The sequence below is a fragment of the Drosophila willistoni genome, assembly GCF_018902025.1.
Source record: "Drosophila willistoni isolate 14030-0811.24 chromosome XR unlocalized genomic scaffold, UCI_dwil_1.1 Seg143, whole genome shotgun sequence".
NCBI classification, from domain to species: domain Eukaryota; kingdom Metazoa; phylum Arthropoda; class Insecta; order Diptera; family Drosophilidae; genus Drosophila; species Drosophila willistoni.
In genome coordinates, this window is record NW_025814056.1 from 6,469,908 (window position 1) to 6,734,283 (window position 264,376).

At 35.7% G+C, this 264,376-nt stretch overlaps 7 protein-coding genes and 1 long non-coding RNA gene across 10 annotated transcripts; 2 read left to right on the forward strand and 6 right to left on the reverse strand.

The window, feature by feature from the left end:
- Nucleotides 1-26,372: 26,372 nt before the first annotated feature.
- Nucleotides 26,373-142,925, forward strand: LOC6645254 (frizzled). Its single transcript, XM_023177396.2, has 5 exons — nucleotides 26,373-27,625; nucleotides 67,478-67,597; nucleotides 84,088-84,282; nucleotides 84,429-84,654; nucleotides 141,765-142,925. The coding sequence occupies exons 1-5, from the start codon at nucleotides 26,909-26,911 to the stop codon at nucleotides 142,295-142,297; spliced, it is 1,791 nt and encodes a 596-aa protein (XP_023033164.1). The 5' UTR covers nucleotides 26,373-26,908; the 3' UTR covers nucleotides 142,298-142,925.
- LOC26528790 (histidine-rich glycoprotein) lies at nucleotides 95,762-96,264 on the reverse strand. The gene has a single exon (XM_015177821.3). The coding sequence runs from the start codon at nucleotides 96,204-96,206 to the stop codon at nucleotides 95,898-95,900; it is 309 nt and encodes a 102-aa protein (XP_015033307.1). The 5' UTR covers nucleotides 96,207-96,264; the 3' UTR covers nucleotides 95,762-95,897.
- Nucleotides 142,926-200,394: 57,469 nt separating the features above from the next.
- LOC6645255 lies at nucleotides 200,395-201,853 on the reverse strand. Its single transcript, XM_002068143.3, has 2 exons — nucleotides 201,736-201,853; nucleotides 200,395-201,668 (listed from the first exon to the last, which is right to left on the reverse strand). The coding sequence occupies exons 1-2, from the start codon at nucleotides 201,836-201,838 to the stop codon at nucleotides 200,524-200,526; spliced, it is 1,248 nt and encodes a 415-aa protein (XP_002068179.2). The 5' UTR covers nucleotides 201,839-201,853; the 3' UTR covers nucleotides 200,395-200,523.
- Nucleotides 201,854-202,661: 808 nt separating this feature from the next.
- Nucleotides 202,662-211,988, reverse strand: LOC6645256 (mucin-5AC; the record flags this gene model as incomplete). Its single annotated transcript, XM_002068144.4, has 2 exons — nucleotides 202,662-205,870; nucleotides 211,838-211,988. Coding segments are annotated over 2 exons (3,204 nt in total), but the record flags the coding sequence as incomplete, so codon positions are not given.
- A 779-nt stretch (nucleotides 211,989-212,767) lies between these two features.
- LOC6645257 (rRNA biogenesis protein rrp36) lies at nucleotides 212,768-214,998 on the forward strand. 2 transcript variants are annotated; one of them, XM_047011940.1, is made up of 4 exons: nucleotides 212,768-213,031; nucleotides 213,549-213,809; nucleotides 213,892-214,454; nucleotides 214,533-214,998. In XM_047011940.1, the coding sequence occupies exons 2-4, from the start codon at nucleotides 213,563-213,565 to the stop codon at nucleotides 214,908-214,910; spliced, it is 1,188 nt and encodes a 395-aa protein (XP_046867896.1). In that variant the 5' UTR covers nucleotides 212,768-213,031; nucleotides 213,549-213,562; the 3' UTR covers nucleotides 214,911-214,998. The 2 variants fall into 2 exon arrangements, with proteins under 2 accessions (XP_046867896.1, XP_002068181.2); XM_002068145.3 differs by lacking the exon at nucleotides 212,768-213,031 and adding an exon at nucleotides 213,047-213,256.
- A 2,383-nt stretch (nucleotides 214,999-217,381) lies between these two features.
- LOC6645366 (pro-interleukin-16-like) lies at nucleotides 217,382-221,032 on the reverse strand. The gene is made up of 6 exons (XM_023177494.2): nucleotides 219,502-221,032; nucleotides 218,630-219,426; nucleotides 218,432-218,560; nucleotides 217,910-218,348; nucleotides 217,691-217,837; nucleotides 217,382-217,622 (listed from the first exon to the last, which is right to left on the reverse strand). The coding sequence occupies exons 1-6, from the start codon at nucleotides 220,967-220,969 to the stop codon at nucleotides 217,474-217,476; spliced, it is 3,129 nt and encodes a 1,042-aa protein (XP_023033262.2). The 5' UTR covers nucleotides 220,970-221,032; the 3' UTR covers nucleotides 217,382-217,473.
- Nucleotides 221,033-226,515: 5,483 nt separating this feature from the next.
- On the reverse strand, nucleotides 226,516-227,386 carry LOC6645367 (trypsin alpha-3). Its single transcript, XM_002068147.2, has one exon. The coding sequence runs from the start codon at nucleotides 227,384-227,386 to the stop codon at nucleotides 226,598-226,600; it is 789 nt and encodes a 262-aa protein (XP_002068183.1). The 3' UTR covers nucleotides 226,516-226,597.
- An 11,307-nt stretch (nucleotides 227,387-238,693) lies between these two features.
- LOC111519009 lies at nucleotides 238,694-239,303 on the reverse strand. 2 transcript variants are annotated; one of them, XR_006954669.1, is made up of 2 exons: nucleotides 239,071-239,303; nucleotides 238,694-238,799 (listed from the first exon to the last, which is right to left on the reverse strand). It is a non-coding gene; the product is annotated as an uncharacterized LOC111519009 (long non-coding RNA). The 2 variants fall into 2 exon arrangements; XR_006954668.1 differs by having other exon boundaries at nucleotides 238,694-238,802.
- Between the last annotated feature and the right edge of the window lie 25,073 nt (nucleotides 239,304-264,376).

A 264,376-nucleotide genomic window follows, 5' to 3' on the forward strand; every position in this document is an offset into this window, starting at 1 on the left:
TTAATACCCATCCGCATTCCTCCTAGCTGCTCTCGCTCCTTGCAGCATCAACACCCGGAACCCATCACAATTTCATGCTCAAGTGAACAGGAGCACCCTGTTTAACATATGAGGTCAATCCTCCCTGTGTGTGCGGCCAACATATGCGAGCGTGTATCTGTGTGTGTATGTGGAATTAGGTTTTTGACTCTTTTTGACTAAATCTTCAATCTCTTAAAGGCAATGTATCCAGGGTCTTTTCTAGTTTTCCTCCTCTCCTTCTCCTTTATGACTGTGTGTGTTTGTGTGTGTGTGTGTGTGTGCGTCTTTTTTTGCGCTTTTGCTGTTTTTGTTTTAACACTTGACTGGGCTTAAATGCGCTTGAAGCTTTCGTTGTCGCTTGTATTACACTCACTTAAGGCCAATTATGGTTAATGTCTCAATTAAGCGGCAGTTATGAAAATTATTGACTTGCTCGCGGATTTCCATGGTTTTATATTTTTCTTTTACGAGTCGAAGTCCAAGACGAAGTCGAAGTCGTTGCCTGGCTAGCCTTGCTTGCAAGAGCCAGCTAATGGGACAACAAGTGGAAAATGTTTAGATCAAGGCAAAGCCTTAGGTGCAAGTAGGTTGAGGTTCAATGCACTCAAATGAAGCGAAAGCGAAATGCCATTAAAGTCATCTTAAATAAAAAACTATAATAAACAAAACAAAATAAATATATTTATATATCTTTACGTATAATTCTTGTTAGCTTGGAATGAAATTTTTGCAACAGAACATAACTAAAAAATTCATAGATTTTACACCAAATTAATTTCGTCGATCTCTATTTTTCGCCTCTAACCTTTCTTATTGTTAAAGTTTAAAGTATTTTACTTTAATTGCTATTTAGCAATCAATGCGGATACATAAAATTGGCTAACAATAAGACTATGAGTGGAAAAAAAATTAAAATTTATGAGAAATTTTTCCACCGAAATTGAATCTAGTTAGAACCAAACTTAGAACTGTGGGAAATTGATAATCAAAGGGATAGGTAAATAATATTGAATTCTTAGTAAAACAGATTATTAAATTTGTCTCACTTTTATCCGTCCATTCAAATCTTTAATACTTTGCTTCATGATAAGGAGAAGGACATGGTGAAGAGAAGAAAAAAGGCGCTGCTTATGTCAAGTATTTTGTTTCGTTTTTCTTACCTTTCTTGCTTCTACTACCATATAAAAGAATGTGCAGAATATTTTGTCCCTGGACAGCTGCTCTTCTAAAAGGCGTTGTATTATACCAGTGTCTATACTTATGTACATTTACATACATACGTAACTTAAGCTGCATAATGAAATATTTGCAAACGTTTTGCAATGCAAATTGCATGACAACACTGCCAAGCGTCAGGTGACTACCCTAAAGCCAATTATCTAATTAAAGTAAGAGAATGTGGGGGGAAAAAAGAAAAGCAAAAGAAACATAACAGATCTGTTGGCAGCTGAAGCTTACAAGCTTTAAGCTAAATGCAAATAATCCACAAAGAAAAAGTTAAAAATCTGCGACAGAAACAGAAAAAAAAAAACGTAACATAAAATAGAGGAACCCATTTATATAAAAAAGGAAAAATTGTGAAAAAAAAAACAACCAAAGGACCAACTTTTACACATCCCTTGCCCTTGGCCCAGCCCAGCTTCTCTTTACATTTTTCGTCGCGTCGCTGCTATCTGAAAATGCCACTAAGCAGCTTTAAGTGTCTGTCAATGTCATATTTTCCGTGAGGCTTACAGCAATTTGTTGGTGCTTGGTTAGTTGTACTAGCGATAAGCTTAAAACAAATGCAGGGGCACAAAATTAAGCACAAGACGTAGGAAAAGAAGCGAAGAAAGAAGAGGTGAAAGGTCCTTGTCTAAGATAAGGAAGAGCATCATATACCCTAACCACACCGAATTTTTTTGGAAATGCGAACCAAGAAGTGCATTTGATAAAGAAACTAATAAGAAGGGCCAAGCCATCGCTCAACCCATCATCATCTAGGTTTTTATAACTAAATTTAATACTTTTCTCTCCCCAAATATAAAATTTTAGATTTAAAGACATTATTTTAGCAAGAGTCGACAGCTTTTGCTCAAAATCATTTTAGCTTAAAGTCGTAGCCAAACTGCCCAAAAAATTATGTTATCGGGTTGAAATTATTTTTCCAAACTTTCAATTTTTCAATGCCATTTCAAAATATCCGCTTTAATATGTATAACTTTTTGAAATCGGTTATCTCAAATATTCTCAAATAGTTCTTACTTTGTAAGTCCATAATTGTGTCAATTTTTGACCGATTTTCAAAATGCAATTAATAGTGTTATTCTTGTGACATGAGAAGAAATTGTTTTAGAAGCTTTTAGCAGTAATTACCAAAAGGAAGATAATCAGAAATATTTTTCTTCCCTGAATTGAACTGAACTTCCACAATTCATAAATACTTCTTAGGCAATATTAATACTCTACAATTAAAGGGTATATTAAAGATATTAAAGATAAACTTGCCCCATCCTTGTCTTTAGTTAGATGGCCGCTCAGTCGGTCGGTTGGCCGGCCGTGTCGTTTCATAATTAAGTAATCCTCTCCCAACTATGCAGCGTGCACCTTAAGCCACCACCAACTGGGCCAACTGGTTTTCTTTTTTTGCGCTATAACGGCGCATCGAGACAGCCTGACTACCAAAATCCAACAAGGAGAAAAAAACACAAGAGAGATAAAGACAGACAGAGAGAGACACGAAAAAATTTCATGGCAGCTTCAGTGTCAAACTTTAGGGGGGCCACAAGAACCGGATCAGAATTATAACCCAGCAGTAGCTAAAGACAACTGCACTGAACTCTACTTCACTCTGCTCCACTTCACCACTCCATGAACTGAACTAAACTTAACTGCACTGCAGAGTGCTCTGCAGGCAGGCAGGCAGGCAGGCAGGCATTCCCCAATTTCCCAAAATCCCCCAGACTACTACTGAGCATATCTTATTACCCCTGCAGTGAGCTGAGAGATTTTACCTTCCAGTTAAACAGCCTTTCGCTTTGACTTTGACACATGTTATGAAATTTGAATAGATCACTTGAAGCCAACCGGCAAGAACCTGTAAATTGTACAAGTTTCGTGTGTAAAACACCAAAGAGAACAGATGTACAATGAGTTGGCACGAATTTTGGCCCCATCCTCTTGGCATTTTCTATTTCAATCAAGTTGTATGTATGTAAGTATGTGTGTGTGTATGTGTCTGTGGTTCTTCAGTAGCTTTTTGATTAAATGAACAATTTAATTTCGGCGAATATCTCTCTATCTCATTATTTTGTTTCATTCCTTAACATCAATTCTCTAGCTAGTTTTTTATATTTCTCTTCCTTTTGTCTACACCAAAAACAATTGCACAAAATTATAACGCAAAACATTTTCAATTTAGCAAAATACGCAGAAAATGACATTCCATGCATTTCACTTCTTCCACCACGCACACTTAAACCCTGCAAAAAAAAAAAAAAAACAACAACAAAAAACAAAAACGAAATAAAAGCTTTCACATTTCTATCTTCATTTCTCGAGCATCTCCATTGTCCATTTTTTTGTGTCTGTTGCCCTTACTGAAATTTTGGGTATATTCATTTTAAGCCTGCATTTTCGAAAAAAAACAATGAGAACAATATTTCTTCTATTCTCCGTTCTATTGCAAACGGTATCCAAGCAAATTCCATTGATATCAGTCTATATACCTACTGCAGAAAGGCTATTTGATGATATTGTACGTTTTGCTATATTTCGGATTTTGTTTAGTTGGGTTCAAGTGCATCACGAGGATTGACAAAACCGAAACTTGATAATCTTTAAGATTAATTTCCAACATAAAAAAACATTTACTGGGTGGAAGAAGAATTGTTTTTAGAAAGACTAATTAGTCATCTATCATAAAAAAAAAACAAATTTGAGCGTAATGTTAGCATTTTTGGCAAAACGAGCCGACGCCATATATGGCTCTTTATGCAGTATAAACTTTACATATTTATACTATAAAGTATCCAAATTATCCCGTTAGACAGTAAATCTCCAGCCAAATGCAGAGAAAGTGTTTTGAATTAGCAGTGAAATATTGAAATTTCAAGATTTTCCTCTGTGATTGGTTATGAAGACAAAACACTTGTGTCAAAACGATTCTTTATTGCGTTTTTATAAATTTTAGTGTAATACACACAAGCATTCAGTGCTGCGTGGAGCGATATACATATAGCAACATATTTGGGTTGCTCCTATAAATGCGGCACGGACTGTAATAATCACAGTGGTTATCTGTTATTTTCTGCTTTATTAATACTGTTTAACAATACTAACTCGACTCCAGTATAAATTCTGTTTGCTAGAATCCAAAGTATCTACTTTTGTATCCTTTGCATAAGCGACTCGTATGCGTAAGAGGGTACAGAAACTACGGTGATTATTATGAGGTTATGGTTATAGTGTTTTATTTTTCTTGTTGTTGTTGTTGTTGTTGATTCTTTCACCATTTTGTTGCGCACACTTGTTTTGAGCTATGTACCATCCATCCGTTGCAATTCCCCCTTTGGGTCGGTACCCTGAACATTTCAGCATTTTTATTCAACTTGGCCTTAAAACAATTTTATGACACCAAAAGTACAAAACAAATAAATTCCCGCTGGTCGCCACCGCCATTGCTTCGTTTCTATTTGGCTCTTCTCTAATGCGCACTGCATTCATCATGCGACCCATTGCCAGCGATCCGGTAAAACCAACCAGTGCAAAAAAAAAAGAAAATGAAAATAAAACTGAAAAACATAACCGAATAAGAAAGAAGGAATATAAGCGAAAAAAAAGATGCAAAAAATAAACACATTTAAAGCGAAAATGGAGAAGTATATGATAAATAACTAAATGGAATACAAGAGAGGGAAATAGAATAAATAAATGAGAGACTACAACAATGCGCGCCATTGGGGAACTCACTCAAAAAGAGAATCACTTCGCACTATCAGGTATCACGGTCATATCCTATTAAAGTCTACAAAGGAGTTAAAGTTCAAAATGAAAATCAAAGTTTAAAAAAAGAGAAAAATATATAGCATATAACATGAGATTTTAAGAAAATCAGATTAAATAAAATATATTTATTGGTTTTTTACCGTTTTATCATAAAATTGATGAATTACTAAAATTGTATTGCATAGTTTCCGATCGTATAAATTATATCAGTTGCATATTCTTGATGAGTTTGAAAAACCGAGTCGATTTTGTTATGTCTGTCTGTCTGTTGTCGCTCCTTATTATAAAGCTACTGGAATGAAACTTTTTATTGACTTATTGAGATCCAGTTTTACTATTCGACGGATCAAACCACTATATAGCTCCATAGCAGCCCTCTGGTAAACAGACTACGACATATCTCACAATCAGTGGAACTATAGCAAAGCCTTTTTCAAGAAGGCTTAGTGAGAAATGCAAAATGGAATATACATAGTTGTAAACTAATAACGTAAATATTTTTCACAAGTCTCATAATAAGCCATCGGCTTACACGATGACTATGTACATCATTACACTAGTCTTGGATTCTAGCCCGATTTCTCGTTGCTCAGTTATCTTGATGGCTGTGACACTTATACATCGCATCTACAGAGGACTGCCAAACGAAACTTACTGAAGCAAATTTATTGAAGGAAAAGATGATTTTGAAATGGTTAACACTAAAACTTAATATTTTGTGATAAATAAATATCAGGTTATCCCATTTTTTATATCTAAAAATATTTTTAAATGGATGTGTTCATAGTTAGACATTTCACTTACAATATATGATCATGGTTTTAGGTTGTAGATCTCTGAAATAATTTTCTTCGATTTTAGGAAAAATTAATTAGTTCTGAGACAATGTAGTTCAATTTCTATATATAAACAAATAATAGCTTTCTATATATTATCAATAGGCTAAGCTTAAAACATTCAAAAATAAACTAATGGATGAACTAATTTAATCACTAGGACAAGGGATCAGTCAGCCTAGGCATATGGATACCCGTATCTGTTACTCTATCTATGGCCAATCAGTTAAAAATTCATGCAACAATTCACAAGTGTAGCAATGTGCAGCCAGCCAATAATGGACTCATGGATACCATATATGATATGATATAGGATACCCTGCATCCTTTTAGTTATCCCATTCCCATCATAAATAGTTTTTGGTGGTACTTCATGCCGCTGCTGCCGCCGCGTTGTGGCGCAAATAAGTGTATGTACGATTGGCTTGATTTATATAGTATACCGTTATATACATGTATGTATATGTATATGTATATGTTTTTGTGGCACTGCAACTTGGTGCACCTCTTTACCGGCATCCCTTCTTCTTCTTCTTCTTCTTTTCCCCATCTCACTTTCACACTCTGTGGCATATTGGATTGGGGAATGGGAGATTCTCACATAGCATACAGATTTTGGTTTCTGTTTGCGGCTGTATTTTCATTTTCATTTTCTTTTCTCATCCTTGGTACATGGAGAAACCAAAAAAAAAAAAAATAAAGAAAGGAAAAACAACTTTTATTATTACAACGCTCTGCGAAAATGCGTTCAGCGATTTTGAACGTTTTCCTTTTTATACCATACACCCATAGGGTGAAATGGTATATTAAAGTCGCCAAAATGTATGTAACAGGCAGAAGGAAGCATCTCCGACCCCACAAAGTATATATATTCTTGATCAGGATCAACAACCGAGTCGATCTAGCCATGTCCGTCTGTCCGTCCGTCCGTCCGTCCGTCCGTCCGTCCGTCCGTCCGTCCGTCCGTCTGTCCGTATGAACACCTAGATCTCGGAGACTATAAGAGCTAGAGCCACCAAATTTTTTATGTAGACTCGTGTAGTATGTAGAGTGATCAAGTTTATTTCAAATTTTTTCCACGCCCCTTTCCGCCCCCGCAATTTAAAAAAAACGTTTATCTCAAAAACTATTTCAGCTAGAGACACCATATTTGGTATGTATATTCGCTTAGTAAATGCACACATTTTGTATGTATAAAAATTTTGCCACACCCTTTTCCGCCCCCGTAATTTGAAAAACTTGATTATCTCACGTATTTTTTTACCTTATGCAATCAAATTTGGCACACTAAAATTTAATACTAATATCTAGCAAAATACCAAATTTGATCAAAATCGGACAAAAAACAGTCGAGTTATGCATATAAACGTTTTTCCATAAGGCCGGAGTTGGCCGTTGGCTGGTGGGGGCGCTGGAGTGCTCGTATGATTGAGTGAGCGAGATGCTAAGATATGCTTGTAAAAAGCATGTGAAAATGCATTTGTTTAATAAAGTTGAAATATTTGCTTCACTGGTGTATGGTATATCTAAGTCAGCGAGACGACTTACTTACTTCATTTTCCTTCACTTTTCGGCTTCTTTTTGTGTTGTTATTTTTTTTTTTTACTTTTTTGGTTTTAATAAAACAAGCAGCAATAAAATTCCAGCTGTGTTTACGTGATTGGAAAACGATTTTCCAGTGCATAAGGGGTGAGGGAAAATGAGGGAAATGAAAACAGAGTTTTTAAGTTCAGAATGGTGTGAAAAACGCATTGCATACAAATTTTTGCCCGCTTTTATTGCCAGAGAGATTAAAATCATATTTCTTTTTTTTTTCCGCCTTCTGTTCGTCCGCTGGTCAAGGAGTAATTGTCAACAGCTTTTACCCACCGCCCACCAAACCGACCAACCCGTTACCCGCAGTCACGCCTCCTTTACCCCTCGTTGCCGCAACCAATGCATTCGTAATGACCTTGTAACTTTTATATGAGCACGTTGAGGTGGCCAGTCAATAAATTTTCATTACCTTAATTCATGTTTTATGCACACACACACACACACATGCAGCTCGAGAATTGAGAAAACGCTGGCAGCTTGCCCCATCAGCCAACGAGTTTTCACATTCTCATATATTTTTTTTTATTTTGGTTCCTTTTTGTTTTCTTCTTTAATATTTTTTATGAATTTCCTTAGAGCAAATCCCTAAATTTATGGAGCCTGTGGTCAATTTCTGTAGCATATGGTCTGGCATCCGTTTTGGGGTTTTGGCCTTCGTCTGGCTCATAAATTGGCCACACTTAAAGGAAAAGAGTGTCGGAGGGCAAAAGCACCACCAAAGAAAAAAGAAGTAGAGAAAGGGTTACACGGGCTAGAATTGGCTCTAAAAAGAAGTTAGCAGTGCCCAGCATAAGGCAAAGAAATAAAATTTTTAAATGTCCAACTAAACAAATAAAAAAGAAAAAGCAATAATAATAACAATAATAAATGGCTATTAATAGGCAAACGCTTTAAGTGTCAAATTTTTAACTGAATTGGTTCAGTTTATGGTAAGCAAAGAATATTGGTTTTGCTTAATAAATATTTCTGCATTTATCTTCTATTTACATTCAATGACGAGAACGATCACACTCTATGGCAGAAAGAGTAGATTTCTATCGCTGAAAAACGTTTTCAAGCCCAAATACCAAACCAAATACATAGAGATTGGTTATCTAGTCAGAAGCTAGTCCAAGCTAAGTCGTCTAATAACTAAGTCTTATTAATAATATCCTTTATAATACTTAACATTAACACTAACAGATTAAGAAACAAAAATGTGATTCAATAAAAGTTAAATAACTACTCTTCAAGTAATATTATTATAGTACTTTCGAAAGCAAAATAAAATTTTATATGTTAAATAAATCGAACAAAATTTAATTTTTGTTCCAATTTATCTTTTACTACTTACAACAGATTTTCAATTACTTGTTCTTTTTTTATCATCATGGGTTTACATAGTATTTAATTATCACAAATTATTTTTATACACTTTAGGTAGAAGTAACATAAATATATCAAATATATTAGGTTGTATCCTAGACGAAATCTTTTTTTTGCTTTTGAAATATTTTTTTTTTTTTTTTTTTTTTTTTTTTTTTTTTTTTTATTCTTTTTTTTTTTTTTTTTACTTATTTTGATAGTAAAATTTGAAAAGTATGTATGATTCCAATTTTTTTTTTTTTTTTTTTTTTTTTTTTTTTTTTTTTTTTTTTTTTTTTTATTTTAAGATCCGATTTAAAATTATATGAGAGCAAAAACGAGTATCATAATCACTACAAATAACAAAAAAAAAATGCGGTTACTCAATGGATTCTGTTGCAATTCGTCATTTAGAGATTTCGAAAATAAACAATTAGCTAAAGAAATTTAAAATATACATTTAAGTCTATTATTCTATTTTGAATTAAAATTATTAACTATCAGGCGGTTTAATTTGTTTCTAAAACAATTCACAGTATCTCTAACTCCGAATCGAATGGGAAATTAAACCGACTCACATTTAAAATCGAGAAAAAAAAATGTATACATGGTATTTGTATGGCTTACATAACTCCAAAAGCAATCATTAATCGTGCTCTTATTGTTAAAGCCTTACTCATTTTTCTTGGAAGTAAAAACACTTTGGAGATTGTTGGAGTTTTGTCTACCATTTGGCCAGCCCCTTAGAAATATATAAATAGTTACTATTTTCTTACATTAGTCGAGTAGATGAAGAGCTACTAAAGCCTTTACAGCTTATGATTTTTGCATTATAGAAAAGTTTCTTGACAAAATAAAATTTATGACTTGCACGAGGACTAGGAACCAGGATCGGGACCACCGCCATTTCAACAAGTGGCCCAGTGAGCCAAGTTGGCTGAAACGAAAACATGAATATATACATCTACATACATACATATATAAGTATGTATATAAGTATATATAAATATTTCACAGTATGTCATTTATCATATTTAATGCCTCTGAGTGATTATGTAAAAAGCTACTACTGCTGCTTCTGCTGCTACCTGGCTGGCCGGATGTCTTCTTTAGTACTAATATTTTAGCATCGCTTTCAAGCATTCGGTAGTGACTATAACTCAGACTATAAGAATGGAGACCAGAGTGGAATGAAAATGAATAATTTATCTAGTTTTTGGCATATTGGCCGCAAAAAAATTTATAACTCTGGCAAAATACAAGCAAAAAAAAAAAAGAGGAAAAACAGCAAAGAAATAGATAGAGTGAGAGCGAGAGAGAGAGAGAGCCAAGGGAAATAAATCTATACTGGAAAATATTGTCAGATGCCGCAAAATATCTTTTCTACTATGTTTCGGTTCTTTCAACAGTGGCAGACAGCATCAACAACAACATGTTGTACTACTATCAGCTTATTGAATTATCTGATTTGTGCATGAATTGCCAGTCTAATGTGAAAATAGAATGCAAATGCAGCTAAAAGATGCAATGGCACACAAAAAACCTTACTTTTTCTTCTTAGGGAGGGAGGGAGAGAGAGAGTGAGAGAGAGAGAGAGAGAGAGAGACGGAAATCAATCGATAAATGAAATGTAATCCCCGTAGCAGGTAGAAAAGGACTCTGCAACTGCATCATCTCCATGTGTTTTGTATAAATTTTAATGCAATGCATTGCCATGCCATGAAGGGTAAAAGCTTGCCTTCTCAACGCGTTGCCGTAAAACTTTTTCGTCATTCTGTACCGTCTGTGCTTCCCCCTTGCCCTTCCCTTCCTAGCAAACCGATTGGGTAGAGCAAAAATATTTCCAACATGCCAAAAAAGTTTTGCTTACATGAGGAATGAACCAAAAAAAAAAAAAAAAAAAAAATAGTAAAAGGAGAAAAAAGTGAAACCGGCAACAAAATCGCCCTAACCAAAATGTAGGGAGGGCTCACAGAGTGAGAGTGAGTGAGTGAGAGAGAGGGGGAGAGAGGAGACTACAAGTTGAGGGCTAAAAATGTTTAGGAGCAGGCAAAATGCGGCACGTGACAACTGCAACTGTGGAAAGTTTCTTCCTTCCTCGTGTCGCGTATACGACGTGTGGCCCACTGGGAACTGGGGTAAGAAGTAGAACGTAGCACCACACAACGCCTTCCCTTCCTCGCCCACTCCACTCCTTTTCCATACACAACCTTGTTGTCTATTGAGCAATATGTTTTATTTTTATCGCAAATTGGTTGACTTGCTGGCCGTGAGGGAAACAACAACGTGAGGTATGACTTTCCTTTCGTTTCGTTTGGGGTCGCTCTTTTGCTCCTTTTTTCGTTTTATGTGCATTTTAGCAAGAGTTTGCTGTAAGCTTCTTTGCCTTGTACCCTTCGCCCTTTCCTAGCTCCATCTTTTTGCCGACCGGCAGGCAGCCTGAAAGCAATATTCATGAACTGACAAATAGAAAGTAGTTGGAGAAGCCTACAAAAAAAAAAAAAAATAAAGCGTCAAACGTTCGTCTCTTGATGTGATGGCTTTTTATTTGGCCTGAGGCCCATTGACACGCAAAGAATTTGAGACGATAAATAAAACTAGAGCTGTGAGCGATTAAGGTTTGAATTTAGGTAAGAAGGATGCTTACAAGATGGCAGATAGTTGCTGATACGATAGAACCTGATCGACGACAGCAGCAACACAAGGCAATTTAAATAACAACCAAAAAAAATATCTACAAATATCGAGAGTATTAAAGTGCAGCGAAATTTCAATAAATTAATTTATGTTTCATTGTTGTGAATTTATAAAGTCGAGTAGATCTATGTAGATATAGTAGGTGTATGTTCTAGGTTTATCGTTGTATTTCACAATTATTTTATTCCTATTTAAAATTTAGGCCTTGGCTAAGACTTTCAAAGTCTTTAGTTTGATTTAAGTAGACATTTGTGATTGTCAAAGTTATTATTGTATAATTATGTATAAGTCACATCTTGTCTAAGGACATAATAGAACACTTATATTTAAGGCTTAAAATGGCATCTAAATTGGCCATGATGCGTTGACTATTTAAGCAGTGTCAGGGCATAGAAACTTCGTTGTGCCTCTCCGTTTATTTCTTTTATGTTTGTTCATTTTGTATGTGTTTTATTTTGGGCAGACGTCGAAAATCATATCGAGGAGCAATCTTGAAATCATTATTTTCCAGTGAACATTCCTTAACATCTAATCTTACAGCAACATGCTCAATATCCCCAATTCAAACTGTCATTTCCCTATTTTGCCACTCTCTCTCGTCGCCCAACCCCGCCCTCTCCGCCATATCAGTCTGCACCGTTTGGCTTATTATCCCTGACAGACACGCTCACGTAGCATTTCATGGGCCTTAAAGCGACGCATCCTTAGCCTATTTTTGTTGTGGTCCTTATGGAGACGAAATGCTCTATACGAGAGAGAGAGAGAGAGAGAGAGGCAAGTATGTGTGTGATTGTTGTATTCGATCTGTTTATATATAAATTTTTTTCCAATTTTCCTGATGGCATTTTTCCTAGGTCCTTCGAGTGAGAGTAAGCGAGAGGGAGAGAGTGTGGAGAGTGATGACGAGAGGCATTGGCAGTGGCAGAGGAGAAACAACTTTGGCTGGCTGATAAAAATTGAACGAAAAAGACAGCGGCAAAAATTGATGGCACATTAAATTGGGAAATGGAGTCTCCGACTTCGAGTCTGACTCTCTCTGGCTCTCCGCCTACTTCAGGAGTCTATCAATGCATATGGAATGGCTCAATATGTAGGCGATAGGCTTTTTATTGTCCTTGCAATAAACCTGGCAGCAGGCAGAGGACACGAGCCACAAGGAACAGAGGCTTACGGAAGTGTCAAGTAGTAGTAGGAAAAACCCAATTTTCTGGCTCATAAATATTTGTTTAAACTTTGATTCACTTTTTTCTTCCCCTCCTGTCCGCAATAACCCTCTTAGCAGAGTTCTCTATAGATATATATGTTGGTATGAAAGGATATCAAAAAGTGATTTCATATCTGTATAAAATTTGTTTACTCTTTTTTTTTCCTTGTGTGTGTGAGTCAACATAAACACATATGAATGTGTTTTTTATTTTTTTTTTCGCATTTTTCTCCATTGCATTGCAAAATTTCTTCGGTTTCATTTTATGTGTAAGGTTTTTTCTGCATTTTCCCAGTCATTTTTTTATGTGTTTTGTTGGTATTTCGTTTTGGTCTTGGTTTTTTTTTTACATTTATTTTTTGTTATTGTATTTGTTTGTTGTTTTTTGTTATTGATTTATAATGTTTGCGAAATATATATTTTGCTGGGGCAAAAATATTTTGCATATTTCTCTCTCCCTTGACTCCTTGCCAGAAATAAAAAAAAAACTTGCAATTGAATTCGTTTGATTGATAGGTAAAGCATTAACATATGTATTTGGTTATTTTATTTCATCGTTTTATCGTTTTGTTTTTCATTAAATATAACCAGTAATTGAATGCCCTTCTTCTTTCTTATTCATATCCTAGACAAGTGGGGTATATTTACGCATATAAAATGTATCAAATCTTGGTTATGAGCAGATTAGAGGAAAATATTATAAAGGAGCTGTGGTAATCTGGTAACTCTGGTATTGTGATTTGCCAATCTTTTTTTTGCTTTATGTACTTCTAATTCTCAACTAGTTTAAACTTTAATGACTTGATATAGCCATTCAAATTATATTTAGCAAAGTTTTAAGATGTTATATGTTGATAATTCTTCAAAATCGCTTTTCAGGCAACCCAAACAGGACCTCGTGTTGGCCTCGACACAAGGATTGAAATATATGCTTTCAAAATTTTGATATTTCGATATGTGCAATATTTTTATATTCACTTTAAAATATTATACATGTGGGCCTAATTAAAGGTGTGGGATAAGACTTTGAAAAAGCCAGAAACATGTTATGATATTTATATATATTTCGTTTTAAAATTCAAGTATCAAAAAATGAATTTCCAGGATTGAGTAAAGAACAGACTTGAATATTTATTTGTCATCTTCACTTTATTTTTAAAAGAAAACACAAGGCTATAGGCTGGTAGAGTATACAGATGTCGTTGTTTGAGTTTCAAATGAAACCCTACGGGGTTTTTATATTCAATTGCATTCATATTTGTTGTTATTATTATTGTTGTTGTTGTTGTTGTTTGTTGCCACATTTGATGTTTTTTGACGGGTTATTTATGTGTAATTAAATATAATTTATTTTCAATCACTTTGTATATGGCTTATTAATATTTTGATAACTGAATTCGCCACAGCGATTCATGATGCTGATGATGAGTCGTTAAGTTGCCATTCAATTATCGTAATAAATAATGGCTAGACAAATTAAGAAGCTGCTGTCAAAAAATCGACAAATGCCGAATGAAACGAAGAGTTTTTAACGCCCAAAAGCATTTACAGTGCTTCTAAATCTGTTTCTTTTGAGAAATTTGCCAAATTTGAAACAACTCGAAAAGTTGATCCCGTCTCCCCGAGTAAATTAAGTTTTCAAAAATTAAATACACTTGTTTTATTTTGGTATATTTTATACGATTTCCATAAACTTTCTATGGAAGATTTGAAGCAAAAACTTTTGAGCTTAGTTACACGTACATGAAAACTTTACATTGGGAAGTCACTCGGGTGCACTTGGTTGGACTTGGCTTGGGCTTGGGCTTGGGTCTGGGAGACTTGAGTTTATTTTTGCAACTGGAACTGAAAGGGAAAACGCACATCTTTTCAATTAGCTTTATGGGAGCCATTTACTCTTTGCCTTAATGCCCATTTGGCTTGATTGGTGAAATTGGTATTGCAATTTTCGTTGCACTGGTAACTAATCTGTTGGCCAGACCGAGTACCCCTCTCCGCCTTCACAGTACTCTCTTCGCTTTCTTGTTTTTTTTTAAGCCATATAAATTGTAGACATAAGCAAAAACCATTCAAATGCAAAAATACAAAAAAAAGGGGGGGGAAAATGCTTTTCAAGTATCGTTTTCCCTTTCTGTCTCTCGTTTAGCTCTCTATCTCTATCTTACAACGTGGCCAATTAATGCTCACTTTTAGACAAATTTCCTTGCAGTTTTCAGCACTCTTACCCTATCGAGCATTAGGGGTGGGGGCAGGGGGCTAAGGGGTATGCCTTGCATCCCTTTCATCCATTTTGGCTCTAACTAATTTAGTTGAACGAAAATTGCATTGTTTGTATTTGGTGTTTTCAAGTGGAGGAAAACGGCAAGGAGCTGGGACCAGGAGGAGGAGGATCATCCAAAAAAGTTGCAATACATTTCCCTGCCGGCTTAACATTTCTTTAGAATTTGTTTTTCCTTCCGTCCCGTATCCTCGCTTCGCTTTTCCGCACCCATTCCCGACCGGTTACGAATAAACAAGAAGAAAATGTTGCAAATCCCCAAACAAGCCAAAATCATTAGCAACAAAATTGCAGAGAGACAATACCCCTCGTCCCATTTTGTATATCCCAGCTCCGCCCCTCGCCTCCCCACTCTTGTTGGGACACTTCTTTGCTCCCTTGACTCGTCCATGCAGACTTAACATTTTAATTTAATTTGCGCACATTTTTTTCTTCGTTTGTTGTGTTGTTGTGTGTTGTTGTTGTTTTGTTTGCTGTTGTCTTTGTTGACAATTTTTTTTCGTTGATGGCCAAAACCTCAGAGATTGTGTAACTGGTGCATATCTATCTCTCTCTCTTTCGCTGGGTTACGTATTTTGCATATTCCTTTGTTTTTTTTTTCGGCTCGTTTTTTCTTGTTTTTCGTTTTTTACTCTGGTCTGAAGTTTTTTTTTTTGTGTGTTTGTTGGCTTGTTTTTTGGCTTGCATGTCTCGTCCTGTGGCAAATCCTTTTTGCCTGTTGTCACAATCAGAGGCACAAGTAGAACCCAAAAAGCAAAAAAAAAACAAAAAAAAAAAGAACAGATTCCGAAACCCAACAACAACGAACACAACAAAAATTGCTCTCTGTGAGCTCGCTTTTAATGCGCATTTGACATGCAAATTTATTTAATTTTCTGCTCCAAATGATATAGACCAACCCGAGAAAATCAACAACATATACATACCTACATATGTATATGTATATATATACACTGCAAACGCATAAGAAATCGAGAGAAAATATTTTGCTATAATCGAATTATAGTAACTGCATATTCATTTAACTAAAGTTCATATATATATGTACAGTCTCTTGGTTTAAACGTTTATTTTAGTTTATTTTTTTGCAAAAAGAAGTTGATTTCTGTATATGCACTTATAAAATTTTCGACTTCCCATCTATCGAATATTAAATCCTGACTTAATAGAAACAAAATGGAGTTTGCATTTTCTAAAAACCTCAAAAAAAAATAGACCGGATTTCAACTGTAATTGTTTTTTTGATCTTGATTTATGAAAATGGAATGTCTTTATGAATATATTGTGCTCTATAACGATCTAAGATGCTTTCATATATATGTCGCACGATTCTGTCTAAAATTAATCCATCCAGCACTTCACTTCTATCAAACGGGTTTGTCATTTTACCAAGTAAATGGTAGAGTGGACATTGTTAAACAGATTTTGTACACAATGCTTATAGAAACCATGAAAACTTTAAACAATAAACTACTTTCAAAGGGTAAAAAATATACTAAAAATGTTTGATTGTATCATGAAATACATTCAAATGTACAATTCTTAAAAAATAATATATGTAAATTAAATCGAAACAAATAAATAATAAAAGAGGACAATTTAGTTTAAAATCTTTTCTGGTTACAGTTGGTAAAAAGAAGCTGATCTCAATATAAACAAATCAATTATGGTTCCCTTCTATCTCAAATAAAATTTTAGCAAATTATTTTAAGGGAATTTTAATCATTAAAGTTTTTTCATTTTCCTTAAGTTATATGTATTATAGTATTTGAAAAATCCAACAGCAAGCTAGAAAGAAATTAAAGAGTGTCTAGCAAAAGATTGAGCAGAAAATAGTTGAGTAAAGCTGGCAAGGATTTTTTTTTGTGGTTGAAAATGAAAGGATTTTTTTCACTGTAGTTTCGTCACTTCCCTGTTGCGCTTTTAATTACGTAACAGCAACAAGAACAAAGTCAGAGATAGAAAGAGAGAGAGAGAGAGAGAGAGAGACAGTGAAGGCAAATGAATGACGACGCATTCCTATGCGCTTTAAGGTATACACCCTAGAATTATGCTAGATATTACCCATTCCTTATCGCTTTCAATCTCTCCACCACTTTACAGGATATATATGTGTGTATGTGTGTGTGTGTGCGTGTGTGTGTATGTAGTAGCTTAGGTGGAGAAAAGGAGAGCCATGAAAACTTTAAGCAAAAATCAATACTTTTTTACGACTTTCCGCCTGGTGCCGGCCGAGCATCAAAAGGTGGCCAAGTGAGTTCGAGTTTTCTCCCTCTTGCTGGTTATGTTTTGGTATTTACCTCACACATGCACACACACTCACACACACACACACATACACTCAAATGCATAGAAGAACGAGAACTTCCCACCGGATGCGGAAATGTGTGTTCGTCGGCGGTTTTTGTGCACCACCAAAAACACACACAAGAACAAAAACACCACACACACACACACACACACACACAGAAAAGAAGAGAGTTGGAGATAGAAGAGAAAGGGGGACAAGGGTAAAAAACACAAAAAAGTTGCCAGACGCCAATGCCAGACGAGCAAATTTTTGAGCCGCCCCTCAAACTCAAACTTACTTATTCACTCACTCACTCACGTTAAAGGCATCGGCATCGGCATCTCATTTACAGGGGCAACCCCATATTTAGCTTGTTATGATTATGCTCTTACTTAGAGTTCGGGCACTGGGTCCTTGGAGAATTATGAAAGGTTTCGCCCTCAAACGGGTGAACAAATATAAATTGCACATCAAGGTCTCATGTAAGAATTTATCATACAAATTGCTTGACTTGGCACATATACACAGGGTGTGTCACACACACAATCATGCAGATGGACTATATTTACATATTCGTATTATCCTTTCGTCTCCAAAAAAAGAAAGTCATCAAATGCCGAGAAATCGTTTTAAGAAGAAGCATTTTAATGGGTTATTTAAATGATGAATACAAACTTTTTTGTCTAGTAGAACAAATATTTTGAGAAAACGGTTTTTCGATTTAATTGGTATAGTAAGTAAAGGTTTAAAGTAAAACAGAGGACTTTTCAAGTAATTAGAAAATCACAGATATGGAACGGTCTTACCTAAACCAAAAGCGTGTCTGAAACGGGAACCAGAACAAAATCTGTTAAAAATTAATGAAACTTTTTACATATCAAAACGCATGTTTAGTACATTTTTGCTCTCTATAGATCGATAAAACTCCATGTCGGACAAAACAGATATTCCCTTGAAGAGGATCTTCCAAAGAGATCGAAATATACAAGGAGAAACCAGAAAGAAATGAAACTTTGTGTTTTCATTCATCGTTTTCGAGCTGGTCAATCAAAAATGTCGTAAACAACTGATTTAGACTTAAAGTCCAAGCCAAAAAAAACCACTAATTAATAAGGTTTATTAATATCTTATTTATAATTGATATGAATATGAAGAATCAGCCCAATAGATCCCTCTAAATCCTTTAGGATTGAATTCCTATTAAACGACTTTGTTTTGCACTGAATACTTTTAGGTAAGTTGAGCCTGTAAGAGTATTTTGCATTCTAATATTGAACAAACGTGTCGTTGTCGTTCCCCCTTTTTGTTTGTTTACATTTTTTTTTTCCTATGCTTTGCTATTTCCGTTTTGGGCCCAAGCCTTTAACCTTATTATGGGAGGCACATTGTGTTCCTGCTCCTGCTTCTGCTCCTGTTGCGGCTTCTGAGCTGATTCCTTCTCAGTTTGTGCTCAGTCGGTGCTGTGGCGCTTACCTCGTGGAGTAAACCGTTTGATGTTCTCATTGCCGAGCACGTGGAATGAAGCAGATGCCAATGCTCCTGCTGCGGCTGCTACTGATGCTTAGGGTACTGAAAGTTGTAATACTACTACAACCCGTTGTCGACCTTTTGTTTGACTTTTTCTACACATTTGCCAAGAGGGGGGAGAACGTGGAGGGGGCTCCCTCAAAGAACAAAAAAAAAAAGGTGGCGGCGTTAATTTTACAGTCTGCACACGTTTTGACCCTTGCCGAAAGTTTTCGACCGTTTTTGTGCGCTCTATTTTAGGTGGCTGTTTGTTAGTTTGTTTTGGTCTGCACATTTTTTCCAGACGATATGTTGCCGCCATATTTAATTTGTTGCAAGTTTAAGTTGAGACAGGCGATGGTGGCGGCGGCGGCGGCGGCGGCTGTACTTCCGCATCCGTTTTCCCTTCCTATTTTTAGTTTTTTCGCCTCCTTTTTTTTTGTTTTGTTGGTCCTCTTATCAGTCTCTGGTGTGGTTATTCCCAACCGAAAATCTGGGCTATAAATTAGTTGACCAAATTTTCAACAGAGAACCATAAAAAAAGAGTAACAAACACACACACACACAGGAGAAAGGAAGAGAAAAAGTAGATTTCAGTTTACGAGTTTACGAGGCGGCCAGAGAAATGCGAATTAGAGAGGCAAATGAGTTTAATCTAATTGAAGTGAGATTCAAGAGCAGAAGCATAAGGGTTAAAAGTTGAGTAATGTTCTACAGATTGAAGTTGAGTTTGTTGGATGGTTGCTTTGCTGGGTTAAAAAGGGGCCGACGAATAGGCCGTCTGTTAATTGGGTGAGGGTCAGCTGTGATTAGTTTACGACCCTCTTGGGTAGAACTTGCACACAGACACACACACACACACACACACACACAAACTAACTGATAAAAGGAGCATAAGGATGGAAGAAATAGGCAGAAAACTATGTAAAATGCAAATCAATAGAAAACAAAATCATGCGAGAATTCCACTTGACTAGAATAATTAGAAGGGGGCAATAACGAATCAGAATCAGAGATTCAATTCACCTAGAGCGTAAAATTAATTGCCATCTAAAAATCGGTTATTTCTCGTCTCCTCCACCAACTTTCCCTCCTTAACCCTGACTTCATTAGACCATTCATTTCGAGCGGCCTGCACTTTGGCATTTTCGTGTCGAGTTGCGGAAATTTGCAATTCGCTTTGGTCAGCGATGGATCTCTGTGGCGCCCTCTGGGCTACCTACCACTACCTCCAACATCCTCACCCCCAGCAGCAGCACCAGCACCACCATCGCTACCGCCACTATCGTCACCACATACGCTGCATATGCGTGATAAATGGGCTTAACGTAGGCGTGGCATTCCAGACTCAATGCCCAAAAACGGAAATGTCTGTGCGTTTTGGGTGGATGGATTCCCACCTACGCGAATCGACCAAAGTTTTTCGACCCGAGGGCGTTATTTATGCGATTTGGCTTACGACTTTTGCCGCTCTTCATTGCGGATAGACAAGAGATGGGAGCAGGCTGGAGGATGGAGTACTTGTTGTTTTGCCCCCAACGGCTAAAGATTTGATCAACTTTTCACTCTATCCCCACCTTCTTTTTCCCTCTCTTCATCCGTGTGTGTGTTTGAGTGAAGATTTTTCCGCTTGTTGCTGGCCCATTTTCAACTTTGAACTGCATTTGATTTACATGCAAGGCGAGAATGTAGTTGTCCAGTTGAATGCAAGGCAAGGATTGGGCAGAGCTGGCTGAGGAAGTCAGTCGGAGGAGTTGTCGACATGTTGGTTAATTGGGCGTTACAGGGTTTTTGTATTGCACATACATATGGTGGCTAACCATCGTTTCCCTTATTCCTTCAGCTGCTTGTAACTTTTCGACTTAATTGAATGCATTGTTGAGCGAGTTATGGCCAAATCATGATGTGGGCAGTAGGAAATGGCCATTTCGTTAGAAAATTTTGCTGCGTGAGAAAGTTCTATCAAACTCTGTTCAAAATGTCAAAGGTTAAGCGAATTTCTGGTCGTAACATTCAAGAGCCTAAAAAGGTCTTGGCAGTGTTTCTTTGTTCCATATTTGTGCAGTCCTGCAATGAGTAATCAATTTAAATGTCTTTCGCCAATAACAAATCCTATGGAATATTATAGATTCTATACAAGCCTTTATATAATTTGCCATATCATATATTAACATTTACCGATAAGAAATCATGTAATTTAAGACCAAAAACCGGACATGTTTGGAATGTAGAAAATTGCGAATTTCTTTTTCCGGATATATGAATGAATTTGAGTTACTGCATCTCCTCCAATTAGTTGGATTCAATCCCTTTAAATGGTATTTGTTTGTTGCCCATTTCTAGAAATAATCCCTTCTGCCCCCAACCAACGTCCTTGCCAACAACTTGTCCCACTTCAGAAAGGGTTGCTGCTTATTGTGTGTGGGGTGGGGGCCAAGGCAAAAGCTTATTTGTAGCACAAATCAATCCGCATAGCTTCAGACATGTTTCGCATGTTTTCTTTTTCCGCAGAAGTCAAAAACACACACACACATACACACACACAACAACAAGAAAATGGCAGCCAAATTACGTTGCCACAAGTAAGGCGGAAGTAAGAAGGTGGGCCAAGAAACATAGCAAAAGGATTCGCATGTGTTTGTGTGTGTGTGTGTGCGTGTGTGTAAAGTCTTAATGCAAAAAGGACTGTTTGGACTACTGTAAGCCAACCCAAACTGGAAAAAGGGCTTCCAACAGCAGCAGTAGTTACTTACATACATAGAAAACACAGCTAGCATAAGTATTTACAAAGAAATCGGAGTCACATTTTAACCCTTAAGAGGTCGAAGCTGCTGCTTCTTCTTCTTCTTCTTCTTCTACATGGTGTTCTTTTTGCTTTTACTTTGCAACCTCAAAAACCAAAAATGGAAATGTCAACTTTTCAACCGACGACTCCCTCAGGTTCTTAGTCAGGTTTTGGTCTAATTAGATGTAAAAGCTTTTCACTAATGCCAAGTTTTTAGTTTCCACCCACCAATATTAGGGTGACCACCCACTTTAGCCCTACAACCCCCATCCAACACCCAAGTAAATGAAGACGTCTTAATGTAAACTTTTGCTGGCACGTTTTTACAGCTCATTTGTTGCTATTTAAGCACAATCACAATACACAGTTCCCATTTTTGGAGACTCCCTTTCGGTCAGTATGCAGTAACCCTCAACATCCTGTTGATATTTGAAACCGTTTCAGTTAGGCTTTTTTCTGCGTTTTCATCCGTTTCGATCAGACATTTCTCATAAATAATGCATTTATTTACTTAAGCCCATCAAACCAGCCAACGGCCAGAAGCTCAATTAAATTTTTGTTTTTTTGAAAAATTGCCAACAATATGGGCGTGTTTTTTTTTTTGTGTTTTGGTAGCGGGGATGGATAGTGGGTGGGTGGGTTGATTTGAGATGTGAGCGTGGTACAGAGCAATCAATCAAAGCCAGAACAGTAGCAGAAACAACAAGTAACAGGACTCGTTACGGGTCCAGTAGTTCATGTCGTCTCCAATGCCCTTCAAACTGGAACTCGAACTCTGCAATGACATGACAGATACCAAGTAGACACGAAAAACAAAAGAAAAAACATATAGAAACAGTGGTGAAAAAACACCATTAACTGGCAAAAGATACATCTCAATGAGAATTACTCAATCATTTATTTAGGACACTTTCAATATCCTCATCTAACTAACAAATGACATTTGACATGCATTTTTATCATGTTCTTGTAGCTAATTTCAATAGCACAAATCATTTCAATATTTATTAGAGTATAGTTTACTCTAGTTAAATCAGAAAAGTCAAAGTTTGTAAGTGTAGAAAATGTAAATAATATAGAAATATTTTGTACAAAAAGATTAAATTGTTTATTTTTCAATTTATAAAAAGTGGTAAAAAACTTTAAAAGACTGCAATTTGAAAAGTAATCAATTAGGAAGATCAAATATCAAACAGAGAACTCTTACTCTGCACTAAAAGAAAAATGGAGAAAGACCAAGGGCCTAGGTCTAGAGTCTAGACAATTGGCCAATAACTCTCAAGGCAGAGAATGTGTCTATTGAGGGACTCAAAAAATCATTCTTCGCTGAACTAACGTAGAAAATTTAATAAAGGCGCCTTCCACAATTTCCTTAACGTCCTTTAACCTTGAATCCTTTATACACGAAAATTTAAAATAACTTCATATCTGCTTAATTAAAAAGTAGTCTCAATCTAAGGGCGGTTTGCTAATAAAATTCAAATATGTATGTTGTCTTCCTTTTTGTGAATTAAGTTAAGTAGACCGAATTTTGAAATGGTAACTGCTTTGATTAGAAATTATTAGTCTGCGCTAATTGGTTAATCAAAATTATATATATACCCAAATATGTACGTATGTAAATGTGTTTCAAATAATCTCTTAATGCTTAAAAGAGAACAAATTAATTCGAAGCTTGTTGAAATTCACAGACAGATGGACATAAATTTGTTTAGTTTAAATGAAATTGAATGCAATCAATTGAAATTTGAAGTATCGACATGAATTGAAGAACTTCAAATCACACAGCATATGCCATAGAGAACCAATGTCGATTATCCATCATTATTATTATGATTACTATTGCCACTATATCATGACAAGATGCTATTAGTTGTGCCTGAAATTGAATTGTGTTCTCCTCCGTTGTCTTTGAGTTTTGGAATAGTTCTAGTTTTCCACCGTCATTATCTATTATTATTGTAAATTTAATTCAATTTTACTTTCGCTTATCTAACAAGGTTCATCTCCCACATCGCTCTTTTTTCTCATTTTGTTTTTTTTTTAAAGCAATTTTCATTTTAATTACATTAAATTACATATTCCAAAAAGAGAGAACACAACAAAAAACACTTTCTAACAATGCCAAAGACTGGGAGAATAAGCGGGACAGTAGATAGAGGCAGAAACGGAGAGAAAGACAGAACGTCAAAGTTCGTTCACTTGTAAGCATAAAAACAAGAACAACATCGGCTAAAAGAGGCAACGGAAACCGTCGTCGACGACGACGACGACAACATTGAGCAACAACAATGAACAGAAGAAGTCTTTTTTCTGATACCCTGTACTCAGCATTATGTCAAATGGGTACATTCGGCTATTTGTGCGTTTCTTGGACAGACTAAAAGTCCTGCATAAATGTAAGGAAAGACTGTACAAAGAAAAGGATCACACGATATCGATTAAAGTGTTATCGTTTAATAGAGACAACTCTGAATTCTCTTTGATTTATAGAAAATAAATGATTAGAGATCTAAATATTAAAGGAATTCCCTGATCACGGATCTAATTAAAGGAGTTCATTGATCTATTAATAAAAGACAAATTATCTTTGATCCTGACATGATCCTGACGACGGATCGTAGGAACCCCAATAAATACCATAGTTCATGATCAGCACCAAGATCCTGAGCGAGAGACATGAGAAAGAGAGTTTATCAAAGATTCAAAATTCTTTATAAAAGGTAAACTTTATGTCGATGCACTTAAAGAACGTAAAGTTTTATATATATTTTTTAGTTTTTTCTTTCAAGCGGCGTAACTTTGGCGCTTTTTATTAAACAAGCTGACGATGGAGACCAAGAGAGAGAGACCGGGAGAGCGAAATGCGAAAGAGAGGTGTGTGGTGACGGGGGGAGAGAGAGCAGACTAAGCAGCATAAGGTGAAGGAGCATAAGAAGGAACACTAAACCGGTAACACTTGTTTCACTACAAGCCAACCAACGAGCGGGCGACTTGTCCGGTGCGAGAGAGTTGTGTGTGGAAAATATGTTAAACTTGCAGAGAGCCAGCATGCAAGTTTCGATCGAAAGGGTCTTTCTCCATAATATCATCATTATAATCAGCATAATGAACATCATCATCATCATCATTATCGTCTTCTTCTGTTGCTTCTTCTTGCCATTTTACCACAGGTGACAAAGACCAAAGAGTCGCTTCTAATGTCATCATTATTGTCAATATAACAAGTTTATTGACTGCTGGGCTAACTCAGCTAACAGCCCTGGGGCCATCTTTAATTCCATCCCTATCCAACCCTCTCTCCTATCCATTGAGCGGGGGTCATTAGACAGATGCCTTGGATATGCGAAGTTTGTTTATGTCTTCGCTTCTTCTTTTTTTACTAAGCTTTCAGATTAAACGCAAGTTAATGACTTAATTAAGTTCAAGTGCTTGCAAAAAAAAAAAAAGAAAACTAAAGACAAGAAAGAAAAACTGTTGAATGAATGAACGAATGACTCAATGAATGGCCATCTAGACAGAGATGGATAGTGATGAAAATTGTCGCATTTAGGCCTGCTGCTGCAGCAAATTGTTGGAAATTAACTCGTGCAAATATGCCAAAACAGACAAACAACAAACAAACTAAACAACTCTCTAGTGGCTAGAAGGCGAAAGGTAAGGGGGATGCAAAAAATAATGGTCTTCGGGTTACACAATACAACACACACACACACACAGAGATAACGGGGCCAATGTGTATAGCAGGGAAATTAGTCAAGGAAAGTTGGAAAAACACAACGTTATAATAAAAACTATAGCGGCATCTTATAGACCAGATACATAGATGATAAAAGTTGAATGACATTGAAAAATAAGATGAATAAAATATACAGTTTAAAGTTTAAACCATTACGGTTAACAACAACAACAACAACAATAAAAAGAACATAAACATTGGAAAATCGAGCATAAAAAACCTAAGACCTAATGGTTGTTAGTCAATTGTTTTAATACCTTTTGCAAGCAAGTTTCATTTTCCAAGTCAAAAATTATAAAAAATTCAAATAGTGCTATGACCTAACTACAAATTTTTCAAATTGATCGGTCAAAATAAACGATGAAGGGTAACAACAAGCATATTTTGTTACTCCCTGTCTTTGTTATATTTGTTTTTTTTTTTAATTTTGTAAATGTAAATTGAAATATCTAAGGCATTTATCTTGTAGTTATGTGCAACATTCACCCATGTTGCATACACATGGATTCTCATATCTTAATTGACTTCCTAAAACTAACATATTTAAATTCAAATTAATTCTATAAGCCTCCAACACACTTAACCATTTGTTGATATTTCCATTTCGTGGCCACCTAATCAACAGGAGGAGATGCTTGCTGCCGCCGCCAAAAACCCGACAAAAAGCCGCTTCGCAGCATCCAAAACAAATGGTTTAACAGTCCCGCTTACAGCCCGACAGAGAGACAAAGAGAGACTTGTAGTTTGTCAGCAATACATAGACATAGAGAGTGCGAGAGAGAGAGTCGTGTCGTCGGGTCTTCTCCCCCGCGCTGAGAATGCATATCAGTAGACGAATTCAAGGTCGTCGTTAGTCCCCCAACATGGCCGAGCATGGCTGACAACCGACCACAACGAACGACCCGAGACCTCAAGACCAAAGAGCAACGAGCGAACGAACCACCATTATGGGGCATGAGGGGGTGGTTGCTTAGTCGCGCTCTCTCTCTCGTCTCGGCACATATTCAGCAACATAAGAGCATGGTAAACTGTTAGGCAGTCTGTTGACCGTAGCTCGTTTTTCGAAAACGGTTTCCAGTTTGTCAGCGTATGCCCTGCCATGCGGTTGTGCTTGTACGGTTGAAGTTTCCACGCTCTGCGAATGCATAGTGTTCATTTTTTTTGCGCGCAATTTTTTTGACGTAAAACTTCTGTGCATGTGAAGAGGAGCCGTTGATTGGAACACAACAACGGTTATTTGTTGGCGTCCCTCGCCGGCAAAAACAAGTGAAATTAATAGAAATAAATTTCAAAAAAAAAGGCGAAATTAATGTGTTTCACAAGTTTCATTAAATGCTAAAAAGCAAAAAAATAAATAAATTAATATATATGAAAATACGTAAATAAAAAGTGTCAAAGTGTTTTACTAGGTGCTTCATTATAAATATTAAGCTAACTTCAATTCACCAAATCAAACATGTGTTTTATCAACTAAACAAAAAAAAAGACCCAATTAATCAAACACCAAAATCCAAACAAAACAAAGCCTCATAAGCAAAGAAGGAGAGAAAAAATAGAAGCCAGTGTGAAGTTAATATAAAAGAAAACAAAAGCAAAACAGCTTAAAAAATCACACAAATTTAAATAATGCCCAATTTGAAAATGTGGCTACAAATTTTCTTCATCTTGCCATCACTCATCCAGGGTGTTCAGCGCTATGATCAGAGCCCATTGGATGCCAGTCCGTATTATCGGAGCGGCGGCTCTTTGATGGCTTCCTCTGCCTCAGAAATAAGCGGCACATCAGCGACATCCCTCGAAGGTGGCTTCCCCCATCATAATCGCTGTGAACCCATCACCATATCCATATGCAAAAATATTCCCTATAATATGACCATAATGCCAAATCTCATTGGTCATACCAAGCAGGAAGAGGCCGGCTTGGAAGTCCATCAGTTTGCTCCACTTGTGAAAATTGGCTGCTCCGACGATCTACAGTTATTCCTGTGCTCCCTCTATGTCCCCGTGTGTACAATATTGGAGCGACCCATACCGCCATGTCGATCGCTATGCGAATCAGCGCGCGTTTGTGAGAATCTAATGAAAACCTACAATTTCAATTGGCCCGAGAATTTGGAATGCTCGAAATTCCCAGAACATGGTGGCGAAGATTTGTGTGTGGCAGAGAATACAACATCGTCGTCATCAACGCCAGCGGCACCGACGCGAAGTGCACCAAGAGTTACCACTAGAAAACATCAAACAGGCGTGTCAGAGAGTCCACATCGGAATATTGGATTTGTATGCCCCGTGCAATTGAAAACGCCGCTGGGCATGGGCTATGAACTGAAAGTTGGCGGAAAGGTAAGTGCCAGAGCTATAGAAAACATCCATTTCCAAGTTAGATTGATCTTGAGTAACAAAACGATTAAACTCATATTGGTATCATAATGCGTTCAATTCCTTGTTTTTGCAACCAGGTGTAATCATAAAACTGAAGTTGTCTCCCTCTCGTTTTTATTTTCCATTGAATGTGTGAGTGTGTGTGTGTGTGGTTAATCTTGAGCAAACAAATTGAGTACAATCATTACTCAAAGACTGTTGGATACTATATATACTCGTCGTATCTTATCATTACTTCACACTTCTCACACCGTTACCATCCCTGCCTTATACTACCTCTCCATTATCATTAGCAAACAAAGTTTATCTGGTCCATAAAGCCGTCGGTCTACTCCATGCCCCATGCCCCCCGGTGCCCGATACCTCATGGCTCCATGACCCCCAGCCCCTTGATGATATTCGTATAGCGTATATCCTCAAAGGCAAAGTGAATAAAACAAGCTGCTAAATTTCGCACGGTTTCTGTGGAAAAAGGCATTTGAGCACGATTCGGTACGAACGAAAAAGAATGAATTGAAATGAAATGAAATAAAAGAACGAAAGAAAGACGAAACCAAATCAAGCTAAAAGTAGCTAAACATGCAGCCCGTTGAAAAGGAAGTGTGAATTATCCTGCCTCAAAGTATTTAATGCGCTTTACACATGGCAACATCGTGTATGTATGTGTGTATGTATGTATGTATATATACCTACTTTAATCTATATACAATACAATTGAAGAGCAAGAGGATATGTGAGGTTCATGTAATGTTAAAAATAGATCCCAAAGTACAGAGATGAGAAATTGAAGCAAACATTACTCGTAAAAAAAAAACCATAACAAAAAACAAAACAAATTCCAATCACAACAGATTGGAATGATGATGACGATGACGATGCCGGGATGGGGATGCGATAGGATGGAATGGGATGAAATTATGGTTATGATGATGGAAAAGTCTTGTCTGTCGGTTAAATTAATTACACAATGGTGAAAATGCGCTGAAATTTCGAGTAAATGTGTACGGGGCATGGGTCAAGTTATTAAACGGTATTTTCAGTTTTCCTCAGTTTCGATTATACCAATAGTTAGATACCATATAACCAGGCATTATAAATTACTTTCAAAACTGGTTTGCCCATTCCCCCAGGCCCAATGGCAAGTGAAGCCAAAGAAAAAGATCATTTTCTTCTTCTACCTGGGCCACTCTTTAACCTTTTGTGGAGGTGCAGCAGCAGGTAGAGCCTATGCGGGTTGCCTAACAGGGTGACTTGTTGAGACCAAAGAACCACAGAGAGACAACGAAAGATAGTAAGAGGGAGAGAGAGAGAGAGAAGGAGAGAGCGGCAAAAAAAAGGACCTCCTGCAGTGTCTATAGTGAGATGAGATGGTGGTTGAAATTATTTTATGTACGCAACAGGATATGCAGTTTCATACTCCTCTTTGAGAGTAAGTCTTTGCAGCAAATTGGGTTCAGTGTTCAGAAATGAAGACATAAAAATATAAAACACAACAAAAAACCACCAAACTAATTTTTCACTATATGATAGAGAAAAGAAAGGAATTTATATATATTGCAAAAATAAAACAAATTTTCAGATAAATTCCTCATTAGATTAAAACTCCAATCAACCAACAAACAAATGGTACAAATGATGAAACAAAAATTTATTTTACAAGAATTTTCTTACCTTTTTTTTTTAAAAAAAAAAGAAGAATCAAGTGTATTGCTCAATTACCACAAAATGTATTTTAAAATGAAATCAACATATTCTTTTACCAGAATTAACCGCATTACATCTGCAAAGAGAAAACAGAACATAAAAATATTTTAAAATAAATGAATTAAAAACTAACATTGTAAGACAAGAATTTATTAGAAATTCTATAGCCAGGCAATAAATTGAGATAGGTTTTTAATTCTCATATTTAATTGTTTGAGTTCATTTTCGGGAAAAACAAACAATGAGCAGGTTGTCTGTATATCGCTATTTCAGAAACTACCAAGTTTTCTCATCAGCAGACTTTGCTAACCATTCAAGAATTGTAAGACCATACCACTACTTCAACACTAAAACCAGTTGTGAATTGTAACTCGATGAAGCAAAATCATCTTTAATAATAATCAAAATTTTTGTTACCAAAATTTCAAACGAAACCCGAGCTCGAGCTGATGTAAAACCAAGTCGCACAACATCCAAAAGTAACAAAAATGAATTAAATCAGTTTTAAGGTAACACAATGAGCTGCTACAAATGTTTCGAATGCATTCGAATATCAAATCTGTTTGTGGTATTTATTAACACTTTATTAACTTACAATAAGTTGTAGTTGGTATTGTTAGTGGATCAGTGGAGATCTCAAACTATATTGCTGTTGCTTTGTGTTTTAAACCTGTGACTGTGATGATCATTTTTTACAACTGTTAAAGTAATGAACAGTACTGAAAGGTAACTAGGGATATATGTATGTATGTAGCCGAGTAACTAATTTTTGTTTTATATATCTCATTCTTATTATCTTTTTTTGGATTTGTGGCTATTAATTTGTTTTCCTTTTTCTCATTTGGACTTCTCCCTTTCAAAAAAATTAAAACTTATTTTAATAGCCCGTAATTTTACGTTTCACTTGGCCATTAATAAAATAAATCCTTGTTTACTTCAAAATGTCTCAAATAAAATAAACATACAAATTCGATTTATCGAATTGATTCAAGTACTTTTTAGTATATTTTGAAGCATTCTTTCGTTACGTATATTACGATGAGATTTGACAAGTACAAACACTCACACTTATTCATTTTATTGTAAATTCATCAAATGGATTAATTTGAATTTGATTTTCCAAAGGGAGAAAAACTAATGGTAATAAGTAGTAGTAGTTTTCGATTTCCATTATAGCGATATGACAAAAGATCTAAGGTAAGGGCTGGGTATTATATTCAACCTGTCTCTAAAAAAAGAAGAGGAATTGTGCCACATAAACAATTTGTCCATTATTTTTGTATATACATATCTTGCTATCTGATAACAGATACTATAGGATATATTTCATAGTGTAAATCTTCTGTAAGTCCAAAGACTGTAAAAAGTTTTATTCATTTTCGTTTTTGTTTTTTATTCCGTTGTCAACCCTCAAACTTTGGATTTTCTATTAACTCGACAAATGTGCAATGAATCGATTAAGTTTTATCCTTCCGATGGGAATATCAACAACAACCAAAACAACAACAAAATCAACCAAAAAAAATTAGGGCCAATGCCCGATTGATGGCTACATGTGTAGACAAGCGGGCCAACAGACACACCCAACCCCCGATCCCTATCCCTGTCTCCGTTGCTGTCCCCGTGGCTGTCGCCATTCCACCCGCCTTTTCTAGCAAACCAAAAATAAATTAATCAAAGAGCGCGAAAGGACAACAGGGCAAATCCTTCCACCGGCTGGGCAGCAGCATAGGCGAAAAGATAGAGTAGCGGGAGGAGGTGAAGGAGTCAAGTTCACTTTGTATAGAAATTCGTAAAACCATTAAAAGCCTCATTTAGAACGCTTTTGACGCATTTAGGAGCCAGTGACTGAGTTTCATTGAGTTGGGATTGGTTTGGTCGCCATTGAGTTGAGTAGGGGACGGCTCTTTGGATTATTTATAGGCCTTCGTCTAGTTTTGGCTGGGTAATGGGGCGGGAATGGCGAAATTTTTGTGGGCAGACATTTTAATTGCCGGCAGCCTGAAATGACTGGTCCATCCGCAAAAACCCCCAAAACGATTTTCTGTAATTGATTGTCCTCTGAATTTCTGCTAGATTTACATTCAAAGCTTTGCCGAATGAATGAAAAAAAAAGGGTTTTTGTCTCTCTAAGTATTTAATTCAATTTCTCTCAAAGGATTGTGGTTAATTGATATGTGATTTAAGGCACTTTTCTTTCATTCACATAGCCAAATTATTTTCAACATGTATATTTTAAACATTTTATTTGAACACCAAAAGAATTGAGATATTCTCGTGTCTCCTTCATAGTTTTTAAGATGGAAACAAATCAACATTTGTATAACTTAAATTCAAAAATGTTATCCATACTTGATTGCCGATTATAAATAGATAGATTAGGAAAATTGGTTGAAAATTAACTGAGCCAGAAGCTTGTAAAATGAAGAAAATTTTGAATACAGTATCTAATATTTTTTCAAGGAAATAAAAATTGATTGCCATACTTTTTGTAAAGATTCCACCTTGAAAAAATGTTGAAAATTGTTAAAAAAATGAATATCTAACAAAATAAATTGTAGGTGAAAAACTGAGGCTTACTTGGGGGTCCATTTGTTTCTTGTTTTTGTGTCTATGATTATGTGTATTACACATCTCTTAGCTAACAACAAGCAATTGTTGTGAATTTTCACATATTTTTCTTATTTGAGCCCGCACATTTATCATTGGCTTAAGCCGGGGGAAGGCAAGCTTAAGAAGTAGTTGGTTGCCCATCCCGTATCATTGACAGCTCATCAGTGAAAGTAACTCACATGGGAGTTTGTCTATGGGATAATCTCTGTGTGTAATTTATTTATCTGGCATAGCTACAACGGAGAGGAGATGATGTCCTTAACATAGTTGCAGTTGTATTTTCCTTTTTTTTTTGTTTCTGTCCATGTAACCTATTAAAACTATAATCCACTTTATATTTTACGCCTGAATTGTGCTCAATTTATAACCAATAAATGTTAAGCCGCTGATGATGATGATGATGATGATTATTTATTTATTTATTGAATGGTGCGTTTTCAACTCAATTAATTTGCTAAGGGACAAAAGAGAGAACAGGCGAGAAAGATAGCGGGAAAACAATAACAAATAAACTTCCGGCTACTTAAGCACAGACACTGTGTGTGTATGTGCTTTTGTGAGAATGTGTGTGTGTGTGTGTGTCCTTATATCCTTGCATCCTTGTAAATCCATAAAAATTACACAAAGTATAAGAGAAAAACAATTTTTCTATTCGCTTTTCAACTTAACATTGTAAGTGAATGAGTGACTGGAATGGTCAGATACATAGATGGATAGACAGATAGATAGAATGGACACATAGAGAGTGTGAAGAGAGAAAACGAAAGCAACGGAACCTTGCCATGTCCTTGTACTTGTCCTTTTTGTCCACATGTACATACTTACATGTATGTATGTATGTGAGTGAATCACAAACAATGGCAAAACAAAATTTTTTAGTTGACATTTTGTTTGTCTTATATAAATTTAAATGCTCCGAAAAAAAATGGCTGAGCTGGAATGGTAACTTTAACTTTTGTTTTCTATTTAAATTACGTTTATTGCTGCTGCTGCTGCCCACACAAGAAAAACATTCGTCAGATACTTATTGATAGATTGGCCAAACTGTCAGTCAGTCAAATGGCTTTCTGTCATTTCACAACTTCTCGCCCAAAATCAAAAAAAACAACAAACTTTATGTCCGTCTGTCCGTTTGTCTGTCTCACCATCCATCTGAGCGTAGGCTTATATATGTTTTCATGCTCCATCAACTCTGAAAATGCTAATGCCTCTTAAATATTTAATTACAAGCTGCTCCAAACACCGTTGTAGTTCACCTAATCAAAACGAGCAACAAAAAAAAACCTAAAAACCACACCCAAACAAAAAAACTAAAAACTACATAAAAATAAAATGAATTGCCAACTAAATGCAGCGAATATTTCAAAGTTTAAGTAATTGATGTTGAGTGTCATTCATTTAATTCATTTTCCCCTAACTCGCCCAGCGCCCTCTTCTTCTACATGGTTTCTAATTTGAACAACTAAATTTGTAGTTGTAAAATTACAAAAGGGTCAAAAAGGATATTGAAATGCAATGTCAGGTCAGGACAAAACCAGATAACATTGTTACAGTTCAATACAAAATAATACAATTAATTGACTTATTTGTAAAACAAGCAAGTTTCTCGTTTTTGTCTAGAACAAAATAGTTTACATCTTTTTGTTGTTAATTAACTTGTTTTCCAAGTGACATTACACGATAAAAAGAGGGAAATTTCTAAATGATTAGATTTTTCGTTGTTATTTTTCACTTCAATCAATTTGCATCTAAAGGTAATTCATTCATGTCGAACAGGGATTCATAATTGTAACTACATATTCGTAGAACAAGAGAGATATCCCTTTCAATTAATGAAATCTCCTCTTGGCCAAAGTGTGTATATTATGATATTGGGTATACATTCGTATTGTATTCATGTACGTTTATAGCACTACCAATACCAGAAAATGCCTGTCAGCCAGTCAGCCAGACAACAAATTTTCCATTTTCTATGCCAAGTAGAGCAGTTGGTTTCCATTTTGTTTGCTCCATTCAAATTCCTATTATGAAGTGGCTGACACAATTAAAAGCAACAAATAGCAACAACAACCATAACAACAGGCAGCAACAAATGTCAACTACCACACACACACACACACACACACACACACTTACACACAGACAAGAGTCAGTGAAATCCTTTTCAGTTACCATTGTTGGTTTCTGCCTTGTTTTTGTCAGTCAAAAGCTCTGCGCCATTTTTGTGACCAGCAACAACAAAAAACCATCTCACAGATACTTCAGTTACACTCAAATATACTCAGATACATTATGCAGGCTCGCCTGTGCTCCTTAGTCTCTTTTTTTTTGCCATATGTATGTCAGTGACTCGACTCTCCGCAGCTCCGCCTGATGAATTTATAATGCCTATTGTCTGCCCTCAGACAATAGACAAACAAAAGTAAGAATAAAGCTCACAACAACGACAAAAAAAACAAAAAAAAACTCAACCAAACAAAAAATCAAGATGGCTGACTGACATATTAAGTGGATGCCAAGAGTCATAAACTTCAATATTTAAAGTGAACACAAAATGTACTTATTTTGTTATCAGAGGCGGTGAGGGAGGGAGAGGGGAGGAGAGGGCCTCCTTTTTCTTCGTTTCGTTTTCTTTTCGTTGTCTGGTTTGGGTCAGTTAACACCTTTAATTAAAAAATGAAGTTGAAGTTGGACCACAACTCCTTCCACACTCAATCCCATTGACTTCTGCTGGCCGCCAAAAACTCGTTTCAGATGTCGCCCCAATTGCCAAATCATAAATTTTATGCTCAATCTGTGTGTGTGGGTTGAACTGGTTTCTACTCAAAAAAAGAAACCGAAGAAGCAAATACAACTTCGTCAAGATCGCTAAAAAAGAGAAGATTCCTTGTTCTCTCTTCTACAATAGCTTGACTGCACAGACATAAAATTTATGTGTATATTTGACCTGAAAGGAAGGAAAATAAAAATTATTTGTTCATGCTCTCCAACAATTTGACTCCTGGTCGTATATCCCCCCCACCAGGTCCCTTCGCCACAGCTCTCGACTGGCACAAAACATGTCATTCACAATCTACCTACATATAGGCTATAGTTATAGGCTAACCAACCTACATGAACTTAACACAATTTGGTCACGATTTAGGCAACGCACACGCCAAATATTCATCAACATGCAAAGAGCTTCTCCCCCGCCGACCGACCGACCAACCGACCGGGAAATTCATCCAATTTGCCTGATAAGAAGCGTTTAGCTAAAAACATGCGCCAAATTACACCAAATTTCTCACTGTAATGTGACCCCTCCCCATGCAAAACAATGTAAGAGGAGTGAGTGGTGGGGGGGGGGGACAGAACTGCAGAAGGAGTATGCGGGGAACTGAACTAGTTTTTATGGATCCTCCCTTCGCATAAATCAAAAAAGGAAAAAAAAGGAACAACAACAAAACAAAACAAAAACAAATAGAATACAAGCAAAAGAAAATGCCATGTGAACTGGAATCGAAGAGAAGCGTCACGCACATCTCGATACGGAGCAAGAGAAAAACAATTTCCACTTGTCAAAAAGGAAAATTTCATTTGACAGGTTTAATGCCACACCAAGAGGGATGGAGGGACGAGACGCATAAGGGGGGAAACTATCCACAAAATTTGACTTTCGCAGGCAAGAACAAAAACGACAAACAAACATAAATCCAAACACAAATCGCAAATCAGAAATCATGTTATCGCCGTGATTTGTCATTCGTATTTGTGCGACAGACAGAGACGGAGCTAAATAGATAGATATGTAGATAGATAGATGAGACGCCGCCGCCTCCTCCATTGTAATTAACGCGACAATCAAATTTCAGCCTCCATGTACATCTATTCCTCTACCCACCATACGGCCTTCTATACCCCCAAAGTCACAAAACAATGTCCAGTCTCATCATTGCCCCCGCAATGACATGCAACAGCAGCAGCAGCGACGGCGGCTGCGATGCCGATCCATCATGAATCTGATGGCTCTTGACTTTGGACTTATCAGTCAAAATAGATTTAGCTTTGGGGAATGATGACTTTATTCGACAAATGAAACAAAAATCATATAAATGAAACATTATAGTCTTCAATCAAGACATAAAAGAGACTTGAAAAGATATAGATAGAAAAGATATATATTCTATTGGGTAGATTTTCAAGTTCTCTTCAGTCAATTGAAGTTTCCATGAAATGTTTTTCCTACTTTTTAATATAATTCATAATTTTCAAATATGCAAAAATGTAGATTGGAATTTTAAACATTGACATAATGGGAAATAGATATAATAGGTACATATGTATATATGTACATATATATGTATATATATGTTTTATGTTATCTATATCTATATAGATACATGCCCTTTTCGAGTGCATTATTTAAAAAGTTTTAATTCTAAATTGGTTTCGTTTTTATAGTTAGAAAATGCATCAAATTCTAATGATACAAGATGGAAAAATAGTCGCATATACATAGCTTAGAGTATATTCATTTCGGTTTCAACTAGTTGAGTTATATTTAAGTGATACTGAGTCATCTTATATAAAACATACATACATATGAACATATATTTGTATATATTTCTTGATCTTTTCTTAAGCCTTTAAGCATTTCAAAATTTTTTTCATATTTTTTTTTTTTTTTTTGGATTGCTCTACATACTCGGACTTATGCACGCTCCATAAGTTGTCATGATTTACAGTTATGACAATTTTAAGTTGGTTCATTAGTCCGCACAGCCTACAGATAGATATAGAGAAAACATAAACATACAGACAGAGTGAGTGTGTGTGTGTGTGAGTGCCTATGTTATGATTGAAGATGATTACAAATGTCTTGTTATGGCAGGCAGGCAGGCAGCAGTTGCCTCTTTGCCTGTGTCCCAACCATTTATTTATTTGTAGTCGCATCTCGTGCGTGGTTTTCCAAGCTTCATCTGAGAGTCAAAGACTTGGGAGTCAGAGTTGGAGTCAGAGTCAGCTGGAGCTGGAGCTAGAGAGTTGTCTCTCTGTCTTTCTAATTAATAGCCTCCACTGTCAGCGTTTTGGAGCAAAACATCCGACAGTTGTTTGGTTTTTTTTTTTTTTTTATTTTGAGTTGCGTTTAACTAGCTGCTGCATTATAAGTCATAGTTAAAGCCAAATTAGAGCTAACTAATGATTGTTTAGGCATTCTTCATGCTATGTTATGAAAGCTGGCAAATGGAATGATGGCATGTTGTGCTTTAGTGGATGAATTGAAATGAAGAGGGGGCAGTAGCATCTCTGGGTAGAGGTGGTATTTTAGCTATTTGCGGCCAGGTTAATTGAATGATTTTAAGTTGAGTTCAGTTCAGTTTAGTTTTTGTGCGAAACACAAGCCAGAGAAAGAGAGAGAGAGAGAGAGAGAGAGTTATGAACCTTTGCTTTTTGCAAAAAATTTCCATATTCACTTTTGAGTGAATTCAATTATTTTTCTCTCAACTTAACCATGTGTGTGTGTGTGTGTGTCAGGGAATTGCAATCAATTAGTCAACCACAAAAACTAGTCTAGAGTAGGCCTGCCTCTTTGTTTCTATCCTCTCAAACTACCCAACGCCTAAAACCTTGCTTCACCTCCCTTTCCCCATCTCTCTTTGTCTCAATTTCTCTCTCTCTCTATCTCTCTCTCTGGTGCACATAAACAAGAACTTAAAAACCATTTTTCATGCAATTAAAAAGCAGAGCCCGGCAACACTTTAATTGAATAACAAGATGTATGTATGTATGTGAGGAGGAGCAGGAGAAAAAAAAATTGTCGTAAAAATCTCAGAGGCCCAGTCGAAAAAAAAGCAAAGACACATACACACACACATTCACGTGGGGGAAAAGCTGGAAAATGTCGATGCAAGAGACGGTCGGTGTCTGACACGTGTCTCAAAGTAAAGTTTTTAATTTAATTAAAATTTCTGCACTGCACTGCAGATCATCTTCAGCACGCATGTTGGACAAGGCAAACACAATCAGAAAAAGAGATAGCGAGACCCAGAGAGACAGAGAGAGAGAGAGAGAGAGAGGGGGCGTGAATGAAGTGGCCGCCGTCCATCAGATTGTTGAGATGAAGATGAAGTTGAAATTGCGGCAAGGTGCAAGTGGAAGTGGAAGATGACTGCAAGAGATTGCGGTATTTCACACACACACACATAAACCAAAAAAAAGGAAACAAAGAAACCCGCATGTAATTTTTCTTATTCCAATTCGAAAATGTTTATACATATAAAAAAAAAATAGATCCTATGGAATTGGTCAACGAGTTGATTTTCAAATAGTTTTCTATTCTTATTGGAAATGGAATTCCATTCCCAATCACCTTGATTTATCACCTCTCCATGGTTATTTGCGAGCGTTTTGATTGAGTGTCACTCTAGAAAAAAAAGAGCATATACAATTCGTTAATAAAGAAAGATTGTATTGCTTCCTTTTCATGCGATTCGTGCACTTCCTTTGCACGCAGGTGAGAAAACAATCAGAGCAAATGTTGTTGTCGTTGTATCTTCTTTACTTTTCTCTCTTTTTATACATATTTCTTTATATTTTTCTGTTGTTGTGTTTGTATTTTGCCTACATCCGTTTTTAGTTTGCGGTTAGCTCGCAAAAAACCCATCCTTAGCCCACATACAGGTGTCCAGAGGTGTGAGGTGTGAGGTGTGTGTAGTGGTTGGTTGTTGTAGCATGTTGCATGCTGCATGTGCAACATACAATATACATGTGTGCATGTTGGGCCAGCTGTCAATGCAGCCAAGTGAAAATTGCAGGCCATGTCCAGTGGGTAACCTTATAAAGAAACTTGCTGCTAACTTTTATACCCGCCTTTGGCCACTGTGCAGCATTTTATTATAATGTGATGCCATTAATAGTCGACTCATTTTAGTCATACGATTTACAATTAAACTTTTGCGATTAAATTGCTGCGATATGCGTTGAATCCTTTTTGTTTTTTTTCCATCTTACTTATTTATAGTTTATAGAGTGAAAGCAGCAACAGCGATTGATGATGTTGATGATCGCTATCTATCCTATCTATCGATCTATCTAACTATCTATCTCGATAAATAAATGCAATTTGTTGGTTCGGTTTTTCTCTCTTTTAACCCATTCGGTGCGTAATTTATGGCCATGTCGGGAGAGTCTCTATGACTTTATCTTGAAAAAGGAAATTGGCAAAGTTTTTGGATTGCTTTGGCCAACACAATTGCTGTGTCATGAAAAACTGACTCTCAAATCAATTTGCCATAGCTAATATGGATTAAATGCCATTATTTGTATATGAAATTGCAACTTTAAAACAGTTATTAAATGGCCATAATATTGCCATACGTTGCCGATTTCCATTTACAATGCAATAAAATGTGCAATTTACCCCTGTTGGACAGAAAATAATAACAACATGCATTTTAAAAGTCTAATGGCAATGGCAATTGACCGAATTTTCATATCAATCAATCATTATGCCGTACCATTATGGCTACAAAAGTGGAGTGATAACTTTTACTAAATACTAGATATTACGTTAGTCAATTGGCAGGCAACAAATATTAATTCCATAGCGATTCTTTTAATATTGTATTGTCATTTTCGATAAAGGACATATCAATCGATCAAAATAAATAGAAAGATAAACAACTAGAATAGATAAATTACACTTTTCTAGACTTAGAAAATCAAAATCTGGAGTAACAATTTCTAGCTTATAATGCAATAATTAGTAAGAGCAGAACGAAACTCTATTAGGACTACAGCAAAGGGAAGTAAAATTCTCTTAGGACTACAGCAAAGGGAAGCAAAATTCAATAACTATAAATAAAACTAAACAATTAAAAGTATAAATAACTTGTGTAGTGTGAAATTTTAAACTTCCGAATCCTCAAGCAATAATTACTATTCAAAGCTAAAAAGTATTTCCTTTTGTGGATACATATAATTGAAAAAAAAAATCTCTATACAATTAAATACAGTTGAAATTTACCTATTCTTGACGGCATTTCCGTTACTTGGTAAACAATTTTCTACTCCTTTGATTATTTGAAACTTCATTGCCTCTTCTAGTAGTTTTTGGCCTGACCAGAAACCCCATCATTTATAACTGTCAACAGTTTTGTGGCCAAAAAAAAAAAACAACAAGCTACAAAACGAAACAGAAAAAAAAACCATGCCAAAGAAACACTACAACTTATATTTAAGCCATCAGCAGCATCAGCAGCAACATCGAAGGCTTCAGGCCTCTGAGCAATTGCCACTCCACTTCCAACTTCCCAGCTAGACAAACAAATTATGGTTACTGTCAATAGACGAGGCGCATTTCTATGCCAGACGCAGACATGGCCAACAACAAAATTGCCAAGCAGCAGCAGCAGCAGCAGTAGTAGTAGTAGAAAGATAGGAAAATAAAGACAGACCGACAGACAGCCAGATAGACCGAGAGAAAGAGTGAGAGACAGAAAGAGAGACGCACCCACAGTTGGATGGATGGACGTTTGACTGATGTACCCAAGTGGATACCGAGAAAAAGCACAAAGAGTACACAAAAAATCAACGCCAACTGCAACTAAATAGTTTTTCTTTTCTATTTTCCTCTTTGGCAAACTGTGAAAATGGCCGTCAGACTGAAAGCAACAGGCAGCGCAATGCATCGCCTTCTCATCGAGCGGGTGTGCTTAAGCCCAGCTAATCATTTAAATTTTCAGCAACAAGAGTCAGCAACATGTTGCCAGGCCATAGCAACATTTTTTTGGAGTATTTGGAGTTGGAGTAAATTTGAATAATTACAAAAGATTAATATTAGTTTTGTCTACGATTAGATGGTGATGAATTCTAGTATTTCAAATAAAGACTCAAAAATGGAAAGAATACTTTCCCCCCCTGACAGCAACTATTTCAAAACAAGTGCAAACTTTGTTTCCAAGTAAAACTTCTCTATGATCAAGTGATAGAAAGGGGTAGGGTATTAACTAACCGTAACCATTTCATTCTTTGGCCTTAATGGGAGAGAAGAGTTTTAAGTAAATTTTTGTATGCGGACAAAACTATTTATTTATTTTGTAGTTAAATTGTCTAAGCGCTGACAACAATTTTTCGGTTTGTCCATACATATATATATTTTACTCTCGACTTTTTATTTAGATATATGCATGAGTGTATGTGTGTGTGTGTCTATGATTTTTTTTTTGTTGTTGTTGGTTTGCCTAAGGACTTTTTATGAAATATGCAGGCTAAAGCCAATGCTGCTGCTGTTGCTGCTGGACGATTTTGCAGTTTGCCAGTTTCTTTCTATTCGTTTTTTCTACATCAGAAACTATAGTTCTTTTTTTTTTGTTTTTTTCCTGGTTGTTTGTATCCTGAAGCGGTTTTCGTGTGTTTGCTAAATTATTATTGCATTTTTGTTTGGGTAACCACCATCGACAGAGTGCAAGGGGAGGGGGCACTTTGAAATAAATTTTAAAAAATGGTTTTAAGTGAGTGTAAAAATATATTAGAAAAAAAATTAAATATTTAAATAAAATTCGTATAGAGCGAGGGAGATAACAAAAAATTGGCTATTAAAAGTCCATAAATACGAGTATAAAATAATTGAACAAACAAATTGAAATGGTTAAATCACAGGGTAGTTTAATTCAAGTGCAAATCGAAATGAATAACCGAATTGGCATATCGGTTATCATACATATATTGTTATATGTATGTATAAGTAGATACGTGAAATAATCATTATGATCAGCTTTTGGTTTTTAGTACATTATCTTGCGAATTATGTTGTTATGTTGCAGGGAGAACCTAATGACTTTTAATCAGGCTGCTTGAATTTGCTTTTCTGATTTCATTTTGATGACTTTTAATCAGCTTAAAAATTAGTAGCCATAAAAAAAACGGAGTGTAAAAGGGAGAGAGAGAGAGCAAGAGAAAAAAAAAAAAACACAAAAATGTATCTCGAGATTATAATGCTTAATGATGTACAACATAAAAATGAATCCTTTTTCTTTTGTTTACGATATACCAAAGCATTTTGATAATTTGCTTTAAATAATAAACCAGCAGTGGCTGTGTGGCAATGTTGGCAGTGGCAACATAATTGGCTGAAGAGTGACTCCTAAGCCACAGGATAAGGCGAAGGCGATGGCAAAGGCAGAGGCAAAGGCAAAGGCAGTGGCCATAAAAAGCTTGAGTTGAGCGTGCCATAAAAAACACTTAACAGGAAGAAACCAGTAGGAATGACAAAAAAGAGAAGACAAACACCAAAGTATGAGAGGAAGAGAAAGAGGCAAGATAGAGAGAGAGAGAGAGATGAGGAAGAATGTGGAGCGGTGATGGAGGAGAAGAGTCCCTAATGGGTTGCTTAAGACACGTTGCCACTTTTGCCTAAAGGACAGCACCACCATCACATTTACCACCAGGAAGTAAACTAAAACTACTTACATACAATTTAAATGAATTTTGTCACCAAAACAATCTGAGTCCCTCTCTCTCTCTCTCTCCATACCACATTATTGACATCTCCTTCACTCTCCCCCTGTATTATATATATATATATATATGTATGTATAAGTACATATACTCTACCCATTCTCAACATAATTAAAAACGTGCTAAGCGTTTTAACGATGCCCTGAACACAGCTGAAACCTTGATGATGGGATGGCGTTGGCATCCTCCACTCATTGTCCATACCCATCCCTATATTCCCTTTCCAGCTGTCCACTCTGTCGCTGTAGTCCGAATGGACTCAACGATGATATACCAGTTTATTTAGTATTTTTTCTTTTCTTTGCCCTCATACCCAAGTTAAGTGCTAACACATACTATACAGTTTCTATATAGTATACATATTTATACGTACCTATGTATGTACATACATACAACGAATGAGATATAAAACAGAATTCAAAGAAAAAGAAGTGTTCGATTCTCTTAGTTTGTATTTATTTATTTTTGCATTCTTTTCAAAAACTGAATTTCCAGTTTCAAGTGCTCTTGCTACTGTTACGACAGAGAGAAAGAGAGAGAAAGAATAATAGATGTCGATGGGAAGAGGGGGTCGGTGGATAACTAAGGGAAGTGCTCTAATGAGATGGGGACCTGGCTAGCTAGCTGGCTTGCTGACTGCCTGGCTGGATGCCCGTCTGATTTTTCTTTCTTTCTTTACGTTTTTTAATTACGAAAATTGGATTTTTATGTACCACGGCAAACGGAGACACTTGACATGCATGTGAAGAGCGATGAGTGGGGCCATCCCCTTTTCTTCACCTCACCTCACCCCACCCGATCCCACTCCCCAGTGCCATTCATTCATTTGCTTTAGAGTGAGAGTGTAAAAGATGGAACCCATAGACTGAATCGGACTATGGCCTGTTTTTACATTTGATTTTTTCTCTTCCCCCCCAATCTCTCTCTCTCTCTCTTTCTGACTATGTCTCTCCTTGACCGGGGCTTAATTGAGTTGGCGGTTTTCTGCTAATGAAATTAGGTTAAAGTGGCTTGTAAATAGGTAACAAAAACATCTGGCCAGGAAATTGACTTCTTTTCCACCACGTCCTTCCACTTCTTTTGCTTATTCTCGAATTGCTTACTTTCCAATTGCATTGCAGAAATTATAAGAGTGTGGAATACAGAAGGGAGCGGAGGATTGGATTGCATTTTGCAACTCTGGCATTAAGTGTGTGGGCCACTTCTGACTTCTGGCTGACTGGCTAGCTAGCTTGTAGCTAGGTAGGTAGGTAGGTTGGTTGGTCGGTCGGTCGGTCGGTCGTTCGTTCGGTCTGTTGGTTGGTTGGGTGAAAGCTCCAAGGAAAAATACAAAAAAAAAAATAGGAATTGTGGGTGGGTGGGTCAAGCTGCTCTAAATGTGGGGCGGACTGCATAATGAGCTGTGTAAATGGCAGGCCAAGTGTAGTCTAAGTGTGGGGTTTCCAGCTCAAGGGGAAAACATCATGCCAAGAGGTAAGTGGAGGGGTGTATAACAAGCTGATGATGAGGTGCAGCTACCGAGCGACGAGAAACACAGAAACAAAAAAAAAACACCGAAACCAAAAATTATAATTTATGAATACTAATTTTGGCTTCCACACGAATTACATGGGGAACAACTCTTCAAGTGGTTCATAATTCCAGCTCCATAGCCAAAAACCGTTTTCTTACAAAAGAAAACTTTAATTTTGAGTGAAGTTCGAAAGAAAATTTTTTTTTCTTTGAATCGATTCGATGAGTTTTTGTTCTGGAATTGAAAATATTTGACTTAAACTTTTAATTCTTATGGCTACGATTTATTATTAATATTTCTTTTTGTTTTAATTTCAGGTATGTTGACAAGAATATTACCATAGGAAGCAGGTTAAGTACTCTATTCATGACCTGACCCAAGGAGCAAGGTCCATCATTATTTCTGCAGCACTCTAAGCTACTTTTACCCAACAAAACAAGCTGATTGTCAGACTTAACTCAACTGAACTCAACTCAACTCATTCAAACCTAACTCTAAAATTCATCACCCTACGCCCAGTTCCCAATCCTTAGAGTGCCACACTCTATTCGTAGCACCCAGACAAACTGTCAAAAACTTTTGCCTAAAGCCAATTGCCAAAAAGTTTTCTAAACCACCAGGGACACATAGAAAAGGGTCAGGTCACATTCAAACACCGTGAGTGAGAGAGGGGGAGTGGTGAAAGGGAGTAACCATAAATACGCAAATAATTCGCTGCGTCGAATGTCGCACTCTTTTCTTAATAAAATGAAAAGCCAGCTAAAGAAAAGAATGAAAAAATACAACCAAGAAGAAAAGTAAAAGAGATGGGGGAAGGGTGGAAAAACAAACTTTACCTGGGCCAAGAGTTGAGTTTCGAGTGGCATTAACTTTAGGAAAAGTTTAGTATTATCTGCAACGAGTCAGACGCATGAAATTTTTGCAATTACCAAAGAAGCGAAGACAACAAAAAAAAAAAAAAACAACACACACACACACGCATTAAACGACTTTACTATACCCTACTAAATCTACCAATATACTACTCAACTAATCAATAAAAGCTTATCAGCTAAGCTAACTTATATATATATATATAAAGTAGAATATTTTAGCTTCTGAGATTAGGATAATGGAAAGTTTAATTTTATTTTCTATATTGACCAAGTCTTATTTATATCTGTCGATTAAGACATAAAATATATGCTCAATGGTTTAGGGTATTAAGATTTAGCAAAAAGTTGGTTGGTTTTGGTTTGTTTGTTTATTTGCAGGTGCCTCTGCCTATTCCTGGGCCTGTGTCTATGCCAGAGCTTTGTATTTCTCTTATATTTTTGGCCATTTTAGTTGATGGCTTAATTTGCTTTTCATGCAAGGCTTGCACAAACAACCGAACTCAATGCCTTTACTTTTCCTTTTTCACATAGAAATTTTCTTTTAGTTTTTGTTTGTTTGTTGTTGTTTGTCTCTCGTTTTCTGGTTTGAGCCATTGACTTTTATTTGAGAACTAGTAGAGAGAAGCAGAGGACCCTCTATCCATCCATCCATTCATTCATATACATATGTATGTATGTATGTATATACCTCTACCTACCAACCAAACTCATCTAAAAACTGTCGCATACTCTGTTTAGTTCCGTTCCGTACGGTTCGAAGTTCCGTTGTTTGTTCTCTTCGCTTCACTGTTTGGTTCGGTTTTTGGCTCTGTTCTGTTTTATTTTGTTTGTTTGCCAGTGTTCACGCTCAACTGAAGCGACGTTGTTTTTAGCTATTGCCTATAAATTTCTCTCTGTGGTCGTCATCATCGGTGGGGGACAACTACTAGAGAGATAGATAGATGGAGTGAGGGTGTTCCGAGTGTGGGGGGAAGTAGCAACCAAACAGCGACAGAAATAAAGAAACAACGCAAGGGGATGAGCGGGAAAATTGAAGGGGGTTCCGTATTTGGTGCCTTTTTTGGTCAATCGGTATTTTTTGGTGTCATTTTTGGTGCCATCCAACCAACCGTTCATCTATTTTCTATTTTTTGCATTTGCCATGCAAATGCGTCTTTGTGTGTGTGTAGAAAGAGGTGTACGCCTAGCAAACGCAATTTTTGCATAGCTCTGTGAACTATGAACCACCCCACCCAGTCCCCAACCATTCGTTCCTCTTATCACAATGCACCACATTGACAAATGTGCTTAAAGTTCATAGTTTGGCCAGAAAATACTTGGCAAATAGCTTTAATGTTTGGTGTTGTAGTGTAGATTCACTTAGTGTTATCTCCATTTGTTGTTTTTTCTCGTTTTTAATTTACTATTTGTCAACTAGCTCCGACAAAATATGAATACCCCGCCTCCCTTACAGCTGTGACTCTTATTAATTGTTTGAGCTTATCAAAATCTGTCAACTATTTGACATATACAAAAAATGTGCCAACAGTTGAGAGCAACAGTAATATATAATCAGATTTTTAACACGCCGAATTTAAATATACCCTTAAAAGTCCCACTCTTGAGCTATCATCTTTGAATATGGAATAGAATTAAGTGTAGAATGGAATATACAATAGAAAGTATAACAAATCAAAGAATAGAATATACAATAGAAATGTTGAAGTTTACTTCAAGAAATATTTAAATTATATTTTATAATTAGTTGTCGGTTAATTCAGAACCTCAAAATCTTTCTCATTGAATATTAAAAGATTGGTTTCATATCTAAGGCCCTATGGTCTATAACATTTAATGGACATTGCGCATCAGAATATATTTATGTATGTATATATAATATTATATATATTATATATATATTATATATTATAACTGATACAGCGTATTACAACTATCACTTGTTTGTTATATTCCATTAAATGCATTCGCTTTTTTTCTTACTGCATGGCTTTGTAACTATCTGACTCGCTCCCACATATTGATAAGGCTTCAATTTTTGCAGCATTTATTTTTCATTTATTATAAACATTTCGCCTTTTGCTGTGGCCTTCCTCTTCTCCGTCGCGTCCTCTCATTTGCCATTCCGCACAATCGCCCATTGATTTCGTGCATTCCTACTCAGCCAGTGCGCTGACCATCGTCGTTAGTTCGTTTCTTTTGTGTCAGCTGATAAATGATTTCAATATTTATAAAAGCGCCTGGGAGGCCAGAGAGTTTCGACTGTATGTCTATAGGTTGGTTGCGGCGGGGTAGAGGGTGGGGAGGATTGGTGTCGGTGTGGGGAAAGGAAGAATGGAACAAAAACTGCGGGGCATCAAATTGCGTCAAAAGCCTGTCAGTCTCATTAATTTTCAGCCGGCAAATCAGAAAAAGAGATAGCGACAGAAACAGAGACATAAATCGAGTGAGAGAAAGAGAGAGAGATAAGGAAAAAATATACAACATTTTTTAATACGCATTCAAATGCCTCTTTGTATTGGGTCCTCTACATTCCCAACTTCTCCCCATCTCACTCTCTCTCCCCCTCTCTTCTTGTGTCTCCCTCCGTTTATAGCCCTCTTTGGCCCTTGTGATATTCAATTGGTGGAAAACTATCCGTTAATAAAGGCACGCGGGAGCGAATGGACGGCACAGGAAGTTCTGTCCTGATCCAGGAAGTGGCTTGTCGGCGCAGTCAAGAGGGGCGGAGGATAAAGAGCGGTCTGGTTGGGGGTTTGAAGGTGATTCAGCATTCGGCATTGAATTAATGGGTACACTTTACTTTCAATACGTATTTATCAGTCAGTCATCAGAGATAAAGCGAAAAAGCACCGTTGCATGCATTAGAGAAATTGATGAACGAAAAACATCTTTAAGAGAAAAATGATGAGATAGCATCTCTGGCCATTTGGCCATTTCAAAGTCCGTCTCAGTCAATGAGAAGAAAAATTACTTGCCTACTTCATTTACTTTATTAATTCGACTAACTCACATAAATAATTAAAAACCATTTGAAATCGAATTTGCTTAAATTTCTTTAACTCATCTTTAATGTCAAGAGCTATCATTAAATTTTGTATGGAAATAAGAATTCCTAAGACCTCACACGTCAATATTATTCTTGCTGGACTCCTCTGGTCAGGGGTTCTGCTCAGCAATCAGTTATTCTCCGGCCAAAGTAAGAATATTGACCAACTAAAGAATATTCTAACCCGCATGGAAAATTACCATCAAAACTCGCTGCACTAAATTACAGAAAATAAAGGCGCTCAACAGCAGAGCCACAGACTAAATCTATTGGTTACCATGACCGCCACTGACCACCATCTCTGGACCTCATCTCATCTGGACGAACGAGCCCTCGACTCTGTTGAAATAAATACGAAATCATTTGTATATTTCTCCGGCAAGTTCTCTATGCCGAGTTTGTGTTTTTGGTAAAATGCTAAAACATTTATCGCTGTCCACGTTGAGGGAATGCGAATGCGAATGCGAATACCAGAATTCGCGTATACGAATGCGGATGCGGAGGAAGCCGCCATGGTAAATGGTATGGCAGGAGATCAGCCCGATGAGCCGCCGTTGAGCAGCTAAAAAAAACAAAAAACACTCCCTATGGCCAGGTTCAGGTCCAGAGCGTCATTTTGTTTAGACTGCAAACTGTGAGATAAATTGTTGCTGTATCTTGTATCTGCGTTGCATCTCTCCTCTCCTGACTCCAAACGAAAAATGGGGAAATGAAAATGCACCCAGAGCCAGTGCCAGTGCCTGAGTTGGAGCCTTCTGCCTCCGCTAAACTTCATCGTTTAAAGTGTTAAAATAAAAGCAAAACAAAAATGGAAAAAAGCAAAAAATAAAAAACAAAAAAAAAAAAAAAAAAGATGGCAAATCCATGTTCCACGTCCAGAAAAATTATGGCAGCTGCTGACTGTGAAAAATTGTTGCAAATAGTTTTCAGTAAATGTTTTTTTCATGCACCGTCGATATGCCAACTCTTCTATGCCCCCATGCCCCTAACCCCCTGCTCAACCAACGACCGCCGCAATGGAGTACTTTCGAGTGGATTCGAATAGAGTAGAGCAGACTAGTGAAGTGGGAGGGGAGGCTGGCTTTTAGTTAATGCGCTTGCAAGTTAACATCAAGTGGTTTAGGGATGGGAATGGAATGGGATTCGAAAGATTGCGCCTTTTCGAGAGCATCGATGAACAAGTGTTTCACATGTGTTGCAATCACTGTTCAAGAGATGCCGCTGATACGGTCTTCTCATCATATACGAGTACATAACATTTTCCCATGGGTAAATCAAGAAGCAGCAAAAATATAATTTGCAAAAATGCTACGTGATAAAATCGTAAAACAAATCACAAAATTCATGCAACAAAAAAGAGTTAAAATCAAATGTTATAGAAAATCCAAACAGACATAAAAAGTATCTGTATAAGACGAGGTGAGGTGTCAGAAGGTGTGAGTAGGCAGGAACATAACATTTATATATTACATTTATTGGTACATTATTTTTATTGCCATAAGTTTCTATATTCTTGCAATAGCTCAAAGATGTGGTTAATGGACAATTAACTTTTATATTTACATTTGTAGGAATCGAACTACAGAATATTTATTCACACATTATTTCTTTAAACAACGTTATTTTATTTTAAACCACAGTGGGTTAAACTAAATAAAATAAAAATTGTTGAAAATTGTAATATTTCTTACGACTTTTCAGTATTTTTATTATAATTTTGATTGAAATTGATAGTCGGAGTAACTTAGACGGATGCATGATAAAATAACAAAAGGAATCTGTTGCAAAGTCAGCCGATGAGAAAACTTACTTTCAAACTTTCTGAAAAGCTTTCTTTACATTAATGACGACATCTGATCTCTCAAACTACTTACACAACTCAATCTAGAGACCGTTTTTGACGCACTAAAATAGCTACTTATTATACCCTTGCAAAAAGGGTATATTAATTTTGGTCAGAAGTGTGCAACGCATAGAAGGAAGCATTTCCGACCATATAAAGTATATATATTCTTGATCAGCATGACGAGACGAGTTCATATAGCCATGTCCGTCCGTCCGTCCGTCCGTCCGTCCGTCCGTCCGTCTGTCCGTCCGTCTGGATCAACGCAAACTCCTCCTAGACCGTTAGAGCTACAGAGTTGAAATTTTGCATGTTGGATTCAGCCGGATCGGATCACTATATCATATAGCTCCCATACAAATGACAAAGTCACGAACAGTGACTTTTCTTAATAACTTCGTTATTTTTCTAGCTATTGTCGTGAAATTTAATATTAGAGAGTTTATTACGCTTGTTAACGACTGTGTCAAGTTTGATCAAGATCGGGTGACTATATCATATAGCTCCCATAGGAACGATCGGTTGAAAACAGTGACTTTTGTCAATAACTTCGTTAGTTTTGAAGCAATTGTCATAAAAATTTATATTTCTCAGTTTAGCATAACTATTAATGACTGTGCCAAATTTGATTAAGATCGGGCGACTATATCATATAGCTTCCACAGGAACAATCGGTGGTGAACAGTGACTTTGATCAATGTCTTCGTTATTTCCTAAGCCGTTATTTCGCAAATATTAGACCTTTTACACAAAAAACTTGCAAGGGTATACAAACTTTGACGCGGTCAAAGTTAGCCCCGGCCCTCTGGTTTTTTCATTTAAATGGAGTCAAGAATATATGAATTTTAGATAAACTTAGCTAATGTAATGTAAAGCTATGTAAGATTTAGCGATTAAATAGAGGGGTGCTAATTATATGAATGTTAAGTAGTCTCAATGTTCAATTGAAAATCTCTCTATCGGCACAAACAATTTTCACAATTTTAGCCACTTGTATGTATGTAAGTCGGCTTACTGCTCTCTGCTCATTGAGTTTTCTGAAAAAGTGTACACGAAAACGGTAATTTCCATTTCATGGAGTGTCGCCCATATCGCTTAACAAGCAACGGTCCATTTGAAGTGCCAATACCCACCCCATTTGCCGCCTTGGCATCCCCTCCCCCCACTTAGTAAGTCGATGCTTTGCCAATGCTAAAACCAATAACACACACACACACACAGAGGGAGAGAGAAAATATTACAACAATTTGCATAAAGCCTGTTACTGTTACGATTTCGAGACATTGGCGTTTGTGGCATGCAACATTCTAGATACAGATACGCCACAAGAAGCTGGCAGCCGCAGCAGGCAACAACGCCAGCGCATCTAACGGCAAAAAGTTGAGAGAGAAAAATAAGGAGAAGATTCATCGCCTAAAGTTCTCGATAGAGCGAGAGAGTTAGAGATGTGGCAATGGTTATAGCCACATGATGATGCCACAACAGTTAGGTAGACGAAAAGCCGGTTACACGCTTTATACAAAAAAAAAAAGAAAAATAATAATTACAACAACAACAGCAACAACAACAACAACTCCGACAGGTGTTGGCGGAAGGTGGCAAGAAAAAGTGAACAAAAAGCGCATTCGCCCATCTTTTGCTTCGCGGCAAAATTGAAATTATATATCATTTGAATAATAACGCATCAAATTACAATTGGAAATGAACAAAAATTGAAAAGCGGAGAAGAAATGCCCATATAATCGATATTGACAGGCTAAACAAAATGAAGGAAGTTAGACGACTAAAGCTAAGATGGAATTAAAGTCTTGCCTTACCTTACACTGGCTTGATTGGGTTAACATTATGAAGCAGAAAAGTGATAGGGTCGCCTCCTTCTCTACTCCCACTTCACCTCAACCATCATTCATCTTAAAGACCATGAAGAGATTTATGCATTTCCTTGACATTTGGCTTGAGTAAAAGTTTTTTTTTTTTTTTTGCTGACCCTTGACAAATCTTTTGATCTAATCTTTATGCTTCTTAGCATCCATTTCATATAACAACAACAAGAACAACAAACGACTGACTGTCTCTTGGGGTGGGGGTTGGAGTTGGTTGGTTGATGTGGTGGCTAAGACAAATCCTAGTTAATGTCAACTAAATGCTTACAACTTAAAACCAACTTAAATTCAACTTAAAGCCTTATCCCCTGCATATATAGCATCCACAGAGGGGACTGCCGACTTCCGTCTATGAACTTAGAGAGTCGGAGTCAGAGGCAACAAATATATATTTATCGACTCTTCTTGGCAGGCACATCACGTCCACGTACCAAAAGAGCAGGCTGAGAGAGAGATAGAGAGAACATGAGAGACAGAGAGACAGAGACGGTGGCAGTCGAAGTGGACGTGACGTTGACACTCGCATGTCCATTGACCAGATGACGCCAGGCGACTAACTAACCCACATAGAAAAGCTCCCCCCATCGATCAGATGGTCACATTAAACTAATGTAAATTAAACAATTTGTTAGCCAAAAGAAAACTGTAAATTTTCAGCTGATGAAATGTTGTAGCAAGATGATTCCTTTTGCGGCAGGTGCAAGACGATTTCTATAATTTCCATTTGTCTAGAACCTGTAGCTGACAGTGACAGCCCAAGCCAAGTGAAGCCAAGCCAAAGCAAGCAAGGCAAAGCAAACGCAGCAAATTTCGGTTTGACATTTTGGCAGCTTTTCTTTTCTATAATTGCTTGGCTGGGGCGAGCTGGAGGGAATGGTGGTAGGCAGTAGGGTTGTGGAAGAGGGGGAAAATTTCTTCTTGGGAACCTGGGAGGCTTTACAACTTTCTGCATAATTTGACATATTAATTTTTAGTTTAGCCTGTCAAGTAACGAGACAAATGACAACAATTAATGCAACGCCCAAGGCTGAGTCTAGTTGGCATTGGAAAGAACGAGGAGATTCCTAGCGGGGGGTTGGGTAGGCATTGACTGTGAAAGAAAATTTCATTTAAAAACATTTTTGTTTTTTGTTGTTATTTCTGTTGGTTATTTGGCCCCTCATAAAGAGGATTGCTTAAGTTCTAAATTGCTTGACGCTGTCTCTCTCAGTTGGTGGCACTTTTCTTTTCAGTGTTTCCTTTTTCAATCTACACAAATATTATTTTTCCATAATCGCCATCTCTCTTACTCTTCTTCAATCTCTATTTATCTATGTAGTTCTCTCTCACTTTTTCTCCGTCTCAGAGTGTCTCTTTTGTTTTCAACTTTCTCGTTCGGCAGGCATCAGGCGCATAATTTAATAAATTTATGAAATTTAATACAGAGGAACGTGTTTGTTGCCCACAAATTTGTGGTGGGTCGATGGAAATTTATATGCCAATTGTGTGCCTGTGTATGTCCCCATGTGTGCGTGTGTGTGTGTGCAGTTTGAGTTTGAGCCGAGTTTCCAGTAAAGTTGTCGTGTCTGGTCATGATGTTCTACCGAACAGCAAAAAAAAAAAAAAAAAAAAAAAAAAAAAAACATCGTCGAGGGGCAGGAGGAGGAGATAAAAAAGTTTTCTTTCCGATAATGATACTCGAGTTCAGGCGGTCGTTCCTAAAAATGATTAAAAGAAGTTTTATGGCAAAATTGATCGAATCTATAATTTAATATACTTTGGCTTAAGCTTGGATTTTAATGAAGATAAATACATAAATGATCGAAATACTGGATTTTTTACGATAAGTAATATAGCAATCAATAGATTTCCGTGACACCCCCGAAATACAGTCGGGCCACGATTATACGAGATCCGGTTAACCAGCAACTCCTATTAACCGTAATGACCAAAGATCAGTCTATTGTTTTTTGGGTAAATATTTACTTACGTTACTCGGGCCCAAAACGCGCTTAAGCTACATATATTTGGTATCAAACGAAAGAGAAAAATTCCACGAGCACGCCTGAGGCGATTTATTATGCAGTTTTTGTGAAATTAGCAAAATAAAAATTATGTTTTAAGCGGGATTATAGCTAAAAGTAGCTATTTCCGGCTAAAAAACGCTGACAACTAAAAAATAGCGTTTGCCAATACTGAAATCTTGCTTTAGGCGAGTTTTTTACTTTTCAACACTGAAATCTCGAGTAGCTTAAGTATATATTTATCTTTTTTAGTGTTGCATTCAGAAAATATCGATAAAAAAAGTTTATCGAAATGAACCTCTAAATGAGCAAAGTGAACTATTGTGGTTCATAATTATGAGCTAGAACATAGAACTAGTTCAGCCAAAACCCTATAAATAGCTGTCACTTTGCCAAGAAGCCTCATTCGGTTTTACTCGTTCTGCCGCAAACATATTTTTCCTTCTAATTTTTTTTTTCATTTTTAAACGCTTTAAGCAGTCACGGCCCATAACATTAGGGCCTACTAAAGTCGGCATTTAAAATTTGTTTCCTTTAAATTTTAAATCCGAACTTGGCTATTCAAGTAATGTTCTTTCGAAGTCATTTTCCTTATTAATTTAAACAAGCGAGTAAAGAGAATATCCTGGCCAAGTAGCTAGTGAGCTATATGAGTGTTTCCTTATTACTATCTAAAATTATCTCTTCTCTTCATTACTAAAGGTAATCTCCTGGCCAAAAGTTGATTTATTTGACGTGATTGTTTCCTTAATATTACCTTCGGATCATGTTATATATAAAGCTTTAAAACTACTGTAGTCGGCGTAAACAAATAATAAAAAAATTTCAACCGATTTCAACCCAATTGCCAGACCGGTCCGCTCTTACTTTGACCGGAGTAAAACCAATGCAAGACCTCGTTATCCTTAGGCTCTAAAAGCATAATACCGCAAAATTAATGCCTTAATATGTTTCTATATTTTTTTTTTTTTTAAAACTGCCATTTTTGGAATACTAATGCCTGTAGATTTTTCTAGAAGCAAACCAAGTTTGGCATCTTCAATGTTTTTATGTATATAAAAAATAAAACTGTATTTGGAAGCTATGCACAGATTTTTATCGAAAGTTATTTGTAACTAAGAATAAGCAAATACGACAAGCGCTTAGCCGGAGTGAATTTTTTTTTTTTCAATTTTTGCTTGCCTCATATCGAACGGTAAGAGCCGTTTATTTTTTCCCGATGTAAGTGTCATTTTGGAGTTTGGATGAATGAAATTTCCTAAATATTTTCCTTTGGCGTTTTGTTTGAATCGCTTGCCATGGTGCAAAACTGCGTTTCTCCATGGTTCGATGATTATAATCCGAATTTTTTATTCCTTTTTTTTCCTTCTAATTTTTTTTTTTTATTTTTAAACACCTAAAGCGGTCACGGCCCATAACATTAGGGCCTACTAAATAAGGCTTTTAAATTAGTTTCCTTTTAATTTAAAATCCGAACTTGACTATTCAAGTAATGTTCTTTCGAAGTCATTTTCCTTATTAATTGAAAGAAGCGACTAAAGAGAATCTCCTCGGCAAGTAGCTAGTGAGCTATATGAGTGTTTCCTTATTACTATCTAAAATTATCTCTTCTCTTCATTACTAAAGGTAATCTCCTGGCCAAGAGTTGAACACTTTTGTCGTGATTGTTTCCTTAATATTACCTTCGCATCATGTTATATATAAAGCTTTAAAACTACTGTAGTCGGCGTAAACAAATAATAAAAAAATTTCAACCGATTTCAACCCAATTGCCAGACCGGTCCGCTCTTACTTTGACCGGAGTAAAACCAATGCAAGACCTCGTTATCCTTAGGCTCTAAAAGCATAATACCGCAAAATTAATGCCTTAATATGTTTCTATATTTTTTTTTTTTTAAAACTGCCATTTTTGGAATACTAATGCCTGTAGATTTTTCTAGAAGCAAACCAAGTTTGGCATCTTCAATGTTTTTATGTATATAAAAAATAAAACTGTATTTGGAAGCTATGCACAGATTTTTATCGAAAGTTATTTGTAACTAAGAATAAGCAAATACGACAAGCGCTTAGCCGGAGTGAATTTTTTTTTTTTTCAATTTTTGCTTGCCTCATATCGAACGGTAAGAGCCGTTTATTTTTTCCCGATGTAAGTGTCATTTTGGAGTTTGGATGAATGAAATTTCCAAAATATTTTCCTTTGGCGTTTTGTTTGAATCGCTTGCCATGGTGCAAAACTGCGTTTCTCCATGGTTCGATGATTATAATCCGAATTTTTTATTCCTTTTTTTCCTTCTAATTTTTTTTTTTTATTTTTAAACACCTAAAGCGGTCACGGCCCATAACATTAGGGCCTACTAAATAAGGCTTTTAAATTAGTTTCCTTTTAATTTAAAATCCGAACTTGACTATTCAAGTAATGTTCTTTCGAAGTCATTTTCCTTATTAATTGAAAGAAGCGACTAAAGAGAATCTCCTCGGCAAGTAGCTAGTGAGCTATATGAGTGTTTCCTTATTACTATCTAAAATTATCTCTTCTCTTCATTACTAAAGGTAATCTCCTGGCCAAGAGTTGAACACTTTTGTCGTGATTGTTTCCTTAATATTACCTTCGCATCATGTTATATATAAAGCTTTAAAACTACTGTAGTCGGCGTAAACAAATAATAACAAAATTTCAACCGATTTCAACCCAATTGCCAGACCGGTCCGCTCTTACTTTGACCGGAGTAAAACCAATGCAAGACCTCGTTATCCTTAGGCTCTAAAAGCATAATACCGCAAAATTAATGCCTTAATATGTTTCTATATTTTTTTTTTTTTTAAAACTGCCATTTTTGGAATACTAATGCCTGTAGATTTTTCTAGAAGCAAACCAAGTTTGGCATCTTCAATGTTTTTATGTATATAAAAAATAAAACTGTATTTGGAAGCTATGCACAGATTTTTATCGAAAGTTATTTGTAACTAAGAATAAGCAAATACGACAAGCGCTTAGCCGGAGTGAATTTTTTTTTTTTTCAATTTTTGCTTGCCTCATATCGAACGGTAAGAGCCGTTTATTTTTTCCCGATGTAAGTGTCATTTTGGAGTTTGGATGAATGAAATTTCCAAAATATTTTCCTTTGGCGTTTTGTTTGAATCGCTTGCCATGGTGCAAAACTGCGTTTCTCCATGGTTCGATGATTATAATCCGAATTTTTTATTCCTTTTTTTTCCTTCTAATTTTTTTTTTTTATTTTTAAACACCTAAAGCGGTCACGGCCCATAACATTAGGGCCTACTAAATAAGGCTTTTAAATTAGTTTCCTTTTAATTTAAAATCCGAACTTGACTATTCAAGTAATGTTCTTTCGAAGTCATTTTCCTTATTAATTGAAAGAAGCGACTAAAGAGAATCTCCTCGGCAAGTAGCTAGTGAGCTATATGAGTGTTTCCTTATTACTATCTAAAATTATCTCTTCTCTTCATTACTAAAGGTAATCTCCTGGCCAAGAGTTGAACACTTTTGTCGTGATTGTTTCCTTAATATTACCTTCGCATCATGTTATATATAAAGCTTTAAAACTACTGTAGTCGGCGTAAACAAATAATAAAAAAATTTCAACCGATTTCAACCCAATTGCCAGACCGGTCCGCTCTTACTTTGACCGGAGTAAAACCAATGCAAGACCTCGTTATCCTTAGGCTCTAAAAGCATAATACCGCAAAATTAATGCCTTAATATGTTTCTATATTTTTTTTTTTTTTAAAACTGCCATTTTTGGAATACTAATGCCTGTAGATTTTTCTAGAAGCAAACCAAGTTTGGCATCTTCAATGTTTTTATGTATATAAAAAATAAAACTGTATTTGGAAGCTATGCACAGATTTTTATCGAAAGTTATTTGTAACTAAGAATAAGCAAATACGACAAGCGCTTAGCCGGAGTGAATTTTTTTTTTTTTCAATTTTTGCTTGCCTCATATCGAACGGTAAGAGCCGTTTATTTTTTCCCGATGTAAGTGTCATTTTGGAGTTTGGATGAATGAAATTTCCAAAATATTTTCCTTTGGCGTTTGTTTGAATCGCTTGCCATGGTGCAAAACTGCGTTTCTCCATGGTTCGATGATTATAATCCGAATTTTTTATTCCTTTTTTTTCCTTCTAATTTTTTTTTTTTATTTTTAAACACCTAAAGCGGTCACGGCCCATAACATTAGGGCCTACTAAATAAGGCTTTTAAATTAGTTTCCTTTTAATTTAAAATCCGAACTTGACTATTCAAGTAATGTTCTTTCGAAGTCATTTTCCTTATTAATTGAAAGAAGCGACTAAAGAGAATCTCCTCGGCAAGTAGCTAGTGAGCTATATGAGTGTTTCCTTATTACTATCTAAAATTATCTCTTCTCTTCATTACTAAAGGTAATCTCCTGGCCAAGAGTTGAACACTTTTGTCGTGATTGTTTCCTTAATATTACCTTCGCATCATGTTATATATAAAGCTTTAAAACTACTGTAGTCGGCGTAAACAAATAATAAAAAAATTTCAACCGATCTCAACCCAATTGCCAGACCGGTCCGCTCTTACTTTGACCGGAGTAAAACCAATGCAAGACCTCGTTATCCTTAGGCTCTAAAAGCATAATACCGCAAAATTAATGCCTTAATATGTTTCTATATTTTTTTTTTTTTAAAACTGCCATTTTTGGAATACTAATGCCTGTAGATTTTTCTAGAAGCAAACCAAGTTTGGCATCTTCAATGTTTTTATGTATATAAAAAATAAAACTGTATTTGGAAGCTATGCACAGATTTTTATCGAAAGTTATTTGTAACTAAGAATAAGCAAATACGACAAGCGCTTAGCCGGAGTGAATTTTTTTTTTTTTCAATTTTTGCTTGCCTCATATCGAACGGTAAGAGCCGTTTATTTTTTCCCGATGTAAGTGTCATTTTGGAGTTTGGATGAATGAAATTTCCAAAATATTTTCCTTTGGCGTTTTGTTTGAATCGCTTGCCATGGTGCAAAACTGCGTTTCTCCATGGTTCGATGATTATAATCCGAATTTTTTATTCCTTTTTTTTCCTTCTAATTTTTTTTTTTATTTTTAAACACCTAAAGCGGTCACGGCCCATAACATTAGGGCCTACTAAATAAGGCTTTTAAATTAGTTTCCTTTTAATTTAAAATCCGAACTTGACTATTCAAGTAATGTTCTTTCGAAGTCATTTTCCTTATTAATTGAAAGAAGCGACTAAAGAGAATCTCCTCGGCAAGTAGCTAGTGAGCTATATGAGTGTTTCCTTATTACTATCTAAAATTATCTCTTCTCTTCATTACTAAAGGTAATCTCCTGGCCAAGAGTTGAACACTTTTGTCGTGATTGTTTCCTTAATATTACCTTCGCATCATGTTATATATAAAGCTTTAAAACTACTGTAGTCGGCGTAAACAAATAATAAAAAAATTTCAACCGATCTCAACCCAATTGCCAGACCGGTCCGCTCTTACTTTGACCGGAGTAAAACCAATGCAAGACCTCGTTATCCTTAGGCTCTAAAAGCATAATACCGCAAAATTAATGCCTTAATATGTTTCTATATTTTTTTTTTTTTAAAACTGCCATTTTTGGAATACTAATGCCTGTAGATTTTTCTAGAAGCAAACCAAGTTTGGCATCTTCAATGTTTTTATGTATATAAAAAATAAAACTGTATTTGGAAGCTATGCACAGATTTTTATCGAAAGTTATTTGTAACTAAGAATAAGCAAATACGACAAGCGCTTAGCCGGAGTGAATTTTTTTTTTTTTCAATTTTTGCTTGCCTCATATCGAACGGTAAGAGCCGTTTATTTTTTCCCGATGTAAGTGTCATTTTGGAGTTTGGATGAATGAAATTTCCAAAATATTTTCCTTTGGCGTTTTGTTTGAATCGCTTGCCATGGTGCAAAACTGCGTTTCTCCATGGTTCGATGATTATAATCCGAATTTTTTATTCCTTTTTTTTCCTTCTAATTTTTTTTTTTTATTTTTAAACACCTAAAGCGGTCACGGCCCATAACATTAGGGCCTACTAAATAAGGCTTTTAAATTAGTTTCCTTTTAATTTAAAATCCGAACTTGACTATTCAAGTAATGTTCTTTCGAAGTCATTTTCCTTAATAATTTAAAGAAGCGACTAAAGAGAATCTCCTGGCTATATGAGTGTTTCCTTATTACTATCTAAAATTATCTCTTCTCTTCATTACTAAAGGTAATCTCCTGGCCAAGAGTTGAACACTTTTGACGTGATTGTTTCCTTAATATTACCTTCGCATCATGTTATATATAAAGCTTTAATACTACTGTAGTCTGCGTAAACAAATAATAATAAATTTCAACCGATTTTAACAAAACTGCTTATTGTAGACCGGTCCGCTCTTACTTTGACCGGAGAAATACCAATGCAAAACTTTGTTATCCTTAGGGTCTAAAAGCATAATACCGCAAAATAACTGCCTTAATATGTTTCTATATTTTTTATACCCTTTCAGAGGGTATTATAAAATTGGTCAGATGTTTGTAACGCACAGAAGGAGACGTTTCCGACCCCATAAAGTATATATATTCTTGATCAGCATGAGAAGCTGAGTCAATATGCGTATGCGTATTACTCAGCCGTCTTAAGAGCTATCGGTCTGAAATTTTGTTTCGAGGTTTTTTATTACCCGGGAAAAATAAAGTATGAAATTCATATGGATCGGACCACTATATCATATAGCTCTAAAAGCACTAGAAGAAACATTTTCATAAAAATCGGAGTAGGCTATGAAATTTACATATGTGATAATATTGGATATAAAACCCCAGATCCCAAAATATGAATGTGATCGGATAAATATAACACACACAGACGCAACGCTACATGAACTGTATGTGTATGCGTGCGTTGCTTTGCTTTGGGAATAAGGGAAGAAGAAGAACAAATTGTAAAATAGAGAGTAAAATTGTTTTGTTTGTATATTGATGAATTGAGTTGCAGAAAACAAATTTTGAACATGTAAAATTATTATTACCAAGGACTGCAAGGGTATATAAACTTCGGCATAGCCGATGTTAGCTTCTTTGATATTTTTTTTTTAAACTGTTATTTTTGGAATACTAATGCCTGTAGATTTTTCCAGAAGCAAACCAAGTTTGGCATCTTCAATGTTTTTATATAAAAAATAAAAGTGGAATTTGGAAGCTATGCACAGATTTTTATTGAAAGGTATTTGTAACTAAGAATAAGCAAATACGACAAGCGCTTAGCCGGAACTACTTAACTCATCATTGTGTTTAAATTTTAAAATTAACTTTTTGTTGATTTTTTTTTTTTTTTTTTTTTTACAATTTTTGTTTGTCGAACATCCAATGGATAATGAAAAATGGTTTCTAAATTATTAAAATTGCTAGTCCAATTTGTGGATATCCAACATATTTTGAATTTGATTATTTTCAGGATATCCATAAACTTATAATTGTCCGTGAAAAAGGCCTTAGTCGTTGGTAGTAAGCTACATTTTTCTGATGAATGACCTTTAGCCTTGTTATTTGACATTTCAGCCTCCCAATGAATTAACAGTTGTTGTATCTTCAATTGGAATGGCACGACAGATTCCTAAAGCCCAATTCGGGCCTTGTTTATCTGACCAAGCGATTGTGTTTTATTTTTATACAAGCGTATTTTCCTGGCCGAGTATTCTAAAGTAATTGCACCCTTTATCATTCGTCTAATCACAGTTTGATTCATCAAATCAGGTGATTACTAATTGGTCAAAGAACAAGAAAATGTGTGAATATAGAAAAGCTTCAAGGCCTAACTGACCTTTCTTGTTATCAACATACCAAAAATTTCTTTTCCATTTAATTGTAGACTCGAGCATTCTTTTGCCTCTAATTTGACCTTTTGTTGTCGATAGACACATTTTGCATCAAAACCCATTCATTCAATTTATGTATATAAACATTTGAATATTCACTTATGCATACAGGAGAAAAGGTGCTTACAACCCCCAACTAATTCATATTCACAACTCTTTTTTTTTCCTTGGGCTGCCTGCCCCTAATTTCAATAGCTAATTACGTGTTCAACCTAATTACGACCGACATAAAGAAAAAATATATATATAAATGAGATGATGCCTGGGAAGAGCAGCCACCTGTGGTCCTCCTCATATGCATACTATTCATTTTGTGAGTGGAATGGAGAGTAACAAAACAAAAAAAAAAAAAAACAAAGTTTCACCACGCGCTCTGGCTTAACACCTTTTTTCAGAATTTTTTCATATGACCCGACAACATTCACATAACCCCAGGGCAAGGGCAGGGCAGGAACACAGGGCGGGAAGAAGGAACCAAGGGAGGGCAACCAAGCGAACCAAAACGTCCTTCAATTTGCTGTGGTGCTGTGTCACCTATGGCGAAAAAAAAAGAGAAATACTTAAACTTTAAACAGACGCTCATTATAAATAACCATTAAAATTACATGAGGAAAGGAAGTGACTCTACCCTTAACCGGTTTGTATCTTCTCCTTCCTTCGTATTTTTCTTCTTGTTGTTCGCTTTTGCTTTGCGGGCATCATTTGCATGTGGTGTAGGACCTCAACAATTTGGCCATGAAAGGGTTAAACGCAAAAACCAAAATGAGGGGCGTTAACCCAAAGAGAAACTCGCGCCAAAGTTGGATGCCAAATCCTTCTGCCCTCCGTCCTGCTGTTGCTACTGCTATATCTCTGCTTTTTATGGCTCAAACATATGGACGGGTCGACATTTTATAGCCTCGGGTTCAGATCGACCGCAACAACAACAAAGCAAAAACAACCGAAAAGCAACAACTACAACAAAGAACGGACAAAAAAAAAAAAGAGAAGAGAATCCTTTCCATGCCTTCTGCTATCAAAATCGAAATCCTAAAAAACACAAAAACCTTTTTTTTGGCTTTTAATAAAGTGTCGACATGTGTAATTTGTGCGGCTTTTTGACTTTTTTTCGGTTTGGTTTGGTTTCGTTTCAGTTTGGTTCAATTTTGCGTGGCTCCGAGAGGTCGATAATATTAATAAATTATGAGTGGGGAATTTTTCTCGTTCTTTTTTTTTCTGTGTTCCTTGCTGTGTTATTTCTGTGTTCTTTGTGGGTCAACAAAATGTCTTGAACTTACCATCCTGTTCGGCCATTTCCTTTTCAAAATTGCCTTATTTCAATTTTTCGAGCAAAAAAAAAAATAACAGAGGAGACGACATTTCCTATGCCTGAATGCATGTGTAGTCTGTCTGTTCCTGCCAAGTGCCAAGTGGCAAGGACAGCAGTAACAACAACAACAACAAAAACAACAGATGACAGGCCTGTCCTGGTCCTGGAGAATCAACCCTTAGGACAATCATATTGGTCTTTGTCCTTACAGTTTTTCTGGCTGCTGCTTTTGCCTCTTCTTGTACTCAGTTCAGTTCAGTTCTGTTCTGTTCGTGCTGTCTGTTGCTCTGTCTATTTTGACTTTAACAACGTCAGCAACACCCCCAAATATATATCTATATCTATATAGAGAAAAAGAGAGAAACCTATACATAGACAGCGCCATCATTAACGCTGTCGACGAGGGTTGTCTGACTGCCATTGGCACTAGTAGGTTGTGTTAAAAGGGGAAGAGGGCCAGGAGAGTTGAAGTTGAAGTCCAAGCATATTTTGCCTGCAGCTAAACCCGGCTAAAGTCGGCTGAATATAAAGTTTGCCTTTAGCCTTAAGGCTTACAGAGAGAGAGGGACAGCCAAGGCTCCATGAAAATACAGAGTCTCTAATCGAATACTTAATGTTAGATTATTAAAGTCAATCTCTGTAAACGGATAGGTAAAAATACATTTGCTTTGAAATATGATCGTTTCCACTACTGCAGTTGTAATTTAAAATAAGCAAATGAAACAGTAGTAAGTAAAAATCCGAATGTTTTTACAAAGAAGCTTGTCGACTATTTGAAGCTAGTTTAATTTAATATTGAATTGTATATCATAATTTAATTGGTGGACAACTAGCTAAGACTTTGACATAAAACGGTTCCAAAAATTTTAACCGTCTTCAATTTTGACAAGTCAGCTGTTTAATTCGATTGTAGCTAAAGCAATTTCAGAGTTTATCGATAACTTTGATTCAATTTCAGCAAGGTGGCAGATTTGATTTGCTTTACATTTCAATTCTTTTGTAATTAAAACCAAAGTAAAAAGTTTTTTTTAACAATTTGATGTATGTGATGTGTGTTGGTTTATTTCGATTTCAAAGCAGCCTTTTTTTAAGTGTTGGATAATGCACTGTAGTAACATTTAAAAACCACCAACAGAGGTTTTTATTAACTCTGCAATTTTCTCATTTGAATTAAGATCAAATTTGGGAATCGTTTCAGAAGTCCCACTATATGCATATGTTTATTTATATTTCATAATGGTTGTTTATGGTTCTTTTAAAGCGAATATTTACTGTGGCTGCATTCGCTCATCATTTGCTAAAGATTGCCACGGCCTTCAGTGTCTCATCGCCGCTAACTTTGCTCATAATAATTTGCAGCTTGGCCCATCATCAACACGCCCCAAAAAACAAGAAGAGGAAAAAAGAAAGGAATCGAAGAGAAGAGAGGGGTTTTAGGAGGAGCAAAACAAAAACCTTTTGCATGGTCATAAAATTTATCTATAATAAATTAAAAACTCCTTAAAGTACCAGGCATGCTCTCCCATACCTCTCTCTTCACCACCGCCACCCCCTTTTGGCTTCATCATTTGTAATTCTTTTTTTTTCGTTGCTTCTTGCTTTATACATATATATATATATTTTATTTGTAGCCAGCAGCCAAAAAATACTTTTTGTTGGAGGTGGGGAAGGAGTTAAAGTTGAAGATGAAACTGAGGCTGGACATGAAGTTGAAGCTGAGCGAAGGCATTGAAGGTGGAGGGCAGTTTAGTTAGTCGCTTGCCGCTTGTCGACTCGCCTGGGCATGAAAACTTATGTCGGCGTCGGCCTTTGGGCGCAATTATTTATACATGCCTCATAAAAATCGAAAACAATGGAGAGCCCACAGACCAGACCAGACCGAGCCAAGTCGGGCCAAAACAGAACAGAACGAACAGTACAGACCAGACCAGACCAAAAAAAGGGACGGGACAGACTGCCGACTTCCGACTCTGTCTCAGGGCTAACAATGCAGTCGCCTCTTTACTCTTTTGTTGTGGTCAATGTGCAAGTTGGGTCTTTTGTTGTAACTGTTGCCGCCTATTTTCAGTAGTAGGAGTAGGAGTAGAAACCAATGCCAATGCTGGTGCCTGGTGCCTGGTGAAGAAGTTAGAGCACCAAAAGAATGAGCTAGAAGATTACACAAAATTACCTATAGTGAAGAGAATATACCAAGAGAGAAGAGATGTAGGCAGTCTGTTTGATTTTGCTTGCTTTAATCAAGATGGATGGCTGGATGGATAGAAGATACCACTAGAGATGGAGCAGGAGGAACAGGAAGCGCGATCGTGAATTTTTTCCTCTACAGATGATAGATAAAATGGAAACAAAACGAAAAGAGCAAGACAAATATGATAAATATGAAAACTGATTAGAAAGAGAGATACTATAAGTTCTCCGTTCTCTTTGTTTTTCTTGTTATGTTTGTTATTTTTTTTTGTTTGTTTATTATGATTGTTTATTTTATGGAATGTAAATCTTCAAATACCTTCAAAGGTCTGCAAGCCAATCAAATCCCGTTTGCTAAAAGTTGAGTTCATTAAAATTTAAATTTCCAAGCTTAGTCGACAGAACTCGAAGGATAATTTGGAGATAAATGTGGCTAACTTGCAGGCAATTTTCGAGACGTCGAAAGCGCCATTTCTTGCCAAAGTTTCGATTTTTTCTTTTTTCGTTATATACCCTATATATGCATTCGGGTAAAAAGGGGCATATTTACATAGTGACAAAAGTAAATAAATTGATTTCTATGCATTTTTATGGCATTTTTTGTTTAAGTAGTAAGAAATCGTAGTTATATGCTTTGATATTATAAACAGTGATGTAAAATCATTGGTAGATCACTCAATAGAATCGTGTAGCTCTCTTATTTGAGGTTAAGTAAGTCTTATATTTGAACCACGGTAACTTTAGGAATGGTGTACTCTCTTTTTTTTGATCCAGGGTATAAGGATGTCGTTGCCACATTTGAATATAGTGTTTTTTTTTCTTTTTGCTTCTACTTTTGTTTATGTTATTGTTGGATTCCATTCTTGGTGCGTAAAAATGGCCCAGAGTGGTGTGGTAAAAAGAGAGGCAGTGCTTCGTCTGCGTCTCTGTTGCCTGCTTATCATTAACATCATTATATGGAATTTTGTGTGTGTTTTTTCTCTGTTGCTTTTTGGCGTACGCTGCTTCAGTTTATATATATTTTTTTGGTTTATAAAGGGGGGGCTCTTTTGGGGCGGAGGGGCGTCGAAAACGCAATTTGCGCCGCTAACCTAACGATGATTGCCAAAAGCGGGGCGGATGAGTAAGGATGCGGGATGTTTTGGGTTTTTAAATTTTTAATGGGAATTTGAAATAAAGCCCTGAACACTAACTGTGAGACAGACTGATAGACAGACAGAGACAGAGAGAGAGAGAGATGCGTTTGTGTGTGTGTGAGCTTGCTGGGGTTGCTCTTTGACAGACGAATTTCCATTTCATCGCCCTGCCTCGACGACGACAACGATGACTCCTCTTCAGCTCGTGGCTGGTTTTGCTTCTGTTTTCGATGCCAGTTGCCAGACTCCATTCCTCACTAGCTCACTAGCAAAAGCAGACTGCAAATGGTATGGGTTTAAAGTCAGACTCTGGACAAGAAATTCCTTTTTCTTTTTACCACTCAGACCAACCGCCTCACCCCTCCCCATTTGTGTGTGTGTGAGTGTGTACATTTGGTTCTATCTAAAATTCAAATCTCTTGCGGTTTACAATGCGCCAGTCGTCAGTCCAGGATTGGGCGAAAATTCTGAGCCTTTTGAGTCTATGCATTGTTGCCACATTTCACACAAAATGCAATTTTCTAACCCCCGAGAGAAGTTCAAGGTTGTGTCTATGTGTGTGTGTGTGTGTGTGTGTGTGTGTGCGTGGGTGGTGTGTGAGGGGACGCGGTGGTGGTTTGTACTTTGACCAAATGTCATTAAATTGCAGTTATTGTGTTTAGACTTTGTCCGAGAGTTGTCAAACTGCTGGGCAAAAGGGGATTAAAATCTTCAATTGCGCAAATCTTGTCTGTCACTCTCTGCAATTTTTCAATAGTTTCTTAAATTAGGCTAATATTAAATTACCAATTTCCTAAAATAGAGCCAACAAATAGGGGAGAGTTGATTGATTAGGCCAACATATGGACACACACGCTTTAACGTTTAATCGATATATCGATTCATGATTTTTCAACATTATTTGTAATGTTGACTTTATAATAATATTACATTTATTTTCCCTTTTCCAATGTTTTTGTTTTCTTTAGGATGATTTTCAAAATTTAATGCTATAATACGTTATCTTAATCAATATTAATTGTTATTAATCAATAAAAATATGGATATTTCCAAAAAATTTTAGGTCTTTCCATTTGAGCTTTGAATTTAGAATCACATATCCAAGGCGATTAGTTAAAGCCATCGTCTAAACCTATTTAAGTACATTAAATACATTAAAGAGAATAATTACTTATTCCTATTTTAATTCAAGCGGCATTAATTACCCTTTAGCAATTTAATTAATTTGTATACATTCTCACTTTCTACATTTCTCTCTCTCACTTTGAATCTGTATTTCCCACTTTCTAAATGTCTCACTTTTAATCTACTCTTTCCAGGATCTACATGACTGCGGGGCTCCTTGTCATGCCATGTTCTTTCCCGAAAGAGAACGGACCGTTCTTCGCTATTGGGTTGGCTCTTGGGCGGCTGTCTGTGTGGCCAGTTGCCTCTTTACGGTAAGTACAAAAAGTATAAACAAAAAGAAAAAAAAAGAACACAAAAAATACAGAGACAAGAGGAAGAGAAATCGGAAAAAATGTTTTGCCACTGTCAGGCACTCAATTTTCAATTTGATGGCGATAAATCATAAAAAGACAAGACACAGGAGCTGGCCTGGCCTGGGCTGAGTGCTGCCATATTTTTATTTTCCCTTTTTGTTTTGTTTTAATTTTTTTTTGTTTTTTGTATTCCTTTTTTTTGGCTTATAAATATGGCTTCAGGGCCGCAAAGAACAAACGAGGGATATATGTATGTATGTGTATACATATATGTATAGCGGCAAGTCTATTATTGGAGGAGCGAACTGGAAGCGGGGATTTTAGTAGGTGGGCGGCAGCGGTTGGCACTTTAGCACGCATTGACATATTACCTGTCAGCGCATATTTTTCAATAAACTTGACTAAACATATGCATATATCCATCCATCCCCTTTCCCCATCCCTTATATCAGCAACGTTAACTCCCTTGTTCATCCTGCGGCGTTTGTTATCCTTTGCTTGGAATGTGTGTTGGTAGATGGAAGCAAACAGAGGAATATGAAGAGGACGATGAAGGAAGGCACAGACTTGTGCAAAAACAAAGTAAAGTGCAAATATTATTAGAATGCCCTTTGATATCGGGGAATTTCTTGCAAAACGAGAGAAATACAATTTAGAAGCAACAGTTCAAGGAATTCGATTAGCCATCAAATAATGATGATATATCAAATATTTTCCGCATATATTAATATTCATTTATTTAATTGGAATTTTATAAATATCATTTTGCGAATAGAGAATTACAAAGTTTTCAACAAGCCTATAAACCTTTTTGACACTTTTCTTTTTTCTTGTTCGCAATCTTGTGAAAGTCATGATAAAATGCTTCAATAATGCTTTGACACGAGATTTACTCAATTTGAAGTCATTTTGTAATGTCAAATGAGCTGTGACGAAAATTCCAAGTGCCTTTCAATTCTTCAATTCCAGTGACAAAATTTGAAAAGTTTCATCAATTACGTTAAAGTATCCTATATACATATATTTCATTACTTGCATTTGTCTAAATACTTGTCGTCTCGTATCACAGTACAAAGACAAACATAAAGAGGGCAAAATCTGCATAGAACAAATGAAAATGGAAAAATGTGAAAGGCAGGAAGCAGAAACAGCAGTATCCACAGCCATCCAACTGATGAATGCGTGAAAAATGCAAAAATGAAAATGAACACTCAAAAACATAATCGTAATCATAAAAAGAAATGCACAAGAAAAAAAAAAAAACTGGAGGCTAAATGAAAAATCTGTGTGTAAAGTATCCGTTGGTGTGTAACACAAAAATTACAAAAGCAACAACAAAAAAAAGAAAATGATAATTTGCATACACTGATATATAAGGATTTGGAATCCCGTCCTCCCCATTTCGCATACTTCTCGTACTCCATCCAACCAGCTTTCTATGCTACTTGCCACATTCAAAATGGACGACAAATTACATGCAATGTTGTAAAATAAAAACAAAAAGAATGGAACACAAAAAAAAAAAAAAAAATGATAAAACATGTCGCACTGCGAGTGACAATGTTACCAGAAGAGGTTCCCCTACCACATGTTTGGATTTGGGTTACATGATGGATGTGTGGCACAACTTTATGACGTGTGTGTAGGGATGTGCGTGTGTGTGTGCGTGGACTGGTGGGGATCCGGGAAACAGGAAACTGGCAAAAATATTTGATAGATGATCATCGTCTGCACATATCCTAACATAGAAATACGAATACGAATTTCCATACACTATGTCTTTTTTGTTTTTTCTTTTCTTCGTTTTTCTTCATTATAAAATTTCAATGAAAGGCAAGTCGAAGTGGATAAGGGGTTACGGTGGTATGGGGAAATCGGGAGTGGGGTTTTTCATTCAAGCAAATTGATTTTTTATTCAAATTTTTTCGCAAAAAAAAAAAAGGTAACAAATTTTTTGATGGCCTGAAATGAGAGGAAAGGCGGAGAAACGAATGAATCAAGTAAAAAAATTGATTTGCATATGTCGGAAAATTATAAGAAATGGAGGGGCCATGCAATGTTGGGTTATCCCCGACAATGTGTGAAAACCGGAAAAGTTCGATTAATGAAGATGCAGAGAAATGAGTATTATGAATACCATATTCAGTCAATAAAGAATGATGAATTATATAGAGAGATGGCAGGAAAAGGTAAATTGCCTTTTTGCGAAATATTATTTAAAGAGTTGAATTAAATCTAATTTTTTGTTGTTTTTTTTTTGCTTTGATCAATGTCAGTTTCATTAGAATAAAGTTCAGACAGCTTGACACACAAATGCATTTAACAATATTCTATATATCCATGGTTAGGTCTCTATTCATGTCCTCTTATTGTGCATTGTAATATTTTGCCTCCTTTTTTTTTTCTTTCCCTTACCATAACATATACATATAAAGTTATACATATATGTATATGCATAATGTTTTGTGGAATGTGGGTTATGTTTGTTGTTTTTAATAAACTCTATGCATACGACAAACAGATGGAAAAAATATGTCAATGAAAAGCATAGATATAGATGATATATGTAGATAGATAGACAGTCATTCATACAATACACAAGCGTATTAGAACATTGTGTGAAATTTTAAACAGTCAGTCATAGATTTATTCGGTCAGCTTGAAATAAATCACTCAATTGATTAAAATATATTCAAAAAATTTTTTTTTTAAGTTAAGCAGAGAATGACCCAGGCCAGCTTCAGTTTGACACTAGTATTTATAGAATAAAATGCATAAAATATATGTACATCTACATTTACTAAGGCTTTCTGTAATTGTGTATGCAAAGTTATTAACATCACTGTAGATGCATTGATGAATATACATACATATATAGAGGGCACATAAAGAGTATTGCATATTGTTTGCCTTTGTACTTGGTATTTCTATAGCAATCTTTTTTTATTATTGACATTCTCGGAATTTGCCGTTTTAAATAAATAAAGTCGAAACTAATTGATTGAGTGATGGGAGCGAGGCGGGCGGGCGGGTAAAGTATCGTGGCTAAAAATGGAATAAAACTGAACTAAACTCAACCCAACTCAAATATTCTATCTATTTTTACCCTCAACTATTCTTTGGGGCATTAAAATTATGGTCAAACTTTAATGTTTAATTTCAATTTCAACGCCGCTGTGGCTCATAAATTTTTAGGTATTTTTCTTGTTAGTTTTTTTTTTTTTTTTGGAAAAACTGGTCATTAAATTTAGACCAAAAACTTAAATTTACACTCCTCCCTCCAATTTTCTGTCGGTTTTTTTTTATTATATATATTTTTTTCTTTTTTGTGGAGTGTTGAAAACTAAAAGCCACACAAAGCTTTGTGAAGCTTTGCCGGCGTTTGTCAAATTTGAATTTCGCATAAATTAGATGGAAAACATTTGCATAAAAACCAACAACAAAGGCAACATAGAAAAGGTTTTTTTTCGCTTGGTTTTGGTCAGACAGAGAGAGATGGAGAGGAGAGAGACGGGGTGGGTGGATTCATCTATTTAGAATAACTAACTATTAACATAAACTTTTAGTCAGGTTGCGAATAAAATATAAATGATTGTGGCATAAATTGCGGTAAATGTTTGTGGCAAGATTTCATTTTTGACATTTTATGTGGTTGTCATTTGAGTTTGCATATTTAATATCAATTAATAGTTTTATATAAAATTGGTAACGCACACACAAAAAGCATAGTATAGCAGCTTGTGATACCATTGGCTCTCATTGGTAAGCCAACTATGGCAAACTCTGTGACAGGTGGAATAGTTTCCCCATCCACCTCCGCGCTGTTTCCCCCTGCTCTCTCTCACTTAAGCTTATTAGTAGTATATTAACACCACCATGACGCCATCTAGCGGCCATACTGATATCAGTTTTATGCTGTATAATTTCCTCGTTTGTTACAACTTATTGGCTTCTTTTCACAAAAGAAATCTTATTTGTTTGATGACTTTTTCAAAATGGTTTTTTTCGTATTATTTATCTCTTAAACATCTATACATATCTGTGAGGATGAAATGTTGCATATTTACCCACATCCTGATGCTAGTTCTTTTGTATCCTGCGCCAGTCTCTCTGAGTTTCTCTTTCAGGTTTTGTAATTAAGAAAAGTCATCAAAGTCAACAACGTGCTGAGTGACTGACTGAATGAGCAAATGAGTGAGTGAGTGAGTGTGTTGTCAACAAATATTGCAGAAAGGCGCACACCTACCTAGGTTGGGTACCCATCGCTATACACACACACACACACACACACACACACACACACACACACCACCCAACTACCCCGCGAGCCCATTTTCCAATGTCATTTCCTCTTTTCGCTTTCATTGAAAAACAAATGTCATGTCACAAATAGAGATGGAGACTGAGACTGAGACAGAGACAGAGACAGAGACTTTGTCTCATCTCATCTAATGCGTTTAATGAAAAAGGTGTTGATTGTTGACAGTTGTTGTTTGGAATTCTCTAGTTCTTCACACACACACACATACACAAACATACCACCACTCCTTCCACTTCTCATTCCATCATTCTCTCCATCTATATGGCAATAACTTTTACCTGTCAACAGGCAGAGCGAAAAGTTGAGGCATTTTTTGTACTGTTTAGTTTAGTTTTAGTTTGACTTTTGCGCGAAATTGAAATAAATGTGTTGGTTTATATTTTAGTTGATACAGAGAACTGAGCTCAACTCAACTCTCTAGGGATAACTGTGAAGATATAAGTTTGACGTTTCATTTTCGAGAAAAGTTCACCAAGAACAAGTCAGAATTAAGTGAAAGGAGCGCCGCAGCGAAAAAATAGAGCAGAGAATAGATAGAATAGAGAAGAAAGTATCTTCTGAATTGAAATTGAATTTTCCATTTTAACTAAAGCGTGGTTTGAAAATAAAATAAAAATTTTGGAAACCAATATTTATTAGTAATATTTTAACTTAAATATGGGATACATTATATTTATTTAAAGTCAAAAACCAGCTGACAAGTAATTTAAGGAAAGAACATTAAAAGACCATTAAAAACTATTCGTTTTTAAAAAATATGCAAGTCTATTCAACATATACATATTAGAAACTTTTTCTCATGTTATTGATTTCGTAATTCAAAACAGATTAAACACCAAACAAGTTTGAACGAAATTTGGCTAAAAGATTGTTTCATATGTTCATTATTGTGAATTTCAAACATGCAGGTTACAAATTTTAATTGTGGGTTATCCGATGTGCAAAGATCCATTTAAGCTTAATTCTAATAAAAGTTAACTTTTTTGCAAAATTTTCTTTGTAAAAACATGCGTTCCAGCAACCTTAGTTAACTCTTACAGCAAAAAAGCTTTCTGCTCTCTGACGTGACGGTCGTGTTTTTGCATAGCTCCTGAGTTTTTATTAATATTTATTGTTTTTTCTCAATTTTTAATTGTGCTTAATTTGTTTACACTTCCGCTGGTGTTGTTCGCTTGACTCCCTTGTGTTTTATTTCCATAATTCGCCAAATTAATCAGTTTAAACAGTTTTTTCTTTTTCGTGATTAGTGTTTGGTGCAATTACATATTTTTTTTTTCTCTTTCGTCATTGCTTCTGCAGTTGCTCCCCTCATCGCCCCCATCATACCATCAGTGCTAGTGGCTTTGTTGTTCTCTCTGCTTTGTGCTTGTGCTTAGCTTCTCTCCCGCGTAATCACTTTTGTAAGGCCGCCTCTCAAAGCTCGGCTTATAACTGTTCTTGCACTCTCTGTTGTGCTGTGCACTCTAGCTGTCTCTTTGTTTTATTTGTAATTGTTGATTATTTATCAATAATTATCTTTGTGCTGTGAATTTAATTTTTCTATATATTCTTATATATATATAATTTTTTTGCCTTTCTTTCGGCTTTTCAATGGCTTGTTGTCTACCTAATTGCAAACATTCTGATCGTTTTGATGATCAGTATAGAGCAATATCTTGTTGGCTCTGCGATAATCTTATTCACTTAAAATGTGCTGGCCTCAATGGCCGCGACTACGACAAATTTTCTGGTTTGTCTGTGTCTAGGCCTCGCGAAATCTCCTCTTTTAAAATTACAGTACCAAATGAGTACTTCTCAGCTATGGTTGACCCTAATTTTTGGCCAGAGGGCCTAGTTGTACACGAGTTTGCGCCCAATAAGCGCTCTCGTCCGTTGCCTGTCCACCTTCCTACTTTATCTTCTGCTTCAAAAAACTAATAACATCTAGTCTTTGCATTCATTATCAAAATGTAAGAGGACTTCTTACCAAGCTGTCGAACCTTTTCTGTGATAGCCAAACCTTTTCAGCTGACATATTAGCTTTCTCTGAAACTTGGCTTAACTCCTCTGTTCTAGATAATGAAATTCTTTCTAATAATTTTATTTCTTATAGGCTTGATCGTGTTGGTCGTCGTGGCGGTGGAGTACTCATTGCTGTAAACTCGAATCTGTCTTCAAGTGTGGTGCCGATTGATCTCCCCTTAGGTGTTGAGTTTATTTGCGTCGAAGTTACATGTTCTAACTTTAGCCTATATATCTCTTGTTCTTATATTCCTCCAGCTTCTGATACCATGATCTACGTGCACCATGCTGATGCTTTACGAACTATTTTTGGTCGTCTTAAAGATCGGGATGTTCTTATAGTTTTAGGTGATTTTAACTTGCCTAATATTTCTTGGCTTGTTGATGATAATCTATCTTTCTTAATTCCTTCATCTCAACATGTTTTTCTTGATAGCCTACTTGAATGTCCACTATATCAGTTGAATTCTTTCCTTAACTGTTCTAAAAGAATCCTTGATCTTGTTTTTGTCTCTGATCCCACTGTTAGTGCTGTATCGCAAACACAGCCACTAGTGAAACCTGAAGATCCTTATCATCCTACTATTGAAGTTACTATTTCTTACAATTCCGTTACTAATTTATTTAAAAACATCTCAAATTCTCGTCGTAGATGTTTTCGTAAAACAAATTTCAATCTTCTTAACAGCCTTATTTTCTCTTTTGATTGGTCGTTTCTATTTGAGTGCTGCGATATAGATTGTGCAGTGAAGTTTTTCTATTCTGCTCTTAATTCTCTAATTGATAAATGCGTTCCTTATGTGAATGTCTCTACCGTCTCCAGCTCGCCAGTCTGGTTCACACGTAGGCTCTCTAATCTTCGTAACATTAAATCGAGATATTTTAAAAGATTTAAAAAAACTGGTTCGCGACTTGACTATGCAAATTATTGTATAGCCAAATCTCAATTTTGTCTCTTAAATACTCAATGCTACAACAATTATCTCGTTCGCTGTAAGGCTGAATTTTATAATAACCCCAAAAGATTTTACAACTTTGTCAATTCCAAAAGACGCTCTAATGTCCTACCTTCCACCTTCAGACTTAACGACCAGTCTGCTAATAATGATTTAGATATTGCAGATCTGTTTGCTAAATTTTTTCAGTCGACATATTCTACTACTGTTTCGGATCCCACACCCTATCCCTTTTCAATCCCACATTTAAATTGTATGTTTTTTCCCAGTATTACTGAAGACTGTATTCTCTCTAGCTTGTCATCTATGAAGTCTTCCTTCGTTCCCGGGCCTGATGATATACCTAGTTGCATCCTTAAAATGTGTTCTATTTCCCTATCTAAGCCTTTAGCTCGGTTATTCTTTATATCGAGTGAGACTTGTAGATTTCCTGATATTTGGAAGGAGTCATTTATTATTCCGCTTTTTAAAAAGGGTAGCAAATCGGATGTTTCCAACTACCGTGGCATTGCCAAACTTTCGGCAATACCTAAACTGTTTGAGAAAATTATTACGTCTTCTCTTCAACATCTATCCAGATCCACTATTTCTCCTTGTCAGCATGGTTTCATGAAAGGTCGTTCGTCGCTTACCAACCTTTTAGAATTGACTACCCTTGTACACCATGGCTTCCGTAAAAAGTGTCAAACTGATGTTATTTATACTGACTTCAGTAAGGCTTTTGATACGGTTGATCATTCTTTGCTTCTCGCGAAACTTAACATCATGGGTTTTTCACCAAAATTATTGGGTTGGTTAAAGTCGTATCTTATTGGCAGAACCCAAAAGGTGTCTTTTCGTTCCTCGATATCTAAAACTGTTCGAGTTACGTCAGGTGTACCCCAAGGCAGTCATCTGGGCCCACTATTATTTACATTGTTTATAAATGATTTGCCTTTGGCCTTGGCGCATTCACGCGTGCTCATGTTTGCGGATGACGTCAAGATTTGTTATTCCTATAATGATCCTTCTTTCCAACAGTACTTGCAATCAGATCTCGATGCGTTCTGTGATTGGTGCCACGTTAATAAATTACACCTTAATGCCTCTAAGTGTTCTTTTATGACTTTCAGTCGTTTGTCTCCGCTCCTAGCTCATTACTCTATTAAGTCTGTTCTGTTAGATTGTGTTCCATCATTCAAAGACTTAGGCGTTATGTTTGACCCTAAACTTTCATTTAATGTTCATATTTCTTCAATTGTCAACAGAGCAAGCTGCCTTCTCGGCTTCATTAAACGTTGGGCCAAAGAATTTGATGATCCCTATGTAACAAAGGTTTTATACACTTCGTTAGTTCGCCCTACTCTAGAATATTGCTCGCCAGTGTGGAACCCGCAATATGATGTTCACCAGCGTAGTATTGAATCGGTACAGAAGCAATTCCTAAAGTTTGCGCTACGCGGTCTAAATTGGGACCCGGGTCTTCGCCTACCTTCTTATTCTGATAGACTTCTTCTTATTAATCTTCCTTCACTTTATAACCGTAGGCTTGTTTTTGGCATTCTCTTTCTCCATAAACTAGTCAACGGCGAAGTCATTTCTACCAATTTACTAGATACGCTGTATTTTTGTGTTCCCTCACGTCGGACCAGAAACTTTTTTCCTATTCACCTTAGTAGATGTCTGACTAACTACTCTCTTCACGAACCTCTTCGTGTTCTTTGCCAATCTTTTAACAACCTTTCTCACCTTATCTCTCCTCATCTTTCTGTCACTTCTCTTCGCGCTATACTTTTTAATCATCTACAGCGAAACCAATGAAAATATTCTGGACTTGGATTGGCTGCAACTCATCCCTGGCCACATTGGCTGTGAATCGGGGCATAGCTGGCACCTTGTGCAAATAAAACACCTCCACCGGGCCGGGGATGTTTAGTTGTGTATAAAGCTAAGCTACCTTCTTTATTTAATTACTATCTGTCTTTAGCTTAAGCTTTTTCGTCGACTGCTGTGTTAGTTGACGTAAATAAATAAATAAATAAATAAATAAATAAAAAAAAAAAAGCTGAGAATCCATTTCATCCTTTACAAAGCAATTACAACAAATGTCAACACAATTCTTAACCCACACAATGTATATTTAAGTATGTATGTATGTAGAAATAGAAAATGAACATAGAACATTTTATGTCTTCCCTCCTCTTTTTCCCTCTCTCTCTCTATCTCTCTCTGTGTGTATATTCATCTTCATCCCGCCTTGGTTGATTACGCGCCATTTAAATAAATTCATTACCATTTTGAAACCAAAACCAAACCCAGAACTCACTAAGCAAAGCCATTTAATTTGTTCATTACAAAACTATCAGAGTGAAGTTAGACACTATATATTTGTCTCTGTGTACGTCTGTGTGTGTGTGTGTGTGTTAATGTGTGGGAAGTTGTTCCCATTGCATAATGCGGTTTGGATATTATTATTATTACCCTCTCCTCCACGAATCCAGAAACCTTTTGAATAATTCATGAATACAAAGACAACAAAAAAAAAAAACATACTCTTCCCCTAACAGTTTCAACATTTGTCGAGCTTTTGTCGTGGCTTAAATTATAGTTTCTTTAGTTTCTTTTATGGTTTTGCTTTGCTTACATCTAATTTCCACCTACGCACTGCCTTTTGTCTCGTCTATCTGTCTGCTTGTCTCTCATTTACATGTGAAATTTATTCCTCTTCCACTTTGTAACTCCTTACAACAAAAAGCCAAAAACAAAAAAGCAAAGCGAATAAGACGAAAAATTGAATTGAATTGTTTATTTATGCCAAACAATTCTTTGAAAAAAAAAGAAAAAAAGAAAGGATTGCAGGGAGCTGACGATGACGATGACAAGACACAGAGTGTCTGCTGCTGCTGCTGCTCTATCTTGGATGATATTTTCCCATTTTCCCCAATTTGTTATGCTCCACGCATGCTGCTCATTTCGAGAGGCGTTTCCAAGGGGTTAAGGTGGGTAGTTGTGGGGTGTGACTGTAGAAAATGTAGCTACAAATGAAATGAAATGAAATAAGCAGCAAGGCAACAAAGCAGAAAATGCTTCTCCAAAATAGACGACACCCAGCGACAACGTCCACAGACGACAGCAAACACTAGCAACAGCGACTCTTTGGGTCTCTTTTTAAGTGCCTCGCCCTGAAATTATGCGTATCTCAAGTGAAGCTTCGTTTCATTTCATGGTTTTGCTTCTCTTGTTTGAGTTTTTGCGAAGTGTTGCGATTTCATTTCATTTCATTGCCGGGCGGAGCTCAAACAAACGCACAAAACCATTTGACTAGGGCAACACCTACTGTTGTCATATATAAATCGTGCAAGTTGGCAGATGTTGGCAATGAGGTACATAGATAAATACCTAACATAGGTGAGTAGGAAAAACTTGGCCATTTTACATTAAAGTAAAATATACTCCGAAAAGTCTAAGCAATACAGTTCCCTTGGCTAAGAAACAAATTGATGTTATATTTGTAATTTTATGCAGTAGTTTCTCAAAGAGTACTTCTTCAAATAGGGCATATTGAGGCAAACAATATCTGAGAAAAATATCAAACAATATCTGGTCATAAAAAAAACTTTGATTCAAAAAATTAGATTGTGATTTGCATGATAAAATAAAACAGAATCGCTTGGTCAGATAAATAGGGACAACTAGAACAGTAGTAAATAACATATAAGTGATTTCGACACATTAGGAATTACGACAAAAAGCCATGACTGGAGAACAAATCGTGAAATACATTGATCCAATTTTGGAAAAACTCAGTTTTGCCTTATTGCTAGCAATTCAACCGACTTACGGAAGTAAAATATTTTGCTACTTTCATTAAAAAAGGAGGGAAACTTCTAAAAATCGGAGCTGTGTAACTATTAGTTATTGCAATCAAAAAAAAAACATAACAATTAAGTAAAACTGGAAATGGAAATAGGAATCAGCATTAGACTTCAGCAATCTTTCATGCCATTTCAATTGAAGATACAAGAACTGTCAATTCATTGGCCATCTGAAATGACAAGTAGCAAGGCCCAAGCTCATTCATTAGAAAAATGTGATTTAATAATCGAACAAGCTACAGTTTTAATTTTTAACATAAAAACATTGGAGATGCCAAACTTGGTTTGCTTCTGGAAAAATCCACGGGCATTAGTTTTCCAAAAATGTCAGTTTTAAAAAAACAAAAAATATAAAAACATATTAAGGCATTAATTTTGCGGTATTATGCTTTTAGAGCCTAAGGATAATGAGGTCTTGCATTGGTATCACTCCGGTCAAAGTAAGAGCGGACCGGTCTGGCAATTGGGTTGAAATCGGTTGAAATTTTTTTATTATTTGTCTACGCAGACTACAGTAGTTATAAAGTTTTAGATATAACATGATGCGGAGGTAATAATAAGGAAACAATCACGTCAAATAAATCAACTTTTGGCCAGGAGATTACCTTTAGTAATGAAGAGAAGAGATAATTTTAGGCAATAATAAGGAAACACTCATATAGCTCACTAGCTACTTGGCCAGGAGATTCTGTTTAGTCGCTTCATTAAATTAATAAGGAAAACGACTTCGAAAGAACATTACTTTAATAGCCAAGTTCGGATTTAAAATTTAAAGGAAACAAATTTTAAATGCCGACTTTAGTAGGCCCTAATGTTATGGGCCGTGACCGCTTAAAGTGTTTAAAAATGAAAAAAAAATTAGAAGGAAAAATATGTTTACGGCAGAACGAGTAAAACCGAATGAGGCTTCTTGGCAAAGCGACAGCTATTTATAGCGTTTTCGCTGAACTAGTTCTATGTTCTAGCTCATAATTATGAACCACAATATTTCACTTTGCCCATTTATGAGTAACTGGTTCGACACACCAAGACGGTCAATTCGTTAAACTTAAGGATTTTATGTGCACCCGCAGTAGGGGAATTTAAATTCGCATTCTCATTCTTGCAAAAATAAGTTTTCATAAAGTACCCATCTACATACAACAATCTTCTGTCGATTTATGGATGATCAAAAATCTACATTTCTAGCCTCGCGTCAAGTTTTTTTTTAAAATGATGCCTGGATAAAAAATTCGGATTATAATGATTGAACCATGGAGAAACGCAGTTTTGCAACATGACAAGCGATTCAAACAAAACGCCAAAGGAAAATATTTTGGAAATTTTATTCATACTAACAATAAGTCCAAAAAGACACTTACATCGCGCCAAAATTAACGGCTCTTACCGTTCCATATTGAGTAAACAAAAATTGTAAAAAAAGAAGAAGAAAAAGAAGAACAAATACCTTTCGACAAAAATCTGTGCATAGCTTCCAAATACACTTTTATTTTTTATATAAAAACATTGGAGATGCCAAACTTAGTTTGCTTCTGGACAAATCTACAGGCATTAGTTTTCCAAAAATGTCAGTTTAAAAAAAAACAAAAATATAGAAACATATTAAGGCAGTAATTTTGCGGTATTATGCTTTTAGAGCCTGAGGATAACAAGGTTTTGCATTGGTATTACTCCGGTCAAAGTAAGAGCGGACCGGTCTGGCAATTGGGTTGAAATCGGTTGAAATTTTTTTATTATTTGTCTACGCAGACTACAGTAGTTTTAAAGCTTTATATATAACATGATGCGAAGGTAATATTAAGGAAACAATCACGTCAAAAGTGTTCAACTCTTGGCCAGGAGATTACCTTTAGTAATGAAGAGAAGAGATAATTTTAGATAGTACTAAGGAAACACTCATATAGCTCACTAGCTACTTGGCCAGGAGATTCTCTTTACTCGCTTGTTTAAATTAATAAGGAAAATGACTTCGAAAGAACATTACTTGAATAGCCAAGTTCGGATTTAAAATTTAAAGGAAACAAATTTTAAATGCCGACTTTAGTAGGCCCTAATGTTATGGCCCATGACCGCTTAGTGTTTAAAAATGAAAAAAAAAAACTAGAAGGAAAAATATGTTTACGGCAGAACGAGTAAAACCGAATGAGGCTTCTTGGCAAAGCGACAGCTATTTATAGCGTTTTCGCTGAACTAGTTCTATGTTCTAGCTCATAATTATGAACCACAATATTTCACTTTGCCCATTTATGAGTAACTGGTTCGACACACCAAGACGGTCAATTCGTTAAACTTAAGGATTTTATGTAGGGGAATTTAAATTCGCATTCTCATTCTTGCAAAAATAAGTTTACATAAAGTACCCATCTACATACAACAATCTTCTGTCGATTTATGGATGGTCAAAAATCTACATTTCAAGCCTCGCGTCAAGTTTTTTTTAAAATGATGCCTAGATAAAAAAAATCGGATTATAAAGATCGAACCATGGAGAAACGCAGCTTTGCACCATGGCAAGCGATTCAAACAAAACGCCAAAGGAAAATATTTTGGAAATTTTATTCATACTAACAATAAGTCCAAAAAGACACTTACATCGGTCCAAAATTAACGGCTCTTACCGTTCCATATTAAGTAAACAAAAATTGTAAAAAAAGAAGAAAAAGAAGAACAAATACCTTTCGACAAAAATCTGTGCATAGCTTCCAAATACACTTTTATTTTTTATATAAAAACATTGGAGATGCCAAACTTAGTTTGCTTCTGGACAAATTTACAGGCATTAGTATTCCAAAAATGTCAGTTTAAAAAAAAACAAAAATATAGAAACATATTAAGACAGTAATTTTGCGGTATTATGCTTTTAGAGCCTGAGGATAACAAGGTTTTGCATTGGTATTACTCCGGTCAAAGTAAGAGCGGACCGGTCTGGCAATTGGGTTGAAATCGGTTGAAATTTTTTTATTATTTGTCTACGCAGACTACAGTAGTTATAAAGTTTTAGATATAACATGATGCGGAGGTAATAATAAGGAAACAATCACGTCAAATAAATCAACTTTTGGCCAGGAGATTACCTTTAGTAATGAAGAGAAGAGATAATTTTAGATTGTACTAAGGAAACACTCATATAGCTCACTAGCTACTTGGCCAGGAGATTCTCTTTAGTCGCTTCTTTAAATTAATAAGGAAAATGACTTCGAAAGAACTTTACTTGAATAGCCAAGTTCGGATTTAAAATTTAAAGGAAACAAATTTTTAATGCCGACTTTAGTAGGCCCTAATGTTATGGGCCGTGACCGCTTAAAGTGTTTAAAAATGAAAAAAGAATTAGAAGGAAAAATATGTTTACGGCAGAACGAGTAAAACCGAATGAGGCTTCTTGGCAAAGCGACAGCTATTTATAGCGTTTTCGCTGAACTAGTTCTATGTTCTAGCTCATAATTATGAACCACAATATTTCACTTTGCCCATTTATGAGTAACTGGTTCGACACACCAAGACGGTCAATTCGTTAAACTTAAGGATTTTATGTAGGGGAATTTAAATTCGCATTCTCATTCTTGCAAAAATAAGTTTACATAAAGTACCCATCTACATACAACAATCTTCTGTCGATTTATGGATGGTCAAAAATCTACATTTCAAGCCTCGCGTCAAGTTTTTTTTAAAATGATGCCTAGATAAAAAAAATCGGATTATAAAGATCGAACCATGGAGAAACGCAGCTTTGCACCATGGCAAGCGATTCAAACAAAACGCCAAAGGAAAATATTTTGGAAATTTTATTCATACTAACAATAAGTCCAAAAAGACACTTACATCGGTCCAAAATTAACGGCTCTTACCGTTCCATATTAAGTAAACAAAAATTGTAAAAAAAGAAGAAAAAGAAGAACAAATACCTTTCGACAAAAATCTGTGCATAGCTTCCAAATACACTTTTATTTTTTATATAAAAACATTGGAGATGCCAAACTTAGTTTGCTTCTGGACAAATTTACAGGCATTAGTATTCCAAAAATGTCAGTTTAAAAAAAAACAAAAATATAGAAACATATTAAGACAGTAATTTTGCGGTATTATGCTTTTAGAGCCTGAGGATAACAAGGTTTTGCATTGGTATTACTCCGGTCAAAGTAAGAGCGGACCGGTCTGGCAATTGGGTTGAAATCGGTTGAAATTTTTTTATTATTTGTCTACGCAGACTACAGTAGTTATAAAGTTTTAGATATAACATGATGCGGAGGTAATAATAAGGAAACAATCACGTCAAATAAATCAACTTTTGGCCAGGAGATTACCTTTAGTAATGAAGAGAAGAGATAATTTTAGATTGTACTAAGGAAACACTCATATAGCTCACTAGCTACTTGGCCAGGAGATTCTCTTTAGTCGCTTCTTTAAATTAATAAGGAAAATGACTTCGAAAGAACTTTACTTGAATAGCCAAGTTCGGATTTAAAATTTAAAGGAAACAAATTTTTAATGCCGACTTTAGTAGGCCCTAATGTTATGGGCCGTGACCGCTTAAAGTGTTTAAAAATGAAAAAAAAACTTGAAGGAAAAATATGTTTACGGCAGAACGAGTAAAACCGAATGAGGCTTCTTGGCATAGCGACTGCTATTTATAGGGTTTTGGCTGAACTAGTTCTGCGAACTCTGGTTCATTATTGCGAACTCATGAGTACATGGAACTACTTCCCTGTTATCGTCTAATCTGCATTCAACCCTGTTTAAATTTTTGTCTGGCAACTCTAAAGTTTATTGATACGGCAACTTTCAGTGGGCAAGTACAAATATCGAAAACAGGAATTGCATATGTATGTACATATGTACATATGTACAAACATATGTCTCATTAGTTTATGCCCTTAACGAAAATGGTTTCTAAAGTTATTTTTTGTGTGGTTTAAGGAATTCACCAACTACGTAAGAATCTTTGGTTTTCGTTTGGTGCTACACTGATAAAATGTTAAGAGACTCGACTTTGCCTCATTAGGGTCATTTGCCTCCCCGCTTTGGACACCCGCCCATCTTTTGCACAGTCTTGTCCAGTTTCGCATGAAAGAAATGAGCAAATCGTTAAATAAATAGCACAACAATCACAATCAGCTAATGTGTAGTGCCTAATGACCAGGCAGAAGATCCTTAATAGACGTACCCCTAATGCATTTTTAAGGGACTCGAGCGAGTCCAGTTGTGGCGGATCTTCAAAGACTTGTGTTAATTAAATTTAAATTTATATTTAATATGATTCATACTCATATCTCAACTTTATCTCTTTTTCTCTTCCCATCTGTCTGTCTCTCTTTGCAGGTGCTTACGTTTCTGATTGACTCGTCGCGTTTTCGTTATCCAGAGCGGGCAATTGTCTTTCTCGCCGTTTGCTATCTTGTGGTGGGATGTGCCTATGTGGCTGGATTGGGTGCCGGCGATTCGGTTTCGTGCCGTGAGCCATTTCCGCCGCCCGTTAAATTGGGACGCTTGCAGATGATGTCCACCATAACGCAGGTAAGCCAAACAAATCAACAAAAAAAAAGAAAAAAGGAAGCAGTGCAAAAAGACCAACAAGAAACATTCATATAAAACAAAAAAACATTTTCCCCCTCGGAATATTTTACATTTTTTATTTACACATCCTTCTCTCCGGCTCACAGGGTCATCGTCAGACGACCGCCTGTACCGTATTATTCATGGCATTGTATTTCTGTTGCATGGCCGCATTTGCCTGGTGGTCGTGCTTGGCATTCGCCTGGTTCCTGGCTGCTGGCCTCAAATGGGGCCACGAGGCAATTGAAAATAAATCACATTTATTCCATTTGGTTGCTTGGGCGGTTCCCGCACTCCAAACGATATCCGTGTTGGCCCTGGCTAAAGTTGAAGGTGAGTACTGCTGTCAAAAACGACAAGTTCCTACTACTTATAGACATTCGACCTTGAACTCATCTAAACTTTCCAACTCCACCCATCACCCAACATCAAAACCAAAAAAAAAAAAGAAAAAAAAAACAGATGGAGGAGAATCTCATCATAAATTACCAACACTTAATAGACTCACAAGCCAAGAAAATTTTCAAGTCTCAAACCACAAGCGAGACCTCCCCTTTCCCCTTCATCTTTCGTCTGAAAGCAATTTCATCGTGTAAGACGAAACCGTCATTAGACATCATTTGTGGCATTAACTGTATCTATTTCAACGATGCCCCAGAAAAAAAAAAAAACAAAAAAAATAAAGAATAAAAAACCAAAGTAAACTTAACCCAAATGAAACCCGAAATAAGTGATGGACTAGGAAATGACACAGTGGAACAAGTGAATCTTATGAAAAACTTTTCAAATCTTTCGATTGAGAAAGTTTAGATGAGCTAAAAGGTAGACAAAATAAATCGTTGAATCAGCAAACGCAATAAGAAAAATTAGATAAATTCGATAACAATAGTTAGCTTATATGCAATCAGAATTATTCTTCATACTAGTGCGTTTCATAAATTTTGTAATTTAAGGGAAATAATATGAAATTTTGGATCGATTTAGGCCCACTGTTAAGTACATGTAGCAACAGTGCGTGCCGCCCGTTTCACAGTCATTTTGTGGTTCATTTCAGAAAACAGGCCCAAATTGTGAGTTGAGTTCGCCGCGATTTCTAAGCAATTTAATGACCTACGTGGTCTAAACCAGACACGAAATAAATCTTTTTTTTGAAAATAAACACAACAAAATATAAAAAAAAAAAAACAGCAAAACACGAAAAAATGAAATGTTAAACAAAATGGCAGCTAAAATGGTCACATTAAAGTGCCATAAAAAAGGCAAGACCCCAAGTTCAAGTCGATGTTTCGTTTCTTTAATTTTTGGCAGAAGATGAAGGAAACGTAATTCGCGGAGGGGGAGAACAAGGGAATAAAGGGGCGCATGCTAGAGAAGAGAATTAGGATTTCTCTTTGGCCCATTCTCTGGGCTTCAATTCACATTTTTGGGGGCTTAATTAGATTGCGGCTTAATGACTCAATTGTGTTTGGCATTATGGCGCATTAGAATTGGTAGCAGAGGGAAGCGACGCCTGGTTATCTATCCTACTCCCTCTTTCCCTCCCCCCACTCTGTCACCGTCTTGCGACCCGGCAACCACTTCAATTTCCAATATGACCAGGCCAGTAATTAAATACAGCAGCACATGATTATGCCTTGTTAGTCAAATCGAATGAAAGTCATGGACAATTTAGGCAAAAGAGCCCAAACATTAACCGGGCCTATTGTTGATGGGCTATTTCGTGAATTGTAGTAGTCGATGGCGGACGATTTAAGGATTGAAGAAAGAGGAGATAGCCTCCATACAATTGTGGGAGTGACGTTTTCGATAAAGTGTGGTTAGGTATTGGCTTAACACTCGGATTATTGCAGTCAAGTGGGAAATTGCAAATTAGCAGAGAATGCTAATTGAACATAAATGTATAAGTTCGGCATCGGATGAATTCATGCGGCAGTAATATTTTTGTGTATTTGAATTATCTGAAATCCATAAGGTATTTACATTAATGTTGATAATGAAACACATTAATTGATGTGTGTTTGGTCTAATTAATAAATCTCATGTTTAGTAGAGATAACTATTCGATTTTAATCGATAACATTAGACCATTGAGATGGTTTTCATTTTCAATTGTCATCTATCAGAGCTTTATGTTAGTCGAAAGACTAATGCTTTCAAATTTATTGATTTGTTTATACACAAAAAATATCATAAAAACTGCAATTCAAGTTGTAAAAATAAATTATTGTTTAAAAGAAAATTTCCCCATATATACAATTTTTTTTTTTTAAATCGATAAAGGATGAGCAAATACGAATTGCTTCCATCTAAACTGTCTGCCATCCTCGATCTCCGACCGCCTTCTCTATCTAGCAGACACTTCTTCGCTAATGCATGCAAAATGCCAAAGCCATAAAAAACATATTTTCCCAACACTCCTCACATTATAATAAAAATGAAAAAAGAAAAAAAAAAATGAGAGAAAAAAAAAACATTAAAAGGCAGAGCCAAACGATTTATGAAAAAATCTTTGCCTGAAACCAAACCGAACCAAAAGAAGAAGCAACCAGCAGAGCAGCAGTAGGGAAAATAAGAAAAACCAAAATGATGACTTAATGCACTCCACAGACAGAAAGACAGACGAATGGACGGACAGAGCAGGCGGCACTCCTTGAGTGGTACCCCCAATGTGAACGAAAAGCGAACGGTAAATGGAAAGGAACAGGCATTGGAAAGCAAAGGAACCAGGCTCAAGCCCAAGACCTCCAACTCTATACAGAAACCATTCAACGACAATTAATGTTAAATTTAAAAATACATTATTTTAATGTGTCGTCAGTTGGGTGTGAGAGAAAAGAGAGACAGAGGGAAAGAGATGGAGAGAGAGAGAGTGTGACAAACAATGAGAGAGAGCAAGCGAGAGAATAATAGAGTGAGAAGAGAAAAGCTGTTGCTTGAGTAAACATAGACCGGAGACCGAAGCATCGAACCTAAAGCGACCAGAGCGAAGAGCCTTCTCACCAAGGCTCCACAAGCTACGCCGTCAGCTACGTGCATTGAATTTGTAATTTGCGCACGTTTTGCTGCAAAACATTGAATAATGCTCACCAGATAGGAGGTATATAGCAGCAGCAGCAGCAGTAGTATTTCCCTTCACTCCCCTTTAGTCAACTCCAATCTTCCTCCTGGGCGTACAACAAACACTTTTTCTTCTTCAGTCTTGTCTCTTGTGTCAAGTAAATAAACGAACAGCCGAAAACGGGAAGCTACCAATTTGTATTGACTGCGTTAAACGTTGGCAGCTCATTTGATGGATTTCCCTTTTTGCCTATGAATCATCAACCATCCGCCCCATCAGCCCCATTATCCACCTGGCGGTGGCTAGCATAAATGTGTCTCGAAGAGATTTTTTTTCTTTTGTCGTTTTGTTGTTGTTGCTGTTGTTGTAGTGTCTGTGCATTTAATTTATCTTAAATGCCTTCGACACACAAACAAACACACACACACACACACACATACACACAGAAAACCATTGACATGCGTTTCGCATACAAATGAAACAAAGAGACGAAACAAAGCTCTCTAGCAAATAAATAGTTCTGTGACTTCTTCTTCTGATTAAGCCAGAGAGCAAATAAGCTTATGAAAAACTTGACTCGAGAATCTTAATCAAATCAACTAGAAAATGAAATCGTTTGCAATTTCAACAAGTTGAACAATAATTTTGCCGTTTCGATTCACAACTTGAAATATACATATGTTTGTATTTATATTAAAAAGTATAAATCAAGGCAAAATATTTCATAGCATATTAAAAACATTAACCTACATAATGTTTCTATGGGCAAAACTGATCCTAAAAGGTCAATATTATTGCTATTGTTATTATAATGCACAAGAGGGAAACAAGTCTTTTGGCTGGATTATTGAACAAAATTCATGTAGTTCTCATATAGTTTTAAGTGCAATATATTTAGTTAATGTATTTAGTAAATGCTTTAAGAGCTAGAGCTATTAAATTTAGTCTGCAAACTCCATACTGATATTTCGAATTTGACATTCATAAGAGACTTTTACTAAAAAGAAAAGTAGAAAACAATTTTTTAGAAGGAGATGTTAATTTAGATGTGAATTTTCTTTTAACACAATCTGAAGAAGGAATCTACAAAAATATGACAAATTAAAAAGCGAAAAGAAAACTATTCGATTAGTTAGACTAAGTTTGTTTTTTGACTTATTAACTATTTAAAGGTATATTTCATAGTTCATGCTTGTTACTTTTTTTCTGTTAGAAAAAGGTTTTGATTTGTTTTTTAAAATCTATGTAACATTAATTTTTTTCATAATAATATTATTAAATTAGATTTTCCAAAAAAAAAAATAAAAAAAAGCACGATATAGTGTATTAAACGTCTCGGTGTTGGTGTCCTAAAATGGTTTTCTTAATTCTTTTTATACCCTTGCAAAAAGGGTATATTAATTTTGGTCAAAAGTGTGCAACGCATAGAAGGAAGCATCTCCGACCATATAAAGTATATATATTCTTGATCAGCACGACGAGACGAGTTCAAATCGCCATGTCCGTCCGTCCGTCCGTCCGTCCGTCTGGATCAACGCAAACTCCTCCTAGACCGAAAGAGCTACAGAGCTGAAATTTTGCATGTAGGCTTGTATATACTGCAGGCGTTGTATATCTCGGATTCAGCCGGATCGGATCACTATATCATATAGCTCCCATACAAATGGCAAAGTCACGAACAGTGACTTTTCTTAATAACTTCGTTATTTTCTGATCTATTATCATGAAATTTAATATAGTTAAGTTAATTACATATATAAACGACTATGCCAAATTTGATCAAGATCGGGTTACTATATCATATAGCTCCCATAGGAACGATCTTTCGAAAACAGCGACTTTTGTCAATAACTTCGTTACTTTTGACGCGATTGCTTTTAAAATAAACATTTGTTAGTTTAATATATCTGTTAATGACTGTGCCGAATTTGATAAAGATCGGGTAGCTATATCATATAGCTCCCATAGGAACGATCGGTGGAAAACAGTGACTTTGATTAATATCTTCATTATTTCCTATGATAAGATTGTAGGCCGTTCTTTCGGACACATTAGCCCTTTTAGATTAAACGTTTTTCCACTTTGATGTGGCTATAGGTAAGGAAAAACTTACCAAAAAAGTTGCAAGGGTATACAAACTTTGACGCGGTCGAAGTTAGCCCCGGCCCTCTGGTTTTTGTAAAAAATTAGCTACAGTTTGTCTAGGCATTTATTATCATATTTTGTTGTTGTTGTTGTTGTTGTTGCTTGCAACAATTATTTCATTTTTAAAACTGGCACAAAAATATGCAAATTAAGTCGAGAAAAGAAGAAGAATATAACCAAAGAGATGAAAGGAGAAGAAGCCAGAAAGCGTCGAGAATGTTAAAAGAAAAGAAAATTAACAATTTGTTGCGCTTTTGCGCAAAATTATATGCCACGGAGTTGAGTTCGAGTTGTTGTAAGTCGACCAAGTGCCGCATTTTTCTACCATTTGTCAAGTTATTAAGAAGCTCAGTAGAGCTAAGAAGAGAGGAGCGGGTAAACGAGAATGCTAAAGAAAAAGAAACCAACCAACCAACTGGCTATGAAATTAACATAATTTATCCAAGTCCAAGTTGCATTAGTTGGCATTGGAAATTGAGCACACAGAAGAGAGTAGGGTACAAAGAAAAGAGACAGAGGCTAAGTCAGAGAAAGAGGAAAGAAAAGAGTGGGACTTATCGGGAATGGCATAAAAAAGTGGACTTGGCTATGAATGATTTATATTATATATGCACATAGAATACGAAGGCGAATGCAGAACAAAAGAGAACGAGAGAGGTAAAGTTTTCCCAGATAGTTTTTGCAGATAAAATGCATTAAATGTGTTTTGAGTCAGCTAAAAAATAAGAAAATATGTATATACACACATTTATATGTACACGTATATATTATGCAAGTGCAGAATTTAAGTAAATTTGCTTTGGCAATAATCTGTATAAGCATCTTAAAATACTCCAACTGCTAACCATAAAGGTTACCCTGACAGCAATCATCTCACAACTTGAATGAAAATGAAAAGAGAATGAAATGAAATGGCAAAAGCTAAAGCCAAAGCCAAATCCAAGCCAATTCATACCCCTGGCATGCAAGTCACATACGAGACGACGACCGACAGCAAAATGGACTAAAGTTTGCTCTGGCCGGGAATTCATAAACGTAAACCAATGAAATTTTCTTTAATTGAAAACTTAAGCCGAATACCAAAATACACTTAAATTGTAGAGGAAGAAAACTATAAAGCTTCTTTTCGAAAATTTCGAAGAAGAAAGAAGAATTTGTGTAGGAAATTAATGTTATTCATACGACGTGTTGTAATATTTTTAACCCAATAAAATTCTATATATCTTTAATATCTATGGATATCGACATAATAACATTATTTAGAAGTCTTATATAGTAGTTTTATCTTAGATCACGCATACGCCATGTTGTATTACACTCCAGATATTAGAATAATGGCTAAAAATGTCTTAATTTTGTAGTAAGATTGATCAAATTTATATAGTAAAAAGTTAAGAGTTGCCATCACTTTGCTTAAGTTGAGTGACTCGAAAATCACACTTGTAGTGAAATTCAAACAAAAGGCAATGTGTAATGAAGAAACGACAATCGTAGTTGTTGGCCAGGGCAACTTGCAGGACAACAACAACGATAACAACAACAACAAGAACAACCACAACAATTTTGTGCGTTGAATGCGGCATGCGGCAAAAGTTATGCGCGCACTTTGACGCGTAAAACCGGTAGCTAAAATGGCTGCCAATGACAAGGATGATGATGATAATAATGATGATGATGATGATGATAATGATGATTATTGCAATGACGACGACAACGATGATGACAAAAAAAAGAAAAGAAAAGAAAAGAAGGAGAAATGAAATGAAGAGAGACAAGCAAAAAGCGTGGAAGCGTGTGTGAGCCATGTGGTAGAGCATTTGCAGTCGCAGCAACTGATATGCTGTCTGAGATACCGCGAATGTTGTCGCTACATTGACTACATGAGAGACCAGCAACAACAACAACAACGACAGAAACAACAACATGTTGCTACTGCTATTACTGATGCCACATTTGCCACTGTCTCAACTACAGCTTCAGCTTTGGCATCAATTTCAGCTTTAGTTTCAGTTTCAGTTAGCTTGTTGGTATGGCTACTATGCAATTGCCACAACAGGAGGTAGAAACAATACTAACAAGAACAGTCCATTTGAGCTCTGTTTTCTAAACATATGTACATACATATATCCTTGTTAAATTGTTTTTATTGTTTATCACTTAAGACATTTAAATAATTAATTCTGAACAACTTTCTAATTAGCTGATATCGATTGTTCACCATTTGTTTCTAATAATTAAACAAATAGAGTTTCAATCCTTGTATAGACATCTAATGGGAAAGGGTTTTACTCATTACACATCTCATTCAATTTCAATATTTTAGAGTACTCCGATTTCGACTTGTTATTACTTTTTTGCTGTCACTTGTGCGGCTTTTTTATTACATTTTTTTTTCATTTGTTTGACTTCTGTGTTGTTTTTTTCGTTGTTGTTGACGCTAAATTCATTGTGAACGTGATCCATTCGGCTAATGTCATTTTTCAAAGAATGTAATATAATAATTTTGCCTTATTATCGCCATCGATGCTGGGCTATGGACTTTTGGGGAATTAGTTTTGCATAGCAATTTAAATAATTACAGTGAGAGAACAAACTTGCCAAATGCTAACGGCTCTGATCATTATAAACCCATATAGATATCGTATGTAACCTTCCATCTATAGCTATCTATTTATACACATATCTTAAATGTTGGCCGCTTTGATGGTGGTCTCTTTCTCTCTCTCTCTCTCTCTTCGACTAATTTGTAGCAATTAAATTCATTAATTCAAATTAATATGATTTGCGTTCCGCTTCTTTTTTTTGGCGCCCCAAGGCTTAAAAAAAAGAATACCGAAAATACAAAAGAAAACTGTAAAACAGTCTAAAGAAAAAAAAAAAAATTCACCAAAAAGATGGTTAGGGCCAATGACCAGAAGGTAACAATGTTGGGGCGGTCTCATGGCTAAGTGTGAAAACAGAATTGTTAATGATGCGGGTTAACACCCCAAAAAATTGTCCAGACAAAGACTAATGAATATATATATAGTATATATATATATAGAAGGTACAATCAAAGAAAGATCCTAATTGAAGTTGGCAAACAGAGAGCAGGCGAAAAGGAAAAATTATAATTATACAAGATATTTCAAAGTCAGGATTTTATTTATTCCCTTTTTGGCTTAAATCAAACAATTGTGTATAAGAGATAAATTGAGGGTATTATTTGTACAATGACAAGTTGAAGCATTATTTAGTGAAATTTATTTAATACCCATGATTAATATTATTCATAGCCTCGCAGAATTCATTTTTCATCATTTTGCGTCAACTACCTGGTAACTTATACTTTGTTAATTCAATTTGCATGACATTTACAAAATTTACATAAAGAATTACATAGTAACTATGCATGGCGTTGATTGGCTGAATGCTGCTACTCCATGTTGCATCTGTCAGGCCATTAAAATGTTAAACAAAAAATGTAATCCTAATGAAAAGGATGCGCGGGGAATTTGTTGTCATAAAAATTCATTAAATTTTACGATAGACATAAAATGGTTTTGTATTATTGCTTAATTATCGACGAACAGAGCCTCTTGATTGTCTTTTAGGCAAAACTTATTAGTTGTGTTGAGCCACTCTAATGCATACACTCATCATTCATCATCAAAACCAAAAAAGAAACAAAGGAAAAAGAAAAAATCACCCAAAACAAATTATTGTAAAACTTATCTAATCAAATGTTTATATTCAATGTTTAAAGTCTTAACCATCAATTTCGCCACATTCTAAGCTGATAAGTAGACCAACCTTTTGACACCCTTCACTTCCCCTTCCCTAATCTCTGTGTGTGTGTGTTTGTGTGTGTCTGGCACAAGACATTTTCGTAGGAATTTTCAATAAGATTGGCATTTAAGAGGCTTAGGCCCCTCCTCATCCCCCACCCCTTTACCACACAAAACTGACCGCAATGACAACAATTCAATTAAATCGCATGAAATTAATAAATCAATGGGTTATACAAAATGTTTGCCAATTACAAGCCATTTAGAAATGTTTGTCACCCAAAAACGCTAATTAGCCAACAGCCACCATATAAAGTTGGCTATATTCCCATTCTGAAAAATATATGTAAGCCCACATACATACATAAATACATACATGTATATGTAAATCCATTTCGCGGCCTGTCATAAAATGCAAAATGTTGCCCCCCAAATAACGAAACGGTGTGGGTTGTCGATACGACACCTGGAAATATTGGTAATTAAAATTTTGGCTGGGCCCCCCTCCCCTCTCCATTCGTTTGGTGGGCAAAGCGGAAGCAGCGGGTTTGAATTTTTTTTTTGGCATAGCTCCGACGCCTGTCTAATAATGTTGTAAAACATGTTGCCATTAAGTGAGGCGGCAGACAAAAAAAAAAAAGGCAAAAAAAAGACCAACAAACACGCCCAAAAAAGCAAGAGGCAAAAACAAACCATAAAACAGGAGATTGAATATTGAATTTGTAGGTAGTCGTTATGAATTGCAGTTGTATATGTATAAACCATTGGGAATATAATATGTGTGCATACATATGTATGTATATATTATGATCATCAGTGAAATGACATTATACTTATCCTAGTTGTTGTTGCTTTTGGTTTCTTTTCTGTCATTAAAATGTGCAATATGTCAGCTAAATTGATATAGAATGCAAATGAAAATTTGATTTTTCTATGGATCCGACTCAAATCATTCCCTGTAATAAGTTGAATTTGAACTAGTTCAATTTGCTTAACAAAAGAAGTAACTATTCGTTATTACTAGAACTTGTTCTTTTTCATCATTTCTATATTCATTTGGTTGGTTAGTTTGGTTTTATATAGTTTGGGGCAATTTGTTGCCCATCCTTATGTCTTTTGAAAAACGAAACGTTTTCTTACTTAGAAGTAAACTAAACAAATTAACTTAACCTTTCTGTCACTAGCAAAAGGAATCATATTTGATTACTTAGTTCAGTTTCAGTTTGTTTCATTTTCGTAGGAAAACTCTTAAAAGTTCTTTCAATTTTCTGTACAGATCATAATTTACAATAGGCTCGCCTTACACCTTTTTTTATAGGGTATCAAATATTATTTTAGATCAGTTCCCGTTGACAACTTGCTCTAATGGAATTGGTAGCAATGTTTTCTCCACCATTTCAACAACAACAACAACTGTCAATTAAATATTAAAATTATTTTCAATCGACAAACTAAAAAAACAGATAGACAGAGAGAGAAAGGGAGAGAGAGAGGGAGAGAGAGAGGGAGACAGCCAGAGACCAAACGAAAAAAATTAATAGCAACAACTTTGATTTGCATATCAACAATTTTTGGACAATTTCATGTGACAGGCGGCAAATTGACAGCTCCAAATAAATTTCGAAAAGCGAAATAAAAAAAAAAGGTAATGAGAAAAAATATCGAGTCTAATCCCCATCACATTGGTTAGGCTAGGCAGCCGGCCATCAGCGTTATTCATGGACGTTGACAATTAATGTCTCAATTCATAAAATTGTCGCTATTTCTCATGGCAAAGTTGCTAGAGCGTTTTTTAATTAAAAAACTTAAATTATGTTTTGCCATATCGTTCGTTGCAAGTCTGTCGACTTTATGTATATTCATTCTATATGTATGTATATACTTACATACATATTTCTTAATTGTTATTTGTATTTAATTATATGAGAGCAAAAGCAAGCGCGAAGTGAACTTTACCTTTTTACCTGCACAAAAGTTGATGTTTGGCTTTTTTCTTAATTAAAATGTTTACTTTACATAGTTGTTGCTGTTGTCGTTTTTGTTATTGTTGTTGGCTGAATCTTGGGGCATGTTGTTGAGTGATTGCAATGACGAACCAAGCTGGGAAGATGGGACCTCTCAACGAGTAAAGTGAGAGAGAGAGAGATAAACAAAAACAATGGCCGGGAAAGCAAACAGCAAAAAAAAAATGCGCACTTGGCAGGGTAAAAAGATACAGATACTTATCAACAGCTAACATCGCAAAGGAAGGCAGATATTATGCAAGTTTCTCATGATTTACTTTGTTAACTTAAATACCCTTCAACGAGGCTATTCAAAGAGAGTGAAAGGGAGAGCAAGATACTCGTGTTTCCTTATACAAATAATGTTGACACTTCAACATTCACATCTGATCAAATTTTAACATTAAATGGAAAGGGCTATCGACTTTCCTTTGACACTTTTTTCCATTGACTTTAACACCTTTTGGTTTTTTGTTTTCACACTTTTTGTTTATTATAATTAAAATTTTTGGTTGAAATAAATAAAATTCGTTGTTTAGGGTTAGAGAGAGAAAAAAAAACACCAAATCACAAATGAATCACACATCATGAGCATTATCCTTGCTAACAGCCATGATGGTGATGTGGAGGACCATGATGATGATGGTGGTGATCATGGTGTCCATGGTGGTGATCATAGTGATGATCGTGGTGCCCATGATGATAGTGGTGATCGACATGGTGCGGTGGTCCGTGGTGGTGGTGATGATGATGATGTGGCGGCGGCGGCGGTGGTGGTCCGTAGTGGTGGTGATGGTGCGGAGGCGGCGGCGGTGGTCCGTGGTGATGATGGTGATGGTGTCCATGGCCTCCCAGGGATACACCGAAATGGATGCCGAATAATCCTCGTTCGTGATCGTGTGGTGGTGGCATGTTGAATATTTTGTATCCTTTTGTTTCTTGTAGAGGTCTTAACTGTTTAGTTAGTGCAATCGAACTGTGATTGAGTGCCAAATGAAATGTCCAATATATATAAGTCCTAATAGTTGAATGCTTGACAAGATAAGATAGGACTATCTTATCTTGAATGGAGGGCGACGAAAGAGAGGTACAGGGCCTAGATAGTAGGTGTGCCACTATGATTCATCCATCAGAATTTGTGAATCACATTGTTGTTCTGGTCATAAAGATTGTGTTATAAAGATTACCCCAAACAGTTAGTCAATCATCAGAGCTAATCGTTGCCCACTTTTTGCCATGGGGTACTTCCCGTTTGCCGTAGAGAAAGAAAGAGCTGCAAAAGAAAGCAAGAAAGAAAAAAAAAACCTATGCCAAAACTAAAAAACATTTCATGAATATGAACCACCCTAAGTTTTCCTTTCAAAACAAAACAAAAAATGAAAATAAGAAAAGAAAAACTAAACTGCAAGATGCCGACGCCGACAATAATTTCCGCCTCGGCGGCGAAAAGTGCGAGAAAAAAGAAAAGGAAACACCGAGAAAGAGAGACAGAGAGAGAGATAGAGAGTGCGAGAAGCATAAAGGAAAAACCAAAACACTTGTGAGAGAAAAAGAAGCATTTTCTATGGAGATTGGGTTGCGGTTACAGGCGTCAGGGAATGCCCCCGTTTAGTGGGTTGGGTTGGATTGCTGTCTCTGCGTCATATGAAAAGATTTTTAGTGACAATAACTTCTTTTGCTTTTGAGCCTTTTTAATGGCGTGAGTGTGTGTGTGTGTGTGTGCGTGTATAAAAAGGATGGAGTGCGGTGTTTCTCTCTCTGCGTTTGTGTCTGACTGTGCGCTCGTGGTAGAGCTCTGATAAACTGCGTTAGAAGTTATAAAGCGATTAGAGTGTGTCCTAGGAGTCCTTTACCAGCAGCAAGCAGTGAGAAAAGTTTCCTCTGCTTCTCCTGTATCAATTTAATGCTTATTTAAAGTGTAAGATATAGGAAATAAGGTAATAGCAGGCAACAGAAACGACAGAGACCGCAGAGTCAGTGCCATCTAGAGTTGCCAGGTAAACCATAAATTTGATTTTATGGCACAAAAGTTTGACAATAATGCGCAGGTTGTTTATTAGCCCCCGAACAGGCACGGAAGAGAAGTGGGCAGAAAAAAAGTGCGCAAAACGTGCCGGATTTTGAAATGATATGGGTTATATAGGTGATAATGGGCGAAAGATAAAGACTGCTAAATAATGTGTATGGCATATGAAATGCGAAATTCAATTAGGATCACAAACTTTCCCTTTGCACAGATTACCTTTGTGATAGACTGTTAAATAACTCATCATTTCGAGAAATTAGAGTTGTCATGGTTTATCAAATAATAGTAATCGATAAAATTTGATCGAAATGTCATACAGAATTTATGCCTGTTGGGATATTTTGTCTTGAGTTACTCCAACTACTTCAATAAACTACTTGAATATTTAGCAATTAAATGAAATGCATTATTTTAACATCTCTGTTTCTCTCTCATTCTTACTCCTGGGGCTCTCTCCGGGGCTTCCGTATGCCATTAGCATAGCCATTAAGTTTAAGAGTGCTTTCAGACTTTTCAAATATTTACTGAACAGGAAATTTTCGGAAAACCTAAATATATAAATTTTAATAACTCAAACATGCTCACATTTTATAATTTTTCCCCCTCCCCCACACACCCACACACACACACGCACACCTCACCATCTTACCATCAATGTTTACACTTTCAATAAAAATCTACTTTAGTTTAATGGTCCGACCATCCCGAACAAGGTGCCCCAAAAAACCCCCAAACCAAAGCAACCTTTAACCCTTTCTGTGTCAACAACTTGAGTGTATTTGGGGACTTGTTCATATGCGCTGAGTCTGATTTTCACCCCCTCTCTCTCTCTCTCTCTCTCTCTGTCTCTCTTTGGACCCTGCTTGTCACATAATAATTTTATATGCTTCGTTCTTCGCTTTTTCAGTTTTTTGGCTGCTGCATTTTTGCATAGTCAGACAGAGGGAAAGGGCTAAGAAAGAGAAATGGTGTGGGAAAGAGAAGTTGCGACAAAAGCAGAAAATGCTGGAAAACGTTGCAAAATTATTATGGTCTGTTGCATTTTTATGGGTTTTGGGTCTGTGTTTGTGAATTCGAGTCGACGGGGTTGTGACTGAAATGGCTGGAATGGGGGCTGGTGGGGTGGTAAATGCATAGAAAATTTCCATTTACTGGATTTGGTTTGTGATTTTCGTTTCTATATGTTTTTTTTTATTTTTTTGCTAGTCTTTTTTTTTTTGTATTTGCTTTGATATGTGTCAGAGATTTCAGAGACTTTAGGTCTTTAGAGAGAACTCCGAGATTTGTATGTTTTTGTTTTTAACAGAGACTCAAATTTTAACATCGATCGAATGACAAGGAGTCCATAAAAAATAATACCAACAGAGTGTTTCTATCTCAATCATCAACAATGTGTATCAAAGAATTTTTAAACTTATTGAGAACTAAATAACAATTAAGATAGATTTCTCCTAAGATCGAAGATGAAGACTACTTTAATGAATTCTATTAAAGCTAAAATCATAACTGACGGCAGCATTCGCCAATTAAGTTTTCAATTTCCGCTTCTTCACTTCAAAGACTCGATAACCCCAGATTCTAAATAAATACGGTTCCCTTTATTCGCCGCCCTCAACCAAAAAATAAAATGAAAAATTGCCTCAAGCCACATTATGCCTATGCATGATACATATGTATATTTCATACAAGTTAGCAAGGATATATGTATGTATGTATTTATGTATGTATATGTATGCATATAGCAACCCTAATTCAAACGCCTCTTCATCAACATTTGTTTTGCCTTTGCATTTTTGTGTTGACATTTCATTATGATGTACTCCCATCTCCCTGTTTTCCCTGCCATCCTGCCGCCCTTACTCATGCGAGGAGAAAAATAATGAAAATCTGGGGGTTGCTGCTGCAATTACTTTTTTTTTTTTTTGCCAGCTTGACATGTAATAAAAATAATAACAACAATAATAATATTAGAAATAATATTTTGATTTTCGCAACAAAAACGACAATTTATGATAATTGTCATGCCAAATGCCAGATATGTGACAGTTTTGTCAATTAATTAAACAATTGCAAAAATAATCACACCAGGGTGTGTGTGTGTGTGTGTGAGATAGTAATCATTTTAACGCACAAATTTAATGTGCTCTTCTGGTTGAAGCTTCTTATATTTAGAAAGTATAGACTTGGTCACTCTAAAGAACTAGTTCGATTGTTTGACTTTTTATCATCAGTCACTGTGACTAGCTTTACTTGAAAACCATTTGTAAGAGTTTAAAACAACTTAAAGGTCATTTTGACCTTTTTAACTTATATTATTTGTCTATTTTATATATGCATACATATTTGTATATTACCATTATATTGACCAACATTCAAATAATAGGCAAAACTTCCTTCAATCGCTGATATTGCAAAATAATAATGTTAGATACAATAAAGAAAAGTTGAAAAATCACTGCTTATTGTTAATTTATTTCCTTTTTTTGGCTTTAGAATTTCTACGGCACTTTCAATACATTTTATACGGATATAGTATTTCCGGGCACACAGATGGACAGACGGACAGACAGACATACAGACACACTTGCCACCCGTCGTCATCGTTGTCCATCGCCCGTCCGCCCGCTATAAAACTGAGGGCATTGACCATAAAAGAGGAAAGCGAGAAAGAAAAAGAAAAATATACAACAACATTAAGAGGAAAAGCCTCGCTTCGGCAGGCAACTTGTATTCTTTTCTTTTTTTTTTTCTTTCAAGCTTGTAATGAACTTTTATTTGCATTGTTGCAAAGGGTTTTAGAAGGCAAGACAGAGAAGAGGAAAAAGGGAGAAAGAGAGAGAACGAGTGTGTTGGCGGTGGCTTATGTGCAAGTGTGTCACATTCATGTTGAACTCAACCATAAGTCGATACACTTGCCGCCCATTTCAATTCATTCATTTATCCCATAAAGCACCAACGACGATGACATCGACATCGACTTAGGTTGCGGTTCCAGGGAGGATTTTGCCCATACGCCCAGTAACCCCCCCGGTCTTCACCCAAATCGATTTATGGGCATTTCCGGGTTGAAATCACTTAAAAGAGATGGAGCCGGCAAGCTAAAGTAACACATGGAAGGGGATAAGGTTAAGGATATCCCCCGCTTGTTAGTTTCTTTGTGCCTTTGGTTTTGGTTTTTGAATTCAATGCATATATGCTTGCCCAACTAACCAGCCCCACCCCACTCCTTGTATTTGCTTTTCATGTGCGAAATTTTTAGCAAAAATTTGTAAGCTTTATAAAATAAATATTTGAAAGCGAGAGGTTGGTTTTCTTTCTTTGTTGCCACCCTCCCCACCATCCGCCCCATCCGTTGAAAAGGGGCGGCGGTTGGAGAGATGACGATGTTAGATTCTTAGGGGTTGACTTTGTTCATGTTTCCTCCTATGACGATGATGATTCGGCTGGGTTTTTCGGTTTTCTCAGACGATGCTTTGATTGAGTTATTGTTATTAAAGTAATTGGAAATTGTTTAGTCCTTCGCTATGGGGAGGATGGGGGCCCACCCCCCACATGGACCAATTGACCATTGCAAAGTCACCCTTGTGTAGATAAAACTAAAGTCTATTTGCTTATACTTCATTTGGATGACTCATTTATTGGAAATTTTTCCGATTTCGATTTCAATTTTCAAATCAATATTATCGAATGTAAATCCTAATTAAATCTGTGCAAATTACTCGTCATCGACGAACATCCCTAACTAAGACACAATCAATCGCAAAAGTCTTGGCTAAACAGTTTTTGTAATCAATTTTCCCAGCAGCCACCATGCCCACTTACTGCTAATTAACCCCCAGAAGCCAAATAGTAATTAACCCATTACCTTGGCTCTTGACACACACACACACACACACACACCCAAAATTGGGGAAAAAATTGAACAAAACGCTAAAAGTTTTTGCCTTTTTTTTTGCACTTTTTCATGGCTGCCAAAAACATGTTAAAGGTGTTGGGCTGAAACAAAAACTTTTCTGCACTTGTGCCAATAAATTTTGTGGCCGCTGTGGGGTTAACAAAGGACTCGCCGTTGCACTCGACAAGGAAACCGTACCAAACCCACAAAAAAAAAAGAAAAAAATTATGACTGCTCTTAATTAAGGAAAAAGTTTTTTTTGTGCTCTAGTCAGGTTTTTTTTCGCACAATTGAAATCAAAGAACAGGAAACATTTCTATTCGGTTTTTTTTTTCATTTTGATTTTCGTTTTCTTTTTTGTTTTTGAATTCGAAGCCGGCAGCGATTTGAGCACTTAACAATGCCACGCCCCCTTGGCAGAAAACAATTTACAAGCGGAAAGATTCTCTTCGTTTTTCGTTTTCTTATCAAATTAGACAAAGGGGAGACATTTTCTGCAAGGATCTCACTTTTTTTTCCTTTTTGAGACTACCCTTTAAGGAATGGGGCATATGTGTTTATATTGAAAACGTGGCTTAAAAGTAAAAGTCATTGGGCGTGGCTAAGATACAGGGTATCTCCAAGCCTGCGAACTTGGCTTAATGTAACCACTGATTTTATTTTGAGATGTTCCTCGAGGGTTTGTGCCGCGGGTTGGTTTCTTTTAGAATGGGCTATGGGCAGGGGGTGGTTCTGGTGTGGTTTGATTTGGTTTGGTGTGGTGTGATTCGGGTCAAAGGTGTTTGGCAACGCCACAGGAAGCATTTGAATTGCTATCGAAGGGATAGAGAGCGGCAAACAGGCAAACCAGGCAATATATATGCCAGCAAAGTTGTCGAAAAGAGATTTTAATGATATCGCCAGCAAGCAGAAAGCAGCAACCGCTGCGCTTTATGGGCTACGAAAAGACAATTTTTGCGTCGTTCAATGTGGGCGTGTTTATTGTCGTCGCTCCCCCCACAAAGAAAAAAAAAATATAATAAAAACGATGGCAGGATATTAGAAATAAACAAAAACAGCAGGAGGGCTGAACTAAACCCACTAAAAGTCAACTGGTATGAGTTAACTGCCACGAGACGTGTTTAAGTTATAAGATTTAACCAATCCAACTATCGTAGATAAGATACTATATATATATAAGTATATCTGAACATTAAAACTAATGTCTTTATTTTTGTTTCTCTCCTACAGGTATGTGTTACATTGAAATCAAAAATCGATTAGCTAATAAGTAAGTAAAGAGAACTCTTCCAATTGCAATACAAAATTAGTTTGGCCAGCCACAACATTAAAGTCGTTGGTAATAATCGTATAATCCCGCAAATAGCAATAAACCTATTACGAGTGGCCACATCAGATCTTGGCCTAATCATAACCTCATTCAACAACTAACCATAACAATCATATAAGCAATTTCAGATGCCTCAGTTTCATTTTAGTATTCGAATCCATACTCTATATAAGTATGAGGTTATATAATGACATTTGGCTGCCCATCCGATGGCGATTACATAAAACAATTTAATAAACCCATGAAAAATCAAAAAATACGATAAGTACACACTGAGAGAGACACACTCACACACACACACACACGCATTAAGGGCAGCTAGGGCAATAAAAATTCCAGAAATTCTCATTAAATAAACATAGAGACAAAGACATACGTATACACATTGACAAAGAAGTCAAAGTAAAGAAACCAAAAACTATCTTAAAAACCCAAAAACCAAGCCGCGTAATGTCGCTTGTTAGTACTAATGATGGCAAAATCTCCGCCCTCTTCTGTCCACCCACCTAAACTCCTCCTCCTCCTGCTGCTCCCTTAACCATCCATCTCGTTCTTCTTTCTTGCCTGCCCTTTTCTGTTTCTCTTCCTTTGTATCTTTTGCTTAGGCCCCCAATCGCTGACATTGAGGGTGGGCAGATGCTTGGCGAAAAACGCAAAAATAAATTTGTTGTACATCTGCGATAGGAACGCGTACCGATGGCGATAGGCGGCAACATAGGCATGACATGGCCTTCCACTGTGAGCAGGCGAGCCACTGCTGGTGCCCATTTCGCATGGTTGTCATAAATTGCGATGGAGCGCCAACAAGTTTGCGTTTTTGGTCATGAAATGGCGGACCTTGTGGGTCGTTCGGTAGTGTTACCAATAGAGATGAGTAGCAAAATGAAAGAAAGAAACAAAAAAAAAAAAACACTTTGAAGACCTATAAAAATCCAAAAAAAATTGCTATCAAATCACATAATTCGAACTTTAAAGTTAAAACCTAAGCTTATGCCCATTTTTAGCTAAGAAATTAAAGCAAATTCAATAGATTATTATAATTTGTTAATATCGATGAACATATTCAATTTCTACATACAAAAATTGTTATATTTGGTGTTGTTAAGTCTTAAGTGCAAGATTAAGAAAGCATTTCACGTATCATCTCTAAGCACACAAGTTGACCCATGGAGATGGACCATGGGTATAGCCACGTAGATGGTGGAATGGGAGGCGCACAACATGCTTCAAATGGGCCACAGTCGCGTCTAAGCTGTAAAAATTAATAGCCAACATAATAAGCGGCATTTTATGACAAGCGTGCACCTTAGCACACACACACACACATACACACGCACGCAAAAAGGCCACGCCTCTATTTAGCTTGGTCTTTGGTTAGTCCCCCAATTTCTCATAGAGCATCAAACGCGCGCACACACACACACACACACACACAAGAAGGCAAAAGTCATTAGGTGAGGGATCAGTTGGTATTTTCGCTGTTGTTTGAAAATTACGCAAATTGAAAGTTACATCGTTACGAAGTTACCCAAAATGGTCATTTAGCTTCCTCCTTGTGGTGTATAAAAATATATACATATATATACATACATACTTTGGTGGACAAGTTATGAGCTTCATATTGGCGCTACAAGATTTCGCTTTATGATAATTACCAAGACTTTATTTATATGATTTTGAATATGTTGTTAGTTGTTGTCTGTCTGAATGTCTGTGGCCTGTGTGAGACTGAGACACAGGAGGGAAATTGAAAAAACTTTGCAAATAGCTATGAGTGGAAAATATATTGGTGATTATGTAAGAGCTTAACGGAATGGATCGTTATTAGCCGGTAGAACGGGCTATCTAATGGTTTCTGCTGTTTTCTCTCTCTCACACTTTTAATTGCCAATATATTGTGGGAAGCAAATGTTAATCGAAGGATGTTAATTGAAAAATTACAAAAAACTATTTATCGAAGGTTTTCACATACATAATATGGTTTCAATGGTTTCATTTGTCTATGGGACAAAGTGGATGATCATTGGGGTTTAATTTTACGATTAACCATTTTGTGGATGCTTAAACTAACTGTTTTTAATGTTACATCATCAAATTCTTTCTAATTACATAGCACTATTACCAAGAATCGAATTCTGTAGATGAATGCAAAGAAAACCCAAAAAAATAAAAGACCTTCAAAGAATTTATTACCAAGGGACAGTAAAAACTTACTAGTAGGTACTAAGTCAATTCCATTCGATATAAACCAAACATCAGTTTGAACCATAAAAATGAACAGAACCAACTTCATATTCATTAACCGGACCACGACAACAACAACAACAACAAACCGAACGATTCACTTGGCTCATAAATTGAACTTTTATGCGCTTTACTCTCTTAAAATAGAAAAAAAACAAAAACGATCTGAGATGGAAGCCCAAAATACAATGTTTCGTTATCCATTTTCGTACAATAATAAAATTGATTAAGTGATTACGTTTTATGGTAATATGACCAAAAATAATAGAAAATCGAACAATGAACTCGAACTGCTCTGGCCCAACAAATTTATGATGATAATTAGTTTTTAACAATATACGACAAATAAAAGAAATGCCTAAAATCAACTTTAATCGAAAAAAGAAAAAGAAAAATTCTACAAAAAATACAAATTTATGTGGACGAATGAATAAAAAGAAGGTTTTAATAATAAATCATCTATCGAATCCGTTGACATTTGTTCAAGATAATATTTTTTCGGTTGTTTATTTATTTTTGTTTTGGGATTTTAAAATGCAAATTAGTTTCCCTCTCTCTCTCTCTCTCTTGGTCTGTCTCTCTTGTGCATTTGGTTATCTTCTTTTGCTGCTTCTCGAATTGCATTTATGGTATTTGCATTTTGTGGCCTGCATTTTTATTACTTGTCAAAATACAAGAAAATTTATGGCAACTTTGGCAATATTTTTAACGCCAATCGCAGAGCAGTTGGTAAAGAGAAATATGAAAAAAAAAAAAATACTTACTCAAAAGCTAATTTAACTACAACACAATTTAGATACCCTTTTAGCAAAACTCATCAACTGGTTATATTATCTTTGACTATAAAACGTTTTCGAATGTGATTCCAAAGTAAATCCATCAATAATCGATAATAAACTTAAATCAAGTTGTTAGTTGAACTAAGCTCTGCTTGTAAGTTTTATTTCGCAAGAGTATACAAAAATTCGCGAAAATCTAAAGCAAAATATTCGCCATAAATCATCTCCGGACTCCAACTAACTTTGCCAAAAAGACAAAAGGAAATATATAAAACGAGCAAAGAGGAAAAAAAAGGGAGGATAAAACGCAAATACGGCGCATAAAAGTCATAAAAATGAAATTAGCCATACAGCAGACGTTTTCTTTTTGAACACAAGAGGCAGCAGAAGGGGCAGAAGGAGTTTCAAAACTGTCTGCAAAAGTCGTGCAGTTTTTTGTTTTTTTTGTTTTTAAATGTTCTAAAAAGGAAATTAAATTTGACTAAATTGGACTGTGTTTATGATGCAACGATAATTAGCAAAACGGTTTGAATTCCCAAAAAGCCGCATTTACTACACCCTCTAAGAAAAGTCCTCAAACAGAAGTGATACCTCACCTTTTGAATTGTATAAACTAACTAAAAAAAAACTTGCATGCAAAAGAGAAAAACCATGAATGGCAAATATTTTTCACTAATTTTCACATGAAAAGTGAAAGCCACCGTCTTTTTGTTTTTACTTTGCTGCAATATCTATCTATTATAGGAAATCATTAAAATTAATTTTATGCTTCAACAGCAGCAAAAAAAAAAAACGATGCTTAGCAAAATAAAACAATTTCAAACGCATTATTCAATGCCCAACAAAACAAAAAAAAAAAAAAAAACAACGCAAATAATTAATGCCTATACACTTTTCCTGGGCCCGTGGGCTCATTTTTTTCACATATTTCTTAGACAGGGCAGCTCCCCCTTCCTTACCATCTGCCACACCGCCTCTGATCGCCCATCACCACACACTTTCTGCTAATAATGTGAAAAATAAGAAAATGAAAGGCATTCTCTTTGCTCGGCACAGCCCCCTAATGAATTTCCACGTGCGGCGAAAAATTAGTTAATAAATCACATGTGGAAAATTGATGAGTTGCCATTTTGAGGTTGTGCAAGAGGCACAAAAAAGAAAAACCTAACTGTGGGCCAAGCGAAACTCCAAACATTTGATTTTTCACCTTTTCCTCTTTCTTTTTTTTTTTATTTTTGCAAGTTAAGAGTTGTGTTTTTTGTTGTTGTTGTTATGCCCTACACGTATATGAAATTATGATATAGAGGAAGAGGAACTGAACTCACTGGGGAAATACCTTTAATTAGGCCCAATTGCCAGAGCAATGGCTCTTGCAATGAATGCGAAATTAGTTAGAAATTTATATTCACACACACACACACCTTCACACAGTCACACATAAGTAAATTTGTATGTAAATGTACCTACATATATGTATAGATTTCAACAATTGAACAAAATTAGGCGAAAAGTTGTCAAGCCGGAAATAAGGGATAACAACAACAAAAAAAACGTTTGAAAATTTTCAAGTCCAACCTCAGTGAACTCATTTTGGTCTATGCTATTCAGTTAACAATATCTTCTCTCTTTGTCTCACTCATTGTCATGTTAACCGAAATTGCTCCAACAGCTCCAACAACAACAAATACAACACTTTGCATTAACAACAAGTACAAACAAAAAAAAAAAAAAAAAACAGAACAAGACCAAACACACTCACACACAGAAATGGTTAAACAACAAGAAGCATAGAGAAAAAAACCAAGAAAAATATAAAAAGCAGGCAAGCAGAGAAAAAAAAACAAAGTATATGCGATAAAAAGAAGAAAAAAAGCCAAACAAGTAGAACTTGTCTTTAGGCCCAAAGGCACAGAGGTGGTGGTAGTGCTGGATGGGGGGGAAAAGCACATTGAAGCGAAAAGAGGGACATCAGCTAAGAAGTTTCATCAACTGAAATTGATCTTGAATCTTCAATGCCTATGAGTTATATATTCTTTTAATATATATTAAATTCACGATATTAGAAGATATTGAGTGGTCTTTAGCCAAGACATAAGGAAATGAAAACCAAATGGTGAAAAACTATACATTACGAACTCAAAATCTTTACATAGCTATAGAAACTTCCCATCAGGTTTTCTATTCAAAACATTTTTGAATGAAATTCATTTTAGAATAACCGAAACAAAGGCAAAACCAGATATTGAAATTGATAATGAAACTAATTTCGATAAATCAGTTTAAAAACAAGAAATCGTATATATAATACATGGTGACTATTTTTTTCTTTGTTGTATTAGTGTAAAGATTTCGCATGGAAAAGAAAGTAAAAATCATTTTTTCTTAATGTCAAAATAAATGAATTTTTTGAAAATTCAGCTCTTCTATATCTTTTTATTATTACAAACAGCCTCTTGCCTCATTTTGCTGTGGTTCAATCGAAGAAGGGATTGTTCATCAACTCAGCCTCTGATTTGCTTTCAGTCTCGGTCATTTATAAGTAAACGTTTTTCCCAACTCTGGTGACTTTTCTTGCCATTTTGAGTTTCGTTTCGTTTCGGTTTTGGCTTGGCTTGGCTTGGTTTGACTTGGTTTTGGGTTTCGGTTTTTGCGGTCTAAAGTCAAGATCACAAACGTGATTTTCTGTGGCTTTTTGGTCTGGGGGGTGGGGAGGATTTTCATTTTAGGTTTTTGCCCATTTTGGCATAAGAAGGAAGATCGTGATCTTTAAACTAAGCAACTACAAACATCAACAAACTGTGTTGTTTGCCAATTTTTTTTTTGGTCGTTCGTTTTGTTTATTTCTTTTTTTCCCGTTTCTTCTTCTTCTCTCTCTCTTGATCAGTCATCAGGTTTTTTGTGTGTGGGTGTCTATTTTTGTCTCTCTTTCTCTCTCGTTCTCGCTTTTGCTCTTTCTCTACGATCCGATCATTGATCGTCGATTGTCGATTGTTTGTTTATGCGGCGCCGCCCTGTTTTAAAGATTTGTGTATGTGTGTGTTTATGCCGGTGGTGGTGATGTGGTATAAAGGGGGGAAGGGGGCGAGTAGACTAGACCCCAAAGTCAACTCTGATTGATGTGGCGCAACATTAATCAAGCCATTGAAGCGGCCGGCCATTTCGTTTGATCTTATTGATCAGTCGAAACTCTTTTTACAAGCATCGATCCATGTACCCACTATATAGATAAATCCATACATACATATCTCTCTCGCTTCATTTAACCATTGGTCTTTAAAAATTTAATCAAGCCATCTATCGATCCGATACGTTTTGAACTATTCGACCAGCTGTTCGTTTCGTTTCGTTTCGTTTCGCTTAGTTTTTGTTTTGTTTTTAAGTGTGTGTAAATCTTTGACGATCGTTTAAGATTTCGGTTGTTATATTATGGTCTCTTGTTTGGTTTGGTGTTTTAGTTGATTTTTTTTCCCTGTGTTTGTAGTGTTTTTGGTTTAGTTAATGGCCAATTTGTTTTCAATTAATTGGCTTGTTGTTTTAATGTTTCTCTCTTTTTCGCTCTATCTCTCCCATTTCGTTTTGGCTGGAAGGCGCTTCCGTTTAGTTGATCACTGATCAGTGATCACTTGCACTTTTCACATAAATTTCATTCAACGAGGCGAGGGCACATAAAAATAAAAGATCAAAGAGCCAACTGACAGAGAACACAGACAGTCTCTAACTCAAGCAGTTCATCAGAACAGAAAGAAGATGTTTCTATGTGTATATATGTTTAACTGCATTAAACGATCTAATTGTAGGATTTTTCAATGATTTCATCCAACTAAAGGGGAGACACATGCATGTTAGCTCAATTTGATTGATATTCATTCATAGAGGCTTCATCATTGAGTGTCCACTGTGGCACATGACACATCATATCCATGCAAAATAGTTTTAATGGTCTGTCTTTTTTGTTTGAAATGAGAGCAAAATATGTACATACATATATGTATATGTATATTCTTTGCAAGTATGCGAGAATCTTTATGAACTGTCTGAATTTTGAGTTTTACCCTTTTGATATGCCGCCGCCAACTCGACGTATTTTGGACTCGATGAATTTTCTTAGAAGCAATGAGGAAATGACTGCATAGAGGTATACAAAAAAGAAAAAAAAATGATTTCAAATGATCGCCGCCGCCACAGAACGCAGTCAGGCCAAAAATGAAGATGAATGGCAGATGTTCCCATTCATATATATTTTAAAAGCTTTGAAGTTTCAAGTAAATACGATTGTTCATTAGCTGCTCAGGGCCATGCGTGGTTGTAGTTGCTTCCAGAAAATCTAAATTATGCCTTTCGTTTTGGTTTTTCTTCTCAAAAATTAAATGTCTTTTGAACTTTGTCTTAATAAATGGGTTTTCAAGAAATTATATATATGGAAAAAGGTGCCAACAAACAAATTTCATTTCATACGAACTAACAATAAAAGTGCATAGGGAAAACCAATATTACATGGGCTTATTGAACAATAAGCAAATGTTACTTGCATTTTTAATTTGAATTGAAAATGCTTGCTTTTGCTAAGATAAAACTAAATAAGAATAATGGTTACTTATAATTAATATGAATTATGCAAATATTTTTTTTCCATCTAATTTCCTTATACGATTATATACACCTATAAATTATGCATGCATACATATACATATATATATATTCGTGCACTTTATTTTATGTATTTGCATTTACCTAGTTTTGTTCATTCAGAATTCACTTTATAATCCCAACTTAACCCTCTGACCTGCTAACAGTCACAACTTTGTGTCCCACCTAAAAAGCTTAGCACTTCCCATAGACCATATCGTATTACCATAGCATAACGTTCCTACACCGCAAAAGAAAAAAACACACGCACACACATACACACGAAAATAAGAAGAAGCCCTACATACAAATACATATTAATGTGTGTATAAATATGGGTGTGCGAGTTTGTTTGTGTGTGTGTGTATAGACCTGGCCAAGTTTTCAGCATCTTAGACAATTTTTGCCGCATCTTCTCTAGAGACTTTGTCTAAGTAACTCACTTTTAAGGTGTTTGCTTACATGTATTCTTTTTTGTTGTTGTTGTGTTTTTTTTTTGCTTTTTCTTTCATCTCATTCCCCCGCCAGCTCTAAGTGCCTTTATCTGCCTTGCCTGTGGCATGGAAAGTGTGAAAATACAAAAAAAAAAGTAAGAAAAGGCCGCGCTTAGAGGAAACAAAAAACACATTTTGCACTCTTTTTTTTTTTTTTTTTTTACATGACACGACACAATTTGCAAGGCACTTCGACATGTTTGTCTGTGGCTTCTCCTCTTCGGCTTCTCATAGCTTGGCTGGCTGCTTCTACTTCTTCTTCTTCGTTCTTTGAGTTTTTGGTACCAGTTCTTACCTGGGCTCAGGTAGACAACGCCTTTTGCTGGGCCACTTTGTTTACGCGTGTGAGAAAATTTTTGCGCTTTTAGTTGCCGAAACTTTTGGCAGCACATAAAACGAAAGATGGTCCAGAGCAAGACCATAAGACAGAGAGAGATAGAACGACCGTAAGAGAGGAAGCTGCATTTAAAATTGTTGTTTATTTATTTACTTTTTCGTCTTTTTTGTTGTTGTTATTTTTATTTTTTTGTTTTTTCGGTGTTCGTAAGACGAGGAAAGTTTGTTTAAGAGTTTTAATTGGCAAATATTTTGCGTAGAAAGTGATTTTAAAGAAAGTGAATTGCATTCGGTTGGTTAAATTAAATTAAACATGAATATATGGCCAACACTTGTCATCTGCATTCCACTTCACTCTTGGGGGCCTTTTAGTAATCTAATCCTAATTCATTTCACCAATACAAAACTTAATTAAAAATATTTACTTTCAGTATTTACTATATAAACACTGCTAGGCAATCGACTAGAAACACATGATAGTAAACATATATAACTAGAAAAAACCAAACTTATTATCAAATCGATTAATATTATGATCTTTAAGTTCCATAAACATAAAGTCCTATGCCAAATTCACTACAGAGAACCGAATCAAAAGAAGACGACTTTGGTAAATATTTTTTCTTGACTCATCATTCAAATTTTTGTCTTTTTGTATGAAAAGCAAATTATAAAGCATGAGAACAATTTTTGATGAGTTTGCAGAAATACTCAAAGCGAAGATGTACAATGATCGCAAAGAATCATTAATGATCCAATGATATTGGTCAAGTAGCAATCTAAAAATCGAAAGAAATTGCTTTAATTGGAAGTTATATGACAAAAAACTTGCATTTAAAGTTGTCTATTGACAATCTTTGCTCTGAGTTCAGTGAAACTGAATTTGTGTGTTTCATTTGTTTTTTGGTTTTCGTTTTTCGTTTTTGGTTTTTTTTTTATATTGTCATTTGGAATTGCATAATTTGGTGCAACATTGTGGAAAATATTCATTTAATTTGTTCATACGCTAGTCGCGGCAATGTTGTAGTCAATATTAATTTAACATATTTGTTTAATTTATTTCAAAAGCCAAATGCAAGCAAATAAATCAAACAAATAATAAACATGCAAATGCAGACGATACAAATATTGTACACTTTATTAAAAATTTGCATAATAAACAAATCAATAGTTTTCAGTTTCATTTTTGTGTGTCTGTGTGTGTGTGTTTTTTTTTTTTTTGTTTTTGTTGAATTGGACTTTTGTTCGTTTCTGTCCAGGGCCAAGGACAATTCTTGTTGATTTTTTCTCATTTGTGTTTTTGTTTTTCTTTTTTTCTTTTTGTAGTTCTATTAATTGCCAATCAATCATTTTTAATGAAACGACAACAGGCGGTCAGGCAGGCAGGCAGGCAGGCAGGCAGGCAAGCAGGCAACAGAGACTGAAGAATCAGGCGACATTATCGACTTGATGCGATCTTGACAAAGAATGGAAAATGGAAAATAAGTAGAAAATGGCAAAACGTGCATTGAGAGGGGGAACAAAAAATAAAGAAATAAATAAAAGAGGGAAAATAATTTTAAACCGAGGGCCAACATCTATGACTCTATACCCTTTCCATGTTCTTAAAGCTCAGTGTAACTTGTAAAATTGTTTTCTACGGATCACTCATTGACATAAATCTAGAATGATTTAATCCAAGTGTTGAACAATTTGATATTTTATTAATTGTTAGGTGAGCCAAGAGTGTAAACAAAATCCACATACCTCTTCTTCTATATTGATAGAGAAACAAGTCGTGAAGTTGGCCAAGCGATTGACAAGCGGTTTGCCTGGCATTTTACCTTTGGCAACTTTGTGAGTGGCAGAGTTAGTTGCCCCGGAGATGCCTGAAGTTGAAGTTGGCTTCTGGCTAGATGGAGACTAGGATGGGGCTGGCTAGTTGCTGCAGTTGCCTGTCAGAGCGAGAGAAAGAGATGGCGAGAGCTTTTAACCAAGTTACTTCGATTTAGAAGGCAGGAACAGGGGCAGTGTCGGCAGTTGGCGGTGGGGAAAATCGTGTCTTGACGTACCAAGTGCCAGCAGAACCTGAAGCTGAAACGGCTTCTGACCAATGTGTTGCGGGTGTAACTGCTGTTGGCATCGCCATTAGAGTTGCAATGAAGTACTATGATTTTTTCTATTGTTCAGATTTTTAGTTACAATGAAGAAAACTGAAAAGAAGCAATTCAACTGAAAGTCCCCATATAAATAGTTTTGTGTTTAGAGGTTTCAGTTGGGGTATTATTTTGAAGAGACAAGTGAGTCAAGTCACAAAAAATAAGAGAAAAATCCTCCTTCTTCATTACGTTGCACATTGCTTAGACATGTTTCAAACAAATTTATTTGCGCCTGCAATTTACGAGCCATTTGCAACAGCAGCAGCAACATCAACAGCAGCAACAACATTGGCAAGAGCAACTAACGGGCAGCATAATTAAAATGTTACAACTGCAACAGCAGCAGGCAAATGAGGAAGCTGCCAAGGCTAGTAGAATTACTAGCAAAAGAAGAACAACAACAACGACAACGACAACAACTTTCAAGACAAGTTGCGCATGCGCTAGACACGAAATTAATTTTCCACCTTTTTTTTTGTTATCTTCTTTTCTACTTTTTTCGTGCAACTTGTTTTGCCATCTCCCCTACCTCATTGCCTACCCTACCCTACTCAGTCCAGTGGCTCTTGCCCCCTTCCTTCCTTTGCAACAGACAGCGAAAATTATGCTAATAACAGAAGCCTGGCCTAAAGCCTCCTCGCAGTAAATTCAACTTAATTTGCCAGCTCGCTTAAATACCCTGTAGCCAAATTAAATGAAGCGGGTATATTGGCAATGTCATCAAAAAACAATTCCCGTTGCTGTAATATATTTGCCCTATTGATTTGAGATTCCTAATGATGATCGGAGATATAATAATGTCCAATTCTCCTAAGTAAAATGTGCCCGACGTCTAAGTCTAAGTCGTCATAATGTTTCTAGGATACGTGATATTCGACTATTGTAAGAGAAATTTAGGGAAGACTTTTTCCACCTATTCACTCATTCACTCACGATGTTCTCTTGACAAAGGTAACCCCTGACTACAAATGAATTTTTTTGTGCAATTTCAAGTTGTGTCGAGTCGATGTATCTCTTCTTTTTTTTTTTTTTTCTTTGCAAGTGTATGTGTGACTTTACTTTGACGAAAAGGAAATTTTGTGTGTTGTGCAACAAAAGTTACTAAGCAATATACCTATATATACATAGGTATACATATATGAGGAGACCAAAGACCTACACCTCACTTGACTACGACTAGTCGCAGAGCTCCCTTCACTTACCCCCACCGAACACCCTTCACCCCACTCTGTCCCTAGTCACCCGCTAGTCGTCAACTCATGTGTGAAATGAAATGCACGAACAAACGAGGAAGCAACAGCAGGAATGATTACTACACTGTGACTAAAGACGGCAACGGGGGGGCGAGAAGTAAAATGAAAGGGGGTGCCACGCACGCGCGTGTGTGGGAAATTTGTTGATTAAACTTGTGCAGAACTTTTTAATTGCCTCGAATCGTAGTTATGCATAGAGAAGCCAAACGTTGTAAGGGGAGAAGGAGAGAATAGTAGTGGGGAGGGGGACACCTATGTCTGGTCTTGTTGACTTTTGGACTTTTTACCCATTTTTCTTTGCCAAAAGGTGCATATGCAAATAGTGAATTGTGCGAAATGAAAAACTGTGTCTTTTCTCTATCTTTCCAGCAGATAGATTAACAGAGAATCTGAGATTACTTTCTGTTTGCACATTGAAATTTTTGCTGATCAGCAATCCTCAACGAAAACCAATACAATAGAAATATATATAAAATTTTCCTGAGATATAGTAATTCTTCTCTTTGTGCAAAGCCAATAACTAATCTTTTAGCTTATTCTTGCCTATTCTTGCCTAAAATGTAGCCTACTTATGGGATCAAATTTTTGGAACGAAATACATATTATCATTCACAAAAGCTGGTTAGATTAATGAATAGCAAAATGCATCTGAAATTAAACAGAAACGTCTGTGGGCATATGGATATTGCGTCACTTTTAGTATAGCGAATGTCGAGTTTTTTTTTTTTATTTTAACATTATCTCGGCCTAGTCACAAATGTAAACATCTTAATAATAATAATGGCAAAAAGATTGCTTATTCTCGCTTTTGCCTCCTTCTGCCGGTTTTTGCCTTTCATTCACTCTTCATAATTTAAGCCGATTTGAAAAGCCCAAAGAAGGGAATGAAAAAAAAATGGATGAATAAAAAAAAAAAAAACGGAAAACCGGCGCCAGTTAAGTCGAGCGAGTGTAGGAGCGTAGGAAGAGCCTCTAACTGACTCCCTGTCGCCGTTGCCGTTGCCATTGCCATTGCCGTTGCCGTCATCGTCACAACAATAGACATCAAAGATAAAGCGTTTGCTTTTTAAAGCTGGACCAACTTATCGGCTTATTACAATTGACTGAGCTTATTTTCTCACAACTGTGGGAAAAACTGTTGGGGAAATCTGTTTGAAAGTTTGATAAGCAACAATTTGATTATGGCCATTTCCTTGAGCTCGACCGCCAACACTAACTTGATTCTTATAGTTAAACCCTCCTGGTCATATCATTGGCACTTGGTTGATTTCACAGCCGTTTTTGGTTAGAACCTTTTTCACACAATTATTGGGCATTGGCAAGCGGCAAAGTTAACATAAATATTAAACGCGCTTTGCTCCAAGTGCAAAAGCAACTAACAGACAATGCGCTTTTGGCCACTTCGTTTGTACAATTTGATAAATGGCAAGGCATTGATTTTGTCGATGTGTATATTCGAGGAATATATGCGAAATAATGTCCAATTAAATTCTGTAAAAGAAAAAAAGAACACTTACACAAGACACAGGAGGAGACAACTGGAAAGCCTTTGCCATAAATTTATACAATTTTCTCCTCCTTTGTTTTCATCTTTCTTTCTTTCATATGGTATCGTATCGTATAGTATCGTTTCGGTTCTTCTCTTTTCTTTTACTTTTTATTTTTTTATTTTTTTTTTTGGGATTGTATAAAAAAGGTTTTGCTTTATGGCTTCTACTGGTTGTTATTGTTGTTGTTGTCCGAAGCCTTCTTTGCCTTGCATATAATTCGAATCCAAGTGCGGTTGCTACTGCTGCTGGAAGGTTGAAAGCATAAATCTTGACTAAAGGCGCCATAGATCATCACATGGCTACAACTAAATCGTATCGCATGTGCAGAGCCCAAAGATTTTACTACTATAAGTGAAGGAGGCGTCTGGCCATCATCCTGCATATTTCTTCTGCTCCTAAAGTAAGCTAAAACGTCGCTTCTGTGCGCTGAAGCGAATTATTAAAAATTAAACTTTATTTGAATAGCCCAAATGGAGAGACTAGCAGACGGTGTATCCCCGGTCAGGGTAAACGAATATAGAGAGGGAGAGCGAGAGAGAAATAGAGAAATAGAGAGAAGGACAAAAGTAGGATAATTGGAAAATGACCAAAATCGTAATCATAGAAAAACAAAAAGAAATTACTCAAAAGTTTTATTCAAACTTTTATTTTATCTCCACAATGGACATGAAATCGCAATTTAAAACTACCTAAAAAACATTTGCATTATTAACTTAATCTAAAAGAAGCACTTTCAGTGGGGATTAACGTTGCAATACTTAAGCATAATTTATTGGATATAATCTTGTCAGAATATTCTGATCAAACGTTTTGCAAATATTAAAATTTGATAAGTATTCTGGAATTTATATACTTAAGTTTGCTCAAACAACTACAAATTTTACTTAATTTTGTTTGTTTAATAGAATTAAAATTCTTCTTAAAAGAAACAAGATTCGTTCCGCCATAAACATCCGCATGAGCTCCCTCAATGAAAAAAGAACTTAATAAAAACAAGAAATATATAAGTTTACTTTAAAGACTGGACTTTGGTATACCCTGTATTGTCAAATGAAGGCAGGATTACAAAAGTGCATGTAAATAATTTTATACCTTAGCATAAGGAAAGAAAGGGCAAAATAGAATTTGTAGTAAAGAACGAAAGAGAAATAGAAATTGACTATAAAAAAACTACTACAACATTTTCTTATTTCCACTTAACTGAGAACAAATTGTTTTCTACTGGGTATTACCACCGATACGGAATAGTAAAACAACGCAAATGCAACCAACCAAATTTGTTTGACATTTACAACTGGCCAAAAGTGGCAAGTGGCAACAACTGGCAACTGGCGACATTTACTGCCCAATGTACTCACAGAGTTCAGGGTTTAACTTTAGCTACCTGGGAACAACAACTGCTGTGTATATATGTGTGTGTGTGTGTGTGTGTGTTTGTTTGTGCCATTTTAAGTGTTTATAGGTATTTATTTTTATTGTTTCTTATGCTCAACGATTTTTTTTTTTAAGTGGCTGAGAGGAGTTCTGTATGCAAAAATGTCTGATGATGTTGCCTTTGGCTTGATACCCTATGCAGGTTAAAGGGTATACAAGGCGTTGTCATCAATTAACACATATGTATGTTTGTAGAGGGTACATCGCACTCGTCGTCTTGCATGCGACATTTCACATATTGTTGTACTTCTTTTTTTTTGGGGAGGGTTTTCGGCATGGGTTTCTTTTAGTATAACAAGCTGGCGGCATAGTTTAAGTCTTCTTGTATTTACCTTGAGAGATTTATAGGTTCTTTGTTCGTTCGCCAACTTGGATTCCCATACCAAAGACTTAAAGCTCTGCTCCACCCCCTCGCAAACCTTAACCGCACAATTTTCCCTTTCAATAACATTTACTACTATGCATTGTCTCTGCCTGGCTGGTTGAGTTGAGCTGAGCTGAGCTGAGCTGGTTGGCTGGCGACCAGCGAATATTTCAATTAATTCTTGGAACAACGACACAAAAACACACAATAAACACGAACGAAAAACTGAGGAGGGAGCGAAGAGGGGAGTGTGGTGAAAAAAATTAAAATAAAATAAACCAAAGGTAAAAAAAAAAAAAGAAAAAGAAATATGCTTACCACGAATTTATCATTTAATGGGCTTTACGTATTGTTAAGTCATGTATCCTACCCGGCCCGTCTCACAGTTTTTCCCTTTCATTAAGCATTTTCAATTCGCCCTTTGTTGTTCGCCCAGAGTTCGGATATGCAGGTTTTTTTTTTTTTAATTTTTTCATTTTTTTCCATTTTTTTCCATTTTTTTTTTTTTTTTGCACCCAGCAACAGAGGCAAAAGAAAAGAACAGAGAGAAAATTTTAATTTATGTTTCAACTTTTGTGAAAGGTGACAAAAATTATTTAATTATGTGTGAGTGGGAAAAGTTTCTTGATCCCCATTTCTCGCTCTCTCTCTCTCTCTGTCGTTTATTCCACAAAGAATTCCCATTTAAGTCTTTGCAACAAAATGAGGCATATACATATCTCTTTATTAAATGTCTTTTCGCTAATCTCGAAATAAGAAACAAGGGTACACACTAAGAATTTAGCCATAGAAAAGTAATAAAAAAAGAGAGAAGGAAAATCCAAATGAAAGAAACAAAAAGACAAAGAGAGAGGGAAATGAGAGATAAGTAAGAAAAAATGTATCCCATGTCAACAGTAATTAGGGTCAGAGTTTAATACACACAACTAATTCCTAGGGGCAAAGCTCCAAAAAAAAAAAACTCTTTTTTTTTCGCCTTCTTTGAGAATGAACGAAATTTGTCAGAGGACATTGCATCATGTTGAGTAATTAAAACATATTTATTAGCATATTTTTAAAAGCCAAGAAACCTTATGGTCATATATTTAATACTCTTACCAAACTTGTCCGGCTCTGTTACAAATATTTTGATATTTAACAACTAATTTTTATTTCTTTTTGTTTCAGGTATGTCAAAAGGATGTCACTTTAACAATTTCTGGTTGATTGACCGCAGGTCTAGTATTTATTTATGGTCATATTGCCAGTTAATTTGCCACAATTAACTATCATAACAATATGGATTCATAAAGATACAAATATATATGTATATACTTATATTAATATGTGTAACTGTATGAGCATAATTACCATTTCGATTGGCCTCTCCATTCCCCATTCAATATGCACTTGAAATCGCTCTCTCTCTTTCCCTCTTGACATGGAACCACAAATCGAGGCAATTAAGTCTACTTCACATCTTGGCTTTGGGATTTATGAAAATTATATATATACATACATACATACATATCAAAGTATAATGCAGCAAGTAAATGAAGTAGTTAACCAGTTGCAAATTGGGCTCTAGCCATAATTATTCAATGAAATCGAATGCATATTTTATGGTTTTTAACCCCAGGGAATTAACAATAGCTTGACTGATAAAACATGACTTTGAACTCAACGAAGATTGGTTATACGATATTAGCCAATTAGGATTCTAGTCAGCCAATAAGAACTACATTTAAAGATAGAGCAAACAATAAAGGGCAAAGGTAACAAATGGAATGAGGAAATTAGTTAAGTAATTAACTACTCGAGTACACGAGTTCATATTGCACATTTCATTTGTAATTTGTCAAGTTAAATAAGTGAATGAAAGTTGAGAATTGAGCATGATTTAATATGATAATTTAACCAAGGAATTGATTTATAAAATATTCACTTACTTACTCACTCGCTCACTCACTCACGCCATGTATATAGTAGTATGTACCTTATGTGTATGATCTTTTAAGAAATGCTTCAATATTTGATTATAGTTATTTAGGCCCGTTTGTGGACTGCTCAGACAGTTTTCTCTGTTTCATCATCTTTTCTTGCTCTTGCTCTCTTGCCAAGAAGATTCGTAAACAAGACAAATGGTAAATGGTAAATGAAACCGGTTCAACTTGTGCTAAACCAGTGCAGTGTAAATATTTTCTCTTGCCACACATTCTATACTATGTATGTATGTACATATAGAGCTTATATGAATGTTTATATATATATATATGCTTTGTCTGGCCAACTCTATGGAGCTCTATGCTAGGGACTCAATTCTCAATCTCAGTTCCCAATCCGCTGTCTCATCTTCTGTTAACATGTGAAGTACGGCGCTTGAAAATGAAGGAATAAAAATCAAAACCTCTGTCCACGCACAATCCATTCTATCTGTCTCATTCTCTGCCTTCAATTTCTGCCCAGCCATAGAGCTCTCTGTCCTGGCCCACTCTGCCCAGTCTCAGTCCCAGTCCCAGGCCCAATCCCAGTCGTAGTCACAGTCTCTGTAAATTCTAACACACTTGAGACTGGTTTCTCAAAAAGCCACTCGAGCTGCCTGTCAAGTGTCTCTGTGTGGCTTGGCTTGTGGTTCGGGGGCCGTCAATAGTAGTAGACATCGCCATGACTTGTGTAAAATATATGTATATCTGCCCAAAAACTGAAGGAAAAAAAAAATATCAAAAAAATACTTCAAGAAGTCATAATTATTGCCAGTCAACTTGTTTTTTTTTCACCCCCCCTCACCATTCTCTGCAGTATATGGAGTCTGTGTGTGTGTGTGTGTGTGTGTAGTTGGTAAGTCTGAGTGGTCGACCATAAATTTAAATAAAAAAGATAAATACAACTACAACAAAAGCACACACACACACACACACAAAAACTGGGCTCTGTGAGTTGCATTTTGCTTTGGTTTTTAGTTTTGGTTTGCTCTATAGAGATCTTGAGATGTGGAAATGATCTGCCTTCCATTAGTCATATTGGATAGGTCTGACCAACAAAACAAAAAAGAAATATGTATAAAAAATACAAATCCAAAAGAAAAATGTTTGTTGGTGGGAGATCACTTACCCGAATCGAATGATTGGAACTTGTTTAACTCGCAGTTCACTTGTCTGGCTGATGCAGTAATCTAAAGGGGGGAAAAAAACCAAAGAAGTTAAGATTGTTTAACAGTTTAAACTACAAAAGTTGGAAAGATATTCGTTAAGAATCTAGAATTATTTTAATTGGCTTAACTTGGTTCTTGTTTAGACTTAGACAATGCATTAAAAATAGATTTTGCTTAACACTTTGCTCAGTTCTTTCTTTAATAAAGCATTTACTTTGAACTAATATAAGTATAACCCTTAAAACAAAGTTTCTTATTGAACATATTTTTGAAGTAATTATCTCGGATAACAGTTAAGGACATCTTGTACGTAAAACAGTTAATTATATAATCGATACAGTTAATCAACAAATAGATCATCAGTCAATTCCCATCATTCAGTCAGAGAAGAGGTTTGATTTTTTTTTTTACACCAAGACCACTTTGCAATCATTTCACAAATCAAACCTACATAGAGATAGACCGAACTCCACTTGAATTGACAGCGTCAAAGTGTCGCTCAGATGAGAAGCAATAACAACAACAACAACAACAACAACAACAACCGAAACGCAGACATAAAAGATGAAGAAAATAACAAAATTCCATAGCACCAGCAAAACCGAGCAGACTGATAGACAACTTGCAGATACAGATAGAAAGATACAAGCATCAAAACGGGGAGGTAGAGACAAATGAGCCAAAAAGCCAAAGCCAAGGCTTGGCCAATTTTTCACACCAGCAAAAAAAAAAGCAGAATAAAAAAAAAAATCATGAAAATTGCATTTTATATATTATTTTTACAGCTTGCTGCGTTGCGTTTAAACAAGATACAAGCAAACACAACATGAGAAATAGCACTAAAAAAAAAAAATAAATACAAACAAAAAATAAATACAAAAAATGTAGGTACGAGTATATGTGTGTTATCTATGCATTTGTATCTAAACGTTGCATTTAACGGTACACAGAGACACGAAGCAAGGCACGCACCAAGAGGCAAGTTGACTCTACGGCTCTGCAGTGTCCGTCCGCTTGTCCTTGTGTCTCCCGGGTTATGCAAGTTGGTGTTGCCAAAAACATATCGAAGTCAACACTTTGCCAAAATCAGCAATAAGCGTCATGGAGAACGGGCCAAATGGTGTAAAGGGGTGTGGTGGAGGGGGACAAATAAAAATAAATGTCGAATGTTTCCGGCAATGAAATATTTTTTCTTCCTTTTCCTTTTTTTTTTTTTTGCCTCCTTTTTTACAAGTCGTTGAAGAAGGATTTTTGCATCTGCATTCTTATCCCGCGAGCGGGCAAAGTGAACTTGCCGTTTTTTTTCTCTCTCTCCCTTTTATTTTCCATCTGGTCATTAAAAATGATTTATATATGTCAGAGTTGAATTTTATATACTATATACACCTACATACACACATCTACACCATATGTTTGTATGTGTGTGTTTAGTTCATTTTTTATATGCTCCTTTATTAATGTTAATTTATGTATATGCTTAAGCTGATATCCAGCCGGCCAAGGCAAAGTTGATTTACAGCTGCTTTTGGTAATTGAAATTGCATTGCATTGGATCTTTTGAAGGGGGGGGAAACTGGACCTCACTTGGCCACAGGTTTGGCCAAGATTGTCTTGTTGACTTGGGCTGGGTTTGGCTCTACTCACTAGAGAGTGAGGTGGGTAGACATCGCTTAATTGGTCTCCACCTCATACATATTGTATATACATATATATATATATATATATATGTAGATTGCCACATTTAGTAATATGAAACGCACTTTCAAAAAATTATGATTTATATGAATTGGCCTAGGTAATGGACAGCACAGCTTTTTCTGTATTCTGAGCCTGTAATAAATGGGTTAAATATTGTTTGCTTTTGCTCTAGATAATTTATGTGTGGCAATTGATTGCAGTTCATTGAAGTATTGTATCTATTAAAAAATTTAAACAAATACCAATTAGCTATGTGTTCCATTAGTCTTCTTTAGTCGGGGTCATTGAGTCTTTTTCATTGAGTTTTAGTTTGAACGTCATCGACATTTTGCTCACATTTACTGATGTCAGCTATTTTGGGGCTCCTACTATGTCAAATCGTTTACTTAATCTACGTATTAACTCGACTTCTTTTACAAATTCCAAATGCCTAATGTATCTGTGTGTAGATACAAAATATTTAGGTCTCAAATTGGTCTCTGAATGTCTCCTCTCTTGTTTTTGGCAGGCTTTTATCTCAGTTGAAAGTTTTTCACAAAGCTTCATTAATTTTGCAAGCACATTAACAGTTTCATTATTCGTTCCTGTCCAAGAAGTTACAAGAATACAAAAGTTCTTCACCTCAAACAGGTCTCGTCGCCTGCCTCTTACCAAAAACTAATCATTTTTAATAACCAATAATTTATTTTTAATCAAATTTTAATGAAAACTTTGTGCCGACCCGCATGAAAAATTAAGCAACGGCAAAAAGTTGACTTTGACTTTGTAGGCCTCTTGTCATGCATAAAAATTAGAGTAGCCAGTAGAGTAGTCGTAGCCAGGCGTTGGGGAATTGAAGGATGGTGGATGGCGGATTGCGGATGGCGGTGGATGGAGCATGAAGGAGGGGCGTGGCAGAGATTGAGTTGAAGATTTATTATGCCAAGATTGAAAGGAGATAGCCTATCGACTGAAGGTCGTGCAGAAATCAAACAACCCACCCGAAGATGGCGACGCGCAATGCCTCAATCTCTTGGCCCCTTTGCCTTAATTAATTTCTTTTTCTTTTTTTTTTTTTTGCGTCTCCTCCGTCTCGGTTTGTTCTTTTTGTCTCCATCTCTGTCAGTTTTGCTGTATGTAGTAGACCGGCTTTTCTGCTTCTGCTTCTTTATATTCCCTTTTTGTTTTTCTTGTTGTAGCAGCTAGTCATTTGCCCCTTGCGTCGCATCCAAAAAGGGTTACAGCTCATTATTTTTACTAGTTCTAGTGCGCTGGCCCAGCCATTGGCCGACACTTGCAGTTGGGCTGGGGGCCCCAGCGCAATTGCTTTGATTGCCCACAACACGCCGCCAAGTAGAACTGGACAGAGCAAAAATAGAAATAACAAAACACTGCGCTATTGGGACAGCAAAGGCAAAGGCTCAGGCAATGGCAATGGCAATGGCAATGACAACGGCAGCAGCAGCAGCAGCAGCAGTAGGAGAAGAAGCAGCAGCGTATAGTGTAAAACTGTGGGCGCAGTCCACTTGGGAACGTGGCCTCAATGGGCAGTGGTGTAGAGTCACTTGTAGATGTGGAGAAAAGGATACAAGATGTATTGCTGAAATTCTTTTTCATAGGGAAATTTTGATTTGATTTTATGCAACTGTTATAGATCTTTTTCAAGATCCACATGATCAGAGAACAGACAATTTCTCGTTTTTTCTTCTTGTTACCTATTGATTTTTACGCCTAGACTACGCCTCTGGATAATTCCCAACCATTCCAACTGCCACTTTTATCCATGTTTGGTCATTTCTTTGTTTCTACTGTCGGGGGCATTTGCCGTTTAGTTGCTTGTTCCAGCCTTTGCCTTCGCCTTGGCATCTGAAAAATGTCGCCTGGTTAACTTGCTTTAAGTTTACTTTGCTTTGGCTTTGATTGTCTGCACGGACTTAGACTTGTTGGACTTGGACAGCCGCCCACTGAAGATGATAATGATGATGATGAGCATGAGGATGAGGTTGAAGATGATGATGATGATGACAATGACAATTATTGCCATTGCAAAGGCAAGACAGATGCAGGAGCCAAGTCACCCCACCTCCATTTGCTACTCATCACTTGGCATTCTCCTTCTTTCATTGTTATCAAGTAACTGCTGCCTCTGCCTCTCACTCTCCATCTCAATGTTCGTGGAAGTGTCGTCTGGCTAGTGCAATTCTTTATTTTTTTTCTTTCTTCTCGTTCCTTTTTATGAGTTTTCATTGGAGTTGGAAATACAACCGCAGAGAGCAACCGCCACTTATAACTATTATTTTGAGGCAAACGTGCAACGATGCGGCGTTCCATTTCATTTTCGCTAGAGAATGCCATGGCGAAACGTGACAAGCAATTAATTAAAAAATTAAACTTCGACAAAAACCACCATGACGAATCCAGATCCATATGGCAAATCTAGCTCCATACATACATACATATTCTCATCTAACCCAAAAAGCCACCAAAAATGTCCATCATTTCATATCATTTCTCGTGGAAACATAATTTGCCAATGAGGCACATGGGAAAATGGCCAAAAACAGAATGCTGATGGTTATTAGGAGGCTATTAGGACATAACCATATAAGTATGAGCCAAACAAAGTATCGATCATAAAATATATATCTATCTCTACTACCCAAAATGACAGACAACATTTCAAGTGGACATTGTGTGTCATTGTCTAACTCTCCTCATAGTCATAGTCGTTGCCGTCGTCGTCGTCGTCATCGTCATCGTCGTTGTAGTTGTTGCTGTTGTCTGTAACTAATTTTGTGGAAAGATAAAACCAACTGAACACTGAGAGGGAGAGTGCTGGCAGGGATGGGAGAAGGGATTGCAGGAAGGAGCAGGGAGCAGGGCAAGCGCACTTAATATTTCTTCTGTATATTTATGTACTTCAGTGGAAAACGTCAGTGGAGTTATGAGCAGCTCATTACAAGCAGCTAAGCGGTAAAAGCATATGCAAAAAAATGAAAGCAACTAATAGAAAAAAACAGTCGACTTTGTTATACCCTATGGAAATTTTGCAAATTAAAAACTGATTTTACATTCATTGTCTATCAATCTGCAATGGAATTTATTAGTATTTTTTTAAAGCAAACCTGATATACCTCGTTGTAATGACTAATAGGTATTTCGATTTCAAAAGGCCATTGGTTAGAGAGGGTAAAAGGGAAATGTGAGGAAAAATGCTAGACAAAAGCGAAATTCCAATGAGACAACGAGACATGCTCCCTGGTCACGGGTGTAGCAAACAGCCATAATGGATGCAGACAACAACAACAACAGCAGCAGCAACAACGATTCCAGGCAGTACAACAACGTTGACAACATGGCTCAAATGTCAGGCATTGGTCAACGGCTGTTCGGCTCACCTCCCATGCTTTTGGTCTCGCTGCTGCTCCCCCGCTTCCGCTCTTCCATGTCTTTGTATCTATTGTTGCTGCCGTTTTGCCATTTCTCTTTTTCGTTTCTTTTTTTTTTCGTTTTCTATGCTACTTCAGCTTTACCATATGTGTCCATGTCTGACTCTGACTCTGACGCTGAAGCTGACTCTGATGTGGATGTTAGTCGAGGAGGAGGATTTTGTATGTTACATGTGTGCTTGCTCTTCGTTGTTGTTGTTGTCGTCGTCATCGTCAGCGACCAGCTGGTTCTAAACTTAGTACCTCGTTTCCCGCTTCCACCTTCTCCGTTATGTTACAGTCATTTCGGGGGAGTTCCATAGGCGCACACGCACACACATTGATGATGATGATGGACAAGACGGGACAAGAGGAGGACTGTTGGTTGGGACAGGGTAGATTGGTAGGTATGTTAGGCAGGTAAGGGTCATAAGTTCTACCATAGAAGGGCATTAAGACATGCGTTGCATGAGAGGGAATTTGCATGATTGGGTTGTACAACAATAGTAGTGAGACATGTGATATATGGTCATGGGTATGGAAATGTAGAGACTCATGCACGGTCTATGGCTCCCGCTCTGGCTCTGGATCGGAGTCTGAGTCCAAGTCTAAGATGGCGAAATTTAAGCTGAAAGCTGTGGGAATCTATTACAGATGACTGTCTACAGCCGTTGATGGTAACATTTCCTATAACAGTTTACCCAATGATACGGTTCGATCTAAATCATGAATTAATATGTCTCTTCATTTGATTGTGGAAACATTTTGCTTTAAATTTATTAAATTTTCTCTAATTCACTGAAGAAAGACTTTATTGTGTATTCTCTCATCTGCCATCTTTTAGAGTAAGCCCGGCGCACCTTAAACCGTTTATCACAATGCCACCATATGGTCCATGGCATTTTTTTTGCCGACTACTCCTACTCGGGGATTTACCTTACCAGCCCTCTTCTATCTACCGAGTAACTGTATTTATGTGTTTAAAGCCCAGATCCCCTCCTAAGTCAGGTTATGCATGCTAGTTGGCTTTATGTCTTGACATTTTTATGCCTAATGCATATGAGCAAGGGGGGGGACTCTGAGGACTGTTTATTAGTAGTTGACTTACCATTCTATCGTCTTCTCCTTCTCCTCTCTTTATCATCGCATTGCCCCACACACACACACACACACGGTTTTTTTTTTGCTATTGCGGTTGCTATTTTTTCTTTTGGATTTTTATTATTTTCTTTTCCGTATTTTTCTTTTTCTGCCGCTTGTCATAATTTTTGTTTATTTTCCTTTGCCACCCACCCACAAAATGCTACGACTCTGACATCGTCGCCGTTGTCGTTTGTTTGTTTGCTCAGAAAACAAGAGGCAAGAAAATTTTCTGCAATTTCGATTTAGAGACTGTCCAAAAATATACCCTGTACTTCATTCAGTAATAGGCGAAAACGAATGATTTCGATAAGGAATCTCCCAGAACTAAAATAATGAGGTACCATCTATGAATAGATTCATAATTTTAAACTGCATCCCATTGAGCATACCCTTTATTTATCCATATGATTATAAGGGGTATAGAAAGCTTATATGGGATATTTTCTAACTACGCACAGATGTTTCATTTTAGCTTCTTTTTCCGCAGCTTTTCCCAATCTCCCTCTTTTATTGGCCTGGCCTTTTGTATTATTTGCTTATCTTTTCTATATTTTCTTTTCTTTTTCTTCATCTTTGGATTCTTTTTATTTATATATTTTTTTTGAAAGAGATAGAGCAAGAGATAGAGAGAGACAGAGAACTAACAATAGAGAGTGGAGTGAAAAGTAAACTTTTTAAACTGTTTACATTGTCAACAGTTTTTGGTCCCGTTAAAGTTAATTTTATCCTCAATCGAAACCCGCATAACGCTTGAGCAAAAACCCCCACACACATACACCAAAGCACACACACACACAAATTGATTAAACTGTCAAGTGACTTTATAACTGACAGACAGACATCGTTGACATTTTGATTATTAATCATTCTGAGAAAGAGCGAGCGAGCCAAACTGAGTTGAGCCATAGATATATATCTTTCAATAGTCATCAATGCGGGTCCCCTTAAAAGACAAATTGCCTAAAAGTGTTGTGCAAAGTGTCTCGCTATCTCTCTCCCTCTCTATCTCAATCCCTATCTCTTTCTCTGAAGTTACTATCGAACATTTAGTGGCATCTATTGCATAACTACTACTATTCATAATTAAATGCTTTCCCTTTATCAAAGTTTTTCAAAAACTTTTACGCAAATGAGCCAAATAACGAAAGAGGAAAGTTCTCTTCCATCTCTTTCTCTGTCGCATCTCGAGTGTCAAAAACTATTGAGTCATGAGGAAGGAAGGGAATGGGTGGATGGGTGTAAAGGGTGTAACAGTGTAGTGAACACCTGTTGGTTGGCCGGGTCAAAAGGATGGTCGGGTAACTCGAATGGTTAGATCGTTGAAGTTAGTTACTCACTTACTTTTATGGCAGTTGTGCGCTTTGAACTTTTGTCCTGGCACAATTGTGTTAAGTGCGTTTTGATAGCCTATGAATGAGGTGAAATAAAAATGAGTTCACAGTTCAGATTGTATAGATAAGTATGTACAAGAGACGATATGACTTTTAGATAGACCAATCAAATTGCCAAAGTTCAAGAGTTAATAACATGCTACTAAAAATTTTGTTTAACATTTTGAATGTGCAATTATTTAAAATAAACCGAAAAGTGAGTGAAACTATTTTAACAATAAAAATGAAAAATCGATTGATTTCTTTTCATAATTTAATTGTTTTGAGTTTTGCTCTCGTGTAAATATCCGTTTAGAATTCTCAACTGGTTTTGGCTTGTTGTGGTTATGAATTTATCACCATTTTATTTTTTAGGCAACAACTAGATTTTTATTTTTTCTTGGTATACGTAATTTATTTATATTTCCATTCCTTTATATGAAGTTTGAATGAAAAGTTAAAAAAAAAACAAATATCTTAAATGGATAGTATTTGCTACACAAAATATATATATTTTCACCATTCATTGCGACATTGTTGTGCTCATTAAGAAACTTTTCCAAATGATAACAAGCTTTGTTTTTGCACAATTTTCTATTCACTTTCAATTATATAGGAGAGGAAGATGGCCCTTTGCCCCCCCGGTGTACTTATTACAAGTTTTTACAACATCCACTTGTGTAGGTTGGTTGGAACTATGTACCATACCAGTTTTTGAGCTTCATATTCTTCTGTCTTTTCGGGTTTTGTCTTCCTTGGCTCTGGCATCTTCGTATTCATCGTCTTTGTGCGAAAGATGTGCATACAAATTATTAAGAAACATTCTAACAAACTGCAGAGAGAAGTGCAGACAAAGTTGGCAACAAAAGGCAGGCAACCCGCTTAATTATACACACCATTAATAACTAAAACCAATTTGTATGCGCGCAACAAGCAAGCAAGCATAGTTGGAGCTAAAGCAGTAACCGTAGGAGCAGTAAGGACTTTTCTTCTCTCCTGGGAGGACAATGCAAGTACACACACACGCACACACACACGTAGACATGTGGAACAAACACACACACACACACATACGGGCAATCACCCATAAATCAACGCACAAAAGGCACAAAAAGTGTCGAGAAGGACAAAAACAAAACGCAATTTGTGCTGGAGCCATAGCAAAAAAGCATGTAAAGTAAAGGAACTGCGGCAGAGCACCGAGAGTAGGAGTAAGAATGGGTGGAGTCGAACTGCAATAACTGCCAAACAACAACAACAACAATGGTAACAGAGAGAAAAAGAAAACTGTTGCAAATAAGCAATATTGATGACTTTTACACTCCCTCTCCCCTGCAGTCCAAGCAACAAGAACAAGACAACAAAACAAGGCAAACAAAAGCCAACTAACGAGTAAAAAGTGCATACAAAAAGGTAAACGATGTATGCCATATAGAGATGACGATGTTTACCAAGTATTGCCGCCCCAAACCAGGTCCACCTCCATTCGACGCCGACGCCGACTCCTTTTCGCTCTCTTAAGAAACCGCTAACTGACAAAAGTTAAAAAAAAAAAAATTCCAGGTTTGGTTTTGTTCTTGTTATTATCGGTCTATCTATCTACGTTTACTTGTTTGTTGCTCTACTTATTTATGTACATACTGTACATACCTACATACATATATACATACAAAGGTTGAAGGAGCAGGACGTTGAATATAACCAAAAATGGTCAAAAGTAGTTGCCACAAGCTTCTTTTCCTTTTCCTCTTCATTCTCCTCTTCTTTATGTGTAGATTTTTGTGCGCTTTCACGCTTTTGTAAGCTTCTCATGGTTACTCACTTACTCTTTCCCACTGCCTGTCTCCCTCTGTGCTACTATTTCTGTCCTTGTCTATGTGCAACATGTAATTAACATGTGAGTAAGAGGAGTAAGCTAATTGTTGCAGTTTGAAGTAGCAAAAGTGCACTAGCGGAATGCTTTTGCTTTTAATTGCATGCCATAATTATGAGCCCGTGGTTAGATGTGCATCAAAACTATGAATGGAGCGTCACAAAGAACACTATCAATTTACGTTTATGCAGATATGTACCTGAGATACTGATTCTATTAGATGAGTACCCTAACGTAACATTCTCAAACCCCTAAATGGTTTCATTTGCATTAGCATTTTATAAATTTAGTCAATCTGCACTAATTGTTAGATTATGAGCACTTGCTATTTTCTACTGCTTTTTGCTCTTGGTATACTTATTATTTCAGACTTTATATAAATATGAGATATGAGAAAGGGATCCATATCTAATCTTTATTCTACCTTTTTTTAATTAAAAGACAAAACAAAACAGTAGAATTTTAAGCTAATCCCATGAATTTGGCATTCAATTTTGTCGTTCAGTAACTCCACAACTTCTTTTAGAATTATAATTACATATATCTTAGAAATCAGGGAAAAAAGGACACAAGTTTTTGATATGTCTACGTTTCCCAACTCTATTTTTGAATCAAGAGTTGACGTCATTTTAGTTAACCAATTCAAACCCATTCTAGTTAGATTTTCGAATATCATTCATTTGAGAATCCTTCCCAACGCCTAAGCGTATGCAACAAAAACCAAACAATTCCACCGCCAGCCAACTAACATCACATCATCAGAAAAAGAGGCAAGAAAATTTCTTTAGAGCGCACTCTGAGCGCTTTTGGCAATCCACAACAGTCAACACCAGGGGCGTGAATACCCACGAGTACAAGCGCGCCCCTTTTACCTCCGCCCGCCATAAGAGCCAAGCCATCGGTTTGCCACCACAACTCCCTAAGCTGTGAGAGAGGCAACTTTTCTTTGAGTTTTCCCATCGCCCAACCTTCCGCGCGCGCGTGTGTGTCTTACCCCCCTAGAGAGAGCTTTTGCTTACATTTGCCACCACCAACATCAAGTCCTGCACCAAGTTGCTTAGAACAAAAGGCTCACAAAAAAAGCCAAAGAAAAATAAAAAGTATTATATAATATGTATTAGCAACACAAACAAGTTGTAGGAGGAACGCATATGGAAAATAAATTAGAAAAGTTGCGGTTGTTGTTTTTTTTCTTTCTTTCTTTTCTTTCTTTCTCTCTCTCTCACTCTCTTTTTTTCAGTAGTAGTATTCAGACTGCCAGACTGACTGGCAGGCAGGCAGAAAACTTTCCTATATACAAAGAAATTTATTAATATTTTATCCCAAGAGTCAAAGAACATTCAATTAAAACTTGGCTATGACTAACAACATTTTATCATACTCTCTCCTTGACGAAGAAATGTTATTAAGCAAATTCTAATATAAACTTATAACCATTAACTAGTTTTTCAATTATCAGGCGATTGGCGTTCCCATCCATATTTATCCGACTTTATCATCGATCTCTCATATTTCTGAATTTGTTTCTTATCCAATCAATCAGTAGGGTATAACTGATTCGTTGGCTTCTTAAATATCTGTTTTCTCCTTTTTCTTACCCATTTAGTTAGTGATGTAGAATAAATAACAAAAACAACAACAATTTGTTGTCCTGAATTTGTAATGAGAGCGAAGACCATCAGAGAAGGTGGTGAGGTGGAGAGAAAAAAAGGTTGCCGGTTTCAATTGCAAAAACGGCGAAACAACAAATTTTTGTTAAGCCGTCAAGTCAAAGTGTTTGGCCAGGCTATTTGTTTGCCTGATTGATAGACAAACACACAGAGCAAAAGAGTGTTGGGTAGAAATTTTCTTGTTTTTGTTTCTTTGGTTTTTTTTTTTTGTATTTTTGGTGGTCGGAATTGTTGCCTGTTTCTGGCACTTTTTTAATTGAAAGGGTTAGTCGAGAGAAGTTGGTTTCTTTTTTTTTTTTTTTTTGTATTTGGTATAGGTGAGGGTCGAGGTCGAGTATGAAGTTTTGTTGACTTTAACCTGATTTGTATGTACTAGATGAAATGTTCCCTTTGGGTCGGTCGTCAAGCCTTTTGGGTTCAATCAGACCACAAAGTAAATAATTTTCTCTAATGAAGTGTATAAGAGTAATGGTTGGAAAAAGGATTTCACTTGGTCAATATTTAATAAGAAATTGTTGAAATTAAGGGATTTACTTACTTAAATGCAATTTAAATCAATTGAACGATTACATTAACGACTCTTAACAATTTGTCTCTTTAGACCTCCCTCATTATTACCCCCTCTATGCTCTACCCGCTCGCCATCAAGCCAACCAGGTGAATCATTAGCATCTCTTCAAAATTCTTAACATTTAACACTCATCTCCACTTTATAGCTAGCCAGAGTTAAGAACAGAGGGGACGTAAATGAAAGAGAACCCAAAACAATTTAATTAAATGATATTTCCCTCTAATGGACATTTTTTCCGCTAGACATGAACGGGTTAAGTATACGACGTGTACAACTGCGGCAGTCAGGCCTTTTATGGCCTCAATCTAAACCGCAGTGCTACGAGGGAGCAGCATAGCAAGAAAAAAAGATTTATTTTTACGATTTGGCGAGGAAAATCTTGAAATATTAAAGTGCCACACAGAACGAACAATCTTTCGGGGGAGGGGAAAAAAAAACATTATCCTTATTTTCATTCGGTTAAACAATTTGAAATTCACTCAATTAAAAAGTCAAATAAACGTTTTACAAAAGATTTCAAAATCATTTTCAGAACGTAAATATTTAATTGAAAACTGATCGTAATTGGTAGTAACTAGATCGTAATTAGGTTTTTTTATTTTAATTATTTTAGTAATTCTAAGTAAATAATTAGTTAGACTAATTACTACCCAATTCTAAGTAAATAGTTGCGGTTTTTTTTTTAAGCAAACATGTAACAGTTGTGTCACATCATACTTAGGAGATTATGAGAATAAGCTTAAGAATTTTTTTTTTTCGTTTTTGTTTCCGCTTTGGTGGTACCTCTGCTGTAATCCCTAGATTCCCATTTGACCTATTCACCCGAAAAAAAGAAGAAAATTTACGCCCACTACGCCCCTATAGTACACCATTCTATTATTCAGTTCTTTGGCATTGCATTTTTCCCACACGCACTTAAAAGTAAAAAATAAAGAGAACCATTTGATGTGATCCCTTGGGTCTCATTCATTCAGTCGTCCTGCATGCCAGGACAGGGCAAAGCAGGCCAAAAAGCCTGCTTAGACATGCATAAATTACGCGCGACAGGACACTGTAATCCTTGAGCACATCCCGACAGCGCTTTTCAGCGGCATCCTTCTCGTCGTCGTCGTTGTCCTCGTACCTGTGTCACCCCTTATCCTCCTCCTAGTTGAGTGAATGGATACCATCTCTCCGACCGACCTCGACAAGCCATCAGCAAGAGAGTTAACCGCAGTCGGGCAGGCAGTCAACATGTCGCAGGCTTCACATTAAGTGTGGCGCCCCCCGTTCTCTTCATCACTCCATTTTGTTATTTTTTTGCTCTTGTCCCCTCGCTCATCTCCTTTTCTCTTTCCTCCCTGTTGTCCAATTCTCGTAATGTTCTGTAGGTGGCAAAGTAATTAGTGAGAAGAAGCAACGAAGAACGCACTCGACTGACTGACTCTGTCTCTCTCTCTTAGTTCCCTCATTCCCTTCCTTTCTTCAATTGTTGTTAGTAGTTGTTGTTGTTGTTGAGGGGTTAAGCACAGCTTTTCATTCGCTTAGTCCCCACCCTCCCCCCCTCTAGGCACCTGCCTCGTGACGGAAATGAGTTTTGTGTATTTCACTTTTCATTTTCCGCGCTCACCTTTTCTCGGTGGCAATAAAAAAGGATTAAAATTTATGAAATTGCACAAAAGCTTTGCTTTTTCCTTTTTTGTTTTTTTTGTTGTTTGTTGCCTTTGGTAAGGTTTTTGAGTGTGGAAATGGAATAGGAATTCTCTAAAAAAAACGTGCTTGCGGTTACCACGATGGGTTAAGGTTGAATGTTATAAATAATGGAATTTTTAACAAGCGAGACATAAATCTTGAAATATTGTATAGAAAAAAAAAGAATTACATTGAAATGGGTACCTAAATATATGAAAGAAACCAAAATCCTAAGACTTTGAAATGAGACAAAGCACAAAAAGAAGGTAAAAGAAACAGATTCTTTTTGAATATTCAGAGTATGATTTTAAAGTACTCATGATTTTACCGCAATAGCTTAAATTTTGAAGGTCAGGAAGAGGAAAATCGCTAAAACTGATGAGTATTTTATTCATAGTACATATTCCATTTAAAAGTTAGAAATCTACAAATATAGATAAATGTGGTTGGTAACTTAAGCTGGGAAAAATAAACACGGAATCGTCTTATCTATTTGTAAATCCAAACACTTTGAACTTTTTGACAGCACTGTACCTGTGGTAATTCGACTGACAACGACGATGTTGATAACGAGAAGTGAAGAAGACTTCAATTCAAAGATGAGCATAGGTATATGAGGGTAGGTGGGAGTGGTGTAGAGTGCCACCATATTGTTAGTAGTCTCACACACACACACACACAGACATACACATATATGAGAACTGACGTTCTTTCAACAATTCCATATGTTGCCATAAACAAAACTCGAGTAAACTAAGCCTCTCACACGTCTCTCTCGCTCTCTCTCCACATATGTATATCCAACTGTAGCCCCATCTATGCATGTGTTTTTGCCTTTGCTTCCCCCTTGCCATGCCTCTGCCACCTACTTGTTGTAGTTGTTGAACTTTGGCAGCCATTTTACAAGTGTGTTTTAGTGTTAGTGTTTATGTGTCCTTGTTTCCTACAATGCAAATTGAAATTGTTTGCCTTGTCTGTGAATTCTCTACAACTGAACTGAACTGAACTCAACTCAACTTAACTGTTGAGAGTGGAACCTTTTGCTGCCGCCGCCAGCTGTTGTTGTTGTTATTATTGTTGTTGTTGATGCTATTGTTGTTGTTGTTGTAGTTGTCGACACATAATATAAATTCTCTACGAAATTTTAGGCATGTCTCTCTGCCATGTTTAATTTTCAAATATTTGCACCAAATAATCGTGAAACAGCAACAAAAACACTTAACTTAAATACACACAACATCATCAGGGACCCGCCGCCGCCCCCTTCACTCCCACTCACGCAATTCCCCTAGCCCTTATCCCCCCCTCGCTCACTCTCTCTATCCCCCCTTAAATGCCTTTTACCTCTTGTCATCAGCACACTCACACACTTTTTCCATCCTTCCTTCCTTCCTTTGCCCCTTTCATTGTCCAAACGTCCTGCTCCTCTTTTACTAAATAAAATGTGCCACAAAATGACATTTAATTGTTTCACAACACACAGAGAGAGAGAGAGCGAGAGAAAAAATGTATGGCAACAATAATGAAAGCTTAAAGGGGAACAAACGGATAGGCCGATACGGGTGGGTTTTTTGAACCATGGAGGGAACGGGAACGGCAATGTGGGTGGGCACGAAGGCATCTAATGACACTTGCCTGCATTTTGTGCATTTCCCATTTTGCTGCTGCTATTTCTGCTTCTCTTGTTGCACATTTCCATATTTAATTGCACATCTTGATAAGCCTCCCTTCCCCCTCGACGCAATTCTTTGCTCCTCTCCTAACCCCTTCTCTCTAACTGACGTACCCTTTTGGTATCCCGCTTGGTCCTACTTCATGATTTTTTTTTGCTTTTTGCTGTTGACATTTTCAATGCGAAATTATGCGACACGGCAACTCTGGCTGGCAGCGTTTTTTCTGTTTTGGTTTTTTCTCTCTCTCACTCTTTCGTTCTTTTTTCCTGTTTGCTCTTCGTTATTCATTAGCCTCTGTTGCTGTTGACCTCAATTTTTATTGCCTGCCACGTTTTTATACCCCGTTTCTGTTTGTCTTTTTTTATACGTCGCGTGTCGCTGCCTCTTTGCAGCCCAACCATCTCCCCCCCTCCTCACCGTCCTTTGCCAACCGCCTGTCACTTGCAACAGGTTGTTGAACCTTAGAATTAGGCAAAAAAAAGACAAAAAGAATAAATATAGCAATGTCGAAATGGAATAAGTAAATTGACTTAATGAAATGTGTAGCAACGCTTACGTGATCTGAGGATTAAATGATATAATTGCTCATTCCCTCTTATTGTGATTTATCTTGGACTATGTCTTGAACGTTCAAAACAGATTCAACAATTATAAAGATAATAATTTCAATTAAATTTCCATTGCACAATGTTTTAAACGAAAATTTGTCTAAACTTATATAGGACATAAATGTATAAATTGATTGATCAGTCGGTTTGAGAATTATATTAGCATTAAAACTGATTGAAATGCAGCTTTAAGTAGCACAACAAACTATTTATTTGTAGGATAAAGCGATTGAATGAATCTTAAATGTCTTTTAGATTTTCAGATTCGTGGCAGAAATTATTCTGGCCAACGGTTTGATACACTCGTCGTCTACTTCGCATTAGTAAAGCTCTTAGGACATATGATTAGGTTGTGAAAACGATATGAAAATCACTTAAAGCAAGTTTATTTTGTTAAAGTTCAATCTGGTTATCACTAAGAAATACACAAAACTTATATATGTAGGAGAGCAGCAGCCTTTTATTCTATTGAATTGCCGCAAGATAAACGTAAATTCTTTCAAGTCTTTACAGTTGCATTGAAATATAACTTTATACCATAAAAGTCATGTCATGCTGACAATGCTTAGGAGTAGTAGTTGTTGTTGTAGGAGCCTGTTTAAGCGTAGATGAAGCAAATTAAGCGACTGGACTATTTATAAGAGGAGCCTAGAAAATTCCAGATAAACGAAATACAACAATAAATTACAACAAGGCGAACACAGCGAGGGGCAGCCAGTTACATTCATAGACAGACTATTGCAAATAGAAGAGGAGGCAGATAAAGTTGCCCCATCCCATCCCTCTCCCTGTCTCTCTCTTTCTCTCTGTTTCTTTATCTCCTTAGCTATTTGTATGGAGGTTTTGGTGAATCGCGACCCACGTATAAAGCGATTTCCGCTAACTGAATATAAATCAGAGTTAAAGAAATGAAATGAAATGCCACCTGCCGCCGCCCTGCTTCATGTTGCTTCATTTATTGTTGCTGTTGTTGTTGTTTTTTTTGCTTTCTATAGCATCGATGATATTGATCTTAATTTATATCAGAATCGGAAAGAGAAAAATTAAAAAATGAAACCAAGACAGAACCAGTTCTATCACATGTGAGTCCTTTCTGACTAAACCAGTTCTTTATTTAGTTTCTCTGCCATTTTGGAAAACTGCAATGTATTTTTTCTGTGTCTTTTTTTTTCATCAGCCTTCTTTGACTCTTTTGGTTTCTGCTTCTTTTTTTTTTTTTTGTGGCAGAGTTGACAATTCTGTGGCTGCAGTTGAGTAGGAAGAGCCACTATATACTATATGTATAGCTGCAACTCTTCTCTACTCCACAATGCATGTCAATTGTTTTGTATGGCAGCAGGAATTCTTCTCGGCTGCTGCTGTTGCTGCTGGTTGCTGCATGCTGCATGTTGAATGTTGAAGCTGTTGGCAATGTTGCGAGATGGTAAATGACAGTGATAGGAAAGAGAAGAGAGGTAAAACGAGTTATTCGGGGAGAGATGCGTTGACTTTTTCAGCTGTCTGTCAGTCCTTTTCATACCAAACTAAAAAAGGGTTCCCGCATGTTGTTGTTGTTGTTGTTGCAGTTGCAGTTGTAGTTGTTGTTTCCTTTTGGCCTGGCCCAGCCCGGCCCGGCCCGGATGATGAAGTGCAGACAAGCAAAATTCCATTTTTAGTCCGGCTATTGCATTTGATTATAAACCAACCAACACACAAAAAAAAAAAAACAACCACACACACACATACAGACACAAACTTGAGTAGAGAAGAAAGGGTAAGGGTATGGTTGGAGTGAAATAATGAAGAATCTTCTTCTGCAAATGAAACAAGTTTGATCTTTTTTTTGTTTCTTCTTTTTTGTCCACTTTGAAAAGGTGTTAATCTGCTGGACAAATACCAGAATTCCAATGAGAAATTACACCTAAAACTTAAAATCAAAGATACATGACACCGACATTGTAATACACTTTTACTGTTTGCTTAAGTTTCTTTCCATGGTAGGGGCAATTATTATCTTGACCTTACCCTGTTGGAAGTAATCTAATTTTTTCTCTTTTCATAAACAGTATCAAGAGTAAAAAGTGAAAAATAGAATAACAAATTCTATATAAGCATATATATTTCGATATGTAAGATATCGCTAAGTGGTCGGCTTTTTCGTCCTCTAGGCCTTTAACATTGGCCAAAAAGAATGGACATCTGTTTGAGAAAGTGTATGCCAAGAGAAAGAATAAAAAAACAAAGGCAGAGCTTTGTCGTAGTTTAAATATGTTGGTGGTGGCATCTATTCTCTACTTGTTGTGGTTGCTGCTGGTGCAGGTGTCAATTTTTCTAACTTGTTGTCTCTTTGTTGTTGGTACTAAGTGAAAATGCAAACTAAATACAAACTTGTCCAAAGTGCAAAGTTTTGCCTTTTGATCTTTTTCTTTTTGTTTTTTTTTTTTTTTTTTGGGAATGTATTTTCTCTCAATTCTAAGCCAATTTAAAGTGCATAATAGAATTATACACTGGTAAAATCAACCTTTACCTGCAAAAAAAAAACTTCTTGCACAAATTAATTTAATTTACTGTCACACAAAATCTAATGACAGAATGTTTATCTATCGCTCTATAAAGTTGTGACATTATTCAAGTGAAAGAGAGAGGAGAAATGGGGGGGGGGGGGAGAACAAAAATCATTCAAAAGAATGAAAAAGTTAAAAAAAAAAATGCATTATACTGCGTAAGCCGAAATGTGACTTTAAAATATATGTATAAAACAATTGCTTGCAGTCGTTTTTCATCTTTTTTTTTTGTTTTATTAGTTTTCCATGACATAAGCAGCTGCTGCTGGACAATTGTTTCATAATTATTCCATTATAGCACAAAGAACAAAGCGAAAGAGAAACATAAATGGAAAATTGCTTAATTTATGTGTCATTTATCTAAATGGAGCAGCACAACACAGCAAAAGTCAAGCCAATGATTGTGTCTCTGTTGGATTTTTTATATGAACATGTACATATATATACACAAGATAAGTAACTGACAGCTTGTGGAAAGGGGTTATGAGGTGGTGGTGGTGGGACTGAAAAGGAGGTGTAATTAAAAAGAAAAAAACCAAAAGTGAGAGAGAGAGAGAAAAAAAAAAACATCATCGTGTGGCGACAACGACAATAATAATCGCGGTCTACTCAAAAAGCGGGAGAAAACAACAGACACAAGAGACAACATGCGATTAAAATTTAAAATGACAGTTGACAGTTTCATCAGCATATTACACATACGTACATACATAAGGAGAAACAGAGAGAGAGAGAGAATAGAGACACACACAGTGGAAAAGGGGGAGTGGCGAGTTGATGCCCCCCCAAAGAAACGGGCACAGGAACAGCAGGTGAAATGTCATATGGGCTTTGACTTTAGCATAAAGTGAAACTGATGTCTGATGGGAACAACGAAGAGTTGCAGCTGCTGAAACTTTGTCAAGCGGATTAACGAGAATGAAAAAGAAGGGGATACGATAGGGTCTGTAGGAGATGGAAACATATGTATGTATGTGCATATATGTTCTGCATAGCAATAAAAATAAAGCAGAGAGCAAGCAGTAGATAAAAGATTATAAAAACATTTATATTTCAAACAAATTAACAAAGAAAAATCTTGGAATGGAAAAAAGAGAAACCACACAAAATAGCGCAGATTTCGGAAAGTATAAAAGAAACAATTCTGTCGCTGACTTGGCTAAATCAAAAACCCTTCAAACAGTTAACAAAGCTATTTCACATGAGTTTTAAACATTGCTTAGACTTAAAATGAAATAATAAACATTGCAGTTTAGTTGGTTATTTTAAGAAAAACACATTCTCTTACAATTTATGTTTCATTTTGCACCTCTGTCTACCATTTTGTTCTGCTTTCATGTTGAATTATTAAACATCCTGACTCAGACTCGGACTAAAAAGATAACAAAAATGTGTCTTAAATATATATAAATTGTGACTACAAACAAATGTTATTAAAATTAAAAATGAGATTTATTTTAGGCAATGTAGAAAGGTGTTTTCATTGTGAAAATTAAACTGATGAATTTGCATTGAAGATTTTTTACTTTCCCTATTATAAAAGAAAAACAATAACAAAGTTCATTTGGGTTATTGGTAAGGGTTGGTTGTTATTTAATCAGTATTGGTATGTTTACCGTTAAAGTTTAGACATTCATTGTAATGTTTAGCAGTGGAAGGCAAATATAATAAATGTTTATAACAATTACATTTCTTTTTACTATTTCTATATTGACATAATGATTGTTGGGCCTAGATAAATAAGTACATACCTCGTCCTCGTCTCTCGCACCAGCCCTATTTGGGACTCTCCCTCTCTGTCGCTCTGTCGGTCTGTCTAGCAAGTAGTTCAAAGTCAATTTGCCGCCTGGCTTGTTTAAACAATTTACAAGCTCAAGTTGCTTACACCCCCGTTAGTTGACTCCCCTCTGGTGCCTGCTGTTGCTGTTGATATGCTCTATCAAGTCTCATTAGCGCTATTTATAAACATGTTACAATTCATCGACATTCAGCCAAGTCATTCCCCATCCCCATCACCATTTCCATTCCCGATCCCCATCCAGCTGATGTGTCCCCACAAATCCATCATTCATTCGGTGTGCCATATTTCCGCTCATAAATTATCGATTAGCCTCTGGTTGCCTCTTCTCTTTTTTTATTTTTATTGGGTTGATTTCTTCACTAAACTTATATAAGTTTTCTGATACTCTTTGAGTTATTTAATAATTCTACTACATATATTTGTATTCTGCGGAATTTTTATATATCCTTAGTTTCATTAGTTTTTATAAAAAAGAAATTTTGTTTGAGATCAACTTAAGTTGCTTAAACCTCTTGTTCTTATAATATATAAATTGAAAGATTTTATTTGTAAAGGGTATACAACTTTCGTCATCCAAGTGTACTTTGGATAAGGCGAGCGCGGGGTCCTGTGTTTATTTTTCTGTTTTTCTTCCGTTTGGGAGACATGTTAATTTAGTTTTCACTTGAACTTGTCGCGGATTTCCCGAGCTGTTGGCGCTCATATTTCGTATGCTTGATTAAGCTTGTAAAATACCTTCAATTAATTTTAACTCGTTTTTATATTTCAATTTAGTTACAGTTGAGTTAATATCTAGATTGCGGTTTAATTTCACTTTCTTTCTCTCTTTTTCTCTGTTTCTAGGTGACATTCTGTCTGGCGTTTGCTTTGTGGGACAATTGGATACTCATTCGTTGGGTGCATTTCTGATACTGCCCCTCTGCATATATCTTTCGATCGGCGCACTATTTCTGCTGGCTGGTTTCATATCACTTTTCCGCATTCGCACCGTAATGAAGACGGATGGCAAACGCACGGACAAACTGGAACGTCTCATGCTACGGATTGGCTTCTTCTCCGGCCTGTTTATATTGCCCGCGGTGGGCTTATTGGGTTGCCTCTTCTATGAGTATTATAATTTCGATGAATGGATGATTCAATGGCATCGGGATATATGCAAACCATTTTCCATACCATGCCCCGCTGCCAGGGCACCTGGATCGACCGAAGCACGGCCAATATTTCAGATATTCATGGTGAAATATCTATGCTCCATGCTTGTGGGTGTCACCTCCAGTGTTTGGCTATATTCAAGCAAAACCATGGTCAGTTGGCGTAATTTTGTGGAGCGTTTACAGGGCAAGGAGCCAAGGACAAGGGCCCAAGCGTATGTCTAGTATGAGACATGGACAAAGGGGGTGGGTAAAGATGCTGCAAATGGCGATAACGATATCGATGGCGATCTGGAGGCTGCTCATGCTCGTGGTGATGGTGCAGGGAAGCAAACAGTGGCCATGCCTCCAGATGATGATGCGGCCAATGAGAGTTACTTAGTGTTTAGCACGTAGAGTCTTCAGTCTACCCCTTTCCCCTCTTAATACCCAACTAAGCAAATACAGTCGTAGTTGTAGGTCTCTCATTAATGTGTAAAGGAAATTAGAAAATGGTTCTGCAAATTAAAAATCAGTTTTCAATACGATTTAACTGAAAATTCATCCCTTGCGGAATCAGTTTCGAGCAGTCCTTCAAACAAAACACGAAAAAAAAACAAAAACATTATAATATAACAAAGCTTTGTATAAAGTTCATCTGTCTCTCGAATCAAAAATTGACTCTAAGCTACTTATTGTTTAAAAAACTTTATGTTACACACACAAACAAAAAAAAAAACACACACACATACATACTTAAAAATTTAGAGCCCTCATTGGGCTTTGTTGTTGAACCAAAACTATTGATATAAGTTTACAATTATTTTATTAATCTATAAGTCTCAAGTATTTTTAGTATGCTAAAAAAACAAAATCGAAAAACATGAAGAAAAAACAAAACGATAAGGCAAAACACGCTTTCATTTTCATTTTTTTAAGTCGTGAAATTGAATTGAAGTTTTCAATATGCATTTAAGTAGATTTTGATAGATTTTCATTTTGTGAAAGCTTTAAATGTGCCCCCCAAAACATAAATATACATACATATATACATATATGAGCTAAATGTGTAGAAAGAAATCCTGCGAGAGTTAGTACTAAAACCAAAACAGTTGGAGCATCGGGCCCATAGAGTATAAGTGAAATTGTAGAAAGAATGAAATATATATCCATAGCATATAATACAATCCAAAATTTCTCAATATATATCATATAAACATATACATATACATACAGACACATTTATGTTCATTACTCCCAACTCCAACTTATGGTCTCCTGATTCTCACAACAAAAAAAAAAAGCAACTAAATAAACCCAATTAAATAGTTTATACGAGATGTGGTAATGAAATAACAAGATTTGTGACCTACGACCTTTCATGTCCAACTGCCTCAATGTTTTCTATTTCTGTTTCATAATTTATTTACACAATTTTAATATGTCCCCATTTTTGTCAATAAATTGTAAGTTACTTTTAGCCTTTATCCCCCTAACAAGTATACGTGACATTTCGCAACATATCGTTGCTCTATGGAGAAGGTTTATTAGAAGGTTTCGCCCATAATTAAAGCATTTGTCTTGTTGTAAGTTAGACACATCTCGTATACGTAATATATAAGTAAATATATTAAAATTAAACTTGCTTAATGAATGTCAAGGCGATAAATGTATTATGTAGCAATAAACGAAAGTAAAATGACTAAAAACGAACAAAAAAAAGAAAGAAAGCAAAAAAAACACAAAGTCCTCCATGTGCTAAAGTTAAAATGCATAAACAACTATTATTAGTTTTATTATTATTATTATTGCAACTGTACATTTGTTAAATGATCATTTCTATTGAATAATTTTTTTTTTTTTTTTAATGACGTTATAGTCATAATTTTGCAATTAATTTTTGTTTTAATTTAATTTTTTTTTTTTGTTGCTAAACTACTGCCATTTAAAAAGTACATACATACATATATGTACTTATAGACAGGAAAAAGGCCAATACACTGACTAACTAACTAAACGAAGCGATTAATTAATTCTCTGTTAATTAGAACAACAAACAAACAGCAACATTTTGTGTATAGAATTTAAGTGCAAATATTTACCTATTGAATAAAACAAAAAAAATGTATGAACAAATTATGAGATACTCGGTGTAAAATAGCGAAAAAAAAAAAACAAAAAACAACTTAAAACCTATAAGTGTATACAACCAATCAAAAATGCAAAAATGAAAAAAAAAACAAACAAAAAAAATGAAATTAATAAAAACACAAAGAACTTTTTTTTTTATTGTTAAAGACTGAAATTTGTAGTTGCGTTTTAAATTGGTTTTTGGGACGGTTTCCAAGAGTTTCGAAAAACTCATCAATCCAAAATAGGAATTGTCTACTTTAAGGAGCATATAGCCCACTGTGTCGCCTAAGAGACATTATAAAATAGATTACTCTGAGGAGCGAAGAATTTTTCATCCTTGCATAAACAAAACAAAAGTTAGCAATTTTCAATGTTTAAATGGTAATTTGAATTTTTATAGCCTACCTTCATTAAAAACTACACTTTAAAATCACTCTGTGGAGTTCAGCTCCCCTCCTTTCCGCAGATCTCATTCTGTAGCATTCTCCTCCCGTTCTCACTCTATCCAACTAATGATATTTTGCACACAATAAGCACTTGTCCAGTTTGTTTTTCACACCCCTATCCAAAAAAGTCGAAAAATAAAATAGGAAAAAATAATAAAAAAAAAAAAGACTGAAAAACTTTTCCCATTAGTAGAGCAACATAGAACACAGGACTTATAGCCGCACATTCACACACATATATACACACACACACACACACACACAGTCAGTTGGTGGGGGGAAAAAAAAACTATATGACCACAAAAACAGCTTCAAATTCAATCATAACTTGCCAACAGCCGTAAGCCCTTCTGCTGATGTTCCTCCGCCCTTTTACAAATCTCCTCCTTCTGCTCACTACACTTGAGCCAGATGGCCGTAAGCGTTGAAATTTACGAGGGGAAAGCAGCAGCGAAAAACCCACGCCCATATAATTTTGATTACACTTGTTTTCTAAATACTCTGCAGGAAAAACCACAGAAAAACACACACACACACATAAGTGTGCGTATATATGTGTATGTGTGTGTTGGTGTAGGATGTGTATGTATGGAAAAAAGGCCGAAATAAAATCCAGGACGACACTGTACTTAGGAAAGGAGAGGTGAGCTAAATGCTAAGCTTCTTGGCAACAAATTGCAGTTAAAAACGAGAGGGAGTACCCCAAAAATCTCGTTCTCCTACTGCCTAGCACCCTGCACCTACCACCTACCCAGCACACAGGGGGACATGTATTAAAGGATATGAAGGATATGGCAAATGTTTTACAAAACACGTGTGCGATTTAACAACTACAAAAAAGAAAAAGAAGAAAGCAAAGCGAAAAAATACATACATTGGCATGGACATGACCAAGATCCTAGCTTTAACGAGAAGGGATTGAAAGTGTTTTCAAGATCACAAATAAAATCAATTATAATTCTATATTATAGTTTGCATTCGCATGCCATTTGATAGGATTCTCGTAAGATAAGGATATTTCCAACTGGACTACACCCATGGTGTATTTGGGTCGAAAAAAGGAGACTGAAAAAACTTTGCCAACAGAATCCAATGTGGCGGTGAGTTTTGTTGCGTTTTTATGTGACCGCCATAAAAAAGTTATTAATGTATGGGAAAGAGCGCGGAAGTACACACATACATACATACATACATGTACGTGTGTATGGAGGATGGGAGTGAAAAAAGCTATGGCAACGGGGGTCTTTGGGGGGGCCAGGAGTCAGCCACTGCACAAGGCACACGACAACACACGGCACAAAATGGCGCGGGCGTGTGTAAGCGTTAATGTGGCAAAAATGTTTTCAAAATGAACTTTTCCATTTTGCTTCGACAAATTCCTCTATACACTAACTTCAATAATAAGAGTGTAAACACTTAACTAAAACGGGCCGACATAAAATTGTTACTGATTCAGTATTTAGCTCGACTTTTAGACCCAAATCAAATTTGATTTGCCATCCGTCTTGAAATGTCGCTACAATTTTTAGCCAATTGCCCAACTCTCAGTAAATCTTTATTAATTTCTGTTTATTTTATGATTTCTTTGGTTAAATTTATATAGTCTACTTTTGGGAGTAAATTTGCTGACTATCCCTTCTTTATACTCCCAATCTCTGTCTCTCTCTCTCTCTCTATAGGGTATACATAATTCAGTACAGCCGTTGGACTTGTCGCAGATTTTATTTCGCTTTTATTATTTCTATTGCACTTTTTTTCTCTTGCTTGCTTCTTTTTTTCTGTGGCGGCGTGAAAATCATAAAGCAAAACATATGAGTGGTTCTGTGTTGTGGAAGTTACTAAAAAATAAAACCTCAACTACAACAAATAAACTCGCATCCTAAATGCGATAGTTTTGTGCGGTTGCACGTTTTCATCTGAAGGATAGAGATAAAGAGAAATGTGTGTGTGTGTGTGTGGAAAGGAAGGAAAAAGTTAACAAAAACCAAGTAAGCCACAACGCTTCTGACATCTAACTGAATTATTTTGAAATCGACTTATGTACTATGTATGTTTAGTTTTCCCTAGGTCTAGAATCTAGACTCTTTTGCACCACGATTTGCAAATGATGCGGTAATTCTCTTATCGATTACATTTCAACGGGAGAAAATATCTTGAAAGTTTTTCGCCAACAATATCAATCGATGATGCCTCAAATGTTGCTGTCAAAAAGAAATGGCCAAGACAAACCAAGACTAAGAACTTTCAATATCTTTAGTTCATTATTGCTATGTCCCTTTGCTTGTCGCAGTAAGTGAGGAAAGGAAAAAAAAGAAGAACTAGAGCAAGTTTCATTTAATTAATTGCAAAAAGTAGAGTTTGGCATCCATCGGCATGGATGACATTTTAGCTGGACAAACGAAGAATGGGCTAGCATAAATCGAACAACGTTCTAATTGCGATTTTCAATTAGGCAACAATCTGAGAACACAAGCTAAAGTTCGACTTTACGATGTCCCTGTAACTGATAAGGCAAGGGGAATAAAATAAAACTAAAGTCAAATGTCAAATTGATTTTCATAACATACATAAGATCGGGTCAGGGATAATATGTATTTAATTCATTACTAACACTTGAAAAATACTTTGTTTCTTGCCCTTTAAAGAGCTTAGAGGGTATAAGAACTTCTATTTTTTTTTGGGTGTAAGAAAAATCTATAAAAAAAAATAACGAGAGAATTTTCTTGCTATTCAACATTCTCTCTCTCGTTTTCCATTGGTTTGGTTCAATTCATTTTCCGATTGCTAAAAAACAGAAAAACACCCAAAATGCAATTTGCCACAACAAGAGTTGTTTTTCTTTTTCCCAATTTGGGGAATTAACAATTTTGCTCTGCTTTCGCGTCTCTGTAATCTTTTTTTGCTCTTTGCTAAAAAAAAAAAATAAAAATTATGACAATTAAGTAAAGCACGCGCCATGGTCAAAAACCACAGGCATAAATCTGCTTAAGCCTCATCAACATTGGACTCCCTGCTGTCCAATGTTCAACCGAACCGCCGCCCGTCGCCTCCCCCATACCCCTCCACCACCCTTCCCCGGGTCCTGTATAAAAACAAAAGCTCCCTGCTGTTTCAGTTTCAGCTTTTGTGACTTTAGCAATTGTTTTAATTACTCAATACCTTAGATTTTATTAGGCCCACCTGCTGCATTGTCAGTTTTTTTTTCAATAAAACTGGCCAACGATTCTCTTTTTCTCTTTCCGTCTACCCTATTCTCACTCCATACTAATGGGAATCAAAAGTTATGACTAGTTCTTTAGTCAGTTGTAAATTGTGTTGCGTGTGACGGCTCTAACGCTTTATGGACTAACGGAAAACATAAATGATTATAAATTATGAAATGCCATTAACTTGTTTTTGCAAAACAAAAAAAAAACCCACACAAATACACAAAAACAAGTAGCTAAATTATTATTTCATTCATATATGGCTCGAATTTGTGATTGTTTACACATTATTTCATTCATTGCCAACAGTTTTTATTTCATAAATTTATTTATAGGCAAAATATAAACTCAAGTAATTATCGGATTGAAAAAGGTTAAAAGAGAAAAACCGAAATATTGTTTGATTCCGTTTTAAAACTCGCAAGACATATAATCGAATTCGTGTCTACTTTCATAACATGCTCTAAAGAGTAGAATTCTATAAGGAGTTTTTACTCCTTTTATCAACGATTATAGTTTCAAAAGAGTACTTATATATAAAATAGTGTATATCGGAACTGGCAAAAGTTCATAGCGATGTCTTTGTGTGGGCATGTGTGTGTTTATCATATTTAAATCCAATTTTCATCTTCAATGGGCGAAATCAATTCAATTTTATTTGCAAACCCATTGAAATCTTTGCTAACTCTCTTTGCCTCATCATCACATTTTGTTATCTGTCTATATATCTATCTCTCTATTTTATAAATAACTCGCTCAACCGATTTCCATTCGATTATTTGCCATGCCATTAAAATCGATTTTGGATTTACGAACAAAACTTTTCGCCAACTGTCATTAGGCTTTGTTAGTGCTGCTGCTCATTCTGGCTAGAGGTATGTAGGGGATGGTCGGTTGGTTGGTTGGTTGGCGGGTGATAAAAACTTTATCAATTTGTGGGCGTGGCAAGGGTAATAATTTATGCCCAGGGCTAATGGAAGTAAACCTAAAAACATGACTCATCATCATTCGTTTAGAAGGGGCAAGATTTATTTTCGGTTCGATTGTTTGTCTTCATTTTGCAGAGCTGAAACTTTGATTGACATTCATGCCCCATCATTTATTCATTTAACGCCTAAAAGTTTACCCTGTCAGCAGCAGCAGCAGCAGCAAAAGCAGCATGAAGTTCTGCAGAAGGGCTTTGAGATTGGGAGGGATTTAATTGGGTTTTATCCGCAGCCACACAAAAACGCATCAACAAGAAAACAAGAGAAAAATAAAACAAAAAAACAAAAATTAGCAATTGTCAGAAAACTAAGGCCAAATATTGCCTATCCACTTGAAGGTTTCCCTCTGAGCGCAATTTGCCATTGCCACGCTGTTGCTGTTGCTGTTGTTGCCTTTTGCCACGATTTGTATTCTCAATGGTCTGGGCAATTAACTTTCTTTTGTTTGTGGGCCCCTTTTTTTTGGTTTTTGGCTGGTCTGGTAATGAAATTTCATAGAGAGCAGCTGTTGAGATTTCTGTTTTGCGGAGGCAAGATAAAGTCAAATATTGCCAAATTTGAAGAAGAAGTTGTTGTTGTTGGATCACAATTGATGAAACTGTGGTTCATTTCGTTTAATTTGCGACTTCACGGATGATGATGATGATGATGACGATGATCTCATAGAGCCAGTCAGAGGTTAGACCAATTCAATAGATGTTCATTAATGATCTAAGAAGAATTCTCTTCTTCTAGTCAAATCATAAACCTTTTTTTTTCTTTTCTGCTCCATCATAAGTGTATAGAGTTATATGGGGTGGGCAAAGAGTAAGCCAGGGTGATGAGGGGGAGGCCACTGAAAAAGGTCGTGAGCATAAATTTTCAAATTGTTTCGGCATTGATGAAGTACTACATACATTCATTTCCACATCCATATCCAAGGCCCAAGCAATGGGTCCCTCATATGCCAGAGGGCAAAACTGATGGCTGAGCAGGGACCAGGAAACCAATTGTGCTGTTTTCCCCCCCCTCCCTGTCTCTTTCTTTCTCTTTATGTTTTTCTCGCTTCCACTCCCTTTTCCCTATCCTAGCAATGTATTTTTCTCCCTTTCTCTCTCTCTATGTCTCTCAGTGTTTCACTGTCTCTTTCTTTGATGCTGTGCGGGTGATAAGTAACATGAATCACGTTTTATTTTGCCTTTGGACTTTAACGATGCAGTCGGTCGAGGCGAGGATTGGAGACTGACTTCTTCAGTCGTCGTCTTCTTCTTCTTTGGTTTTTTTTTTTTTTTTTTTGTCTAAAAAGGTCAGCCCATTTGTGCAATTTTTATTTACCTTTTTGTCTGAAGCGTTCTTTTGTATTTTGTGGGGCCAACAGGGACGAGACTACAACTTCGTTCGACTTGGTCGGAACGTGAGAATTTAATATTTCTTTTCATTAGCCATGGTCGAGAGCAGCAATAGCTTAGTGTTGAGGCTGCAATTTGTTTGGCTAACTGTCTGAGAACTTGTTGGCGGGGGTAAAAGAAATAACAGTATGACGACACTTACAAATTCCATGGTTCCATTTTGGCAAAAAGCTCTATAAATTATGTCAAAAGGCCAACTCAATATGGCCAAAACGACGACAAAAAAAAAGAACTATGCATGCATGTATACATACACATATGTATGAGATATATTTATTTGTATCCTAAAGGTAAAGTAGAAGTTGTTCAGATAAGAAGGGGGAAAATTAAAAAGTTGTGTATGTAAGTGTAAACTAGTTCATTCTTGGCATCATATTAATTAAGTCTCTGAGCAATATTTATATTTATTCTACTATATTTTAAAATTACTACTTTCTTACACTAATAAAAAAAAATGTCTAAAATCTTATTGAACTGAAAATAACGAAATCTGTAACAAAAACATAAAGCTTTAATTTATTTTAATAACCAAAGTGAATTACATAAAACGTTGACTTGTTTCTTTGTTGGTATTCATTTGATTTGTTAAACCCCCCTCCCCAGGGCTTAAAAAACTATTAGCTTAGCTATTGATAAATTATTGTTATTTTACAGATAAAACAATTAACTTCAATCCACATTATACTTGACAGCATATCAACTATGAAAAGGAAATCTTAAGAGCCCACTGAAGCTTCCCACCACACAGCTTTTGGTTAGTGATATTCTCTCATCTCATGGTATGTGGTTTGAGATATTGCTTTGGGCAAAACAAGAACTAATTCAATTAATATGCCAAAAACTAACTTCATGGTTAGTTTTCAATTTGTAATCCTTAAAACTGCTGCTGCTCCGACTACTCCACCTACTTCTACTCCTCTTATTAAGTTTACCATCTACTTCTTGTCTCTTTTGTTGGTAGATTTTCTCGTTCTATTTTAAAGTTCAATGACTTTGGGCTAATTAAAGCGTAGCCAGATGTATACTTTAGCATAGAGAATTTGCACGCACTCTTCAAGTTTTAAATCAAAACTTAACTTTAAATGCGCGATTTCGTAGCTCCCCCGCCCTCATATTTTCTACCTTTCAGGTAAGGCAGCCAACTGATAATCACTCAATTTGCTTCGAGGCACAAAAACTATGAAGTTCACTTCAGCTTGCATCTCTCTAGCAGCAACTTGTAACAACTTCCCAGCCAAGAAGAACTAATACCAAAGAGAAGCCAATGCCTTCCAGCCATTTAGTAGAGAGATGGAGACGGAGACAGAGAGAGAACGAGAGCAGATGAGGGCGAGGGCAAGTGAAGTAGACGAAAATTGGCATTACCAGGTTAGAGACTAGGAGATGAGAGGAGCAAGGGTAGTGAAATGCCATGCAAAATAAATGTTGTAAGCGTAAACATTGCTTAGCGCTTTGGAACAATGCAGGGCAACACGTTCGCCTCTCAATCCCATCCCCACACTACTCCCCTCCGTCACATCACACAGTTTCTCTCCTCCTGGACACAAGAAGAAAAAATAAATGCATAATGCAAGGAAAAAAAACCTTGAAACTTGGCAAATAAACGTACAAAAAATAGAAAAAAAAGAACGTCGAAAACAACACAAGAGAAAAATTAGTTGCGCCAAAAGCAGTTGCAAAAGAGACATGGTGAATGCTCTGGTTAGAAAAAAAAAACCCAAACCAAGACAGGATGATCATCACGAAGTTGAAGATGATGATGATGCTATGCTATGCTAAATGTCTTCTGGGCACGATTATCATGTTGAAAGTGGGGTATGTAAGGGAAAAGAACACTTATAACCCATGCATGAGTACTACATTAGCGGCCATCAACTCCAAGCTACAAGAAATCTAGAATAAGAGTTAATCATTTTAAAGACTAAAGAGTGGAAACTGAAAACTGAAAACTTTATTTGCTAAAATTTTTGCATAATTCCCCCTGCGATTCAAATCCGTTGAGTGTCAAGCCGCAAGATGGTGGCCACGAATTGTGGCCAAAATTTCGAGAAGGATGACAAAAAGTCACTAGATGTAAAAGGAGGCGGAGGCGGAGGCAGAAGCAAAGGCAGCAGCTTATGGCTCATGGCTCATCGCTTGCTTAAGCTGCCTGCTGATGTTTCATGGTGTCGGTCTGTGCAACACTGTTGCAACATTGTTAGCGTATGTGTGTGTGTGTATTTGTGTCTCCCTCAAAGATTTCCAGCTGGCGACAAGTTATCAAGACGCGAACGTGACTAGCAAATAGTTGAAGCTTAACTTTTTAGTTGAAACTTTTCGAAGAACTGACACAGGGAGCTTGAAATTGAAGAATTGCCTGGCTACTCTACTCTCTCTCTCTCTCTCTCTCCATCTCTCTCCCTAGTATTCCCTTACATATAAACTTTTATGGTGAATGATCGAAAAAGTCAGTCAGCCAGTCACAGTTCAGTTCAGTCGTGGGTTGATGTCACAAAAGACGGCATTAGGATATTGCGGTTTTAGCGGGAAAGTGTTCCCGGTGTTTGGTTTTGGTCTACCATACTCGGATTTGTATGTGTTTCCCTCACTGCGTACACTGTAATATTCTCAGTCACGTATTCGAGAGCATAGCCTAGTTTCTTCATGCCATTTTTCTAGCTAGCTAGCCACACAATTAGCACAACATCATCTATCAGACCTGCTCTGGAAGGCAAAATACAAAATTATTTTGCATAAAATTTTGTGTTCAGAAAATATTCTTGTCACATTGCTAGGCATAGTTTGGTTTTTGCTTTTTTCGTTTTTTTTTTTTTTTTTGTCTTCCCTTCTCCATGTTGCTTAGGGCACGTGCCTAGAAAAAGTTGCTAGGACAACGAAAAGAAACTTTTTCTCTTTTGCCTCATTAGCATGCAGCACCAAAGGGCATTAAATCACATTTTGTATTTGCTGCAGTTGCAAGCTGCAACATGCAACTTGCGATTGGCAACAACAACAACAAGGGAGAAGGAAAAAAAAGAGGTATAGAAACGTAAGGAAAAGAGCAAACATACATACCAAAACAAAACAAAATGGGACGACAAAAAATAATAGTAATAATAAAACAGACTATGAATTCTGATGAATTCGTTAAACTTTTCATATGACACATTCAGGTCAGAAGACTTAAGTGTTCAAATCAACACCGACTACCAGATGGCCTCTATGACAAAAGTTTCAATAACATCATATGGACCTTATAAAGGAAATTATGGCAAGAATCAAGCTTTATAAGAAGGATACCAAGGAATTCACATCATTTTGTAATCTTGTGTTTCGTAATTCACCCAAAAAGATTTTAAGTGCGCTGCCAATAGTTTTTTTCATTCTTCTACCACCTTGTCTTAAAATGTTATCGACACTAAGATAAGTAATCCATTTCATCTATCTATCTATAATTATAAAAATATTAAAAAACCAGAGGGCTTACTTCGACCGCGCCGAAGTTAGTATACCCTTGCAGGTTATTTTTGTTACTCTATCATTACCTTTTATATAAAAATTCTTATGTTCGCGAAAGAACGACCTTAAATCTGAGGCTGCAGCAATGTGTTGCATTTAACATGCTATTTTATCATGAGTTTATTAGAAATCTACATATATGATATAGTTATCCGATTTTGATCAAATTCGTCACACTCATTAAGAGATATGACAAATATTAATTTTTATGACAATTGCGTAAGAAGTAACGAAATTATTGACAAAAGTCACTGTTTCGACTGATCGTTCTTTTAGGAGCTATATTATATAGTAACCCGATCTTGATGAAATTTGGCACAGTCGTTTATCGGTACAATAAGCTCACCAATATTATTGTCATTTATGGCAATATCTCAGCATATAACGAAGTTATTAAGAAAAATCACTGTTCGTGACTTTTTCGTTTGTATAGGAGCTATATGATATAATTATCCTATCCGGCTGAATCCAAGATATACAAACCCTGCAGTATATAAAAGCCCACCTGCAAAATCAGCTTTGTAGCTTTAACGGTCTAGGAGGAGTTCTCGTTGATCCAGACGGGCGGACAGACGGACATGGCTATATGAACTCGTCTCGTTGTGCTGATCAAGAACTTATATACTTTGTATAGGCGGAGAGGCTTCCTTCTATGCATTGCACACTTTTGAGCAAACCTTATATACCCTTTCTGCAAGGGCATCAAACAAACTGTCAATCGATTTACAATTTAGGGCATGAATATATTCAAGAGGTGATCAATTCTCATAACTTTTGCACCTTTGAAACCAATCCATGTTCATTCTGATAGCCTGTCTGTCTCTAGTTTGAAGCAATCACGATATATTGCATGTGGATTTAATGACATCATTAAGAAATCCTTTGAGTCTCTTTGTCAAAGGTTTGGGTAGCAAATATTATATATTGCTTTAAGGATTATTCAATCATATACATATATGTATCTAGTAGCATCGTGTCACATTGCCATCTCTTGTTATATCTAGCTCATTGACTGCTACCTAACGTTTCTTGTTGCCTTTTGCATCAGTATCTCTTCTTGTTCTGCGATGTTTGTTTGTGTTTCGTGTTGGCTTGTTTGTTTGTATTCATTTCGCATTGCACATGCATCTATTTTATCCTCGGTCGAGGACTTGTGCACGTTTCGTGCTCAGGATTTTTGCCCCCAAGGAATAATTCGAGAAGAGGCTGCGAGGTAGAGAGAGAGAAAGGCACAGACACAGAAGGGTTATGCCGGCAATGAAAATGCCTTGCATGGAGAAATTGACAAAAACGGAAAGCAAGAAGGATAGCTATATATATTCATATATATGTGTATATTTATACATATAACGCCCACACGCCATGAAAACATAAATATGACTGGATACTCCTTTTTAGCTCGTTCTGTCGATTCTCCTTGTTTTGTTGAGCTTCCTCGGAGGCCTGAGGCCAAAGTTGTTAAGTTGTTGGCCCCGGCATTGAAAGTGGCCAAGATGGAGATGGAGATCAAGTAGAAACCACTTCTGCTCCTTCTTCTTTTAATTTCTTAAATGCTAGTCTATGTGTTAAAAATGCATTTCATTGATTTAGTTACTTAGAATGCCGTTTCTCTCTGTCGGTATTTTGTTCTGTTTTGTTCTGTTCTGTTCTATTCTGTTGTTTTTTGGTTGTGATTGCAAAATATTTTATGGTTTTAATTTCTACATCTCTGGAATTTTGCTGAATTCATTTTGTGAATGAAATGAAAGTAATGGATATCTCTATAGCAGATATTTCAATTTCTCACTGGCTTGGGTTTGGTTTTTCTATTTTAATGGAAATGTTAAACTAGTTATTTTTTAAATGGAATGCAATAAAATGGCATGGCATGCTCGTTTAACTGTAGCTCATAAATATTTGAAATACATATATATATGTATATATATATATATATATATACATATATATATATACATACCATTTTGTTGTTGTAATTGGTCGCTTTTAGTTGGCAAGATGAAGTTTGTTTTTTGCACTTTAATTGCTGCCACAGGAGAAGAGTAAAAGAGAGAAACTCGAGAGGAAAATTGCCGCTTATCGCAAGAGAGAAAGAAAAAAACTTTAACATGAAACCGAAAAAGTTTAAGTGCCACCGTACCATCACTTTGGATTGCACCACACCGCGCAGCAGCACCACCACCACAAAACAATCAAGCCAACTACTTAAAATTCTTCTTCGAATCCTTAACAATCCCTGAACCACAATTAAGTGCAGCAAAGTGCAGCTCATTTATGTGCGGAAGGCGCATAGAAAAAAGGGCAAAAGCTTGCCACTTGAAGGGATTCCTATTTCATTCAGCTAGCCACTCGACCTTCCCTCCCAAAATTCCCCGCTCACTCGTCGGTTAGTTTGCTAAACTTCCGGGATGAAAACAGTGGAGGCGTGGCATCTGTCTGTCTTCATTTGATATGACACTCTGTCAAAAGGAGATGACAAACATTGTCCACACCCTCTGGGCCAAACGTCATCATCAATGTCAGTGACAGTTAGCCTGCTACTACTGGCAGTGCCACTGCCACTGCCACTGCCACAATCACTCTCACTTCAACCCAACCCCAGCCGATGGATGATGCTGCCACTGCCACAGCGTAATATCAAGAAAACACATCACTCAGCTTCAACTTCAAGTTTTCTTGTAGGTTTTCCTTTCGCATCCTTTTGAGACATCAATTTCCATAAGTTGCCATTGAAACGGGGAAATGTTGTCATATCATATTTGATATGTCTAATAAATATCATAGACTTAAAATACTAAGATCACTTATACCGAACAAAGTCAAGTGATATAATTGGAATTATAGCAAAATATGGAAAAAAAAAAACTCTAAAATATATAGCGAAGTTTTTTTTTTGTTTTATTGCTATTTTCCATCAAATTGGCTTTAAGAACAAATATATATATACATATATAAACATTGTATTTATAGATGTAAAATTATTCTATTTACGAAATGATTATGGCAATTAAAACCATCAGGCAGCAATTTTAATAGCATTTGATTTACATTTTCTGCTCATTTGTCATTAAAAATATTTCTATCTCAGTTTTCAGGCTAATGGCAAAAATCATTTTATTAATAATGGAATATATATGTATATTTATATATACATATATATATTGTGTATATAATAACAAAAGTTGAAAGTCAAGAGCCTTAATAAAAAAAACCAACTAAAACTTTTGCCTCTTGATCAATTTTAAATTATGATATAATAATTTTGTTTTTCTCTTCATTTTTTCTCTGCGCATCTTTTTGCATTTTAGACGAAAAAAAAGGCAACCAATAATTATAATAGAATATTTATTACCCTCCCTTTGGGCATTGGAAATTAAGCCAATTTTAATTAGAAGCCTTCAAACACACTCCCCCACGCACCCACACACACACACAAACACACACACACACACACTTGCAAATAGCAAAAATTATGCATTTAATATGTGTTCGCCATGCAAATTAAAATATGCAAATTAATGTTGCCTACTTTTTGGGGGAGCCATGGACACACACACACACACACATACACTGAAGCACGCATACACAAATCGAAATCAGCGCTGAAAAAGGCTTTCCTATTATAATTAAGTATATTAATGGTTGGGGCCATGCGGGGCAGTTGGCGGTTCTGGAGAGCTTTAAGTCGACTTTGACTAATTACTCATTATAATTGTTTATCATGTTGTTTTTTTTTTTGTTTATTTTGTTTTCTCTTCCTGTTTTGCCTGCCCAATAATTGGTTTTCTTTTTTTGGGTTTTTCTACTTTCCTTCATTTTTTTTTTTTTGCAGGATTTTAACAGATGTTAGTGTTGGCCTTTCGAGACTTCATCAATCAATATGCCGGAACAGTGATGTCGTGGGTGGAGGATTATATAGGAGAAGTGACAGAGTCGGAAGAAAAAAAACTCTTCATTCAACAACTAAAAATTAAACATGCCACAGAAATGGAAAAACTCTATCTATCCCATATCACATCGTTCCCTTCCCCCCCTTCACTTATAGTCTTGCACTCCGTTTTCTTTTCAAACTTGACAGTTTTCAAGTGACGATTTTCCTTCAATCCTTCGCCTTTGAACACACACACACACATACAGATATTTCATTTATCTATATATTTTTACTTCGATGTATTCAAAATATCTTTAGACTAGTCTGCTTCTGCTTCTCTCTCTCCCTGCCCTTCCTTTTACTCACCCGCTCTACCCCTCTTTCTGGTGACACTCAAATGAATGTCGTCCTAAGTAGTCTCGTTCGACGGCAAGTATCTGTGAATTGGAGATGCCAAATTGTAGAAACTGTGACTTTTACGAAAGTCACAATATCAGTTTGTAAAAAGTATTATTTAGACGATATGTTTAAGTTATGGATATAATTGACAATTTGCTCAACTGAATTCCACAACACCAATCACGAAACAGTTATTTAACTCAATCAATGATAGTAGTTATCCCATTCCAAGGATGATGATGTTGATGATGAATCGTTATTGGCGTCACAAACGTGTCACGATTTTCGTTCTCTCGCTCTCTCTCTCTCTCGGAGCATTGACAAAGAGGCGACAGTCAAGCAGGCGGACAGGACAGGCGGCATTCACATTCAGCAATTTCAATTTCACATGACATATAAATAACTTTGAATTTAAAAAAGAGAAATATTCACAACAGCAGCAGCTGTTTGAGTACTAGTGTGTGAAGGAATAGCTAAAGCAGCAGGAGGAGAAGGTGTGCCGTAGTGTTCGCAACGACGTGCAGAAGGGTAAACATATCTGTTTGTAATGTGTATTACTTTTGATTGAAGCAAGTGCTGAGGGATGCCAGCTTTGCGTTCTTTCTCTGATTGCTTATGTAGAGATAGAGGAAGAGGAGAGAGCGGGGTTTAGTTTTTAGTCTCTCTCGAATTTTCTTACTTTCTTCTATTTGTGATTGATTTTTGTTTGCCATTGGTATTTGATGGTTAGTTTTTGTTTGGCTTTTGCTAGCACAATCATTGATTGGCTATTATGGGTTAAAGCTGTTGTGGTTCGCATTCACTTCAGCTGGGGAAAAGTCAAAAACAAAAACATTTAACAGAACTCAACCTATTAACTTTTATATACTTCTGGCTTTAAATGATATTTCTCTTCATTCTCCTTCTTGTTTTTTGTTCGCATTTGAAATGCAATCTCTATTCGAGTGAAACGTTTATCAAAATTGCAACAAGCAAATCTCTTTCACAAATCGGAACGCAAGCCCAGCCCACTATCTTTGCCCCTCTCCTCAATCGCTTGTCATTAAATTATGCATTTGTGCAATCACTTCCTAAAATATGCAAAAGGATAAGAAGGAAGACGGAACAGGAACACGCGAAAAGGGTGAGGCAAAGGATGCTGCCAGACTTTAGCACGTTGCACATGTTTTGCCTTCCTTGCCTTGGTTTGGCTTGGCTTGCCTTTCCTTGCCTTGCCTTTGCTCGCCTTGCCCCAATGCAATGTGGCAAAATGCCGCGCATTGCCCTCAGCCTGGTCTACGCTTGATTTGCTTTCGTCCTTTCGTCTGCCGCTCTCCGTCATTTCTGCACCCATCTTTGTTGGGCATCGTCGACATCGTCCTTTCACCGTTGTCATCGCGCGGATCCACATGCCGGAAGTTGATAAAGTGCTTTGAGGAGCGTGGGCGAAAAGGAATTCCGCGGCGGCATGTTGTCCCGTGTCTTCATTAAAATATTACTCACATGCCACGCCCCAAACCGAAAAGACAGGAAATGCATTAAGACCGTCCCGTTACCTCCCCACAGCAGCTCATTTTACTTCACGCCACGCCACTTCACTCCACTCCACTCCACTCCACTCATTTCATTATGCATTCGGCGCAAATGCAACGGTGAAAAAATAAGAATACAGTTTTTTGGCAAACATTTCAGTCAATCATATATCATTGTTATTTTATATCGACTCTGACAACATGTAGTTATCCCTCAGGGTTGTTTCCTGCGATTCTTGTTACTTACATTTGCAGAGTATTCATATGGAACATACGTTTTTCTCGCTTTCAAAAATGTTTGCTTCATAAATCACCCATACGCAACGTTCCACGGCATTGACAGTTCATTAAGTTTCCATCGCAAACAAAAATTGATCTGCTATTGTTTCTCCTATCCTATCTCTATACGAGTTTCTACTCTTTATTATTATTATTACATTTTTTTCAATTTTTCTCGGTTTTCCTTCTTTTGTTTTTGCTTTTATTAATTTGAGACGATTTTCAATGGATTTGCTAAATTAATGCTGCGTGCACAACGCCTGCTGTAACTTGCAGCCAAAAGATAACGTTAATTATACCGCATAAATCAAGAGCCAGAAGGAGGAGACGAAGAAGCCGCAGGATTTATGTCGGTGTGTGCGTGTGTGTGTGTTGCATTCAGACAAGGCGGTGGCAAGGCAAACAATACAAATGCAACAAAACCATCAAACAGAAAACAAACAATGTGAAATATACTAACAAAATGGCTGAGAAGTGAAGATAAATGTGACAAATCTTCAAGTATAAATATTTGTCAAGAAGATATATGTATATTAAGTTACACAAATACATGGGTATGTATGTTGCTATTAATGTCTAGACATGGCATTGAGGCATTTCAAATTTAATTTTACATATTATTCATCAAAGATCTTAGGAACTAAATTCTTAGTCCTAAATGCTTTTTTAGTCCCAAATTTCAACACATCATTTCATAAGAATACCCAAACGATCTAAATATAAAAATAATAAATATCTAAAAAATAATAAAGATCTACTGAACAATATTAAGACTAAATTTGTCGAAACTTTAATAGAAATATAAACAAAATTGACGATGGGTAACGATCTAACAAATCTAGATAAATAATTAACCAATACCGACAAAGATTAGCAATTATCTATGCATAGTCTTAACTAAGATAATTCAGTCATAGATTTAAGTTTTAAACTTTTCTATATTCAATTATTTTTAATATTTATCTTTGCTAATATTTCTTAACAATTTAAAAGAATTTTTCTGCAATTTCCAAGTACATAAGTTAGTATTTTGGGGTTTTCATTCGATTTTTAAGTCAATAAATTGTTTAGAGGGAAAAAAAAGAATGCCAAAGCCACTTTACTCGATATGTAGTTGTCCAGTCTATTTAGTTTTTTATCTATTGCATTTATTATGCGTCCTTATTGTTGGGCTTAGACAGATTTATCCAGCTTATTGTCCATACACACAAACACAGGCACACATTATACTGTGTGTATAATATTTGCATTGTTGAGACAGTTTGCAATCTAATTGATTTCTCAATGCATTGCATCTTTTCCACTTTTTTTTTTGCTTTCCCCTTTCCTTTCAATAAGCTATTTTCTGCCACAGCAACCAATATTGACCATCACCAACATACATCTACATATATATATGTACATACAAACATATGTATACATATTTATATTTATAGAAATGTTCATGTTCATGCACTCGTATGTGTATGATTTCAACATAATTGCATAATAATTTCAATTGAATAAGGAACTATATCCCACAGAGAGCTTAACTGGGCATTGCATATGGATATGTATGTATACATTCATATGTATATGTATGTGCTACATACAACATTTGTCAAGCAACAATTTTAGCTTTGTTCTCAGATATGAAAATTTCTAAAGCTCAATTATGAATAGAGAGAAATTGACTCGATTTAACACTATGCTGCACAAAATAAGTTGAATTTTTTACGCACTCAAGTGATGGCATAAAAGAATGAGAGAGAGAGAGAAAGAGAGAGACAGATGAAGCCAGGTTATTCCTTGTCTTTATTAGTCTTTACCCGGTGTAAGCAATTATTGCATTTTAACTAATTTCTGTTGTCTAGTGTTAGCTCTAAAAATGGCATGTCATCTAACGATGGCACCAAAGAGTAGTTCGAATTTTGCTAACTGGAATTGCTGCTTGAGTCTATAAATTAAATGTCACAACAACACATTGAAGAACACAATGGCAAATTGTTGTAGTTGTTATTCATGTTGTTGTTGTTGCTGCTATTTCTATTGCCATTGTTGTCTACAAACTAAGCAAAATGTTACATAATGCTGTTAACCAGTGCGTATGAGTGATATTTAATTATTATGACCTAACATCCATACATAACTATTTCAGTCTAACCGCAAATGTTGCACTTGTCACGCCCACTAAACATATTCATTTATTTATTGCAAATAATCAAATTACATTTTATTAGCTTTTTTAAGGAAGGACTCTTTTTGTGTTTAAACAATATGTTTTGAAATTGAATTTCGTATATTGAGCATAAGAATTGCGAAGCAAACTCATAGAGGAGCAGCACCAACATCCGCTCGAAAGGGGGCGCAAATATTTACTTAAGTTACTCGGGCCCAAAACGCTCTTAAACTACATAATTTGTATTTTTATTTATTATATAGTTTTTGTGTAATTGTCAAAGAAAAATTTTGTTTTTAGCGGGATTATAGCTAAAAGTAACTATTTTCGGCTAAAAGAAGCTGTCAAATTTTGAGATAGTGTTGCCAGATGCCAATCTTCGGATACTCAAATACGCGGGCTTTTTAAAAATTTTGTTCGCACTGTTCTTAACAAATGAAAATATTGTTGAGTGCCAGGGCGGTCAAACAACGCGCCAAATAAAATATAACGTTTGCCAATACTGATATCTAGCTTTAGGCGAGTTTTTTACTTTTCAACACTGAAATCTCGAGTAGCTTAAGTAAATATTTACCAAAAAAATGAACAATGAGTGGAAGACAAAAAGAAACAAAATTCGAATACGTTTTGCAACGGTCAAACAATTTATGTCGGATTTGCCGAAATTTTCCATTTCATCGAACGAAAGACTATATGCATTTACTTTTGCTTTAGACTTTGAGTAAAATTTCTCGCTTTCCAATCGTTTTTCTTTCCAAGTGAAATAAAAAGTAAATGCCATTTTTCTCATTAGCACGAAAACGATTGAAATTTTACTCACATTGGAGAATAGGATTTTCACTTTACGTTTGAAAACAAGGCAGAGTACGGAAGCCAAGAGATTTAGGGCTACTTTCATGAATGTGCTAAAGAAGCATCTCGAGAAGTGGTTTCCGAAAAATCTCTGCGAGTAGTATTATGCCCTTAAGAAGGAAATTTGTCCTATATTATCGCAACAGTTTTTTCATTTTCTATAATTGTGTACAAATAAGGAATCGGTTAAGTCGGCTGCATTTTTTTTGCACCCGCAGTAGGGGAATTTAAATTCGCATTCTCATTCTTGGAAAAATAAGTTTACATTTACTACCCTCACCCGATGCAGTTCAATGCATTGTCCAGATATATGACTACTTGAGCCAGGAGAAATAGAGTCGCCATATTATAAACTGCAGGATGTGGTTCTTCCGCATAAAGATGGGGAAGAAAAGTTTTGGTGATCTATGTTTACAGTTGGAACTAAAAGGACGGCAAGCTTAAGGAATGGCGAGAAGTAATCAACCAAATAAAACAAACATCAAAAGGCTGACCAAGGTAAAGAGCCGCCTCTAGAGACCCAAGATTGCAAAACCTATTCATCCTTGGCCTTTAATAATTTCAGAGATAATTCGCGTCCATTCTCAACGATGACTCTGTTTTGATCGACAAAGAGACGATAAGAGCACATTTGGTTCCACTTATCGCTAGTTGCCTGAATGTCGGCATTTTACATTCATTGTCTTCGCTTTCGCCGACACCCATTTACATACAACAATCTTCTGTCGATTTATGGATGATCAAAAATCTACATTTCTAGCCTCGCGTCAAGTTTTTTTTTAACACTAGATTTACCAAGAAATTTGCATACCTATTTATACCAGAGCCAGTCAATTTGACTGGTTAAGAAAAGTTTTATATTAAAATTCGTAATCCTTTAAAAGATTTAATGAGAAATCAAAAAATATAAATAAAATAATAAAAATGCATCAATTGTGTTTTAGTTTTAATCAAAAAAATCATGTTTGTTACATGTTTTACAAATAGAAACTTTTTTCTTGTTGTTGCCCTATTTGCCACCATTAACGTACAGGCCGGGGATTCTGCGTTACTGGACGGTGATTTTCATATGCCTTTCTTCGGCTTGATAACTGATATTCAGCTGTGAGATCTTCAGGGATGTGTAAACAAACTTACAAACAGTGAGGTTTCAAACAAGGGACCTTCCTAAAAGGGCAAAATATAAAATATTTGCATATCAATCATAAACCCAGTCAAAATGACTGGTTACGTTATAAGTGCCAAAAAAAAAAATCACTTTTCCTATGAACACAAAATGAAATTAACTTATCAAATTGTATGTATTTAGTGGTTATTTAAAAAGTCATAACATAATATCGAAAAAAAATAAAAACACTTAGTCAATATTTATGAAATAAAAAGTAAAACCAGTCATTTTGACTGGTGTGGTAGATCTAGTGTTAAATGCTGCCTGGATAAAAAATTCGGATTATAATGATCGATCCATGGAGAAACGCAGTTTTGCACCATGGCAACCAAAACACCAAAGGAAAATATTTTGGAAATTTTATTCATACTAAGTCCAAAAATACACTTACATCGGGAAAAAATAAACGGCTCTTGCCGTTCCATATTAAGTAAACAAAATTGTATAAAAAAAAAGAATTCACTCCGGCTAAGCGCTTGTCGTATTTGCTTATTCTTAGTTACAAATAACTTTCGATAAAAATCTGTGCATAGCTTCCAAATACAGTTTTATTTTTTATATAAAAACATTGGAGTCCAAAAATACACTTAAATCGGGCAAAAATAAACGGCTCTTGCCGTTCCATATTAAGTAAACAAAATTGTATAAAAAAAAGAATTCACTCCGGCTAACTTTCGATAAAAATCTGTGCATAGCTTCCAAATACACTTTTATTTTTTATATAAAAACATTGGAGATGCCAAACTTGGTTTGCTTCTGGACAAATTTACAGGCATTAGTATTCCAAAAATGTCACTTTTAAAAAAACAAAAATTTAGAAACATATTAAGGCAATAATTTTGCGGAATTATGCTTGTAGAGCCTGAGGATAACAAGGTTTTGCATTGGTATTACTCCGGTCAAAGTAAGAGCGGACCGGTCTGGCAATTGGGTTGAAATCGGTTGAAATTTTTTTATTATTTGTCTACGCAGACTACAGTAGTTTTAAAGCTTTATATATAACATGATGCGGAGGCAATAATAAGGAAACAATCACGTCAAATAAGTTCAACTTTTGGCCAGGAGATTACCTTTAGTAATGAAGAGAAGAGATAATTTTAGGTAATAATAAGGAAACACTCATATAGCTCACTAGCTACTTGGCCAGGAGATTCTCTTTACTCGCTTGTTTAAATTAATAAGGAAAATGACTTCGAAAGAACATTACTTGAATAGCCAAGTTCGGATTTAAAATTTAAAGGAAACAAATTTTAAATGCCGACTTTAGTAGGCCCTAATGTTATGGGCCGTGACCGCTTAAAGTGTTTAAAAATGAAAAAAAAATTAGAAGGAAAAATATGTTTACGGCAGAACGAGTAAAACCGAATGAGGCTTCTTGGCAAAGCGACAGCTATTTATAGGGTTTTCGCTGAACTAGTTCTATGTTCTAGCTCATAATTATGAACCACAATATTTCACTTTGCCCATTTATGAGTAACTGGTTCGACACACCAAGACGGTCAATTCGTTAAACTTAAGGATTTTACGTGCACCCGCAGTAGGGGAATTTAAATTCGCATTCTCATTCTTGAAAAAATAAGTTTACATTTAGTACCCATCTACATACAACAATCTTCTGTCGATTTATGGATGGTCAAAAATCTACATTTCAAGCCTCGCGTCAAGTTTTTTTTTAAAATGATGCCTAGATAAAAAAATTCGGATTATAAAGATCGAACCATGGAGAAACGCAGCTTTGCACCATGGCAAGCGATTCAAACAAAACGCCAAAGGAAAATATTTTGAAAATTTTATTCATCCAAACTCCAAAAAGACACTTACATCGGTCCAAAATTAACGGCTCTTACCGTTCCATATTAAGTAAACAAAAATTGTAAAAAAAGAAGAAGAAAAAGAAGAACAAATACCTTTCGACAAAAATCTGTGCTTAGCTTCCAAATACACTTTTATTTTTTATATAAAAACAATGGAGATGCCAAACTTGGTTTGCTTCTGGACAAATCTACAGGCATTAGTTTTAAAACAAAAATATAGAAACATATTAAGGCAGTAATTTTGCGGTATTATGCTTTTAGAGGCTGAGGATAACAAGGTTTTGCATTGGTATTACTCCGGTCAAAGTAAGAGCGGACCGGTCTGGCAATTGGGTTGAAATCGGTTGAAATTTTTTTATTATTTGTCTACGCAGACTACAGTAGTTTTAAAGCTTTATATATAACATGATGCGAAGGTAATAATAAGGAAACAATGTTAAATGTTTTCAACTTTTGGCCAAGGATATTACCTTTAGTAATGAAGAGAAGAGATAATTTTAGATAGTACTAAGGAAACACTCATATAGCTCACTAGCTACTTGGCCAGGAGATTCTCTTTACTCGCTTGTTTAAATTAATAAGGAAAATGACTTCGAAAGAACATTACTTGAATAGCCAAGTTCGGATTTAAAATTTAAAGGAAACACATTTTAAAAGCCATATTTAGTAAGCCCTAATGTTATGGGCCGTGACCGCTTAAAGTGTTTAAAAATTAAAAAAAAAAATTAGAAGGAAATATATGTTTACTCCAGAACGAGTAAAAACGAATGAGGCTTCTTCGCAATGCGACAGCTATTTATAGGGTTTTGTCCGAACTAGTTCTATGTTCTAGCTCATAATTATAAACCACAATAGTTCACTTTGCTCATTTATGAGTCGCTGGTTTGATACACCAAGAGGTTCATTTCGATAAACTTTTTTTTTATCGATATTTTCTGAATGCAACACTAAAAAGTTAAATATATATTTAAGCAACTCGAGATTTCAGTGTTGAAAATCCTAAACCTCGCCTAAAGCTAGATTTCAGTATTGGCAAACGTTATTTTTTATTTGGCGCGTTGTTTGACCGCCCTGGCAGCCAAATATTTTACTCTGAATTATAAAATTAAGGAATTACTCCGAATATTGTATTCTGAACTATATTTGTTCTCTCAAATCAACAAATAATTTAAACTCAACAATATTTTCGATTATATTGGAGAATAGTGCGAACAAAAGTTTCAAAAAGACCGCGTATTTGAGTATCTGAAGTTTGGCATCTGGCAACACTATCTCAAAATTTGACAGCTTCTTTTAGCCGGAAATATCTACTTTTAGCTATAATCCCGCTTTAAACATAATTTTTCTTTTGCCAATTACACAAAAACTACATAATAAATCGCCAAGGCCTGAGGTCGTGCTCGTGGAATTTTTCTCGTTCGTTTGATATCAAATTTATGTAGTTTAAGCGCGTTTTGGGCCCGAGTAACTTAAGTAGATATTTACCTAATTTTTAATATGGAAAGATTAAAATAAAAATTACGTTTGCATTTAAAAAAAACGTTCACTTTTATTAAATTCACTTTCTTAAGCTAAATGCATTTGATTTATGGAAAAGAAAACGGTTTAGGATTTATTTTAGAAGGGTACGAGACAAAATAAGACAAAAATTTTAAGCATGCATTAATAAATGAATAAATTAAAAACATCAAAACAAAATAAAACTCATCTTGAAATGCTTTGAAATAGTTGGGGAGTTAATATACTTAACATGTTCACCATCTTCATCTAAGACAAATGCTTTAACTTTTAGAAACTCCTGAACTCTGTATATTCTAGAAATGAAACCTGATCACACACCTGATTAACTATTATCAAGTATTGAATAAGTTTATGAACTGATGTTTTTTTCTTAGTGCTACTAAAGTATACATATGTATGTATGTAGTTTGATTCGAAGAGAATCACATTGGTCAGACTTTAAATGAAGCCCCAAAGCTATTTAACTTTTCACCTCAATCAAAGCAACTGAGCAAGCAGCAGGGCAACAGGGCCTAATTGTGAATGTCACCCCTGGCCCGCTCTGCATAAATCTGAATCTCAATCTTGATGCAAAATGGAGAGCGATGGGGGGAAATCTAAAATCTGCAGGCAAATTACACGCAAATGCAAATGCAACATGGCCCATGGACTCCAATAGACGATACATGGAGAAACTTCAAACAATATTGATGATGGTTGCAGTGGTGGTTGACTGTGGCGGTTGACTGTGGCGGTTGCTACTGATGTTGGTGATGGTGGTAAGGCAAACCAATTTAATTTGGTAATTAACTGATGGAACGAACACACAACGGCGTAGCAATAAAATGGCACCCTGTTGCCTGCAGCTGCTTGCAAAACAACAATACAAAATGGCAGCAAATTGAAAGTGGAATTGAAGGCAACTCGAAGACAGCAGGCAGCAGCAATGCAGCAATACCAATCAATTGATTTGAGCCAATTAGAGCTTAGGATATTATTGACATAATAAGCGCATCTACTAGTAGAAAGAAACGGGTGGTCAATTCCTACTTTGCTGCGTGGTGAATGGAATGGAAAACTTATTCTATTAGAACTGACGTGGTGGGCTGGAGTGACGCTAAAAAAGTTTAAGCTTTCAATTAATAAACAAGTAGGTACTTAGTAGTTTCTATTGATAGTTAAGCTTGTCTCTTGATGCTAAAGAAAAAGGATATGAACAATACAAAAAGTTGCAAGTGGTTTAATTTTTAATTACCGCTTTTCATTTTGTAGATTTAGATGGAAAGCTTACCATATAATATCAATTTTAAAGTTTTTTAACATGATGATTGAACGCATTATTATGATTATTATTTCCTCTGTGTTCTGTTTTTCAATTGAAGCGTTTTATAAAATCCATTCAATTTAAAGCTAAGCTCTAAGTTGGTAAAAAGGAGAGAGAAACCCCAAACGAGAACGAGAAAAAAAGGGAAAAGGACAAGTCAGCTTTTTAGCCGAGATGCCGGATGCCCAATCCCCACAATCCCAGAGGCGCAGTTTAGTGAGAGAACGTTGGTAATAAATTTTCCCAGCGACTTTTTCGCCAAAAAGCCCGAGTTGAATTTAACGAATGGCGGAGAATGAAGAATCTGCACTTGGGGAGAAGGTGGCTCGACGGACAGCTGAACGGGCGGACGGACAATGTTTCATCTTCTTCTTTGGAAAGCATCTTTCTGGTTCGTCTTGTGCATGCCGCACGGCGCTTTGTTACGCTTGATTTACGCTAACAAGACATGAACGAATGGACACAGGGACAGACAAAACACAGAGACACCAGCAGCAGCAGCACTAGCAGTAGCAGCAACCACATAGATAAAGAGAGAACGACAAGTGTGAGAGACTGAGAGACATAGAGACAGAGAGGATGAGAGACACCCGGAGACATTTTAAATGTGGCGCAAAAGAACGATTACAGGTTTGGTGAACGGAGACGAAGACGATGTTGCTAGAGGAGATGCAACTAGCTCCTCCTAAACCACAAAAACCACAAACAACACAGGGCAGATAGTCGTGGTTGTGGGTGAATGTGAATGTGAGGGTGAGGATGATGATGATAGTAGCGAGGGTGCTAGGTTTGGGGTACAGGGGTGTAAGAAGAATCCTGGCAAGCGAGGTGTAACCATTGCCAATTCAAGCGAAAAGTTGGCGCACTTTTCCATTTCCGTAGGACGTGCCTGGTCTGGTTAGGTTTGTTCGAGCCTGGTCTGGTCTGGTTTGGTCTGCCCTGGCCTGGTCTGGTCTGACTTGGTCTAGTCTAGTTGGTTGGTTGGTTCGTTGGTTAGGATATCAGCAAAAATGTCAGGAAATTACAGGAAAATGAAATAAATGAAGATGGATACGCAATTTGAATAGCGTTGAATTGGTTCAGTGTGGTTGACAGTCAAGACAGAAGTGTGATTGGGAATGGAGGGGGCAGGAGGGGAAAACACAAAGAAAACTTGAGATGAGACTAGCCCAGTTGTTAGTTAGGAGTCCACTAGTTCCAATCAGTCCGAAGTGGATGATGAAAAAGAAAAAGAAGAAGACTAGTCTGGGCACACTTAACGATTAAGAAAAACTTTATTTTATTTTCCCATCAAGTTTTTTAATTGGTTGAAGGACAACGACTGCATTTCGTTGGCAGTTTGCGGTTTGCCTGATGGCAATTTATAGTTTGGTTACTTTTCACAAACGAAGATAATAGAAAAATGAATATTAAACTAACTTTACCACGAATAAGCAAACTTTATTAGCTTAAATTGTATTACAATGTGAATGAAAAAAAATTTAGTTGTGGTAAAACTTACTTAATGTCTATTAGAACAATTTAGTGATAGTACTCAAATAAGGGGAAAACTCGTCAATGTGATTTACTTGGAATTTCCATTTAGATTTTCTATGACAAAAAGTAAAAGGCACCAAACCCGCAAAATACAAAACTCTACTAGAAATTGCATAAAATTTGTACAATTTTAATAAACTATTTTGGCCAAAACCAATTCTGTTGGATACCTCTCTCCGTCTCTCTCTCTCTCTCTCTCTCTCTCTCTCTCTCTCTCTCTGTTTATTCTCATCCCTATTTCTATGCCCAAGCCCAAACAACGGTATCTAATTCAGCAAACCGGGTCCAGACCAATATTTTACAAATAATTAGTGAAACATTTTTAGCTGTAATCAGAGCAAGTGCAGGCGTCTGTTGTAAGTGTGTGTGTGTGTGTGTGTGAGTGGGTCGAACCGCAATATCCTGGCAACGTCAATAAAGCGTCATCCTGCGTGCTGGCATATAATTTTAATACTTTTTAATTGCATTATTCGGCGGGTCCATTGCGGGGACTGCTGCATTCCAAACTTTGAAAGAACTGTGGCGACGTGGAAGTGTAAGTTTGGGGGAAGTGTATTCAGTGGCAGCTTTCGGTCATCATATGGCAGACAGTGTAAATTTAATTAGGTGCTTATTAGCTTGATAACTGTGTCCCAAAGACCTAACTTATTATCATTATTTTTTGGTTTGCTGTAGATTTGTTCGCACATCTGGATAATAATTGCTATACATTGTACATTGTATTTAGTATAGTATAATTGAACATTCTTCACTCATGTGAACTCTTTCATATTGTAATTTAATTATTGCCAATTTACAAAATTGAATTGAATGCGTTTTTCCACAAAACTGATTTTGTCACTTATAATAATTATGAAATAAAGCGAAATTATAATTGTTTAAATGAATCAATTAACAGAGCAGTTTATAGAACATCAAATATTCAAATATATATTTTCAGTCTAATTCATAATCTTTGCCAGATTTTCTCTTTGTGCTTTTCACTCACTACAAAGGGACCAGCAAATTTCAAAGGTAAGTAGAACAGACAAAAGTTAATCTCATTTTGAGTGCCTCATTTAACAGTATTAAGTATAAGTATAAGTATAAGTATTGAGAGTCAAAGGCTTGAAACCTTAAATATTTCCGTTTATATATATTGCCGAGTCTATTGATATCAAAGGTTTAGATGAAGACAACTTAAATTTCCCAACCTTAACGATCTTTTGCCATAAATAGGACATTTTCAGGACCTGCAGTTGTATTATAAGGATTCACTACTCTAGGTTAACCTATTCTGTATGTTACTTAAATTGTGGCTGGTTGGTAAGTGATTTTTTGTTTGTTCTTTTTTGCATTTCCTACTTACTTGCCACTTAAGACTACTACTTAGCTATCTCAATGCTAAAATCTTTTTCTTGAGAATCATGTAAATTGTTTCTCCAACACTTGCCACTGCTCTCTATGCTCCGCATACATACATATATTTTCTTTTATCCCACTCTCACTCTCTGTTTTTTTTTGCATTCAATCCTAATGCAAATTTAAATGCCAATTTGTTAACGCCTGCCTCAGGGAAGGGAGAACTCTTAAAAAAAAAAAAAAAAACACAAAACACTTGTTACCCCCCCCGGAACTAGAGGCGTAACTCGGAAGAAAACAAAAAAAATGAATGCGTCAGAATGAGGGAGGGGGTTGGGGTCGAAAAGGCATTTCCACTCGGAACTCAACTAAAACGCATAAATCTTCGTAAAGTGTCAGTGTCCATATTTTTTGTTCCTTCTGTTGTTTGTTGCCATTGTCAGCATCAGCAGCAACAGCAACAGCAACAGAAGCCTTGTGTCTGTTTTTGTTTTTTCTTTTTCGCAATTGTTGTTTGTGTCCATTGCGTTTCAGGGTAATTTGTACGCATTTCTTTTGTCATATGGACTTTTTTTCGCATTTTTTGTTTGTATATTTTGTTCGTTGGCTTGCCTGTTGTTTGTTTATTATTATTTCATTTGTTTATTTCACTCACATTCACAGTGAAACTGGAAAAAAAAAAACAATAAAAACCAAAGTTGAGTGCAAAAATATCTACACTTTATACGTATATACATATATGGAGAGTGTGACAGGACCGGAATAAAAGGGTGACAACAATTGGAAAACAAATTAGCATCCTCTTTCCTCCGGGTCAGAGATAGGTAGATCAATTTACAGCAGTGTTGAAATCAATCTATAATAGTGAGCTGCAATAATTTAGATCATTTTGCATAAAAAGGCTTAATTTCAGTTAATTCTATGTTAAACATTAATTAAGGTAACTTTTATTTATAAACTTCGTCAGCTTTATAAGAAGAAGAGAAATGGTAATTCGGCTACATTTTATATGTAGTTCAAGTTACACCTCTCATTTGGTCCGTTCCTGTTTTGTTTGTTTGAAGAGGGGCGGGGTGGGGTTAAAAAAAAAACAATTAGAAACAGGCAAATAAATGCAAATGATAGTTTCGTAACAGTCTGCTTTTTGGCCATGACAGTTTTGCAAAGCGATTAGCAGGATTTATATATTTGGCTTGGGTTAAAAGTTGGTTGGCTAAAAGTTCAGGGGGAAAACTTTGCCATTACGTGGCCAGAGGGAAAGAGAGAGAGAGAGAGAGAGAGAGACATGATATCCTTTGCTCCTTCTTTTTCTACTGGCGCTCGAGTCACGTTAAACGATAAATAAACAAGTGTGCGGTCATTCTTTTTGTTTCTTTTTTGCATTTTTTTATTTGTTTCCTTCTTGTTTTTTTTTTTGTTGTTTTCTGTGTTTTCCCAAAATTATTCTCCCTGGAAGAGAAATTTTTGTGTAAATTGCAAGTTAAATACATTTTCGGACAAAGGATTCGAGTATTTACGGCAACTCGCCCCTGTTCCTGCTTTAACTGCTGCATGGATAGTGTTAATGAATTGTGGGCAAGGATCTGGTTGAGTGGTTGAGTGCCATCGCACTTAACTTTTGTCTGGCATGAGCAAACTTTACTTCAACAAGCTGCAACACTAATTAGACGGATTTATCAACATACGCACACCCACACACACCCTCACACCCACACACATACACAGTTTTTGGCAAATTACAAATATAAATACAACTTGAGCCTAAAAAATTGCTTAGCTACAACATTTTTCTTTTCTTTTCGGTTTTTTTTCTGGTTTATATGCTAAAGCAAATAAATGAAGGTTAGACAAAGGAAATGAAGATTTAAAAGGATTTCACATAATGGGATTTAACTGTGGAGGGAGAATGGGCATGAGATAGGATGGCAGAGGATGCTGCAGAGGGATTTGTAAATGACTTTCAATTAGTTGAATGGGAAAAGCAAAACCGACTAGAGCAATTAATTTAACATTCGTTCACAGATTCTATCATTTTACGTTTGTTAAAATTTTTGCTTAATACAGAAATATATTTAGAAAATGAATACATGACTAAGCAAAAGATTAAATGTATTCATCATCCGGCTTAGATTTTTAAAGAATTTTCTCCTATATATACAAAATTTCTAGAAGAAATAAATATCATTCCGTTATTTAACTCATGACTTTTATTTATTTTAAAACCATAACAACAAATAAGAACTTGTAAAACAATTGTAATCGAACTGGACGAAAATAATCTTTTGATTCACATTTCAATCGCGAAATGGTTCGCTCTACAAATTAACCGATCTATTTCTACTCTCACTTTGCAGGATGCATAAGGTTTTGCCGTTTACCTCCCAAAAGAGACGTTTATATCTCATATAGTTTGGTTGATTTTGTGTACATGAAACATTGAAAATTTTAGAACTGGAGAAATGGGACGCAATATGAAACGGCGTAAATCGAAACACGGTTTTCTTTTCATTTGCTTTGATTTTCAATTCATTGGTCTCAAAATAAAAAATTTTTTTAATGAAAACGATAATTATTATTGATAGTTTTTAAAAGTCTTATAACTAATCAATTGAAATAGAATTAAATTCATCATCCATACAACCATCCATGTATCCATAGAGTTAAAGAAGAGCTTTTAGAGTTAAACAATTTCATCCGCCGGAGTTAGTTGTTGTTTTGTATTCTTTAAGTTTGTTGAATTTTATCAGCTTTCTTTTGCAGATAATTCTCTTTGTAGCAATTAACAATCAACAATTTGTTGCAACGGTTGAACTTCTATTTTGGTCTGGATCATTATTAGCAAAATTTAAAACTGGGAAATACGTGGCATTCACAGTTGTAAAGTTTTAAACATGATATAATGGGTAGCTCATAATAAGGGGGAAAAATCATGTAAACTATTTTGGCCACTAGGCCAGGATAATCTCTGGAGTCGCTTGTTAAAATTAATAACGAAAATAACTTGGAAAGAGCACTGCAATAAATAAAGAAAAATTTTAGATACTGACTTTAGTAGGCCCTTATATAATTGGCCGTGACCGCTCAGAAGGACTTGATAATCTAAATATTTCCAAACCGGTTGACAGATATTTTACAAGATCCGGAGGCATATGGAAATCGTTTCATATGTCGAAAAAAAATTCTAAAGTCCCGAGCAGACCGAAAAATGGTTCGAATTGCTTCCAATTTAACTAAGTTCTCAGCTAAAATTAACTGGTGTAAACGCAAGCCGTTTTACTGTTTAGCGTTCAATTAGGAAATCAAAATATCTAAGGCGTATGATGCTTCTTGTACGCCGTACTAGTGCTGTAAAATCAACGATGGAAATGTGGATAGTATCGATGGAGGTTGTGTTGTGAGATTAATCGATTTTGCCGATATCGATACAAACGACAAGACTCATGTTAATCAAAATCAAACCTTATCTTTTATACGTATAATTATAAGATAAATATCAAGACACAAGTAAATCGAAGTCAAACTTTATGTTTTTTTGTTTTTGTATGTTTGTGAAATTTAAGACTTTTTTATTTTTAAGGGGTTACGCCACCCCTGAAAAAAAAAACTTTTTTTTTTTTGCTCTAAAAATCCTCTATAGTTTTAAGCATCTTTTACACTATACATATCTGTCATCATATCGGTATTCGAATTAGTTCCTAAGTTACAGCGTTTAGAAGTGAGCGCGGCCGAGTCGGCCCCGACGCGGTACATTTTTTTCTTTTGCGTTTTTCTCGAAACTACTTTTTTTGAACCGGGGTGTCAAATATCTCCGAAGCTACTGGACCGATTTGGCTTAAATTTTCACCACATATTCTTTACAGTGTTGGGTATCCGCCCACGTAGATTTTTTTGATTTAAGGTCCTGTTTGGAAGTTATGAATTTTTTTAGCCAAAAATGTTCTCCGAAAAAGAGCGTTTTTTGTTCAAACAGCCGCCATTTTGCCAAAAAAAATTTTAAAAAAAAATCCTACGTGGGCGGATAGCCATAGCCTTCCTGAATAAAAAGATTTTTTTTTTTGATTTTTCGGGTGACGTTTAGCCGAGAAATTTGACACCCCACCTGCAAGGATTTACAAATCATGGTGGCACTTGCCGGCCCATATCATCACCATTTTGTTTTAAAATTTTTTTTTTTTTTTCAATAAATATTCTTTAAAGTACCCTCAATCTGTGTATAATTAAAGTTTTTTCCTAAATTGTATACTGGCCGCACAGCAATAATTCATTTTTTCACCTGTTTTTTGGACCTCAGGGGTGGCTTAACCCCTTAAAATAAAATACAGGTAATATTTTTAAGACATAACACATGAAATAAATTTGATTTTATTTTCATTGTTAAAAACTTTTAAGTGTTGCTTTCGGAAAATATCGATATTTTTTATCGAAATGAAATTTTTGTATCGAACCAGCGACTCATAAATGTGGTTCATAATTATGAGCTAGAACATAGAACTAGTTGAGCCAAAACGCTATAAATAGCTGTCGCTTTGCCAAGAAGCCTCATTCGTCTTTACTCGTTCTGCCGTAAACATATGTTTCCTCCTATTTTCTTTTTTTTATTTTTAAGCACTTTAATACTTGAACAAGCTGTCACGGCCTATAAAATTAAGGCCAACTAAAGTCGACATTTAAAATTTGTTTCCTTTAAAAGTTAAATCCGAACTTTACTATTCAAGTAATGTTCTTTCGAAGTCATTTTCCTCAATTATTAAACCAGCGACTTAAGAGATTCTCCCGGCCAAGTAGCTAACATATTTTATATGAGTTTCCTTATTATTACCTAAATTATCTCTTCTCTTCATTACTAAAGGACTTAATTTGACACAACGCAACTTAACTGCAGTGCCATCTGTGATACGACAATTGGCTATTCCCTACTATTCCCAAAATGGCAAAAACCAGAGATTTATCCTGGCCAAGTAGCCAACATCTTTAGCAAGGTTTTTCTTGACAATCCACCATGTCATGTCGTGTCGTGTACGAAACTTGTGCACAAATTTTAAAATTCACTTTTTGTTGGGTTTTGTTTTTTGTTTACATTTTGTGTTTAATTAATATTCAATAGTTCATGAAAAATTATTTCCCAATTATTATTATGGAGTTATTTGCTCTTCGATCGTTCTGACGTTAAAATATTTTTGCTGTTAATGAGGCAGTAGTTTTTACTTTACTTAATTTGATAAATCCTAACTTTACTGCAGTGCCATCTGTGATACGATAATTGGCTATTCCCTACTATTCCCAAAAGGGCAAAAACAGTAGATTTATCCTGGCCAAGTAGCCAACATCTTTAGCAAGGTTTTTCTTGACAATCCACCATGTCATGTCGTGTCGTGTACGAAACTTGTGCACAAATTTTAAAATTCACTTTTTGTTGGTTTTTTGTTTTTTTTTTTACATTTTGTGTTTAATTAAAATTATTTCCCAATTATTATTATGGAGTTATTTGCTCTTCGATCGTTCTGACGTTAAAATATTTTTACTGTTAATGACGCAGTAGTTTTTACTTTACTTAATTTGATAAATCCTAACTATACTGCAGTGCCATCTGTGAGACGATAATTGGCTATTCCCTACTATTCCCAAAAGGGCAAAAACAGTAGATTTATCCTGGCCAAGTAGCCAACATCTTTAGCAAGGTTTTTCTTGACAATCCACCATGTCATGTCATGTCGTGTACGAAACTTGTGCACAAATTTTAAAATTCACTTTTTGTTGGTTTTTGTTTTTTTTTTTACATTTTGTGTTTAATTAAAATTATTTCCCAATTATTATTATGGAGTTATTTGCTCTTCGATCGTTCTGACGTTAAAATATTTTTACTGTTAATGACGCAGTAGTTTTTACTTTACTTAATTTGATAAATCCTAACTATACTGCAGTGCCATCTGTGATACGATAATTGGCTATTCCCTACTATTCCCAAAAGGGCAAAAACAGTAGATTTATCCTGGCCAAGTAGCCAACATCTTTAGCAAGGTTTTTCTTGACAATCCACCATGTCATGTCGTGTCGTGTACGAAACTTGTGCACAAATTTTAAAATTCACTTTTTGTTGGTTTTTTGTTTTTTTTTTACATTTTGTGTTTAATTAAAATTATTTCCCAATTATTATTATGGAGTTATTTGCTCTTCGATCGTTCTGACGTTAAAATATTTTTACTGTTAATGACGCAGTAGTTTTTACTTTACTTAATTTGATAAATCCTAACTATACTGCAGTGCCATCTGTGATACGATAATTGGCTATTCCCTACTATTCCCAAAAGGGCAAAAACAGTAGATTTATCCTGGCCAAGTAGCCAACATCTTTAGCAAGGTTTTTCTTGACAATCCACCATGTCATGTCATGTCGTGTACGAAACTTGTGCACAAATTTTAAAATTCACTTTTTGTTGGTTTTTGTTTTTTTTTTTACATTTTGTGTTTAATTAAAATTATTTCCCAATTATTATTATGGAGTTATTTGCTCTTCGATCGTTCTGACGTTAAAATATTTTTACTGTTAATGACGCAGTAGTTTTTACTTTACTTAATTTGATAAATCCTAACTATACTGCAGTGCCATCTGTGATACGATAATTGGCTATTCCCTACTATTTCCAAAATGGAAAAAACCATAGATTTATCCTGGCCAAGTAGCCAACATCTTTAGCAAGGTTTTTCTTGACAATCCACCATGTCATGTCATGTCGTGTACGAAACTTGTGCACAAATTTTAAAATTCACTTTTTGTTGGTTTTTGTTTTTTTTTTACATTTTGTGTTTAATTAAAATTATTTCCCAATTATTATTATGGAGTTATTTGCTCTTCGATCGTTCTGACGTTAAAATATTTTTACTGTTAATGACGCAGTAGTTTTTACTTTACTTAATTTGATAAATCCTAACTATACTGCAGTGCCATCTGTGATACGATAATTGGCTATTCCCTACTATTCCCAAAATGGAAAAAACCATAGATTTATCCTGGCCAAGTAGCCACCATCTTTAGCAAGGTTTTTCTTGACAATCAACCATGTCATGTCATGTCGTGTACGAAACTTGTGCACAAATTTTAAAATTCACTTTTTGTTGGTTTTGGTTTTTTTTTACATATTGTGTTTAATTAATATCCAATAGTTCATGAAAAATTATTTCCCAATTATTATTATGGAGTTATTTGCTCTTCGATCGTTCTGACGTTATAATATTTTTACTGTTAATGACGCAGTAGTTTTTACTTTTACTTAATTTGATAAATCCTAACTTTACTGCAGTGCCATCTGTGATACGATAATTGGCTACTCCCTACTATTCCCAAAATGAAAAAAAACCATAGATTTATCCTGGCCAAGTAGCCAACATCTTTAGCAAGGTTTTTCTTGACAATCCACCATGTCATGTCATGTCGTGTACGAAACTTGTGCACAAATTTTAAAATTCACTTTTTGTTGGTTTTTGTTTTTTTTTTTTTACATTTTGTGTTTAATTAAAATTATTTCCCAATTATTATTATGGAGTTATTTGCTCTTCGATCGTTCTGACGTTATAATATTTTTACTGTTAATGACGCAGTAGTTTTTACTTTTACTTAATTTGATAAATCCTAACTTTACTGCAGTGCCATCTGTGATACGATAATTGGCTACTCCCTACTATTCCCAAAATGAAAAAAAAAACCATAGATTTATCCTGGCCAAGTAGCCAACATCTTTAGCAAGGTTTTTCTTGACAATCCACCATGTCATGTCATGTCGTGTACGAAACTTGTGCACAAATTTTAAAATTCACTTTTTGTTGGTTTTTGTTTTTTTTTTACATTTTGTGTTTAATAAAAATTATTTCCCAATTATTATTATGGAGTTATTTGCTCTTCGATCGTTCTGACGTTAAAATATTTTTGCTATTAATGAGGCAGTAGTTTTTACTTTTACTTAATTTGACAGAACCCAACTTAACTGCTAATTGGCTATTCCCTAAAAAGCAGAAACAAGAGAATTATCCTGGCCAATTAGACAACATCTTTAGCAAGATTTTTCTTGACTATCCACCATGCCATATTTTAAAATTATTTTAGTGTACGGTACCACCAGTCGAATGCATCCTGACAGCAAGTCTAATCTGATCTACTAATTTTATCAAAATGTCTGTAGATTCGTCCACACACATTATCTTTTGATCCGACTAACTATTCTATCGCCTGTCATGTGTTTTGCCCTAGATAAAAGCTAAAGACTGTCATTAAGTTTAACAGTTTAGCGTTAGTTTTAATCAAATGTGAAAAAAGAAACAAAAACAATAACACGAACACACCAATTGTAATAACAACTGTAATAATGCTTACAACAAGACACTATATTGGCCGCTCTTTTTTCCCCTGCACTTTTGTCATTGTAGCATTATAAAAGCAAAGATACACACGACACACACTCAGGTCGGAAAAGTGGGAGTTAAACGTAAAACAAAAATGAGAAAACAAATGGTAGGACGGCGAAGTTGGGGGCAAAGATAATAATTAGATTTTCAATAATATGGTTTAATCTAATTTATTTGTTTTAAATTAACTTTTATAATCCCCAACTAAGAACTCATTTTGTGAGCCTACACTTCAGAGACTACAAAATATTTTAATAAAATTGTTACATACTCTCAAGTCAATCATTAAGTGTATGTCAAAAGTAATGAAGTATTAAATGAAAGAGACCGGAATTATATTCGCTAATGTTTTCCAAGAAATGATTTGACTTGTGTATAGCAATGTTATATTGGAAGTTTATTGTGACAGCACATATGAATCCTATGCTCTGACAGTCGAATATTGTATACTGAACACTATTTTGCTTAATGAAAACGTCGAATATTCGTCTGCTCTGTTCTATGAAATCAATAAATTCTGTAAACTCAACAGGGTAAATACCTATTTACCATATTTACTTGAGATACTCGAAATTTCAGTGCTGAAAAGTGGAAAAATCGGCTAAAGGTAGATTTAGTGTTGGCAACCGCTATTTTTGATGGATATAGCGTTGCCAATCTGTTTCGTTATTGTCGCGTTGTTTGAACTGTGTTTATTTTGACGTTTACAACTTGACTTCATGAAATCGATGCTCTGACATCCGAATATTTGACTCTAAATTATAATCTTTGTTATAAAATCGAGGAATATTCGGATGCTCTGGCAGCCTTTCCTTTTCGTTTGATACTAAATTTATGTATATATGTACGTTAAGACTGTTTTGGGCGCAAGTATTTTTGATCATGATCGTGAAGTTAATTAATATAGAACACAAAATATAAGCTTTCTTGTTGTGCCACTACAGCAGCTTTTAAACATATGTATGTATACATATTTCAAAAGGCGGTTGGCTAACCGTAAATTTGCAGTGGCAATTCAAACTTCAATGGCAATTTAGAAAGGGAAACCAAAAACAAATATACTCAAATTTCGTAAAATTTATTTAAAATATATTACTATTCGTTTAAGGGGGGTATCTACATACCTTGTTTGCATTTTCTGTTAGATACATGTTTCAAGAATGTACCTGCAAATTTTCAAGTCAAAATATTAAAAATTTCGAAAGTTATAGGCCGCTGAATGGAGCGGTGTCAAATGCGCTGAGCTGCAGCGGCAAAACTTTGATCGCGTTTTTCTCAAAACAACGTTTCTCAACCTCACGGAATATTTGCTGGGCGCACAAATTGAGCAATCGCCTTAAAATTTTTTACACATGGATTAGATTAAGAAAATACTTTCATTTTTGATTTCAGATTATCTAAAAAAGTCACACAAATTCCGTGAGAGGGAGAAATCGGCGCCGACCACCCGCCATTTGTCAGCTTCCCCCTCCCTTTGTATTTCTACAATAAACTTTGACAAGAAACTGTGAATGTTTTCAGCCTCCTATCTTTTATACCTTCCTCAAAAAAAATTCCCGAAAAAAAGCTGCATTTCGGCCCAACAAGGTAGAAACCCCAAGGTAGATATTTTTCACTACTACTTTTATAAGATTTTTATACCATACACCCATAGGGTGAAATGGTATATTAAAGTCGCCAAAATGTATGTAACGGGCAGAAGGAAGCATCTCCGACCCCACAAAGTATATATATTCTTGATCAGGATCAACAACCGAGTCGATCTAGCCATGTCCGTCTGTCCGTCCGTCCGTCCGTCTGTCCGTCTGTCCGTCTGTCCGTATGAACACCTAGATCTCGGAGACTGTAAGAGCTAGAGCCACCAAATTTGGTATGTAGACTCGTGTAGTATGTAGAGTGATCAAGTTTATTTCAAATTTTTGCCACACCCCTTTCCGCCCCCGCAATTTAAAAAAAGCTTTTATCTAAAAAACTATTCCAGCTAGAGACACCATATTTGGTATGTATATTCGCTTAGTAAATGCACACATTTTGTATGTATAAAAATTTCCGCCCTCGTAATTTGAAAAACTTTATTATCTCCCGTATTTTTTTACCTTATGCAATCAAATTTGGCACACTTAAATTTAATATCTAGCAAAATACCAAATTTGATCAAAATCGGACAAAAAACAGTCGACTTATGCATATAAGGCCGGAGTTGGCCGTTGGCTGGTGGGGGCGCTAGGGTGCTCGTATGATTGAGTGAGCGAGATACTAAGATATGCTTGTAAGAAGCATGTGAAAATGCATTTGTTTAATAAAGTTGAAATATTTGCTTTACTGGTGTGTGGTATACCTAAGTCGGCGAGACGACTTACTTACTTCATTCTATATATACCCTGCATAGCAGTCAAGTAAAAAAGAAAGGTAGTTTCAAATTAATTATGTACATTAGCATCCAAAAATAAGCCGTTATACTTAGAATACAAATTTGGAGCTTCGCTGACAAAAAAACGCGCCCTTTTTAATTTTGGTAATGTGTCAATATCGATAGGTGCTCGATAGTGCTCAAAAGTCGATAGCACCAACAGTCCACCTCTAGTTTATGCAGGCGGCACTTATAAATGACATTTATTTATGCCCATTAACTGTAAATAAATACAGGGTATAAAAAGTATAATTTAATTAGCTAACGATGGGTTAAAGTTAAGCGAGAGTAGGACAGTTACAGGGAATGGGGGTAAGGCAGCAGCTACTGCGACTTTTGACATTTTGCCGCATTAGCAGCGATTGCCGCAGTACGTGATGTCGTGATGACCCCCTTAATATTCCCATCTTCATCTCTTTCTCACTCCCTCTATTACCCTGTTTACTTGACGGTTGCATCCACCACCCTCCTACTCTCACCGCTTAGCTGAGCCTTGGTTTTTGACATTTATACCCAGTACACAGCAGGGAATGCCGAGATGTTATACTGGCATCGTCGTGAAAGTTTATAAAAGTAAAAACGGACGCTCTTGTGGTTTAAATGATCTGTCATTGGGCATAACTGGAATGGAATTCACTTTGGATTTTAAAAGATGTCACCAGACAGTTATAAATATATACATACATAAATATACTACTTCAGCCCTGGGCGAGCGACGTTATGCTCTACCCCTGGTGTTATCGATAAGTGAAGAAGTGGTGGGTAACAAAACGTGAACGGGAAAGAGTGCAAACGAATAAGCTCCTACGATTGGTGGTAACGAACGGCCATCACGAACGAAACCAACGGCATCGCTTTGCAAACGTACTTTTATTTTTAAGACTCAATTAATTAATAAACTATATTAAATATCTACCTAAACGTACGAGTCTAGCATTTCTATTATTTCACGTAAGCCGCACTTCCCGCCGAAGCCGTCCTGACAGCTTCTCCATCTACAATCTTCTACTGGGTAATGTGATTTACAACCGATATTCTCAGAAGTGGGTTTAGTAGGTGACAAAGATTTTTTCATAATGGCAACTGGAATGGAATTCACTTTGAATTTTAAAAGATTTCTTCATAATGGCAAGTCTTACGAGGAACATACGGAAGACATCAATATCGTTTCTAGGGTATCGTGCTGTTGACATTTAGTCTTAGGGATATGGTTTCTACAATTTTTTTCCTGAAATTTTTGGTAATAAATATTTTATTAGACCTGATGTGAAAGGTGTGCAAAATTTACACCGCTTGAAAGCAGAGTCGGGTGCTTGTGGGGTGGTGGTGGAATTGGCAGGGTAGTGGGGCGGTCGTCGTAAGTACATGAAAAAAGGGAAGTGAGTGACTCTCCGTTGGCCCGAGTTATTTGCCTGGATTTACATTTTTGGCCATAAAAAAGTGAGTTGTAAAAATTTTGGCTCTTGGCTCATTTTATTATTCGTTCTCTTGCTGGTTTTTAAGATTTTCTTTTGTTCCGTTTGTCTTTTTTTTTTGTGTCTTCGTTTTATTTATGGTTGAATAATTTTTTATGTTTTATTGTTATACCCTTGCAAAGGGTATTATAAAATTGGTCAGATGTTTGTAGCGCAGAGAAGGAGACATTTACGACCCCCTAAAGTATAAATATTCTTGATCAGCATAAAAATCTGAGTCAATAGAGCCATGTCCGTCGGTGCAAAATAACTTCACGCCTCCATTCAAAAGCTTTTGGAATAAAACTTGGTATTTGAGCTACTTATAACCCGGGTAAAATAAAGTGCGAAAATCATTCGGATCGGACCACTATATCATTTAGTGATAGACGCAACGCTACATACATAAACTGTATGCATGTCAATCGCTGCATGAATGTACACATACAAAGGGACGGGGAAAGTTAAAGAAAAATAAATTTCTGGTATAGCAAAATAAAAAGAGACAGCACCAAGTATCACTATACTTGGAAGGTTTTGTCTGTACATTAATGGATTGGATGATGGAGTTACAGAAAAAGATTTTGGAACATGTACAAATACTATGGCCAAGCACTGCAAGGGTATATAAATTTCGGCATAGCGGAAAATACCTCCCTGAGATTTTTTTTTTTATTTTCTTTTATTTGTGTATTGTTAATTTTCATGGTGACATTTTTTATGCCTAATTTTTTATGCAAGTTACTTATATATAAATGTAGTCTATTTGAAAATTACACTATACTAAAATTTTATAAACTTTATAGGCAGCAAGCAGCCACAATAGAAGTTTGTCTCCTCCTCTCTTAACGTTCCAACGCGTTGGTTCACCTTTTGGATTGGAAGCCATCACAGAGAAGGAACAAATAAAGACTTTGAATTTGAATGTTGAGGAGCATCAGCGGCTGGATGTCTGACTGGGTTTATTTCTAATGCCATTAGGCCATAAATCAGATGAAAGCTGTAAATGATATTCATAGATAGAATGCAAAAGCTTGACTTTAGACATAAATCATGTGCATCTTTAAGCCTTCCATTTTGTTAATTCCAAATACTCACTCTATGGCTAATCCCGGATTCCTCTAATAAATACTTTTGCATTTGAAATTTCTTGAGATTTTTCCTTTTTTGTGTAGAAAAATAAACGAACTTTTTAAGAAAATTTGAGGGAATAAAAAAGAAATGAATGTTTGTTTGGCCATATTGTTTTTTTTTTTTTGTGCCATTTTTGTGCGAAACTTTGTCACAGTTTGTTAAGCACAAACGTTCCGGTCCACTCAATTAACAAGCCAACAAACCAAACAAACCAAGGAAAAACAAACAACGATAAACAAAGGCAAAGGACTCTCCTAGGACTAGTTTAGAATTTATGCAATTGGCACACAATATAGGAGCATACAGTGTAGAGGCACTACGGGTCCTATCCATTTCCATGCCATCCTTTTGCACTCTCGTCTCGTATGTGCAGTTTAATCCTTTTACAAAACGCAAAAGGGACGATTGCTGTTCCTTTCAAAACAATGTAGAAATGTGTTGTTGCTTGCTTTCTGGCAATCGTACGCAGGATGAACTTGTTCCTTGGGTTAGGCTTAGAACTCTTTGATACTGTCCACACACATTTTTACCCCCCTCCCATCCACTCACTTTTTGTTTTCCACCTATTCTAAGGATGAATTTTCGAACAATGTCGATGAGTAGTAGTTGGTTGTTTGGTGTTGGTTGAATGAAGCTATCTACTTAGGTTGCTAGTTCCAAGCATATTGAATGAAGCAACAAAAGGCATACAAGTACTTTTTCGGAAGGGGGAAAAAATGGCATATTGGTATTTAATTTTAAGTGGGATACCATTTTTAAAATCGGTTGTTTTCTTTCATATGTATGTGTGTTAAGTGCCACAAAACGGGGTCATATTCTTGGGTGCTTAGCAAAGTCTATTAACATGTCTATTAATACGTTCTTGTGTATGCTAAGAGAAAAAGCTAGCAAAACGAGAAGTTTTCCATCTCATGCGGTAGATCGAAGAAAGTATTTGTTTTTGGTGGCTTGTCGACTGTGAGTCCTCTTGGGTTTTATATTCACCTGCTACGTTGGAACTTTTTGGTATGTATTTCGGGCGTGTAAGTTTTTCACTTTATGATGGCCAGCCACGCCTTGTCCTTGATGATTGTTCTTCTTCCGGCAGCTGTTTAACCAATTTATTTATGACACTTGGTCACACTGGTTCACACATACACACTGTACGCTTTCTTATATGCTCTCTCTTGGTCTTTTTGTTTTTAATTCTACTTGACGAAGTTCGTTTGCAGAAAATTCCTTCTGGCAAAATTGAAAATTCCTCTTTTGTAAATAGTTTACAGCAGCAGACAAAACTGAGTGAGCGGGTGGAATGGATAAAATGGGTGAAATGGATTGAAGCAACTGTGGGTTGTGTAAGTCTGAGTGTCGTTATTGTTGTTATTATTGCCGCAAATGGGTGGGTGTTGTTGTGTTGTTGGAATGAATTGGTTAGTTGGGTTGGGTTGCGAAATATTTGTGCACTTGCAATTTTATTAAGGCGAAAAAGGAATTTATTGTCATTGTCGCCTTGCCATGGTCAATGCACCTGCAAGTGGAAGAGTGCATCGACTGTGTTCTGGAAGACTTCCTCCCATGCTCTCTGCTTATTTTACTCCTTGTGTCAGTATTTTCTACTGTTCTCCTTGGGCATAATTAAAGCCATTTGTTTCATAGTGAATCGGTTGGTTACGGGTCAGGCGATTTATTTGTATTTTACAGCCCAGAGAGCGAGATTCAGTTGGCCATAAATCTCGTCACCAAGAGTAAAAGGGATAACTGTGTGAGTATACGAATCAGATAGAGGGAGAAAGCAAAATCAATTAACCAGAGGTTAAAGTGTTGTTATTATTATTATTATTACTACCATCAGACGGACTGAAAGCGAACTCAATTTAATTTGCATTTTGTACATTGTCTCACTCAAAGTATGCATATACCTTCTCTCGAATCCACAATTTATTCACAAATTAAAAGCCAATTCAAATATTACCTAAAAAATGTCGTTGGACAGCAATCGGTTTCAACGCCGGTTCCAAAGATAGCCTCTTGGCGAGAAAAGGATGATATCCCTCCTAGGCATGTGCTCACAACAATTTGTTATTAAAAATGCAAGCCGTGCTTGCGCCATTCAGGACATTATTCATGTAAAATTATGGGTAGTCAATGCATTAAAAAACAACAAAAACTCCAAATGTTAAATGGAAATTTATGCTTGCAAGTACATATATAAATATATATATATTTATACATACATACATGTATATGTAAAAAAATAAATGCAAAAAAAAAATGGAATCAAAAAGAGCAAAGTCAAACAAAAATGATAGGGACCTGAAAGGGCATTCTGTAAATGTTTCAAATCTGAAAACACGACAGTGAGGAAAATGGTCAAAAACTCATTTACGGATTCTTTTAGATCGAATTATATAATTTTGGTAAAGAAAATATAAAATATAAATTATTTAACTGTTTGTGGTGTTGCCTGATTAATGGCAATTACAATTTAAATCCGAAATGAAAAAACTCCAAAATGATTCAGATATTTTTCGGAATAAAATAGCGTTAATTTTGACTGTTGGATGGAAGTTGTATATAATAAAAAGCTGTTAAATCACATCACAAATAGCACAAATAATAACTATAAAGCTCTTTTATCTTTGCTATTACTTGTCAGTATAGGTATCAAACTGTATCTATAAAAATATTTTCTATATGTAGTTTTAAGTCCAATTTTTGTTACAAAAAAGAAAGGTCGGTGACGGCAGCTTTTAGAAAAAAATTGAACTTTTTTTTTTTGCAATTTTGCGTTTTTGTATTTGGGAACTGAGAGGTGAGAGGATTGAATATACAAACCGCTTCTCAACTCTGACTCACATTAATTTGATTTAAGCATCGTTGCTTTTTTGACATTTTTATTGTTATTGTTTGTTGGGCTATCAGACAGACCTTTGCCCTTGCATTGTTTTTAAACATTTTTCCCAACACATTTTTCGTTTGTTTGTTTGTTGCTGTTGCTGCTGCCATCCAGTGTGTCTCCCCAATAGCAGCGAACTTTGAGTTTGCCTTTTTTTGGTTTTTATGCTTTTTGGTTATTTATTTGTTTTTGGGGCAGCCGCCCAACTCCCGCCGATTCGGTTCGGCCATTGTTAAATGGCATTTTCATGCTTAACTGGCGTCAAATATGGCGGGCAAACTCGTCTATCCATCCCGCCTACCTCCACCCCTAACGCCTACCTTCACAAACAAACTCTCGCCCCTACACGCTTCAACCACGTAACAGCAGCAAAATAAAGCCTGTTTAAATAAAGTTTTTGACACGTGCCAAAGGCAAGAGTATGGGATAGGCGGAGACAGGTGCATCGTCATGTTGAAAGTGTGACAGAGATAAGCGACAGGAATATACATATATATTGCATATTAAAATTAATTTTACCGAAAATTGATTTATTTTTTATTTCCGTTTCATTTATTATGACGGTTTTCTTTTTTTTTACATATTATAAACGACTGACCACATTTTCTTATTCTTTGGTCAATTGCTAATGGAATTTAGAATTAGAAAAACATTATTTTGGTCGTATTACCATCACCAAACCATTTATATATGACATGATGGGTAGGTAATAATAAGGAAACAATCAGGTAAAATATGTTGACTACTTGGTCAGAAGATTACCTATAGTAATAAAGAAAAGATAGAATTTCAGGTAATAATAGGGAAACAAACACGTAAAATATGTTGGCTGAAAAATGACTTCGAAAGAGCATTACTTGAATAGTAAAGTTCGGATTTAATATTTAAAGGAAACAAATTTTAAATGTCGACTTTAGTAGGGCCTAATGTTATGGGCCGTGACCGCTTAAAGTGTTTAAAAATGAAAAAATTAGAAGGAAAAATATGTTTACGGCAGAACGAGTAAAACCTAATGAGGCTTCTTGGCAAAGCGACAGCTATTTATAGCGTTTTGGCTGAACTAGTTCTATGTTCTAGCTCATAATTATGAACCACAATAGTTTACTTTGCTCAGTAGCTGGTTCGACACACCAAGACGGTCATTTCGATAAACTTAAGAATTTTATGTGCACCCGCAGTAGGGGAATTTAAATTCGCATTCTCATTCTTGGAAAAATAAGTTTACATTTACTACCCTCACCCGATGCAGTTCAATGGATTGTCCAGATATATGACTACTTGAGCCAGCAGAAATAGAGTCGCCATCTTATAAACTGCAGGCTAGGATGTGGTTTTTCCGCATAAAGATGGGGAAGAAAAGTTTTGGTGATCTATGTTCACAGTTGGAACTAAAAGGACGGCAAGCTTAAGGAATGGCGAGAAGTAATCAACCAAATAAAACAAACATCAAAGACCAAGGTAAAGAGCCGCCTTGAGAGGCCCAAGATTGCAAAACCTATTCATCCTTGGCCTTTAATAATTTCAGAGATAATTCGCGCCCTGGCGTCGAAGCGGTAACGCCCTATCCATTCTCGACGATGACTCTGTTTTGATCGACAAAGAGACGATAAGAGCACATTTGGTTCCACTTATCGCTAGTTGCCTGAATGTCGGCCTTTTACATTCATTGTCTTCGCTTTCGCCGACACCCATTTACATACAACAATCTTCTGTCGATTTATGGATGATCAAAAATCTACATTTCTAGCCTCGCGTCAAGTTTTTTTTTAACACTAGATTTACCAAGAAATTTGCATACCTATTTATACCAGAGCCAGTCAATTTGACTGGTTAAGAAAAGTCCTATTATTTTATATTAAAATTCGTAATCCTTTAAAAGATTTAATGAGAAATCAAAAAATATAAATAAAATAATAAAAATGCATCAATTGTGTTTTAGTTTTAATCAAAAAAATCATGTTTGTTACATGTTTTACAAATAGAAACTTTTTTCTTGTTGTTGCCCTATTTGCCACCATTAACGTACAGGCCGGGGATTCTGCGTTACTGGACGGTGATTTTCATATGCCTTTCTTCGGCTTGATAACTGATATTCAGCTGTGAGATCTTCAGGGATGTGTAAACAAACTTACAAACAGTGAGGTTTCAAACAAGGGACCTTCCTAAAAGGGCAAAATATAAAATATTTGCATATCAATCATAAACCCAGTCAAAATGACTGGTTACGTTATAAGTGCCAAAAACAAAAAAAAATCACTTTTCCTATGAACACAAAATGAAATTAACTTATCAAATTGTATGTATTTAGTGGTTATTTAAAAAGTCATAACATAATATCGAAAAAAAATAAAAACACTTAGTCAATATTTATGAAATAAAAAGTAAAACCAGTCATTTTGACTGGTGTGGTAGATCTAGTGTTAAATGCTGCCTGGATAAAAAATTCGGATTATAATGATCGATCCATGGAGAAACGCAGTTTTGCACCATGGCAACCAAAACACCAAAGGAAAATATTTTGGAAATTTTATTCATACTAAGTCCAAAAATACACTTACATCGGGAAAAAATAAACGGCTCTTGCCGTTCCATATTAAGTAAACAAAATTGTATAAAAAAAAAGAATTCACTCCGGCTAAGCGCTTGTCGTATTTGCTTATTCTTAGTTCCAAATAACTTTCGATAAAAATCTGTGCATAGCTTCCAAATACAGTTTTATTTTTTATATAAAAACATTGGAGTCCAAAAATACACTTAAATCGGGCAAAAATAAACGGCTCTTGCCGTTCCATATTAAGTAAACAAAATTGTATAAAAAAAAAGAATTCACTCCGGCTAACTTTCGATAAAAATCTGTGCATAGCTTCCAAATACACTTTTATTTTTTATATAAAAACATTGGAGATGCCAAACTTGGTTTGCTTCTGGACAAATTTACAGGCATTAGTATTCCAAAAATGTCACTTTTAAAAAAACAAAAAATTTAGAAACATATTAAGGCAATAATTTTGCGGAATTATGCTTGTAGAGCCTGAGGATAACAAGGTTTTGCATTGGTATTACTCCGGTCAAAGTAAGAGCGGACCGGTCTGGCAATTGGGTTGAAATCGGTTGAAATTTTTTTATTATTTGTCTACGCAGACTACAGTAGTTTTAAAGCTTTATATATAACATGATGCGGAGGCAATAATAAGGAAACAATCACGTCAAATAAGTTCAACTTTTGGCCAGGAGATTACCTTTAGTAATGAAGAGAAGAGATAATTTTAGGTAATAATAAGGAAACACTCATATAGCTCACTAGCTACTTGGCCAGGAGATTCTCTTTACTCGCTTGTTTAAATTAATAAGGAAAATGACTTCGAAAGAACATTACTTGAATAGCCAAGTTCGGATTTAAAATTTAAAGGAAACAAATTTTAAATGCCGACTTTAGTAGGCCCTAATGTTATGGGCCGTGACCGCTTAAAGTGTTTAAAAATGAAAAAAAAATTAGAAGGAAAAATATGTTTACGGCAGAACGAGTAAAACCGAATGAGGCTTCTTGGCAAAGCGACAGCTATTTATAGGGTTTTCGCTGAACTAGTTCTATGTTCTAGCTCATAATTATGAACCACAATATTTCACTTTGCCCATTTATGAGTAACTGGTTCGACACACCAAGACGGTCAATTCGTTAAACTTAAGGATTTTACGTGCACCCGCAGTAGGGGAATTTAAATTCGCATTCTCATTCTTGAAAAAATAAGTTTACATTTAGTACCCATCTACATACAACAATCTTCTGTCGATTTATGGATGATCAAAAATCTACATTCCTAGCCTCGCGTCAAGTTTTTTTTTTCAAAATGATGCCTAGATAAAAAATTCGGATCCATGGAGAAACGTAGCTTTGCACCATGGCAAGCGATTCAACCAAAACACCAAAGGAAAATATTTTGGAAATTTTATTCATACTACGTCCAAAAAGACACTTACATCGGGCCAAAATAAACGGCTCTTGCCGTTCGATATTAAGTAAACAAAAATTGTACAAAAAAAAAGAATTCACTCCGGCTAAGCGCTTGTCGTATTTGCTTATTCTTAGTTACAAATAACTTTCGATCAAAATCTGTGCATAGCTTCGAAATACACTTTTATTTTTTATATAAAAACATTGGAGATGCCAAACTTGGTTTGCTTCTGGAAAAATCTACAGGCATTAGCATTCCAAAAATGTCAGCTTTTAAAAAATAAAAAAGATACAAGCATATAAAGGCAGTAATTTTGCGAAATTATGCTTGTAGAGTCTGAAGATGACGAGGTTTCATTGGTCGAAGGCCAGTTATATATAGTCCTCAATCCAGATACAAATATTGGTGACAGGTTGCATTCGACAAGTAGTATCGGACACTACAATAGTTGTAAAAGCATTCAATATGACTTGGTGGGTTGTCAAAACAAATCTTGCTAAAAATGTTGGCAACTTGGCCAGGATAAATCTCTTGTTTTTGCCTTTTTGGGAATAGTAGGGAATAGCCAATTATCGTATCACAGATGGCACTGCAGTTGAGTTAGGTTTTGTCAAATTAAGTGAAAGTAAAAACTACTGCGTCATTAACGGTAAAAATATTTTAACGTCAGAACGAGCGAAGAGCAAATAACTCCATAATAATAAGTGGGAAATAATTTTTCATGAACTATTGGATATAAATTAAACACAAAATGTAAACAAAAACCAACAAAAAGTGAATTTTAAAATTTGTGCACAAGTTTCGTACACGACACGACATGACATGGTGGATTGTCAAGAAAAACCTTGCTAAAGATGTTGGCTACTTGGCCAGGATAAATCTACTGTTTTTGCCCTTTTGGGAATAGTAGGGAATAGCCAATTATCGTATCACAGATGGCACTGCAGTAAAGTTAGGAATTATCAAATTAAGTAAAAGTAAAAACTACTGCCTCATTAACAGCAAAAATATTTTAACGTCAGAACGATCGAAGAGCAAATAACTCCATAATAATAATTGGGAAATAATTTTAATTAAACACAAAATGTAAAAAAAAAAACAAAAACCAACAAAAAGTGAATTTTAAAATTTGTGCACAAGTTTCGTACACGACATGACATGACATGGTGGATTGTCAAGAAAAACCTTGCTAAAGATGTTGGCTACTTGGCCAGGATAAATCTACTGTTTTTGCCCTTTTGGGAATAGTAGGGAATAGCCAATTATCGTATCACAGATGGCACTGCAGTTAAGTTGCGTTTGGTCAAATTAAGTCCTTTAGTAATGAAGAGAAGAGATAATTTTAGAATGAGGCTTCTTGGCAAAGCGACAGCTATTTATAGCGTTTTGGCTGAGAACTAGTTCTATGTTCTAGCTCATAATTATGAACCACAATAGTTCACTTTGCTCATTTATGAGTCGCTGGTTCGATATACCTAGAGGTGGTCCAGTTTTCTCTGATGTTTTTCCAACACTTAATGAATACTAGTCTAAACTGGGTTAAACGATTAAGCACTACTTTAGAAATGCTAAAATAAATCGGTTATTTGTTAGAAGGAACCATTTCTGCGAGTAATTCAGCATGTAAAAAGGGTTTTTTATATTATATACATTTACCATTTGTATTCTTATGAATTTCAAATGGTTGCTCCGCCTGGTACATGGTAAATCGATGATGGCACAACTCTACTTAATTTTGATGAACTTGAGTTTTACAGACTTTCAGATTTTAACAATAGAAATAGACGGAAAATTGAGCATATTTATTGTAGCGGATAGCGACAGCTACATTAGCTGGTTATCGGCTGGCACGCTGTGTATTTCCGCTGACACCAGCTACCACAATTTGTTTGCTTTCCTCATTATTTTTTATTTAAATTGAGCGTGCGTTCGACAAGAGAGAGAATAAAATAAAAGTCAAGGAAAGGGAAAAGAAATATAGATTTGTGTACTCCTTTGAAGCATCATGCATACCTACTTGAGATATACACGAGTAGATTTGAAATGCAAAGCGAAGTTCGGGATGGGAACTCGGTCTCACACTTACTCGTATTTGCCAATCGAGTGAACCAAGCATCTCGTACGAACGAATGAGTGCAAACGAGCAGCACATATGGAAAAATCCGGTAAAGCAAACGGGAGCATAGCAAGCAGCATGTACCGTTCAAATTTTCTGCTAACTCTCGGTATACAGAATGACAAAGCAAATACCTGACCACATAATAACATTTTTCTCGCGCCAGACTCAATGTATACGATATAAAACATCTGAATTAAACGAAGTACCGTATTCATTTGTTTCGTTTGTCATTGTCATTTCGTTTCGTTTTGTTTGCTTTGTCTTACAATTAGTTTGTTCGGCTTGATGCGCTCAAGAACTGCGAAACGGAATACTTCAGGACTTTGCATCTCGTTTTATTCGTTCCGAAGCAATTTTACCGAACCAAATTGAAGAAAATTTGTAAGTATTTAAAAGACTGGCGCAAATGAGTGTACTCGTACTGGTCTTTTTGTGGTTGAAAGTAGCACACTTTACCTAGGATCATTGGCCGCTTAAAAGCGACATGGGCAGATGTAAAAGAAAAAAGTCAACGTACACCTCGGATTTTGGCATATTTTGGCTATTTGCAATAAATATTAAAAATGTAAGTATGTCATAATTTAGGGGACAGAAACTTAACTCTATGCGAGAACAAAATTTTAAACAATTAAAGTTATTGGCAATAAACTGAAAAAGGGGCGTAAATAAAGTCTACATACTCCGAAATCCCTCCTTTAAATAACTTAAAAAAACAATATATTCTGGGTTTCAAGACTCTTTCGACAAATTGCTTCTTTGTAAGTCTTTCTTATTGCTCAGAATTTTATAAACGCGAATTCATCTCGGAAAAAATCGGAAACTTAAAAAAATTAATGTCCGTTTCAGAGTATCCTTACAAAAGTCATTCGAAAAACAAGACTAGTAGGCAAAAGAGGGCGTAAAATGTCCCTTAAGAAATAGAGGACTACGTAGGATTCCGAAAAGACCCATTACATTACTCCAGAAGGTGCCAATAGTGTTGAAAAGTATTAAGGTGCATGTATGTATGTACATAAATTCACTTCCAAATTACAACTTAGCCATTAAGGAAATAGAATATAAGTATATGTACATACACATACATATGTATGTGCAATGTTTTGCAACCAAAATAAAAAAAGGTGATTAATCTTACAAAAATAATAATATAAATTAGCAGGTTCACAAAATAACAATCAACACAAGCAAAAGTATCTCAAAAACGGGCAGATTTACTAAAAATTAAACAAAAAATTATAAACACAAAATTGTTTTATCTCTATAAACCTATTCCTAGCTTAATTTAAAAAAAAGGCCTACTCGGTATGCATTTAGGTGAGGACTCTGTTATTGCTCTTTATATTAACGCAACGTGAAAGCTCAAGTTATGCTTTAATCAGTTTCTACACAGCGTTCTAAAGTCGAATCAACTAGCCGCTTAATAAAAATTGTTCACTGTTCGACGTTTTGTATACTCTACCAAAGCCAATAACATGTCAAAAAGTTGGGCTATTTTAAAATTTGAAAAACAAATTTCAACACTGACAAGTTAAAGTTGTTAAGTTGCGGAAATCCAAAAAGGGGAAAAATATTTAAATATATTTGGCATTTCTTGGAATTCTTTTTTAATTAAACAATCCGTTTAGCAATACAGGTAACCTGATTGTAATATTTTTCTCAATTTTCAACACTGACATATCTTTTCGTTTAGACACGAAAAAGAACCAACAAAATGCTGTGGATCTTATGCCCCTACTTTTACATCAGAATTGATAAAGAAATTAAAGGGTATCTACCTAATGGGGATTTACCTTTTCCACAGTTTATCTTTAGCCTTTTTCTCTTTCTTTTTGTTTCTGGCTTGTTCAATGTTCGTTGTTTGGTTGTGTGTTGTCATCGCGTGTTTGTTAAACATTCTCAAAGTGTTTCGTTGTTGTTTGTTGTCGGGTTTCGCTGCTGTTGATGCACTTTGAGCTTATCTTATTGGAAGAAACGACGACGATGACTAGACGAAGGAGTAGGACGACGACTAGGAAGTCATTAGCAAAAGGTTGGTTAACCAAATGACCTTTTTGTATCCAAAGTTCATGTATGTATGTGTGCAAGTGAAGACTCGAAACAAGTATCTTTCAAGAGTTTTAATTAAAGATGACTTTAGCGGAAGAACAAACGTATATACATACATAAGTTTCTATGAAATATCAGTTCAACATTGGTTTTATTTATACCAACTTTTGCTGCTGCTCGTTCACACTTTCAAAAAAAAAAAAAAAAAACTTCACACAAACTTCTTTATGGCCCTCTATTTTAAAACTTTTGGCTCAATTTCGATTATATATTGACCTTATATACATTTCAGTTCCTAACCCATTTTGAAAGCAAAAGTTTTCAAAAAGTTCAAAGGCACAAATTGAAATCAAAAAGGCAAAAATGCAAAACTCCAAGTTGGGAAGGGCAAAGGCGGAAGGAAATGAAATATTCTTAAGCTCTCAAGCAAAAGAAACGCCAAAAAAAACCTAAAGTGATATGCTTAACGTAGAAGTAAAAAAATAAAAAAAAATAATAACAAAAACCCTGAGCGAGTGAACAAAAATAAATGAAAATGCAAACAAATGAAGAAAAAAAAAAAACAGAGAAAACCTCCACCAGAAATACTGAAAGAGGAAGTTAAAAGTTTTGTAATAAGTGCAGCGCACAGCAGATTCCAGTGAAGCAGTAGAAGAAGCAGGATACAAGAGAAGGAGTAGGAGGATCTTATACCAACATGGGCAAATCGAAGGGAACGAACGGAGCGATGGAACTTTTCCTGCGACAGCTGCAAAGCCACAACAACGAAATGAAATCAACGTCAGCGAGCAAGTCCAAAAAAAGAAATGAAAGTAAAGGACAAGAATAAAATATGGAAACAATATACAAAAATAAATATAAAAACCAAAGACAAGACCTAAGAGATGATTTTCTTTAAAGACAACAGCCTCGAAGGTATATGTACATACGTAAGCCAATGAACGATAATGTTCTTTGTTGTTTTGTGATTAAGCCAAAAGGTTTTCAAAACGATTCAGTCATTTAATCCACCTTTTCAGAACATCAATTTTTTTTCTTTCCTTCAAAGCTATGTTTTAACGAATATCAATTGCAATGAATGGAGATGGAAATAGCTTTCATTATGTAGACCCCTTCTAAAACGCTCATGTTAACGTACCATGACATGAACTTCTTAATCAAAAAAAAATTTATTTCATCGGTTATCAGACACACAAATATTTATTACGTGTCTTATCGTTCACCTTTCTCTGTTTAGTAAACAAATGCGTTCTATTATTTGTATACTCTTCTAAGGAATATCTATACCAATCTTTGGCCTTTTATTTTTTCTTTTTATTGGTAATAATTCCTGTTCTTTGTTAAATTGGATTTCAACATTTTATTTAACAATTATATTTCCAATCAGATGAAACATTTTTCGAGTCCTATATACATACATATATGTAAATAATATTAAATTTAATACTCTGAAAGTGTATAAATACTTCGGCAATGCCAAACTAATTGATTTGTACATTTTTCATTCAGTTTTTGTTAAAAAAACAACAATGTCTAATGTCTGGCAATGGTTCTTTTTAGACAATGCCATGACTAAGCCCCAAAAAAGTTGATCTACTATTGGATTTACTTGTACTTTGGTATATAAGGTGATTAATTAAATAAAAAGAATTTCACCATTTGATTAAAGGTTCTTTAAGAGACACGTCAGTATAATGGGCGATTGATAAAAAAAGTGTTCTCCACTCTACGCCCACTATCCTTTATACATACATACATATGCCCTATACACACACACAGAGACTCACACACTCACACCTCACCTTAATCAAGCGGCAATTGTTTGGGGCTCAACCCACAATGGTTAACGTTAACAGCATTGTTACACTTTTAAACGGTATTTTCACGTTTAAATATGCGCAAAAAAGAAAGAAAACGAAAAAAGAGACAATCCAGAGTATCCACCAACGAACCCCAACCACTTGGACTCGATGGACCTGAAACTGGGCCTGCATCCAATGCGGTTCATTAGCGCACCAAATGCGGCCTAACCACTTGGACAGGACAGGAGGAGGCAGAGTTGAAAGGAGGAGGAGTTCAACTAGAACACATGAGCACGTAATTTAGTAGCCACCGCGCTTAGCGCTTTTGTGTGAAAATCACAACAACAACAAAGTCATCTACACCCGCTTCAACCCGTCCCTTTCCAACACACACACCGTTCCCACCCACCTTGTCCTCTCCTCCCTCCTTCACTCTTGATGTTGTTTATGGCCATTTGTGGCACATTGGGATCAGTTAGCTGTTGTTGTGTGTGGGTCCGGTTTTTGCCGTTAATTCCTTTTTATAAATAGCAAAAACAAAACAACAACAAACTAAACAAAAAAAAAAAACAACAATATTCTCCACATTGAGCATTGAGAAGCCCTGGATTATTATGACCCCAAAAACTGCACTTTGTGCAAGCCCGCAGGTATTCTCATTGGATTGATTCAATTAGTTGATCAATTTATATACAAACATATACCACCTATAAAAAGGTGATATCAATTTTCAATTGTTTTTGTCAATAATAGAGACCGGAATTTACATGAAAGTTTCGTGTTGAAAGTATGCTTTTTCTTCTGCACCAAAATGGCTCAACCTTATGCCATTCAAACTATATCCTTCAGGTATTTATTATTATACTTACATATGCCTAAATGTTAAAGGAGCTAATCAGATAAGTACAATCTCACAATCAGTGTGAAAAAATGAAATGTCATGCAACAAATATAACAAATAAATTTGTAAATTATAAATTTATTATATCAAATGTATGAAAATCTCGCTCACTTTTACAAGCACATGAGCACTCTAGCGCCGCTAGCGGCCAGTAAAGGAAAGTGGATTCGAGTTTTCCATTAATTTCAATACCTGTTGACCCGCCCTATATAAGTGCAAGGGCGTAGCCATCATTCTAAATGAGCAGCATCTTTGAAAGAATAGATTCACATAGATTATTAAAAACAAAAATTAAACAAAAAAAATGTAACCCCAAATTGAATGAATTTATAACAAAAAATGTATTAAAATTTAACGCTCCAAAGGGGGCAGCTGCCATCCTCTGACTACGCCTTGCTACGCCCTTGTCTGAATGCATAAACAGATAAATTACAAACTAGGTACAAACTTACCTATTAAAGATGAAATATATATTTATGTACTGATGTACATATGTATGTACATACATAAATGATGAGCCGGAGTTAAGAAAGATAAAAAAAAGGATTTCCAACACTAGGAACAAACAATCATTAGGGAAAAACATACATATACCCAAACAAACTTACATACATACATATATGGATGTATGTATATGATAGTGGTCGAAAGGAAACAAATATAAACAAAAGCTCACACGCGCACATTCTGCTCCACCAACATAAATACAGACGCCGACGTCTGCGTCAACGTCGACTTGAAATTTTTACCTAAGCAACGCAATGCCGTTGGCGGCGTCGACGTCTGCGTAAACGACGAATTCAAATTTTTTACCTAAACAACGCGATGCTGATGGCAACGTCAACGTCAGCGTCAACGTCGACTTTAGATTTTTATAGCTAAACAATGCGCACAAAAAAATAAATCAAATACAACCGAAACTAAACTGATCCTCATTCGAATCACATAATATCACTTACTTTAACCTCTACAATGTTTTAATTTTCTTTTTAGCCAAGTGTAGAATAGAAAGCAATTTAACATTAATTGCACGCACAATTTTTGGCTGCCATCACTCACAATTGCAAACTCAAACTGTAATTGACATACGTGGGAGAGCGAGGGCAGAGGGTGACAGAGAGCAAGAGTAAGAGCGAGAGATCAAAAGTGAAGAGCAGCCATTTCTATGTCAAGGCCTATTCTGATAAGCACACATACACACGTAAGCGTACACAGGTATACAGGCTGCTGTGTAAATTCTCTCCCACATCTACACACACTGTCATGATATCGACTGCAATTGAGAGCAACGCAGCAAAAAAAAAAAAAAAAACAATATACGTAATTTAAGCGATAATCTGTAAATTGGCAAAAACCCTACTATATTATTTAATCACTAGCACTAACTTTATGCCAAACAAAATTCATTTACATAATTTTTTTTCAATTGTACGCTCAATTTTCACTGTCGGCCATCGTAATTACAGAAAGACAACTTAAGAGGAATGCAAATTGAGAGAGAAAATGAGAGAGGTAAAATTTTAAGCTATCCAAAGAGCATTCCTATGCAAATGGCCGAAAGCTGTCGCCGCTGAATGAGTGAGATAGCATCATCAAACGGCCATATTCAGTTACTGATCGATACAAATAAATGTTGATTTTATAATGGAATATTATAAGCTGATTATTCTACAATGTCTTCTATACGGTCTATACGGTCACTATCTTTTTTTAATGGTTATCACACCAGGGGAAACTGCTTATAAATCATATATAAATTGAAAAAAATAATTAAAAACCAAAAAAAAAACCCAACCTCTTAAGATTTCCACGATTGTTGTTGATAAGAAAATACGTCTCCTTGTATTACTTTTTGCTATAATTTATTAAAGCTGCTTTGAAAACAAAAAAAAATTATATACTAAGAATACAATACACACACATTTACATCAATTTAGATATGGCTTTAAGGCGGAAGGGCGAGCCAGATCAAATTCAGACCCGGCGACCACCTACCATAAACTCAAAGGCAGGTTTCTTGGGGGTTTCATCAGCATCGGAGGCAACGGAGATATCGGGAATCAAATCAGCATCAGCGGAAACAGCCTGAGAACCGCCTACCTTGAAGAATTTTGGGGGAGTCTTCAAGCCAAAGACAGGTTTCTTGGGGGCTTCATCAGCGTCGGAGGCCACGGAAATGTCGGGGATCAAATCGGCATCAGCGGAAACAGCCTGAGAACCGCCTACCTTGAAGAATTTAGGGGGAGTCTTCAAGCCAAAGACAGGTTTCTTGGGGGTTTCATCGGCATCGGAGGCCACAGAGATATCGGGAATCAAATCGGCATCAGCGGAAACAGCCTGAGGACCGCCAACCTTGAAGAATTTAGGGGGAGTCTTCAAGCCAAAGACAGGTTTCTTGGGGGTTTCATCGGCATCGGAGGCCACGGAGATATCGGGAATCAAATCGGCATCAGCGGAAACAGCCTGAGGACCGCCGACCTTGAAGAACTTAGGGGGAGTCTTCAAGCCAAAGACAGGTTTCTTGGGGGTTTCATCAGCATCGGAGGCCACGGAGATATCGGGAATCAAATCGGCATCAGCGGAAACAGCCTGAGGACCGCCGACCTTGAAGAATTTAGGGGGAGTCTTCAAGCCAAAGACAGGTTTCTTGGGGGTTTCATCGGCATCGGAGGCCACAGAGATATCGGGAATCAAATCGGCATCAGCGGAAACAGCCTGAGGACCGCCAACCTTGAAGAATTTAGGGGGAGTCTTCAAGCCAAAGACAGGTTTCTTGGGGGTTTCATCGGCATCGGAGGCGTCGGAGATGTCGGGAATCAAATCGGCATCGGCGTGGGCAGGGAGATGCTTAGGGAATTCGAAAATCTGGGGTACACCCACACGGAACATTTGTGGCATACCGACAGCATGGAAATGATGCACAGCCTGTGGACCAGAAACATGGAATATTTCGGATCTCATGGGGATGTGGAAGTTGTGGATCTTCTTATCGAAAGCATCGGAAGCGACCGACATATCTGGAATCACATCTGTCTGATCGGCCGGAACATTATCGGCATCAGACGCCACAGACATATCAGCCAGAGATTTCAATAACTCCTGAGCCTTAGCCAAAACACCTAGAGAAAAACATATATGTCAAATTCCTAAATCCAAATTGGAAATTTAGACAGTGCTATTAATTACCATTCTTCTCGAGCATTTCGCGGAACTTCTGGGCATCTTCAGGTATATTCTGTATTTCGTAAATGGCATTGAAAGTTCTTGTTTTTGTATTGGGCAATGCCATAGCCACAAAGGCTAGCGATAAAATAATCGCACAAATTGAAAATGATTTCATGTTGCTTTCTCTGATTTTGTTGTTTAACTGAATTGTCTAGCCACTTCACAGGCGTTTTTATACCAATGCCAATGTTTTCTTATCATTGCTACCAAGACTTTTTATTTACGAGTCCGATTTCGTTTGGGGTTCACCAGAAATCGTATTCAACAAAACTTTAAACTCACTGACGTGTAGGTTGGCTACCACTTTATCTATAATATAATAAACTATATACTAAATTATCTTTTATACTAAAAACCAAAAATAAATCTTATCATTTGGATTCTATTGATGACGTGGACTCTATCAATGATGTGTACTTTATTGAAATGTTCAATAGAAATTGGGAAATAGAGAGCCCGTGAAACAGTGTGACCATGCTTGTATTTGATTTTGAACATTTTTCAGTGTAAATGACTTACCAAATGACGCACTTACCTTTGTATACAATGATGGCCATATAAATAATAACACTTGCAAAGTTATAGTTACCAACTACAAATTTCGGAATTGGGTTTTTTATTTTAATATTAATGAAGATAGACAAACAAATATTTAATGTTTTACAAATTTTTTTCTTCTTATTTGAATAGGCATTTCGATTTTCAATTTATTCTTTTTTGTTTTTTTTTTGTTTTTGGACAATTGCTATATATAGTACCTATATATGTAGCTATGTATGTATGTGTATGTATGTATGTAAATAATTGAAATAGGATTCAACAAGAAATGCATATTTTAATGCGAATAGTTTAAAAAAAAAGGGTTTTCTTGATTTTCGTTGTTTTTTTTTTTTTTTTTTTTTTTTTTGTTTGTTTGCTTATATTCTATTAAAGTGTGTATATTTTTAAGTAATAAGAAAAACAGAAAAAAAAAATAATTATTTTAAAATTCGGAATAAAGTTAAAGTGGCTGCTTCTTGTGTAATTATTCATTTGTTTGGTTTTTACATTCCCAAGATATCGTCATGTTCATCAAGAGGATCTCGTGGCTCACGTTTTAGACCGGCCAGCGAGAAATCATCGGCAGCTATAGTTGCGGCCATATCTTGGTCGCCATTATTATTGCTTGGTGGAGGCGAGTTTGAGCCAGAGCTGCCCAAGAGATTGGCCATGTTGACAGTGGGTGCTGCCACCGGAGCTTTGCTATTAATAGACTGTGGTCCGGAGGAAATGCCACCAGCACCTGTTGGTTTACCTGCAACATTCTTGACATTAGCCACAACCAGGGATGTACGCTTGACTGGCGATTGCGATCGACGGAACTTGTTGGCGGCTTGGGGTGACGACTTTACGGCACTCGGTTGAATGAAATCATTGAATGGAGTGGCGCCACCCTGAACGCTGGCAATTTGAGGAGTACGATGTTGTTGCTGTTGCTGTTGTTGTTGATGTTGAAGAGCCGCCACGACGCCCGAGGGTGAAGGTTGCTTTTGACCAGCTGGCACTGTGTTAATCGATTTTCTTAGCAATGAAGCGGCCGATGCATCGCCCTGAACGGTGGACAAACGTGGACGCTGTTGAGGTGGCGTCGAATTGTCAGAAGGTGCCACCATGCGACGTTTAGCAAGTTCAGCATTATTCTGATTATTATTCGCGGCTTGTGTAGAAGTTTGTGTACCGGGAATTCCACCTGCACCACTTACACCGCATACCGAAAAACGTCTAGACATTTGACGTATTTGTAGTGAAGCCACACCAGCTTGTCTCTGTTGGCTAGCGGTTGCAATGGTCGACGCCTTCAATGGTCCAAATAGAGCATTCAACGATGAGTCCTGAGGTGTGCGTGCGGCGACAATACTAGAGGCTGAGCTCTTTGGATTGGGGCCAGTTATAACCCGACTTACTGGCATTGGCGCGTCTTTTCGCCCATTCATTGGTAGTATACGATAAACTCGTTTCTCTTGATTCGGTGATGTCACTTGGGCATTTACTTGTTTCTGCACTTGCTGTATAATATGACGTTGCAAATTGGCATCGGTCATTCTATGTCCCGGACGCGCTGGGGTGGGTGGTTCTGAAATTCCGATTGATGTATCGGTAGCATTTCGCTCAACTGTTGTATTCATCATTGCTTGTGTACGCTTTGCGGCAGACACCATACTAACCAACTCCCTGACCAGTCGTAATTCCGCATCGGTAATATCTTCCAAGCCACTCGGTGTATTTATATTGAAATGCTGTACTTGGCCACTGGCTGGAAAATCGGTGGCATCATCAAATGTCTCCATTATAGCGGAAAGTATTTTTTGCTTAAAGTAAAACTTTTGCCTTGAGTTCATTTGCTCCATTTGTGGCACTACCATATCGATGAAATATTGATCTGAGAAAACATCGGGACACTTAGTCTGGACACCGCGTTCGCAACGCTTCACATACGTTAGAATAGGAGTGGACATTGTTGATACAGTACCACCAACAACACCACCATTATTAATCGATCCCGATACTGTTGAAATTGTTGCTGGATTTGTCTGCATAACAAACGAAGTGCTTGTCGCCTGGGCGGGATTAAAACTAGTTGCGGTCAGAGACGAAGAACTTGTTGGGGTGCTGCTAATTACCACAGAGGGTAGACGCATAGGTTGAGGCGAAGAAGTGTCTGCCATCGATGCTGTCGATACATTTGTTTTAGCCTGCGATTGAGTGTATACAGGGCCTGCTGTTGTTCGCTTCGCTTGTAAAGAAGCTGTAATGCCACCACCAGAACTAGTAGCTGTGGCACTTGAAGACGTAATAGTTCCAGATTTTGGTGTGAGTGATATTACTGCCTTCTTGGTGACTAAATCACGACGTGGAAAGATCAATGAACTCTCTGAAGATGTCGATGATAGTGATGGTGGTGCTTTTAACTTCGGGGCACCACCGAATTGTGAGCGTCGTGGATAGATGCCCTCAATACTGTTGCTTAGAGATGAGGATAATGATGATTTAATAGATACCTTTTCGGACTGACCAGACTGCGAAGACTGACCAGACTGACCAGACTGCGAAGACTGACCAGACTGCGAAGACTGACCAGACTGCGAAGATGTTACAGATGTTGGTGTCGATGTTGGTGTGGATCCTGGTGTAGTTGTCGTGATTGATTTAAGGGCTTGGTCATTCTGAGTTTTACTCTGATTCACTAGGCTTCGCGGCACTGTAGTCATTTTGACGGGAGATGTAGAACTCCTTAACATATGCTCGGCTCCGGCAAGTATAGATTTGCGTCGTTGCAAACGGGTTAAACGCTGCTCGCTGCCAGCTTTTTGAATTGGCAACTGGTTGATACCGTCTTTACGAGGTCGGCCAACACGTTTGCGTGTGCCTCGCGCCAATGACATCGTTTCATCGGCACTATCCTCTGTCATGGTTGTATCGGCTAAGTAATCACTTGTCGAAGCGATTGATGTCGATGGTTTCTTACTTATAATCAAAAGATTATCACTATCGCTCTGCTTGATGAAAAACTCTTCCGTTTGTGGTGATTTGGTTGCGGTTGTAGAGTTTTCAGGACTTGTGCCTGATGTTGGAATAGGTGAAGCTTCCATACGCAACTCATCTAGTTCTTCTTCATCGGATGTATTGTTGTTATTGATTCCCTCAATCAATTCGCCATTTAATTTTTTATGACGATTGCCAGCGCTTTTCTCTTTTGCTTGTTCGTCTTCCTTATTGCCACCCTTTTTGGCCAACTTCTCGTCTTCGATTGATTTGGTTGACGTTTTTGATCCTTCTTTTATGGGCGTTGCTGCTTCAGTAACCGAGCCCGGTGAAGAAAGGTCACTCGAATTGTTCATCTCGTTCTCACGGCCGCCTGAGGTACTTTCGCTTTTAGAATCATCATCGTCTTCTAGTATTTCGTCATTAACATCCATGTGAGGTAAAAGAAACTTTAAGTCGTTGGCGAACAGAAAGGGAAGTCGACGCTTGCCGCTCTGACGGCGTTGAATATCGTTGCTAAGCCAGCGTGCATAATCGTTACGCAGTTGACGCCATCGCCGCTTACATCTCTCGACTGTGAGAAAGACAGAGATGGATATATAGACAACACACGTACATATAGGCTGCGAGAGAATGGGACGGGACTACTAAAACTGACACAATATCACTCTGTTCTATACCTGTAAACCTACATATACACCTACCTGGTCCTAACAGATGGTCACATTTAGGTATGAAAAATTATATATTGATCTGATCCTAACTCAATAAGCATCATAAAAACATGGATTTACCAAGGCTGACGGAATCTGATCTAGTCTTAAAAAGGAATCATAAAAATAAACGTCAACCATTTGATAATAGATCTACTAAATATTAAAGATCTTCAGTTATATACAAAATATTGGAATGATAGAGATTCGAAAAATCACTTCGATTGCTTTTAAGTATTACTTATTGCCTTTAATCGTTATGATTGAATATGACAAACATTTGACCAGTTTATGGCTACTCATACGGCAAGGGTTTATTACCACAGCTAGAACATCTGTTGGACGCTTTATAATCTGTGGCCAATTTTTGCATAACAAATGACAACAAAATGGCTACAGGTAAAAGCATATTTTCTTTTGGAAAACTAGGCACAAGTAACGCCTGTTTTGCCATCTATTTGTATTTGATTTTTCCCGCCAAATAGTAAGTACAGTCTTAAGTAACCCATTTTGCGCTCTCAATTTTCCATTGTTGCACCACCATATGCCATACGATTCATTTAGTTATCTTTCATGAATAAGTGTTAGCTAGATTTTGATGTTTCTACACGGTTGACTATAAAAAACGTTTCAAGGACTTTAAGGGTTATGATTGTTGTCAAAATATTAAAAGTTTTTAGAAAGCTGTTAAAGCTGATGTATTGAATAGAACCATTTGCATCCAATTTGGTCTTTGTATTGTGAGATGTTAGTAAAAAGTGAGCTAGGCTTAGAACATCTACAAACTGTTGGCCCAAAAAGGATATTTCTTAGAATGCTTCTTACTGCTTTCATAACATATGGTGTGACTCCATTATAGAGTCAAATCTAGAGCTACACATTGTATATATTAATTCCTTAATTGGCCTAGAGATCTTTCGAAGTTTTTAATGTCGCGTTTGAGACAGCGAATCTAACTAACTTTCATAATTATCATTGAATTTTTTTTTATTATTCAGTTTCTGTTTGTCAATTACAACTTTTAACATTCACTTTTAACATTCTAAAATTTAGCTAGACATGGAAAAGAAATTTGTCATTGTAAAGAAACTATTTTTTATATATGGAACCTTTATATATATGTGTATATTCTCGATCAGCACGACGGCCGTCTACTCGACTATATCAAGGTAAATGTTTACCAGATCATTAATGCTACGGTGCTTCTATATAGTTCTATATATGTCACATGGCTCCCATGGGAAAATAGAGGATTAGTAAGTGTTGATGCCCTCATTAATAACTGTGCCATACTTCATTAATATCATATCAAACATTTGGATACTTGCTCACTTATGCAGATGACTTTAGAATAATTAAAACAAATCAAAAAAGTATTTAAATTTAGTTTATTGCCATCTGAAACTGGTGTATGTATTCCAACATATGTATGTATACATGTCTGCAGTAAATCTAGATTCTAACTTGGGTTATGATACCACTTCAAAAGACTTTCGTTAAGAAACAATAGCAAAATCCTAGGATTAACAATTTCTGAAAAGTGCATATTACACACACGATAATAGTGCAAATTGCATGGAAGCTAAGCATAATAAAGTGGCCATCAAACTAATATTATAACTGCGACATTTAGATCCCTTATTGACATTGTCTTTCTTTGTATGACAACTATTCGCCAGCACAAAGGAATAAGCTATACATAACTATACCATCTAGTACTAAGACAACCATTTGTAGCATTTTGTTCAACCCCTATTAACAATTTCCTTTATGAAGCATACGTACTGCCTATTGAATCGAAGATCAAACTCTCAACACTCCCCGAAAACAAATCCTTGATACTTGACAAGAAAACTTAACACCTCTTTGAAACCAATTTCACCTCCCTTCGCCCATAATCCCAATCACAAACACAGAACAGAACAAAGTCAAACCTAGGTGTTTCCTATAGCAGAACAGCAGAAACCGATACAATTATCAATCATTCTATTGCCACCAAAAGCCTCAAACTACACAGCAAAAGCAGCAGCGATTCAAGCCGCGAAAACCTAAATCACCCCCTCAACAATCAGCTCACTCTCAGCAAAGGACAGTAGGACAGTAGGACAAACAAATACTCTAAATACATATGCAAAACTGATCCGTGATATTCTGATATACTAAAACCCAATAATTATCCTAGTATGGATTCCAGGTCACTCACGCATTTAGGGAAACAAATCAGCGAACTTGTCCACCAAACAAACCAAGTAAAATTCAGCCCAATATAAACTAAAAAGATTACAATAAGAATATATGGCAAAAACTTAGTCAAAGCACAGCCAAAGACCGCCAATTAAAAAAATAAAACCCTGTCAGACGGGTTTAAAGACTCTTCTTTGGACACACTCCTGAGTTTCTATTTAAAAGACGATTTCATCACAGTGATAAGTGCAAATGAAAAAATACAAGTCCTCCACATAATCATAGTATGTCCCAAATACAATTCCACAAGCAAAAAGTAAGAGTCCACTAACCCCTTCTGATTCTCTTAAAGACCCCAATAGCCTATTCATCAAACAATTGCAGCAATAAGCAAATTTATACCATCTAATATACCCCCAAACATAAACAAAAATTTCAATTAATAATCAAGTATTTGTATATACATACATATATGTACATAAATTAGGGCAGGTCAATTTATATGAACCAAAAAGAAAACGTCATAATCGTCCACCAGATTCGGATTCTACGAATCACCAAGAATCCTTAGGTCTAAAATGAACTCCTAGCCCGGTTTAGGTATTTTATTAGTATCTCTATGTATTTGACTAAGGCAAAAAAAATTTAAGCATTGAATTGATTAAATTGAATTAAAGTGGTCCGATTTGAATCAAATCAGAATGATATTGTTTCAATTTCTATATATACATTACTAACATTTTCTATATATACATACACTAACTTTTGCTAAAATTCTATGATGTTAAACTTAATTCTTAATCAATTGTCTGCAATTTATATTTTTTTGAAAATGAAATACAGATGCATAGAAAATGTGTCTGAAAAGTCGACCCTATATAAAACGGCGGAGCAGTGGTAAATATATATATAAACAGACAGATATATGAATCTTTAGTATAAATCTAAAGTACAATAAAGTATCAAATGATTGTGTTTCCTAGTTGCATTCATTTAAATGATTGTTATCAAAAAGCTTACAACTGATGACAATAAATGGTTTCTGTTTGAGTAAAAATATATTGAACCATAAATTTATAAAATTTTAAACCTGACCTACAAAACCCAATAATTGGCATTAAAATCAATGTTCATTCAACTGGAATCAACCACTCAAATTACTTGTACTCCGTTTTCCTATGCCATTTGTGATTTAAACTGGTTCAACAGCACAGAGTGATCATTTCCCTCTTTTACACCCTTATCTCATCACAGAGTTATATTTACCTAGATCTACATTGATTTGCGGTTCGAAATAGACTTTTAATTAGAAAGCAATATGGATGGAACCTCACCTAAATGGATTCTCACTTGATCAAGTGAAAAGCTAATACAATTGGAATATATGAGACCTTCCAATTGGAGAAATATGTATACAATATATAAGGGAGAGTGTCAGGTTGTTGACCGAGTTTGCTTGCGGCCCTATAAATATTAGACGGCTAGGCCAAATATGGAACGGAAAATGTTATTGGGAATCTTGATTCTTTACGCATAAACAACATATTGATTAGATTACAAACGCAGCAATATTTGTAACATACTTTCTAGAGACAACTTTTATCTGGCCCCCTGGAGCAATACGTAAGAAATAAAGCAAAAGACCACAAAAACTTTAAAATTAAAAAAAGTTGCATTCCTTTGCAAACCTGCTCTCTCTTTGTGAAGTAATTAGCCTTGACAATATTTATATGTAAGTTACCCAATATCTTTTGTGCGACGTTATATACAGAAAGATATAAGCGAAAAAAGTAGTTACTAATGATGGAAACTTAGTATTTTGGATCAATAATCGAAAAGAATTCCAAAATAAATTGCGTGACCCACTTTGAGAACCGGTCTACAGCCGGGCACTCTCCCTTATATGTATATTTATTTAAGAAAGCATTGAAATTTATTCTAGACTCTCTCCTGTTGCAACATCAACTGGCCTTGTCCTTTATCCAAAAAAAAAAAAAAAAATAGAATGAGATACCCAAGTTCTCTATAGCAACTGAAAAATGCAAAACCCAATCTAGTAAAATTTTTACTTTACAATTTTTTGTATAAGCCATCTTTCTAATACTCTACCAATAAGAAAACATCTTAATTTGTATTTTAATGATGAATTATTAGGCAATTTAGGCTTTACTATATAGTCTTCTAGAAGTAATTGGATTTCGTTAAGAACATTTTTATTAATTTTCTTATTATTAGTCCGATTATTCTTGAAGAAGCTATAATATTCATAAATTTTAAAGAAACACATTTGAAAAATGTGCAAAATGTAAAATGATTTAAAAAAAAATAAACCTACATTAGGTACATTAACAACATATGTATAAAGACTGGATGTGTGAAAACTTATTCTACGCACTGTGCAACAGCCATTAATATGGACAGACTAGAGCAGGCAAAACATTCGATTACATTATCAACAGTATTTATCGAGGGCCCCAGCTTTTCCGATAGGTCAATTTAATGTCACATGCTGGATATATCGATTAACATAACCAACCCCGTGCCAAGAGTATGTAAAACGTGGTCAAATGTTGTAAGGCAATAAGAATGGTCAACTCGTACCAGAATTTTCTACTTTAAAACGATTTACCCGGTAATTTGCATTTAAAAAATTCTAAGACAAAATAATTTACCATTAACACGAAATTGAATTTTTTTAGTCAATTAATTGTTGATTGCAACGTTAAAATAGATTTTTTTTACAAATTTAAAGGTTAAAGCGATTTGCCCGGTAATTCGCATTAAAAATGTTTAATATTTGATTAATTTCCAAATTTAAAGTGCTTCTTGCGTTTGCATTTAAAAAAAATGTTTAAATTATATGACAAACATTTTTTTAAATTATTATTTTATTTTTATTTAATTATAAAAAGAATTGTACTCACTCATGGACTAGCTATAAATTTTAATTTCATTTGATATGCATATGCAAAACTTCTTAATGCGATGGTTAAGGCAACGAGAACGAACTACACGTACCAGAATTTTCTACTTTAAAACGATTTATCCGTTAATTTGCATTTAAAAATTTGTAAGGCAAAATAATTTAACATTAACACGAAATTGCATTTTTTTTTTAGTCAATCGTTTACCGCTTTAAATATTCGTTTCTTCGGATAACTTGAGCTGTTTTCTTCTACTAAACAAAAAAAGGGACATAAAAAAATGTCTTCCCTTCATATGCTAAGCGGCTCGCAATTAGGAACACAAAATAAGAAATAAACGGTTAAATGACCAGTATACATTTTCTATTTCCATTTGAAATTAAATTAAAATTAAATTTAGGTCAACTAATTGGTTTTCAAAAATAAAGTGGTTCATTGTTATCCATGTGGACAAGTTCGATAATCAAAACAAAAAAATAACTGGTAAAGTGTGATTAATCGATTGCCGGCCATCGTCAAGCGAGCGGGCCAACTCGTTTGCAGGCGAATACTTTGCAACACTATCGATAGCAAGCAAATCGATTGGCGGGAGAAGAATGCGAATGCTTACAACACTAAAGATATATATATATATATATATACTTGCTGATATATATATATATATATATATATATATATGCATAATATATATTTCTTGGAAAAATGAAAAGAAAACCTTACCCGATTCGCCCGTCTCAGCGGCTACTAAATCCCAACAGTTTTCTGTCGGTAGCCTCTTTCTATAATTGTCATCGTTTCGATCATAAAGCAAAGGTTGTTTACCGACCGCCCGCACTATTCGCAAATTCAATTCGTTGTTCATCCCTACTACTTAAAGCGACGGCGACGACAAGCAGATAAACAACACTTTTTGTTTTTCAATATATCGCCACTGTTACCCGTCAATAATTCGTTTAGTTTGAAAACGATACGAGACGCGAACCAGTAAGTTATAGTAAGACGATGTTCAATGTAAAGCAGCAGCAGCAGCAATTTGTGAACGGCAACTAAAAGCAGAAACTCACACACACACACACAAACGAAAGCAACCAACGCATAGACTCACATAGACACACGCACACACAAGCAAACATGTATTACTGTGCAGCTGGCAAACGTGAGAGAACGATTGCGGGCGTGAGAGAAACTACCAAAAAGTAAATTGGCATGTCAGATGCGAGGGTTGGCCAACAACAACCAGGGTCGACGAAACCAAAGAAATTTAAATGAAATATATTTCTACGCCTACTATTTATTTATCTATGATTTACATAATATGTAATGTATATGAAATTTATTTTATTCAGTTCAATAGCTCTTAACAAGTCTTGTTTATGCCACATGTGTATATTTAAAAGCTTTATTCCTTTTATTTTTGGTATTGTAAAAATGAATTCAACAGTTGGCAGTTGAACGATTTATTTTGTTTCGTTTGTTTTGGCTCTTGTTGTTGGTATTTTTTTCCTTTTTGTTTTCGTTTGTTTTGCTTCTACATAAAATTTATGCAGCCTGGCAACGCTGTGAGTGGCTCTTTGCTTGCGCGCTCTCTCTCTCTTATTATCTCTCTGCCGTTGTGTGTGTGACATAGGTGCAGTTAAAATTCTCGCTCAAGGGAGCGTACTCTACGTAAATTTCCCTCCATTTATTAACATCAACTTAACGCCGCTCATGTCTGTTGATTTGCGTTTGTTAGGTTTTCGCTTTCGTTTCTGTTATTGTGTGTGTCGTCGTTTTGAGTTTTCTCTGCATTGCACATAGTACAAGATATTTTTTTGTTGCGAAAAAGAACTATTTGAAATTAAATAGATATTCAATTGCTTGAATTCACATGTAATAAAAGGCAAATTAACCTGCCATCGACCGGCTTAACATAGAGTGAGTGAGAGAAAGAGAGTGGAAAGAACAGCAAGCAGCGGCAGCAACAGCAACAACGTTGACAACGACGCCAGCAACACACAACAATAGGCAGTAGCAACAGCAACGACACGGCGGCAGCATCTCGTTCACACACATCCAAGTCATTTTGGGTTAACAAGCAAATGTTATTTTTTAAGAAATCGCTCAAACAACTTGTCACTGAATATCACGTCCAGCAAGAAGGTGAGTAATTCATAGAAATTTCAAACAACAATCTCAATGCAAACGCCATTGCTAAAACGGCGCGCCAAACAGCTGTTGCTGCCGATGCTGCTGCTGCTGCTGCCGATGCTGTTGTTGCTATTTACTGCTGCTGTCGCTATGTTAGTTGGCTGTTGCTGCTATCGCAACACTGCAAAAATGTCACCAACGACGACATGTAGCTGTGATTGTTGTTGCTTTTGTTAATTCATTTAATATTAATTATTTGGTTTTGTTTTGCATATCTTAATTTTTTTCGTTTTTGTTTCTATAGAAAAGTATTTAGATATGAATACACGACGCAGCACTGGCAGTAATATACGCATTAAAATAAATAATTCATCATCAAAATCATATGCCATGGCTGGATCATTGAATAAGAATCTAACTCCCGAATGGTATGAGAAGAATGCCAAAATATGTGGCCTAGTATCACAACATCCATATATGTATGATCGTTCCCATCCCGATTATATGCGTAAATCAAGTGTAGATAATGCATGGCAGGAGATATCCGAGTCAATGCACGATTCGGGTAAGTTGAATAACAATAAATCTAGTGATCATTTCCATCCAACGACCTAGTCTGGTCTCGCCTCGTCTCTCCTCTATCATAGTGAAAAAGTGTAAGGAACGTTGGCGCAATATCCGTACAAGTTTTGCACGTTCCATTAATGTGCATAGTGCGTCGGGATCGAATCGCATGAAACCGTATTATCTAACCAATGAGTTGCAATTCCTTAAGAAGCATATAACACCCGGTGTACCCATACCCATACGTGGAAGACGTTCACGTGGCAGCAACATCGATCCTGATGATGACGATGATGGTGATGACGACGATGATGATGATGAAGATGATGCCGATGATGAAGCAATCGAAGAGGAAGATGTCAAACTAACTGTGGAAATAAATAAACATTCGTTAAGTAGCAATGAGAATAGCCGTGATAGTTCTCATTTGGCCTCCGATGCGGAGCATGCGCAGATTACCAATGCCAATAGCAGTCGCAAAACCAACAATAACAACAACGGTGTCCATTGCAAGGAGGAGCACGAAGAGATGCTGGGCCAAAGTACTGGCGATGAGTCCTATCAAACCAGTAATCGTGCTTGTCCGCCCAAAAAGCGTCAGCGTTTAAATCTAGAGAAGAATAAATTACATGACCCTAAAGAGAAGGTACATATATATCATTCATACACATACATACATACATATATATTCGATATATACTCTTATGAAAACCATTATTTTTAGATACAAACTCCAAATTGCATAACTTCTGTACCTCCACAACAAGCACCAGCACCAGCTACAGCTATCGATTTTGATGATGCCTTCCTTCAGAGTCTACGTCCAGAGATTAAACATATGAATTTTCATCAGAAATTATATTTTAAACGACGTGTCTATGATCTTTTGGGTGAAATCTTACAAAATAATGAAGAGTCGTCCACTTTGCATGATCATCAGAAGCAGCAGCATCAGCAGCAGCATCAGCAGCAACAAATGGCAGCACGTTGTCTTCTAAATGGGGGCGGTAATGTGAGTGCCACGCCCTCGGGTGCTTTACAACATTTGGGTTTGACTCTACAGCTGCCCAAATTGATGCCCAGAACCACCAAAGAATCATAAGGAATGTGTAATGTTTTATACACAGCTTTCACATTCGAATTTAAAACCATAAAAAAAAAACCATACAAAATATAAGCCTCTATATATAAATAAATATATACATATACCTATATATAGAAATAAATTTTAAATTGTTTCAAATGTAATATTTACATTTGTGATAGTAAGAAAAACTGCGTATCTGTATGTTTCGTCGAAAATTCTTTTGGAAATAAACGAATTACAATTTTTTTTTCGCTTCATTGACCTTAAACTATATATGAAATGTTGTTTATTTATTTATTGATTTAGAATCCAATGGTCAGGCCAAGGGGGAAATATATTAAAGGTAATAAATGGCAAGAGGCTTTGTTTTAAAGGAAATACTTATTTTCAAAAACTCTTGCCTTATATCTTATATGTACATCTAATGTTACTTCGAGTGCATTTCACATCTCCAGATAGTCCTCGAAATTCCATTTTGTTTTCGTCCTCTTGTAAATGGAAAGTTAATTACCAAAACGATATTGTTGCTTATAAACAAACCAAGAGATATACTACTACAGATCCAAAAATCTGATATAATTCCAAAATCCTACATATCTGTGGGTAAACTGCGATTTTTAATGAACTTGTAATTCAATACGACCTGCAAAGTATGCAATGAAAAATTTCATTGCTGTTCCACATGCGTCTAAAGAAAGAGACAAAAGAATTTCACACGTTTCGATCTCAATCAAATATACATAATTCGGCTAAAATTACAAAAGTTTTAAATACATGTCTTGCAATGTGCTTATATAGAATTTGATTCCCAAAGATTTCTAATCAAATTTTCATTTCTTATACGTAATATTGATCATTAAAATAACTAACCTTAGATTTTTTTTAGATTTACCACACTTTCAAAACAGATTTCCAATCTAAAAAAATTTTAATAGCCAAAACCAATTAATTATTATTGATTTTAATTAAAACAGAATCAAATAACGTATATGGATTTTGAAGATTAAATAATAAAACATATATAACCAGAGGGCCGCGGCTAACTTCGACCGCGTCAAAGTTGGTATACCCTTGCAACTTTTTTGGTAACTCTTTCCTTACCTATAGCCATCAAAGTGGAAAAACGTTTTGGCTAAAAAGTCTAATGTCTGCGAAAGAACGGCCTACAATCTTAGCATAGGAAATAACGAAGATATTGATCAAAGTCACTGTTTTCCACCGATTGTTCCTATGAAACTATATGATATAGTTACCCGATCTTGATTAAATTTGGCATAGTCATTTATATGTGTAATAAACTCACCAATATTAAATTTTACGACAAAAGTTAAAGAAATAAAGAAGTTATTGAGAAAAGTCACTGTTCGTGACTTTGTCGTTTGTATGGGAGCATTATGATATTGTTATCCGATCCGGCTGAATCCGAGATATACAACCTGTGCAGTATATACAGGCCTACATGCTGATCAAGAATATATATACTTTATATGGTCGGTGATGCTTCCTTCTGTCCGTTGCTCACTTCTGACCAAAATTAATACACCCTTTTTGCAAGGGTATAAAAATATAATAATTGCTGAAAACCGATTTAAATAGTTAAAAATGAATCGATTCTTTTTCAGATAGTTGTTTATAAGTTTTAGCTGTCCTGTATAAAACATCTTTTTGGCCCTCTGAACATTTTTTTGGACAATTTGTAGTTATTTAAAAATTTTCAAGTGAGGTAAAACTATATTCCATATTAAAAATTTTTTTTTTATTTATTTATTTCGTTTTTGTATATATATATGTACGTATATTATATATATTTATATATATATAATTTATTTTTGTTGTTAAGTATATTTCTTTAAGCAAATACTTTTGTATACGTAAACATTTTTGTGTTCGATTTGTTGTTTTTTTTTTTGTGTTTGTTTAAATAATTATTAAAAAAAAAAAAATGGTAATATACATAATATAACGTTCCCGTATAATTTATGGCATAAAATATGATAATTGATTTCGGTTCCAAAAAAAAAAAACGCTGTTTTTCTAGGTTTCGGTTAGAATCGATATACCCAATCGCAATGCCAATAATGCTTGGTGAATATAAGGAAAATGCCGCATGTTCCATTTTCGATCAAGAATAGATTTTTTTTATGTTTTTTATAAATACGTTAAGTAGTCAATAGGTTAGAGATATATGTATAATATTTATGGTAGATATATGTAGTATGTAGTAGATATATATATATATATATATATGTAATGTTGTTTTTTTTTGTTTTGTTTTATATGTACAAAATATAATCATTGATATTTGAAATAATTAAACAAATTGCACTTTAAAAATTATATAAAATTTATAAATATCAGTATATATATATATATATATACTATTATAGTTATATAGGTTTTCTCATTTAAATGCACAAACAAAAAAAAAAATTCTGAATTTTGGGTACCCAAAACAAAAAGTCCCAAAATCAACTTAAAAACTATGGCATAAAAAACAAAAAAAAAAAAATTGAATTATATTAATTTAAGTATAAATTGTGGCGCATTGTTTGCTGGTGGTGTTGATTGATTGATTGGCTTAGGCAAACGAAATCTTGACCGGACCCATCGGCAATTGCTTCATATAGTTCCATGCATCCACTCGGGTCATGCGCGCTGTGGAGGCGCCATTAATGCAAACGATTGCATCCCCATTCCGCACCTGGTTTGTTTTTTGAGCCGCACCACCTGTAAATAAGATTGGTTGAGTATGAGATATAGATGGAAGAGAGAGAAATATCGTTAAGAGATCTTACCCATGAAAACCTTTTTCACAATTAGGGGACGATTTCCTAGGGGTGAATCAAAGCCACCCTCAATGGAGAAACCTAGACCACAGCTATCCTTGATAATTTCCACACAACGTGCTCCCCCACCAATCGTGGCAGAGCCAACATCTTCAGCTATAAGAAAAAAGACAATTGGAAAAGGTGAGTTGAGTGATGCAGATGGGTGGTGGTAGGGTGGTGCTTTACCTTGCGCCCTAATTTCCGCTGCTATGGCATTGCGGGCTTCAGCGGCACGTTCCAACAATTCGCTAGTACTCAGCTTGGCTGCATCTCCACGTGATAGTTGACGACGTGCCCTAATGCCAGCTATGGTTGCCTCAGCATCCATATCTGCTATTTGTGCTGATGGACTATTTGATCCTGTGCTCGGTGTACTAGTGGGTGTTCCATTATTGGTGGCACCAGCACCACCAACACTTCCTCCCTCCTCATTGGACACTATATCCAAATCCAAGTCTAGAGATCGTGAGGCCTTGTGATAGTTTCGTTTACGTTCATAATCCAATTCAGTGGGCTTCTCATTCAGAGAACTGAGTGATCCCAATGATGAGCGTTTCTTGTTCAAGGGTTTAATGATGAGCGATTCGGAGCGTGTGACCACCAGAACAACCTCGGGACGTGGTGTCTAAACAGAGAGAGAGAGAGAGAGAGAGATATTGAGAGATAAATGAGAATCCTTGTCAGACTGTGTCCATGTGGTGTACTTACCTTTAATACACTTATCGATTCTCTATGGGTCAGACCACGCATGCTCATGCCATTGACTGCCAATATGCGATCACCCTTCTTAAGACGACCATCCTTGGCTGCTGGTGTATTGCTCAGTATTTTGTGTATCTGATGAATTGACATGAACATTATTAGCTTATAAGCATTAGATATGTATGTATATCTTTCTCTACTTACCGTTATCTCCTTGGCCTCATAATCAGAGCCACCGGCTAGAGTGATGCCAATGCTACTCTCGGGGGTATCCCTTTGTAAGACTATAATAAATGCTTCGGGTGTCTTAAGCGGTGGATCGGCCTCCTCAACAATCTGTTGTACATCCTGAGCGGTTATTAAACTTTGATTGCTACCCAATGAGGAGAAACTGCCGAATTCGGTGGCTGTCTCCTGGGTGGTGCTAACATTCTGTGTCGTTGAACTGACACCCGAAGAGCTAGAGGCCAACGAGTCCAGCGATGAGAAACGCTCATGATGTGGCTTTGTTGTTGTGGTGGTGGTGGTGTTGCTGCTGCTGCTGTTAATGGTGGTGGTGTTGCTTGGAGTGGAGCTAGGAATTATCATTTTGTGTATGGTGACACTTGGTAAGGGCATTGGAATGATATTGGTGCTGCTGTTGGTGGTGGTGGTGTGATTTGTTGCTGCTGCTGCTGCAGCGCTACGTTCAAATTTCTCTCTTAGTTCGGCTGTTTTCACCTTTGGTGGTTCACGTTTTAGTTGTGGTTGTTGTAATGCTGCTGCTGTCACTTGTAGTGTTTGTGGTATCTGAATCACAGGCTTGGCAGCTAAGAGCAGCTTTTGTTTTTGTTGCTCGACCTTCTGATTGGCGCCATCATCGCCCTTGAAGCTGGCCTTGCGTTCCTCATCTATGAACATGGCACTAATTTTAGCTGGACAATCGGAACGACGACTGCTATCATCTGTATCGGATGTTAGCTCATAGGCAGCCACATTGATTAATTTATCAACTACCAATTGTTGTTGTTGTTGTTGTTGTTGTTGCTGCTGCTGCTGTTGCAATTGCTGTTGTTGCTGCTGCTGCTGCTGCTGATGGAGTAGTTGTTGTTGCTGTTGCTGCTGCTGTTTGTAACTGGAAATTGGTTTCATGCGACGACCAACAGCCAAAGCACATGCCTCACCATCAGTACTATCATTATCCTCCTGATCCTGGCCACGACTTTTGGCACTACGATTTTTGGCCGAAGCCAGAATACTCTTACGATTATTAGCCGCCAATTCATTGCCATTCATTTGGGTTTTCAACAGACGTCTAGTCAAATCGATAGCCGGTGTGCTACCCAATGAACTGCAACTAGCCTGCGAACCGGCCGATGAGCCCGATGTCAATGTGGATGTATTGGAGCTGGCTATCGATGTGTTTGTCTCTGAGCTAAGTGTCCGTGTTAGAGCAAATTTCTCTGGCGGTGTGGGGACACGAACTGTGGTGGAGAACACCGAATCGGTGTCACTTTCCTGATCGGCAAACCCATGTGGCGATTGCATCACACGAATGGGTGCTGTGGTTGTTGTCACTAGAGCGGCCGTTGCTAATGATGTACGTGGCGGCTTGGCTGGTGGTTGTGATTGCAAGGATTGGGATAATTGTGTATCCAATTGGGGTGGAAGACTTGCTCCTCCTCCGCCACCTCGTCGTGTTGTGCCAAAAATACTGCGATAGGGACTATTAGCTGCTGCCGCTGCTGCAGAAGCAACCGCCGAGTTACTCAATTGGCTTGTGATTCTAGGACGCGTCTCACCGAGACCACTGTCTGTGCTATCCTCACCGCTGGCAGCCAATTTCACTTGACTCTTGATCTCAGGCAAATCGAGTATTGGCTCCAATAGCTGTGGTCTCTCGGGTATGACTAGACCCCTTAGTTTCGATAGACTACGACGGCGTTGTTCCAATATATTGGTTATGGCAGCCTTACGATTGGCCGCCTCACCCTCACCCGAGAAACTAATGCGACGCGCCAAGGCAGCTGTTACCGCTGAGGCTGATGACGAGCCATTTCCGTACGACGATGATGATCCGGATGCCGATGAGGCATGACTTCTGCGTGGCAAGGATGCATAGTTGGTGGTATTTAACGAATACATCGAATCAGCCACATGCAATTGGGGCAATTGTTTGGCCAATTGATATTGCCGCTGGACATCATTCAAATTCTCAACACTCATAGCACGTGTCTTGAGGGCAGGAGGTGGATTTGATGTTGAGGCCTCCAAGAGATTCTCACTGCTCATGTTCAATGGTTTGCGTGAGAAACTGGATATTGTGGTGCTAGTGCTTGGAGATGGTGGTATCATATCTAAATCATTGCTCGACGAGAACATTGCAATTTTATCGCGTACCGATTTCTCAGATTTCTCATCTTTACGCCAATCGCTGGATTTACGCATTCCAGTGGTGGCAGGAGCAGGTGCAACAGATGATGAGGAACTGCTGCTCAAGGAACGTTGATAGTCATGATGAGGACGCGTTGTGGTTGTTGTTGTGTTACTACTCTTCTTCATCATTGGGGAATTCGTTGGCTATGCGTGCATCTTCCACATTGATCACCAAATCCTGTCGATAAACTTTACGTTGTTGTGGCGGCATTGCTGTTGTTGTTGCTGTTGCTGTTGCTGTTGTTGGTGGTGGTCCAGTTTTTGGTAATGGTGGTGCAGCGGCGTTGTTGTTGTTGTTGTTGTTGATGGTGGCTGTTGTTTCCATTTTGTTATTATTTTTGTTACTGTTATTGTTGTTATTGTGCTCAAAATGTAGCTCCGTGGCATTGATGCCAGCTTTGGTTGTGTGTGACGACGACTTTAGGTGAGTCGAATGTTGCTGCTGCTGCTGCTGCATCGGTTGCATAATTACAAGCGGTTCACTAAAATTTGGTGGAAATTCGTGGCCATCGGGTGGTAGACGGGAATATGTGGGTGGTGAGGCGTAGCTTAGATAATCCTGCACCAGCAATTGTTTGGTTGTTGTTGTCTGTATTAGATGTTGCTGTTGTGTGGTGGTTGTTGTTCCTGCTGCTGCTGCTGTTGTTGTTGTTATTGTTGATGCTGTAGCGCTGCTTAGCAGCTCCATTTTGTTGGCAGTTGATGGAGAAGACTTTTTCAAACTGGAAGTTGCTGTTGTAACAATTGTTGCTGCTGTTGGTGTTGGCGATTTAAGTGTTGCTACTGCTGTACTACCAAGAGTATTGCTGTTGTTGTTGTTGTTGTTAAGGGTACCAAGATCTGCAAAAGGATATACAAAAAAACGAGAGACAAAGGGAAAGGTATGGGTTAGTCAACATACAAAAGACAGGCATAACAAACATAAGGAATATACATACATATAAACATAGTAACAAATAACCATAAGGAATACACAAAATAAAAGAATTTATTTAGAGGGTGGCGAGAATTGTAAATACTTTTCAAAGTTTCAAATCTTCATTCATTTGTTTGTCTAAAAAACTGATAAATTATTAAGTTCAAACTGATCAAGTTGTCAACAAATTGAATTACTCAAACTATGAACAAATTGTTGGACTCTTAGCTAAATAAAAACGAATATCTTTTTGTCTTCATGCAGTTGCAATTCTCAACTGGTTTAAGTTTTACAATTCTCACAATTCTAGAATAATAAGAGAACTTGGTAGTTTTTGAAATATCTCTATACGGATAAACCTGCTCATTTTTTGTCTGCTCATTCGATCATTTTTGGTATCGAAAATATATAAATTAAAGTTCCTTTCTTTTTCGTTTAGATGTATTATTGAGATTTTAAAGCAATGTTTTCTTTATATCTAATTAGAGTTATGTATTTCAAATCAGTTTTTATCTTCTTGAAAATATTTGACATCAAAAATCTACAAAAAATTTATATTTTACAGCATTTGTTTGTATAAATTTTGATACCTTAGATGGATCAATAGATATACATTTAAATTTTGAAAGATATCTGAAAAAATGTTCACATATTTCAAAGTGTATTTTTGTAAATCAAAGAACTAGATCATATAAGAAAAACTTTTTAGATGATATTTACTATAAGATTAAGAAGAAATTTTGAAGAAAGTTCATTATCTGTATGGTAATTAAATAAACTTTTGTTGTGTTTAACAAGAGATCTGTTCCAACAGGTCTTAATTTTTGATCCTTAACCTATCAGAGTTTCGTAAATTTCAAAGTTTTTTGGAGTATTGCAAAACGAAGACTTTAATTGGTAACAAATAGTAGTTAGTATAATATGAAGGGTTCAATAAATTCTTTAGACATTAAACTTGGTTATAGAGAAAGGGTTTCAGGATTAATGTAAGTGAATATAAAGGGTAACGGACAAGAGATAATGTTTTCTTGGTAGTTCTTAAGTATTTGTGTTTGCATCAGAGATAAACTGAATTTGCATAGTAAGCTGTAAGTTTTTTAATTTGTGTCCGAAATGAAAACCAAAAAAAAAAAAGAAAAGAAAGAGAAATAGAAAAAGATAATAATCTATATTAGTTTGTAAGATAAAGGGAAAATGAGAGCTGGCTGACTAGCTCTCTTACAAAACACTAAATATATAATTATTTCTAATGCCGAAAAGACGAGAGGAAAAAACTTTCGCCCCGTCAAATAGTTGTCATTAGTATGAGCTAACCCGGCAAAACAAAAGCGAATCTTACTTAAAGCAATTAAAAAACCGAAAAGAAAAAAATACTACAAAAAGCGGGGGAACTGAGAAAAATACAAAAAAAAAAAACCGGCAACAAAAAATAGTTTGTGGTTGACAAAACGTTGCTACCGCTAATAACAATAATAATGGTAAAAGATTTAGGGTAAAACAAAGGTTGTTTCTTCTGTGTATAGGGAAAAGCGAAAGTTACGGATCGTTTTTTTTGCAAAAACAAAGAATACTCTGAAATGAATGGGGAATAAACGATGGGGAATGGTGAAGGCGACCGACAAACGACAATCGTTCGCAGAAGTTCGAGTTTGACATTCTTTCTTAAAGTCGTTTTTTTGTTTTCGGGGGAGTAGAGTAGTAGGTAAAAAACAAAAAACAAAACAAAGAAAAATACAAATTTCTATTTAAAAAATTTATGGTTTGTTTATTTTAGTTTTTTGTTTTTATGGTTTATTTTCTTATTTGTTTGCATTTGAAAGACGGAAAGAGTTTCTAAATGGCTAATGAGCGTAAAATTTAAATGAAACTCATCGACACAAAATGGCAGAGTCCACCACAACAACTTATCATCATCATCATTTCGTTCGGTCGGTGTGGGGGGTGGGTGGGTCAGGTGAGATTCATGTAAAAATTTGCATATTTAATTAAAGCTAAGCAAAAAAAAAAAAAAAATAGAAAAATATAAAAGAATACGACAAAAAGATATTGCATAAAAAAAAAAAAAATCGGCCTAAAGATTGTTTAATTAAAATGAAAACTCAAAGCTGCGTAGAAGGTTTTTTTGATTGTTATTGGCTGTTGTTTGTTGCTATTATTTGTGCTTGTGTAAGTTTAGCCAAAAATGGGCAAAAAACTAGCGCGATAAAGTGTTGTATTGACTCTCTTATGCAAATGTAAAACTCGTAAGAAAAAGATAAAGATAGGTTATGTTTTATATTTAAGAAAGGAGAATCATAGATTTATATTTTAGCCGCATAGGCAGAAAAGAAGACAAAATAAAAAAAAGACAATAACTTAAGTAATAATTTAAAGAAAAAATAGCAAACCACACACACAATACGACATACGCACACACATGTACGAGGGAGTGAGTGGGAAAATTTGCAGGTATAATGTTATATTATTTGACTCTAAGGATCTCTCAGTTATATAGGTTGCGGAAATGCTAAATTAATTATAATAAAAGACAAACTATGTCAATCATTTCAGAATGATCAAATGTTGTATGAAGCAAAAACGAAATTATATAATAATAATATAACAGTGATATGTATATACGAGTGTTATTACTCTGTTCTTTATGGCTATACTTATCATGTTTTCTTTTCAACATCTTTGCTATAGAATTTTATGTTAGTTCTTGGTCAAGCGTAAATCATCACACAGAAAACAGAGGAGATCAGTAATTTAAAAGGCAATAACACAATGAAATGGAGAATATCCTAGATCTAATTAAACTAAGCTTCTTTAGAGCCCATTAAGATATATGAAACGAAACTGTATATTTTAATCATATTACTCTGCATATAGCGTTAGTTGTCGTTAAGACTCAATACAGGTAACAGATAAAACAAAGTCATATAGGCCAGATTATGATGCTATATTCCTATATAACAATAACGTAACCGATTCTCTTAGGATTATATTAATAATTGATGTGAACTAATAATCGATTGCATATGGAGTACCGACGAGGGAGATAGCCGCAATTCATTCATCGAAGATGTTATAGATAGAGTAGTAGGTAAAAAACAAAAAACAAAACAAAGAAAAATACAAATTTCTATTTAAAAAATTTATGGTTTGTTTATTTTAGTTTTTTGTTTTTATGGTTTATTTTCTTATTTGTTTGCATTTGAAAGACGGAAAGAGTTTCTAAATGGCTAATGAGCGTAAAATTTAAATGAAACTCATCGACACAAAAGTGGCAGAGTCCACCCACAACAACTATCATCATCATCATCTTCGTTCGGTCGGTGTGGGGGGTGGGTGGGTCAGGTGAGATTCATGTAAAAATTTGCATATTTAATTAAAGCTAAGCAAAAAAAAAAAAAATAGAAAAATATAAAAAGAATACGACAAAAAAGATATTGCAAAAATAACAAAAAAACAAAAAAAACGAGGCTAAATTTCATTAAAATGAAAACCGCTGCGTAGAGGTCTTTTTTGATTGTTATTGCTGTTGTTGTTGCTGTTATTTGGTTTGTGTAAGTTCTAGCCAAAAATGGCAAACAGCGCGAAATGTTAATGAACTTTTGCAAATGTAAACGAAGCAAAAAAAAAAGAAGCATTTTTTTTTTAATGAAAATCATGTTTATATTTTAGCCGCATAGGCAGAAAAGAAGAAACAAATAAAAAAAAAAAACTAAATTAAAGAAAAAATAGCAAAAAACACACACAAACACATACACACACACATGTACGAGGAGTGCGTGAAAAATCGGTAAATGTAAGTTTTTGACCTCTAAAATTCAGAAGGTTGCGGAAACTGTATAAAAAAAAAAACAAAAACTATGCAAACTTTCAGATGATCCAATGTTTAGAGCAACAACGAAAAATAATAATAACAACAACTGTGATGTAATAGAGGCTTATACTTTCTTATGGCTATAATCATGTTTCTTTTCAAAATCTTTGCTAAGATTTATGTTAAGTTCTTGGTCAAGGTAAATCATACACAAGAAACCAAGAGAGAGACAGTAATTAAAAAGGCAATAAAACAAGAAATGAGAATATCAGAGATCTATTAAACTGAAAGCTTCTTTAGAGCCCATTAAAGTTAATGAAAAAAAAACTGTATTATTTCCATATTATTTTCGATTTTTAACTAACAAGGTAAGTAACCAAGTCCATAAGCACAGATCTTGATAAATAACAATAACAATAACCGTAACCGATTCTCTTAATGTTTATAATAATTGATGTCAAACTATAATTGCATCTACCGACTAGGGAGATAGCCAATTCACTCGAAATGTTTGACTGTCGGTAAGCTCTTTCGATTGGTATATCACTTATATACATAGATCGGCGTTTTTCACCTTGGGTACTTCCTTCTATTGGTTCCCTTGGAACTCACTTTCTAAGCCAAAATTCATACAGTTGAAAGATAATACTCCTAAGATCATCAAAGATTCTTAACGACTTTTGCCAACATCAAAAAAACGATAAATGGATCTATAATCTATCCAAGTTGAAGTATATTAAAGTTATCGCTTATGTGTTAGGCTATATTATCGCTATATTAACAGTTGAGCAAAAAATAAAAGTTTCATTGGCACAAAAACCTGACGATCATCAAATTTCAACGAATCAAAAATAAAAATTCTAAATTATTGAACATCAATTCTATTTGATTCCCGCCCGATCGTTAATTGGATTGATAAAAACTTGATATATATTTTTTTGTAATGCTCATATTAAATATTTATTTGATTTGGAGAAACAAACTTCAATTTGATCGAGTTGTCTCCAAATTTAAAAATGAGAGGGGATAGAGATCAGAGATAAGGCTCTGCCTGCTCCTCAATCCAGGCGGTGTGATGAGTTATGCTGGTATAGACACCAGGGAAACCTTCACGGCCACAACCCACACCCCAGGAAACGATGCCCACGAGGACACCATCGACAGCCAATGGGCCACCAGAATCACCATTGCAGGCATCTTTGCCGCCTTCCTCAACATCTCCGGCGCACAACATTTCATCGGTGATTGTGTAATCCTTGGTCAAATACTGTGTCCCACACACACTCCGATCCACAATTTCAACCTCAACGGCACGCAGCATGGCAGGCAAATTTTCATCCTCTTCGGTTCGCTTGCCCCAACCACTGACCATGGCATGGGCTCCAGCACTGGGTGGATCCAAGGCCAATGGAATGGGTTGCACCAGGGTGGAGTATTCCAAGGGTTCTCTTGTTATAATCATACCAATATCATTCACAAAGGTCTTCTTGTTATAGCCCGCGTGATAGATTAATTTGCTGACCTTGACACCCATCTCCTCGAGATCCGCAATGGAGTTCTGACCGGCCACAATGCGAATGTACGAGGCAAAACGTCCTTTGATGCAATGGGCAGCGGTTAGAACTATACTCGGTGCAAAGAGACTGCCACCACAAATATGCAATAGCATATAGGTTTCCAATCTGACCGACACCTGATAGGGATAATCCGATATATCGGCCTCAGAGCCGCCAACAATAAGTGGATTAATCGAAGCCGATTGATTCAGGGCCACCAGGGCCGTAAGAATCCCGAAAAACAATAGAAACAAACGCCACAACATAATGTTAACGTCTAACAATTGAAATTCAAACGATCCATGGCTTATATATAGTAATAGGGAATATATACCTACTTTTGCTTATCTTTAGCAAATTCATAATTCGCGATTATCCAAGCGATACCATTCTTAGATTTCCAAACGAATGAACGACGGAGCCAAACGAGTTTTATATCCATCAATAAAAATATCGGTGGCCTTCTAAAGAGAAATTCTGGCCATAATTTGTGTACAATAAAAATATCAATATAACTGAATAAACCACCAAGTGGCATGTCGCTTTGGGATTATCAGCAAACCACCACACCACACACCACACACCACACACCACACACCACACACCACACACCACACACCATAGAAATGTGTGTTAAAAATTTCCTTAAAATTTCTGAACTTTGCCTTTTGTTTTTTGGCATGACCATTCGTAAATGAATAATCGTATCGAATATTTTTGATATTTAGAGATTAGAGAAACAAAAAATTGCAATTGATTTACATTCAATTAAGTAATTAACAATTAGCGTATCCCAAAAGTATGCTAAGCTTTTGAATTTTTCATTTTCTTGGTCATTTATAATTATATTTTCATGGGAAGATTATCTTTTAACTTATGATTAATTTTGTTTTTATAACTGCATTTTGCATTGCATAAGACGTCGTAATTTGACTTATTACACATTAAAAAAACTAAAACGAATTGATTAATGAATGGTATAATTGGTTCAACGATCTAGTTGAGAAATATTTGAGTTTGTTTATAATCAAATCTTCAGCGAATTAGAATCTAAAGGCACCTGGTAAACAAATGAAAAGTGATAATTAACCTTATGCAAATTTGTAGACACTTTAATCTAACTTTTAGTTTCTTTAGAATCATCCTGCATTCAATGATAAAGATAAAACCCTTGACTAACTCAGCAAAACTTTCCAAAATCAATTAGTGATTTAAAAATTTTCATTAACCATAAGAAAACAAAATTTTCTAACGGAAATATACCAACATTATTCCCACACACACACAAGATCAGCTAGCTTATATTCTATTCCATGCTATGTGGCTAAAAGCAATCAATGAATTGGCAAAGTATCAACAACCTTTCACATGAACGAACCCAACTGTCCAACCTTCTCTTCTCTTCCCTTCTCTTCTCACCATATGATGTCGACCCCCTGAAAATTACAATTAAATGTAGCCCCATCATATCCCAGCAGCAGGCACAAGCAGCTCCCAGCGGGTAGCTAATGTGAAAAAATGTGGAAAAAAATTGCCGAAAATTATGAAATTGAATGAAAGAACCATGTTATTTAATTGCCAGAGTAACCCATCGAACTTTGACCCTCTCCTCTCACACACACACACACACACACATATGGTAAGGCCTAGGCCTAGATTAAAATCTCTTACCACAAAAATTATGCATATTTATTATTGCTAAATACCAAAAGCAACGACGACTGTTGTCTCATGTTACACTTGATATACGTAAGATTAATCGCTAAATCGTAGCTCTCATGACAACTACAAAGTGGCAGGCAAATGCCACAAGGTGCGGTGGGCGGTTGTAAGAGGGATGGGGGGATGGGGCAGAAGCAATTTGATTTCTTGACTAATTTGATTAATTATCTCAAGCGTGAAAAATTTTAAGAAAAACACCAGAATAAAAAAAAAATAAAGTTCAAGAGAGGAAGAGAGAGAGAGAGAGAGAGAGCAAGAGCGATTGACGGCGCCCAAAGGTTTATAATTTGTATTTATATTTAATAAATTTCTTTAATAGTTTTTTAACCTTTTTGTTTTCATTTTTTTATTCCCATTTTTTCTCTTTCTCTATTTTTGATTTGTTACCTTGTGACTTAATTGTAAGTAATTTTGAGTCAGTTGTCTCATCGAACAACAAAAAAATCAATTTCTAATCTTATGAATGGCAAATGACGTCGTCGTGTCCAAGTCGCTCATCGATTTCTGAGTCATATATGTACATAGTATATATATATATATATATATGTATGTATATGTATATAAGTATAAGGTAAGCGCATGTGAAGATATGGCTCACTAGGCAAATAAAGTAGGGAGAACGAAATAAATGATTTAATATTTATTTTGATCATTTTTTTGTTTAATGATTCAATCGATGGAAGTCAACGAAAATATTATCAATTGAAATTTACAACTACAAATCAAATATTAAATATACAATGTACATTTATAGTAAATACTAATATTGATAGTAAATATAAACAATACATGGTTGGGTTGAGATTGAAAGCTTCGTATTCCTTTCATTAGTTGTTTAAGAAGACTTTCTTTCATATGTGTTCATATCATAGCAAACATTCATTTAAAAGTATTGAAAGTAAAACAACATTAAAGTCATCTTGAAAAATGTATTCTAGAATGGAATTACTTACTAAGATTTGCTTTAAATCATCAACTTGTTATTAGTTTATTATGTTAAAAGCATTAAAAAACTGAAAAAACATAATATATAAGCAATGAAGAACAGAATCTATCAAAAATACATATAATATATAAAATTGGCCCTCGGATGGAAGTTAAGTTCCTGAATCAATATACATAAATATATTATTTTTGATACTTATTAATCTCTTTTAAAAAAATCAAACAAACCTGCCTTAAGCAAGTAGTTGGCACCCATTAGAGTTTGTATCTCATGTAGGCAAAAGTTTATTTTGTTAATCGAAGTGAAAATAAGTAATTTTGTAAGAATATCAAAAAATAGCAACCGGATGTTGGCTAAAGAAACAGGCTCTAAGATTTGCTTGGTTTTCTAACATCTATGGAATTCATTTGGACACTTGGGAAGATTTCTCAAGAGTTCTCTGCTTCCATCTCTTTCTGTCTTTCTCTCTCTCTCTCTATTTTAGTTGGGCTCGATGGCTTTTCAGCATTTTAGCTCAATCAAGTTGGCATGCTTCAATAACATTTAATTCTTGGTACTTAACGCTACCTTCACCTCTTCTTCTTTTGCTTTAACTTTGTTGTTGTTGTTGTTGTCGTCGTCGTCGTCTTTCTCCAATCTGAAGCATTTCCGTGCAGCAAAGAAAGAGAGAGAGAGAAAAAAAAAACCCAGAAGAAAACATGCCAAAGTGTCGTCTTTAATTAGAGAAGCAAAGTGACCGCCAAATACCACAAAAAAAAAAAATACAAAAAACTTAACAAAAAAGAAAACGAAGAAGGTTCCCGTAGTTGGTTGGTTCTTTGGAAATGCTCAAACAACACACAAGCAACAACATATGTATCCAACTGCAATTGCAACTTGTTTTTGTCTCTTTCTCTCACACACACACACACTATCTCTATCTTTATCTTTTGCTTACTCTTTGTGGCTCTTGCACTACTAATAACTTCCGCCACCTACAGGCCCGCGCGTTGAATGCATTTTCCCACCCAATAATCCAAAGAAAAGAGAAGAGAGAAAAAAAATCCTGTAACAAATTGCAAGCATTTAGCAGCAAACAAAATGATAATGGTGGGAAAACAACAACAACACATAAAATCGTTCAAAGATTGATCCTAGGTTTGCAATAAATTGAAATAAATATTTATCTATAAAATATTTGGGCAACATTTCATCTGTTCTTCTTTGATTCTTCGGAGTGGTTAGTCAGTTATGTAGTTAGCTGATTGTCGGTCTTCTTCTTTTGACGTGGCGTAGATTGGTAGCCCGCACATTTCTGCTTTTTTTTTTTTTGCACTTTGGCCAACAAACATTCTTTCGACAGATATTTGTTGTTCCTTCTTCTTTTTCTTCTTCTCGCAGACTCAATTGCAACGTACAGAGCTCAGGGGCGGTTTATGCGAAAATGACCCTAAGAAAGGTCTTTCTAAAGTGAAATTCAGTTTTTTAACTTGATTTCAATTAAAACTATTGCAATTCTTAATATTTTATCACTTTACGGACTCCCAAAAAGTATGCAATGACTTTTACAACGTGCCGCAAGAGTCTAGCGAGTTTGCCTATTAAAAATTATATTTATTTAATTATTTTTCTTGGTTTTTTTTTCTGTTTCTTTTTTGTTATGCGCACACAGAGCAATTATAGTTGGCTTAAACTAAATTTTCATGGGAAACTTTACTCTCTCATCTCATCTTATCTCTCACATGTCAAATGGTTGTTTTTAGCTGCATTTTCGCATTGCATAAGCCGTTGTTTAGTATATACAACTCATTAAAAAAAAAAAAACCAACGACTTGATTGATGAATTTTGAAGAGATGCTTGATCTAGTTGAAATACATATTAAACAAGTTTAAGAGGAATTTTCGGTTACCTTGACTATGAGTACGAGTATTTATGGAAGACAGACGCCGCTGTCGTCAGTCATCGCTTCAAATTTAATTATTTTGTCATAAAAAAAAAAACAAAACAAAAACAAAAGTCTTACGTTAAGCTTAAGCAGATGCAGGAACAGCTGCTAAAACAGCCGGTTTATGATAATGCGTGGAGGAAACAGGCAAACGAAACAGTGCAAGACAAAAAAAATGGCCAAGAGAATGTGAATTCTGCTAAAGAATAAAGTCGGCCTGAAAGAGAAGTTCCTTTGACGACGAAAACAAAGAAGTCTTAAAAAAAACTCTTTTTTTTTTTTAGAATAGGCATTAAATGCGTAAAGCAATCTAATAATTATGGTGGACCCTTTTCCCTTTCTTTTCCATTTTGTGTGTGTGCCTGTTTCACTTTCTGCTGATTTCTTTTATAGGATACCCTGAAATACCTTACAGTTGGCATCTCTTTCCCGTTTTCTCCCTGGTTGGTGGTTATAGGGCACATAAAAGATACTTGCTACATTTCTTTATTAAATAAAGAGTAGCAACCGCCAACAACAAGAACAACAACAACAACAGCAACAGCTGCCGAACCTGACTTCTTGGCAAGGTACTTTTTTTTCTCTCCCCCCCTTTCTTTCTTTCCATTACCCTTTTTGCTGCTGCCGTTTTGCATTTAATGTGTCATGCAACGTTGCATAGCGGACGCTCTTGTTGCATATGCTGATGTTGTTGTTGTTGTTGCTACAGTTGCAACTTCTGTTGCTGTTGTTATGTGGCAAGCGCCAAGTGTGTTGCAAACAATAAAGGAACCTCTTACACACACAGAGAGAGCAATAGAGATAGATAGATAGAGAGAGAGAGAGAGAGTTAGTGAGAGAAAGAGAGCTGGAAAAACTAAAACTCTTATGCATATATGGTGAGAGGCAAGCAAGCAAAAAAAAAAAAGAAATAAGGAAAATGTGTGGCCAAGAAAAATGTGCGCTTAAATTGCAGCAGCTGCCGGGAGGTAGACAGAGTCAGAGACAGAACGAGATAGAGTGAGAGAGAGAGAGATAGAGACCTGAAGTGTGTGCCGTTGCATAAATATCGGAGCTAAAGTGCCCACCAAGCCTGGAGAAGCCTATGGTCTGAGGTCGCAGCACCACCAGCTGCTGCCACACACGTTGTGGCTGACGCACCCGAAGGCAGAACGCGGCAGCGGCACCAAAGCTCACGGCAACAAAACAATAAAAAAAAAAGAAGAAAAAACCAAACCAAAATACTTGACTTAAACGCATTTTGCAGCACAAGAAGACAGAGGTAAGATAGAGAGAGAGAGACAGAGACAGAGATGAGGCAAGTGTCTTATTTGGGGAGTTACTCCTCCAAATGAACTCAAAAGGAATCTTTGGATTTTCATTTCTGATTTAAGAAACTTTCATTCTCAATATGTTTAAAGGTTTTGACTTCTGTTTCGTTTGCAATTCTCTGGAAAATCTTCTTCCTGAATGTCAAAATAAAAAACAAAAAAACTAAAAATCACTTGAACAAATGTAGAAACAGAACTTTTAACGTTGAAATTGTATCCAATTCATTGGATGGTATTTCCATTTTAATTTACTTCCCCCCAAATGTTCCCCCCCCCCTCTCACTCTCTTCTCACCGTCGCATGGTAAATAGCTGTCAATGACAACTTGACTTTTATTACAATCCACAAAAAAAAAAAACCAAGAAGCAACTTGACACTTGAATAAATCAAGACAGAAATATAACTACATAAGTAGATATACATAAATATTATTACTGTTATATATAGGTAACTATGTATAGGTATATGATCTTTTTAACACCTGTTTTACAACAAGCACACATACATACACATATGTATACTGTAAATTTTTTTCAAGTAGTATATTAATATTATTTATTATTATGATTATAGTTAATTTTCTGATTGATAAAAACCTTTAATTTATTGGCGCGAATGAAGATCGATGATGTTAGAAAGAATGTGTAGATAGATAGATCTATAGATAGATAGATGGGAATGGGAACCCTGATGTCATCGTCTGAATAATGAATCCATAAAAACGAAAAAGAAAAAGTGCTGCCACGCCGTGCCAGAGGAGAAAAGAATTTCTCTCAACAACTAATTAGACCATAAAGGTAAAAAAAAAAATTTACCCTGGCCGAACTAATTCGCTTTCAGAGAGATAAAGATAAACCACAACAAAGGTCACGCTTTAATTGATAAGAAACAAAAAAAAACACAATAAAGTTTTATTTCTTTTCTCTCTTTCAACTCTTTTTTTTCCTATTTGGTTAATAGAAACAGAAACAAATTTTTTTTTTATTTTTGGTCTAGACCAAATGACGACGACGACGACTTGGCTACTGAAAACATTCAAGAAGGCAGCCACTCAATTGGAAATTTTTCTTGCGATGAAAGAAATTTATTTCTCGTGACTTTATTTCGTGATTGAGAATTTCGAAACAGATGAAAGTGAAGGTTGAAGAACACAAATCGAAATTAAAAATTTAAATTGTTTCTCTTTTAATTTGACTAGGCCCAGTTTTATTTAGTTGTCATCCAAAGGATGTGAGGGATCTAAACTGGTTATCTCCAATTTCATTTAAAATATATTGAGGCCTATTTTTTCCTTCTCCTTTTTAGCATTAATTTAGATTATATTTAGGTTTCTCTTCGAGCCGAAAGTTCTTTAAAAGGCAGTTAGCCTTCAACAGAAATCAGGATAATAAGGTAAAAAAGGAAGAATATGCAAACAAATCTTTTAAAAATTCGGCTTACATATTTTAAAGGTTAAAACGTTAAGAAAACGCCAAGAGATCCAAGTATCAGGAAGGATTTTTAAGCTTGTCTTCTTTGTAGTTCTAGCAACACGTTGTCATCTCTATGGGTTTTTAAGAAGTGCCGAGGGCATAACCTCGACGATAAAGATCACACCCCAAAAAAAAAAAAAAAGAGAAGCCAGCCCAGGCCCAAAGATATAGTGATAGAGAGAGAGAGAGAGAGACAGAGGGAGGAACAGGTGTTGCGGGTGTTTGCAGGTTAGTTAGAGTTCCCAAAGTCACTCCTTCTCTTCTCTACAAAACCAAGAATCATGCCACAATCGAGTGCACTTTGCCCAACAACAGAACGAGAAGCACACACACAAATACTGAACACACACAATTTTAATAGTTTTGAACCTTTTTTTATATGTTCACCTTACCCTCATCAACCCGACCTTGTCGAACACTCCACCCTGTGTTTCTTCACTTAAAAAGTGCAACGAAGCGTGCCCCAAGTTGAAGAAGAAGAATAAGACTCCTGTGTGTCAGTGTGTGTATGTGTGTGTGCCTTCTTCTTCCCCTCATCTTACTTACTTCTTTCTTACTTCTTTCTGTTCTTTCTTCTTCTTTCTCAATGGCTGTTAAGTAATTAACCCATGTTGGCCATTTAATTGTTTCGATTGCAAATATTTGAAATACTTTTTGTCCATTTTATCATTTTGTAGTTGTTGTTGTTCGTATTCTTCTTCTTTTGTGTTTTTGTTCCTTTTTATAAGATCAAAGTTCTTTTTGCCGACTACGATGGTTCTTCTTCTTCTTCTTCATCATCATGTTCTCAAGATCTTTCCCTGACAACGTTGTCGTCCCGTGTCCATCTCTAACTTTGTTTCGGTTATTATATAAGTAAACCAAAAAAAACCTAAAAAAGCTCTACAAATGTCACAAAACCAATTAGTTGCTTCCGTAATTTCTTGGTATTATTTTAATTAGTTTTTTTTTTTGGTTTTGCTTCTTTTTATTCAAATTGCTTTTTGTTTAAAGTTTTATGTGTGTGTCGAGATTTATATATACAAATTTTTGGTTTGTTGAAAAAAAATATATAAAATAAAAAAGAGCAGCTAAAGCTGTCGGCTTGATTTATGGTCACAGGGAAAATGCATTTTTAAATACACTCACATATACATATACATAGGTACATATTTTTTTAGATGCTTAATCGTTATTCCAGAGAAATAAAATGCTTTATTTGTGAGAGCCAAAAAAACAAAAACTAAACTAAAAATGGAATGAGGGGTGGGGAAGAGGGGGGACTTTTTCAAGCCTTTTTCGTTTGTGATCCTGTGAAAGAAAATAACTCAAAGATCAACAAAGTGCTCCTCTCTCAAAGGCTTTAAATTCAGGTCAAATCTCAGAGTTAACAAATATTTGCTTAAAAAACAAAATGTGAGCTCTCTTCTCTTGTCGTCTCGTCTGAATTTTGAAGTCAAGACGAAAAAACCGCAAAATAAATGTTCAAAATTCGTAACACAGACACAGACATAAGCTCAGACACAGACAGACAGACAGACAGACGGACGGACAAACATACGGAGATACCAAGATTGTGTAAGAAATTTGATTTCAACAATTTCAATTGCTTTACATTTTACCTTGCCCCCACCACCACCACCGCTTCCCGCGCACACCACCTTTCTTTTGACCAGTCCTTTTTGCTCACGTTTGACATTCGCAAATTCTTGTCACAGAAAAACTTTAACAAAGTTGCGGCCTCTTTTTTTTTTTTTTTGTGTCTGTGTGTGTGTGTGTGTTTTTTATTTTTTATTTTATTGTCGTATTTTGCTAGAGTTGCATTTACACCGCAAAAATTGTTGAATGACACAAAAGTAAGCTCGCGAATGAAAAAATTTTGTGCAAAATCACAAAATCAAATATTTATATACACCAACAAGATGAGAGGAGAGACGGACGAACGGACAGACGGAGAGGAGAGGAGGAATGGAAATGATGGAATGGGGAATGGAAAGGAAAGTAGTTCAATTTGTTGGCTCGTTGGCATACAAATTAAGAACTTTTACTAAGGAGGAGCAGAATGGTGGTGTGTTGAGGGGCGGGGTGGAGAGGGAAATGTGTCACAGACACACACACACAACAAGCAAAACTGATCTTCAGTGGTGGCAAAAGGAAGCCAAGGTGACAAGGCGCATTTTGGTATCCGAGTGTGAAAGGTTGTTTGTCATTTTATTTATTGTTATATTTTCCTTCTCCTCCGAGAGTTTGTTCTCTTTTCTGTTCTCAACATTGAAATTAGAGCAAATGGATGTTAAAGTTTAGTAGGTTGAGGAAGTACTACTAGAGAATGGGCGAATGCGAGAGACTAAGTTTTAAGTAAACACAGTTAAAGGTTAGTTAGGGGGACTCCCCCTTCTTAATGCTAACAAAGTTTGTCCTCTTATGGAGTATAAAAATGGATCAACAGACATTAACTGTTATCTATATGCTCTAACTAAATCGCAAAATTTATAAACTCTTTACTAGTGAATAAATTATATAAAATTAACCAATTTTAATATAATTCAAGTCGCAAATGGACTTATTTTTGGGTAATTAGCATTAGAACAAATCCAAATATTTACATTCAATCTATTTTACTTTAATCACAATCGACGACTGTTCTAAAAGTCTACACGATTTAATTTAATAAATTAGTCTAATTTTTTTTATTTTCAAGATTTTAGATTATATAAGAATATTTTACACTATTTACACATACATAAATTAATAATAAATAACACATACTTTTGAATTAAAATTATTTTGATACTGTTAATATAAGTTGTCAAAAAATTTGTTCTCAAATTAGAATATTTTTAAAGGCCCACATCGAAGACTTTAAAGAAATGTAGGTGAGCAAAAAATGTTGTCAAAAGTTAATAAATCAATTTAACTAACTGTTTGCCCCTCTTTGATTCATATATAATCAAATAAAATATATAACTATTAAGAAAAATACAAAAATTTCGAGCTCAAAAAGTCAAACAGTATTTGAAAACGGATTAAAATATAAAGAAGAGACTTTATCGAAAATTATTTTACTGCGTTTATATTCAATCTTTTTAAATTAAAAAATGTCAAATTTATTTTTATATATTTTTTAATTACTCAAATCTTCATTTAAATGCAAACTTGTTAAAAACAATAAACAATTTCAATAGCATAAACAGAATCCTATTTAAATCCTTTACAAATTGAGCATATATATTCATATATAATCAATTTATGATACATAAGTATATCTGTGACCAATGCTAATTTGTCTACAAGGCCTTTGTGAGGTGTTCACTTGGTAATACCCATAGATGAGTAATGTAGACCTCTGTAAATATGTCTTAGGTCACTTGGTTAACTGTTTCGAGTCATTGTGAATTGGACGCAATGAATAATGCTGATTATATTATTTAGTCATCATAAAAAACAAAACTAAATACTATAATATACCAGATTTTAGTTGATATTGCCCTGAAAAGGATATTTCAGATGTCTTTTCTAAACCTTATGGCAATTATATATATGTTTCGGTGAGTGCTACACTTTCGGCTAAAAAACTTAAATCATTTTGTTAGTTTAAAAATTCATCAAATGAAGATGAAGGAATAACTAGTTTCGAGTATAATTAGATGAAAAAAGATTAAAATTCTTCCAAATATTTATATTTTGCGCGGTGTCCAAAGACTTTCCCTTAATACTTCCTCCTTGGACAACTTGGATGAATTATTCTTTTTAGCTTTACTTATACAGAACAGTGTCAAAAATGGAGATGGAAAAGCAAAATCATTTCAAAACCAGGAACTGCAATATATTTGATTCTATCTCTCAATGAAATAGCGAATAATTTGAAGAAAGCGGAAAACATCAAATTGGGAAAAGGTCCTTAACAAAGATGTCCCTATCATATATTACATAAGTACATATGTTTGTTGTAATTAATGATATTAATATCTTAATATAATATTAATTCAATTTTATTTAAGTATTTATTTATTTATTTGTTTGCTTGGTTTACTTGCCTTTCAAAATATTTGCAATTCTTCACATACTTTTCATAAATAATTTCACACAGTCATTTTACTTTTCTTTTGTTTAATTTTCTTTTCTTTTTTAAAAAGGAAAAAAACCTTTTTTTTGTCGAAAAAAAAAAAATATTTAAACAGTTTGGTTTTCTGTTTGCACTTTTAGCGTTATTTTTTGCTGCTGCTGCTGCTGTTAACGGTTATCAATTTGGCAACGAAAATTAACATACATAAATATTATTTAAGACAATTTCACTTTTGTTGTTGTCGACGTTGTTGTTGCTGCTGCTTTAAAAACAATTAATTGTTGCGCTCGAATGCGTTTCAAAGAAGAAAAAAAACCAAACGAAACGGAAATGCCCCGAAAATGTATTGCAAATTGCAAATTTAATTTCGATTACGTTACGTTACATTAATTATGATGAAATGTGAATGAACTTGCAGTTAATATGAAAATGAACAAAACAAAAAAAAAAACAAAAAATTAAAAAAACACACAGACACACACACAGAGACACACAGAAACGCAGCAGTTACAGAACGAAACGAAACTCACTTCACGGTCACAACGGAGCCCCAACACCAGCTTGGCTGAGTGAGTGAGTGAGTGTGGGAGAGACGGACGACAAGTGGTCGGCGGCGGGGTTGGTCGAATCAGTCGGAGGAATGAATGGGCCAACAGATCGAGATTCAAAGTCAAGTTTACAGTTTCTCAAGCCATTTGGCAGCGACGGCAACGGCAACGGCAACACGCGATTCTCTCTTTCGCTGGCGTTGTGAACGCGTCGAACCTCGAAAGTCAACTGAAACGTAAGCTCGAGACGTTTGCGCAGAGACCCACAAAGACTCCACCAAGCGACGCCGCAGTCGCAGTCGACGGGAACGTCATTACGATCATCGTTCGCTTCGTTTTTAATTTTTTACTGTGTGTGTTTTGGGGGTTGGTTCGATCGGATTGGATCCGATTCGATCGTATCGAAACGTTCGTGGCCGGAGCGCATTACAAGCTGATGACAAATTTTTGTTTTTTCTATTTTTTTTGCAACTGATAAGCATTTTGCCAAAATCCACTCTCCTATCTCCCATCCCACTCCCTCATCACACTTTTTGCCTTCACACTCTTTTCTCTTCATGATTTCTAATTGCCTTTTGTTAAATTGTAGAAATAAAGATTGTTTTTCAATTAGTAAGATTTTTAAATTAATTTACGACTTTAATATATTCTAGGATTGTTATTTACATACGTTATACTCTATTCCTTGTTTTGGGGTCTCTGGGTTAGGAATTTCAATTTGATCCTCTCTCTCTCTAAGAAGAAATATTTCAGTTCAGAAACATCAAAGCTCTGAAGTATTTAGCGAAAATATGGAAAATGATGTCTAAACTCTAAAGGGAAGAATCTTATTCTGTATTGAAAGGCATCTACAAACAAACTAAACTGCCTAAAATAGTCACTAAAATATCTATCCGTAATGTTAAAAAGTTTTGAAGTAAATGGATAGATACATACAAACATATATGTACATATGTATGTAGAATCTACTAAAAATGAGGGGATTATTTCGTACATACATACATATATGCACCAGAGATTGACAAAGTTCTCCATATTTTAGAAATAGATACAACATCGTTTTACTTTAGAAAGTGTTTAAAACAAATTATTAGGGTTAAACTAAAATTGTTGATTTAGGGTTGAGTTAATTTTACCTGTGAAACCTTCACAAGACTAGGAGGAATCGTTGGCTCGTAGATACCATACCGTTATACCTAATGTTGTCTCGTGTGTTCTTGTCAAGTGATAGACTGATCATTTATTGGTTCATTACAATGTTACCATATTTAACACGTTGACTGCTATTTGGCCATTTTCAGAAAACTGGCCAAAAATTACATTTTGATTTTTTCACATTATGTTACTAAAAACTCTATTTCTAGATCATTGGTATCATCAAAAATCAAAAAAGTGTTAACAACCGACTATCAAGTTTGTTCCCTTTTATTAGAGAGTTGGTCCATTAGTTATTTTTACAGTTCATTTATATTGTTGTCTAATTTGTCCATGTTTTCTACTTTCTTAGCTCATTTTTGTAAAATTAAAGATATTTTTCAAACCATAAATAATGTGAATCTAGTCGAATAGAAATACTAATTCTCAATTAATAAAAAACATTGGATTTTGTGATAAGATTTATCAAAGTTGAAGTCCCCCAGCTTATCGACTCTATTATTTTTGGGTGCACATCTTTACATAGAATGATCTAAAGCTATGTATTTTGTATTTGATGACTTTCTGTCAATTCAAAGGTAAATTACCTTCATACCTCTACTTGTATGATTCATCGAGATCGAGAAACTGTAGCAAAGAATTTTAAGAAACCTCTTTTAAAGCTAATTTTTTTTAGCAGCAACATGCAGAATTCGCCAATCTATAAGGTAAAATTATTCAAACATTTTAAACTAACTTTTAAAGCTTTTGACTAATATGTTCTAACTAATTAGTTAAAGTTTCTAAAGAAATTTCGATATAAGACTTTTTTTTCGAACAATTTGAGAAATTAGCAAATAAAGATTGGAAATTGAAAATGATACAAAATTTAATGAAAGAATCTGGCAAATAAAAGATTTGAGATTAAAAATCAAAAAGTTTTTAAATAAAGAATTTTGACAATCGATTTCGTACTTACAACTAAATGGTTAAAAAATGTTATCTTATATAAACTCTTAATGTTTAAAAATGGAAAAGAAAAGAATTCTTGTCTTAATCTTATAGAAGCCACAAACATGTCAAAATAACTTGAGTTGTAAATGTTAATATAATAATTTGCCTCTTTTGTTGTGTTTAAATTATGTAAACTTTTGCAGCAATTGTTTTGTTTTGTAACAAACAAAAAATAAAAACACCCAATATGTATATAGGGGAAAGGCCTTGATAAGAGAATTAATTAAATATACATAAGGTATGCAAGCAGTACATTGTATATGGAAGTAATACGAATTTCATAGGAAATATGATTTAACGCAAAAAAATACAAAAAAAAAATAAAGTAAAAAATAAAAACGCACAAATGAACAATTCTCGAATTTAACACGCCCCACCACAACAACCACTCACACTCACACAACTTGACCCACCCATTTAGTACATAACGAACAAATTTTCCATGATTTTTATTTTCTTTCCCCCCCTCTTGCTCGCTCCCTCAGAATTGTCTTAAGCAGCAAAAATAATAAAGAAGAAAACCAAATTTCATTAATAAGAGAATCGACTTTAAGTTACCCTTCAAGGAGAAGAGCAAAATCTTTTCATCGAGGTCGTCTTAAGCAAATCTTCAAATATATGTGAATCTTCCAATGATCTCAAGCTGATTTAAATTGGCAATTATATTATCTTACCACTTTGTCCCCCCCTCCCTGCCCTGGCCCGTCATTATTGTATAGGCCATTTATAGGCCTCGTTATTCTTTACTGAGAATTGGTCTAGTACATATATTTCCTCATCTAACCCTGAAAGGAACAAGACACACACACACAAAAGCAAACAAACAATTGCCAATTTTGCCAAAAGAAACTTGAAAACTAATCGAAATTCGTGTGGTTCTTTTTCAAGAGAAATACATATATATATATTGTGTGTTTTTTTTTTTTTTTTGTAAATTGGCCAAAAACGAAAAGCAAACCGAGGCGTACTTTAAGTACCAAAATAAAAAGCCAAAGTGAAGTTGTTATTCCACCACAAGAAACCCCCTACCCCATGACCCCCTCTCTCTCTCTCTCTCTGAGACAACACCGCGTCAATTGCCGCATTGGATTTGGACACGCTCCACACCATATTACTGCTCGACGATCTCCTCTCCACCTTCATGGCGGTTGGCGATGGCGATGGCTTTTGGGTTGTGGTAATTTTTTAATTTGATGATTAATCGATAAGCGTCGGCGACTTGCCGGCCATTGTACCACCAATTCCGAGCGATTTTGAACGATTCGATTGCATGTGATTAGAATTTTGAATAAGCCAAGTCAAGACAAACTCGTCGTCGTCGTCGTCGTCGTCTTCGTCGTCATCGCAATCGGATCAGATCAAGACCGCGTCGAGTGTCTCTTCAGCGCCTACACGAAAAAATTCTCAGCAGGCCAATGAAGATAAAGATCACTTGCTTGATGATGATGATGATGATGCTAAGATGCGGCTACTCTCAGCTGGAATTTTTTGGGAAAAATGTTTTCGGGTTCACCCGCTACAGAAAAAAAAAATTGAAAGTCTATTAAAAGATGAGTACCTATACCTCCCCCTCCCTCTCTCTCTCTCTCTCTCTCTCTCTCGATATACAAATGCATCTAATATACAAGGGAAACTTTCACTTTGAGTGGCTTAGAATGTAACTATAGAAAATATTTTTGTATATTATATAATCGCAAATGAAGAAAACTTTCCATTTTCCCACAACTTTCTCATAGAATTCAAGAAGTTTCCTCTATTGTCCATTCATTTATCATTTCGATGAGTTATGCACGCGCAAGTTGAGAGTTTTTTCCATTTGATGGATACCACAAGAAAAAAAACACAAAAACAACAACAAAATGTGTTTTTAGTTTTCGCTTGTTTTTTTTTTTAATAGTGAAACATATGTGTGAAGATTATATCAGATGCAAAACAGCTGCTCATTACAATAAAAAAAATTTGTCAAAACTTAGACCTTGGTCTCAATTTAACTATGCACACACACACTCTCTCAATCCTGTAAGGCATTCAATCAAAAATCTGGCGCCATGTGCGTCACTTGTGCAAAACAAATCAATCAAATTGGCAGTCGGCAGATGGGGAAATATTAAGAAAAATTGCACATAAAAAACAAAAAAAAAACTGCATATACATACATATGTATGTATTTTTACGCCGCAGACTCCCTCATCTCATCCTGCCTCCCCCCATCCCCTTGTCACAATTGCGACAGAAGCTGTGAAACAAAAATAACAGAAAATGCAAATTGCGTCAAAAAGTTTGGCGGCAAAACTTTAAAGGCAAAAATTCATTTGACATGTGACATTATTCGAGTTTGCTTCAGTCATAGATCATAGACCATGTATTTTGGTTTGGTTTTTTCTTTCGCGTTGCATATCGATTATCTATAGAAATATTGAATACAAAATTTCCTAAAGTTTGAATAAATAGCTTGAAATTGGCAAAAGTTCAAAAACGTATGACTCTGATAATTGATTTGAAAGATTTGAATCCAATATTAATTAATATTTTATTGTACTATGTATTTAAAGAGTTTTTCTGTTCTGAATTTATTTAAAACTTTCATCATGAGGCATAATTGGATTTTAAACTTTGATCTTTAAATTTTTTTTAGCATCAAAATCTTCGTTATTGCCAACTAAAAGCTTAAATTTTTACATAATCGAAATAATAGAATTTTACTTAAAAAAAAAACCTACTAAAAAAAGAAATATTTGAGTTTTACTTATTGAGAAAAGGTAGAAAAAACTGAAATAATTTAAATAACTAGAAAATCCTAAAACTAATCTAAACAATCTGCACTAGTTGCTAGTTAAGTTTATCCTAAAACCTTTTTAAAAATGATGAAAACTAATTTTGGGATTATGTTATTAGAATCAACAAGAAAAATTATTTATAATTTTGAATGAAGAAAAGGGTATTTCTCTTTTTATATCTCTATATCTCTTTTCATTAGTCTTGCAAATTGTCGGCAAGTTATCAAACGTTCAATAAAATTGATAAGACACACACACACACACATAAAAGAATTTATATATGCGCGCACACACACACACACACACACACAAAGTATTAAAGATTTCTCTGGCCTGGCAAATAAAGTGGGTAACGAAGCCAAAAATGGCCTCACAATGCCAAAATTAACCCCACAATTGGCCCCCCCTCAGTTTATGGCCACACTTATGGTAGTGTGTGTGTCTGTGTGTGTGTATTGCATTTATTTCAGTCGCAGTAAATTTATTGATTTGATATTTAAATAAAATAGACTAAAAAGGAATTACCAGACACCAAAGACACCAAATCACTTGACCAAATGTCGATGCTCATTAAAAGAGAAGTTTCTTTGCCTAAAGTTATGATCAGAGAGTGTTTTAAATAGGTTGGGGAGGTGGGAGGGGGTCGGTTCTTGGCTTGTTAGTGTGAATAAATGGCCATAAGTGCACACAAAAGGAACAAATTATCAGACTTGGGACACTCAGTGCTATAACGCTTTTAATATATAGGTACATATATTTTGAAGCTATTTTTTGAAGTTTTTGTGTAAAATATTTCTCAATAAAATCAAGACATTAAGGCCCCCAACTTAGTCTCGTCTCTGGTCCGCCTCCTCCTCACAGCTCTCTTTTCGATTATTTGCACAATGAACATAAAAAAAATAGAACCAAGTATCAATTGCAATTGCATTTAAATTAATTTCATAAATTATGCGACTTAATGGCCAATCAACAGGCAGGCAATGGGAAAGAAAAAAAAAGACATAAAGGAACAAACAAAAACAAGAAATAATATAAATAGACGACGCACAAAAATTATTAATAAAAAACAAAGCAAACATAAATTTCAATCAAATGTTGTTGTTAGGCTCAACTAAAAAGCCATTAAAAATGACAACAACAATAAATGCATATAACAAAATGCAATTCGTAGCCCAAAGAAATAATAAACATAAATTAGCAATGCAATTTTTTTTTTTTTTAGCTTATTGTTGTAGTTATTTAGTTGTTGTGAATTAAATTGAGCTCGTTTTTATTTCAAGTGGGGGGAGAGAGAGAGAGAGAGGAATAAGAGGGGAATGTAGGTGGTAGGTGCTTTAGTTCAAATTCGGAGGAGCAGTTAGTTAGTTGTGAGTTCTTATTTAGAGTTGACCTTTTAAAGGAATCGAAATGGTGGGGGGGAATTGGCTATGGGAATGGGCATCGGCAGCGATTCGTTTGACAATCGCCGACAATTTGTGCCAGCCAAACCAAGTTCAATTCAAAAGCAACTGCCACAGATCATGTATTAGAAAGTAAATTGAATGCTTGCAAGTATCAAATACTACGACTACAACTATATACATACAGATACATATACATTATATACATATATATATATATATCAAGGCACACCCAGAAATCAAAATCAAAGACTTATAATGAGATCCCTAGACTAGACAATGTTGTTGGGCTTATACCCTTTTCCTGTAGGAGCATATTCATTGGGCTTAGAAGTTTGTAAGTCCTAGAAAAGAAAACTGCTTAGAATAGATTATGACAATAAGTACCAGAAAGTTGAAAAAATTAGTTTGTTGTAACAAAATGTTTGTGCATTTTGAATATAATTATATTCTAATTATAAATAGAGTAGAACTTGTCCACTTGAATTTCAAAGCTACTGAGATGAAAACTCTACACCATTTATTATATGGAAAGTCAGGAAAGCAGTTGGAGAATCCTTATGAAATTTAGTAATCAAACAGTTCTTAATGTAAACCTTTAAATTGTCGAATTCTAAAAGGATCGGATAAATAGAACACAAGTTAATCGAAGCTGCTTAAACGCTGCCAGTAGTTAATTACGTCATTGCTTAAAATGAGCATAGCAAAGCAACCAAATGTTGCATAATAAGTCATTGCAAGGACTGCGAAAGGGTATACCGACTTCAACAATATTCAATTTGGCCACGATACTTTCTGGTCTTTATTTTTGGGGCTGGGTCAGTAACAAGTGCCATTTGTTGTTGTTGTTTTTGTTGGGTTTACTTATTTTTGTCTTTTTTGTCTTCTTTTTAATTAGTTTGACGTGTTTCTTTTAATTAGTTTTTAAGTTTTGTTGCCAATTTTTATTTTTTGTATGTTTTTTTTTTGTTTTTCATTTCAGCAAATGCATTTGACATTTAAGTAGTTAATTTATTTTTGATTTCTGTATTGCCGTTCAGCAGCAACAAAATAAATTGTTTTAATCAACTTTTCTAAACTTATTGACAACTGATAAACGATCAATGAAAACTTATTATTATCCCTCCCCCTTACTTCTATCTCCATTACCTAGATTTATTGCAAGTAATTGGCAACCAATTTTGTCGTCAGAAATGTCTGTCTCTGACTCACTCTAGTAATACATTTTGTAATACATGTAATACATGTATATTTGATTAACTATTCGAATATTTGAATGAACTTAAAGTTGAAGAAACAAATTTTCGTTGCACATTGCTGTTGTTCAAGGCCGTAATGACAGGTTATTTATGTATATCAAATATTTATCAATTGAAAATTATAACAAAAGCTTTATTATGCTTATTAAATTAATAATACAAAAAAAAAGAAGAAAACAAATGTAAAGTGCAACAAAACCTAGCGCAATTATCACCGCAAAAATTACGACTGCAAATGATTCATTAAATTATTAAAATTATTTACAATATGAAAATGACAAAAAATTTGTTTTTGCCTCATATGCGCGTTGAGGGTGGTATATTAGTGGGTGTGGTTGTCTATCAATATTTAACATCATGTGTAATGAATACGAAATTTAACAACAACTGTTCAAACAAAAATATATAAATATTTTTATATATTCGAAATTGTTTTTATACCATGTCCACCATAGAGTGAAATGTTATATTAAAGTTGCGAAATTCGATACCAAATTATTACACATACATATACATATATGTACATATGTATATTCTAGTGTCGACTCAATTTGATGAACGAGTTTATTGGTTCCTCACTGTTCAACGTGCTCAAATGACTAACTTCTTCAGGATATATTAAGCATAGTCGAAATTTTGCAACTTATAAGGATTTCAATTTTTACAATTGATAGAGTTTGGTTTGCATCTAATCATCCATCCATATTGCAATGTATAATATAATGTATAACCAGATCTTTGATAACATAAGAGTTAAATTTGTTTAGAATCTAAGCCGATTTTAAGGCATTCTATTCAAATTTGGTACATTAATGTTCGCTATAGATATCTATCAGACTGCCAAATTTCATAAAAATAACTTGAAAAATTGCCAAGTTACGTAGTAACATTGTTGCTCGTTGGCGGCGCTAAAGTGCTCATGTGATTGACTTAGCAAGAAGACAGCAATTTGAATCATAATCATGTTCATAGTCATAATGTTATATGTTTTTCTTGATGCATGGTATACCAAAGTCGATGCTACGGTTTACATCATTTAATTGCTTTTTGTGTGCTTTTTTTTTTCATTCTCATCATTTACTACTAAACATTTGTCAATTATCTAAATTAAAAAATTCCTCGGGCTTGTTCAATGGGCTTTTTTGCTAATTTACCCAGTTCTTGTCTCTTTGTTTACCCAGCAAGGTCGTGTAGATAGGTTATTGAGATATAGATATAATATTCTATTCTCTATTTCGCTCTTACTCCCCACAGTTGACAAATTAACTTGTTCTTTTCAAGTTGCCAGCATGTTTTTTTTTCGCAGAAGTGTGTTGCAGATAAGTTTGGCATTTAATCAATCAGTTATCAGTGAGAGAGGAAAAGAGAAAGAGAGAGAGAGAGATAGAGACAAAGAGTTGCACAATAGGATTTTTTTCCTAGTCATAGTTTAAGGTTAAGGCCAATAAAAAGAATAGATGAAGAAATTCTAAAGCCTTCATAAGAAGTCATAGATAAAGTTCTTGTAGCTGAAATTAATTTATATGAAACTATATTCATGCCCTCAACTGTTTGTATTTCATTTGTGCATTTCACTAATTGTAAGATATTCAGCTACCGGATTTTATAATCGAAATAAACTGTTGAGTTTGTTTGACGACTTAATTGTTTACATAACTGCATTTCGATATGTTTTAATTTTTTAATTATACGCTTAGCAATTGAATAATCGATATGAAACTGTTAAGTGGTATTTATTTTGTTATCAATCGATTGCGATTTTTTTTTTATTACATACAAATAGCAATTTGATTTTGCAATTTCGGTTTTTTTTTTATTTGAATATGAATCATTTTGTCATCAACAAGAAGTGATCGTGATGTAAAGGTGTGAAAATTTGGCATTTCCTTTCAGAGTTGATTTGCATTTAAATCAAAAAGCCACACACAGCGTTTATTACACGTCACTATATAAAAAAAAAATTTTTTTTTGCAGATATTTCTCTCTCTCTCTCTTAACCTTTTTGCACTCATAAATTATAATATTTTTGCCTAATTTCCTAAGCGCCAAGAGCTCGATGGCTGAATGGCTGGATGGCTGGCCAGATGACTGAATGGCTGGATGGCTGCCCTGTTGCCCTTGCCCGAAAAATGTAGCCTGTAATACACACTCACCATAAATCATCTCGAGAAACCGAAAACTCAAACCACACCAAATGGGGGTGGGAAGGGGGGAAGGGAAAAAAGGCAAAAATGTTGGCGGCAAAAGTTAACATAAAAACTACATAATTCACTTAAATGTCAAGTTTGTTGAGGTAGTAGTAACGGGTAAGTAGCTTCGTTTTTACGCCAACTGTTCACGTCACTCAAAACATAAGCGCTCTATGGCAAAAAAAACACAAATTTCACTGAAGCCTCCTAGTTGTAGTCGTAGGTCACGATTTATCATCATTTGACAAAAAAAAAAGAAGAGAAGAGAGAAAGAGAGATGAGTTTGAAAGGGAAAGATGCAAACTGGGCAGACTGCCATGGGCTGAGTGGTCTCGGGGGTGGTGTAGCAGCCACTTTTCCTTTGGCCCCACACTCTGTGTGTGTGTGTGTGTGTGTGTGTGTGTGTGAGGACTCTCTTGTACATGTACCCACTGACACTTAACGTGTCATTTGAACATTTTATTAGACTTGACAATGAACTTTTTGAACTGAAAGTGATAAAGAAAACTAAAACAAAAACCAAAGACAAAAACCAATCGGTACCCCAAAGAGACAAAGTAAAATTTTAACTTTCACATTGTGTTAAGAAGTAAATTGATTATTGAATTGAATGCAAAACTTTGTTGACTTTTTTAACTCAACTTAACTTCTCACATGGTTCAAAACTTGACAAAACAATAAAATTGAAAACAAAATGTTTGGGCCAAATGGAATACTTTTACTCGGCTGTTGATGCTTATTAAGAGTATACTTTATGGGTTCCAAAAACACTTCTTTCTGGCGACTTAAATATACCATTTTACCTTGCGGCTGCATGGTATGTGGTAAAATGAAGCTGTTAAATATAACCAGCAGAATTTTGCTCAATCACTGCTTAAACTAGTTGTGAATTTCAACAAAGTGAAGCTAAAATGCAGGGACTGTAATCATTATGAGTTTTATTTTAAAACTTGAGACTCTGCTTTAGTACTAAGCATAAAATAACCGTATTTTAGTTATATAATTATCCTAATATATATAAAATAACGTTAATCTATGTAGAGATCCCAATTATACTCATTTATACTCAATGATATCGATAACAAATCGAAGTGCAGAGCTGATGTTCTTTTCCTTTCTGAAATGCTCACCGTGTTGCGCGTGTTTAAAAAAAAAAAAAAATACTGATTGAACATTCTTTGACAAGTTAGAACGTAAAAAATATAGGATCTTTAAGCAGTCATTGTAAAGTTAAGTAGTTCAATTTAAAAAGTGCCATTAAATGTCATTTTGCAAAACGTTTAAAGATCTTTCCATTGCTATTTATTGAACCAGAGAAAAAAATGTGTCAACTACTAAAGTGTGTCAAATAATTTGACCAAAGTAACTCAAAGGTTTTTTGTTTTTTTTTGTTTTGCTTATTGTTTTCATTTCAGTAAGCGGAGATATAGGGGGAGGAGAGGGAGGTAGGAATTATGCTTAAGGGCATAAGAGAGATGAAATTTGATCGATCAGTTATATTGTTACGCGACGACGCGACTGCCAACGACATTGATGGAATAAGCGTTAAAAATATTTCCATCCGTCTGACTGTCTATAGGTTTTTTTCTTTGGTTTTTTTTTTTTTGTATTTTTGCCAGCCTCAGGGGGTTAAAACTTTTTCTCTTTCTTTTCTCTTTCTTGGAGTTGATAGAGGAGTAGTTTTGGTATGTGGACCAATGTAATTGGAGATGAGTTGTCCCACAATTCCACAATCCCTTTCAATATAAATATGTCTCACACACACACACAAACATTTAGCTTATTTATTTTTATAATAAAAGAAACGTGCATCGGAAATGCAGATATTATATGGTTTATAGTTAGGGCAAACTTCACAAATTTCTTCCTGAATTGTGGAGAGAAAATTGTCTTTTGTCAGTTTAACAAAATCAAATTCGTGGCCAGTAAAATTAAACTTTTCCAGACGAAAACAAATTAAATGAAACAATTTAATTTGCCCACAATTTTACACAAGAGAGCAAAGCAAAATTGTTGAAATGGCTTAATTAATTTGCCCAATTCTCTTGCTGCTTTTTGCCACACATTTAACTTGGTCAAGTCGAATTGCCCAAATCAAAAAAAAAAAAAAACTCGACAAGCCCTAAACAACAACAACAACTACATGAAAAATAATCGCCCACTCTTCCACCTAACCCCACCTCACCCCATCAACTGTCCCTCACCCTGTCTCTCTCTATCTCTCTCTCGTCTCTCACCACTTGTAAGTTACAAACTAAACTCACGCCTACGATTTGAGAGTTTGTCGAGTTTGTTGTCTTGTCTCGACTTAATTTGATAAGATTTATTTCCACAACACATAAAACTTTAGGGAAAAGGCCAAGTCAATACACACGCCAAACCAAGCCAAGCCAAGCAAAGCCAAGCCAAGTCAAGACAGGCCAGACCCAGGCCCAAGTCTCGAACATTGAGAAATGTTTTGGCCCCAATAAATTGTGAGGAGAGGAGAATTCAAAAACGGCACCAAAAACAAAACACAAAAAATACCCAAGCATTTAGGGGAAACAGTTAAAATCGAAATGTAAACTGCAGCAGATTGATAAATGGGAATTCTAAAAATGAAAAACAAGAGGGAGAGTTGGAAAGGCGTAGAGAGAAAACTAGTTAAATGAAGTGTGGGTGATAGAATTATGGCCACAAGTGGCTGCCACTGATTGGGCTACTGCCAGCTAACCAAGCCACACACACACACAAACACACACGACTCACAAACAACATTATCACCATGTCAAAAATTGACTTATTACTGGAAATATGGTATACAATAATACCAATGAACACTTTAATTAAGATTACTGATACAGGATCTCAATTAAAGATATTGACTTTGACCTTTAAGTAAACTAAGCTAGTCATGGTATTGAACTAAAGGGTCTTAGAGTAGCCTATTAAGTCCAGTCTATATACATCGATCCATATTAGACATATCCATCCCAATGACATTTCTATAGAAAGTGAAATAGTAAAAAGCCAGAGGTGGTTCTAAGCACTACAGTCTTATTGTTTAAGCAACAATTAACCATGCCAACAATAACAACTAGTTAACAATAATATGCTCGATTTGAATTGCAAACGAAATCGATATGGAAATTGAAAATATAGTTCTCACACACACACACATAAACATCTGGTCAAATAAAAATGAAATGACGTCAAAAATAATGTTTTTGTTTTGTTTTGTTTTGTTTTGATTTGTTTTTCCAGCCATCCGATAACTTTCCCAAACAATTGTAGCCAATTAATTTGTCATAAGTAAAAACGAAACGAAAACAAAAAACCAAAAATAATATCTTTTTTTACAATTAAGTTGTTAAGAGTCCCGTCCATGGGGTTCGATATGCAAAGATCAAAATAATACACTCCCACTCCTCCAAAAAACACAACCGAAATCCAAAATAAAACCGAAACTCCCAAAACGTAAGTTGTGTCCAACAATTATAAATAACAACAGAGAGCCACCACAGTCAAACGAGAGAAAAGAAATGCAACAATTGCAGTGGAAACAACGACCAACTCTTCTACCCCTCCATCGACTCTGTCGAGCAAATTGCATAATTATGGCTACAAATGAAGTTTTTTTTGTTTTTGTGGAAGAAAGTGGTACCGTTTGAATCGTGATAAAGCGATAATTTTTAACCCTCTCCACCCCACCTCTTGGACAGCACTGCAAAACCACCTCACAACTTCTCCCACTACCTGGCAGCGGCATCACAATTCTCTCTCTCTTTCACTCCTGCTGTAGTTAAGAGTGAATGCATTTTACTTTCCGTTTCTTGTGTGTTTCTTTGTAAAAACCACAAAACAAACGAAAATCTTTTGCCATTGCTTTGGTCTCTCTCTCTCTCTTTCTCTATTTCTTTTCATCTATCTATCTTTTGGCAGTGTATTATTATGAAATCGGTCTACACAACAACAAGAGTCCGAAAAGTCACCCACGCGCATTGCCAGGCAGCAGCAGCTAGCCATCAAGTCATCCTCACACAAAATTTGGAAATTTTCCTTATAGTTTTTCCTCCCTACCCCCCCTTTTTTGTTTACTTCTCTTTTTCCGACAGTTATTTTACAAATAAGCCACATCATTGTGACGGAAGCTTATTGGGCCCCAAAATACTGACATGTATTCGGGCAATGAACAAATAAAACTTTATTTTTCGGAAAACAAATGATCATAGGGTTCCGTTTCTCCCTCTCACTCTCTATCTCTCTCTTACTCTCTCGATACGCTTCTTAGCTTCTGGATTCTAATTTTTACAAGTCTTAAAAGCTTATCTCATTGTTCTTTATCAACATTATAAGCAAGTTACACCAGGCAGCCGAACTTCTTATGCTTTATAACATATAAATGGTTGAAGTTATAGTTTCAAATGCGATTTATAAGAAAACCAGAGGGCCGGGGCTAACTTCGACCGCGTCAAAGTTTGTATACCCTTGCAACTTTTTTGGTAACTTTTTCCTTACCTATAGCCAAAAATGTTTAAGCTGAAAGGGCTAATGTGTCCGAAAGAACGGCCTACAAACTTAGCATAGGAAATAACGAAGATATTGATCAAAGTCACTGTTTTCTACTGATCGTTCCTATGGGAGCTATATGATATAGTCACCCGATATTTATCAAATTCGGCACAGTCATTAATAGATATATTAAACCAACAAATGTTTAATTTGAAAGCAATCGCGTCAAAAGTAACGAAGTTATTGACAAAAGTCACTGTTTTTGAAAGATCGTTCCTATAGGAGCTATATGATATAGTCACCCGATTTTGATCAAATTTGGCATAGTCGTTTATATGTGTAATTAACTCACCAATATTAAATTTCATGACAATAGCTCAGAAAATAACGAAGTTATTAAGAAAAGTCACTGTTCGTGACTTTGGCATTTGTATGGGAGCTATGTGATATAGTGATCCGATCCGGCTGAATCCGAGATATACAACGCCTGCAGTATATACAAGCCTACATGCAAAATTTCAGCTCTGTAGTGCTAACGGTCTAGGAGGAGTTTGCGTTGATCCAGACGGACGGACGGACGGACGGACGGACGGACGGACGGACGGACGGACGGACGGACGGACGGACGGACGGACATGGCTATTCGAACTCGTCTCGTCGTGCTGATCAAGAATATATATACTTTATATGGTCGGAGATGCTTCCTTCTATGCGTTGCACACTTCTGACCAAAATTAATATACCCTTTTTGCAAGGGTATAAATATCGAATATTATTTCAAAATATTTTATACAGTTCTAAATTAAGTGTTAATCTACAAGATATCCAAATTTCATCAAAATAACTGACTCGCATTTAAGAAGACTTTTCCAATTCATTACTTACATCAATGAGGAGCATATTAACTTTACTGATTCGTCATTACCCACCATGGAATTGCAAAAATTGATGCACTTTTACATTTAGCACTTGTTGAAAAGTGTAAATTTAATAATCGAACAATAAAAATACATTTACTTCATCGTGTTCACTGTGGCCCTTAAAGTTCTGCAACAAATTCTTTTTGTGGCTGTTTTTAAGACCCAATTTCGACTTTACAGAGCGAAAGGTAATAATAATAACAACATTTTTATGCTCTTAGGACTTATTGGACATATCAACTACTGTCAAAGCTTTGGTAATGCTTTGGTTTTTATAAATATATATGTGTATATATGTACATATAGCTAAAGAAATTTTTAATATTTACTTACATATTTAACATATTTATAAAGATTTTTGTGAAATTTTTTGAATCTTTAAGATATTTTCAAATATTAAAAGAAATATAAAAGTACTTATAACAAATTTTAATTTAAAGTAAACACGAATTTTCAGTTAATACAGGCAGACCTCTTAGATTAAAAATATATAAGTATGTATATGTACTTTCTAGATATATCAAATGGTTCTTAGCTGCCTGTTATTAGACATTTTGGCGACTTTAGTATAACTTTTTTACTTTATGAATGAAGAGTATTATAATCAGCATGTCGAAAATGTTACTTTTTATTTTTTAAATATATTTTTCCTTTTCTTTATCTGTGTGTTTGTTATTGTTTCTGTTTCGTATTTTTGAGGCTACTGTTTAAGGCCTGGGGGAAGATTCCAGATGTAAAAGTCACTGGCATGGAGCAGCTGGCCAGCTGGCAGAAGGCAGCAATCAGCAGTCAACATAAAGCGTGTTAAGCCCGCCCAACGGCTATTGAGGTAACCCACTCCCACACATTTTTTTCGTCTTTCTTTTTTTTTTTTGTAACGCGGATTAAGTTTAATTATTTTCAGCTTAATTATTTTACAAGCACAAACATAAAACAAAAAGAAAGAAAAAAAAGAAAAAAGTGAAAAGTTTTGCCTCTTTTTCGCTGCGTGTTGACATGGCGAAAAGTAATAGATAGATATATATATTTTTTTTTTCTGCCATTTAAGGAATTTATTTTTTTTTTTTTTTTTTAGATGAGGGTACAACACTTCGACGGACGACTGACTCTAGATCGGCCGAGTTGGATCTATAAATAGAGAGTGAGAGCGAGAGAGAGAGAGAGAGGTGGGTAGGTATGCAGGTTCTTTGGAAAAATGCAAGAGGAACCTAGGACAAGTTACCCAAAAGGGCTTGCTGCGTGTGGGAGGAGCAAAAGGAAGCAGATGATGATGATGATGATCAAGACGATGGCAGGGGAGATTGGGGGGACATGGAGTTGCAGTTGGAAGAGCACTGAGTCCATGCATCATAGACAGATGCTGTTAAATTGATAGCCAGGCCACAATGTTGTTGCCATTTTCTGTTTGCGTGTCTTGACGCATTTTTTGCTGTTGTTTTGTTTTCTCTTTCCTTCCACCATTTTGGGTTTCGCGTATAAAGTGTTTGGTTAATGTGGCTTAAAATCAATGTTTTTTTTTTAGGTGTGGCCGAACTTAATAATACTAAAACTATTTTCCCAAAAAGAATGCAAAATTTGTTATGTATCTTACCCCTATTATATCGATATATTCTATGCATTTTGTAATTACCTGCAAAGAAAGAGATTAAATAAAGTTAATTAATAAACATTATTAAGAGAATACGTTTTAAATATATATTTTCCTACAAAGTTAATATTCAAGAGATCAAATAAATCAAATATATCCTTTAGAAATGATATATAGGGTATAAAAAGTCTGCCATTGATTACTTGGTTATATATTTTAAACCTCAGATTTCGATCATGTGTTATCAACTTTTTTTGTGTTTTTTCTTCTTTTGAATATATGTTTACATGATGAAGAAATAATCTATGGCAAATGTCAATTCAGCTGCTTGGTCAATTGATAAGGTCTAGGTCGCCCACTTTAAAGAGCAAGGAAGAGCAAAACCAAAATGCAGTTTGGAGTTACATGCAAGACGAATAAAGTAAAGAAAAAAAGGTATCATCATTAATGATCACTGGAGCGAATTCTTGTGATTCTTAGTTCTCAATTCTTTAGTATGGGAGGAGGTCCCCCTCCTCGCACTCGTCGGTTTGCCAGTCGATAAGAAAATGCATTTTATTGGTTTACTTGCCTTTCTTTTATTTTGTTTGCTTGTTGTTCGTCTTCCCATTTTTATTTTTTATTTTTTTGTATTTGCTGATTACCCAGGAGATTATTATTGAAAAGGCCAGGCTAAAACTGGGTGTGGCTGAAGATCAGGCGAATTAGTTATTTTTAGCCAAGCTAACCGAACCACATATATACATATATCTATGTGTATGTATTAGTTATATATATACATATATAATATAAATTAAAATTACATCACAGCAGAAGCAACAACAACAACAACAACGAATCGAAAAAAAAGAAATCCAAATCAATCAAAAATGAAATTTTTTTGATTTTTATTTATTATTTTTATTGTTGTTGCCATTTTCTCTCCATCTCCATCTCCATCTCCATCTAATTCCCCTCCTCCTCTCACTCTCTAGCCATTTCTCCTTCTCTCTATGGCCCTCACTCGCTTAAGTCGCATCTTCTTTAATTATTGACAATTTATCAATAAACAAAATATAACGGCAAATGTTATACAATTGAAAACCCTTCAATCACTTTCTTTTTGCAAAAGTTGTTTAGTGTGATTTTTCTTTATATCTCAAATAAATAAAAACAAAAGTCGACAAAAAAAAGCACACACACACAAATTTCTTTTAAATTTCATTTGTTGTTGTTGTTATATACTTTTGCTCATCTGTTGTTTGTTGTTGTTGTTGTTTTTCGAAAACTCTGTTTGTAATTAATTACTAAACATTAGCAACGACGCTGCCTTAAATTGATCGCAATTTTTTTAACAAAATGTGAAGCATTTTTTCATTTTAGCCTTTTCTCTGTCTCTCTCTTTCCCTTTGGATGTATTTTGTATTTTTTTTTAGAAATCCATTAATGTTTATTAAAATAAAGAACACAATAAAATCATAATACCAATCTAGAGATTTAGAGGTGTTTTATGACTGAACGGATCTCTAGATAACATCAAAGAATTTCGATTTTCAGCTTAGAAATCTTTGAGAGGGTCATTTTGTCAGTTTGGGAATCAAAATTGCAAGAACACTTTAATTTGTTTTGCCTAAAGATAACCAAGAAAGGTTAAAAGCATCAATATATCGGGAAGTGTGTGTTCCGACCCTCTGGATGACACTCTTTAAATGACTTACTGTGATTTGGATATGTCAAAATGAATGACAATGACATGGTTGTTACCAATCCTTTGTAGAGTAATTTTGGGTATTACTAAATGAAATCCAAATGATTTCCCCGAACACACATTCAATTAAACGACTTTTAGGTGCAGTTTCTGTGTTCTGTCTCTGGTTTGTCTGGCTTCTTCATGGTTTCATTATTGATTGCTTTTGCTTATCTTTTTCTATCCGCTTACAAATTTCAACTACATCTAGATAGATGAATATCGAAAAAGCTTATAATAATATTATCCTCGTCCTCTTATACCCCGACTCTGTGGATTCACATCACTTATTGCATATGAAGATCAAGATCTAAGGCCGCTCCACAATATTTTGTATCATAATATTTTATGATATTAAAAGCCCCATGCCGCGTTTTCTCTCTCTCTCTCTCTCTCCTCTTTACCCCACTCACATCTAGTTTCTTGGCTCTTTGAATGTGAAAATTATATGCATTATTAGATATTATTTCAGGCGATCGATCGACGGCGACCAAAGCGATCTACCAACCAACCAACAAACCAACCAACCAACCGACTGACTGACTGACTAACTGACAGACGAAAAACAAGATTTTCTTTGGTCTTTTCTCTCTGCTTTTGCCAATACTGAAAAGTTTTTGGCTTCTGCTGATGCTGAGGCTGCTGCTTGTTGGCTTGTTGCATATATCGGGAAGCTAACGGTATGTTTGTTGCAAACACAAAAGGCTGAAGATGATGATGAAGAAGAAAAACGAAGACAAAACAAACATGTGTAAGCCGCTGCTAAGCAGGCTGACGATCTGACTTGACTTCCCCCTTCCCCCCTACTACTACTACTACTACTATCTAAGCCACCAAAAACCACCGCAACGCAATGCACAGCATCACAATTCCCCCCACCTTATCCTCCATACATCTGCCCCTCTTACCACAAAGTGGTTTAGCAACATTTTCAACCTGTTGTCATGACTTTGCCAAAGTCAAGTTAGAAGATGCAACAACAACAGCAGCAACAATAACAGCAACAACACGTGATTTAGTTCCTGTCGCTGCATTCGGGAAACTTGTTGTCCCCACACAACACCCTCGATCAGTTAGCCAACCCCACACCCCCATAGCCCACAACCGTTGCCATCGCCACCCTTCTCCTCCCCCTGTCTCGCTATCTTTTCCTTCCACCTATTCTCTCTCTCTTTCTCGGTCTGTGACTGTGTTTTATGCATAATTTTTTGTGTGGCCATTTCAAGAAGTTAAAAACACTGAGAAAAATGTTCCAAAATTTCTTGAAAAAAAGTTATTTCTAATAAATATTTATTTCGAAATGTCTTAAAAAAGTAAGTTTTAATCAATCAATTTCAAAGGAGCTAGATAATATTATTTTTAAAAAAAACTGCAGAAAAAGTTTCTGAACTTAAGATCCTTATCCACATTTGTGCAGTGTATCTGTGGAGGATTGTTGGCTGGCTGACTCCTTTTCGGGCTTTGAACTTGGCGTGTTTATCTTTGGCTTAAATAAATTTAACACTCGTGTATTTCTTTTCAACGCCAGCAACGTGGAGTGGATGCTGCTGCTTCTAGCCCAATCCCAAGACTCCCGCCGACTCCTTCACCTAAATGTCACTGAAACTAGACGACACACTGCCCAACCAAAGTGTCCTCACATGAGCTCTTTGATTCCTTACTGGAACTCCCCCCCCCCCCCCCCCCCCCCCATAACCCATCCCCTTACTACTTGGTTCTGGTTTTCTGGCACATCTTGTTTCGGTTTTGGTTTTCGTTTATTTTTTTGTTTTTCGTTTTTGAATTTATGGCCACATTAATAAAATTTACAGCTAATAAAATATGCATCGAAGTCTCTTTTTTTCTTACCCAGATTTGCTTCTCTTATAGATTTTGTTTTTGTTTTTTAATCACAATTTGGTTTTTCTTGAGTTTTTTTCCTGTCTTTTTTTTATTATTATGGATATATGTATATTTTTAATACGCTCAATATTATTTACTGAATGGAGTATTTGACTTTGGCACTTCAGTTTGATGATTTTGAATAATATGCAAAGCAGTTTGCCAATTGACAATTGAAGTGGAGAGAAATTGATTCAAATAAAAGCAAAAATCAACAATAGAAAACAAACAATCTATTATAAACCATAAAACGGAACTAAGACAGTGAGAGAGAGAGTAAGGGGCAATAATCAATGAGATTTCATTAGGATGTTTAAATAAATACGATTGCCTAATACTCTATAATCTTGTTAATTGCAAATTTATTGGTATCCCCAGCATTAACGAAAAGTTTTCTTAATAGATTAGAAATGTTTTTGTAGACTGAAACCCATGGCCTTTCCCTCCTGACCATTAAAAGCTCTTGGAATAAAGTTTCGGAGTCACCTTTTTCAATAATTTCTTATATCTCTTTTCATATGCCTAACTTGTTTCTTTCCTTTTATGATCAAATAGATATTGCGCAATATTATTTAACATTGTTACAACAAAATAATAAAATACAATGCAATTGATTTGCTGTTAAAGCAAATAAATTGAAAGAAGCTTCAACTCAAACGGTACTTTAACAAATGAGTTGGAAAGAGACCTACAGAGAGAGAGAGAGAGAGAGAGAGATAGATTGAATGGGAGAGGGCACAACAAAATGCTTAACAAAGGTCACAACATTGACATTGGAATAAGACATACAAAAGGATGGGGCGGAAGATGGGTGAAGGGTGTGGCAAGGGGAAGCAGGTGGACAAGTAAAAGCCGGGGGAGACCTTTCCAGTTAAAAAACTAAACATAAATGTTGTTTAATATGCAATTACCAGACCAGATACGGAATGGGACGGGTTAAGATGAGACGAGACGAGACGACACGAGATGACGATACAACGATGTTTGAAGATCTTTTGTACACACTTCATTCCCTATTCTTTATTTTTTGAATTTTTCCCTATTACTCTTACTATCTCTCTCTTTCCCTCTCACTCTCTCTCTTTCGCTCTTTTTCTATCGGCCATCGTTTGCCATCGACTTGTTCTCGTGTACCGTTGGCCAGTCAATCAAAACTGGCGAAAAGGAATAGATAACAGAGTGAGAGGTATGTGTGGCTTACACTGTGGAGGGAGCAATACGAGGGACAACGATGTTTAAAATTAAATTATGTATGTCTGTGTGTGAGGTGTGTGTGTTTGTGCGATGACAAACGAAAAGAATTTTCCTTACGATGTGTCAAAAGTTCAGAAAGTCGAAAAGCTTTTCTTCGCCTCGCCTCATAGTGTAACTTCAACTTCAACTCCATCTTCATTTTCTTGGTTTTCTTTCCACAAATCAATCATTTGGCTGTCATAGTTCTTCATCTGCTGCTTCTTCTACGTCTTCTTCTTCCTCATCTCTTCTGCGTCACACATAATTATGCTGTAATTGATATTTTTCTAACATTTTTTCTTTTTTTTTTTTTTGGTTTAGGTTTTTTTTTTTGGGAGGCGTCGCAACTTTTCAAAAGAAATCAAAATTTGTAACGCCTTTTGATGGGTGCGCTTTTTTTTTTATTATTATTGTCAGAGTCTTTGCCGCCTGTGCGGAGTCGTTATTGAAGGTGGTGCAGAGGAAGGTTTTGGGGACGGGAAACTCTGGCACTTAGTTTGCATAGGTGAGAGAGGGTTCTATTCACTCTTCATGGGAGTTTTTATATTTATTATTTACCGTTAAGTATGTTTGAATAATAAAAAAAAAAAAAATAGGTTGTACATTCTTTTTGATGATTTTTCAGTGAAAAATCAAAAGGAGAAGAAAATTTGTTAAGGCTGTAACCACAATCCTTACCCACATCACCATCCTCCCATCATATTTATGAATAGAGAATGCATAAATTGTCACAGGATTGCTGTAATTAGTGTTACATCCTTATCAAGTCGAGTATCGATTGATAACTTTGGAAAATCTAAATCATTGCACTCTGTTTTTATGACTTGATTCATTTCCACTTATCTGCTATGGTTTATAATGCAACTAGACTACGAAAAACTCCTCGTATAAATTTAAGGTAAGTACAAAGATTAAGGAACAAAAAATACACGTGTTCATAATTTTTGGAAAGAAAAAAAAAAATTAATATTAAAGATAGAAATCAGCAGAGATCTTCTGAGTACTCTGAATGGGCTAATTCAGCAAGTCACAATGTGTCGAACTTACTGCAAATAATTGTTAAATCTAGATAATAAAACTTACTTCCCACTAACGACAAAAAGTTAAACATTACCTAAGAAGATCTATTGTGATGTCAAATTCAAGTAAAAACAAAAATTTTAGCTCAATATACAAAGTTCTGTCTATCAGGAACCTTATTTTGTGAATTGACTTAAAACCAGTTAGTAAACTGATTAAAATCAATGTATAAAAAAGGAGATGAGATAAGAATTATATGGTTTGAACTAAGCTTCTGATTATTCAGTTTAGTATTTTGTCATCCATGATGTTAGTCGAAATAAAATAAAGTAGTTCAAAAACTCTTTGATCAGAACTAAAGTGCTATATATTTGTAAATATGTAAGTATATCTGTAATATTCTACTACGTATATTTTTTGTGATAATACAGTAACAACTAGCAAAGAACTACAAAGGTCGACATGATTTTAAATGACTTTCATTTGAGTAGTGCCTCTAACTAATTCAAATACGTCCAGTTCTAGTTCATCAGTTGTTGATTTTGTGAAATCAGTAAATCAATAAACAATTTTTGAGGTCTAAGTGATTCTTTGCCTGTCTGTAGTATACTTTTGGATACAAATATCGCTTTAATATATTGTAAATTACTTTTAAATTATTTCTTTAAAATACCTTATATGTTAATAGGTTAAAATAATAAAGCTTTAGTATAATATTATACAATGAAATATTGCAAATGCAGTTAACCTGAAAAATTTAAAAGAGATCAGCACCCATCAATTGCACTATTTAACTTGAAACACTTTTAAATGACCTCAAAAATTATCAACAAGATAGAAAAGAAAATACACGTAGACGTAGACAAGTTCGTAGGTTTTTTCTGTGTTAGATTCTATATTATAATATTTAATTAAAGAACTTGAGATACATATTAATAAAAGGATGAATCTATAATTTCACACTTTTTAGTTAAGAACTAATTAACAAAAATTGAAGACTTGACTTCTAAAACAAATTGATATAACTTAAGTTAGTTAGCATTCAAATCATTCGATTCTATTCTGTCTGATCATTTCTTCCGGCTTACAACATAGAAAATCGGTTACAACATTACAACAAACGAAACCAAAACACAAACAAATTGTCACAAAGTACAAGTACACAAAAATAAAGAAAGAAAAGCAATGAAAAGCAAAAATCCCAAATCATTTCCTGCTTACGATTCCCTATATCTATCCATAGTTCAGCTTCACTCGTTACAAGCTCATGTTTGTGGCCGTTTTATTTGGTTTTGGTATGTTATGTATTTTGGTCTCCACATTGGACAGCAATTTCAAATCAAATTGCATTTTATTTATTTTTTTTTTGTTTTTTTTTTGTTTTTTGTTGTCTGTTAAGTTTTCCTTATTTCTATTTCTTCTCGAGCCTTTCACACGACCTTTCAACTTATGACAGGGTCGTGACTGTATTTGGTTTGGACTCTCTCTTAATGATCTATCATTGTCCATTTTAGGTGTTAAAGATGCAGCTAGAGAAATATATTTTTCTTCTCTGTCTGGATAACGATTCTGGAAGCTTTCACTTTCAATTTTTAAGAGGAAGGCGTGACTGTATTTCTCTCTCTCTCTCTCTATCAATCTCTCTCTCTCTTGTCTAGACAGAGACATTGGACCTCGCTGTACATATATATTTAAAGTATGTTTATGAAATGAATTTATTTCAATAACAAAGTTATAAATAGTTTTAAGACATTTCATTGACATTTTTTTTTTTTTTGCCCACAAATCTCAAGGCTGCTGCTACTCAAAATGCTATCAATAAGAAAAATTAACTTAAACTTTTGAAGCTGTCATATATGTAGACAGTTAGGTAGGGTAGGGTAGGTTGGTTCAAGCCCGATCTAGCCAAATGTCATATTGACAGTTGCAAATTGTCAGCTGTTTCGTTTTTGCGGCTAATTACAAAACTAACATTTGACATTTACGAGACAGTTATCGAACGGCCACCAAATATAGTGGTCGAATATTGATTGTATCGTGAATTTTGACGACCCTTTTTTTTTTTGGATATCTCATATCATCATATTGGATATCTTTAGCTACCGTTGCACAACTTTAGATTTCCCTTGCCACCATTTGCACTTGCACTTCCATTAACCAACCCAGCAGTTCAATCCCCAGTCAGTCATTCAGTCATCATCATCATTCTCTTGTGGTCATTCCCATCTTCATCCATATCCTTCTCATTTCAACTTGTTGACAGTTTTTGTGTTTTGTAATTTTTTATAATGAATGCATTATGCATTACTCTTTTCCACTCGCTTTTGTTTGTCATGCTATTTAGAATCATGTCGAGATGCGAGAAGCTTGGAAACTCTTCGATAGAACCGAATCTTGCCCAGTCATGTTTAAGGCGTAGCCAACAAATTGAGTCTAATGATGGATAGCACACTGACAATTTTTGTTCTGTTTTTCAGTTTTTATATTCACCATTTTGGGGTGTGGGGGGAGGGTTCAGCTGCACTTGAACATTGGAAACTATTTTCAAGTATTTTTCTTGTCTTTCTTTTCTTTTTCTCTTTTATTTTTTTGGTTATTGAATGGCCATTGACTGACCCATGCAACAGACATGTCCAACAAGCTCTACTCAAAATGA

Bases quoted from the DNA above. Each gene is read 5' to 3' on its own strand.
- LOC6645254 (XM_023177396.2), top strand. From the start codon at position 26,909: ATGCCCAATTTGAAAATGTGGCTACAAATTTTCTTCATCTTGCCATCA. The intron at 27,626-67,477 runs GTAAGTGCCAGA...TACTCTTTCCAG, and splicing joins AACTGAAAGTTGGCGGAAAG to GATCTACATGACTGCGGGGC. The intron at 84,283-84,428 runs GTAAGCCAAACA...TCCGGCTCACAG, and splicing joins TGATGTCCACCATAACGCAG to GGTCATCGTCAGACGACCGC.
- LOC26528790 (XM_015177821.3), bottom strand. From the start codon at position 96,206: ATGCCACCACCACACGATCACGAACGAGGATTATTCGGCATCCATTTC.
- LOC6645255 (XM_002068143.3), bottom strand. From the start codon at position 201,838: ATGGCATTGCCCAATACAAAAACAAGAACTTTCAATGCCATTTACGAA. The intron at 201,669-201,735 runs GTAATTAATAGC...GTTTTTCTCTAG, and splicing joins CGAAATGCTCGAGAAGAATG to GTGTTTTGGCTAAGGCTCAG.
- LOC6645257 (XM_002068145.3), top strand. From the start codon at position 213,196: ATGTTATTTTTTAAGAAATCGCTCAAACAACTTGTCACTGAATATCAC. The intron at 213,257-213,548 runs GTGAGTAATTCA...TTGTTTCTATAG, and splicing joins ATATCACGTCCAGCAAGAAG to AAAAGTATTTAGATATGAAT. The intron at 213,810-213,891 runs GTAAGTTGAATA...CCTCTATCATAG, and splicing joins CGAGTCAATGCACGATTCGG to TGAAAAAGTGTAAGGAACGT.
- LOC6645366 (XM_023177494.2), bottom strand. From the start codon at position 220,969: ATGATGAAGAAGAGTAGTAACACAACAACAACCACAACGCGTCCTCAT. The intron at 218,349-218,431 runs GTAAGTACACCA...CTCTCTGTTTAG, and splicing joins AATCGATAAGTGTATTAAAG to ACACCACGTCCCGAGGTTGT. The intron at 217,623-217,690 runs GTAAGATCTCTT...TCTTATTTACAG, and splicing joins TGTGAAAAAGGTTTTCATGG to GTGGTGCGGCTCAAAAAACA.
- LOC6645367 (XM_002068147.2), bottom strand. From the start codon at position 227,386: ATGTTGTGGCGTTTGTTTCTATTGTTTTTCGGGATTCTTACGGCCCTG.